General features: G+C 40.1%; 4 protein-coding genes across 4 annotated transcripts; 3 read left to right on the plus strand and 1 right to left on the minus strand.

Moving 5' to 3' along the window:
- Positions 1-5,377: 5,377 nt before the first annotated feature.
- Positions 5,378-12,739, plus strand: PLAC8L1 (PLAC8 like 1; the record flags this gene model as incomplete). The annotated part of the gene is made up of 3 exons (XM_081964993.1): positions 5,378-5,450; positions 7,935-8,071; positions 12,587-12,739. 3 exons carry the CDS (start codon positions 5,378-5,380, stop codon positions 12,737-12,739), a joined length of 363 nt encoding a protein of 120 aa, XP_081821119.1.
- A 22,484-nt stretch (positions 12,740-35,223) lies between these two features.
- SH3RF2 (SH3 domain containing ring finger 2) lies at positions 35,224-125,257 on the minus strand. Its single transcript, XM_081936014.1, is given in 11 exon segments — positions 35,224-36,228; positions 36,231-36,501; positions 37,721-38,073; positions 40,401-40,618; positions 48,215-48,385; positions 49,350-49,444; positions 75,981-76,307; positions 80,000-80,095; positions 84,632-84,901; positions 123,527-124,048; positions 125,121-125,257. Coding segments are annotated over 10 exon segments (2,211 nt in total). The 5' UTR covers positions 123,908-124,048; positions 125,121-125,257; the 3' UTR covers positions 35,224-36,199.
- A 2,965-nt stretch (positions 125,258-128,222) lies between these two features.
- GRXCR2 (glutaredoxin and cysteine rich domain containing 2) lies at positions 128,223-141,715 on the plus strand. Its single transcript, XM_081936020.1, has 4 exons — positions 128,223-128,280; positions 133,994-134,395; positions 137,182-137,409; positions 141,451-141,715. Exons 2-4 carry the CDS (start codon positions 133,994-133,996, stop codon positions 141,625-141,627), a joined length of 807 nt encoding a protein of 268 aa, XP_081792146.1. The 5' UTR covers positions 128,223-128,280; the 3' UTR covers positions 141,628-141,715.
- Positions 141,716-150,954: 9,239 nt separating this feature from the next.
- Positions 150,955-188,206, plus strand: PRELID2 (PRELI domain containing 2). Its single transcript, XM_081936019.1, has 7 exons — positions 150,955-151,285; positions 167,125-167,182; positions 175,269-175,342; positions 176,172-176,332; positions 184,171-184,276; positions 186,576-186,640; positions 187,185-188,206. Exons 1-6 carry the CDS (start codon positions 151,202-151,204, stop codon positions 186,630-186,632), a joined length of 540 nt encoding a protein of 179 aa, XP_081792145.1. The 5' UTR covers positions 150,955-151,201; the 3' UTR covers positions 186,633-186,640; positions 187,185-188,206.
- Positions 188,207-288,358: the final 100,152 nt, after the last annotated feature.

A 288,358-nucleotide genomic window follows, 5' to 3' on the forward strand; every position in this document is an offset into this window, starting at 1 on the left:
ATATTTCCATCAGGTTTTAGCATTCAGTGTCCCTTCCCTGTTGTGGAACATTTAAATTCAGCTGGTTCCTCCATTTATCTGAAATGTTTATTTATATGAAGATCCCCCAGGAATCACCCAGATATGTCATACAGAGGTTGAAGTGAGAGTGGAATCTGTGGTATATAAAATGTTGAGGGTTCCTCCTCTTCCTTTTAAGAACAGAGAAAAATGAAGCAGAATAGATGAGAAGACATTCAGGACTGGAGCTCAGTGTGCATTTGTAGATATAATTACATCACAGCAATTTACTTTCTTCGATCGATTATTTTGCATACTATCAAACATTATTTTGAATACATTACATTCTTGTATTTCTCACTAGCAGAGGCAAAAGCTTTATGAGGTTTGAACTGATCTTGCATTAATGGAACCTCCAGATCAAATTCAAAGTTGAATAATGATCTTTAAGATTATTCCTGAAGTTTAGCTTTGAGGCATCTGTGGCCTGCCATTTCTTCTTAACACACATTGTTAATTTCTTTGCTTTCCAGATTTTTTTTCTTTGTTAGCAAGCACAAAAATCTAGTGTTCCTTCATGGATATAGTGATTTTCTAAGTAGGGCTGAAGAGCTGAAGTTCAGATTTGTGAAAGGACTGGAACAGACTGTAAAATATAACATCAGATCCAGACGCTTATGCTAACTAGGCATCAAGTCCCACAGATCTGCCTTTAAATGTGTGTGCTTATATAAGCCATGTGGAAGGGTAAGAAATACAATTTTCATGGGCAACCCTTGCTCCACATACTTTAATTTTTGTAGGTAATAATCCTCCAGCTGTGGGTTTGAAAGGTCTTTGTAAAATTTCCTGCAGTTTTGTTAGGACAGATTTAAGCTGAAAATCAGATTTTGTACCTTACCAGTGGAAGAATTGGAGATGGTCCCTGAGCCACTTTTAATGCCTGATTTAACCCTCTGAATGTTCAAAATGATCGGATTAAATTTTTAAGGCACTGCTTTTTTAAAAAAAAAATAGAGGGTGCACAAAATATGAATAACATGCTCAGAACAGTTTATTCCTTTCACATTTTGCCAGAGGGAATTGTGATTGCTAAATAAACTACATATCCTACACCCAGTTGTTCTATAGTTAACTACCTTCTATCTCCTTCTACAATTAGAAAACTAGGACAAAATAACTATATGTAAGGACAGGATCCCACTTGAAGTACAAATTAGCACTGAAATGGTTAAATGTATACATGCATATAGCTATATATAGAGAGACAAAGATATGCTGCTTCACGTCAGTGGAGAAAATAAAATGAAGACATTGACACAGCAATAAGAAAAAGAGAGTTGGATAAAGAAAGTGTGCAAATAAACAGATCTCTCAGAGTTTTAAAGGCTCTCTTAACTCACTTTACTATACATTTTGCCTATCATGTTTTCCTGACTCCCGAAATAAGCGCTTGGTCTTATTTTCGGGGAGGTCTTATTATTTTTGAGGTGCAGGAGGAGGTAGCAAGTGTGGTTACCTCATGGCTGCTGCTGTGTTGCAGTATTTTCAGGGAGGGTTTATTCTCGGAGGGAGGGCTTATTTTAGCACACGTGCTCAAAAGCCCGATTGGGCTTATTATCTGGGGAGGTCTTATTTTCAGGGAAACAGGTTATCAGTTCTGCCAGAGGAATAAACCCCCCTCTCAAAGAATTAACCACAACTAGGATTCAACCACACAATACTCCCTGAGGAGCCTTAACTGGCCAGGAGGGGCATGAATCTAAGGAGCAGGTGGTCGAACTCACAGTCATTAGAACCATGTCCATTTTCTCAGGCCCAACAGGAACAAACCATTACTAGATAACACAGCAAGTCTGTGCCTCCATCATTTCACTGGACCTTTATCAAAGCTGATGTTCAATTTGGAATGAATTCAAGCAATTTTGTTTGACAGATGGTCTGCTAATTCCTCTGCCCAGTTTGTAAGTAAATCTCTGAGTCCCCCTTCCCCAAGAGAGCTCATGTGACCTTAAACAAGGCTGCCAGGTGGCTATCTGTTGATGCAATAAGTACAGAGAAGTATTGTTGCTTTTTTCTAAACCAGAATGAGCAACTTTAGCCAGACAATGCCACAAGAAATGGTTTTTTTTCTGGAAGTACAAGGGCTGCAGAAGGAGAGGTGAAGTGGATAAAATGCATAATGATAATGATAATGATGGCAGCCTTCTCTGATTGCTAAATTTGAGAGACTCAGGGTGATTAACATTCAATAGAAACTATGAATCACGTATTTTTGATTGAAATCGTTTTTGTTTGAGTGGCTTGGAAATTACTACTTCCTAGCTAATAAAGCCACATCCATTTTCAAGCAGTAAATTTTAGAAGGCCCACTCATGCTGTAGACAAAGGGGAGGATGGGTCAAGGGCCATAGGTTGCCCTCTCTAGTTTTAAAATGTTTGAAGTTAGTTTTGTTACATTCATATTGAAGAAAACACATGCAGTAGAATGGCTGGCCCTTGGGTGTTTGCTGTTTCCATCAACTGTCTTAGAAAAAGTTGGTTTTCCACTTTCTTGTGACACTACAATGGAGAATGTTGTGATGTCAGCATTCTTTAACAGCAAACTTTAGCAATCTTTATTCCATTCTTTAATCTTCTGCCTAGCTGCTTCTTCCCAATGGACAAGTTTATAAACTGCTGCTTTACTGCAAGTGAGAAAAAGTCATTGTCTGACACAACACAATCTCTATTGATCCTTTCTCTGCCAGTATCTGGAGACTGGAACAACTACCTATCTATGTTGGGGTAAGAAAAAAAATGCAGTTACATCTATTTATTTTGTCTCTGCCTAGGATATTGCAAAATGCAGGGGAGGTTATGTGTCTATTTGTATACTATATTTTTAGTCTTCAGAATGACTCTTAAAACATCTTACAAAAGTATTTTAGAAAGCTAAAGCATTACAAACATCCTAATCTACAAGGCTGTCTGAAATTCAGCCGGTTCTGACAGGTTCTGGAGAACCGGTAGTAGAAATCTTATGTAGTTCAGAGAACCAGCAAATACCCCCTCTGGCTGATCCCAGAGGGGGGTGGGACTAGAAATTTTGCAGTATCCTACCCCTGCTACGCCCACCAAACCACACCCACAGAACTGGTAGTAAAAAAAAGATTTTCACCCCTGCTACAACATAACTACACTATTCTGAAGCCATCTGTATATTATTCAATCAGATTATTCAACCAGGTGGTGGATTTAGATGGATATTCCTTGGCTGAAAAATCTGTCACCTCCTTTGCCTCACTTCTGAAAGGGAGGGGACATAAATTCAGAGTCCTTTATTGACTGGAGTGTAATAGTGGACTCATATTGGGACCCAGAAAAGTAACTCTATTTTCAGGTCAGACCAAATGTCACAGAATCAGAATCCTCACATTTTTGTGTGTGATGGCTTTCTCAGTACATTTTCCAGTAATTGTGGGCTTCCTGTGGATCAAATCTACTTCCCAGCAGATTGTAGATACCAATCCATGGTGACGCTACTTGTTTCTCAGTAACATGATGGTTTACTGCTGGGGAGGGGCATACATGGAAATGAAAGCTAGCATCACAAACCCCCCAAAGTTCTTAACAACAAAAAACATTACATTCTATCCCAAATTGTAATGATATTGTATTTGTTTGATAACAACATTCAGATAGATTTTACATGATGCAGATGTATTGCAGTGCATTTTATCCTCAAAACAATGCTCTGACAGAAGCTAAGACGTGAGACTGCAACTTCATCAGAATGCAGACATATGGGGTTCTAGTTTGACACTCTGGCCATTTAATCTCATATCCACATCCTCCAAATAATTATCAGGCTCAGATGTGCTTTGTATAGAGTTTGATGTTCAAAATTTCCAAGGTCTACGTACAGAACATTCCTTAGAGTTTCATACCAGGACCAATTGGTTTATGGTATATGCACGGCAGCTACTTGCCTGATTTGATGGGGCTTTGAGATGATGGATGGATGGAAACTGAACAAGGAGAGATTCAACCTGGAAATAAGGAGACATTTATTGACAGTAAGAGCAATCAATCAATGGAACGACTTGCCTTCACAGAAGTTGTGAGAGTTTCATCACTGGTAGCTTTTGAGAACAGACTGGACTGCCATCTGTCAGAAATGGTGTGGAGTCTCCTGCTTGGGAGAGGGGTTGGGCTAGATGATCTACAGAGTCCCTTCCAACTCTGTTAATCTGTTAATGATTGTATCCTAGAGAGAAAGAAGAAGAAATTATTCGTTAGAAGAATTCAAACCAATATTTGTGAACATACTTAAAGATTCTATATGGCCACTTAACAAAAGTATTTAAATTTCTGAAAAAAAGTTTTTTATTTAAAAAAAACCCTGCCACCAAACCCTGACAATGTGATAGCTGGGCAATCATGGATTATTTAGGTTAGACTTCATTGTGTCTTAATTCAAGGAATGTGAGATGACCAGGGACTGAACAACTCAGCCCAGGGAATCCTGATCCAGGAAAGGCATACAACATTTGACACTCTTAAAATTCCTTCTGATGGGCTGATCAGCTTTGGGGAGGATATTTGCTGCTTTGTCTCTGTGGTTTTGCTCCTCTCTTATGCTTCTTCACGTCTGGCTAATATACATGCCTTGGAAGACACCTGCTATCAAAAGTCTTTAAAAGCATATTGAAAAAGAAAAGCCCATATAAGAACTCTGGAATCTTTCTCCTTCTTTCAAAAGTATGAATACTTTTTAGTCTAGTTTAAAAGAGCATTCATTGTGACGATGAAAAGTGCTACTCTGAAGAAATGTCTGTATTTTCATATAGGGCAGGAAAATTAATATAGGGCAGGTGCATATAGAAATCTATATAGATGCTGCAAGTTAATGCTGGAAGTATTTTTAAGCAGCTTTTTTTTCTTTATTGGAAATGAATGTACACTGCAGTGTCAGGTATATTTTTAATTATTTTTCCTGTTGCCAATGTGGGAGATTAGCATCAACAAGAGGAAATGAATTTGAAGAAAGGGAGGGCTGGTATTACCACAAAACAGAGTAATATTAAAATAATGAATACTTTTTCTCTTTCCATTTGCAGATCAGAGATTGCTTGCTCTATGAATTGCTTTGTTTATAAATCTCAGTTACTTTTAACACTGTGTAATCTTTCTTTCTTTCTTTCTTTCTTTCTTTCTTTCTTTCTTTCTTTCTTTCTTTCTTTCTTTCTTTCTTAAATCTCAGATTCTCTTAACACTTTTTTATTTTTTATTTTGTTTCTTTGTTTATTTATTTGTTTTCTTCACCAGGAGCAAAAATTCAGCTGAACCTATAACAATTCAGCCATGCGCCACTGGTACCCTTGCTACTTCCAACATGACAACCCTCTTACACACTGGAGGCAACTGGTCCACTGGTCTATTTGATATCTGCAGTGACAAGACAATTTGTAAGAGATTTGCATGTGTTGATTTAATTTTAAAAGCTGCTATCCACACTTGCATGGGGAAAAGGAAGTTTTCGTAACAGGGTGCTGATTGGAGTCCTTTGCCCACCCCCAGCCCTCGGATGGATGGATGGATGGATGGAAAGAAGGAAGGAAGGAGAGAGGGAGGGAAGGACCAAGGGAGGGAGGGAAGAAGGAAGGAAAGAACTGTGTAAGTTGTAGGGGTTTCATCACTGGAAGTGTTTAAGAAAAGACTGAACAGCCGCTTGTTTGAAATGTTATAAGGTCTCCTGCTTTAGCAGAAGGTTGGACTAGAACAGGGGTGTCCAAACTTGGGAACTTTAAGACTTGTGGACTTGCTACTGTCAGTACCATTGACAGTACCATTGCTACTGTCACCAAGTCCATATTCATACTAAATAGTCCACAAGTCTTAAAATTCCCAAGTTTGGACACCCCTGGACTAGAAGATCGCCAAGGTCTCTTCTAGTTCTAGTCTGATTGATTTATCCATAACATTTGGTTGCTAAAATGGTTCTTCAGATTTTCCAGTAGTGGAACCATTGCTACTGTCACCAAGTCCATATTCATACTAAATAGATAATATCTAATTATCAGATTTCATGTTGTCTTCTTATACTGTAGCTTTCTCTAGGTCTGTTTCATGCCTATACATGTAGTCTTTGACTTACAACCACAATTCAGCCCAATTTCTGTTGTTAAGACATTTGTTATGTGAATTTTGCCCCATTTTATGACCTGTCTTGCCCCAGTTGTTAAGTGAATCCCTACAATTGTTAGGTTAGTGACACAGTTATTAAATGAATCTGACTTCCCCACTGGGAAGATGATTCCATGACCCCCAGGACACTGCAACCATCATAAATATGAATTAATTGCCAAATGTCTGAATTTTGATCATATGTCCTCAGGGATGCTACAATGGTCATGAGGATGAAAAAATAAGTCCCTTTTTTTGAATGCCGTTGTAACTTTGAATGGTCACTAAATGAGATATTTTAAGTCGAGGACCTACCCGTATACATTAAATTGCTAGGAGAGTTTATTACCCAAACCACATCTGCACCTGAAAAGCCACAGGAAACATTTAAGTTTTTCCTGTTGGCTGAGAAATGATAACAATCTTACAGAGATTCTTCACAGAACTCTTTCCATCACAATTCCTTGTTTCCATTGGCTATAGTAGTATCATCAATTTTAGATGCTTCATCTTTTTGTACAGGTAGTCCTCGTAACAGAACCTACCAGGTGCCTAACCTGATTTTATGACCCTTAAGTAAATGCCCCAGTTGTTAAGCAAGCCAATTGTTTGCAATGGGCCTGTTTTGCTGAAAACTGGAAGTGTATGTCAGTTTTCAGCAAAAGTGTCATAAAATACGGTCACGGGATCATGAGACACTGCAGGTAGTCATAAATGTTGGCTGACTGCTAAGCACCCAAAATATGGTCATATGACCACTAGGGGGTGAACGGTCTTTGGAACTATGGAACTGGGTCGTAAATACCCTTGGGGAGGGACATCATAACTTTGAATAGTTTCTACGTGACTGGTCAGAAGCTGAGGACCAGCTATATATATAAACAACAGGTTTTGATGCAGATATTTTTCTTAAAAGATCTCTAATGTCTTGCTGATTTGGGGGACGTATGTAGAAAACTAGAACCTTTTTCCCATTAGAGAAGATCTTACTTTATAGTTAAAAGCTGGGCAGGAGGGTTTTACAGGGTCCTAAATTGATGCTTCCATAACTGTTCAATATACAGGTAGTCCTCGACTTACAGCCACAATTGAGCCCAGAGCTTCTGCTATTAAGTGAGACCATTGTTAAAGTCAGTTTTGCCCCATTTTATGATCTTTCATGCCACAGTTGTTAAGTCAATCACTGCAGTTGTTAAATTAGTTAACTTAATTATGTTAATTTGTGTTACTTATAACTTAATTATGTTAATTTAACTTAATAGTGTTAAATTAGTGATTCGGCTGTTGAGTGAATGTGACTTTGCTTGTCAGAAAGCCGCAAAAGGGGAATCACCTGATCCCAGTACACCACAGCCATCATAAACGTGAACCAGTTGCCAAGCATCTGAATTCTGATCACCTGACTATGGTTGCAAGTATGGAAAATGGTCCTATGTCACTGGTTTCAGTGCAGTCACAAAATGAATGGTTGTAAGTCGAGGACTACCCATATATACATACAGCGGGAATGGAAAAAGGCCAATTACGAGGGATTCTGTGATTTGTAAAAGGAGTGCTAGCACTTTGCGCTAGCACTCCTTTTATAGATCCTGGAATCCCTCAGACATGGGAGGTATAAGGATGCTTAAGGCACATGTTTCCACCCCTCCCCATCTCTAGCCTCCTAACTCTTCCTAATTTTTTGAGCCAAGCCCAGCTATGTGATCCTTCAGCTGACAGAAGCCATTGTGCTTCTCTCTGACCTTTCTGTTTGTACTTCGCGTTAGGTATGTGTGGCTTGTTCTGTAGCCCCTGTCTGGAATGTAGACTTGCGAGCAAGTATGGTGAGTGCTTTTGCTTCCCATTGCTACTGGGTTCAACCTTAGCCCTAAGAGCCGGCATCAGAGAGAGACACAGCATACATGTAAGTCTATGTTGTGCAGCATTCTCCTACCCACAATGTCCTTGGCCATAAGCATTAGATCTTCCTCCTCTCCTCTAGTTCAGTTCCAGTGGGAGATATCTTGGTCTGGAAGAAATCCACTTGAATAACTTAATGGGTAGTAAAGATTAAGTTGAAAATCTTTACAAGGGTGAAACGTTTGCAGCAGGCAGAACATAAAAAAAAAATATCTAAGAGCTTCATAGGACACAATCTTGCCACTCTGTTCTCTTTCCCCAAATCCCACATTTCTTGACCGCTGGGGTCAAGAAGATCCCTGAGAGTGCTTAATGCACAGTTAATACATTAAGCCACTAAAATAGTTGCTCTTTTAGCCTGAGATAAAAGACAATGTGTTTTCAAGTAGCATGTCTGAGCCAAATAAATTCCCATGTTTTTTTTAAAGAATTGAATAAAAGCAACTGTTTATGTTTGCCACAGCTGTAAAATTGCATTGTCCCTAAAAAGGACATACACTTTTTCTATGTAAGCAGAAGAACTGAGGACCAAAGTCAATAATAAACTATCATTTCTGTGCCAATATATACTTTAATGTGTGACAAATGGAGTTAGAGTCATTTTAACATTTCAGTAAAAACTAAAGGTATTTGGTTTTTAAGATAATTACAATCTGTGTTTGCCAAATAGCACTGCACAAGAACACAGTAATATCCATCATCCACATGCAGGAATGTATACTGAAGAAAAGTGGACACACGTTCTAGGGTATTTTTGAATATGGATGCAGATCAAATAAATGCTTTTTAGGTTTGTGCAAACTGGATCGGATTGCAATTGTTGAATTGGATCAGTCTAATGCAAATAAGTAACCATTCCTGAGCTTCTGAATTGGCCCAATTCAAATTGTCAGTTTGAATGTAAGGTCAGCATTGACTTCCTTTGGAAGTCCAATTTGATTCAAAGTGACATAAGCCTTTTAAGAATAATTTGAAGCCAAACTGCATCAACGCGATAAAGATTTACATGGCCCTAATGCTCATATTGCCTTTCCTCTAAAACGCAAACTTTAGAGGTTCTCCTGCCAAGGAAGCATGACACGATGCAGATGTTCTTCACGGCTACCACAACTTAGGTTAGAAGACAGGATGGAATGCCAGCACTGATTTTGGTCAGGGTGCATTAGAATGGTTGTGGTGTAAAACAAACCCTATGAAATGAAAGTTGCATAAACTGGTTAAAGCTTAATATAAGTGCTTGCACTTACAGCATTGCATCATGCTCTGAGTAGTATAGCTGTACATATTTTCAGGAGGGAAAAACTATAGCAAAGGTGGCCCATTTTCAAATTATACAACTATGTGCAATAAATAGTGGTAATAGGAAAGGAATAGGAATTATTTCATAGATAATTACAAGAGGATGACTGATCCTGCATCCTTTGTCTAGCTCCTTAGCAATTCAGAGAAGATAGGAATGGTTCCCAATTACAGTTTGTCCTTGGGATAGACTAAATAAGTATTTAGTTATTAAATTAAATTACATTATTAATTTAATTTAATTTACATTAATTAAGTTATTAAATTAAACCAATTATTTTCAATTAAAACCAGTTTTATATATCTGAGCTGAAAAAAAAGAGAGCCAAGCTGATGTAATAATGAAAGTGCTGGCTTAGAAGCCAGGAGACCATGGGTTTTAATTCTGCCTTAGGCTTGGTGACTTTGGACCAGTCACTCTCTCTCAGTCCAACCCACATCACAGGGTTGTTGTTGTTGTGGGGAAAATAGGAGGAGGAGAGAATTTTAGGTATGTTTGCCATCTTGAGTTACTTCTGAGGTAATAAAGACAGCTTAAAAAAAATCTTTAAAAAGCAAATCCAGTTGACCACTAGTTCAGCAAAGTGTTAAATTTAAATTGACCAACAAAGAAATAAATTTAACATGAAATAGTTTGTCATGGAAGCCACTGCCTGTGAAGGCCCCTGGATTGGGGCTAAAAGGCGAAAACAGAAGCAGTTTGCTTCATCCCATATCTGGGTAGACATGGTTGCCCTGAAAGACTGGTCTCACCGGAAAAACAGTTCATTGTGTCTTTCTCCTTCCAACTAGTGGTTAGTGGTGCTTTGTAACCCAGGTATTGTAGTCTTATTTTAAAATGGATATTGCCAACTCTTTCAAGAGTTTCATCGCTTGAAATCATATAAATTCTAAGGCTCTTATCCGAATCTTGCAAGGTCTCAGGGGATTGTGATGACCTCCGAAGATTTTGGTAACTAGTCAATGTCTTGCCATTTTATTTACTTAAAGATTCATACTTAGTTGATGGTCTAGTGCAAAGGTGGGGAACTATCATCTTTTTATGACTTGTGGACGTCAATTCCCAGAATTCTTATAATCGAAGTTTATAACACTGGAAGTGACTCAACTTGGGAAGGCTAGCTGAATTCACACACTTGTAAGATATCTTCAGGGAGATTCTGGAATTCAGTTCAACTGCAGAATGGCTGAGGAGGAGAAATATTTTGTGCGTTTGGCTATTTTGTCCAATTGGGATGCAGTTCAACACAGCAAGCCCAACTTTTGAATAAACCTAGATAGAAAGGATGGTTGCATTTGGAGAGGAATACAGCGGCTGTGAGAGGATTGGGAAGTACAAAGATTATTTTTAAAATGGAGTGGGGGGAAACCAGGAATTCCTATTTCCTTCAGAGGTAGAAAAAGGTGGCTGGAAAGTACAGATAGTCCTTGACTTACGACCACAATTGAGCCCCAAATTTATGTTGCTAAGTGAGACATTTTTAAAGTGAGTTTTGCCCCATTTTACGATCTTTTTTTTGCCACAGTTATTAAGTGAATCACTGCAGTTGCTAACTTAATAACATGTTTGCGTTGACATCCCCATTCACTTTGCTTGTCAGAAGGACACAAAATGGTGATCCCATGACCTTGGGACACAGTAATGGTCATAAATACGAACCAGTTGCCAAGCATCCGAATATTGATCACATGACTATAGGGATACTGCGACGGTCATATGTGTGAAAAATGATCATGTCACTGTTTTCAGTACCAGTGTAACTTTGAACAGTCACTAAATGAACTGTTGTAAATTGAGGACTACCTGTAATCTGTCAGAGATGACGCAGTGGATCTTGCATTGAGTCGAGTGACTCTGTGGCCCCTTTCAATTTACAATTCTGAGATAGAAATGTGGGGGAAAGCTCACAAAATGGCAAAGGTTTTGTTGCCTGGACACTATGCAGTGATCAAAAGAAGAAGACAAGAGGAGCAGCAGTTGTTCGGTCACAAAGACAAACTCCATAATTAAAGGCCTATGCAAAGAGGGAACAGGAACTGACTAATTAAGGGTGGATTCAGGTATGCCACTGATTTTGGGGCAGCAGAGGATGCAGCGTATTCAAATGTCAGCAACTAAAAAACAGATACCGACGATATCAAATTAGAGTCAGGAGTTGTGGAGCGCTCTTTTGTTTCCCCATAAGGGATAAGTGGTTCTGCCATGTTATTTAGATATTTCTGTTTCTCAGACTGAGGAAAATGTGGAATGCAATGGGTTGGTGACACTGTCATTTGGATTATTTATGTATCTAAAGAAATCAAATTATTACCTCCTTTCAGGGAAAGCTCATTGGTGTGGAAGCGAATATATATATATGTGTGTGTGTGTGTGTGTGTGTATTATATTTTAGATATATATTCTATCTATCTATCTATCATCTATCTATCTATCTATCTATCTATCTATCTATCTATCTATCTATCTATCATCTATCTATCTATCTATCTATCTATCTATGCTAGTTTTGTTGTATTCGGGTCTTTTCCTGTGTAGGATTGAGATTGTCTTGGCAACGTTTCGGCAAGATCTCACTTGCTATCTTCAGCAAGAAATTATATACTACAATATATAATATTGAAGCAATATCTTCAATATTATATATTGTAACAATCTTACATGGGAAAAGACCCGAATACAACAAGACCAGCATACCTACAACCGTGAATAAATATATACTTATTTACTGTGAATAAATATATATATATATATGTTGTATTTGTGCTGATAAATAAATAAAGGGAGACTAGTATAGATCTATTTCAAGCTATTTAGCTGTCATCAGCTAGCCATACCCTTACTGGGATTTGAACCTGGGCTGTATTACATATTAGGCAGATGTCTTAACCACTAAGCCACAGGCTCTCCTCCTTATCAGCTGAGCCAGGGAAATAGGTATGTATTTGTGTTATACTTTGGGTATACCAGGGGTTGTAACACAAATACATACATGCATGCATGCATGCATGCATACATACATACATACATACATACATACATACATACATACATACATATAAAGAGAGAGAGAGAGAGAGACAGAGAGAGAGAGTCTTGGAATAGAACTAGAATTAGAATTTCTTCTGTGGAGAAATTCTAATTAGATTAGCATTTAGTGGCATGGAAAAATGGTTTCTCAGTCTGTCTAATATGGAGAGATACTTTTCTGTTCCTCCCTAGGGAACTCTCTGCGAAGACTGGATGGCAGTTCATTGCTGCTGGCCTTGTGCAATCTGTCAAATGGCTCGAGAAATGAGGATAAGATCTCTGTTCCAGGTCTACAAAATGCATCGATCCTCTCCTCCTCTTCTGGCCAAAGATACACTTGTTTAAAACTGCTCTCCCCTTCATCTCCAGAGGCCCCTTTAAAGGCAAAAAGATGTTCCGTGTTCTCTTCACTCCAGCCGCAGTAGTTCGAAGTGCCATCAGGCTTCTGGAGTTTGGCACTGCAATATATGCAGTCAGTTCTGTTTGTTTGCATCGTATTTATCCTTATGGCTTTATCCATCTGCATTGTCAAGACGCCTGAAGCATCCTGACATTTCCCCCTATCTCAGGAAGCAGGGCTCAGTTTTCAAGCGCAAGGGGTTAAATTCACTTACTGTAGGTTTTCTTCTTCCATCCTTGCACATCCCTGCAGGCAATTATGCTTGACAGATGATCAGAAGCAAACTCTCCACTTCTGACAATTTATTAACTAAGCATCAGCAGATGAGTTTAAATAATGCTCATGATAAACTGGGGCTACTGTTCGTGAATCAGGCTGTTTGTTTCCGAAATGAGGCACATGCTTCATTTTGGCCAACCTTTTGTTCTGCTTCCAAGAATCAGATGTGGACATACTCATACTCCCTGCCTTTCGTGAAATAACCAGAGGTTCCAGCAATGTGCAAATCTTTAGGGCAGGAGCCCACAATCTTGGGGTGCAGATGGCATATTAGACATGTGGGCTCTCTTCCAAAAATGGCTGCAGGGCATCAGCTTATTCACAGATTGGATTAAGTAAGTGCCATGACTTCACCTATTAAAAGCATCTGTTTATCAGCATTTTCCTTTGTCCTTTTCTGGGGAAAGGGGCATACTTCTAAAGACAACCCTAGAATGCATCCAACTATCTGTTTTGTTTTCGAAAACCAACTATGAGGTTCATGGGGGGAAGGGTTTGAGCTATTCGAGTTTTTCTTTCTTTTTTGCTAATGAAAAAACCCACACACAAATGGCACCGGAAGCTTGGCAAGTATCAAAGGAAGTTTCTGCGCAATCACTGAGGGTGGTGGGTGGGGGTGATGAGGCTGGCATTATTTTGGGAACCCAAGTTTAGGGATGATTATACATCAATGACCTGGCAAATTGGGTAGCTCTGTTTGGAATTTTTTTTCTGAATATCAAAGGCAGTTTGCCACATTGAAACAGGCTGCAAAGCTATATGTGGCTTTTAGTACTAAGGAGTAGGAATGGGATGTTGATATGCCCCTAAGGATGGATTATGGATTGAAAGTTATTTTCTGCTATGTAAGAAAAGAAGGCCATTCTGATTTCATTAAGAAGGTTCTCATTTTGCCAGCAGCTAAAGTTTTTTTTCTTTTTAAATGGGAAGACTTTTGCTATCAATGTTAGCATAATTCCAATGACCCTTTTGTCCAGTAAGTAATTTTTACTGAAAATCAATTAATCAATACATTAATACTACTTTGGTTTCATAGCAATTGGATTTTTGGTTATTCCAACATGATGGTACGTACCCCCAGCTTGGTAGATGATGCCATTATAAATTCCATCTACATTTTGAACAGAGAGGACCACTGGTTTGAAAGAGGGGGTCAAAGAGGTCATCTATGTCAAAATTGAACAGCTCTCTCTCAATAGAAGGGGAGAGACATGATATCCTCTATCTCCAGTCTACAACACAGCAGTTCTAAGAGGCGTCACACCCATTTGCACTAAAGTGGCCCTGAAGATACATATAAACCTCCAGGTGGCCTCAACTACTCTAAAAGAATTCAAATGAACAGCTGTCTGCAAGCAATAAAATTTCTTCCATTCCCCACCATCCAGTCAGAGCTTCTTGGATGAGAAATGAAACAATTTCAAAGAAAAACAAGAAAGTCTAGTTGCCTCTTGAAAAAGCATCCTTGGGATATAAATTCCATCGTTTCCTTGTGGTTCTGGAAGAAGTGAAAAAGAAGTTCTTTAACAGCTACCCTTATTCTGCTATGTGTAAAGAGTTTCGAGAGGCAGGCAGTGGCAGCCAAGCTTTCATCCTGCTGGATAGAGTTTGAAGCCATCTGCTCCACCTTGGATGGCAGCAGCTGCCTGGAAAGATGATGGGAAGGGGCATCGTCCAAAGCAGGGAGCTTCACGCAGGGTTGGTTCTTCTTGTAGGGAGATTCCTGACCTTGTGGGTGCGCCATCACTGGATGTTTTTAAGAAGAGACTGGACAACCATTTGTCAGGAATGGTATAGGGCCTCCTGCTTGAGCAGGGGGTTGGACTAGAAGACCTCCAAGGTCTCTTCCAACTCTGTTACTCTGTATTCTATTCTATGTATGGGTAGGCAAAAAGGTTGAAGGGTGAGCAGTCATCAACTGCAGAATTCTGACTCCTATGGGAATCAGGAGCGAAGGAAACAGTGTTGTATCTAATGGATGGGTAAACAATGCAAGGCCAGGAAGGTCAGGACCTTGGAGGTCTTCTAGCCCAACCCTCTGCTCAAGCATGAGGCCCTATTCCATTCCTGACAAATGGTTGTCCAGTCTCTTCTTAAAAACATCCAGTGATGGAGTACTCACAACTTCCAGCCATTCCACTGATCAATTTTTCATACTGTTGGGAAATTTCTCCTTAGTTCTAGATTGGATCTTTCTTTGATACATTTCCATCCATTACTACTTGTCTTGCCTTCAGGTGCTCTGAAGAATAGGTCAACCCTGTCTGTGACTGTTGTCTTCTCTGCACTGTTTCTAGAGTCTCAAAATATTTTATGTGTTGTGCTGACCAAAACTAGATAGTTTTCCAAGTTTGGTCTTACTAGTGCAGTATAAAGTGGTACTAATATTTCTCGTGATCTTGATACTATCCCTCTGTTGGTGGGTTTTATATTTAAATAATTTTTTAAATGCTCAATCTACTAAAAATAATTTTGAATTAAGTATTCTGATTCTTTATGACTTCGTGTAAGGCATAAACTAAGGCTGTTAGAGGTTCTTTCCATCTAGGACATGAATATTACATGAAGTAGACTTTCCTCTCTGTGTAACATAAATCTCCCATATGATAAATTTGACACTTCCTCATCAGGTTAACATAGAATGACATTTTGCAAGGTTTAGTTAAATTCAGCATGTAGTCTCTTTAGTTAGATCAACATTATTTTTTGCAAGTTTCCAGGAGTCTAATTAGGAATGACATTAAACATGTGGTTTGCCTTTGCATTTTTTCCTCAGTAGATAGCAACTGATGAACACTTTGGACATTTCTGTGGAAATAATTTGACTCAGATCCATAGGGGGCAGCTGAAAAGCAAAGCAACAAGTGCTTTGCTTCACTGCATATACCCTGAGCTTGCCTTGAGGATCTCAAGAGGGCCACACAGCTATGCCAAGCCTTGGAGTAGTTGCTTCATGACTTGGCAGAGTAAATCTCACAGGCCATCTGATCAAGTTCATGGGACGTGCAGTTAGCAGCTTTAACTCTTCCTTCTGATACCGTAATCTTAATAAAAATTACTCCTCCCAGAGGTATTTTAGACTGGAAGAACCATTCTTTTCTTTCTTTTTGGGTGCCCTCAAGTCAGTGTTGGCTCCTGGTGACTGCCTGGACAAGTCTCTGTAATTTTCTTGATAAGAGTCAAGAAGTATTTTGCCATGACTTGCTTTCTAGGGCTGAGAGAGAGGGGACTGGCCCCAGGTCACTCAACTGGCTTTGTGTCGACGATAGGACTAGAACTCTTGGTCTTCTGGTTTATAGACTGGTATCTTTAACCAGTATGCCAAATTGGCTTCATTGAACAATCCTACTGCATTATTATGGTTTGTCACACAGTTAGTCAGATGGTCAGACTGGATTTGACATTTTTATCCACAAATCGAGACCTTCCCTAGGACCCGGAATAGGTAGATATTGATACTGGATGGTGTTAGTGGTGTCGTCACAGGATGTAAGCTGTTCCAAGTAAAGCTACCTTTTGTAATTGATTGATGGTGAATTTGTCAATGCCAATGATAATACAGGTTATGTAGACAGTAAACACAAGGTCAATCAAAATGGACTCAAATGTCTATATACCAATGCACAGAGTATGAGGAATAAACAGGGAGAATTAGAAATTCAAGTAAAAGAGGGCAGATATGATATTATTGCCATTACAGAAACTTGGTGGGATGAAACTGACAAATGGAACATACAGCTAGAAGGATTTAAATTATTTAAAAGAAATAGACCAAATAAAAGAGGAGGTGGAGTTGCACTATATATAAGAAATAACTATGTCTCTACAGAAATAGAGCACAACAATAATGAGAACTATCTTGAATGCATTTGGGTCAATATTAAAGGTTGTGGGGGAAATGACATTGCCATAGGTCTATACTACAGGCCACCCAACCAAGCAGAGGAAGAAGATGAACTTTTTGCTAGTCAGCTAACTAAGGTATGTAGGAAGCACACCACAATAGTAATGGGAGATTTTAACTACCCTGACATCAACTGGGAAACAAACTCTGCACCAAGTGGAAGATCCAACAGGTTCCTAACAAACCTAGCAGACAACTTTGTTTTCCAAAAAGTAGAGAAGGAAACAAGGGGATCAGCCATACTGGACTTAATTCTCACTAACAGAGAGGAAATGATAGAAGGTGTTGAAGCCATAGGAACCCTGGGGGCAAGTGACCATGCAATATTGGAATTCAACATTATCCAAACACAAGTAGTAGAACAAAGTCAAACTAGAGTCTTGGACTTTAAGAAAGCTAATTTCAATAAACTTAGAGAGAGCTTGGGAAAAATTCCATGGATGAGAATCCTCGAGGGGAAAACAACTCAAGAAGCTTGGGAAATTTTGAAAAATGAGATTAGAAAAGCCCAGTCTAACACAATACCAATGAAGAAGAAAAACAACAGCTCCCAAAAGAAACCAGCATGGCTGCATAAACAACTATCTGACAAACTGAAAGACAAAAAAAGTAAGTATAAAAAGTGGAAGGAGGGGGACATAACTAAGGCAGAATATCAGCAAATAGCCCGAGCCTGTAAAGATGAAGTGAGGAAAGCTAAGGCTCACAATGAAGAAAGGCTTGCCACAAAAGTAAAAATTAACAAAAAAAGCTTCTTCCAACATGTTAAAAACAAGAAAAAAGTTAAGGAAACAATTGGTCCATTGCTAGGAGAAAGTGGCAAGAAGGTGACAAGCAACAGGGAGAAAGCAGAACTATTTAACTCATGTTTTGCATCTGTCTTTACACAAAGGGATAAAACAGTCCAACCTATCAAAAGCAGCACCACAAAATTAGGAACACAAATTGAAATAGGGAAGAAAATGGTAAGTGAGCACCTGTCTACCCTAGATGAGTTCAAATCACCAGGACCGGATGGATTACACCCCAGAGTTCTGAAGGAACTAGCAGACGAGATCTCAGAACCACTGAATTATATCTTTCAGAGATCCTGGAACACCGGGGAACTACCAGAGGACTGGAAAAGAGCTGATGTGGTTCCCATCTTCAAAAAAGGGAAAAAATTAGATCCAGGAAACTACAGACCTATCAGCCTAACCTCAATACCAGGAAAGATTCTGGAAAAAATAATCAAGCAACGAATTTGCGAACACCTAGAAGCAAACAAAGTAATAGCCAAAAGCCAACATGGATTTGTCAAAAACAGATCATGCCAGACTAATCTTATTGCATTCTTTGATAATGTGACAAAATTAGTGGACCAGAGGAATGCCGTTGATATAGTTTACTTGGACTTCAGTAAGGCTTTTGATAGGGTAGACCATAACCTACTACTAGATAAAGTAGAAGAATGTGGGTTAGACAGCATCACCACCAGATGGATTGGTAACTGGCTGACCAACCGCACTCAACGTGTAGTTCTCAATGGAACTGCATCTACATGGAGGGAAGTATGCAGTGGAGTACCCCAAGGCTCTGTTTTAGGCCCAGTACTCTTCAACATCTTCATCAATGATTTGGATGAGGGAATAAATGGGGAACTCATCAAATTTGCAGATGATACCAAGCTGGCAGGAATAGCCAACACTCCAGAAGATAGGCTTAAGATACAGAAGGATCTTGACAAACTTGAACATTGGGCACTATCTAATAAAATGAAATTCAATGGTGAAAAGAGTAAGGTTCTACACTTAGGCAACAAAAACGGAATGCACAGGTACAGTATAGGTGATACCATACTCAGTAGTAGTAACTGTGAAAGGGATCTTGGAGTCCTAGTGGACAACCATTTAAATATGAGCCAGCAGTGTGCAGCAGCTGCCAAAAAAGCCAACACAGTTCTAGGCTGCATCAACAGAGGGATAGAATCAAGATCACGTGAAGTGTTAATACCACTTTATAATGCCTTGGTAAGGCCACACTTGGAATACTGCATTCAGTTCTGGTCGCCACGATGTAAAAAAGATGTGGAGACTCTAGAAAGAGTGCAGAGAAGAGCAACAAAGATGATTAGGGGACTGGAGACTAAAACATATGAAGAACGGTTGCAGGAACTGGGTATGTTTAGCTTAAGAGAAAGAAGGACTAGGGGAGACATGATAGCATTATTCCAATATCTCAGAGGTTGCCACAAAGAAGAGGGAGTCAAACTATTCTCCAAAGCACCTGAGGGTAGAACAAGAAGCAATGGGTGGAAACTAATCAAGGAGAGAAGCAATTTAGAACTGAGGAGGAATTTCCTGACAGTGAGAACAATTAATCAGTGGAACAGCTTGCCTCCAGAAGTTGTGAATGCCCCAACACTGGAAGTCTTTAAGAAGATGTTGGATAGCTATTTGTCTGGAACGGTATAGGGTTTCCTGCCTGGGCAGGGGGTTGGACTAGAAGACCTCCAAGGTCCCTTCCAACTCTACTATTGTATTATTGTATTATTGTATAATGATGTTCAGGTGGTGCTTTGGTTGTTTAAGGATTGCACCCAAGGCACCTATTACTATTGGTCATTTTATTTCTATCAGCAGATCTTTGTATTTGGTGACACTCCCCTCCCCCCAGTTATTTCTCTTCTTTTTTACTGAGATGTCCACTACCCAGAATTTTTTTTTGGGTTAACAATTGTTAAATTTGTGGTGTTATGTGGCAGGTACTTGTCCATTTCATTTCATGCACATGACATATGACTGACACACACACAGCATGATCACACTTCTGTTGATCTTCTGGATCTTGGAGTCTTAGTGGACAACCAGTTAAATATGAGCTAGCAGGGTGCAGTGGCAGCCAAAAAAGCCAATGCAATTCTAATTTGCATTAACAGAGGTATACAATCAAGATCAAGTGAGGTACTAATACCACTCTATAAAGCCTTAGTTATACCACACCTAGAATACTGCATCCAGTTTTGGTCATCACATTATAAAAAAGATGTTGAGACTTTAGAAAGAGTGCAGAGAAGAGCAACAGAGATTATTAGGGGACTGGAAACTAAAACATATGAAGAACAGCTGCAAAAATTGGGCATGGCTAGTCTAGTGAAGAGAAGGACCAGGGAAAACATGATAGCAGTGTTCCAATATTTGAAGGGCCATCACAGAGAGGAGGGGAATTGACCTGTTTTCCAAATCACCTGAAAGCCAGATGAGGAATAATGGATGGAAGCTGATCAAGGACAGATTCAACCTAGAAATAAGGAGAAATTTTCTAACAGTGAGAACAATCAAACAATGGAATGGCTTGCCTTCGGAAGTTGTGGGAGCTTAATCACTGGAGGCCTTCAAGAAGAGACTGGACAGCTATCTGTCAGAAATGGTGTAGGGTCTCCTGCTTAGGTGGGGGGTTGGACTAGATGACCTACAAGTTCCCTTCCAACTCTGTTAATCTGTTATCCTGTTATCCTTTTCATGAAATGAAAAATGAAGATAAATGTTTAGTGGGTCAGCCTTATGATTTTATTGAAGCTGATTGAAACAAGGTAGAAGTTTATTAAATAATTGCAGGTGTGATGCTTTCTTTGCCCTGTGTTTTTATTATTAATGTTGTCAACATTTCATGACGACACTATGATAGAAAAGATCGAACCAATGAATCTCAGGAAGTACAACTTCTTGTCATCAATGTTTCTCCCCCAATTAGGTTCTCCTGTTTTCTGACTGACGAAGATATTTGTGTCCCTCAAAAACGTTCATACCCTTTATCTGACAAAAATTGCATCTGTATAAGACAAGTTCTTATCATTTTTCTCTTTCATTTCACTCTATGACATTTCCACAGTTTGATGGTTTCTGGAGGCATTAAATTATACCGTACATAATACTAGCCTTGTTGAGTGTATTGCCTGAGGATGATGAGAATTGTTGAGAAGCTAGCTGAGGATGACTGACCTGTTGCAATATAGTTTGGCGTGAAAAGCAATGAAATTGGTAAAACAGGGCATAAAGATTAGCTCTTGTTATTAATGAGGAATAGATGCCAAATCATGCAAACCGCAGTAATATAGATACCCTTATATCCAGAACATTGGAGAAAAACAATTTAAATTTCATTGCAGAGTGAAGATATATCGATGTGTGGAGAATATCTAAAATGTGTTGAATTGCAGGACCAGTCACCCTTAAGATAACTTGTGGAAGAAAAATTTAAGGAAGAGCACAAGCATTGAAGAGTGTTCCATGCATGTTGGGGGCACTGGACTAAATTGGATGATTCCATGTTCCTCTTAAATGAATATGAAGTTTAGTTAAAACAGTAGAATGGAAAATGTTGAGATCAAAATGGAAAGGATAGCACAGTCACCATCTTACCACTCTTTTTCACCAAGTCCATGCTTTATTACCTTTCCTTCCCCCTCTTCCTCCCTGAAGCATCCTGAAGACAAAGTGGTTATTAAGTAAGAAAGTGGGTGTATTTTGCAAGCTTTAAAAAAAGGATCCATCACTACAAAACATGTCCACCCCCATTTTGTACTCTTCTCATCCATCTTGCTCTATTTTGGTCTTCTTAAGAAACCTATTACCATGGCATCAAAGCACTGAAACCTCCTCCACAGCCAACCTGCTTTAGACATCTTCTGCCCTAATTCAAAAGAGCTCTGTGTTGTTCAGCAAAACAAAAAACACACTAACTTCATCCTGGTTTTTCCATTTTGTTTTCCTGCTCTTAAATTTGTGTACAGCTGTGTATCCCAACCTCCATTTTCCTTTCAGCCTTATCCAGGTTTTTTTTTTTTTGTTATCACACAGCAAGGAACACATTCTAAAAGTGTTTTATGAAACTGAAGAAAAACGAATGGCATTAATAGGAATAGCACTTAGACTTGTATACCGCTTCACCGTGCTTTGCAGCCCTCTCTAAGCAATTTACAGAGTCAGCCTATGGCCCCCAACAATCTGGGTCCTCATTTTACCCACCTCGGAAGGATGGAAGGCTGAGTCAACCTTGAGCCAGGGAAAAACAAGCTGCTGGCAATTGGCAGAATTAGCCTGCAATACTGCATTCTAACCACCGCACTGCCACCTCGGCTTTTAACCTAGCTTCAGCATCCTGTTGGTTATTCTGACTATAGAAATTGGCTTTTAAATATGTTAAGATACATATTTAAGAACATATTTTTGTTAAAAAAACCAGTGACCATCCAGTATATATTCAATTCTCCTGCTTCACTTTACTCTATCTATTCCATAACTGTTTGACTCTTTCACCAATATGTTAATTAGCAGGTACCTTACTCTGTGGAAAGAATGCATGAAACAACATCAGGAGCATCACTCTTTTTTTGGGGTGGGGGAGAAAGTATTCCCAAATCTGGTGGCTAACATGAGTGGAAATGAAATATCCAGCAATAGGAAAGGCTGGGTGAATTGGATCTACCTGTAGCTGAGAGCTGGAGATACACTGGATTGTGCTATCCATTATGGAAGGAGACTGAATCAATAAAAATCTGAACTGCACATATCAGAGTCAGGGAAGAAAGGGCTGACAACTGTGAAAATACCAGTCTAACTGGTCAGAAGCATGCTATGCAGAGACAGGTAAACTTTTCAGACAAGGAAAAGTGATATAAGTGCAGAGTCATCTACTTCTTTAATAATATCTATTGCTCCTTATGATGGATGGATTTATAGGTGCATGAAGTTTGTGCATACAAAATTGAATGCCAACATTCAATTCAGTGTAGCATAGAGATCCCATGACTTCATAGATGAGCAGGACAAGAGCCAAGTCCATGGGAGGAACCACGCAGCACACCTGTCAGAAGCAGGTTGACAGCTACAAAATCAACATGTTCTTAGGTGCTGGTTTCATGGCCACAACATTATTATTTGTATCTTTTCCCGTGTAAGATTGAGATTGTCTTTGCAATGTTTCGGCAAGTTCTCACCTGCCATCTTCAGGCTTGGGCTTAAATGGGAATGGAGCTGCCGTCTTTCTGTAAATCTTGGTGGGAGGGGATGGGGTGCTGGCTTTGTTTCAGTAAGTGGAATGATTGGTTGTGTAGTTGTATCATGATTGGTAGATTGGTGCTGATTGGTGCTGGCTGTGTGTGCATTGTTGTTTTGTATTGTAACGGCCTGGGTGGTAGGTGGTGTTCTTTTGTTGACTAGGGCTGGTTTCCAGATGTTTGGTAGGCGGGAGGTATCGTCACATTTATTCATGTTATGGGGGTGTAACACCCCCCCTGAGTGTGTTTAGTGATGAGGTTTTGAGCTGATTCTCTCAGAAACTTCCCATAGAATCCCTTTCAACTCTAACTGAATGTATTTCAGCCAAACCTGCTGCAAATCCTTCCACTATCAAAGTCTTTAAGGACCTTCTCCCATTCCCTGCATCCATGGATCTAATAAGTAAAATATAAATTTCTAATCTAGTAGAAGATGAGAATAGCTTCACTAGTTGTATTCAGAACCAATAGTCACCTACGTAGCTATTCAGGTGGTATCATATTGGTACAAAAATAATAATTAAAGGATAACTGTTGAACTCAATGGCAATGAATTTCTTGATCCCGAGACTTCTTTAGTTTGGTCAACCACAATCCACTCCCAGACATCACACACCAGATGGTTCTCTACTCTTTAACCGACATGTACTGGATAGTCTTCCTGAGTGAAAAATGCAGCTTCTCATGGTGTCCATTTGCCAAGCTATCAAAATCCTGTGCCTTCTTTCCTTTACCTCCTATTCACAACTGGTCATTCCATCTTCTTTGATTGAAAGCCCTCTTACCTCTATCTTCTTAAGATGTTTCTTGGGAGTAAACTTTCAGTCTCTCCCTTCACTTGAAAATTTTGGTTCATCCTTTTCTTTCTTCAATACTTTCAAGTTAATTTCTGCTCTTGTCCTTTCCCCCCTCTGTATGTAACTGGCAGTGTGTAATGGAAGTATCTTGTAACTCACAACGTCACAGTTTTATATCCTTTCCTAAACCTAAAGGTTTTTTTTAATTCTAAACACTTTGGAGACAATCTTCTCCTCTTTTGTGGAGGTCCCCAATTCTGATTTTCTCACAGATTCTACACTATCTGCCTACAAGCTTGTTAAAGCTTGTACTGAGGAGACGGAGACAGCTGGATGCTAAGAACGCATTTATTTTAGCAGAACAGAACTGACAGGAACAAGCACAACAGAAGCCGTCTGACAGCTATTTATACATGCAGCTGTCAGATGGTGGACCAATAGGAAGTGGGTATGTTTCCCGCCGGCCGGCAGGCGCGCCTGGACCAATCAGAGGCGCTTCTCTGAACGCCCTCTGCTGGCCGGGCTCGCCAGTACACAACAAAGCTCCTTATCTCAACTGTGTTCTTATTTATCTTAACATCTGGGGATCCCATTTCTTCTTTTGACTCCTTTTAGTTTCATCACCCTGCACCCAGTTAATTATTGCCATCCAGTTAATTTTCTAGCTTCTCATGGCAACCCTCTGCAATCTGTCTGAGATTTATTCATTTCTCAGCTCTACTGATATACCTGAACTTCATATATCTGAGCTGCATATACTTGAGAAATATGTCCTGAAAACAACTATTTTGGTTCTGTGTTCCCACAATGTTGTCTTCATCTTGTCATTAGATCATGAATTAGACAAGTTAAAGTTGTCTTTAGCTAAACTAGGATTATAGTTCTGTCACTGTCCAAGGGCAGTCACAGATGTGTTAGGGTTTGACACCCATTATTTGGAGGCTAGTCACGAGACTATAACACTTACAATACAATACAATACAATACAATACAATACAATAGTAGAGTTGGAAGGGACCTTGGAGGTCTTCTAGTCCAACCCCCTGCCTAGGCAGGAAATCCTATACCGTTTCAGACAAATAGCTATCCAACATCTTCTTAAAGACTTCCAGTGTTGGGGCATTCACAACTTCTGGAGGCAAGCTGTTCCACTGATTAATTGTTCTAATTGTCAGGAAATTTCTCCTCAGTTCTAAGTTGCTTCTCTCCTTGATTAGTTTCCACCCATTGCCCCTTGTTCTACCCTCAGGTGCCTTGGAGAATAGTTTGACTCCCTCTTCTTTGTGGCAACCCCTGAGATATTGGAACACAGCTATCATGTGTTGATAGCTTGAATCAGAGGCAATAGAATCACTTGAATCAGAGGCAATAGAGGCAAGATAGGAAATGGAAAGTAGGACATCCAATTTCATGCTAGCCAGCTCAAGAGGTGGAGAGCGCTTCAACTCACTAGTGGGGAAAGACCCTATGGCTTGTTTTCATGCTAAAGATAGATGTTGCATCAATGCAGTGGCAGGAAAAGAAAATGTGACCAAGTTTCTTGTGGGCCACATTGTTCCATCAAAAAACTTAGGTGATTAGGTGAACAGCAAGAAAGAGTTAGAACACATTCAATTTGTTTATCCAAACTGGATATTTTAAATTATTCAAATTCAGTTGATTATTTCTCCATGTTTGTTCCTTGACATTCTAGAAAGTATTGGCCTAAAAATTAAAGATCTAGAATTATATTACTTACCGTGTCTCCCTGAAAACTAGACAGGGTCTTATTTTCTTTTGACCCTCCCCCCCCCCCAAATAAGTGCTTGGCCTTATTTTCGAGGAGGCCTTATTATTTTTGAGGTGCAGGAGGCAATGAGCGTGGTCACCTCATGGCTGCTGCTGTGCTGCAATATTTTTGGGGGAGGAGTTATTTTCGTGTATGCACTCAAAAGTGCACCGATTAGGGTTATTATCTGGGGAGTTCTTATTTTCAGGGAAACAGGGTAGCATTCGACATATTTATCTAACAGCCAAGGTGGCTAGCATGAGATTCATAGTGATTTTTTTTGCTAGCCATGCTTGGTGTTTCTGTTTTGATCTTTGCTTTAAGAGTTCCCAAAGTACCTGCCATTTGAGGGAGCTTATGGAAGTTTTTTAACGTTCTGAAAACTAAGTCCTTAGGCTTAGGGGATTCTTTGAAATTTCTTAGCAAGCCTGTATAAACTATGGTCAAATTTAGCATGGTTCTTGTTCATTGTTTTATTTTAACCCTTCACCTTACTGTACGTTCTGGTGATACTTTACCACCTATCACTACAACTAGAGGCTAATTTTGACAAATTGTTACTTAACTATGCTTGGATGGATTTCTTGAAGGTCTCAAAATGCCACCTGTCTCATTAGTTTCCCTCTTTCTATTTGGAGCAGAAGCTGAACCTTCCGCCTTTCTCTTGCTTAAGCATTAAGGATGCCTTTTGGGGAAATCTGGAAGCCAAGTCCCTTAAGACCATATGATGTAAATGGATGGGTCTGGGATATTCTGTTTTCTTTCATTTTAGGAGTAGAATATTTCTGCAGAAAAGAAAATTCATTTTTGGGTGAAAATCTTGTCAGATACTAAATGTTGGGAGGTGGAACTGCAGGATTACAAAAATACATTCTCAGCGATGTAAGGGATACAAGTCCTTCTGTCAAGGCAATACATGTAGTCTTTGTTTAATGACCACAAGTTGTGACCCGCAAATCTGCCAAACGAGACATCGCTTGACCATAATTGGTTTACAATCTCATTTCCACTGTGGTCATGAGGCAAATAAACCCTGATTGTTAATTGAGTCATTTGTGACTGCAACTTACAGTTTTACTGCCAGTTTCTCCATTGACTCTGATAGTTGGAAAGTAGCCATGAAGCATAAGGCAGATGGTGGTCTTGTGACTGCAGGATGTTGCATCAGTTATAAACGAGCGGCATATAAATTTGATAAATAAATAAATACCTCCCAGCTACATAGCAGCCAAATACTGAGTAGTTCTCGTAAAGAAGTATTGTGGGCAAACCAGTGGTGGGTTCCAGATCCCGTTGCAACTGGTACGGTGCAATGGGGCCAGGCATCCACCACATGCATGCACGCAGCACGCGCACAGCATGCACATGCATACTTACCGCCCACGATGCTCCGCAACGGCTCCGCGATGTTCCAGCTGCTCAACAGAGCATTGTGCAGGTGCCATACGCTCCGTGCGCATGCACCAAGCCCCAATCGGCTCCAATACAGGTAAGGAGTGTAGGTAGGTGGGTGGGCCCTCCCAACAGGCATTGGTATGCCCGTACCGGGGCATACCTGTCGTATCCCACCACTGGGGTAAACTCTGCCCTCAACCTGCCGTTCGATCCTGATGGGTTCGAGATTGACTCAGCCTCCTATCCTTCCAAGGTTGATAAAAGGAGGATCCAGATTGTTGAGGGCAATATACTGACATTGTAGACTACCCAGAGAGTGTGATAAAGTGCTATTGCTATTGCTAAATCTTAATTTCTTGATAACAGGGATGCAGTCCTGTGAAAAATGATTGTTAAGTTTATTTTTTTTAATGTTGTCCAGTGGTGGAATTCAAACTGGTAGTGGTATGGCGGCCTGGGTCACTGGAACAGGCAGCGACCCAGGCCTGCCATGCCACCAAACAGGTTCCCCGGTCTCCACTGCCGTCTTGTTTTTGAGTTCTGCGCAGTGACGTGCAGTCAGAGGAGGCAGGGGAGGCAGAGCCTCACCACTCTCATCATGAAAAGAAAAAAAATTATCCCCTTTTCTCTTTCATCTCTTTCTTGTGTGTGCAAGCAAAATACCCCAGGATCACGGTGGAGGGGACAGCAACTCCTTTCACTGCGCTGCGGAGAAGAGCCATACTGTGCTCCTCAGCGCTAGCCTCAGATCAGCGCGAGCTGCGGTCCTCTTCATGTTGGCTGAGGAAGGAGGAGAATGGGACCGTATGTGCAGGGGAAGGGGACTGTGACTCGCGCTGATCTGAGGCTAGCGCTGAGGAGCCTCCTGCACATGCGGTCCCATTCCCCTCCTTCCTGAGCCAACATGAAGGGGACCGCGGCTCGCGCTGATCTGAGGCTGGTGCTGAGGAGTCTCCTGCACCTGTGGTCCCATTCCCCTCCTTCCTGAGCCAACATGAAGGGGACCGCGGCTCACGCTGATCTGAAGCGAGCTCTGAGGAGTGTGGCTCTTCTCCACAACGTGGCTCTTCTCCACAGTGTGGCTCTTCTCCACAACGCAGCGGAAGGAGTTGCTGTCCCCGCCACCGTGATCCTGGGGTATTTTGCCTGCACGCTTGAAAAGATCAAAGTTGTCACAGTCCTCCCTTCATGATGATTATTTGATGATGTCACCAGCCTCACCAGCCATAAACCTCACCGCACGTCACTGGTTCTGCGTATGCACGGAACAATTTTAATTGAACTGTGCATGCGCACACAGCTCGCACATGAGCAAACCGGCAGCAAAGCCAGCCATAACCCACCTCTGGGTCAATCACCTAACTTATATGACAAATCCTTTACATTGACCAAACACCTGCTAAAATGACAGCAATCCATTCTCTATATAGTTTTCAGGGTTCCGTTAAATGCTGCCTGAATCAAAACCACTACTGGTTGAAGCTATTATTCTGCCTAGAATAGTGGTGTCAAACTCATGGCCTGGATGCATCATGCACTGGCCGTGCACTGGTTTAAAACCTGAAAGCATCACTGTTCTATTCAAGCAACTCTTTCATGGTTTAAGCTGCCATTCTAAAGCAGGTTGCCATCATTCTGTTGCCTGGTAAAATCTCAATCCCAAACCATTATTGGGAAGTGGCCCAGAATCTTTCAGTTGTGGGACCCTCTTTTTTGCCCCTCACCCGCTTTGATGCTCACCAGTTGCAACAGGCTACTTTGAAGTGCACACCATTCAATTCTTAGTGTTTTTGCCAAACATTTCAGAATCCTGTTATCTACGCTGGATGTAATCAGTCTTCCTTGATTTGAAATCAAGTGTTGGCTTCAACTTGTGTATATTGATCTATATGACTATTTCCCCTTCACCCCATACCGCTTAGATATGAAAGTACTTTCCATTCATCCTGTATTGCTGTCAATAAAGCTGCCAGTTGCTGCCCCTTTAAAGCCACATCACCTACCTTTAAAGCAGATAGAACTATGCCCATCTCCACTTTTTAAAAAGCTCACCTTCGATTCCAGGTTCTATTCAGTAAGGCCAAGGTCCGTGATGGCGAACCTATGGCACCAGATGGCACACGGAGCCATATCTGAGGACATGCGAGGTGTTGCCCTATGTCAGCTCCAGAGAACATGCGTGTGCTGGCCAGCTGATTTTCAGGCTTCTGGAGGGCGGGGGAGGCCGTTTTCACCCTCCCCAGGCTTCAGGAAAGCCTCTGGAGCCTGTGGATAGCATAAATTTGGAAATGAACTTCTGGTGGGCCTGCTGGGCTGTTTTCACCTCTCTAGGCTTCAGGAAAGCCTCCTGAAGCCTGGGGAGGGCAAAAATTGCACCTACTGGGTCCACCAGAAGTCAAAAAATGGGCTGTTTCCTACTTCTGGAGGGCATCCGGGGGGTGCATTTTTACCCTCTCCAGGCTCCAAGAAAGCCATGCATGAATGCACGGGGGGCAGCAGGGGGCTTGTGCACGCATATGCAGGTGGGCGCAATGGGGGGTGCATTTAATTACAAGTGTGGGCGTATGCAGGTGCGTGATAGCTGACGGAAAAAAGGTTTGCCATCACTGGCTTAGGTCATCAATTACGAAGGTAAAGCAACATGAATAACCTCATTGTGCTGATGACAAATATCACACAAATGGCAAACAATGGGAATCAAACCATGGCAGATAGCTCCTGTACCCTCTAGTGTCATGTGTTTGGCCCTTGAGCCAAAGCACAGTTGAGGCAGGCAGTGGGTTTAGCCTTTGTATGAGCCATAGCACTAGCTCCAAACAGCTGCTTCTGTTGGATTGGAAAGGTTTTGCTTTGTTTTCAAACAATTCCTTTGGAAAATCATTACAGCAGCAAATAATGAGCTAAAGCTTTCTCTTATGCCAAGGCTCCTGCTGCTTAAAGGCAAGTCATCAAAAGCCGGTCATGGTTTTGCATCAAGGCTGTCAGATCTTTGGGCCAGGAGTTTCATTGGATGCAGCCAAACTGTCCCTCTGGCTCTGCAAACCCCTTTGTCATCAAATCAGCCACCTCTGGTTTTTCAAAACAGGCACATTAATGTAAATGGTTGAAAACTGTTCTTTCCCCTTCTCTGTTCCCTATTGCCTCCCCTAGGCTCTGATATGCGATCCCTGTTTTTTTCCCCCTTCATTTTTCTGGTTTGCTTTTACAGCTGGCATCTTCCCACCAGTGTTTTCAGCCAGTACAGCATTCGCCAGCAATTCTATCTCCACATTCTCAAGCAAGGGTTATTTTTGGCACAAATGTGTCTCATGAATGTGTATTTGCATTCACATGAGGAAGGCATAAATAGACACCTCCCACCCCCCCACCCACCCCACCTAATGATGCCTTCTCAGAAGGATTCAGTTTTAGGAAAGAGTTCAGTTAGGCGATTAGATGCTATTGTGGGAGGCATGATTACCCTCGCCTGTTGAGGAACGTCTTTGCGATCAGGGTGTTTTAAAAGAGGTTAATATATTCCTCTTTCAGAATGTTTATTAGCCGCTGAATCAGATTAGAAGTAATACTTTTCATACCAGTAGTGATTTTTTTTTCCTTACAGAATAAACACCAGGCATAACCTGATATGGATTCGGACATTAAAAGGGAGGAAATGAATTACAACTTTTGGCCTCTCTCTGGCGCCCGCAATACAAAATGTTTCTCTCTGCTGCGCATTCTCTATCTGCATTGGGAGGACATTCTGGATCACGGGAAGCTGCCTCCCATGCATTATATTGATTGCTTATTTTTTAATTGTGATTTTACCAAAATTTATTAAAATAAAAAGGTAAAAACTAATGCAAATGAAAAAAGGAAAAACAGGAAAGGAAGAAAAAAAATGAAGACAATAGTAAAGAAAAAGAAAAGAACTATGTGAAGAAATGACTTCCCCCTTCATCACAAATATAAATTATTTTAATAGCTTACTTTTTATCTACTTTTAAAATACAACAAATGATCTCTTCTTCCCATATCCATCTCTTATTAAGTAACAAATCCTTAAAGCCTCATTGTTCAGTCCTAGTCAGCAAAAGTCCCTTAAGGGTTATCAGAGAGAACAATCTACCTATTTCAACCTGGATCAAATAAGCCATCTTTATACTTCTTCCTTTTTACAATCTTGATCTTTAATTCCTTCAAATAATGTCCTAGAATTGATTTGTTTTCATTGTCCCTTCTCACACAATTCTTCAAACCTTTAACAAATGCCTTTTGTAAATCCAATATAAGAAAGTTATTGAGATGACTCTTTTGGTTTTTTTTATTTGTATATCCTTTTTAATTATTTGTATATTGTTATTTGTATGTCATTTTTAATTTAAAGATCCAAGCTGTTTCTTTTGTATGTCTAGTGTAGCCTCTTGTTCCATATCATTCTTGAAGCCTGCCGTTTGAAAATCCATTTTCAGATCAATCTCAGCCTTGTCTGGTAAAACTTGTTCTATTTCCATAATATCAGTCTACCTATAGATTTAGATGCTCTTAAAATTAGCTTTTGGGTCCATTGTTCAAAAATATCCTTGAATATGTCCAATGTTAAAATATTTTCCTTCATTCTGTATTAGTAAGTCAAAAATAAGTGTCCTTCTCCTTTAACTAGTTGTTTTTTCTTCTTCTTCTTCTTCTTCTTCTTCTTCTTCTTCTTCTTCTTCTTCTTCTTCTTCTTCTTCTTCTTCTTCTTCTTCTTCTTCTTCTTCTTCTTCTTCTTCCGCTTCCTCTTCCTCTTCCTCTTCCTCCCCTCCTCCTCCTCCTTAAAATTTTTATTCTGCCTTTTTTCATATAGAACTCAAGGTGGTGAGCATACCAAATATTCCTTCCCCCTCCTATTTTCCCTACAATAACCACCCTATGAGTTGAATTGGCTGAGAGTAAGTGATCTTATTCCACTGCGGTTTTGGCTCTGCTTCACGTTGCCATTTCTCCCCCCAGAGACCGGCAGTTGATGACTGCTAAATCTAAGCCTGCTCTGTTGAAGGGTTTTTCCCATGGAGTTTTGTTCATATAGCATGCCTTGTTTCTAAAAGAAGGCAAGCTTTATGAAATGGGCTGGAGGAAGGCAAAGTGCAATGGGCTCAGAGTTGCATGCATATCTAACAACCCTGATGTTGTTACCAAGAACATGAAATGGCATAAGTACATGCACTGCAATGCTAATCAGGCTTGCACACATACACACAGACACACACACTGCATAAATATATATCTACATTTACACACTGTGTGTGTGTATGTGTATGCGTGTACATACATACATACATACATACATACATACATACTGCATTTGTGCTGATAAATAAATAAAGGGAGACTAAAAATAAATAAAGGACACAAATGCAACACAAATGTAACAAGGCAACATAAAAAAATGGCTTTCTTCCTGAATGGCTCCGAGGGTGATCTGATAGACAGAAAAGGGAAGCTGTATGCTCCCTCCCATATTTGGGCATACCAGAGGTTGTGACACATTGTAGCCAAGACCCTCATCTCCAGAACCAAACGCCTAGCTGACAAAGACCACCTGAAAACTGAATTACACACTCTCACAAATGTATTAATCTCCAACGGATTCCAAAGAAAAACAATTATCAACCTAATCCAAAAGGAGACACCCCCCAAGAACCGAGACACAGAACAGGACAACGGCATCGCCCTCCTCCCTTACATCAACACGCCACGGATAAAATCAGCAAAATTCTCCCCAAGCACAATATCAAGTCAGCCTTCAGCACTGACCAAAAAATAGCAACATCTTAAGAAACCCCAAAGACAAGATCCAGTTAGAAAACCAAGGAGTCTACGAAATACCATGCAAAATCTGCCCTGCCACATACATTGGACAAACTAACAGGAGAATAAATGCACGCATCGCAGAACACAAGAACGCAGTCAGAAAAAAAGAAAAAACTTCCTCCCTTTTCCAGCACCTTAAAGCAACAGGACATGAAATTGATTTTGAAGGAACCAACTTAATCTCCAAAACTGAACACTTCAACAAGAGAATAATTATGGAAGCCTTTGGAATAGAAAAATACCCCCACAACATGAACAAACGTGATTATACCTCCCGCCTACCAGACATCTGGAAACCAGCCGTAGTCAACAAACGAGCCCCACCCATCACCCAGGTCGTTACAACACAAAAGAACAATGGACACACAGCCAGCACCTCAGCCACACAGGATGATACGAAATAGCCGACCAATCTACAAACATCAACTCCATCTACCAATCAGGATGCAACTACACAGCCAATCAACACACTTACAGCAACAAAGCCAGTACTCCACACACCCCCACCAAGATTTATAGAAAGATGGCAGCTCCAACCACACTTTACTCGCACAAGCATGAAGCCGAAAACACCAGCCTGAAAATGGCGAGTTGAACCTCGCCGAAATGTGGCCAAGACAATCTCAATCTTACATGGGAAAAGACCTGAATACAACAAGACCAGCATATGTATGTATGTATGTATGTATGTATGTATGTATGTATGTGTGTAGGTGTGTATGTGTGTATGTATATATCTAGCCGTTGACTTACGATTACAATTGAGCTCAAAATTTCTGTTGTTAAATGAGACATTTGTTAAGTGAGTTTTGTCCCATTCTACAACCTTTCTTGCCACAGTTGTTAAGTGAATCATTCCAGTTGATAAGTTAGTCACATAGTTAAGTGAGTCTGGCTTCCCCATTGACTTTGCTTGTCAGAAGATCGCAAGAAGTGATCACTTGACCTTGGGACAGAGCAATTGTCATACCGGTAAGTATTAACCAGTTGCCAAGCAACTGGTTGAATTTGATCATGTGACTGTGGGGAAACTACAAAGGTTGTAACTGTGAATAATGGTGAAATTACTTTTTCAGTGCCGTTGTAACTTTGTTGTTGTTGTTAGTTGCGAAGTCGTGTCTTCATGGATAACGTTCCTCCAGGCCTTCCTATCCTCTACCATCCTCTGGAGTCCATTTAAGCGCACGCCTACTGCTTCAGTGACTCCATCTGGTCACCTCATTCTCCATCATCCCCTTCTTCTTTTGCCCTCAATCTTTCCCAAAATTAGGCTCTTCTCCAGTGAGTCCTTCCTTCTCATTAGGTGGCCAAAGTATTTAAATTTCATCTTCAGGATCTGGCCTTCTAAAGAGCAGACACCTCTAGGTCGATCTCCTCTAGGACTGACCAGTTTGATCGCCTTGATTGTTGTAACTTTGAACAATACTAAATGAACTGCTGTAAGCCCTTCCTACAAATTATTCACAAGAAACAGGGCACTCACTCAATACAGCTCATTGCAGGCATTACCCAAACCTTATATAATACAAGGAAGAACTGGAGCTTGTGTGACTCCTTCTTGTCCTGTGAGCTGTTCTGTAGGAGTGGGCCAACACATTTCTGAACTGAGGAACCTAGTAGCATAGCTTGTAGCTGCCCAGAAGCCAAGACTCATAGAACTTTATGCAGAGTCCCCTTGTCTTTAAGAGATGTCCATGTTTAAAAATACCACTTGTAGACAGCATGGGTAAAATCAGAAGATGGAGCTGTTCTATGCACATTCTATGATGTGTTTTGAGTAGTGCATTCTGGTAGAATAAATTGGAAATGGGAGATGATTAGGACTATGAGTCCTAATGAATCAGAGAATTGTGCTTAAAGTCCACCTCACTGGACATCCAGGGTCCAACCATTTTTATAGGTGAACCTATCATACATCTGGGAAATAGCTCTTCTGTATATCAGCGTGTGTGTCAAAGGAAAAAGGGTAAAATAAAGTATCAAACCTGCCATTCAACAGGCAAAAGAGCTTGTCTCAAGCCACTTAAGAGGTCTTTAGGCAGCAAAGTAACTCCTCGCCCCCAAATCATGCTGATAACATGGCCTCTTTGTTTTCTAACTGGGGTGCAGCTTTTGAGGGTTTTTAGCTCCTTTAGAATGCAAACTAAAGTGTCTTTTTCCAGACATGAATTGGTCTGGAATCAAATATTAATCTCTTGATTTACCATTTACCATTTGTGGAGTACCAGGACATTTTCTTACTTTCCATACATTTAGAGGCAGTTAGTGTATGGTTCTAGAAGGATACATTATTTTGCTCTTGGCAAGACATCCAAATGAAAACACACTTGTTCTTGAAAACTTTCCTTATGCTGTTCGCCAGTTACAGACATTCGGTGTTGCATTAGTTTCATTGGTTTAATGCACTCATGCAAGACTGTTAGCGCCAACATTTATTGAAATGACACTGCAGGAGCAATGACAAAACTTGCTGGTTTACTTCAGGCTAGAATGCACCACCTTTGAACTAATAAAGGGAAGAAAAACAAACTGCGTATATGGCGCTGCTCTAAACATCAGTCACAGCTAGTTTATGTGATAAAATTGTGATTCTTTTTATTGCTGAGGCTAGGCAGTCAGGGAGAATCTGAGACGCTGGTCTCCATCAATCATTTTGTAGGTGACAGCTGGGGGCAGGGAAAAGGAAAAACTCATAGGTCCTTCTATTAAGTGAGAATTGCTCAGTGAGTTTATTCCATTACCTCCCTTGGAGATAATGTTTCTGAAGCTGAGAATGATTTTTAATTTCTAAAAAAATAAGCATTCTGAATTCTGAAATGGAAACATAAATGGAAAGTGCAAATGGAAACATTAAGGTATAAGAAAGATGTGATCGCTCAGTTTCAGAAGTAGTAAGGAAAGGATGGTGGCTAAACCATGCTTAAAACTGGTTAGAATACGAAACAAAATGAAGCAAAGCAAAACAAAACTCTCTTTGTTCTTGTTTACAAACAAATTGTAGAGGTTTTGAACATAGAGCAATATGGATTTTGAATCGGCTCCATGCTCCTAGTCCTTTATTGTTATTATTATTTTTTTAGAACTAACAGTGATAATAGAATTGACACTACAGTTGGGATAGTTTTTGCATCTGAAGAACATTGCAGGCTCATGCAGCATGAGGTTTACTTCTGAGCCACACAAAACAAGAACGTCCCATATTGTTAGTGAAATCTTGTAATCATCGGTGAGATTCTAGATTTCTAAAGAGGCTGAGCCCGTTAGTAAACTTTAAACATTTTAAAAGGTAGCAGGTTGGACCTAGAACCTATCTCCCATCTGTTGCTGATCCTTACAAACAATGAGTAAATAACGCATGTCCAAAACAAAGCCAATTAAATAAGGTTAAATTTCTCAATTCTCAGAGGTGCTATTATAATTCATTTTGTAGGAAAAGTTGGGTGGCCAGTTGGGCTAGAAAGGTCCAATGGCGAGGTCTTGTGATGTGACATTCTCTTCTGATGACCTGAACTAGAGATAATGCGATGGGAATACACAGATGATATTTCAGGGCTCTTGATGTTTGATTCTGGTTGTATTGCTTCTGTAATCATTCCTTGTTCAGGCTTGCCATTGGAGAGGTTCAGTGAAGATACAGAATTATGTCTCTTGGAGGGTGGTGGGCTGTAGTTCTGAAATCGCACTGTTTTCACTTGCTGAAAATAGAATGAAGAAATCTGGAGTTAATTTATTCCCAGAAGGCTTCCAGAAACATTGCTATGCCACTGTATAAACATATTCACAAACAAGCTAAGTAAATTCCGTTCTGCAATTTCCCTACAAAATTGTGAAAAGACAAGTTACCTTACCTCTCTCATAAAATATTATCTGTAATACTTTAGCATATTGGACAGAAATTTGAAGTGCAAGTTAATGGTTGTATCTACAGCCATTAGTTTTGGCATGTTTTTTGTAAAGCAGCAAACATTTCTGAGAGGTACATTATGTGAGTCTTCTACACAATTACTGAGCCATTTATAGCTGAATTATAATAAGAGAGATCAGTAGCTGAGAGAAACCCTTGTTTGCATGGAATAGAAACTATGCTCTGGATTAGAAAGTACATATTACTAACTCTTAAGTAGATTTATGTAAGATCATTCTTTTGGTGTAATATGGAAGTAAAATCAGTGTACCCGACAATGTTCTTCTGAAGAACACTGAAATAGTATTTGTGAAATTAACTGAATTTTAAATAATGCTATGTATATTATCAGAATTATAATACTAGGTTAGTAATAAATAAATGTTTCTGAACTCCAGTTAATTTCAGTCTTGAACTTATTTAACTCCAAAGTATAATCTTCAGGAATAAGGACGATTTCATGTGTGTTAGGAAAACAGACTGTGTATTGTACACTTGGTGCTGTTACTGAAAAAATAAGGTAGAGTGTCTACCTGATTGAGAACTGCTTCCTGAGAAACCATGAATGATGATTAATTCTTAATGTGATTAGAAGAGGAGAAATCATTAGATATGAGGGAAACATGCCAACTATGTTTAATTTAAATTTAGACTTTTTTTCAGTGAAGAGCCCTGGTGGTGCAGTAGTTAGAATGCAGTCTTGCAAGCTAATTCTGCCCACTGCAAGGAGTTTGATCCTGACCAGCTCAAGGTTGACTCAATCTTCTGTCCTTCCGAGGTTGATAAAATGAGGAGCCAGCAATATGCTCTGTAAACCACTTAGAGCGTGCTATAAAGCACTATGAAGCAGTATATAAGTGCTATTTGCTAATAGGCCAAATGTAGTTCTTGGTCCCAAAATTTTAACATATATCACTAAATTCTTACAAAAGGAATTGCCAGTAGTTTGTATTATCTTAACATTTGACAACTATAATTCTATTATTGTAGGGACAGACCCTATTAATTACCTTCTCAGTGGTGTTTTTCAAAGTGTCTGGTTTCACCAGAATGGAAGGTGGAGCAGATGCAGGTGGTTTCCCAGCTAGTTCGTTCCTTGAGACTTCACCGGTATCCAAAATGACTGAGCTACACACAGAAGGAGCTCTGCTGCTTCCGCTTCGGGGAAATAGCACTAAGGAAGAATTATGATAGGCGCTCAGTTTGATTCCTGTATCACCCATGCCAACTCCTCGGGGCAAAGAGGAAATAGATTGATATATTGGAGTTTGCTGAGATCGTGCTGGAGTTGGAGGATGTCGCTGAAGAGAGTTGGTTAAAGGAATAAGGGCTCCTGGTTGCAAAGGTTTCTGTAAAGATCCACCTGGGAGGACAAATAATTAAAGAGAGGAGGATTTAGATAACAATAAGCTCTTCCAAGCCACATGATTGAGAATTCATAATATGAGGATTCATATTAAAAAGGGTGGGGGAAAATTCATCAAATTGCAGGATTTAACTAAATTCTAAAATTTGGGCTGATCATCACTATGTGGCATGCTGCTGGAATGCGAAGAGCTGTTAGGAAGTTACAAGGGTGAGCTAATACTGTAGCGGAGCACATGGTTTGCACGTAGCATGTTTGAAGCTCATTCTCTCCAAAACTAATGAACCCCAGGAGACAGCTTAATGTGTGTTCCTCCCGTTTCATCAGCTACTAGGAAAATGATATGCCACACTGGTTCAACTCATTCTACCTTTTGCCTTAGTGCTTAGCATTTTATCCTAGAAACACAAGTTCAGTACTCTAGACCAGGGGTCCCAACCCCTAGTTCGTGGCTTGGTACCGATCCACAGTCTGTTGGGAACTGGAATGTGCAAGGGGCAGGTGAGCACAAATGCATGAAGCTACATTTGTGCAAGAAGTACTCACACACATGCAAAACTACCCCCTCTCCTCCCTCATTGATGCCACAGAACTGGAAAGGTTGGAGACAACTGGTCTAGACTTTACATGAAAAGTATTTACTGGGAACCCTAGTAAGCCAGAGGAGACAGCACTGCACTAAGATGAGCAACAGTCTGACAGAGAGGAAGTCTGTATATTACTCTACTCTTTTTAAATACCTACTCAAACTCAAGTTTCAGCAGGAATTTTGTTTAAGGTTTGAACTGAAATAAATACTCAGCATGTGCCTTGGAACTTGCATATATTCATCCAATTAAAGTTGTATTTGTTTTTCTTCTCTCACTAAGTTTTTTTTAACGACTAAAGCACAGACATGTTTTTCTAACTATGTACTTTGTAAATGGGACTGTGGAATTTGCTTCACTTGATTACTCATTTCATTTCTTTTATTTGTAGAAATCACATTGGTTTCATCACTTGCAGTTTTTATTTGCCTTTCCCACCCCTTTTTGTATTATCATTTGTCTTGCTTTGCACTGGCTGCAGCAGATTGATTAAATAAAATAGCTATTGGGAGCAACTGTTACCTACAGCAAGCTGCACTGTGGCAGAATGTAGAAAAATTGTGACCTATTCAAAATCTCCAACTCTGATGTTTCCTTCTGACTCTCCCAATTTTTCTTTAGAATGCCCAAATGAATAACAAATGCCCAAAATATTAAGAATAAAGAAGGCAGAAGAGAGTATTTGTTGTTCAGATGTGGATACAAAGGCCCCTGAATAACCCACCAATTCCCACATAGAAACAAGCATATAGAAAGGAGTTCTTTGTAACATTCTCATTCATATCTTGTGCATTTAATTTGAAAAGTGAATCAAATGGATTCTGCTAAGTATTTCATTTGTTCTAAAACAAATGCATATAATGGACTGTAAAATACCAAGTTCAATTATAATGCCTAATAATAGTTACTATTTTACTCCAAGCTCATTTTGTGTGCCTAGCAGATTATTTTCTGCCAATATAATTCTACAATAATTCTACATAAATCCAGAGTGAACACTGACCTTGTTCAGTTTCCAAGAACTATATAGCATCAGATTTTTTTAAAGTTACTGCCAACACGTCTTATTTTATCCCTTTAGCCTCTAAACAAAGACCCAGAACATAGCAGGGACAGATAAAATTTTAACTTGATTTCTCCCCTCATAAAAAATTATCTGCCACAGAGTGTCTAAACATTTGATCCTGCTACAATTTTCAGATCTTCCAGGCACTGAATAAACACATTCTTGTTTTTGGTTGGGCAGATGTCTGATCCAGCTTATTATGTTTACTACATTCATCCTGGAGTAGACTGGAGAAGACTCCTGTGAGTCCCTTGGACTGCAAGGTGATCAAACTGGTCAGACCTAGAGGAGATCAACCCTGACTGTTCTTTAGAAGGCCAGATCTTGAAGATGAAACTCAAGTACTTTGGCCACCTAATGAGAAGGAAGAACTCACTGGAGAAGGGCCTAATGGTGGGAAAGATTGACGGTAAGAGAAGAAGGGGATGACAGAGAATGAGGTGGCTGGATGGAATCACTGAAGCAGTAGGCATGAACTTAAATGGATTCCGGGGGACAAAAGAGGACAGGCAGGCCTAGAGGAACATTGTCCATGGGGTCATGATGGGTCGGACACGACTTCACTAACAGCAACATTCATCCTGTGTTTTAATGTCTAATTAAAGATTTCTAGTCATATCTCTGCCTTTGGGGATCAGGTCCACTTGTTTGTTTCTCATCTTAGGACTTACTCTTCTTATTGCTACTCCGTCCTCTTCTCATTGATGCTGTGTGCCCTGAAGCACTGGGCAAAGAGAGATTCCTCACAGGTGAAGTCAGAGATTTCAAAGGTCTGCTTTGCCCTGGACGGTTCCCTGATATGCTTCCCTGGGATGAAACTGAGGAAGTGGATAATGTCCAAGTTGCATAAAGGGAGGGCATCTTTGAATCAGAGAAGCCGGAGGATTTTCTGTTTTTGTTTGGGAGAGCAAAAGAAGAGGGAGGAAGGTGGTTCATTAGCAAGCAGATACCTTTCCGGTCATTTACATAGAAAACATGTTACAATTCAGATTTGGGAATTTTCTTTACTTTTTATTAGAAAATGCAGATCACTCCACAACAGCAAATATTTGTACATTCTGAACCAAAATACCTTTATAGATTATTTTAATCTTGCATTTATTTTTTTTATTTAAATAAACACCAGATTTTCCCACTCATCACTCTGCGAGACATTGAGAATTGTATTGTTGCAGGTTTTGCATTTCCATAAAGCAAAATAAAACATGATGACTCATCTTTTAATGATATATGGCTCATGTCTATTATTACTTCTCCCACCCAGCCATGAGTATTTGATGGACTATGGCATGTGAAAGATCTGATTCTCACAGAAAGTGAGCCATTTTGTTCTGACCTGACAATTAATGTTTTGATTATTTTCTGAAGAATCTAGTAAGATAAAGTTGGATAGTGTAGAAGTTGAATCCTGGCGACTATATGTCCTCCAGAAAGGTTTCATTTCTCACCTAAGCTGGATAGGCTTAAAGACCCACCTAAGGTAAAGGATTTAGGAGTTGGAGCATTTATATCCCAACATTTCTCTGCTTACTCACCTAACAAGTCCATCCAGATTAGATGACCTCCCTGGAGGACATCAATGGCAGTGGTGGGTTATGACCAGTACGCCCCAGTATGGCGCCTGCCAGGAGCACCAGGTACTGTTCTGGTATGGTGCTCCGGAAGGCTCACCCACCCGCCCACGCTCCTTACCAGTATTTGAGGTTTACGGGGCTTCCACACACGGAGTGTATGGTGCCTGTGCGCCGCTCTGTAGAGCAGCTGGAGCGTTGCGGAGGCATCGAGTGTCGCAGGCAGTAAGTATGCATGCACACGCTCATGTGGTAGACACCTGGCCCTGTTGCACTGTACTAGTTGCAATGGAATCCGGAACCCACCACTGATCTATGGGGTCCCTCTAATTACCTTGCTCAATCTGAAGAAGCTACTTGGACAAGCAGCAAAATATTTTGAACCAACAAGAAGTTCAGTCGCCATGACTCAACTTCCAGACCACTCTACCTTGATGACTGAGAATCTTCATCAACAAAGGCTGGATCACTTAAGAGATCAAAGCAGCCTGTTTCAAACTTAATAAATTTTCAAATTCAAAACATTTTGCACAAATCAAATTCAGAAATATGTAGTTCCATTCGGGTGTATCCCCATAGGCAGTTACTACTTTGATAAATATTAACAGCACAAATCCTTTGGCAGGTTAAACACATTCATTGTATGGGAATGCTTGCATGCTTCTGTGACTGACGAGTCTGCTAATTTGAATTAATCATATTTTAAGGTGGTTTTATTTTTAGCTTTTGACTTTAGTCTACTATTGCTGTACTCTGCCTCATATAAATGTTTCTTCCTCTGTTTAGCCTGTAAGCCAGTCACAATTCTGCTCACTGAAGATCTGCAATTACTTGTAAAATTTATTTTTTCTCACTATGCACTTATACAATTAAAAGAAAGTTGTCCACTGGACTGGTATCTGTAGTTCTGCTTTATAAGGCTGCAGGTATTTACTTGAGAACAAGCAATGTAAAATGAAATGTGGGATGGGAGATGGAAAATGACTGTGGACTGACAATTTATGTAATAATTCAGAATTACCAAAAGAATCCATTACCCAAGTAAATCACTCAAAAATAAAAAAAAATCAGTGGAGGGAAAAGGTTCCGAAGATAATAACTATGCGCAAACATATAGAGAGTTAATTTCATGTTTTCTAGTTTTTATGGAGGGATGTTTATGGGAACAGATGCAAAATTTATTCAGTCTCCTAGAAAATAAACAGGGAAAGTTTATAAATTGATTTTTTTCAGTAGAAAAAACAGGTTTCAATTGTGCATGAGATGGACCCTTCAACTGCAGCAGTTCCCTATAAAAAAAAAGAAGGACCCATTTGGTGACTGGGAGTAGTAAGTGTAGGAGGGCTTAATAAATGGTCAGGGAGAATGAGCTTGTGAAATCACCATGCCTAGAACTGTTCTTCAGCCTAGCTCACAGTTTTCATGAGGACATTGTCCCTAAGGCAAAACCTATAAGGACACGGATATTTCAAACATGCCAGAAACAAGAGACAAAGAGGCGCAAACAGGATATTAGTCAGAATCTTGCCATTGTGGAAATGGACCATCACTGACCCAAACAGGCTGACTTTTCTAATAGTAGTAGGAACATTAAATGTTTCTAGAGGTCCACAAGCAGAACTGAAAAGGAGACCCTTCTGGGGGGAAAAATATTTATATTCAGGCAGTGAGTAGAACTGAAGAGCAGCTCAGCTAGCTAATTTTAACAATTACAGGAAATACCTGCTTATATCACAACCTTTACCCAAGGCCTGAGGCACTTTAATTATTCTTGAACACAGCTTTGGAAGGGACAAACACTTTACTTGAATATGGAAAGCTTCAGTTGATCTTCAGTTGTATATTATAAAGGCTGTGGCCAGTCTAATGCCATTTGGTATTTGATTCTTTACTGCAACCCCAAATGGGAGCTTTGACAAAGCAACTTTCAAGCTACATTAATTAAGCTTTGATTTCAAGGGGAAAAGCATTAGGAACGAACAGTTTAGGATTGATTCTGAAAGGATCATTCTTATTAAAATTTTAAGGTGAAATTCCCCCCCCCCCATCAATAGCCAGCACCACTGTACCTCGGATGCCCAATTGACAAAAAACAAGCAGTTATGTCTACTGCTTATACTTAAAAAAAGCTTGTTGTTGAAGCACAGAGGAAGCAATGATCTTGAAAGACAAAAATCAATCAGTTATTCTCTTTCCTACTTATAATTCTATTTTCCAACTGTGCGTCCACCCCTTCTTCTTTCCAAAATTGTTGCAGTCCAATCTGATTGTTTCTTTGCTTTCCCTTGAGGAGGCCAACAAGGTCACAGAGCTCTTAAATTTGTTAAATTGTTGAGACTGGCAGCAATTTCTGCATGAGCAGAGTTGCTTTAATAACCTAAGTGGTCCTGATTTGCTGTGAACTTAAAACAGCAACATTTGTGCTTCTTTCTAAGGGAGAACAAACATCACCTTGTAGACCATTCTGATAACATTCCCATGCCTAGCTTTTGCTTTGGAAAAAAAAAGATTTAATTGTGGGACAATGATTCATCACAATATTGAAGTTGTCAGTTTGTGAACTTGTTTCAAAAGGATGATTCACAATATTTGTGTTCATAAATAAGGTACTTTGTAAAACTGCTTCCAATCTCCTGGGATCTGTGTTGGATTGTTCATTTTATTGGCTCAGAGTGTGATTGGAGGCTACCTCATAATTAAATGTGCCTGAAAAATGAAGAATAACTGACTCTCCTTATTGGGCAGAAATTTAGCGTATATCAGCAAGCATAATTCTGCCCCCAAAGCGGTCTGGGTGTTTCCAGTTTAAACTGAGCAATTTAACATGATAAAACACAAGGGAAGAAATGCATAAAGTAATAACATGGTTAGTTAGGTAGTTGTTTGAGCATCCCACACCTCAAACCACAGTCTAAAACCTGTCATTTCCCCCCCACTCTTTACCTGCAGTTCATATGTTCAGGGATTACAATATTCAGTTATCCAAACATAACATAATCATCTCAAGAAACACCATTTTGAAGAATGACAAATTGTTCTCTCAAAATTAATATAGGAGCTTGCTAGATCCATTCAAACTCATTTGTTATCTAGCTAATATGGTTGAGATGCAGCGTGAGCAACTATGTCCTTTCTCTTCTACTTTTATCCATTCTGATTAAGGAGACTAAGCACTAAAGGAAGACACATTTTATTTAAGGTTAGTTTTGTTTTCATTTTAGAAGGTGCTCTCAACCTGTACCTATTTCTATTTTATTTTATCTTTTTACAACTGGTTCATTTGCATTTATTTTTATAAATTTCCTCTTGGAAATAGACAAGTGATATCTTGTCTTTAAGGAAAAGTTTATAAAAGAAAAAGGGAAGGGAAAGTCTGGAAGTGGTTTTGGATAAAACCTAAGTCAACTTTGGATCTATGAGTTGAAATTCAGACCTGCTTGAAATTAAGATTAAGAACCTCTAAATTGTGAGAACTTGTCACCTCCCAAAAATGGCTTTTATCCATAAACTGAACACACAGTGTATCAAAATTGCTGGGAAGGCCACACATTATTTTACAAATTATTGCATTGATTTATAAAAGAATGACAGAAAAAATATTCCCAAATTCAGATCTGGAATCGTTCAACATTCTGATCAGCTATTTTGCTTTTTCCACTAAATGTAGGGAAAAACATCAAAAACTTTGCTGAAGCATTTATGGAAAGATGACCTCAGTTTTACTCATTCTTAAATAGTATATTATATTTTACTTTTCAGTTAACAGTGATTACTGGCAGATTATCTCATTTTTCAGTTAATGATGATTAAGAGGACACTTTTCAAGAACAGACAGACTGAAAAGCAAATCACCAAATGAGTAAACTGAAAATTGATATTAGTAAAACTGGAGAATGCAAGGAATTTCCTTCCAACACTGTTTTACAACTATTTTCTCCATTAAAATAAACCTCTCCAACCCTTGATGTTCCTGCATTAAGATATCTTCTACATATTTCTTTACTGCCTTGAATTATTTTATTTTTATTGATTGATTCAATTTGTATGGCCACCTATCTCAACAAAGTGACTCTTGTTTGCTTCAGTAATTCACTTTTCACTAAATAATCAGGCATGCTAAGCATACCCATATTAGCCATTTTCTATTTTCAGGAGAGAGAGGCTGCTTTGAGCTGATTTCATATTAAAACAGATCATATTTAGGGCATTAGGGAATGTATCTCCACATGCTTTCAACTGTAGCTTCAGCTTTATACAGGACCTCAGGCATATTGTGATCTAACTTTAATATATGGAACAAGAAACTAAAACAAGTCAAGAGTTAATTGACTTTGGCAGAACTGCCAAAGATGAGAAAAATATCTAAATTATAAAACTAAGAATAGTTTTCTCAGGTGAAATAAAACTGTGTAGAAAATATGTTTTTATTGTCTCAATAGTCTGACTAAAGGGTGAGGAACATGCAGTTTGTAGATGTTTTATTATTCCTACTTAGCCTCACCACTAGAGTCTCTTAACTCAGAGTAACCTAAAAGATAAGAGCTTCTGTGTTCATTAAATTTCCTTTGATTTTTGTTTCAGGTAATTCAGGGTGAATGGGTTTGGTGCATTTGTTGTAAGTTGAGATATTGATTCCTACTCCCTGTAAAACTAGGGGGGAGGGTGTGAGTCAAAATTGGTGTGGTTCAGTTTATGCCCCAGCCTCGTGGAATAACTTGCTTCCAGAGATCTTAATAGCCCCGTCCCTGATGAAACTCTGAAACACAAGATTTCCTGCAAAGCTTTTAATTATTGTTAAGTATTTATGATTTCCGGAACTAAGCATGACTGCATCCTATGGACATTAGCGCACTTATGTAGTTATGTTTGAACTTAATTATTTAGAGATTTTATGTTCAAATTTGTAAGCAACTGGGATTCCTTAGAGAACAAGCAATATCGGATATAAAATACTGTAAGTAAATAACTGAGTAAGCAAAGAAATAAATAGTTTAGAGGCGTATTCTGTGCTGTGCTAGATGGGACTGAGACTTAATTTAATTGAGCAACCATTTTTACAGCCAAATACTATACCTCTCAGAAGGCTACAGCATGAAGGCAACATAATTCCCACATGGTTCGTCCATCTTGATCTGATATATTTTATTTATTTATTGTTGAATTTATACCTTGACGTTTTGCTTATTTCAACATTCAAGGTAGCTTACAATACAGAATACTGAAATAAGTTGTCTCTGAACATGAAGGCTCTTATGCAAGCAAAGTAGCTGACAGGACTTGATAGACCAGTTTTTGTAACTAACTCTGAATAATTTGGACATCATAAACAAGGCTTGGACATAAACAAGCTGCTTCTCCTCTCCCCCTTCCTGTTTTTTTTTTAAAATTCCTTTTCCATTTTTCTCACCTTTTTAAATATTCCTTATCCCCACTGCTTTTTACTGGGGATCCTAAGGGACAAGATTTTGAAAAATCATAGAGCAGATAGTTAGAGATGATGGTCAAGGTCCAGTTTTCATGGGGAAAAGTGGTGTGTTCGTTTCCATAAATATCATAGTTCTTGCTGAATGTTCTGGTTATTTAGCTTGGATGCCCCTCCACTGATTAAACAATAAATATGCTTCATTTTAAAAAATATGTGTTTCAAAAGAGTAAATAACGGGGAGGTTAACCAAGACTTTGTAGGAACTTCTAACAGGTCTTATGAAAACTTGCAACCTTACAGGCAATAGTAATTTACTATTTAATAGCAAATTTACTATTTAATAGTAAATTACTAAGGTAATAGTAATTTACTTTTTCATCTTTTGGACTGAAATAATTGTAATGCCCCTAGGATCGTCTTGAGATCTGTCCTGAGCATTGTTCAACTGTGGCAGTCCTTCATGCATTTAAAGAAAAGCGTTATAATCTACTTGTTTGTGGTGTAGAAAGAAATGTGCTAATTTTTAATGTATAATAAAGGTTTTTATTAAAAAGGTTTCCTAATAGTTATTTAATCACCCACAAAAACACACTGCATAGCAAACGCTGCAAAAAAGCTTCATGGACTGTGGATGCCGCCTCCTGGATCAGCTTCTCACTGGGGTACCCAAAGACCTCAATTCTTGTTTATTTGCTTGCACATAAACAAAAACAAATTAGTCCTTCCGTGGCCTTGTACTGATCTACGGCAACATTTTGTAGCAAATGTATTGTTTCAATTAGTAAATGCATAGCTTTGATTTAATTATCCCTTTGAACAAGTAATTATATGTATAGTACCAATGATAAGCTATTCATTAAAAATAAAATAAAAGAGAATCCTGGATAGCAAGAAGACCAAGCTTTAGGGTAATATTTCAGTATCATACAAGCAACTGACCTCTGACTGTTTTATTTTGGACAATAGAACGTGTTTTGCCCTCCTTTTCATTGTATAAAAGTTGGTCACCTTATTTATACAAATTCTTTACAGAAATTTATGCATTTGGCCATCATTCACAAGCTCAGCATGCTAATACTATCCAAATACTAGTCCTTACTGATTTCTTCACTCCCATGCAGCTACAAAATGTTATTTTTAGGTATTACTGTATACTTCAACTTTTATGCTACAGAAAAGGGGAAACACTTAAAATGATTAGGAGCTACAATATATAATTATTTTCCAGATCCAGAAAGGGGGAAAAAAAACCTTAGCAGTCAAAACTGTTTTTGTTTTTGTTTCTTTTTGGCCAAAATAGTTCCAGGAAGATGCATTAAGGTTAATGTCATCATGTAAATGTATGTAGGCAGCAGTACCACCCAATCTTATTTGCTCATCTTAAATTAATTCAAGCCGCATTTCCCCCGCTGCTGTGGAAGAGTCCCTCTCCAGATATTTCCTCTATCTTCATATACATTTCTCAATCTATAAATAGTATAGGTCAAACCTGAAAAATGGAGCAACATAATTGCTGGGGAAGACTCCGACTTTTCCTGTGATCAGTGACATTCCTTTTAGCCAACCTTCACGGTATTTCCCCAAAACACGAATGCCTTCTCCTTTTTGCAGGTTGAGTTCATCCGGACTGTGAGCTGTATAGGAGTGCAAAGCGACGGACCTATTGAAACGTAAGGAATGAGAAAGTAAAGCACCAGGCACTGGTTAAAATAAATAAATAAAAGAGTTTCATTTATGCAACATCATGAGGCTATGACACAATACTCTGCTTTCAGGCCACACCAGGAGCTGCTCTTGTGCCTTGTGCTAAACCAGAGCAGTGCATCTGATGCTTCTTTATGTAACACTTTTGTTACGCAATCTGGTGAATATTGTATCGGATTTAAGAACAGAAAAACTTGTCAGGAATGCCCAATGGATCTCTACCTAGCAATATGTAGGGCATTTTCAAGTCGGTTGGTGTAATTGGCATGATGTATTCAGTCCAAGATTAAGCTTTGGGCTACGATCCCAGATTGGAGAAAGAAAAACGCAGTCTGGAACAAAAAGAGTTAAACACCCGTACACTTGCACACAAAAAGATCATCTTCCTTTGAACACAGAATAATTGCACTGTTTATTAGCATCAGGAAATTACATATTAAGATTCAGCATCAGCTCTTTTGGGTTTTAGATCTGTCATCCAAATCCAAGAATTTCTTTGACACATGACATTGCAGTAATTAGCTGCTCCAGCAAACAGTGTTAGGGTTTTGTGGATTCTGTAGCTTAAAAGACATAATATTCACATGCTATTCCTAATGATTCTCCATTTAAATTAAAAAGATCTGTCTCTTCTGGCAGTGAGCTTTATATTTCCTGTCATGTGCTTGGAAGCTAATTTAAGGCATAAAAATAGAGTCATTCTAGAATGATGTTTACCTCAGTTTTAACAAAATACAAGTATAGCATATTTATGGAAAGGGAGCTCATGGGTTTATTTTTTTAAAATTCCTTCTGGTATTGTAACTTTGGGGCATTTTGGCTCAAAATCAGACCATGTGCTGTAGTTGCTAGGCAATAGCATCTTCTGGCCCCACAAAAATGTCATCCTTAAGAAATTCATAAGGATTATATGTACGTACATATTCAAAGATAGATGTTGCTGTAAGTGGGGAAGACTGACAATGGCTGTAGAATGCCCCATGGATTCAGGTTCCAGGTAACAGAAAGGGCTGACCTGTAAAAAAAAAAAGAAATAATATTAAAATGAAAGCCCTTCTACTTTCCTTCCACAGGATGTCATGAAGGTAAAACGGAATGTCCTTCAAATAGCTGGCACAATTGATTCACCCTGGTAGAAATTAGTCAGATGTCTCCAGGGAACTTCAAACATTTTATCACCTCTGCAGATTGGAACTGAATGGCCTGAATAAGCAGGCCATAACAAAGATGTATCTCCCTGGCAGGACTTCAGATGTGGCATCCTTCCAGGTTCCTATCCTTCATCTACTCTGCTCAGTGTACAAAAAGTTACTAGAGATTATGTGGTTATTAAGCATAAGTTTCAGTGACTCCGATATATTGAATAAATCTCTGTGTACTGAATAAACTGTATTTGCTTATAGTTTAGAAATTATCTGAATCTCACTGGGTTCTGTGTTTTAGTCCTATTTTTTATAGATATTAATTTAATATAAGTGGGCAACTCTTGGTTCATGTGCAATGGTCCCCAAGGCTATAACTCAGAACCTCCAAGGCAGGGGTGAAATGCTACTGATTTGGACCAGTGTGCCAGAACCGGTAGTAAAAATGCTACTGGTTTGCCCAAACTGGTAGTAAAAAAAATGCTTTCCAGATGATCAGCTGCGACGTGCAATTTATATTAGCTAGAAAGCACACTCACATTGCTACCGAACCGGTAGCAAAGTAAGTGGGTTTCACCCCTGCTCCAAGGACTTCTGGAACTTACTGGGTCATAATTCTTAACCTCTTTCCCCCCATTTTAAAGTTTCTTTTTAAAAAGGGGCAAAAGCGACATCCTAAGATGTCTTAAGACAAAGGTGGAGAAACACTGGGCTAGTCATTTAATTTTACTTTGCTTACTTTGGCAGACCTTTAAAAAAATCCTTTGTTTAATGGCACAGCAAAACTGCTTTGATTGTATTATATAAATTTATTAAGTTTTTTTTAAAAAATAAAAAAAACTCATAGAAAATCAGTAGTCAAGAGAGAGAGTAGAAAGACAGAAAATGGATAAAACTGGCAGAAATAGATGTAATAAAATAAAAAATATAACAACAAAAATACAAACATAAAAATGACTTCTGACTTTTGACTTCTTTTAAAACAGATATAAATAAAACTTGAGTTCAGCTCCTGCTCTACAATGACAATGTAACTTCCATTTTTTTAAAAAAATAATCTATAAATATTACTAATACACCAATCCATATATCATGATTTTGTTTTTTCCAGCTTCATGCAAAAAGTCCCAAGGGGGTTTCCAACTCTATCAAACTTAGCCAATTTCTTTCAGAGACATCAGTTTCACCATCCCTGACAGCTCCGTCAGTTTTACTCTCTTATTGTAAATTTCATCTGATATAGAAGTCTTGCTGCCATTATTTCTAAAAACAAAATATCATGCAATTTTTCAAACTTTTGCCCTAACAAAAATAAAAGCAAGTTAAATATAAATATGTATTGCTCATTAGCTCACCTCTCATTTTCTGTGATTTTTACTTTAGAGAAGTGCAACAACTGTGATTTGCAAACCCTCATTAAGAATTGAGCACACTGTAAAAATGCATCTGTGCTGTTCTGCTTGGTCTTGGCTAAGCAAATTATGTGGACTTAATCAGTTGTGGTATATTCAATAAACCATGGTTAGATAATTGTGATGAATAATTGATTCGCTGCAGCTTCAAACCAGGTCAAAAACCCTGTATTATAATTTGCAAGCTCAAAAGAGCAGAGAGTTCTGCTCTTACATGCTATAACAAGCAACCATATTGATTGAGAGTAAGCTTAGTTTGAGAGCCAGTTTTATGCTCAGTTGTAAGACACCACACTAGAAATCAGGAGACCATGAAATCTAGTCCTGCCTTAAGACATGAAGGCTGGCTGGGTAAAGCTGACCAATCATTCTCTTTTAACCTTAGGAAACAGACAACGGCAAACCACTTATGAAAAATCTTGCCAAGAAAATTGCAAGGAATTGTCCAGGCAGCCTCCAAGAATTGGAGAGTTTAAAAAGAGAGAGTTTAATTAGCAGCAAAAATTTGCTCTCTGTTTTCTCAGTACCAGAACTTCCAGATAAAAAAACTTTATTTAGTTATTGATCCAATTCAGTCTAGAAATTCAGGGAATTTAGGAGGAGAGCTTGGCTTGGCTTGACTGTTATCTCTGTGGTGGTGGTTTATTTGTGTAAACTGCCACCACAAGTAATGATTTATTTGTGTGTGTGTGTGTGTGTGTTTCAATAAGTTCCTTAAAAACAGGCAAACTTCTCCCTGTTTTGGGCTTCAGTTGTTAGTGACACTATGAAAGTGGACTGCCCAGCATATTCATGTTATAAAACTGGCTAAAAAGAAGATTTCAAGACTCTGGGATGATTTCCAATATTGTAGTGAATTGCTAGAATTCTAGAAGGAAATTTGCATGGTTATTTTCAGTTAATCAGTTAATCAAATGTGACAGGTGTTATTTATGGCTATGTATGCATCCTGGTGAATATGGGATTCTTTATCAGTTGTAGACAGGGCAGAAAAGTTATAAAGAAATGAATTTGTTAAACAGGATTTCTACAGGATAGAGCTTTTTGTGTGTTTCTGTCACTGGATCATTTGTCTGACTTTGAAGGTGAATGTGTCTTGCACTATATTCATTGTACTTTTGGGGTTGTCATAGACATTCTCTTTCTCTTATATAGAGGAAAATTTGACCTTGTGTCACAGATGCCTAATTATCTGCCGGGCATTGTCTAAAGCAGGGCTGTCAAACTCAAGGCTCGTGGGCTGGATACGGCCATGGAGTGCTTAGATCTGGCCTGTGAGGCTGCCCTGGAAACAGCAAAGGATTGGCCCACAGTGCTTCTACCAGCAAAAAGGGAGCTCCAGAGGGCCGTGGCGGGCCGGCCCGAGCTCCCCTTTTCACTGGCAGAGTGTTGCAGGAGCCCGTCGCAGCCGAAAACAGAGGTTGAGAGCCCCTTTTTGCTGGCATAGTGCTCGGGCTGCCAAGGACACCCTCGACACAAGTGACATTGAGCTGGCCACGTCCGACATGGCGCCCTGAGGTAAAACATAATCCTGATGCGGCCCTCAATGAAATCGAGTTTGACTCCCCTGGTCTAAAGTAAACAAGTGAATTGAATAATCCCTGAATTCAAAGGCTGAAACAAACATTTTTGCCTCCAATGTCAGAAAAACCCACCTGCACCTTTCCTGTTATTAGTCACTAAAAATACAAGTAAATCATTTTTATTTTGTTTTTCCTAAACAAACTAATCACCTACCTGGAAAAAAAAAACACCTCCCTTCCTGATACAGCTGCTTGGTTTCCCTTTCTGTAAACTGGAAGTTGCTTCTACTGACAACTACCATGTAGCCTTTGCTATTATCCTGGCTGCTTCCAGAAAGCACATTTTGCGGTTGGCCATCGTACCGAATCCATCATCTATATATGCACATGAACAGATGGGAAAATTCTGGCACATTGTATACTGGCACAATGAAATACTAGCCATGTGAACAAAGAGTGCAGCATGAGATGGGGATGGTTTTGGCAGCTCTTCTGAAAACAGCTGCATAATCTCATAAAAATGTCTACATGGGTCTAATAGCTAATGTTAAATGTAAGAACTCTGAATTGTTAGCTGTTGAGAGGCCTCTTCTCCATGAATTTAGTTAATCCCTTTAAATTTCAAGCCAACTAAGTGGGCTTTCTGATGATGGGTTTTTGAATTTCTTTATTCTGGGTACTGTGCATAGTAAACCTCTCACTAATTTCCCTATGCTTAGGTTCTATGGTTCATTTTGCACTCAACGTCGTTTTGCTATATGCATAGGACTAATAACAGCTTAGGACCATTCAACTGGAAAATCTATTTTTCTGTTTCCCAGAATATTTGTACTTTAACCTTCTCTTCCAATGTAATAGTATTAATCTGAATTAAATGCCCCAACTGTTGTTTGTAGTAGTTTAACATGAATGAAATTGCTCATTCATTCATTTATTCATTCATTGGAAATGAAATGTGATGTCCCATGCTATTAAAGGGTTTTTTTGATAATAATCTCTAATTTCAAAATTGTTAAGATTTTTCTGAAAGCCTGCAAGCCAATCCTCCATGGCTTTAGCCCGTCCGCCAAAAGAAATTTTCCTTAAAAAAAAAAAGAATATACGTATTTCCCTATATTCTCAACTGTTGTATCCTAATACAATTAAAAGAAGGACAAACTTTTGAATGCTGGGCATTTTAATACAAATATAGGCAAAGACTTTTCTGGATAGATGACATTTCAACAAATCTCTGCTGCTTCTACTCTCCCTGAAATAAATTTTCATGTTTATATGGAGATATAATTATTTATATCGGCACCACTCATTTTTACCAATACATTCACAAAGCAGAGAGACCAAGGAGTTTATAATCTAAATTCCATTAACTCCTGCCTTTTCTTCTGTGCAAAATATTATAGAAAAGGGAAAGGAAAAGGTTTGGATTGTACAATTTGATTCTTTTGAATAACAACTGCAAAGTTACTCTTGGTTGGAAAAATAATTCAGAATCAGAATTCAGAAACCGACTACTACTTTTTAAACAGGAAAATATATTTGCAATGAGACACAATCCTTTTGTCTTGCTGAGGGTTTACTAGCTACCATGAACAAAGGTCCTTATGTTATTTATCTGGTATTGCAAAACCATTGATTGGGAGCTACCCAGAGTTGGATGAAAGATGGGCAGTCAGACAGAAAGACAAACAGATAGAAAGATAGATAAATAAATAGAAAGAAAGTAAATGTTCGTTATTTAGATCACTTATAAATAGTTCTATTTCTGGCTACAATATAGGGCTGTTCAATCATTTTTAAAAACCAATAATCCAACGTGAGGTTGGCCCAACCCTCCTATCTTTTTGTAAGGGCCTAAAGATGTGGCTGGGCCTAGCTGGCAGTGGGGGAACAGCACAATGGAGATGGTTGATGGATAATTACAGATCCCACTTCCTCCTGCCCCTGCCCTCCCCCATGTCTCCTTGGTTTTAATGACTGATGTTAACTTTTAACATTTTAACTGTATATGTAACTGTAAGCTGCCCAGAGTTACCCTGTGGTAAGATGGGCAGCAAACAAACAAACAAACAAACAAATAAATAAATAAATTCTAAGTTGGAGTTACGAGGAAGAAGGAAATCTAAGCATTTAAATCAAGGGTGGTGACTTTTAGATCAAGACTATACAATTTACATTGGTTCACTAGCTTCATCAGGCTTGGTGTAGCATGCCAAAAGCTGAAATCTAAAATGGGTAGGGCCAGGATCAATTTTAGGAGAGAGATTTAGGAGTTTTAATCAGTAAAATACAGCTCAATGTTTTTGGGAAGGAAGGAAGGAAGGAAGGAAAGAAGGGAGGGAGGGAGGAAGGAAGGAAGAAGGAAGGAAGGAAGGAAGGAAGGAAGGAAGGAAGGAAGGAAGGAAGGAAGGAAGGAATATAGCTGGAATCTCCTAGATGATTGTCTCTTGTTGAGGATATACATTCTTTGCCATCAGATCCTTTTCATCAAAAACTGAATGCCCTGTTTTTCTTGTTTTGTCTTTCTCCTCCTAGCTTGAAATTAATGAGCACTTTCATAGGAGGTCCCAGACAGTGATAGTTACTGTGACCAAGATGATAGAAAAACAACTCCAGCTGTCCTCCCTTTCTCCATCTCTAACAGATTTTCACCTCCCTCACCACCCTTGTGTCAAGAACATAATCCTAATGCCTTACAAAACACTGTGTGGTTTGGAAAGCTAGCCCACACTGCTCTAGCGGTCCACACTTGTTTCCTTTGTAATGCCTTTTATAATTGACAGGGGTTAAGGCAAATAAATTCCCACACATCTATTATCTTAAATTCTTGACTGTCTACTGTGCTTTCAGCTGTATAGCTGCTAAAAGGAAGAGACAATCCTCCTTTGCCACATATTCCTTGACTGCTTCTTTGTAAAGAATTATCCGTTATGCAATAGAAATTTGGATATACATGAACCAGAAGGAGCTTAGATATTGAGGGCAAAGAGGCAGACATTTTTCCATGTTAAGATAATTTATCAAAGGAACTTTCTCTTATACATAATACAAAAGTAATTTTTATGGAGAATTAAAGGTGTGAATCTTACAGGAGGCAATGTCCAGATGGCTGTCATTCATTTTGTATCTGTTTACTATACACAAAATGTCATATCTCTTGTTTCTTGCTGCTCTTCCAAGTGTGTAAACCTTACTGGAACTGATATCAATCCATACACAAAGTAGGCAAAACTGGTTAGATGGGACCAATACTGCATATAAAGTATATCCACGAATTTCTTTTATTTGCACAAGAGCAAAATTTGCTTTACTTTCTACTTGCAATGACTGTAGGAATCTGGACACAGCCTAGATAAATTTCCTCCAATCTGATTCCTTTCTGGTGTGACTGAAGTGTGCAACCCCTAAGCCAAATTATTTATTGTGATTGCAAGCCAAATTCTAAGAAGATCTTAGAGAAAGCCTTGTATTTATATGGATAGATTAGTTCTGAATTGACTCATTGAGTTACACAGGGAAAGTAAACAGCTGTTTACTGTTCTGGGAGGTGCCCTTCTTAAGGTGCACTTGATTAGTCACTATTTATATCATATTGTCTTTGCAATCTGTAAAACCCTTAAACGATTATAAAAGTTACTGTGAGAAAAGACTTTTTCCAGATAAGCATTTTGCAATAGTACAAACATCTTACCGATACAGAGAAAATGTATTTAGATTAGTTTTGTGATAGCTGCACCATTTTTCGTATTCTGACATGCATACCATCATTTCATACATCCTGCTCAAGGTAGGAAATATATGTGATATACATGACCACAACATACGTGTGTCAAAAACTGAGGAACCTATCCTCAATCAAATGATTGAACTCAAGGTCCCCAAATTGATCTGTCAGCAATAATCCTGGCTGTCCAGCCCAAGCCCTCCCTCACTGCATTTTTACACACATGTTTGTAACTGCAAACCCACCCCTTTAATCTTCTGTCCACAGTTCATACAAGGGAGAATTTACTAATGATATGTTGGTTTTTCCTCTTTCTAGCAGTCCTTTTGTAAGGCATTCAAAGTGTCATCTCAACAGAGAAGACTTTTTTTTACTTGAGCATAACACAAGCTGTTTGAAGTTATCCAGGTGTTCTAAAGTCTGAGAAAGAAGGAATGTTTGACTACATAAACACATGAATCATAAAGTTCCCTGTCCTAGTTTTATGCAATGCAAAAACAATATAGTGACAGTATGGAAAGAGCTGAAGAAAATAACAAGGAAGTATTCCGAGTAGGAGAGGGGAGAAGTCACACAAAAAGCCACTGTGGTCTCCAAAGCAGATGTATCCAACCTGTGGCCCGCAGGTCACATGCAGTTGTGGACAGCTAATCATAAAGTCCTACAAGTTCATAAACTTTTATTATTGTTTTGTGATTTTTGTACATTAATTATATTATTAATTTAGCCCAAGACAATCTCTCTTCACTCAATGTAGCCCAAGCAAGCCAAAAGATTGGACACCCATACTCTAAACCATTCTGTAATGTCCAAATACCTGAACATTTGAATGATGTTGGGAATGAGATGGATTTCTGAGGAAAGCCATACCTTCTGAGTTAGGAAAAGACAGTGAAGAAGCACACCCATTATCTGCCTACAATGTTAGACGCTAGGCAGATCATTAGAAGAACCATCTGATTTTGTGGAAATGGGATATTCTCCTAAGAGACGAACCATTTGACCAGAAGAAATCTAGGTTTTGAGGTCCGACTTTTCATTGCTTATGTGAATAAACCATTCCCATAAATTATGTTTGGGCATAATCTGTGAATATGCTCTTCCGCAGCCACCAATTTTTCAAAACTCAACCCCTCCCCCCATAATGGAATCTACAATGAAACACACACCAGAACTTCATGAAAGAGAAAAACAAAGGAGCAGCTCTTTGCTTTAAAGAGTTACCCAAAACAATACATGACTCATTGAACTCACCTGTTTCCGTTCATTCTAGTGAGATTTTATTACTACCTATGCTTAATTGTAGCTAGCAGCAAACTAAGGCTACAATATGAATGTTTTCAATGCTCAAATAACTCAGTGCCAGAATGGCAATTGCGATGCTGCAAGACAGAATTATACATGAGGTTCTGTAGTTAATACTAGAAGTACTTGTAGATATATTAATGTAACACTTCCTATTGCTGGAATGAAGGAAAACATGGGACTGATGTGGCACTAGGAGAATTATTTTCAGAAATATGTGCATGTATATATAGAAGTTTACTTAGGAATTTCTGATTAGCAAAAGGGGTAAAATGATACTGCCAGTAGCAATGGGAAATAATTATAATGGAATTTAGTTTGGATGCCAAGGTTATTGTCCAACTTATATTCTTTCTCACTTCTTTCTGTTTTCAATGCTTTGACTCATTTCCTCAAAGAAGAAATGCAAAGCACCTACATTCTTTTGTTTATGTATTTTTTAGTCAATCCCAAATTCCATACTACTATAATACTGCTTGGATGGAGTAAAAAAAATGTATCATGAATCTCATTTTGTACTGAATTTGAATTCACAGCAGTACAAGATAAGGTAGCCTCTCTGTATTCAGCATTAAAGAACAGTAAAATGAAATTTTGGAAAACTTTGGAAATAATACAATTCAGGTAATCCTTGATGCCATTGACGAAAATTACCCAAAATTCCATTTAATGAGTCATTCATTAAGTGTTTTTTGCCCCGTTTTAGGACCTTTCTTGCCGCAGTTGTTAAATTGAATCACTGAAGTTGTTAAATTAGTAACCCAGTTGTTAAATGTATCTGGCTTCCCCGTTGACTTTGCTTGTCTGAAGGTCACAAAAGGTGATCACATAACCCTGGAACACTGCATCCATTAAAAATATGAGTTAGTTACCAAGCATCTGAATTTTGATCATGTGACCATGGGGATGCTGCAACAGTTGTAAGTGTGAAAAATGGTCATAAGTCAGTTTTTTCAGTGCCGTTGTAACTTTGAACAGTCACTGAATAGACTCTTGTAAGTCAAGGGCTACCGTACTTCTAGGAATATTTAAATTGTGCAGAATGTTTTGGTCTTCCAGTCTATAGAACTCAGGTCCTCTTCCATACATTTAAAAGAATTTGGCATTAGCATAAGGGGAAACATCAAGTTTCTACTTCTTTTTTATTTTTCAGAAGCATTTCAGGGTTTAATTAATTATCCTTATTATATTATCTTGATAAGAATGAAATAAACTCATATTCACAGTGGGCAAAAATACAATACAATAGTAGAGTTGGACCTTGGAGGTCTTCTAGTCCAACCCCCTGCCTAGGCAGGAAACCCTATACCATTTCAGACAGATGGCTATCCAACATCTTCTTAAAGACTTCCAGTGTTGGGGCATTCACAACTTCTGGAGGCAAGCTGTTCCACTGATTAATTAAATAACAGGAGCAGCAATGGAAAGATTTATATGCTTGGTTTGGCCTAGTGTATTATAGGCAGTCTTCTGGTTTATGCAGTACACTTTTTTTCAGTAGCCAATAGCCATAGGACACAGGAGGCCTGGTAGCTAGAATTGCCACTGGAACAACTGGGGCTGAAATTTCAGCCTAACTTTCCCTGTTTTGGAGTAGTTTAGGGAAATCTGTAAAATGTTAATGCTCATTAAACTGTCAGAGGTTTCATGCACCTTTTAAAAAATCTGCTTTCCCACTGAACATCGGCAGAAAACTATGAATTTAAGTCACTCAAGCTTAAGGGTCCCAGAAGAATCAATTTAGCACAGTCACTGTTTTATTTCATTGGATATGCTCCATCACTTTAGATGCTCTTTTTTTGCTAATGGCAGAATGCTGTTTAGAATTAAAAAATGATAAGAGAAATACCTGCTTGAATAAAGATGCCTAGTTATTCTTCAATAAATATAAATTTGTTTCTTAGCAATGCCATAGAGCAAAAATCAGAATAGATGTTCACAGTTCTTCTTTCATACTGAATAAACCAACATTTCAAAGTTGTGATATTGTGTCTGTTTGTAACAAATTGGATGAAACAAAATGGATGGCAATTGCACTCTCTTCCTTTATTTTACTTTTAATTAATTATGCCAAAGGCAAAGCCACATAAGAATAACCGATTCTCCTGTTCAGTGTCTCTAGAAATGAAATGAAAATGACTTCATTTCCTGGAGGAATTCAAAGGAACAATTTTCACAACAGAGAAGAACAATGTGTCATCAATAATAACTTCATAACTGCCTTGGTAGTGACTTAATTCTAAATAAAATGAAAGATAAAACGCCCACCGACCATCTCATTTCACAATAGATACTTTCCACAACTGAACAAACTTTATTTTACATTCCATTTTTAAACTGAGAGGGCAAAAGTGATTTCACAAATTAATTAATTAATGTACCAAAGGTGCTTTTTCAAAAGGCAACTGGGTTTTGCTTTTTACTTGAAGATATTTTGTTTTTCGTCCAAGAAGCTTCTTCTCTGCTTCTTCACTGAAGAAGCTTCTTGGATGAGAAGTGAAACATCTTTAAGGAAAAAACAAAGTCCAATTGCCTCTTGAAAAACCACCTTTGGGACAACCATGACCTGGATGAGTGAGAATATCTATAGACAAATTAATAGGGATAATTTAAGGAAGAATAATTTTGGAGCAGGATCTGGTTTTTTCTTTATGGTGCTGTTGATGTTGGATTTCAGTACCCCACTATTTTGCCAAAGTCAATGCCATTGGGTTCTCAAATTCCATATCTCATTTCACTCACTCAGCTATAGATAAGAGAGAACCCCTCATTTCGTTTTATATTTGACTACTGAATATGCTTTTTGGTAAGTTTTATGTGATCCATTAATAGTATTCTCTGCTTGCCCATAAACAAAAGGTAAAGGTAAAGGTTCCCCTTGCACACATGTGCTAGTTGTTCCTGACTCTAGGGGGAGGTGTTGATCTCCGTTTCAAAGCCGAAGAGCCAACGCTTTCTGAAGACGTCTCCATGGTCATGTGGCCAGCATGACTAAACACCGAAGGTGCACAGAACGCTGTTACCTTCCCACCAAAGGTGGTCACTCTTTTGCTACTTGCATTGTTATGTGCTTTCAAACTGCTAGGTTAGCAGAAGCTGGGACATGGGAGCTCACTCCATTATGCAGTGCTAGGGATTCGAACTGCTGAACTGCCAACCTTTCTGATTGACAAGTTCAGCATCTTAGCCACTGAGCCACCATATCCATAAATAATAGCAATAATAATTTCTTCTACTGATTCAATTTTAGTTTGAAGATTTCTTCTCCTGATCAATACCCAGTTTTTTATCCCAATTATCTCAATCCAACTATAATTTGGGCAAACTCCAGGGCACAGTTTAGGACAGGGGAGCCTGTCTTGCTGTGGTCCATGGGGTTTTGAGGAGTGATACACAACTTTGCAGATGAACAAGAACTTTTGTTTTCTTCTGCAACTCAAATGAAATTGCTTTCTGTTATTCATGCAGATTAATAAAAATGCTTCTGCCTCAAAGAGGGGAAAGGAAAGAAAAACCACTGGAATGTTTTCCAGACCAGACTCTGCTTTCAGCAGAGGGATGAACAGCAAAAGGACCAAAATAGTTGTGGGCGTTGCTGGCTTAGGTAGTTAGGAAGTTTCTATCATTCATAGAAGCAATGCTTCATCTTTGAGGTGTGAGAAGCTCCAAGGCAGTGAGCACATGTCTTTCAGAGTTTTAAATGACACCCTTAATTATTTTGAATATAGATCCTTTTCCTCACTTCCTGTCCAGAGGAAATAGATTGTTCTGGGAATACCTCATACCAGTGACGTGCAGTGAGGTTTATGGCTGGTGAGGCTGGTGACATCATCAGGAAGGCGGGGAATGGGACCACGTGCGCTGGAGGCTCAGGCTGCCTCAGCCTCCAGCACACGTGATCCCATTCCCCACCTTCCTGAGCGTGCTCCTACGACTCGCGCTCCACAGTCATCGAAAGCGACTGGGGAAGTACGAGAACCTTCCTGCCTCTGCTGGACTTTGCGCGCTCCTCGCGACTGCATATTGCAGTCGCGAGGAGCGCGCGAAATCCAGCAGAGGCAGGAAGGTCCTCGTCGTTCCCCAGTCACTTTCGTGCCTTTGTCATCCGGGAGCGCCGACAACATTTCTGCCTCCGCAACTCCCGGGCGCGGCCGGACGGATGTATATAATATAATATTATATATATATAGGATATAATATTATATACTATTATTTCATGAAGAGAGGTGAGACTCTGCCTCCCCTGCCTCCCCTGCCTCCCCTGACCGCACGTCCCTGCCTCATACACAGGTTATTAATACATGTTCACAAAGTCTTTAGGTCTTGCGCTTTTTAAACTTGTCTTTCTTAACCTAGCATTTTAGAAATTATCTAGAGCATAAAGAAGGAGACTAAGGAAAACAAAAACTACAGGACTTGGCAAGAAAATATAAGTTAAGACAATTATACCACAGATAAGAAGAACACAGCGTAGGGACCAACTCAAAGCAGAGGAAAGAGCAACTCTCAAAAACCTATAGAAAGACCAAACCATTATCATCTTACTAGCAGACACAAACTTAGCTACAGTAATGATGGACAAATCACAATATATAGAAAAGGCAAAGAATTAGTGGAAGACAAAAAAAATCTACATCCCAGTAAACACCAACCCAATTCAGATGTTTGACAACCTGATCAAGAAAATCTCTTAATGACCTAACCAATCCAAGAAAGGTTAAATCACAAAAGCAGAACAGTAGCAGATGACTGATGGACCCATCCTCCCATGCTTCTATGGATGGCCCAAAATACACAAATTCAACATATTGCTTCATCCAACTGTATTAGTACCAGGGTTCCTAAAATACAACATAGCTAAAGAACTTATAAAAAAGGCTTGGGCATTTCATATTGGGAAGTAAATATTCTATTAACTTTCCACTAGAGCAGGGGTGTCAAACTCAAGGCCTGGGGGTTTGGATCCGGCCCATGGGGTGCAGAGATCTGACCCACAGGGCCAGCCTGGAAATAGCAAAGGATTGGTGCGTGGTGCCTCTGCTAGCAAAAATGGAGTGCAGCTTGGATGGCCTCCTGTAGCACCCTGCTGGCCAAAATTCTGCAGGAGGTATCTATCCCGTCTCTCCCCTCCCTGGCCGGTCTGGGGAGGACAACTAAATGCTGATCCGGCCCTCGAAGAAATCCTGTTTGACACCCCTAGAGTGCTCCAGAAAACTGAAGACTTAATAATAAAAGAAGAGATTATGGTTTCATTTGATGTCATAGCAGTATTTACAAACTCAGAACTAGCAAAGGAATCCATACCAGTTGTGTTACATAATACACCTGACCTAACTGCACAACACATTTGATCTAATCGAATATACTGAGATCAAAATAGATCAACCTCTGCCTTACTATCTATTTTCAGCTCGATGGACAAATATACCAACCAATCAGAGGATCACGCATGGCATTACTATTCTCAAGACTCGTAGCAGAGACTGTAATGCAGTGTCTAGAAAAATATAACTCCCAAACATACAACCAAAAGTATAGACTGGCATGTAGACAACATCCTTGTTATAATAAAAAAGGAGCAACTAGAGAAGACACATGAAATAATCAACATCGTCAGAGGAATAACATTCCTAAGGAAAAAAGAAAACAATGGATTACCCTTTCTGGATATCCTCAGCAGAAGAGGAAATGGCGGCAAATAGAAACACAAGTTTATCACAAAATAAAGCCAAATGCTTCATTACCAAAGTAACATCCCAACTTCCCATAAGCGTAGCTGTGTAAGAACAACATTCAAATGATCACAAATGCACTGTAGCAACCAGAATACTAGAAAATGAAAACAGACTGCCTCTACAACATCTTCCAATAAAACAGATATCTACTCAACCCACTAGAGAACAACCAATACAACCTATGAAAAGGGAAACATTACCATATATCAAAAAACATCTCAGAAACAACCCACAACTGTTACATCAACATGGCATCCCCACAGCACACAAACCAACAAAAGCCCTCAAAATAAAATAAAAATACCCAGTAGCCCAAGAAGCAAAAACATGAGCCATCTAAACATACAATGTAAGGACTGTAACACCCTTTATTGATTTATTTTATTTATTTATTAAATGTGTTTGCTGCCCATCTCACCGTGAGGAGACTCTGGCCAGTTTACAACATTAAAAGCAATAAAAAGGTGTGTAATGTGTGTGCGTGTGCATGTGTGTAGATAGATAGATAGATAGATAGATAGATAGATAGATAGATAGATAGATAGATAGATAGATGTAGAGGTAGGTAGACATAGATAGAGCTATATTAAAAGTTATGATTACTGTGTTTACCCGAAAATATGACATGTCCTCATAATACAGCCATGCCACATTTTTCTGGTGGGCAAAAATATACCCCCCCCCGCATATAAGCCCCCTGGATAACCCCCCACCTCCGGCCAGGCAGAGCACCGCTCACCAACCTAGCAGTATCCTGAAGGTGCCAAGCCGCGGGAACCTGGGAGGAGGCAAAGGTAATCACATTGCTTGGCACCTTCGGGATACCGCTAGGTTGGTGAGCAGCGCTGTGCCCAGCTGAAGAGGGGGGTTGCTGGGAGGCTGCTCTCTTGCGAGTGGGCTCCCAAAGAGCTGGGCACAGCCTCATGGGCAAATGGCTGTGTTGCGCTGTTGCAGCAGTGCAACACAATAGCCAAGAAGCGATCACGCTCACGAGCAGCCACCTGGCAAACTCCTTTGCAGCTGGGCACAGCACCATTCACTGACCTATGGGTATCGCTCTATGGTTGTACGCTCTGCTGGCCCACAACCATAGAGCGTGCCCCCAAAGCGGCCACTGCCAAAAGACTTGGGTTGGAAGCCGCGGAAAAAACCAGGCTGGGATGGTGGTGGCGGCAGTGGTGGAGGTGCCCTGGCTCCGTAATGAGAGCTGGGCCATGCATCATGAGGCTGGGAGGTGGGTGAGCGAGAATGGAACAGCCGCTCACACAACCCCCCTCTCCAGCTGTGCAGAGTGCCATTCACTTGCATTTGGAAGGCGCCAAGCCGCGGGAGCTGGACGGCAGCAAACAGTCACTCACATGGCTTGGCGATACCCCTAGGTCAGTTAATGGTGCTGTGCCCGGCTGCAAAGGGGGTTTGCCGGGTGGCTGCTCATGAGCGTGGTCGCTTCATGGCTGTTGTGTTGCCATGAAGACTGTGCCCAGCACTTTGGGAGCCCGCTCGCAAGAGACCAGCCACCCTGCAACCCCAAAACAATAACCCCCCCCCCCAATAAAGCCCAAGCTATATTTTGCAGGTAAAAAGAAAATAAGACCTTCCTTGTCGTATTTTCAGGGAAACACGGTAAAAGATGGGAGGGGGAGCAGAATGCATGACAGGGGTGACAGGGGAATCTTCTATTGGTCCATCAACCACCTCCAGTATAACACTCCCCCGTTGGAGCCCCATTATGCAGTACAAACCAGCAGAATAGTAGCAGAATACATCCATGAACACCAACTGGCAGCAAGAAGACACTATGAAAACTCCTTAATGCCACAACACATGGACAGACTTAAACATAGTTTCAACTGGGAACTGTGAGCATCCTAGACCAAGCTAAATGCAAAATATATTTATTTCCTATGTTTTGTTGTACGCCGCCCCGAGTCCTTCGGGAGAGGGTGCGGCTAAGAAATAAATATTTATTATTATTATTATTAAAAATGCTAATTCCTGGATGTTCAGCACTCAGACAAATCAGCCATTTAAGGCACATAGAGATGAATCACATTTGCACATTGTTCAAAAGAAACAATTAAAACAGCTCAAAAGGAATAAAAAGATCTGAACATCGCCTAGCCTGCAATCAACACCCAGGTAAGCAGGGGTTAATATCAGGAGCAACACCAGACAAGCAATCAAGCAGAAAGCAAATACCCTAAAGGAACTACCAACTCAGACAAACAATCAAGTATTAAAAACATCCTAATCAAGGAACTACCAAGGAGAAACACCCCCCCCCCCCTAACTCCAGTAACAGGACAAGCGACTGTGTATAAACATAGAGGAAATACTACCCGTTTCTAACATTGAAGATGTTACCAAGCTGAGTAATGAAACATCGGCAAGAAAATAACTAAGTTCAGAGAGCAACAAGGCTTCCTCTGTCTGGGGAATAATCTAAAAATGCAAAGAGGGTACCAAAGTAGCGTTGCTCCTTTTTTTATTGTAACAGCTTCCTTTCCATTCTGCTCTGATTATATTCCTCTGCAGCTTTCCCCAATTATATATCCACTGACTCACTTCCTAAAACAGGAATAGACATCTCTTACATTCATACAACACCCCAGGCTCTGTTTTGTGGCTTCAGAGTACTTAGGATTGGATCCAGAAATTCAATGGTCAGTTTCTTTGTTGCTGTTTGCCACTAAACATCCTTCACAATTTAGAGCTTGAGATGCCAAAAAAGTGTGACTTTGAGAATGAAAATGGCTGCTCTCCCCAGAACGATGAGGTCCATGATTGGGGAGGGGGTTCTCTTTTAGAAAAGGTATAATTTATACACCCCATCTCATCATAATGTGCATGTACAATACAATACAATAGTAGAGTTGGAAGGGACCTTGGAGGTCTTCTAGTCCAACCCCCTGCCTAGGCAGGAAACCCTATACTATTTCAGACAAATAGCTATCCAACATCTTCTTAAAGACTTCCAGTGTTGGGGCATTTACAACTTCTGGGGGCCAGCTGTTCCACTGATTAATTGTTCTGTCAGGAAGTTTCTCCTCAGTTCTAAGTTGCTTCTCTCCTTGATTAGTTTCCACCCATTGCTTCTTGTTCTACCCTCAGGTGCTTTGGAGAATAGTTTGACTCCCTCTTCTTTGTGGCAACCCCTGAGATATTGGAACACTGCTATCATGTCTCCCCTAGTCCTTCTTTCTCTTAAGCTAAACATACCCAGTTCCTGCAACCGTTCTTCATATGTTTTAGTCTCCAATCCCCTAATCATCTTTGTTGCTCTTCTCTGCACTCTTTCTAGAGTCTCCACATCTTTTTTACATTGTGGCGACCAGAACTGAATGCAGTATTCCAAGTGTGGCCTTACCAAGGCATTATAAAGTGGTATTAACACTTCACGTGATCTTGATTCTATCCCTCTGTTGATGCAGCCTAGAACTGTGTTGGTTTTTTTGGCAGCTGCTGCACACTGCTGGCTCATATTTAAATGGTTGTCCTCTAGAACTCCAAGATCCCTCTCACAGTTATGTAACATGCATGTATGCATGTTATACTGGTTACTCTCATAAGTAATCCTTAAACCTCGGTAGTTAAGGAGAAACGCTGCATTTCTAGGCTATACAAGCAATGGCAATTCCTCATCCACAGAATTTGGGAAGTTAAAAAGGTTTGAGACAATGCTGAGCTTCATTTCTAGCTCTCCCTATTTAAACATCTATTCTTCCATTGTGTAATTTACCAGGAAAAGATGGAGCAAGACCTTGTGGTTGGATTCACCTGAGATTCTCTTTACACTAGGCTGATAGCATCTGAAATTTTACAGTGCAACATTAACACGTCATTTCTTAAGTCTATGTTCCATGAATTCATTAGTGCTTACTCCACAAGAATTGGGATTAAGACTGTACCCCAATTTAATCCTACTCAGACTTTTGCAGATAAGAAACTGGTACGCAGGATGAAGTTGTCTCTTGTCTTCACAGAAGGATTAACTTAGCTTTCTGCCTCTCCCATGTTATTTATACCAATGCATTGTCACTACGGAAGAGAAAATAAAGCCGAGATGAAAAAGTATTCAAAGAATTAAATACAGCATTATGTTGCCCATTACTCTAGGATTAAACTATTTTGGTTAATATAATTTAGTTGGGAATATACATGCATAGACTTGAGTTCATTGCTTTTGAAAAAAAATTCCATGAGGCTGAAGTTCTACGCAAGATTCTGGTTAATCCTATTAAAACGAGCATTTGCATTTTAGGCAACATTGCATACAATATCCTACTAGCTATGATAAACAGAAGTGTTACTGGGGCTTTCTAAAACAAAAGTGGCATGTGGTAAATTAAAATAAATATAGATTTCTTGGCTTTGAAATTAACTAGGTGTCTCATCTAAGTATTTACCCAACTTGGGCCTGCTTAGTTTTTTTGACATCAACCAAAGTTGGGCTGTTAATTAAATAGTGATGGAGGATCAGACTGGGTAAATAGTTGGGATACCATTAGGAAATTTTAGGACTATAGGCTAATCTGGGAAATACCCTCCCCCAAAGAAGACATTTGCAAATAATTTCTACCTCTTTGCCAAGAAAACTAAAGCTGTAATTGAACTTGATTCAAGGGAGAGTTCAATAACTGATGTAATTGCCAATGGAATGGCAGGAAATTTGGATGACTCTCTAAGACAGTCTGAGGTTTTCTGCTGGCTGTCATGTAACAATTTCACCTCATATTAATCTGTCTCCTTTGACTTACAACTGGGAGAAGAGATGTGACAGCTGATCAAAATAGGAGAATGCTCTAATCGGAAAACAAATGTCACTTTTTAAGAGGTTACTCTTGGGATTTCTGAGTCTAGAGGAGAGATAAGGAGAGATAACACTGCTGGTGTTAATTAAACAAAAGGATTGCCAAGGCCAAGGATCAAGAATTGATGAGATAACCCCCATCTATTGAAAGAATGATCTTCAGATTACAGTAATGAGATTGATAGACTTCTGGGCATTGGTGTTTCATTTTCAGGCATCTCTCCACAGCCAAAATCTACAGGAAGTTAAAACATTTCCTTTTCAACAAAATCTAAAACAAACCAATATATTGTACATTTTTAACACAAAACCATGTGAAATGATTACTGGGATGATGACAATTCATTTATCCCTCTTTGTGCATACTTTATGCCAGGTTATTTTTAAAACACACTAGGTTGTAATTTGTATTTCTGAAAATAATGTCCAAACTTGAATGAAATTATCCTTTGGCCTTTGTTTATGATATACAATGCTGTTTTTCCATGAATTAGGGAGAGAAAATGGTACATACTGGGAAAGTTGCTTGCAGAAATGCATGTGTCATGGAAACATGTTTACATTATTTTATAGCTAGAACAATGCCTATGGATTTTTAAGTTGTTCAAAGTGCTGAGGAAATCAGATGGGACTTTAACTAATGCTAATAATACAGTGAGTAAATCAGACTGACTCTTCCATCCTTAGGCAGTTTGACTGGTAACTACATAAACAGGTTAGGATGCAAACAAGACGATGTGTAACATTGATACATTTCCTGGCCAGTAATTTGTTTTCTCTTTTTCACCTTTTCTGCATCCAATCCATTCTTTTTATGGAACAAATCCTTGAATCATCCCTGTGAGTAGAGTCTTCATAAAGATGGATATTCAGATGCATAACTTCATCTGTGTTAGGAACTCTGTACAGAAGAGTTCCTTATATACAGTAGCTACTCTCTTCGTATCAAGAATAGAAGCTTTAGAGAATGTACCAACCAATGTATATTGATTAAAAAAGTTAACCATACCACCAGTTTACTGCTGAACAGATGTCTTATGGGGGCCCCCACTTTGGCTGGGAAGACATGTAACTATACAAGACACTGAAATGCTGGAACATATACTAAAATCACATCCTGTCTTATATGAAATAAAGAATTAGCTTAAGTTAAGTTTTCTTCTCCTCAACATGAAAAAAAAGTATTGATTCAAAACATAACATGTGAGAAGTGGCAGTTTAATATTAGAAAGGAGGTGAAAAGTGTGATTTGGAACTGAGTCCACTGTGCAGAACCAGCACCTGTTTTTCCAAAGTCCCACATTGCACAATCCAAGTTTGGAATTGCTCAGAATTAATCCCACTGAATTTACTCCACGCTAAGTGTTTATAAGATGCTATCTCTTCTAAATATGGTAGTTGCCAAGAACACTTTTTTTCTGGAACAAAATGAATGAACTTAGTGACAAGAATGAACGTGGACCAGCCTTCCTTTTCAGAGGCAGAGCAAAGCAGTGCAAGCTCCTTTCAACTCAACTCAAAGCTCCCAAAAACATTTCCTCATTTCAACTGCACCTATCACAATACTTTTACAAGACCTTCTTTTTTTAAAATCCCTAGTAGTGCTAATCAGACACCCAGAGCTGCTATAAAGGAAAGAAGCAAAATGTTTTTATAAACTATCAGTCATTAACACAACCCTCCCTGACCCAAACAAAAACTAAAGTCAAAACCAACCTCTCAAGAGACTCAAAGAAGCCCATGCATTCTAGTTGGAATCGGTGCCTTCAGTCTCCAGCTGTGCAGTTGGGAAAACTGAAAGGCTCATTGCTCATTTGAGAAGAAAAAACAATTTGCCCAGTCCACGCCCAAACCGGAGGAATGCAGGAAAGGTCAAACATCACTTGAATGCCTCCAGGAGGTAAGCTTCCTTATTAACCTCAGAGGGAGCTGGCATTTGGAACTGGCATTCGGAGCTACCTAGATGAGTTTCACAATTCCTTTCCCTAAAAATGCTGCTTTGTTTTGGCAGAAGGTCTGTGCTCAGAACCACAGCTTTGCAATAGACTTTTTTCCCCTTCATCTGCTGAAGCTCTGTGTAGAGAGTTAAGTGGTTAAGAAGTGAGGATGGCCTGTATTGTAGGTTGTGCTTGGAATTCGGAGAAAAAAGTTTTTAGTGTGCATACATAAGCACACCCAAGCACAAAGACGCGTTACGATCTTGTGCCCCTTTTTGTAAGCGCAAGATATTTTGAAGGAATTAACCATAATAAACGATAGGTATTATGAATGTCTCCTAAATTTTCCTTCCCTATCCATAATTTTTGCTTACTGTCATATAAACAATAAATACAGTTTACTGAAAACTGGATTCTGGACTGTTGCCTTGTGTCTCTTTGGAAGGCAGTTGATTTTACCCATTCATTTACCCCATTCACATCAACCTCCCCAAATAATACTGAGGGAGGAGAGGAAGAGGTAATTTTCTCCATTATCTTCTACAAAGCTACTCCACCTATTTCCAGAGGATTCCCAGAGGATTCAAAAAGTCAGCAATCTCAAACTCCAGGGACATTTGCAACGTGTAACTGAAGAGTTAGTCAGTCTCAGGAATCCCTTAATTCCTTGATAGTTTTGGTTCTTGGAATGCTGCAGATAGTGTTTACATTTTCTGCAATTTATCTTCAGGAATCACACTCTGTCTGAGGTCTGCAGATGTCTCATAAACTGATCTTCTGTAACATGAGTTTGTCTGTCCGTGTGGTTATCCCTGCTCTCTTCTCAAATATGTAATTAGTTTATCTTCATTATCCTGTTGTGTTTGGCAAAGCTCAGATATCACTATCGCTTACTATCAACATCTTATCAATGTTTTTTTTAAAAAAATATTATTATTGTCAGGCATCTCGAGGCTGGTGTCATCTTGCTTTCAAATGCCTTTTGGTCAGAGAGAATGACCATTGTATTATTTAGAGGACATTATCTCTTAAAGATGATAAATGGCAATAAAGAGCTGGAGTCTCCAATTTCAGTATACCAGAGGGAATTTTTTATATTATAATGACAAGATATATGGAAATAGATTGAAATAGAAATAGCTATTGTAGTGGAATATGGTGTTGATTCCCAGAAGGGAGGGGCTGCCTTCCAGAGGACCGATCTCTTTATTGGGAGAAAGAGAATGAAGAGTCTTCCTCCCCAGAGATTCTCAGAGTATATCTTTAATGATGCAAGCAATTGCTGTAGTTTTGCAAGATAGTTCAAAGCCAACAAAGAAAACTGCTCTGGAGTAACTCTACATGTCTTTCTTGGTTTTGGGGTCCTGACATTATTTTCGTATATATAAACAGATTTATTATATATTTCATAACTCTGTCAAAATATACACAAACAAAAATATATGCATTGAAACTAAAGGCAATGTCTATATAATTAAGCTAAAAAGGAAACAAAATAACCAGCACACATCCTCTCCACCAGCCCACACCCAGCCAAGCAGGGATTAACACCAGACAAACCATCAAGCAGAGAACATTACCCTAATTAAGGAACTACTAAGGAGAAAACCACACCCCCACTAACATTGGTAGGGAAAGCCACTGTACATAAACAAGGAGCAAACCCCACATTCACTCACACTGATAATGTTACCTAGTCGGATAATGAAACATCTGCAAGCAAACAGCAAACCTTTGAGAGGACCAAGACCTTCTCAGTTCAACTCTGACCTACACATATTTTTTTCTATTAGGGACTTTGCATTGAATCATTTGGCATGATTAAGCTTGGAAATGATGTAAGTTACTGTGTGCATTTAAGCAGTTTGCATCAAGATTAGCACAGCATAAAACTACAAACTGCAATTGAAAAACAACAGGGAAATAATTGAAAACTATCAGAGAGATAACCAGTTAATATATGAAGGATATAAAACAGGCAAACAATACGAGCATAAGCAAGGATATATATACACTATATATGCAAGTGAACAGCCCTGTGTCCTACAGATGGCATGCATCCCTATCTTTTTTTATGGCTTGGAATCTCTGGAATATGGGAGGAAGAATTCTTTTAAAGGTTTGGGGGAAGTTAAGGTGTAATTTAATGTATCAAGTTTAGCCCTTAAACCCTACAATCTTCCCAATTGGGATGATTATATATTGCTGCTCAATCCCTCCATCTCAAAAAAAAAATACTTGGAGTTTGCAAACTCCGATGATGTTCTGACATCATTTCTCACATTCTCAGCAGCTTCTGGTTATAAGAAAATGATGTGCCTTTATGCTGACTCGACAAGGAGTCTTAGAATATTATTTGTTTTCAGTAATGAGCTAGCTTTCATTCGCTATTACTTGGTTTATTAATATATCCTATATTAAGTATGTCTATTTGGTATTTACCCAAACAATACTCATTTATGGATTGGCAACAATTTCTAATTAAAAGGATCCATTTCCACTTTAAAGTAGTAGGACAAATGTTATTTTGAGGCAATTAAAATAACATTATGGTTGAGGGAACTGTTCCGAAACAACTGAGGGATGGAACATCTGGCTAACCTATTGCAGATGACTCCAATTCTACTACTATATACAGATATGCCTTCTGTAGAAACATACAGAAGCAACATTTCTGTAGCAACATTAAACCAGCCAAGCACCACGCAATGTGGATTTCACTCAGTGGTAACTACCGTATCTATCTTCCTTCCATCCTTAATGGGCAATCTACTTGCTACTTGTATCCTCCAATCATTCTTCCTCAACTCCTGAAAACAATCCCTTCAATCTCCACAAGTTCCACTTTTTAAACAAAAGAATGCTCTGGAGTTATCCTGGAATTTATGTTTCGGAACATAAAAAGGATCAAATAGACCAATAAGGCAATGAAAGTGTAAGGTCAACTGAATTTGACCTTTGCTAACAATATGAAGTGGTTTGCCACTGTTTTCTTACAGGATTCCCCCCACCCCAGCTTCTCACTGTAATTGACTCTTCGGAGTTTCCTGCTACTTTCTGAACAAATCTGAACATAGATCACATCAGTCAGGTCAGGCTAAATGCAGCTAACAGCTCCAACAAACAAATGCTTCAGGCCATACCGGATTGTCTTGTTTCAAAGATCTTTTCTGTCTCTTTCCATTCTTCTCTGTCTTGCTGAGTAACAAATATGCAGGAATAAAGTCAATTAGTCCTTAATTTTTGTTCCTCCCTGACTCTGTGGTGGCTTTAAAGACTCATGAGACAGATCTTTCCATTGTAATAGGAGCAAAGAAACTGCCTTATTTTGGAAGAGACTTTGTGTCTCATAGACAGGCTTAATGCTAGTGATTTACTTCTCTACATTTTACTGCTTGGTCTGATATACATCTCAACACTCTTTAATCTTCATTAACATTGCCTGCTGGTTTTAAGAATTAAATCTCAGTGCTGATGCAGAACAATGAGTAACCCTTGGGTTTGTTAATGTCGCTGTTCATAGTCAAGTAAACTTTATATGTAGGTCCAAAAAGGTGAACTGGTTCTGCAAGACTTAGAGGATTTGTACATGTAAAATAGTACGTATAAAATACTATTTTGCTATTTTCAGTGGTATTCAGTGGCCCATTGAAGTTTTGTAGAGTTGGAAAGATAAACACGCAGAAAAATGCAGAATTCAGAGCAATCTTAGTCATTTGTAATATTGGCCTTTTAAAATGAAATTCCGAATTAGAAAATGTAATAGTTGATCCCATTAACAAATGGCTCTTTCAATAGAACATATTAATGCTTTAGCTGATCATTGTCCCTCAAAATAGCTCACCAGGAGCTCTGGAGATTATAGGCATAAACTATAAACCGTCATGAAAAGATAATGACATCTATTCTGTGACATCACAATGCAAACTCCAGACATTCATTTATTGTATGCAAAAACCTATATCATTGGGTTTGCATTGTAACACTATATTGCATGTTTTGTCATTTCTCCCCTCCTTTTGTTACAGGTTGATGGCATTTGTGTAAGCCACACATATATCCCTTAAGATTTTTTGCATTAGTCTGCTCTGAGTTAAGGAATTGTTTATTCGGGAAACTGGATCTGGGACCTCTTTCCAAATAGATGATTAACACTTTCAAAACTAGCCATGCCTATCATTCTTTAGAGCTTAGACTATAATCCTTGAATCCAACCAAATGCATGGGAATGACCCATGTGGTCCCCTCTCATCACTGCAGCTTTTCAAGACAACCAATCCTATTCTTATGCAATTTCTAAAATGAATTAGGTAATTTTACTCTATAATGTGCTGATTCAGTGACCTAACGAATAAGCAAATGGGTAGTATAATTGTTTAGGGCATCTATTCCAAAAAAATAAGCACATGATACACTGATGGGTTATATTGACCAGTACTTTTTATTAGGACGGAAGAAATTAATTTTATAAACTCAGGAGATTGCCTTGTAAATTATCAGATTTTATATAGTTTGTACAAAATTTCTTGATTAATTTGGAAAATAGTGCACATAATTATGAAAAGTGTAGACCATATACAATAACTTCTTTTCAAGTTTTCAAACGAATAAAACCATTCCTTGCAATACAGGATTTACTTAGGTGAGCTAAAGAGAACACAAACCAAAACCTTCTTAGAAATAGTATCTATTCTCTAGAATAGAGAAGATTGAACTCTTGCAGCCAATGGCCATGACCGCATAGCAGTGATAGGACATCAGAGTAGATTTTTGCAATCATTATCCTATAGGGCATATCAGACATTAATAAACCTGTTCATTTTGTTGCAGATTTCTGACATTTACAGTACTTGGACTTTTTTCCTGCAGAAAATCATAAAATTATGCCCTCATTATTTATCGGCTTGTAGATAAATTTTGGTGCTACTGCTGGGAGTGTAAGGGCCCAAAGCTCCCTCCATCAAAAAAGAACGAGATGTAGAGGGCCCTCTTCTGCTCTAGAAAATTTCTGGGTTTAGGATTACTGCTCTGACTGTTCATTCCACCAATAGATGACGATCTGTGTTGGCATTTCACCTTCATTTTCAATTTTTCGTTCATTTTAAAAAAAATCTTTGGTTTTGCTTTTTGGTTTTATTAAACTATGTGACTTCATTTCAATCCATTTCATTGCCTTTTTGTTTACTATTTCAAGCACTTTAAGTTGGAAAGAATGCCCACAAGTTTTACAGATGAAAAATAAACTTGAGGCACAAATTTTGGTGAAGACTAAGTTAAACTACAACAATGAACTATGTCCGGGGCCTCATTTAAGATAATCCGATGAGTTGGCCCCAGCTTCTTTCATCTGTCGGACAGCAGAGCATGAAAGATAATTTTTTGGGAACCCAGAATTAATCCCTCCTTCCATGGCAGATAAAGTTTGCTTTTCAATTCGCTGCCTGGTAAGCAAAACCACATCCCTAGAGTACCTACTCTTAAATTAAGTTAAGTTTACTTTATTGTCTTTGCACCTTGTACAACAAATTTAAATGCCATCTCCAGTGTGCATTATAACTATAAAAATAAAACACAAACACACAACCTTCACATTCTATACAATTGAGCTGAAAACCCAATATTGCATTAGTATGGCACTATACAGTAGAATTCAATATAGTTACTGCCCTGGGATAGAAGCTATTTTTCAGCCTATTTATCCTTGTTTTTATTATCCTGTACCATCTGCCAAGTGGTAATAGTTCAAAAAAAAGGGGTGCCCAGGATGAGATGGATCTTTAAGAATGTTTTGAACTTTCTTAAGGCAGCAGGAGCTATAAAGCTCTTCCAAGAAGGGGAGAAGGCAACATATTAAGTCTATTGTTTGTTCACTTACCTTTTCCTTATGAGCGGCATGCAATAGAGATAATGGGGGAAAAAAGAAAGAACAAAATCTTGAAATAAAAGGGAAAAAATAATGCATTTACCTGGTCTGGTGTATTATATGGGGCTTCTAATTTCTCTTGGTGCTTTGCAGTCACGCAAGGGTTGCTAGAACTGATGAGCACAGGAGAACTGATATCCAAAGTCTGCCTTCCTGTAGGTGAATGGACCATCCTGTTAAGGGTGTTTAGGGCAGTTGTAATAGAGAACTGTCTCATGGTCTTCCTTCTAGATTCAGATCCTTTGCAGAAAGTGGGTGACTCTGCACCTTTGGATCTAGGTAAGAACCTTTGTAAAGGTGAAGCACATTTCAGGGGAGAAGACTGGTAACTTTTGCTCCTCTGAAGAAGTTGCTGGGCTGTTGTATTTGGCTGGAAAAGAAACAGGAGGGAGAAAAGAGATGTTGTCAGACCTGGAGGCCATTTTTGTTTGCATTGGGCCTTCCAGCCTGCCACATTTAATGCTGTGGGAAAATGGGAGGGTGGAGGGTTATATGGAGTGTGGGAGATATATAGTCAAAATAACATTCCTTTCTCAGAGAATCAAGGACATCTTGCCCTGTACACTTGGAGGGGTATGACTGGGAGGCATCTTCAGTTGGGACGGTGCTTTGATTGGACCATGTGATGGACATGTGGATACTGGGCAGGGACTTGAAGTTTCATTTAGGTGGAGAAAATCTGGAAGCTTTCAGATTTGGGTTATCCTAGATTTGCCCATATGACATCTCTGATAAAATGGAACTTTGAGGAACTTCAAGCCTTGGAGTCTTCTTTCATCAGGGGTGTTATTTAGAACACTGACAGATGTGACTTTGTTGATAGCAGTCCAAAGATTTTAACTTGCAGAACTGACATTCCAGGAATGGCTTGAATAGATATATGCAGCAACATGCTAACTTGTGTGTGAAATGACATTACTGACTGGGTCTAGACACAGTGCCAAGTCATGGTTTATTTAACAATCTTATTGACATTTTACCCAATATGCAAAGGCATTCAACTCTCTAGTGATGCTGAGTGGCATACAATATTTCAAAAAATTGAATTAACAGTAATAGTAAAAGGAGGATAGTGAAACACTCAGAAGAATAATACCTTCTTAATGTATAGCATTCTCAGAAAGTGCCACCATACAATTTAACCCAGAGTTTTTGGAGGCTAGTTTGAATGAGGCCAAGGGGGTGGGGGGTGGACATAGAAATGTTTCTGTTGCTGTTTCATAGAACAAGAGCTGTGACAGAGAAAGGTCACATTCTAAGTTCCATTAGGTGGCAGACTATGGGACCTGAAACATACCAATTCTGTTGAAATGAACAGGACAGGCAGAAATGTAGGAGACAGAGAGCTTCTTGATAATGAGCCCTTATGACCTGAAGCACCTTGAAATGTACCTGTAAGCTTACAGATGACCACTATAGTCATACAACAGAAATGGGTACATGGGTATACCGTCACGTGCTTATGGTGGACCAGCTGCAGCTTCTGAATGCCTTTTAAAGATAGCCTGACACTGTATGGAGAACTTCTGAGTCCAGAAACAGGCAATTGTGGAAAAAGACAAATCAGTGTGAAGGCCTTCCTGGCTACTACTACCAATGTTCCCTCTAATTTTTTTTCAATGTGAGCAGAAAAGTATAGTGTTTGAGCGGCACATTTTCATGCCTGAGCACCTGAATTTTTTTCACAGATGTCACCTAAGACAACAACGAAATCAGTATTATTTGAAACTCAAAGTTATGTTTCTTCAAGGTACCCGCTTAATTAAAAGTGTTATATAATATCAGTATCACTTAACAACGCTCCTGCTTAGCAACCAAAATGTTGGCTCAGGAACTCTGGCATTTGAAGCACGCAAGTCTTAAAGCTGTCAAGTTACAAGACCCTTGCACCCCTAACCCTTTAGGCAAAAAAACCCCAGGGGTCTTCAAACCTGACAGCTTTAAGACTTGTGGACTTCACCTCCCAGAATTCCTCCACCAGTCATGTTGGCTCAGGAACTCTGGCATTTGAAGCACGCAAGTCTTAAAGCTGTCAAGTTACAAGACCCTTGCACCCCTAACTCTTTAGGCAAAAAAACCCCCAGGGGTCTTCAAACCTGATAGCTTTAAGACTTGTGGACTTCAACTCCCAGAATTCCTCCTCCAGTCATGTTGCAGCAACGTCATCTGCATGGATCTGCTCCATCTTTGGTTTCTTCATCGTGGGCAGGGCTGCCGCTGAAGATGCCGACGAGCCCCCGCCGCCACCAGAATAACTGCTGCCACCTCCTCCTCCTCCTCCTCCTCCTCCTCCTCCTCCTCCTCCTCCAACAGCACCACCACATTTGCTGCCCGGCGCTGCGGCTGAGGTGAAGCCGGCAAAGCTCCAGCCGGCATCTTTGCGCGTGGCAGCGGCACCTCCCCCTCCGCTCGGAGCACCTGAACTCAGCCCCGCGTTACTCCTGCCCCCTCCTCCTCCTCCGCCGTGCTTTTGAGGAGCCATGAGGCCTTTTTTCCCCTGCTCCCCCCCGCCTTTCTACTGACTCCCGCAGCCTCATAGCTCCTCAAAAGCACGGTGGAGGAGGAGGAGGGGGCAGGGGTAACGTGGAGCTCAGCTCAGGTGCTCCGAGCGGAGGGAGTGGTGCCGCTGCCACACGCGGGGATGCCGGGTGGAGCTTTGCCGGCTTCACCTCAGCCGCAGCGCCGGGAGGCAAATCTGGCAGTGCTGTTAGAGGAGGAGGAGGTGGCAGCAGTTATTCTGGTGGCGGCGGGGGCTTTACAACTACCCTCAGTCGCCCCGTGCTCATCAAAAGAAGTCCAGGGAGGTCCTTTGCGGGCGGCCAGTTCTAGCTGCCTGCAAAGGACCTCCCCAGCTCCCGGAGCCTGTGGCAATAGAAATCACTGCACGGCAGTTGAAAAGTGCTGCACGGTGTTTTCTTGCCAAGTGCGTGGCCGCGCAGCCGCGCACCTTAGAGGGAACATTGACTACTACCTATGGTTCAACAGCAGCTGTAAGTTCAGGAAAACTCCCAAATGGTGCATTAACTTTGAATGGCAAAGTGGAAGATGTCAGCGTTCCAAATATCCTGCAGAATTAAATCAGAGTTCAAGGCAGAGCTATCCTTAAAGTTCCAATTTAATAAGACAGACATGTTGGCATCGGACTGTGTAAATTCCAACTCTGATTTGCTTCCTGGAATTCCACCCAGTTGAAAGTTCATAATCTTATGCCCACTCCCATAAATCCATCACATGGCCCAATCTTTTTCTTCCACGCTGGCACCTCCACCCAGCTTCTTCCGGTCAAGTGTCGAGGTGCAGAGACAAAAGATGACCTTGGGCTTCTAGAAAGAATGACAACAACACATTCCACAATTCTACTCCTTTCTATTCCCCCCTCCCAATTACTACACTAATGAAACAGCATAGGAAATTAAGAAAGTGTGGCAGGCCAAAGATCCTAAAAAGGAATATAATTGCAGGCCTGACAGAAGCCCTTTCAGAATTGAAGATAGCAAAGTTCTGTGCAATCCTAAGATCTCATTAGTGGTGAGCTTCAGTCTGTCTACATATACACATTTAACACACACACACACACACACACACACACCCTGATGAGTCCGTTATTACCAGCCTTAGCTCCTTTAATAACCTTGGCTATACACAGCATATATTCTAAACCAGGGATGTCAAACCGGTGGCCCATGGGCTGGATGCATCATGCGCAGGCCATGCCCACCCCAGCTTTGCAAAGGGGAGAAATGTTGCTATGTCATGTGACGGCAACGTGATGCCACAAGTTTGACACCCGTGCGCTAAACCTTTAAAGGGAAGATTATTTTGTTCCACTTACAGCTTCCAATTCCTGACTAGTGAGACTTCCGATTGCTCTTAAATTCCCGGTGTCTGTCAATTGATGGGTATGTTAGCTTGCTTTGAACAACCATCTGATGGAGTCCAAGGACAGCTTTTTCTCTTCTCAAGACTGAAAGTGCAAGCCATGATCAAATGTGCTGACAAGGAACATTCTGTGAGATTGTGTGGTGTGGGTGTATATTAGAATGTTCAATAAATGGTTCTTACCTCCACAAACAAGATAGGAAAAATTCCTGTTCTGTCACCCAACTTTCCTTCTGCCCAATTCTCATCCATTCGCCTGATCATAGTGATTATATCACCCTGAAAGATAATAATCATAGATACTAACCAGGATAGTTGTTTATGCTTGATAGCATAATTCTAACATATATGCATAAAGTGAAAGAATATTTGAGCATTTCAGCACATCACATCCCTCAATATTTTATCATAAACAAGACAGATTGTGTGTGTATGTGAAGGTTCGTTCTCCAAGTTTGTGGGTTGGTTTCCGAACACTTTGTTACCTGGTTAGGTAACATCTTCAGCAGAGTTTTGGGGATGTCACTGTCAGAGTTCTTCTGTTTATAAGGGCTTCAGGTGTGAGTGTGTCAAGTGAGAGTCTTGTGATGGGTAAGGTGTGAGTCATCAGTGGGAATCTTATTATGGGTCTGGTGCTGTCTCTGGTTGGCTGTGCAGTTGATTTGGATTTTGAGGGGTTTATAGATAGATTTAGCTGTCAGCTGAATGAATGGAAAATGAAATCAAGGAAAGATGGTGATCGAGAAGCTACTTGGATGTGAATAAAAAGATTGTGGTATAGAGTGCTGTAGAACTATGTGGAGTTATTCTATGGGAAACAGGACAAAGGTTGCATGGTGATATGATGAAGTAAAAGAGAATGATTAATATGATTAATGAAAAATTAGAATAAAGGAAAGATATCGCACACACACACAAAGATAGACAGATAGAGAGAATGTAATCAGAGGGAAGAAAACAAATAGTTAAGATTCAAAGATGCAGAGAAAATGTACAATGATTCTGATGAAAATTAAAACAAATATTTTTTGAAATGTGAGGGGAAGTCTAAACCAAGAGGTTTATCAGAAGGTAAGGAAAAAGTGATGAAATGGTTTGTGATGAAACTGAAATGAGATGAATACTGGAAGGACTATTGTAGAAATTTGTAAGGGGTCAATTTATATATTGAAAGGGAAGAACTGAATTAAATGAAATCCATATTAATATTTCAGACAAAAATGTTGAAAAGGATGCCATACAAATACTGTGTTTCCCTGAAAATAAGACAGGGTCTTATTTTCTTTTGACTCCCAAAATAAGCACTTGGCCTTATTTTCAGGGAGGTCTTATTATTTTTTAGGTGCAGGAGGCGGCGAGCATGGTCACCTCATGGCTCCTGCTGTGTTGCAATATTTTCAGGAAGGGCTTATTTTTGGGAGAGGTCTTATTTTAATGCATGCACTCAAAAGCCCGATTGGGCTTATTATCTGAGGAGGTCTTATTTTCAGGGAAACAGGGTAGTCTTCCACATATGACCACAATTGAGCCCAAAATTTATGTAGCTAAGCAAGACATTTGTTAAATGAGTATTTCCTTATTTTACAAACTTTCTTGCCATAGTTGTTAAGCGGATCACAATTGTTAAGTTAGTAACATGGGTTGTTAAATGAATCTGGCTTCCCCATTGACTTTGCTTGTCAGAAGGTTGCATAGGTGACCACAAGACGTGGTGACACTGCAACGGTCCTAAATATGAGTCAGTTGCTGAGCGTCTGAATTTTGATGACGTGAGCATGGGGATGTTGCCACAGTCGTAAGTGTGGAAAACGGACATAAATCATCGTTTAGTGCCATTTTTTCAGTGGCATTGTAACTTTGTACGGTCACTAAGTGAACTGTTGCAAGTCGAGGACTATCTGTATTGTGAGGAGTGGAAAAAATTGTAAGGCTGCAGGTAGAAATAGCATAACTGGAATATGCTAAAATACAGATACAGTTTGATTGTGGCATAGATGTGTGATCTGTTTAATGTGCATGTGAAGACTGTATCTTCTGAAAATTGATAGTATGGCAATGTTTTTTACTCATAAATCTTGGCAGTGGCAGGGCAAGCCACTTTTCATTGCCTACTTGTCTGTCCTCAGCCTTAAGAGGTGGTAATACATTTCCTCCTTTGGCTCAAATGACAAAAGCGTTACATGAAACCCCCAAATCCCAACATTCTAATGGAGGTATAAAAAAGCAGACACGCTTTGTCTCCAGCAACATTTTTGAAAAGGAAAAGACCCCCAAACCAGATGGCATGCAATCCAGACCATGTTTGCAGTGAGCAAAATAAATGGCCTCTCTCTGCGATTCCTCATTTGTGCATGCGGTGATGTAGAAAGACTTTTTAAAAAAGTGTTTATATTGAGGAAACGAGCAGCAGCAAATGCGGCAGTGAAAGCTGGCACTCACAGCTGGCTCTTCCGTGTCTCCTGCAATGATCACAACTGGCTGTTCAGAACCATTTCCCTGTAGTTCTCTCATAAGCCAGCTCCACTCTAATCTCAATGCAGTAATTCAGGAACATGCTTAAATGTAGCCTGGTCTCATTATTCACTTTGTCCCCCACCCCCTATATCTGAAATTGCTCCTCCTTTCTTCTTGGGCACATTGTTATTCTACATTGCAATGTGCATCTTTTGTCAGCTCTCCAATGAGAAAAAAGAGCCATGCTTAGATGGCCATGTTATTTTATGCTTACTATGAGCAATGGAACAACAGAGATATTCACAGGATAAATATAGTTTGCTTTAGGGGATGGAATTGAGGATTCTACCATGTCTAGGTATTCTGTTTTTTTCCCCACTGGCAATTGATAGCATCTTCTAGCATAACCCAACCATGACTTTGGCAATAAAAAGCATGCCTTCATTATTGTTCCATCAGCACAGAGATGGTTGGATGGTACTACAAGATGCTAGAAATCAGTAGCATCTGTTTTCTGATGAATGCAGTAAACCATTTCCCTTCAAAGTTTCATTCGGCACATTGCTTGCAAGTCTCTTAAATTCCCTGTGCTGAAACCTATACTATTATTGTATATTATTAACATGAAATCTACCCAGGCTATGATATTACAAAGTTAAATCTAATGTGGTAGACATAAATTGCTGGCAAGGAGCAGTTGGCTACAGTTATGGTTATATTTAATTGTTTAGATTGGAAGGGAATGGCACTTTGATATACAGAGAGGCAGTCATGTCATTCAGTTGCATCACAGAGTTGGCCAGTGGGCTGCTGCAGGATGACAATCTGCATTTCTGCACCAGCAATTTATAGTGTCATCCAACCATTGCTGTGGCAATCTATCACAGATGCAGACAGGTTTCATCTCACCACAGCACTAGTTGGGTGGCACAATAAATCACCGGTGTGAAAAGTTTTTTTGTCCCTGTCTCTGCAAACTGGTTGGGCAAATGTAGTAGAATCTGTTTACCAATCTCTGTAAGAAATGTAGAAGGAATAAAGTAGAGTGTTTAGAATTAACACTCAAACTAGAAACTAGAGTTAACAAAGAACAGCTTAAGAAAACTATTACAGGAATGAAGAAATGAATATAACACACCGGGGACCCGATGATGATGGTAGTTATATGAAAAGAAGAAATCATCTTAAGATTTGAGAGCTTTCAGGAAGGAAATTTGCTTGGGTCCCTTCTTAGTTAATGAGAGAAAACAATAGCAAAATATCAGGGGTGGGTTCCGGAGTCTTTTACTGCTGGTTTGCTCAGGGATGCGCTTCGGCATGCATGTGCCTGATGCAGATTATGTGTGCATGCACAGAAGCAAAAAAACCAAGATGGCAGCACCTATGGCGCCGCCGATAGAACCAGTTCAGGGCCATGGGTGGCCGAGTTACTACCTACTTGGCCGAACCTGTCTGAACCGGTAGGAACCCACCTCTGCAAAATATACTATATTTCCCCATATATCCCAATAGAAGCATGGAACTCTGTTCCTACTGCCTACTGATGCCTGATCAAAGAAGAAAGATCCCAGATAGCAGGAGTGGATAGAGCTGTGACACATAAGGTGGTAGGTCTGTTGAAGAGATTTGTTTGGTGGTTCACCCCGTGGAGGAAAATACTCAACTGACAAAATTGCTTTATTGTATTCTCTCCTACTTTGGGTTTACTTGAAATGAAAAGTGAACTTTGCTTCAAAATAAATACTTCCAACAGAGACACGGTTACCAAAAAGGTAGCTCACCATTACTGTACGCCAGGGGTGTCAAACTTGATTTAATTGAGTTCAAACACAATCAGGGTTGTGTTTGACCTTGGGGGGGCTGGAATAGGTGTGGCCAGCTCAATGTCATTTGTGTCGGTGGAGCCTGTGGTGACCTGAGTGCTCTGCCAGCAAAAATGGGCTCCCAATCTCCGTTTTCTGCTGAGAGGGCCTCCTGCAATCCTCTGCCAGCAAAAACAGCACTCAGGAGGGCTGGCCTCCCAAGCTCTGTTTTCATTGGCAGAGTGTTGCAGGAGGCCCTCCCAGCAGAAAATGGAGATTGGGAGCCTGTTTTCACTGGCAGAGGTACTGTGGGCCAGTCCTTCGCTGTTTCCAGAGCGGCCTCACAGGCCAGATCTAAGCATACTGTGGGCCGGATCTGCCCTGCGGGTCTTGAGTTTGATACCCCTGCTGTACACCTTAAGATTCTAGGAAAGGATTGAGGAAGTAGGCATGTCCCTTATACTGATTCATTTCAATGTTTTTCCATATCATCAAATACATGTCATAAGTGTAACTGGACATTAGTTTTTCAGTTTTGCTGGCTGGGTGCTGGACTTACCTTATGAAAAGACAGGCAATCTGGTTTTTCATTTTTATTCTTGGACTTCAGATTAAAATTATATAGTGCTCGACACAATGGTTGCGGCTGCGGCAACTGTTTGATAATTTGCACAGCGTTTGTTGGAAAAACTCCGCTGACCCTATTGATTTCTCCTAGATACCAGTTTTCATCCAGCTGACGGTACAGTGTAATGATGTCTCCTTTGTTGAATCTCAGTTCTCCAGGATTTTGTCCTCTGTAGCTGTATAAGGCTTTAGCCCGGGGAACCTTCACACAAAGGAAAATGAGAAAGAGTCAGCTTATGATAAAGTCCTTTAATGGTAACAGGGTAACGTATATCCAAATAGGACTGAAGCTTTAATTTCACTCAGTAGAAAAGTTTAATGCCCGTTTCTCTTTCTCGCCACTGTGATCGTTGGGAGTTAAAATGTCAAAACTGAATTGTGCCATAACATTTTTCTGGGTTCAATATTTTATTTCCCTGTCTCCAAGAATTTAAATAATAACAAAGTAAAGAGGAACGGGAGGGAGAAAAAGCATAGGGTCAGTACAATACTAAAACATTTTCTAACGGGTAGGAATTACTAGGAGGGACGGGAAACTTCAATCTTGGTGGTGCAAGCTCTGCACTTTTAGTTGAAGGCTATGAATGTTCTTGTTAATTCACAGCCTTTGCTTACTATTTTGCACAGACCAAGGCCAAATACGAGCCACCAGCTTTCCTGTTTATCATGTAGAACTTGAGTATTCTTTCTGATGCTTTCTAGTGCACCCATAACCTCCTTCCACGGAAGTGCAGTTATTGTAAGAGGAGGACATATTCTACTGAACTGAATGTTTCTTGCTTGGAAAGGATGCTTAGGGTTGAGCTCCCAAGCTAATTGGTTCAATTCAATTCAAGAATTCAATATCTCATAGCAACACTAAAAGGAGATTTGGCACTAACAAAGTCTGCCAGGTAAGACAGATCAGAACAAATCAGACTTTCTTTTTTGGAAACAATACAGTTAGGGACACAGTGGCTCAGTGGCTAAAACGCTCAGCTTGTTGATCAGAAAGGTTGGCAGTTCGGTGGTTCGAATCCCTAGCGCCGTGTAATGGAGTGAGCTCCCGTTACTTGTCTCTGCTTCTGCCAACTTAGCAGTTCAAAAGCACATAAAAAATGCAAGTAGAAAAATAGGAACCATCTTTGGTGGGAAGGTTAACAGCGTTCTGTGCACCTTCGGTGCTTAGTCATGCCGGCCACATAACCACAGAGACTTCTTTGGACAGGCTCTTTGGTTTTGAAGCGGAGATGAGCACTGCCCCCTAGAGTTGGGAACGACTGGCACATATGTGCAAGGGGAATCTTTACCTTTACCTTTATAGTTACAATACAACAGTTACAATACAACAACTTCTAAAGTAAACCTCCCTGGAGAAGGAGAGTGCTTGCAATCAGCTTGCAAGCTTGGCTGTTTTTTCCCTCCTGAAACTCATTTGTCTTCATTTGCAGATGCTGTTTCCAAGAAATTCTGTAAGAATGCATTCACTAAAATCTGCTGCCTGGAATTCAGACATGGGGTGAAGTGTGAGATGAAGTTGCTAATGCCAATTCCCAGCTTTAAAAGGGCTAAGTTTGTTCAGTTGGGTTTCATCCTTCTCAGATGCATCTGCTGATACAAGGAGACCTTCCCAAGGTTGTTTAATTCTGAGCATCAGCTGAAGAAGCCATGGGCATTTTGGCTCACTTGTTTTCCAGAGGTTCTCTCTATGAGTATTTGCAGAAAGAGAATGCTGACCACTAAGTATCAGAGGGACAGCGCTTTGGTCTTGTCGGGTCTACCTTCTTTTTACTAGAAGCCGGTCAAAAAATAATGATATGGGCAGAGAAGTTAATATCAGCTGCACCTCATAAAACTTACAATGGGATGGCCTTGCAGAAGCAAGTTGAAAATATACAATTCAGAAAAAAAACCTTAAGGGGAAACAAAGTGGGAAAACAGCACAGTATCTTTTGATTAGTGGTTGTAAGAAGTGTCCACCCCGACACAACCAGAGGAAAGGGCTAACACAGAAAAAACCAAGTCTCTAAAAGTTGCACATGTCAGATTGACTGGAACTTCAATATAGCCAAAGGTGAAATTCTGGTTGAAAATTTTGGTAGCTGTTGTTATCATAGTGACAGAACATTCAGTTGTTGAGAGCTGTGCCAGGCCAAACTCTGACATCCTGCCCCAACAGAATGCCTCTGAGCACAAACCATAGTTTCTAAGATACACATATATCTTACAACAGTCTTTTGAAGCAGGTTAAAACAACCTTTTTTTTCTTTTTTTCTTTATGAGTCAAATAAGTTGCAGAACCAGCAGACGATCACAATGCTAATTTATCTTGTAGTCCAAATAGATTTGCCACCTTTCTCCACCCATGGATTTCATCTCCATATTAATATTCTAGGCACATGCTAAACCTTTAAAAGGCATTTTGTGCCCAGGAGCAGCCTAGACTAAATATATAGTCAGATCCACTATACATGCCAACCTTCTCACCTCCCTTGTTTCAGAGACCAGATTGTTATTCATGCCAAAGACAGCAGATGTGAATGTTTTTTATACCTTAACTTATATTTAAAAGGCCCTCAGCTTAACCTGAACCTTTCTTAAAATTGGGAAATTGAAAGAAGAAAACCTGCATTCAGCCCATACTAGCTGATAAGGCTTTATATATATATATATATATATATATATATATATATATATATATATATATATATATATATATATATATATATATATATATATATATATATATATATATATATATATATATATATATATATATATATATATATATATATATATATATATATATATATATATATATATATATATATATATATATATATATATATATATATATATATATATATATATATATATATATATATATATATATATATATATATATATATATATATATATATATATATATATATATATATATATATATATATATATATATATATATATATATATATATATATATATATATATATATATATATATATATATATATATATATATATATATATATATATATATATATATATATATATATATATATATATATATATATATATATATATATATATATATATATATATATATATATATATATATATATATATATATATATATATATATATATATATATATATATATATATATATATATATATATATATATATATATATATATATATATATATATATATATATATAGCCCCAACATATTTGAGTCAGTTTTAAAATGTGGTTATTTTCTCCACTGCCAGTCATCAGCATGGTTAAAATCAAACTTCTAACACACAAGCAAAACAACATTTGGAAACAAAGAGACACATTTTAGAGAAAGGGGATGCCCATAAGAAGAACAAAACCACTGCGCCACCAGAGCTCTTATCTTTATCTGGAAAATCTTTATTTTCAAGACTATATGCTAGTGATAATATGGAATTGACACACATTTCAAATGTCACTGCAGAAACACGTGACCTAAGGACTGCAACATAGATTGGAAAGGGCTGGATTGAAGGCGATTGACAGAATCAGGGAGTAAATTAAATAACCTAAATCCAATCTGACAAGTCTGCTGATGGACAAGGTAAGGAAAGAAACAGACAGTTTATAAGATACACAATACACAGACTTTTGAATGACTTCAGAAACAATCTAAAATTTAAAAAAAAACCCATGCACACTCAAAAGCCAAACAATAAGTTAATTTAAGGCTGTGCCTAGTAGATGAAGGACATGAGGATAAATAATGAAAGCAGTTAGCACCCATCCCTCTCCTAGAAGAATGAAAAATTTAAGAAATATTAAAAAGGCAGAATATTATGTTTCCCTGGATGAGAAAAGGAGAAACATGTTTTAAAGACACAGCAGCCCCCTGCAGCTCCCTTGCCCCCTGCAGCTCCCTTGCCCCCCACAGCTCCAGGTTGATGGGATTAAGACATGGCCCTCATGACATGGTAGGATTAGCCCTCTACCCACCTCACCACATGGCACCTGGGAAGATTACATCATCCATCAAGGCTCAACCAAGCCTGGGACTCAGGACAGCCTACAGAGTTAGCTAAGACTCCTGCTCCATGGGAGTCTGACAACCAATTAGAATACAAGCCAATTTCAAAGCCCACCAGAGGATATAAATCTTTCTCTCTCTCTCTCTCTCTCTCTCTCTCTCTCTCTCTCTCTCTCTCTCTCTCTCTCTCTCCCTCCCTCCCTCCCTCCCTCTCTCTCTCTCTCCCATGTGCTTTTTTTTACCCAGGACCTCAAAACCATGTGGTCCTGTCCACCATTAAAACCATCTTTCCGAACAGCCAACATTGTTTCCAGAGTCTTTCTCCCCTTTTGGAACTGAACCCAGATGGGCATTTCTTCCAAAAATCCAAAGACATCTCCTCCTGTTGTTGAGTGTCGAGTAATCCTACGTGTACATCCTGTCTTTGGAAAAGAAAGTCAGATACCTTCTCTGTCCTTTGGCTGACTTCTTTTCAGAATTCTTCTGTTGAGAAGAACAGAAGAAACCATGTTTACTCTTTCTTGAAGTTTTGCATGTTTGTAATCTAGGGGTTCTCTCAAACCTGCCAATGCCTTCTTTTCTTTTCTTCTTTTCTTCTTTTCTTTGTAAGCCATCCAGGTTGCCAAGGAGTTGGGCAGCAATTTACATTTGGATAGAAATAAAATGAAAGGCATATGGGTGGAGCGGGCCATACTTCAGATAAAAAAGAAAAGAAAGAAAGAAGCTGAGGAACCTGTTATTTTAGCTTTGAGGCATATGACATCTGGAAGCTAAATAACTTATCATGTAGAATTGTGCACACAAAGCTCTGTATTATTAAAAACACTAAAATCATGAAAGAGTTTAATCTGCAGCAACCAAAGCATTTGGAAGTGATAAAAAAACTTTGGATTGTGCAGAGATGGACAAATTAACAATTAAAAGATAAAGAAGAGTCAGAATGTTATAAAATTTGGAACAATTGGTACAAATGGCTGCAAAGCAAGAAAATTAATTAAGCCGAAAAACATATATAAATGCATATAGAACTGTATATAAAGGTGTATAAATATAGAAGTGAAATATTATATACATGTACAGATATGATGAGATAACAATGTTGATATAATGACTGTAATGTGTTGTAGAAGGGAAAAAAAATCTGCAAAAAAAAAAAAAGGAAGTGCAGAACTGAAGCAAATTTAGTTTTTGGACTTAGATTCATTGTGCTATGCAAATAAAGCTTTCACACCAGAGGTGGGTTGCTCCCGGTTCAGCCCAGTTCAGCGAACTGGTAGTGCCGGTGGCAGGAGGCTCCGCCCACCTGCCCGCTTCTGTGCATGCGCAGAAGTATCACGCGTGCATGAGCACAAGCAAAACTGTAGCCCCGGGATTTTCACACTGCTACCTGATTGCAGAGCTAAGGATCATTTCCCAGCTTTCTTTTGCTTTGGAAGTTTTAATGTAAACATTGTTTTATTTTGAATAATGCATTAAGAATTACTAGAATAACAAGATGCAAAATCCATACCAGGAATGCTAACACTGTCTCTAATTTGGTTTAGGTCTGTTTTTTTTTTCCTTTCCCATGTTAACATTTTAAGAAAAGCAGACTCCCAGCTAAACAGTTTTTTTTAAATCTCCAATTTGAAAGTCGTAAAAGTTTTAAATCAGGATTTCTTCTCAAATCTTACCCTGTAGTTTCCTTTAAATTAGGATTTTTTTTTCTGGGATATTTTTAGGGCCCTTCCAAAGATATCCTTGGTATTATTCAAAGATGGCTGCTGTACCCTTGAATTCCTCCAGTAATAACACTGGGCAGCTGATTCAGGTAACTTCTGGTTCACATACAACTCAACGTAGCTTCTTGTCAAACTTCCATTCTGCAACTTCTTTGAATGCTGAGCTTGGAGAGGATCACTTTCCCACTGGCAAGAGTTCCCACCAATCTCTGCATCTCAATTCCTTGGCTTTCTCCCACAATGTCCCTAAATCACAATGCCCCAATATCCTCATGCCAAGATTTCAGCAGAGCAAAGGGACAGATTGACACCTCATGAATGGCATTTATCCTGGGCTTTCCCCCCCCCCCCACTGTGAAAGCAAATCTATTGTGTGATGAGGATGGATGCTGATTTTTGATTTTACATTTCTCTAAATCTCCTATGGTCAACTTGTCTGGAGTTTTCAGAAGTTGCAATGAGGACAACTGCAGCCCCTTATGAATATAATTTTGAGAATTCAAAGAGTGTTTTGGGAATGTCAACAGAAGGTTTATGGAAATGCCCGTAGCGCAGGGGTGTCCAAACTTGGGAACTTTAAGACTTGTGGACTTCAACTCCCAGAATTCCCCAGCCAGCTGGCTGGGGAATTCTGGGAGTTGAAGTCCACAAGTCTTAAAGTTCCCAAGTTTGGACACCCCTGCCGTAGCGGAACAGTGATTCTGTTTAGTCATTTTTTTTTTCCTGAGCATTACTGTAAATCTAGGCTGTCCAGATTTCCCAACCCATATTATGGGACTGGTTTACCTGGTGACAGACTCACAGAAATGACTCAGAATAAATCCTTTATTAAAATAAAAAATGAAGCCAACTAAAACAAAAGCCTTGCCTACTGCATTATCCAGCAGTCAAATTCTTTGTATGTATCTTTCCTCAGGTTTAAATCCAGCATTTACTCCCCGCCTTTCCAAATCAAGAGATTTTTTCTTCTTCATCACCTGGGCTTAACAACTTTCTCAAGTCTCTAAAATGTATTTGAATATTAATATATTATATTAGTTTTTCTCAAGCCTAGCTGATATTGCCAGCTTCCTTCCTAATCTGACCCAAAGACACCTGAGATAGAAGGAGGCTGGGAAGCAACGGGTGGATAGCTTGAAATGGTAACACTGGAGTGAAGGAATTCAGCCTTAGATAAAAATTAAGACAATAAACCATACTCATAAGACAATAACCCACAGACTATGCTTTGTGGTGGCATGGGTCACTTCTTTCATCACATGCAATGGTAGCTGATGGGGTGAGGGCAGATGGAGATTTTTTGTTGTTGAAATTAAAATGTGACAAGAAATGTGGGCTTCTTTCTATTGAAAGGAAATGGCCCAGCAGGGTCTGGTTTAGAAAATTTGCTGAATGAACAGGAAGCTGCTTTAGGCATGAAGAGAGAGCCATGATAGGAATTAAATTGATGATCTTAACAGAGAGATTAGCTAACACCAGAATGATGTCCAGGCCTGTTGACATGTAAGTCAGTTAAAAATCTAAGGAAGCTTGTCAGAAGGTCTCCAGGATAAGATGTGGGGATTGAAAAAAACTGCTGAGGACTTGTGGGTTGTGTGTGTGGGAAAAAAGGATTGGCTCGATATGCACTGTAGCTTGAGGCCATTAAAGTTTCAGAAGAGAAGACTGATTATTCAAATACTTCGAAGTATGCAGCTGGTAGCTGAACTATTTTGTCCCTCAATGAAGGAGAAATGTAGAGCCCAGCCCACATATGGGTCCTTCCTTTGTAGCCTACACTTTCAATCAGTTAATGAAGGGCTTCACTTCTGCCTCCAGAAGGCTGCCAAAGATTGGCAAGACAGTTTTCTGGGCACAGAATGGGGGTACGAGGAGGATATAGAGTAACTCTGATTGGACAGCAGGCTTCTCTCAGAAAAAGTAAAGATTAGATGGGATAGAGTAAAAAGTAAAGTTAGGTGTAGACTAGAAACCGGGCAGCAAAGTAAAAGGGACATTCATTTTTTCCCCACTTTGCCACTTTTCTATGGTATCAGAATGATTGGCAAAAAAGTTGCCCAATAAACTTCCATTGCTGAAGGTGAACTCGAACCTGATTCTCCTTGACCCTAGCCCAACACCATAACTTCTGGTTCTTATTTCCTAGATACTAAGTACTACTTAATTGTAGCTTGGTATTTCCTGATGATTTCCTCTCCAGCTAATAGTCAGGCTTAGTGCTACTTATCCTTTCAAAGTGTTGACATCAGGACACCGCCACCTAATTCAGCAGCAGTGTTATAGAGAACCAGTGATTAGAATGCATATTGTAGGCTAACTCTGCTGACTGCCAGCAGTTTGATCCTGACTGGCTCAAGGTTGACTCAGCCTTCCATCCTTCCGAAGTCGGTAAAATCAAGACCCAGATTGTTGGGGACAATATGCTGACTCTGTATACCACTTAGAGAGGGCTGTAAAACACTAGGAAGTGACATATAAGTCTAAGCTATTACTATTGCTAATTTCAGAAGCACACTACACGGGTCAGAGATATGGAGTTGCAAGGAAGGGCAAGATGAAACGACAATATAAGCATGATAATATAATCATGACATCCCACAATTTACTTTGGAATCAGATACTCTGATACATGACTGTAGTCTTTCCATGATTATGTCATCCTGGCCATTTTGGTTTCATCATCGTTTGCTGCAACAGCCAGCAGGCAAAGTTTGGATCTATGCTTTTCTCAGGAAGGGAATTATCAAGATACACACAGACACACAGAGAGAGGTGGGGGGGGAGGGAGGGGATTGCTTTTAGTTATTAAGCCATCCAATTAGATGAAAAATACAGGTAGCCCTTTCCTTATAAGTCAGTCCAGAATTTATGTTGCTGAGTGAGAAATTTATTAAGTGAGTTTTCCCTCATTTTCCAACTTTTCTTGCTACATTTTGTTAAGTGAATCATTGTCACTGTTAAATTAGCAACCCAGTTGTTAAGTGAACCTGGACTTCCCATTGAGTTTGCTTGTCAGAAGATTGCAAAAGGTGATCATATGACCTCAGGACACAGCAACCAACATAAATATGAAGTATCTGAATGCAAATCAGATGACCATGGAGATGCTGTAACAGTTATAAGTATAAAAAGTTATCATGTCACTTTTTTCAGTGCCATTGGATCTTCAAATGGCCACTAAATGAAATGTTGTAAATCGGGGACTACCTGTAATACCATCTGGAGTGTGCCAAATAGTTAGCAATAGGTTTTTGAAGATGAAAAGTAAAGGGAGATATATGGTTTTCCTATTAAACATGTGGATTCAGGGAAACAATATAATATCTCTGTGATAGTTTCCTGTGAGAATTAAGACTATTTTTTAATTCTGTTGTACTTTGTTCCTCCTCTGCTATTTCCATTTCACGTCTGTTCAGTTTTAAACTATTAACATGCCCCTGGCTGATCTAAGTGCTACTTATTAAACATAATATGCTACAAGCTCACTACCTTTCCTTGACCCTGATCCCTGATGTTTCCTACCTGTGAAGCACTGTAATTTAGGAAATCTTTCCTCTTCAATGTAATACAATGCAAAGTACCTATAGGCAGGTATTAATTACATTGATTGGCTTTTGAGTGCTTGCTTATTTTATTTTTCAGGTATCATATTCTTTATATAACATAATGCAACTCTTTTCTTTATTTGGTAGTCCTTGTTTGTAATTTAACCTTCATTTTTTGGTAATTTTCCTCATGTGCTACTTCTCCTCCCCCCTCCCCACTTCATCATGTAATACTTATTCATCAACCATTTCATAGTTGAACATCTCCTAAATATTGATGACTGGATTAGTCATTCACTGGTTACTTGTATATACTGTGTAGAAGAAACTTGGGTTCTGATTCAGATCTTTTAAATGCATGCTAAACAGGAAGAAGTGAAGTTTTTTGATCTGGTAATTCATGTGAACTCAAGATATAAAACCTACAATCCTTTGTATCTTATTTGTCAAACTCGTGGCTGGGGGCATTATGTGCTGGCCACCCCCACCCCCATTGTAGTAAAGGGGAAAAAAAATTGAGATATGTCATGTGATGACAATCTGTCGTTGCAAGTTTGACACCCCTGCTCTAAGAAGTCTTTGAGGCAGAAACTTTTCTTGAAGAACACACCTGGGATCGTGCAGACTAGATTAAAAGGACTTGTTCAACAAGTATAAATTTTCATGTTGTAATGAAAACTAATGGCATGTAAATAATATCTGATTAGGCTGCAATCCTAAATTTGCTTGGAGGTAAATGCCATTAGGAACAATGGTATCAAAAGCTGCTTAACAAACATGGGTTGTATCAATAATACATTGTATTTCACACCTCTTTACATTCCATGCATATTCCATTCCAGTAAAAAGGTTTGCTTATTTGGGAAGGATAATAGAACACTCTCCCATACAGTATTTTTGCTTAAATCTTGCTTTTGTGATAGTAGCATTCAGACAAAACCTAAAAGGGTCTTGAGTGAACATGCAAAATGGAGGAACTTTATTGAGATAAACTATGAATAAAAACTACTTGTGGAAGTAAGAGATAAATAAGAGCGTTACCTTTACGATTTCAGTATGCTGCTAAAGTCACAATGAATAGAATCAGAAAACAATGTACTATTTTGTACGTTATGTCTATCTTGTGGAGAACTCCTTTGCTATAAGATTGTTCATGTTGTTCAAAATGTAAATTGATTTCAATTTGAATCTATTTATGCCAACTCTGCAATGTGTGCTGCAAACAGCAATTTTAAAAGTCTGGTTGGTGACTTAAATGGATTCCTCCCACTTTTTGAGAAGCCTGAGCGTAATTTATATTTAACTATTTGTCCTCATTTTTGTTCACTGAAAACAGGCATACATGTAGCCTCAAGAGCAACAAACGCCTGGAAAAAATGAAAAGAGTAATCACGTAATAATATTGATCAAGTTAAGGCAGATGTATGTGATCTTGGATCCAGATGAGATTGTCTTTTTGGCAAATCCCAATGGTACAAGCATTGACCTCTGGAACAAGCAACTGCTTTGGTGAATATTTCATTATTCACTGGCCTGTGCACTTGAGTTTAAGTTCTATTACCAAAAGTTTACAGAAGTTAATAGATCATTAATAGTAAGTCCTTTTGATTGCTTTGCTTATGCATACACAGTGTATAGAAGCGATTACAAGTCAGTAGAGAACCCTCAAACATAGTTGATCTTTTCTCTAATTTCTCCAATGGTAGCCATAACCACTGACCCAATTCCAAATTGAGCCAGGGAGAGTTCAGCAATCAGTGAGAAGAAGCAAACATTTTAATGCTTGTTTAGCTCCTTCTGAGGGTGTCTCCTAAATTAATTATATGGATCTCTTTTCAAACAAAAGCTGATAGAAAAGACTGACCTACTTTGGATTTAGCTGGTAAACTCACCACTTTCCTAAGAAAAAGGGAAGGGCTGCATCAATTATTTACAGAAGGTTTCATTTGTTTGCTTTTGTTGGAGAAATGACATTTTTTATTGTTCCAAGTGTCAAACAACACCAACACCCTTACACACAGAGGAAGTTCGTTCAACTGCCTACTTTTCAGTCTTAGATAGCATGAAGCAATCTGGGAAATTCAACAATAACAGAATCCACAATGACTTCCTTGCATATCAAGAATCAGATTACACTAGATTTTTCTAATTTGGCATCCTCCAGATGTGCTGAGATTGCAACACCCACAATTCCAAGACATTGGCAATATTGACTAGAAATCCTGGAAAAGGCAGTCACAACAGATAAGTACAGATTGTCGAGTTGGGGAAGGCTGGGGAATGCAATATCAATAGAGGCTGTTTTACACAAGAAGTCTTCATTTAAACATATTGAAAAGCCTGTAGATTTTCATTGCTGGGGTGGTGGTAAAGAGATCTGCCATATTACGCTGGATGGTGCATGTTTTGAAAATGATTTGAACTAAGTGTTTTAGAATGCAGGGGAAGGAAAGGACACCACTTCTTTGAGGACTTGACTGTTTCAGGCTTCCTTGCAAGGAAGCCTGAAAACAAACATGACTGCTTTAAGGAGATGTTTAAAACACCGGAAGGCTGAATTGCATGCCTTTAAAGAGGTGACATGGTCCTGCTTCCATTCCAATGTGTTCTGTTCCAAATAATGTTTGAAGCATGTAGATCCTTATTAGTATATTTTTACCCACAGGATCTCTCCATATCCCATTATTGACAATAGCTTTTCACATCATATTTCCCGTGTTTGGAAGTCCCAAAAGTGCTTTTTTTCGAGAGGCAACTGGACTTTTTGGCTGTTCTTTGAAGAGTTTTGCTTCTTATCCAAGAAGCCTTTTCAGCTCTTACTGGATGGTGGGAAAGGGAAGGATTTCCTTGAATTCTTTTAGAGAGTTGTTGAGGCCATTTGGAAGTTTGTCTATGTCCACAGATAGTCCAGTTGCCTCTTGAAAAAAAGCACCCTTGGGACAACCATGACCTGGATGACTGACAATCTCCATAGACCATGTTTGGAAGCTTTTTAGTAATGATTGACATTTCCCCCCCAAACATATTATATTAAGCAGTGTTCTGATTTGGAATTACAGCTGAATGAAATTTCATACACATTTAAAATTTGCCAAAAAATTCAAACTTGAGCTTTACTTAACCCATGGTTGTCCCATTTGTCCAAAGGTGCCTCTTGAAAAAAACACCTTGGGATAACTATGATCTGGATGAGTGAGAATCTTCATAGACATTAAGCCTTACTTACGTTACTTACATAGAGTCAGTTCAACTTGACTGACTAGAACCAAAATTCTAGCAAGAAACATATAAGATTACACTGTTAAATGATAGTAAACCAAGATTATGTTGATGTGTGCATGTTACAGGTTGTCACCTGCCTGATGCATAACCAAAATATATGACATCCAAAATACTATCAGATGTAGTATTCTGCTTCATGTTAACAATCTAATACTATCAGATACAAACATCATTTGCACACAACTGTTGAAAAACTCTTGAATATTAAAATAATAATTACATCATGTTTCTGAGAAAAAAAAGTATGCATTAACTGCCTAATGTCAAAAATGATTTCACAATCAAATATTAAAGCTGAGTCTCATTGTGTATAAAATATGAACTGATATTTAATAAATATTTTAATAAAATTAAAGAAAATGGGTTGAATATTTGAATTATATTTTAAAATTTCCAAAAGAATTGCAAACTCTCTGGGGCCAAATTCCATTCAACTATTTTCATGGTGAATTTGCTATTAGTTTGAGGCCTGGGAAAAAGCCAATAAAATATTTCTGAGCTCAACTGAGTCTTAATTGAATGGTACAATATATTTGAATTTCTCATAATATAAAATACAAAAAGGGGGGGGGGGAAGACAAATTATATGAAAAAAGTTGGTCACAGCTTGATTTTATTGTTGGAAAAAGCATGCGCTATAATTATATGTAACGAACCAGACATAATTTCCTATTTTGTTGATATTAGATATAGTGTAAGAGTCTTGGCTCATATTATTAGATTATAGATAAAGGCTATAAAGGTGGTGTCATTGAATTAAACAAGAAAAATAACGGGACCTATGCCTGAGAGAATTAATTTAATAGATTGTCTGATTGCTACTTGAACCTCCCCACATTCCTGCTTAAGAGTCCCTGATGTGGAAAGTCAGTATGTCAGACAGTAGAATATGTAGTCATATAAAGAGAGAACTATCTTCATATCTTCATATATCCATTTTATCATTTACATCAATTCCATCCACTGATACAGATTCTCAATTGAAATGAAAAAGTTCTGATCCTGGTTATACGAACAGTTCATTTCTTAAAGGTCATACAATAGAATTCCCTGAAAGCAGAAACATACAGTCTGTGATTCTAGTAAAGAGGACCAGGTGAACACTTATTTGACATTACAGAAGAGTGTAGATGGTGGCATCCTGTGCAATGTGCTATCAGAAACTTACTATTTATGGACGATGTCATAATATTGGTCAACCAATTGAAGCAAAGGTGACATCATGACATTAATCATGCAAATGCTCTATTTGTATCATTGCATGATGGTTGCAACTTTGCATGATGATTCTGTGATCAATATGATGTCACTTGTCCTTCTTTTACATCTTCATATCCTTCACACGAACCATCTTCTCCGCCCTGCCATATTGTCAAGTACTGTGCTACAAAAGTTAAAATACAAAATAGGCTCTTTTTTGGTTTTCTTAATATAAATTATATACATATATATGGAATACAGATTCCTTCACTCTCTGCTAAGACAAGAAATAAGGTTCTGATAAAAACTTTTCTAGAAAAACAAAACAAAATTGAATCTCACCATTAGAGATCATTTCAGGCTTCCTGAAATAATTGCATGAGGTCTGAAATATGTATGGTTGAATGCTTTCAACCCTCTTTTAAAAGCCAACTTTGCTTCACTGTGCTGTCTGAAGCCTCTGCCTCAAGTGTCTTGGGAACTCATTTAGCAGAGTCCCGTAAAGAAGAAATTAAGGAGGACAGCTGTGATGTGGCTGTATGGCACACTGTGGAGAAAAATAATCTCAAAAAGTGCTTCAATATATCAAAATACAGAGAGGACACCTTATGCTAGGTTATAGGATTTCTTTATCATCTAGTCTGTCCATGAATGCTGTTTCTTCTCATTTCTTGAACCTTCTCATGGACTGCACTTTCACAAAGACAGCAGAGTTTGCTATTTACACACTTTGTGTGATTAAATTCCCAAAACGCCTCCATTCTTTAATGCGGAGGAATTGTATCACTTCATGCAACTTCATTATAATTTGAATTGTTCCTTTGCTTTTTAACAGTTGAGTCAACTTCAGTCTTGTCACATAGAACAATGCTGTCAAAAACGTTCCATTTTCCCCCCTGTCATTATATTCCGAGAATTCAAGTCAGTCATAGTTTCTTTAACGCTGCTTTTTTTTCCCCTTAAGGAAAACTTCAGACTCGTCCCCCAGGGAACAGCTGAAAATAAAATCTACTTCCTGAATATGTATCTCCACATGGTGCCCCAGCTATTTTTAATATTTTTGTCACCTTCAGTATGCATTGAAAATAGTGGACTGATCCATTCTACTAATAGACTTTCTATGGATTCCTTTCAGAGAGACTTGATTATTATTTTGACGTTTGAGAGGTAGGGCAAGTATTCCAAGACTGACAGCATTAGCAATAGCACTTAGACTTATACACCGCTTCATGCAGTGGTGGGCTGCTGTGTGGTTGTGCAAGTTCAGTGAACCCTTAGCTTTGATCACTGGCTGGGCCCACCCACCTGCCCTTGTGCTAAGCTATAACTAACCTTCTGGTTCACTGCCCAGCTGAGTTTTGCGCCACCCCTGCTTTACTCACCGGAGCTGCCTGAACTGACTATCTGCTTCTTTGAAGCTCCATTTCACTTCCAAAGGAGCATATGTGAGCGAAGATAGTGCGCACTCATGCTCATATCCAGCAAACCACTTGTGAACGTTAAGTGCAGTCCACCTCCGGCTTCATATTGCTTTACAGCCCTCTCTAAGTGGTTTGCAGAGTCAGCATCTTGTCCTCAACAACCTGGGTCCTCATTTTTACCAACCTTGGAAGGATGGAAGGCTGAGTCAACCTTAAGCTGGTTAGAATTAAACTGCTGGCAGCAGTATTAGCCTGCAATACTGCAATCTAATCACTGCATCAGCACAGCTCTGATGCCTTCTGTGTTAAGCAGACTTACTACACACTAACCATCTCTTCTGGAATGTCATGTCCCCTTATTCCCCAGGTAGAGGGGCCAACAGTGTTTAAATTCAGTATGCCTTTGGAATGCCATGCTGAATGTATTTGCCTAGAGGAAATATTGCACATGTTTGTAGAACAAGGCTGGCAGGATTATGTTAATGCAAATTCTGTAACATTAGGTTTAATCCACACAAAACAGTACCTCAACAGAATCACCTACTCTGACTCAGTACAACATGTGAACCCGGCCATTTGTGATTTCTAAATGTGACTTTTGTCTTACTGTCATGTTTGAGGATCACGATAGATTGCTGAACACGTGATGTTTAAAGCAATGTATGGTTTACAAACTTGGATGCCTTTGTAAAAAAAAAAATACTAGACTAGGCTAAAATGGATTAGATGTTTAAGGTTCAGTAAGTATGTATGGGAATCCAGGCAAAAGTTTAGTATGTTGTGTGAATTTTATTTATTTGCTTGCAAAATTTATTGGCTGCCCATCTTACCACAGGGTAACTCTGTGGACCAATACATCAAATCATAATAGTTTAGAGTTGCCTAATCTTGACAAAGAGCTGAATAAGGGAGAAATGAAATGAAATCCAGACAAATCAGGGTGCTATGGTATTGGGATGGAAAAATGCTAGATTTGAAGAGTGGGGCAGGATTGAACTCTCCCACAAATATCAGCTCCATAGTTTGGAAATGCACTGATTCACATGCTTGCTACGGACTTTTAAAGCCCTAAGTGAGGTAAGGACTGACTATCTAGGGGACTGTCTTCCTGTGTTGAAGAGACTCTCTTGAAGGGCCCTCCATTGCCAGAAACTCAGATGTTTGGTACATTGGAGAGGGCCTTCTCCTATGTATCTCTTAAATTATCACGTCCTCTCCTCTCCAGGGGAGTTGCCCCATTGTCCCAGTATTTAGGGAAAGGGCAAGAATCCATCTTTGTTATCAAAAATTTAACTGCTAGCAATTACATTATTTTTAATGCTATCAATTATATTTTGAGTTTGTTTTAAATGGCTCTGAGAGAAGTTCTTGTGGAATCAAAATGAGATCACCCACTAACCCCTTGGAATTAGGTTTTACTCTGGGCCTTTATTTATTTAGTTTCTTTTTCCTGTATATTTAAGTTGATTTCCTGTCCATAAAGCCCTCATATATAAATCACTTATAATGATTAAAAAGTATCTAGAGAAGTAGGGGAGGGAGGCAAAGTTGGTTCAATATAGCACATTCTTCTCAGGTCCCACATCTCAGCAATTTAATATTAAATGACTGATATCCTTCACAACATCATGGTTTGATGAGGTGATGGCTCTGAAGGATTCCTTTCTATCAACTTTCATGCTGATGTGGCATGTATTTATGCTTTTACGCACAATATGTGCATAGATGCATTGACATGAATATGTTTGCAATCAGCTGACTTAGAATATAAGTATGTCCTGTTGTTGACATTTGAATAAATGTAGCTCTCAAAGGATGTGAAGCTCCTTTGCCTCTGGGGAATTATGTGCAACAGCATCAGGTTATGCATTAAGGCAGTTTGTGAGGAAATAATCGAATCGAATCGAATAGGACAGAACCTTGGAGGTCTTCTAGTCCAGTCCCCTGCTCAAGCAGGAGAACCTGTACTATTTCAGATAAGCGACTGTCTAGTCTCTTCATAAAAACCTCCAGTGATGGAGCACCTGTGATTTCTGAAGACAAACTGTTCCACTGGTTAATTGTCCTTACTGTTAGGAAGTTTCTCCTTAATTCCAGGTTGCTTCTCTGATTAGTTTCCAACCATTGTTTCTTGTCCTGCCCCCTGGTGCTTTGGAGAATATGACCCCCTCTTCTTTGTGGCAGCCCCTCAAATACTGGAAAACTACTATCATGTCACCCCTAATTCTTCTTTTCCAAACCCAAAATCTGCAGCTGTTCTTCATATGGCTTAGTCTCCAGGCCTTTGATCATCTTACTTGCTCCTCTTTGAACATTTTCCAAAGTCTCAACATCTTTTTGTAGTATGGTGACCAAAATTACTAGGGTTTTATATGAATGAAGCAGAATTTTAAAAAGGTAACATAAAAAGCATGGATCCAACACCCAGTGGTATTTTCTAAGTTCCCATGGGATGTATACTTAAAGTCAACCTCTCCCTCGGCCCCATAAAACCAAAACAAAGTTAATGATGGCCCCTTGCTGGAAAGAGACATTTTGGAAAGTAATGTAAAGCAAAGAGGCTGAACATAGGCAAGTTGTAAAAGCCACAATGAGATCACACATGGTATGACATCACACTAATGATACAAATGTTGCAGTTTTATCAGTTGTGTCATAATAGGCCAGGTGTGACATCATTACCCCCTCCTCAATTTGGTACATTCCTGGGGAGTTCAACATGGAAGCATTGAACTGAGGTCTTTCTGGTAGAAGCTCACTTTTCCTTGTTATTCTCTAAAAGTCTGTGCTGATTATTTGCACACAAATGTCTCTGCCAGAGTAGCCACACAAAAATGTGTCAGTGGGTCAGGTAGTTAATTGTAGAAGGTTCACTTAATTAAAGGCTTTGCTTAATCCCACTCCCATTATCAGCGCCACATCGGCTAACATTGATCTTGTCTTAAATCTCATTGTCACTGTGTCCTTACAAATGCTTTTCCTTTCTACATGTATTCAATCGAAAAACCAGACAATAAAGAGGAGATACAGGAACACCATGTGTAATGTTTCCCATTTGTAATGAAGTTGCATGATTACACTCACATAGCTACATGATTCTGCTGCCTTGGTGCTTAACAATGTGGGAAAGATATTGCTGGAGAAAGGGGTGACAGATTTTAAAATTAATATCACTAACCACATACCGCCCTTGGTCAATAGCCACCAACTGTAAAATAATTGCTTAAAAAGTACAGAAAAAAAGATATGATGATGTAGTTATCAGATCTGGTAAAGTAAATCTGGTTTCCTGCCTAGGCAGGGGGTTGGACTAGAAGACCTCCAAGGTCCCTTCCAGCTCTGCTATTGTATTGTATATAAACGTTTGACTGCTGCATTTAAGCAAAATGAATCACATGCTATGCCACTGTCATTGCTGAAGTAACTTTAGGTGGTCACCTCAAGAAAAGTTAAGTTCCCCTTCGCTAGAAGTCTTAAAAACTGGAAATCTTTTACCTGAAATGCTTTAGTGCAGGGGTGAGCTATTAATTTCCCCAAGGAGCCACACGAGAACCTGAGACTATTGGGGAGGGCCAAAAGGGCATTAAGGCATAGGCATGCATGCATGGAGATATGTAAATTGAAAAATAATAGCTGTCACCTTCAAAATAAAAGTAGTGTATTGAGTGAAAGGCACACACTTAATTACATTTGATTTCTAATTTCTGATTGACCTCATGTGGGTTAGACAGGGACAATGACAATCAAATGACTGGATATGATGTAGGGGCTGTAAAATGCCCAGGCCTGCTTTAGCAGTTTCTGCCCTAAGTAGTGAGAAAACTAGATGATTTCCGAGGCAACCTTCAGCTTAATGCTTCTATGATTTAGCTGCTACATCAGATGGAGGAGGTTCAGTATTGGACAAATGTGTATAGCCTGTAGCCTCAGAGCTATTCAGTGCCCTCTAAAGCCCCTTTGGAGGCTCTTACTAAATTGTAACATACTTTAACATTGGAGACCTGCTGTATCTATATAGCATGAGTGTAGTTAAGACAGAATATCAATGTCCAAACAAAGAAGTATCACTACGTGCTAGAAGGCAGATAAGGGTCAACTACATAAGGGAGGAATCAAATTAACTACCAATGGAAATGAAAAACACATCTTTACTGTTCCCACCCTCTTCTTGATCCTACTTTAGCCCTCCCTACTTTCTTAACTTCTTGAATGTCAATGATTGAATCTGTCATTTGCACCTCTATGAACTGTCTGGTTTGGCACTGCAACCAAACAAGAAAGACACAGACTTCAACAAATAGTTGGAACTACAGGGGGAAAAAAACCATTTGCTACCAGCCTGCCTTCCATTGTGGACCTGTATACTGCACAAGTCAGAAAGAGGGCTGTGAAAATATCTTCAGATCCCTCACATCTTGGACATAAACTGTTTCAACTCCTACCCTCAAGACGGTGCTATAGGACATCACACACCAAAAGTAGACAAAAGGACAGCCCCCCCCATGCTATCACTCTACTAAAAAACTAATTCCCACAACACTGTCAAACTACGTTCCCTCTAAGGTGCGCGGCTGCGCTAGCGCGCAGGTGGCAAGAAAACACCGCGCAGCAGTTTTCAACTGCCGCGCAGTGATTTCTATTGCCACAGGCTTTGGAAGCTGGGGAGGTCCTTTGCAGGCAGCTAGAACGGGCCGCCTGCAAAGGACTTCCCCAGACTTGCTTTGAGGAGCACGGGGCGACTGAGGCTAGTTGTGAAGCCCCAAAGCCCCCACCGCCACCGGAAGAACTGCTGCCACCTCCTCCTCATCCTCCTCTAACAGGCAGCACTGCCAGATTTGCCGCCCGGCGCTGCGGCTGAGATGAAGCCGGCAAAGCTCCAGCCGGCATCTCCGCGTGTGGTAGCGGCGCCTCCCCTCTGCTCGGAGCACCTGAGCTCAGCGCTGGGTTACCCCTGCCTGCCCCCTCCTCCTCCTCCGCCGTGCTTTTGAAGAGCCATGAGGCTGCGGGAGACAGTAGGAAGGCGGGGAGGGAGCAGGGGAAAAAAAAGCCTCATGGTTCTTCAAAAGCACGGAGGAGGAGGAGCGGGCACGGGTTACCCAGCGCTGAGCTCAGGAGCAAATCTGCTGGTGCTGTTGGAGGAGGAGGAGGTAGCAGCAGTTATTCTGGTGGCAACTCGTCGGCAACTTCAGCAGCAGCCCTGCCCACAATGAAGAAAGCAGAGATGGAGCAGATCCACACAGATGACGTCGCTGCAACATGACTGGAGGAGGAATTCTGGGAGTTGAAGTCCACAAGTGTTAAAGCTGTCAGGTTTGAAGAGCTCTGCATTTTTTTTCTAGGGGTGGAAGGGTCTTGTAACTTGACAGCTTTAAGACTTCCATGCTTCAAATGCCAGAGTTCCTGAGCCAACAGGACTGGAGGAGAAATTCTGGGAGTTGAAGTCCACAAATCTTAAAGCTGTCAGGTTTGAAGACCCCTGGGTTTTTTTTCCCCTAAAGGGTTAGGGGTGCAAGGGTCTTGTAACTTGACAGCTTTAAGAGTTGCGTGCTTCAAATGCCAGAGTTTCTGAGCCAACATTTTGGTTGCTAAGCAGGAGCGTTGTTAAGTGATAGTGATATTATATAACACTTTGAATTAAGCGGGTACCTTGAAGAAACATAACTTTGAGTTTCAAATAATACTGATTTCGTTGTTGTCTTAGGTGACATCTGTGAAAAAAATTCGGGTGCTCAGGCATGAAAATGTGCCGCTCAAACACTATACTTTTCTGCTCACATCGAAAAAAAATTAGAGGGAACATTGCTGTCAAACTACCTAGTAGGCTGTATTACTATTATCTTTCTCATCTTTTCTATTACCTATTTCCTTATCCACTTTTGACTATAACTTTGTTGCTTGAATCTTGTATGAGCCAGTGGCACAGTGGTTAGAATGCAGTACTGCAGGCTACTTCTGCTGAATGCTAGCTGTCTGAAATTTGGCAGTTCGAATTTCACTAGGCTCAAGGTTGACTCAGCCTTCCATCCTTCCAAAGTAGATAAAATGAGGACCCAGATTGTTGGGGACAATAGGCTGACTCTGCAAACCGCTAGAAAGGGCTGTAAATCACTGTGAAGCAGTATATGTCTAAGTACTATTGCTATCTTATGATTTGTGTTGTTTTATTTAGTATCCATGTATGATTTATGTTGATTGCTTATTTAGTATCCTATGACTATCACTGAGTGTTGTATCTTATGATTTATGATGAATGTATTTTATGATTATGATCAGGATTTATCACTTGTGCTTGTATATAAAGTGACTGCTTATGCACCAATCACACTTGGCCAATAAAGAATTCTATACTGTTCTATTTAAAATCCCCCCCCCCAAACAAATTCAAGTATTAGGTAGAAGATGATTACTTTCTTGACAGTCATTACTAAGTGGTGTGATTAAATCGATAAATTCACATGCTACTCCTCTTCCATTTATGATTATTATTTTGCCTGACTCATTACCTTGGTAACCAATGAAGCATTTTTATGCTTTTCAAGTCAACACTTTATTTTGCCCATTGGGAAAAGCTGCTTCTGAGAGAATTTTGTTCTGCAGTTGACTGGACCAACACACACAATTCTCAGGAATGGTCATGGTGCTTGGAGAATTCTACACATGTGAAGAATTTGCCACTTTGGGAAAGAGTCCATGTACCAAAAGAAAGGGGGGTATAATGGTGATCCCAAGCAGCAAGAGTAGAATGAACCTGGAAGCACGCAGGGACTTGGAAATAGCCCAGCTTTATCTTCATTGATAGCATGATTGGAGTATATGTGCTGGTTGGTTAAGAATATGGTGCTTATGTAGGATTTCCTCCCAGAAAAGCACCATGTTTAGTTCCATAGCAACCAAGCAGACTCTTAAGAGTTTGCCTTTTGAACAATATGAGTGCATAGCAATTAAATTTAAATCAGGTGACTCTTTTTTTTAAAAAAAGGAATTTCAAAGCAGGGGAGACCTTTTGTATAACAACACGAACCTGAGAATTCAGGCGCTTGCCAATTTAGAATAAGGCTGGGGCTTGTGCTTGTGTTATTTAGAGTTGAATTATGGTTTCTACATCATCTTGGCATAAGAGGAATCACCCAACACCACTCCAGCTTCTGCCTTTGGCTGTGCAATAAATATGATAGCTAAATGATATATAGTGCAGTTTGCTATATTATCTTAGTCAAGAGTTTTCACATTTGCCAAACTTCCCCACTGCATTAAATTCCTTTTTAATCACAGTGAGCAGTTATAACCCACTAAGCAGATAGCAGCGAGAATAACTTGCATAGCAACTCTGTGCAAATCAGTCAAGCTAATACTGAACCCAAGGCAAATATTTGTTGAATTAAATGGGCCTATCTTGTCATGCACATAAATTCTGCAATAGTAGAAATGGTCATTTGGTATGTCCTTTCATTCTTCTGCAACACAGAAGAATGAAAACAAAGAGGTTAATAATGGTGAAAATAGTTTTGTCCAGAGGTTCTGCTTAATAAAATCAAAATTAAGTCAAAGATAACTCTGGATTCCTTGTTATAATCTTGTTCAGATAAAATGTAGATATCATGGAATGAAGTGGTTTTTAGAACAGGATCATATAGGTTTGTCCCTTCTACTGGTTTCTGAAGATTCATAAGCCAACATGAATCTCGGTCCATGATGGTGAACCTTTGGCACATGCTGGCAAGCTGGTCATCAGGATTCTGACACGCACATGTGCGCTGGCCATCTAGTTGTCAGGTTTCTGGTGGTCTGGTGCATGCACACGCATACACCTTCCAGTTTTGGAACTGTGTGCCAAAAAGGTTTGCCATCACTGGTTTAGGCTGTATTTGAGTAGCATTTTTTCTTATGATAAAAACTGACTTTCAAAAAATAATCCTATGGAGTTATCTGTCACTCAATGAAAATACATTTATTTACATAAAGAGAATCCCATGTCTCTCAAGATGACCTTGTCCCATCCGAAACCCTAGTGAATTTCTGCCAGGAGACGGACACTAGATAATCCAATTGTAGACTTGGCACAAAGCAACTTCCAATTTTCCTTTGAAGGTTTTATCAGATATTGTGCTTAACATGAAAAGGGAGGGAAGGAGAACAGGTATAATATTGCTTCATATCCTATTCTTATGCATCTATTATGTCAGACTGATTGCAGAAAACAATTACTGGGTCCTATAATCAAACCAGAAAGGGCAAAAGAGAATAATTTAGAAAGAAACATTATTCAGTGGATGCTTATACTAGACAGAATATATTTCTTTTACTCTTTTTCCAGCTGCTTTCTTGTACCTTCTTATGACACGACGAAAGCAATAGATAATCATGCTAGTAGTTCCTCATGCTAGGCATTTCCATCTTATCCTTGGCTTACTGAGAATACTAAAGGATTTTGGTACAAAAATGTCCAACTGATGGCAGCTTTCAAGTGATTACAAAGAAGGATGAGAACATATAAGCAGTGATATTCTCTGGAAAAAAACTGGCAGAGACCCTTAGCAGGTTTCACAAAAGCAGAATTAGGATACGGATGGTAGTCTATGGGTCCTTACTTCAGTGACAGCTAGCCTGCTCACAGGAGTAGCATAACTGGATTATTAGATGACTCATGCCTATGCAATATTGCTTAGGAGGAAGTTAGGATTTATGGAATATTACTTTGATGAGAGACGGGGTGGATCTCTGAAACTTCCTGGAAAAGCACCTTCATATATATTTTTTCTACTGATGGAATACTCTCTGATGCCCAAATTGTCTTTTGTAATTCTGTGCTCAGGCATGTCTGGGCTTCCCACAAAATTCTGCAGAATTCACCCTTTATTCTGACTATGGAACTAGGACAAACTAATACAGATGGTCCTTGACATACGACCACAACTGAGCCCCAAATTTCTATAGTTAAGCAAGATAATCTTTAAGTGAATTTTGTCCCATTTTACGACCTTTCTTGCCATAGTTGTTAAGTGAAACACTTTAGTTGTTAAATTAGTAATACGGTTTTTAAGCAAATCTGGCTTCCCCATTGACTTTGATTGTCAGAAGGTCCTAAGAGATGATCACGTGATGCCAGGACCTTGCAACCGTCAGAAATATGAGTCAGTTGCAAAGTGTCTGAATTTTGATCACCTGATCATGGGGATGCTCCAATGGTCGTAGTGTGAAAAACGGTGCTAAATCACTTTTTTCAGTCCCGTAGTATCTTTGAATGGTCACTAAATGGACTGTAGTAAGTCGAGGACTACCTATACTGTACTGCTAACCTTAGCTTGGTTCCAAGCAGAACTGAACTCCAGCATTAAGAGAAAAAGTAGTTAGTGTTCAGGATGGTGATACTTATTCATATGCCAACATGTCCCAACTTTTACAGCATCATTATTAAACTAATTTAAGTCCAGATTTTCTACTGTTGTAATTTTTCAGGGTTTAGCTTCCCCCCTAAAGTTTCCACCGCAGAATTAACAATCTTCAACACTTAAAAAAGAATGTAGGTTTTGCAAAAAAGAAATGCTAATCTCCGTGTACAGAAGAAAATTTAAAAATAATTACCCAATTATGGTTGGGAAGAGATGTTTCTCCATCTGTGACGTCCTGTGGGTGATTGAAAGCATAATTTTTAACATTATGAACTGTTTTGTTCTTTCTAAGCCCTTTATTCATTTGGGCTAGATAAATGGCGTTGTCTATGAGTTACTTGAATGATAAGGAAATCTTTAGGAAGCTTATCTTTTTACATGGGGGTGGATTGATGATGGCCCCGGTTTTTGTAGGTGCCTAAATTTTTCTTGGTCTTACAACTGAACAGCACAACATTGCCCATTTATTAAAGAATCACTGTTTAGAGGCAGTTGCAGACCTATGATGTAGGATAATGATCAGAGCATTAAATATCCCAGGAACCTTTCCAGAGGTGGGCTTCCAAAATTTCAGCAAGGGGTTCTCTGCCTGGTTGTTGGGTGGGTGTAGCCATGGCGGGCATGGCCTAGTCAGCCTCATGCACCATGGTAGGGGGGTGCTTTGCCTTCCCCAGGCTCCAGAGGCTTTCCTCGAGCCTCTGGGAGGGTGAAAACCGCCTCCCCTGGGCTCTGGAGGCCCTCCGGAGACTGGAAATGGGCCCGTTTCTGGCCTTCTGGAACTTCCGGGAGGCCCATTTTCCCCCATCAAGCCTCCGTGTGGGCCCTGCACTTATCTCACATCCAAAATGGGCTGCGTGGAGACTACTGGGAAGGGCAGGGTGGGAGGGGTGGGGCAGGGTAGGGTGGGGCAGGCGGGGTGGGATTTGGAGGTTCTCCAAACTGGCTATAAGGTTAGCTAGGGGTTGTCCTGAACCCGTAGCAGCCTACCCCTGAACCTTTCTGCAAACACTTGAACAGGATTGCAAGATACGTTTCTACGGGAGGAGAATCCCATGACTTTTTCTTTCTCATGTCTCACCACCATCAACTTTGCTTGTTCTGTCGCTTCAAAATTGCTTCAAGTGTATGATTAATAACACAGTAAATCATATGTGCATGAAGCGACACGAAAAGCAAAGTTGATGGTGGTGAGATTTTTGTAGACGGATTTGTGTTATCGTACCTAGTCTGTGGATAACAGATGGTTTATCAGAGAATCAATTGTTTATCAGGCTTCATTGCTGTTGCAGACCTGCAACCGTTTTCTTTGGATTAATAATAATAATAATAATAATAATAAATTTGGATTTATTAGCCGCTCCCTTTCCAAGTAGGACTCGGGGCGGCGTACAATGGAGCATAAAACATAAAAAATATATAACAACACCAAACGTACATACATACACAACATATCTACATACATACACGGAGGAGGAAACAAATTACATCAATAGACAGTTAAAAATCAACTTTAAAATACCCCAATTGTAAAAACCCAATAAAAATTAATATTTAAGGACAATTTAAAACAGTTTGGAGGAATGGGAAAATTACGATTGCGATTGAGCCAGGCCGGATAATTGAAAGAGGTGGGTCTTCAGCTGTACACGGAAGGAGCGGAGATCGGAAGTAATCCTGATGTCACGGGGGAGGTCATTCCACAGGGCTGGGCCCATCACAGAGAAGGCTCTGCTCCTGGGTGTCGCCCCCCGACACTGTTTGGCGGACGGCACCCGGAGAAGTCCCTCTCTGTGTGCGCGAATTGGTCGTAGGGATTAATGCTCTCTCTGAACAGTACTAGCTACTACTGGATTGAAATCAGTATATTCATCATATCTGTATCTAACATTATTTTTTCTTTCCTGATGAAAGAATGAAAGTCGAGAAGACAAAAGTCAGAAGGATCAATGTCCCAATGCAAGAAGACAGCACAACATAACACAGAGAAAACTTGAAGGGTGGGGAAATTTGATTTCAGACAGTGTCTGAAAAGAGCACCGAGAAAGGTCCAGAATATGTTGTCAAAGTTCAAAAATGTTGTTTCTAAATATTTCCAAAATTATGATGTCTCCAATTGCAATAAGAGGAATGGGAAGATCATTAAAGAATGTTAATGAATGACTACATAGATCTAGAATGTGCCCTTTGTCATGATTGTCAACTTCTGCTCAGGACAGGAATGCAGATGAAAGCACCTCCCAACAGGTCACTGTCCAGCCTCTGTTTGACTAATCTCTTGAAGGGGAGGCTCACCTACCATCTCTCTGAATTGCTCTGCTGAACTGCTTGCACTGTTAGTGTCGGTCCTGTTATTTAAGCCCTGTATCCTGTACCTGTATCCAGGAGTAGAAGACATTTCTTGATTTTCTACTACAGTGATGGCGAACCTATGGCACGCGTGCCACAAGTGGCACGCGGAGCCATTTGTCAGGGCACGTGAGGCGCTGCCCTGTCAGCTGGCCAGCGCGCATGTGCACGCTGGCCAGCTGAGTTCACTTTTTTAAAAGCTATTTTTCGCCTTCCTCAGGCTCCAGAAGCTTTATAGGAGCCTGGCGAGGGTGAAAAGAGCCTCCCCCACCCCCGGAGGTTTCAGGGACTGTCCGGAGGCTTCCCTGAAGCCTTCGGAACGCTTAAAACCACCCTCCGAGCAACCCGGAAGTCACTTCCAGTTTGCTCGGAGGGTGGTTTTAAGCATTCCGAAGGCTTCAGGGAAGCCTCCGGACAGTCCCTGAAGCCTCCGGAGGGCCTCTGGGGGGGCGGGGGAGGCTCTTTTCCCCCTCCCCAGGCTCCTATAAAGCCTCTGGAGCCTGGGGAGGGCGAAAAAAGCATGTAAAAATGGGGGGGTCGCGCGTTGTGTGCGCATGCGCACTGGGGGGGTCGTGCGTTGCATTATGGGTGCAGCATGCCCGCACACGACCCCCCCTGCCCTCCCCCCACTTGTGGCCCGCGAGCCAAAAAAGGTTCGCCATCGCTGTTCTACTATGTGATATCCTGCATTGACTCTGATGAATTCATTCCAGTAACTTTGGCTGGCCTTACATGGCAGTGGGCTGTAGGAACGAGAATAGCTACACCTAAGAACCCGACCCATTTACGGTGTCTGTGATTTCTCCAGATTTTGCATTCATCCTGAGAGATTCATTCAAACAAGAGTGAGCTTTGCTCTTTCCAGATCGCTGCTTCTTGATGTAACATGAATGTTTGGACTGAATTCGATAGCAACCATGTGGTGCTGATGTTCACCCTATTCCCATACCTGGAAAGAGGTCAAATTCTTTGATGTCTCTTTAAGAAAAACTGTTCTTCTAGATCTAGCTTGAAAGCAAGTGGCCTGCTAAGTTCTGGGAAAGAACTATTGGATGCAAACAGGAAAAAGCATACTGTCTACATGAGGCCAAAAGACTGCTGTATAAAATGTAACTTGGAATTGGCAGGAGGGAAGCTGAGTTAGATAGGGGTGGAGTTGTTTCTCTGCAGGTTTGAAGGCTGGCAAGGCAAGAAAATAAGAGGGCAGAGCTGAGCAGAGACATTTTTAAGAGCTCTTAAATACATGTTTAGTAAATGACAAGAGAAGCCATCTATGTACATTTGCACAAGCCGGGATTTTTTTTTAGTGAATACAGGAAAAGCAACAGGCTGCCATAGAATAGCATTTTTTTGTATTGTAATTTTTTTGGGGGGGAGGGGTGGGTGGGTTAGTTCATTGAAGCAGACAGAATGTTGACACTACAAAAGTCAATGTTTTAAATCATTGCCTTTCTCACTTGCGTAGGGTATTTTTATGTGGTTTGTTTATAAGCTTTTGCAATCTTTAAATATTAACCCTTATTTTGTAATCGTATCACTTCAAGGCAAAGGCCTTGCCAGAACAATAAGAGAATACACAGCAGGGGAATTACTGCAAAGGTCCTGATGAGCGCAAATTGCAAATCATTCAGTTTTGCAACACTATTTTACCCTGGCACAGGTAGGAATGCTTATGGCTCAAATGATGTTTGATGTGGTTTAATCGCCAAGTGAAGAAGCCCAAAAGCTTTGAATGGGATTTTGAAATCTCTCATGTTTGAGACGCTGTTATTATGATGCATAGTTATTATGAGATAATCCAAACACTTTGAAGTCATCCACAGTCATCACAGAGGAGGACAGTTGTGGATTAGTAACTAAAATTTTTGCATTAGCGCAACCTTATGACAATGTGCCTGGTAGGTCTTAATCCTGAGATAGTATCATAGGGTGAGGCTGCATCTGAGCACAGGTTGATGTCCAGACAATGAAACAAAGGTTTTCCTCCTAATTTTTCTGATGCTAGTTCTCCTTCCACCTACATCATCTTTTCTTGATGTGGGTCTTCATCTATCCTTGTTATAACCCTGTTCAGATAAAATGTACATATCACTGCATGAAATAGTTTTTAGAACAGGATCATATAGGTGTGGCCCTTCTACTGATTTCTGAAGATTCATAAGTCAACATGAGTCTAGGCCCCTGATGGTGAACTAATGTACTAATTGTTCTATAGTTCCTTGGTCTCATTGCAAGATGGCAATACACTAGTGGCAAGATAAAAATATTAGGAAGTGGCTAGCTGTAAGTTTTTACAAACACATCTGCTTGCAATACAAACTCATGGATAGAGAGTTATATTTAGAGATGAAAGGGTTGAACCTGTGGGTCAAGAAGTGATGTCTCATGTGAGGTTTTACCCTTCAGATGAGGTGGTCTGGTGGGCAGATTTTATGCTCAGGATAATTTTTTTCTTTTCCTAATCTGAGTTTGGTCACTTTGAGTGCAGAAATATACTTGAATTAAAGCAGCTGGGTAAGCATGGCATTCATATGACAGTTGACTAGATTGCTAGAATGTCGGATATCAGCAACAATAATAAAAAAAGCATATAGTAATGAGCATCTTAGTAACTAGGTTGTACAGGCAGCCATACTCTGCCTCAGAGAGGCACTTCATGTCACTTAGGTGATGCAATTTGCTACAGTGAGGTAGATTGCATTGTTTGATGACTTTTCTAGCTGTTCCAGTAGCTAGAAGTTCTCAGATGTTTTCATTGACTTCTAGTTACCTTCTGGCTTCTAGCATTACTAATCAAGGCCTTGAGAACCATGAATTAATGAAGCTACTTTTGTTTTAAGTCATCCCTCCAAAGCTTTGCATAACCCTCTTGGCTACAACAACAGACTACCACTGAAATAGGCAGTATATACTGTATTCTTCAACTGGGTGGTCTTTGATGTGGATGACCATCTATATAATTTCTAGCATTTACTTTGTCCTTGATTGGCTGGCTCTAGTGAAAGGCTGTTTTTCTACTGTAGGCTATATTGATGTGTGTTTTTCCATAGGTGAGCTACTGTTGAAGGCAAGTAGCACACTGCTTAGATCCTGCTGTAATGTGACCCTTTTAATAGATTAAATTCGATTTAGGACACATGACTACTTAATGCAGAACAGCAAATGGTTTACCTTTACCTAACAAAACTAAGTAGGGTATATTGACACCAGAGGAAGAGGGGGCATTCTCTCTATCTCACAAAATACATATATAAGTAGAGCAAATTAAATAATTGAAATAACCAAGCATTCTTTGGACCTATATCCAGGTTTCAACTGGCTCAGCATGCCGACTACAGCAAGATGAGTAATGGAGACCAATCAATAATGCATTACATTATTACTAGCAGTTCATGGCTCAAATTCATAATCTGTTTCAATTTGTATACCCCACGGCTGTCTTGCATTAAATTAAAGAGTTCATTCACCATTCTTCTGTATCTAAAAACCATATTTTAAAAATCATTTGGAAGATACCATCTGCATTTTATTTTTATTTCTTCTGGAGAAACTCAACTTAATTTTTTCCCCTGCCATTTTCCTCAAAAATAGTATTCATGCTCACTAGGGAAGAAACAGACACTGGACTTTATAATCCTGCTTCCTAGTCTTCTCTTTCAGTTTAAAAAGTCATTAGTTTTGGTAGCTGACAATGCATTATTTTATGTAGTTATAATTGCACACTATTAATAAATTCTGTACACATATTAAAAATAGACTAAACAAACACAATCTTATAATAGGGCTTCAGTTCAATCTCTTCCCCCCAGGAGTATTTGCCACTGAACACAGTGGGATTTACTGCTGAGTAAGCATGCATAAAATTTCTGTCTTAACACTATAGAGTAAGAAGATAGAATTTCAAATGAGCAGTCTTATGAGATCTTTCCCATTTAGATTATTATTGAGTCTACTTTGCTCTTTGGAGATTCAAAATTAATCCATGTTCACTGATTTTAGTTAGGGGGAGCCACCTTCAGTCTGAACACAAAACCAAGAGCAGGCCTAGTGGGCAAGATTGATATTTTCAGTCAATGGGAGGATAGGGTGAGTGGATTTTCTTAATTTAAGAGTGAGGTGAAGCCTTACAGACATTTAAGGTGCTACCTCTATCCTTCAATCTCTATTTTTTCTCTCCCATAGAAGAAGGCAAAAGTATGCAAAGCTTTAAGATATCTACTTCATTTACATTAAAAAAAAGAAAAAGTAAAGGTTTTCCCTGTCCAGTTGTATCTAACTCTAGGGGTCAGTGTTCATCTCCATTTCCTAGCTGTGGGAGCCAAAGTTATATGAAGATGCTTCTGTGGTTATGTGACTGGCCTGACTCTACATTGAGGTGCACAGAACACTGTTACCTTCCCAATGAAGTGGTCCCTATTTACCTACTAGGAGGAGAAGGAGCTTCCGGAGGGAATGGCGGCCGATCTGTGAGCTCCGCATGACTGCGGAGGGGCCTCCCTGCTGGGAGAGGTGCTGCCGACCCACAGTTTCACTCTGAGGGTCGGGATTTGTCAACGACCACCCCGGCTCTGCCCTGGCTTTGGACTGGCCGGGCAGGGTGATCGGGTGGTCGGCTGGTTGGGCGAGAAGCGCCGGGCGGAGAAGCGCGTGGAGACATGGAGACATGGAGGCATGGAGGTGTGCTAGCTGAGGCGCTGGCCGAGGAGCTGGTGAACCGCCGCGTTCTATGGAGTGGAGCGAAATGAAGCGGCTAGTGGAGGGTGGAGCTGAGCGAAGCAGACTGGAGCGAAGCAGACCGGAGTGGCAAGTTTGAAGAACAATGTCGGAGGTGAGGATTACCCTGGCAATCCACACGGCTCAGGCGGAGAGGGTTTGGCGATGGTGGCAGCGGGGGAGGCAGTCGGAGATGCCGAGCGCCACACCCTCTGGTCGCCATGACTCCTGGTTCTGCAGGGGAGTCGCAAGAAGAAGAACGAGGCCCGGGGGGCCAGAGAGTGCTGCCAACTGCAGGAGGCTTGGGAAAGCCTCAGGGAGTCAAGGCGGCCTCAGATTTGAGAACAACAGTCCCCGGGAAGATGAGCTCCAGGGTTCCCGAGGAGGCAGATGGCCATTCTTCCCTGGGACTGGACATGGAGGAGAGATTGGTAGACATCTGCTGAAGGTTTGACTTTTTCCCTTCTATTCCTGTTGACAACTGCCTCCCTTGCTAAAACTTCGAATTCTATCAATTTTTTCTATTACCATGACTATGGCTTTGCCCTTAACATCCTGCTTTAATCGGCTCCAATACCATCCTGAGATCCTCCTTAGATAAATCTAGCTAGTCGGCTAGCCCACCAACTTACCCTTTCCATCTAGGGTAAGGACAATCTCTTGACAAACTATGATTCCATCTACAGCACTTGAAATAATCTTGCCCTGTGATACAATTGTATGATTCTCACGCACACGAGGTCTGACCTACTGCTACTGCGAGAGTCCCCCCTCTCGCAGGTATGGCCTCCAGCCCTTTCAAGGGCCCACCTTGAGGACGGGTTTATTAAACCAGAGAGGTGGAGGAAGCGTAAACTAAGGGGCTTTTTAATTAATCGTTTTTTAATAATTTTAAGGGGTTCCAAGGTTGGGGGGGGGTGGATCAGGTCAGGAGTGATGGTAGAGCCAGGCGAATAGGTGTGGTCAAGAGAGGAGGGAGCAGAGTGGGGGAGGAGAGGGAAGATAGCATTCCAATACAGGGCTCCTTGATACCAACGGTCGTAGGGAGGGGTAGGTGCGAGGACAGATTAAGAACTCGTAGTCGGTTGGGAGACCGTGGTTATTGGTCATACCCGGTCGTTTGTACCAACCCCCGCATGCTAGGTGGTCAGGATCTACAGACCCAGGGCCTGAGGCTGTTGTTATGCAATGCGAGGTCCGTTGTCAACAAGGTCCCTCTCATCAATGATCTGATTTTGGAGGGGGAGCCGGACCTCGCAGGAATAACAGAGACCTGGTTGGGCCACGAGGGAGGTCTACCCCTCGTGGAAATGTGCCCACCAGGTTATCAAGCATTCCACAAGCCACAGGCCCAGGGAAGGGGCGGAGGGGTAGCGGTGATTATCTGGGAAGACTTAGAGCCGAGAGAGTTCACTCTGCCGCAGACATCCGGGTGTGAGTCCCTTGTCATGACATGGGGCCCAGGGAGACAGTTGGGCCTGCTGATAGTATACCTGGCTCCTCGCTATACATCAGCGGCCCTGCCTGAACTCCTCGAGCTGATCGCATCGGTGGCGGTTGAGACCCCCAAACTTTTAGTGATGGGGGACTTCAACCTGCCGTCGATGGGAGAAGCGTCCGAGGTGGTTCGGGAGTTCATGGCTTCCATGACAGCCATGGACCTGACTCAATTAATTCAGGACCCTACGCACGAAGGAGGCCACACGCTGGACCTCGTTTTTGTCTCTGGCCAGTGGATGAGTGATCTGGGAATAGGAGATTTAACTATCACTCCCCTGTCATGGTCAGATCACTCACTTCTCCAACTTGACTTCCCTGGTGCTACCCCCCGCTGCGGGGAGGCGGAGCCGGAAGGCATTAGATGGTTCCGCCCCAGGCGCCTGATGGAACTGGATAAGTTCCAGACGGAGCTTGGGCCACCTCCTGTAGACCTGACCCGCCCCCGGATAGAGGACCTGGTAGCCGCATGGAATAGTGCGACTGCCGGGGCCCTAGACCGGGTGGCGCCTTTGCGGCCTATCCTGCGGCAACGAACCACCCTGGCCCCTTGGTTTACCGAGGAGCTAAGGGTGATGAAACGCCACAAGAGACGCCTAGAGAGTCATTGGAGATCCTCCCGCTCCGAATTTGACCGAGCACAGGTACGAACCTACTTAAGGACATACCTTGTGGCATTAAGAGCGGCCAAACGTCGACATTGTGCCGCTCTTATTGCGTCCGCAGATAACCGCCCTGCCGCCCTGTTCCGGGTGACCCGCTCCCTTCTGTCACAGAGGCCGCGGGAAGCCCCCCTACAGGGCAGGGCAGAGGAATTTGGGAAATATCTGCAGGATAAAATCACTCAAATCCGGAGGGAATGGGTCCCTTTCAGTGGGCTAGGGGAGACGCCCGAGGCGAGTCTTGAGAGACCACTCTGGGAGGAGTTTGACTCGGTTGCCATCGAGGATTTGGACAGGCTACATGGGCGTCTGCGACCTACCACATGTTTATTGAACCCGTGTCCCTCCTGGCTTGTACTGGCATCCTGGGAGGTTACACGCGACTGGCTCCTGGGGCTGGTGAATGCTTCGTTGGATGAGGGGTCTCTGCTGGCTGCCTTGAAAGAGGCGGTTGTGAGACTCTTACTCAAGAAGCCTTCCCTGGACCCAACGGAGCTAGCCAATTATCGTCCTGTCTCCAACCTTCCCTTCTTAGCGAAGGTTGTAGAGAGTGTGGTGGCCCAACAGTTCCCACGTCACCTGGAGGAAAATGATTATCTAGACCCGCGCCAGTCTGGCTTCCGACCTGGGCACAGCACGGAGACGGCCTTGGTCACGTTGGTTGATGATCTCTGGAGGGCCAGAGATAGGGGCTGTTCCTCTATCCTGGTCCTATTAGATCTCTCAGCGGCTTTTGATACCATCGACCATGGTATCTTGTTGCACCGGCTGGAGGGGTTGGGGGTTAGGGGCACCGTTTTACGGTGGTTCGGCTCCTACCTCTCCGGCCGGATGCAACGTGTGTTGGCAGGGGAGCAGAGATTGACCCTGAGCCCCCTCACTTGTGGGGTGCCACAGGGGTCGGTCCTCTCGCCTCTCCTGTTTAACACATATATGAAGCCACTGGGCAAGATCATTCGTGGTTTTGGGGTGGGATATCATCTGTACGCTGATGATACTCAGCTGTACATTTCCACCCCGAACCACCCCAACGAGGCCGTCGAAATGATGTCCCGGTGTTTGGAAGCCGTACGGGTCTGGATGGGTGACAACCGACTCAAACTCAACCCCTCCAAGACGGAGTGGCTGTGGCTTCCGGCCCCCCAGTTCAACCAGTTGCTTCCATCTCTGGCCATCGGGGGCGAGCAACTGGCCTCCATGGAGCGGGCGCGCAATTTGGGCGTCCTCCTGGATGCCCGGCTGTCCATGGATGACCATGTAACAGCCGTGGCAAGGGGGGCGTTCCACCAGGTCCGCCTGGTGCGCCAATTGCGCCCCCTATTGGACCGGGATGCCTTACGCACAGTCACCCATGCGCTGGTGACGTCTCGCCTAGACTACTGCAATGCTGTCTACATGGGGCTTCCCTTGAGATGCACTCAAAGACTACAGTTGGTCCAGAATGCGGCCGCGCGGGTGATTATGGGGAGGACTAGGTTCTCCCATGTAACACCTCTCCTGCGCGAGCTGCACTGGCTTCCTGTGGTCTATCGGGTGCGTTTCAAGGTTTTGATTACGATCTTCAAAGCGCTCCATGGCACAGGACCTAGCTACCTGCGGGATCGCATCCTGCCCCATACATCCCTACGACCAATCTGCTCGTACAGAGAGGGACTTCTCCGGGTGCTGTCCACTAAACAGTGTCGGGGGGGCGACACCCAGGAGTAGGGCCTTCTCTGTGATGGGCCCAGCCCTTTGGAATGACCTCCCCCTCGACATTAGGATTACCTCCGATCTCCGCTCCTTCCGTGTAAAGCTCAAGACCCACCTTTTTCAATTATCTGGCCTGGCTCAACCATAGTTCCATTCTATTCCTCCTGACAGTCTTTTAAATTCGTATTTTAAACTGGGGTATTTTAATTGCTAATTTTATTATTACTATTGTATGTATTTAATGATTGTTACCTCCTTCGTGTATGTGTGTGTATATGTATGTATGTATGTATATATATATGTGCTTTTATTGTACGCCGCCCCGAGTCCCTTGTGGAGAGGGAGCGGCTAACAAATTAAATAAATTGAAATTGAATAAATTTGCATGCTTCCGGATTGTTAGATGGGCAGGATCTTCCCAAAACAGTGACTCTGTTGAATCCAGTGATGTCATGATCAGTGGTGGGATTCAAATTTTTTTTACTACCAGTTCGGTGGGCGTGGCTTGATGGGCATGGCAGGGGAAGGATACTGCAAAATCCCCATGGGATTTTGCAGTATCAATACAATACAATACAATAGTAGAGTTGGAAGGGACCTTGGAGGTCTTCTAGTCCAACCCCCTGCCTAGGCAGGAAACCCTATGCCATTTCAGACAAATGGCTATCCAACATTTTCTTAAAGACTTCCAGTGTTGGGGCATTCACAACTTCTGGAGGCAAGCTGTTCCACTGATTAATTGTTCTAACTGTCAGGAAGTTTCTCCTCAGTTCTAAGTTGCTTCTCTCCTTGATTAGTTTCCACCCATTGCTTCTTGTTCTACCCTCAGGTGCCTTGGAGAATAGTTTGACTCCCTCTTCTTTGTGGCAACCCCTGAGATATTGGAACACTGCTATCATGCCTCCCCTAGTCCTTCTTTCTCTTAAGCTAGACATACCTAGTTCTTCATATGTTTTAGTCTCCTGTCCCCTAATTATCTTTGTTGCTCTTCTCTGCACTCTTTCTAGAGTCTCCGCATCTTTTTTACATCGTGGCAACCAAAACTGAATGCAGTATTCCAAGTGTGGCCTTACCAAGGCATTATAAAGTGGTATTAATCCTTCACATGATCTTGATTCTATCCCTCTGTTGATGCAGCCTAGAATTGTGTTGGCTTTTTTTGGCAGCTGCTGCACACTGCTGGCTCATATTTAAATGGTTGTCCACTAGGACTCCAAGATCCCTCTCACAGATGGTATTTAGCGGTTTTCCGAACTACTCAAAATTTCTGCTACCAGTTCTCCAGAAGTGGTCAGAACCTGCTAAATACCACCTCTGGTCATGATGCTATCACCCCTCTAGTCCATGGAAATGCATTGTTGTGGCTACAAAAGGTTGTCCATCTCTGTTTTAAGCTGATATATTTTTTTTCCTTTCTAGGCTAGATGCTACTGCCAGGATAATATAAACTTATAAATCCCAAATCCTCTCAAATTGAAAAAAAGGATTAACCTCAAAACTGAGTTGAGGAAGAAAATATATATTTTCTGTCTGTAAGACACTGTCATTATTAGGCTACTAACAATATTAAAGAAAAGCAGGATGGACTACAGAACTGTGGAATCTCTGGCATCCAATCCATCTGGGCTGTGGGAAGCGTTTGTCACTTCAGTGAAACTCTACCTCCCATCTTTTCACTGGGGAGTAGCAGTTTTCTTCAAGGCAACGGCGACGCCTTGAAATAGTGCTTCACCTGGATTTTGCCTGTTACTTAGCTGTAGTGCAGGAAAAGCCAGCTTTCAGCAATGTGGCCTCTGAAGGCACCTCAAGCTGGGGACATTTTCAAGTACATGCATCAGGGAGGAATCATTTCAAAGCATTCCTGTGTTCTTCAACCTGCTACTCTAAAAACTATGTGACATCTGGAGGTGGATATGGTTTTAGAGGAGGCAAAGCTTTCATGTTACATCATCTGACCCACTTCAGGGCTTCTGGAGGGATCTGGTCTTTAAGCCAGATTCTATATCTTAGTTTAATGTAAATTAGCTTTGTTGATTTGCATTAAAAAGTCACTTAAATCATTTGTGTTTATTCAAGCACAATTGTATGGGAGTATCAGGTTATCAAAGCTACTTTTTGGGAATAAGAATTACACAACAGATTATGCAGATTTATTTGCAATGTGAATGAGATAAGGAGAATGAAGCTGCACTGATGTATAATTAGGAAAGTATCTAGGTTACAGATAACTTCAAGCTGGGCAAGTCTGGGTGAAGGCATCCTGTTGACTTCATCCACTATCATTTGCTCTTGTTATTTACCTCCTAATCTTGCCTTCTCCTACATACCAACCTCCACATGTTATGGGAATCCCAGGCAATCCAGACAGAGGATAAATAAATGCAAGTGGAGTAGCCTGCCTTCTTTCTTTAATACATTTGTTTTGAGAATTCCTTAAAATGTGGTTCTTCTAAGTACATTTTTGTAGTTTTAAATGGCCATTGTCAGAGGGTGATCAACATCTTTCAGGTTTCAATACTAAATAGAAAATCACTCACCTAACAAAGACTGAATTACAGGGACCTGCCTGCAAATTATACTCTTGAAAAATTGTTCTAAAAACATACACAGTTATAATTAAGAAAAAAAAGCTCTTAATTACATGATCCAAAAGCTGCCTCTGCCTGCCACCCAGACCCATACAGTTGGTACCCTCACAAGTGTGTGTGTCAATCATTTTGTGTGAGTCAGTGTGAACTTTTCAGTGAGTTGTGTGTGCATGTGTTCACATATACATACCCTTCAATTTAAGGAAGACTGGAATAACCAGAAAAGTAATGAATCTAGGACACAACTGACCCACTTTTTTAACCATATTCTGGTCCTGTCACACTTTCAAAAGATCAAAAAACACTGTTTTGTATTTTTTTTAAAAGCTACTTTTGTAACAGCACAAGACAAAATATTTTTTTTTAAAAAGGTTCTGTTAGACTTCTAACCTTTCTCAGTCCTTGACAGGTGTGAAAATAATTCTGCTTTTTCATATATATAAATTCTCCATTTCCTGATTGAATCTAAAACTGGAAAGAGCCATACTATAACATTACCCTGAAAAGTCTCAGCTCAATTTCGGGCTCAGCTGGAGAGGGAAAACCTCTGAGAATTCAAGACTCAAACTCTTGGCTAGAAATAGTTCCAGACGGAATACATTTAAAATGAAAGTAAGAGTTGTACAAATCCAGTTAAGACTGGTAGGGACCTCAGAGAGAAGTCAGACTGCTTTATAATTAGCTGAATTCATCTAACTCCTTAAAAATGAAAAGTGGCAAAATAAATCTTCCTAATACAGGTAGCGATGAAAGCAATAACCTTCCTTACCTCTTCCAAAGGAATCCTGGGACTGGAAGTCATCCGATATTGATCGAGCTCTAGGTTTTTTGGCCCTCCCCCCATTTTCTTGATGGAGGCAGGAGAGGAGAAGGCTGAGGATCGTTGGAGGGAGCCATACTTCATCATGCTTGTTCCAAACCGGATTCCATCCAATAAACGTATCAAAAATAGGTTGGAAGGCAGTTCTTCAATATTGCTGAGTACAAGGGTTCGACATTCAGGGCATCTCAGCTCCTTGTGTGATTTCAAAATACTCTGGAGACAAGGCTTACAGAAGGTGTGCTGGCACGGAAGCACCTTAGCGGAGGCATCCAGCTTTTCCAGGCACACTGGACACTCTAGCATGTCGGATAAAGATAAGTTGTCCATGATGATATTGATGTTCTACTCAGTGAAAAACTCCAGCCTCAGGTTGATCTAGAAAAGTCCACATGGTTGGAAGGAGTTGGTTTGTTCAGGAATGTCCTATGCAGCATACTGGTAATTGTAAACTGTAAGAGTTACTGTATTCTATAAAGAAAATAACAGAAGAGAGGAATTACAGAGCATAAATATTTCAGTATTATGAAATGCATGCCGCCAACATTTCAAGAAACCCTTCATTAAGCAGTTTGCTCGTGGTATGTTCTCTCCCTTGCTCCTCATGTAGGTGTGACATTATTCATGTCTGAATAAGTATTAGATAAACATAATTATACCCAATGGCCAACTGGCATCAAGAAAGACCCAAGACCCAAAGACCCAATTTGTCGTTGCAGGTAACCATTGAATAGTAAGAGAGACCTTGTTCCTTCCATCCCAATTGAGTTGATCACAGTAAGACAATACGCTTCTTGGGTGTATTGCAGGGTGATCCATCCATCTTCAAATAATGTTACATAAAAAAAGAATTATGTTGTGAATGTGACCAAACAATCACACCACATACAATACAAACAGAAGGGATTCTGCTGAGGCAGGGCTGAACACATTCTCCTCTCCCTTCTTTTGAAACTACCCACTTTATTACGTTTCTGCATTTTCCCAATTTTCTCCTAGGAAAATCACCTTAATAAAAGACACTGTTTTGGCATACCTGGAAATAAAACAACCCGTGCTTGATTTCAAGAGACTGGCAATGCAGTTTGCTTTGTCTTTAATAGTTGACAAGCTAATACCAACCCCCAAAATGGGGGGGGGGATATTATTCCACCCACAGCAGAAAAGTTACCCAACCTGTTCAGCACCTTTCCCAACAGTATACCAAGCCAAAGCAGTACCGATATTTCATTCTCATTTCAAGTCCTGGCCTGCAGAAATGAGCCCCATGCCATCCCACATCAAAACACTGCCTGTTAATGAAGACTGAATCTCGTATATCGAGTCCGATCAAATGTTTCAAGTGTCGCAATTCCTGAGACACTTCCTTTCCTTTCCTAAACTTGAACAATCCGACCTTGCTCTCTTTGTGACTCAGACTGCCGAGGAAAAGTGATCAGCCTCAGGGGCTGAGCTATCTTGCTGAGTGCTGAAGGAAGAAGCTGTGGGGGGAAAGAAAGAGGTAAATTAGAACAGGCTCCTAATTTTAGTGCGTGCTACTGACCTTGCATTCATGACCCTCTTTAAAATGAGTCCATCTCAAGAAATAACAGCTCCAGAGCCTGCTTTTCTCTTTCTCTCACTCTGTATTGCAGCTGCATTGAAAACTTTAACTAGGTGCATTACTCAGCTAAACTTAACACGTGCTGCCTTGTTAACTCATATGTTGCCAGGCTGCTTACTCCTACACAGATTTTTAGATCAGGGAACAGAGTGCAATCTGATTAGGCACCAGGAGGGAGCTGTTTGCTTGAAACCACAAATACGCATTTGAATTTTTTTTTGGCCTTGATTACAGTACATTGGATCAATAATCTGGCATAGTTTGTTTGTTTTTTTCTTGAGAAGCTGATCTTGTTTTAGAAGCAGAGGGGGAGTGTAAAATGGGGATTAAAAAAAACTCCACAACAAGCCTGTCTATAAAAGCAAAGAGGTGCCACAGAGAATGAAGAATGCATTTTGGGATGCCAACAAAAATTATATCCAAACACCCACTTACCTAGAAGTAAATCTCACTCAATTTAGTGAGATTGCTAAGGAGTAGACCTACGTGGGATTGCATATTTAGAGAAATGAAACTTCAATCTCAAGAGGCATCTACTGGGGGAGTGAGTGCTTTTGTTTCAGATCCAGCAACTTTCTTCTAAATAGCTCATTCTTTGCCACTGACTTTGCCCAAAAGGAGAGAGACAAGATCTAAAGCAAGTCTTTAGATCAGAGTTTAGCTCTGCTTGAAAGAAAACAGCTTGGTTGCAACTTTGATTAAAATCCATATTTCCTCTGCTACTATTCATTTGAGCTGGAATTACGTTTAGATGTGTTCTCTTAAATAAAAGAAACTGCATCAAAAGGAGCTTGAAGAAAGTCCTTGGAATGAGTCAATGAAGCAGCCTCTACCCCGTGGGACCCTGACCAAGACAACTCATAATGCCATCACTTTCCAGAGAAAAATAATCCGCCAAACCCCTTCAGTTTTTTAAAAAATTGCTTCTGTTGGCATCTTTTCGGTTCCACAGTATCCTTGTTGAAGTTTAGTAACCAGCACTGTATAGGTACTGTAGTCTTCAACTTATGCTAGGTCGCTTAGCAATTGTTTGAAGTTATGAGGGACTCACCTTGGGGCTACTAATGACCTGGATTTGAAGTTCTGATAGTTCACCCCCATGTAGTCAAATGACTGCACTTCAGGTGCTTAGCAACATGGCCACATTTGTAGCTATTTGCAGAGTCCTGAAGTCATGCAATTGCATTTTATGAAAGTTTTGCTGAAAATTTACATTTCTATACTTTTCAACAAAACTGGGCCCATAGAGATCCATTGACCATGGAATTTACTTAACAGTCGCCACAAAAGGATCATTAATTTGGTCAGTCATGTGACCAACCTGTTTTACAACCACTATGACATTTGATGGACAGGATCCACTATGGTTTAAGTCAAAGACTACCTGTATATGTAATTATTGAGTCTGTCATCTGCATCTCTATAACTGTCTGGTTTGGCTCTGCAACCAAACAAGACAGACACAGATTTCAACAGATAATTAGAGCTGCAGACAAAACAATTGCTACCAACCTGCCTTCCATTGAGGACCTGTACACTGCACGAGTCAAAAAGAGGGTTTGAAAATATCTACAGACCCCTCACATCCTGGACATAAATTGTTTCATTTTCTAGCCTCAAAACGATGCTACAGGACCCTGCACTCCAGAACAACTAGACAAGACAGTTTTCCCCTGAATGCCACCACTTTGTTAAACAACTAATTCCCACAACACTGTGAAATTATCTACTAAGACTGTATTACTACTATTCTTCTCTTCCTTCTTATTACCTATCTCTTTCCTAGTACCTATCTCTTTTCACTTATGACTATAACCAAGTTGCTGTATCTTTAAAATTTATATTGTTTTATTTGTTTCCTAGTATAATTTGATTGCTTATTAGTAACCTATGACTATCACTATGTGCTGTATCTTATGATTCTTGATGAATGTATTCTATTTTATTTTTCTTTATGTACACTGAGAGTATATGCACCAAAGACAAATTCCTTCTGTGTTCAATCACACTTGGCCAATAACAAATTCTATTCTGTTCTTTCTATATACATATACTCCAATATTGCATTCATGCTGTACACTGGTGGGTTTCACATTTTGTTATCACCAGTTCACCGCATGTACCCTTGCTCGCTTCATGCATGTGCCTGGCCTTCCATGCATGCGTGAAAATCTGGGTGCATCCTATACACTGAATGCAGCATTTTTGGCCTACCGAAACCCCACCTCCTTTGCAAAAATGGATGTGCAGAGGGTTTGGGAGGCTTGGAAAGTGCTCATGAGGGATGGGGAGCCATTGTTGGGAAAAAACTCACATTTTGAAAATGTTGAGTTTCTTGTTCTGAGTGCATTTCTTCAAGAGAAACCTGTTAGAGAACATATTCTGCTAATGGGCAGAACAAAATCCTAAATGCGTAAGACTATTCAGTCTCTTGCCTCTCCCACAACTTTTCCAGCTTTGTGGATCTGCATGTGTGTGTGTGTGTGTGTGAGAGGAAATGGTTCTGTGGAGCTTCAAATGGAGCTTCATGAGCACACGCAAGTGCCTGCTGTTTGCACAAATGGAGCTGTGCACGTGTGCTTGTCTGTCACTTGTGCAGTCCAGTTCTGAATGGGCCGTGGCCCAGTAATGGGCCATGGCCCAGAGTTGGGGACCTTTATGGTGGAATACCACATGAAGTGTAGATCTGAAGTGACTGCAGATAAAGAGTGTTGATGTCCATACATAGTTTAAGAAGCATGATTGGCTTCGTTAAAGTCAAAATATTCATTACGTTGTACTCGGTCAGGCCCAAAGAACCCAGAATAACACTCAGATTTACTTTTGAGTAGTTTCTTTACTATTGATTCCTATAGACAGAAATCTTGCCAGACTAAAGAACTATCACCATAATTGTGAATTGCTAGGGAGGGTCCACCTTCACCCACTCCCTGCATACCAAACATTCCGTGCTTCACAGTCTCTTTGCTCTCTGGGAAAGAGCCCCTCCCTTCTGTGACTCCAGATTACATTCCACCTCATGCCCTGGGATGACTTCTGTTTTCTCTCTTTTATAGAATTACATTTGAATGTTTTGGAGACCCAGATCATCACATTTCAGGTATTTAAGAAGTATTGTCTTTAGTAGTAATATTCTATTGTGGCCTATAATGGGTACATCATAGCTTTCCACCACAGTTATCAACAAAATTTTGTCTTTCATCAAAGAACCATAAATCTGAGGATTTCTTAATTCGTGGTTTTGAAAAAGGGCTGTTTTTAAAACCTTTGTAAAGAAAAATCCAATATCAAATTGCACATTTAAAAAAAAAAGTTTCCCTCAAGAAAGACTAATTCATTTAGCCACATGCAATTCAAATGGAAGAAACCTCTCTATTTATTTATTGTTAGTCCCCTCTAAATTTGCCAAATAAAAATAAAGCTTGAATAAAGCTTTGTTTGAAACTTTAGCAGCTGCTTGATCAGTTATACAACTGCTTGTATATCGATGAATCTGTATCTGAGTGAGCAGATATCCAAGTCTGAATTATGGTGTAGTATGGACCCTGGTGATTCAGAAAAATATAGACTGGAGTGGCTCCTAATTAAAATATTTTAGAATTTATACAAGTTAATATGCATTGGATTATATTAGTATTTCCTGTTGATAAGCAGGATGTAAATATGATGGGTGGAAGGATGGAGGGCTACTTATCAGGATGTCAGAACTGGTTGTGCTTCTGTCTTGGTATTTGTTCACACAAGGCTTATATTTATCTCTGCATAATATGTAAAACTGGATTGGCAGTTTTAAAAACTCCTAGAATGCCAAATTGGCACCTCAGATTTGTTTTTAAAAAGGTGGAAAAGAAGAAATACCTCCTACTTTATATGAACTTGTCACACCTGCACCAGGAAAAAATATGTTTTTATTATCAACATATGAGGACAAACTTTTAATTAAAAGTGTTAAATGGATGTTCTTCCAATGTCACAGTAATGCTTATTTTGTTCTTTTCAGATGTGTTCTGAGACTTTGAACAACATGTCCCTATGATAAATCATCAAAAAAGGATAAAAGTACAGAGAGGACATTTTCAAAATACACTACAGTAGGCAGTAATTGTGGGCAAGTCAGCAGCCCAGTTTTCTTCAAGTGAATCACAACTCTTAAGGTTTGAATATGTTGAGAGACGTGCAAGGAAACCCGATGTAACTGGATGCAGTGCCAGGAACCCTGCTTCTGTCGGAAATCGCTATAGTGCTGAATTATCTTGCAATTCTGGTGTGCTGTGGGAAGAGAATATTTCACTCCCATTTAAAGAGGCCTTTGGGAATCACAGGACACCACTGATTGCAACATCCAGATAAAAATATGGTTCAGTTTGTGCATTCAAAAAGTGCCTCTTGAGATAAAATGTGCGGATTTCTGTCTCTCTCCATCTTTCTTTTCTAGAGTGCCCTTCCAACAAACATGCTTCATTGACTGGATATTTAAAACCTAGCACCCGGTGGTGGAAAGGTACTTATAAAATTAAATGCATAGGTTAGGTTGCTAATAAATTCTGTTGTGGAGTGTTTTTCACATCCATGATCTGAGTAATCCAGATTTTCTAGGGCACTAGACACTTGTGAATTTTTAATAGCACTAATCCATAGTTCTGCTAAGGTAGCATAGATAAGTGAAGGCTACATGCTTGTCAGTTTTGGTTGCAGTACTGAAACTGAGTGGTTTCCCATCAGAATGACTACAATGATTTCTGACGTAAAAAGGAGAATAAAATAACTGTTTCATCCTTATAATATAATCAGAACATTTAAGAAAGAGAGAAAGTGCAGATCTGACCTATGAAAAGCTTCGCTGCTCCTGTGCAAAATCAAATTCTGGGTTCATGGACAGAGGTTTTAGAAAACACTATTTCTGGTTGGGGGAATAGTAGTTCTTTAAGCTTAGATAGCATTAAGTCGAACAATTTGTGGACAGATTTGACTTACAAAATGAATAAGGTAGGAAGTTTTTTTTTAATATCATGGGTATGGCCAGAGACATCTCAAAAACTATATTACATAAGATTTTCTCATGGAAATCCTGGAGAAACACAAAATATTCTACATGCATTTTTATGCACTCAGCAACTTAATTGTTGAAATATATATTTTAAAAATATACTTAATGCCTTCCATTAAAAGGAAAATCGTTTTGGGTTTCTTTGTGTGTGTTAAATTGTGCTTTTTTGTGTTAATATGTCCAATATCACTTAATCTGTAATCCGGGAAGCAAGGGTTTCTTCATCTATAAAATCTACATAAAATATAATTGAAAGTATTGGGTCCATGCAGAGATGAATTTGTGAATATGCTGATTAGAAATGTGGAAGATGCTAATAAGCTCAAGCAATTCTCAATTTGCAAGCATTCATTTAAGTAATGGTTCAAAGTTACAACGGTTCTGAAAAAGTGCAGGCTATCTCTGCCCACACACCAGGAGTTCAATCCTGACCGGCTCAAGGTTGACTCAGCCCCACCATTCTTTTGAGGTCAGTAAAATGAAGAACCAGATTGCTAGGGGAAATATGCTGACATTGTACACCACTCAGAGAGTGCTGTAAAACACCATCGAATGGTAAATAAGTCTGTGCATTTGCTTTTGCTACACGCATCACAGCATCCCCACGGTTATATGATCAAAATTTGGGTGTTTGGCAACCACCAAGTACTGATGACATTTACAGCATCCCAGGCCTTGTGGCTTTCATCTGTGACCTTCCCAGCCAGGTTTATAATGTCATTTGTAAAAAAAAAGTGTACTAATAAATTGTGTGGATACATTTAGATGGCAGCATTGACATGTTCCTGAAATCCTGGAGGTCAAAGAAATGCAAATCTTTTCACATGACTTTAGATGGGGCACAGGGAAGAAGTATTTGGATTCAGTGTAAAGTAATACGACTATCATGTAATAGGAGTCCAAAATAAGAAAGCATATATAGCATTTCTACTGGGAAGAACAGTTATATAGTAAATTGGCAAAATCTTATCTTTTAGGAAATCTGATCAGTCTTTTTTTTATCAGATCTCCAATAACAGTTTATGGAGGATGCTAGTTACAATGTATTACAAATTACAGATCTAAAAAAATTGCTTATTATCCTACCAGTAAATAAGTATTCCATGTGCGTATTCAGTTTTTGTTCTCATGGAAAGTTGGCAGGAAACAAAGGATGTCACTTACTTGTATCTTCCAAATTTGCAATTCATCTTAAAAAGAAAAGGATTCAATCACACTGATCCTTATGAACAATTTCCAAAATGTTGGAAATTAGTTTAGGTGTTCTTGACTGAAAGTCTAGGCAGAAATAATATATTTTAGGAGGAGTCTTTACCTACTTATTATTTCCAGCACCACCTGGGGTATTTCTAAGAAGATAAGGATGGGGAATGTTATTCTCTTCAAGATTATGGCTTGAAATGGAAACATGGGATTCTTATTCATCTATGTGTAGGTGTTGCATTAAAATGGCAGGAAACTAGAGCATTTGCCAGTGAGTGAAAGAAGTTATATAAAAATGCCCCAAAATAGATACATAAGATTTGAGGGTGGGTTGTTATACTTACGGAACTGCTGTTTGTTCAGTGTAAATAATTAAAAACGGCAGAACTTGTTTTGTACATGTGAAAATCCAATCTTTTACAGACAACAAGGGAAAAATTCGACTATCCTAAAGATTAGTGAAATAGGCCCAAAGAATGATGTCCGTGTGAGCAATGACTCTACTGGTAGGCACAAGGTGGAAGCTGTCTCAGCTGAAAAGTATTGGTGGTACATCATCTCAAAGCTAGCCTATTTGCCTTAGAATGTTGCTCAATCACCAGCATTTGCCTTCTAGGCCAGTGATGGCTAACCTTTTTGGCACCGAGTGCCGAAAGAGCGCAAGCACGTGCATGCACACACCCATAACGCAATGCGTGGGTGACTTCCCCGTGTGCCCGCCACATGCATATGTGACCCCCATGTGCACCCCACCCCACACATGATCCCCACCCCCGTGTGCTCCCTACCCACTGCATGTGTATGTCTCTCGCATGCGCTCCACTCACCGCATGCGCAGCAGAGACCCAAAGACCAGCTTGCTGGTGGGAATTGTGCGTGCATGCACGACGGATCTGAGCTGGGGCAACAGCTTGCATGCCTGCAGAGAGGGCTCTACGTGCTACCTGTGGCATGTGTGCCATAGGTTCACCATCACGGTTATAGGCCATCCACTTTTTGTACATAGAAGAGAAGGATGTGCCAACTTGTCCTTCAGAGAGAAAAATAATCTTAGGTCAGCCCTATTCTAGAGTTGATGAACTGAGTTGATGAATTCAGCTCATAGAGCTGCTGCCTTCATGTATGGCTCTGGTTTACCACTGCTTGCCATTATTGGGAAGCAGGCATTCAAAGTTCTCTCTGTGGAAGAACCTCCGGATGTTACCTTCATGAAGCTCCAACTACTCTGTGCTTTTCTCTATTGAGAAAGAGGAGAAAAGCCAGGTCAGAGAACCAGTTTCGGTGGTATTCCCATCTTTAAATCCTGGCTCTCAGTTTTGGTAGCACTCTCATCTTTAAATCCTGACTCCCCCCCCCCCCCCACCCAATAACAGCTGCCACTTGGAAATTGATGGGAAAAAATTGAGGTAAATTATAAATCAAATTACTATTGTTCCACTTATACCAGAGGTGGCTTGCTCCTGGTTTGGGCGGGATCGGTCGAAGCGGTAGTAATGGCAGCAGGAGGCTCTGCCCACCTGCCTGGACACTTCTGCACATGTGCAGAACAGTCGCGTGCACCCTAGCTGGTAATAAAAATATTGGCAACTGACCACTGCCTTATAAACAGCTATATTGCAGTTCATAGTCACTTAGGATTTGATCCTGTTGCATCTAAGGGCACTTAATTACTCATTGATAAAGCTGAAGTGTCAGCGTTCCAAATATCATGCAGAATTAAATCATTGTCCAAGGCAAAGTAGTCCTTAAAACTCCAATTTAATAAGACAGGCATGTTGGCATTAAGCTGGTGAATTTCAACTCTAATGTACATCCGGTGAATTCACCCAGTTAAAAGTTCATCATTTTTCCCCACACCCCATAATTCATCACATGGTCCAATCTTCATCTTCCACGCTGGCATGTACACCCCTCTTCTTCCGGCCAGGTGTCGAGGTGCAGAGACAAAAGACGACCTTAAGCTTTTAAGAAATTCATAACAATACATTCCACAATCCTACTCCTTTCTATTCCCCCCTCCCAACTACTATACCAATGAAACAGCATAATATATATATGTTTTAATTATGTGGCAGGCCAAAGATCCTAAAAGGAACAGAATTACAGGCCTGACATGAAGAGGATTAGATGTAGCGATGAATTGTTTAGTGTTGATTCTTATTCTTTTAACACATTGCTATCTGCTATTTTAATTCATTTTAGAAGTGGTGCACAACTTAGCTACTAAATAAAAGCTAAAAGTATGGTAGAATAAAATGTGTGCCCACCTGCATGCATATTTCCTTTTCCTTTAGCTATAAATCTCCTTTATATGTTATCCTTTACAACACAATACAAAATTACAGCATATATACAGTATAAGCCTAGGCCCCAGTCCCCTGAGTAAATTCCTCCTTCTGTGTCTTTGCAGCAATGATTTCTTTGTGTGGCACTCTATCAATGTTTAATCTCGAGGTGTCCTTTTAAGCCGTAATGTGAGAGGGCCCAAAGAGCTTTTGAATTATATATTGCTTAGCACTTTTTATTTATTTATTTTTCTTTCTTTCTGTGTTTGTTCATTTAGATGCCTTGGAAACTATTGTTGCTGGACAAATTCCTGGGAATTTCTGTCAAAAACCAACCCCCTATGGATGAGTTCCAGAAGAAATCCAACCAAAAGCATGATACAAGACCCCGAAAAGTAAGATTCAAAATTTCCTCAGCTTACAGTGGTCGAGTCTTAAAACAAATGTATGAAGATGGGCAAGAGCTTGAAATCCCAGCAGAAGACTGCCCTCATAATTGTCAGTCCTGGAATTTTGAACCCCGAGACAATTTATTGGGGATTAGAGAAAACCCAGATCACAGCTTTTATCCATCAGCTAGACTGAATGCCCAGAGGATCAGTGTTTTCAGAGAAGGGAACAAATACACTCTCACAAGTAACTCTTCCCTTCTAAAGGATGACAAGGCTGATGGTCATATGGTAAGTAATGTAATAAAATTTAGTAAAATGTAATAAAACATTCATTTGGCAAAGATTGTAAATAATGTTTAGTCATGTTTAGCAAGGCATCATTTTAATGAAATATTAATCATTTGCTTCAGTTATATATTCTTTTTATATTCATAGAAGTGCGGTGGCTCATGAGGTTAGGAATGCTGGGCTGACGATTGTCAGGCCCGCATCTGAGATTCGGTTGCTGCTGTGGGATAGAGTGAGCTCCTGTCACACGCCCCAGTTCCTGCCGACCCCACAGTTTGAAAGTGGGCAACCGCGAATATTTATTTATTTATTTATTTATTTATTTATTTATTTATTTATTTATTTATTTATTTATTTATTTATTTATTTATTTATTTATTTATTTATTTATTTATTTATTTATTTATTTATTTATTATTTTTCAGGATTTATAGACCTGAAAACCTTTTAGAATATAGACCTTTTAGAATAGAAAGATGGGTACTACTTCAGCAGACAACTTAATAGAGACACGAAAGGAGCCCCCATGTGGGCATCCCTTGGGCAACAGTGTTGTCGCCATTCAATCCTTTCAACCTGGAAGCATTTTGGTGCTCCTGACACAAATAGATTAGTAGTTATATATATATTCTAGTTAACTTTATAGAGTATTTCAGACCAGCACAAATTCAGAAGTCTAAGCAGAAAGTAGCAGATTATGTAGTGAGGAAGTTCCATATCCAAGTGAGGGAATTTATGCTTTACATGTCAAAGATCACATACTTCATTTTTATATTGCTATCTTAAAGGATTAAAGTTCAAGCAATGTGAATTGAAGACTTTTGCTTGGGTTCTGGAGAGCTGTTGACTATCAAAGTACACCCTGTATGGTCTTATTTCAAACTTGTAGAATATGTTCCACTATCCTGCCATACTTTTTTTTATAAGGCCTATCAGAGCTTGGTGGAAATATAGATATAAATATAAAAATAATTAGTTTTTGAATGCTAGTGCTGTATAGTGTTCAAAGTCCTACATCCCATAAATCAACTTCTGTTTTCTCTTCACCCCTCCTTTTTTCATTTCAGTAGTTTAGATGAAAGAGGTAGGCAGGCAAGGATTTTATTGCTCCTATAGGTTAATGATAAGCTGAAAGAAATCTTTGTCACTCCATTGTAACCCTCCAGAAAACCTACCAGTAAAGCTGAGCTATTTTTTCCGCATCTCTGGAGGAGATAATAGGGTTATAAATGGATAAATAGCTTAACCTCCTGTAAATTAGCTTCTCATATTCTTACTGCTGAACTGGCAATTCTTTGAAGATGTGTGGATGATTTACAATTGTAAGGTTTGGAATCTAGTAAGGTAATTAGCACCCAAAGAGGTTCCTAGAGTTTGACTATGATCATTCTGTCGAATCAAATGTTTGTATATTTCAGTATAGTATTTCAGTGTCTATTCAGTTTTGAAACCTGTAATGCTTCTGATAAAATGCATCTACTGGCTATATGCGGCGGTCCAAAACTGTCTGTTTTAATTCTGAGAATGCAAAAACAAAATGAACGTAAGCTCTCAAGAGATTGGATTTCATCGCTGTTGAATGGGATTCTTCATTCTAGTTCTGAAATTATGGAAGTTTGGTAACTGCTCAGTAGTGGTGGTAGCAATTCATTTAAAATTAGAAATAGGACAATTAGAACCAGTATATAGTGCCTTAAAAATTAGATCAAGTTCTGGATGCCATTTGCAAGCATCTTCTATTGCAAGAAATAGAAACTGCAACATTAAAATTCACCTGCTGAAATAATAAAACCACAGAAGCCCACAATGAGCTCTGAAGGAATAGTAATGAGAATGCAATGATTTGCAAGCATTTTATTGAATCGTATTACTTGTTAGGAAAACTGACATCCATGCAGGACATAAACAGGAGTGGAGAACTTTTTTTTTTTTACTCTGAAGTTGACATTTCCTCATTGTGAACTTGTTGGGATTGCATATCAGTAACCAGTGAGGGTTAGGAGTTGGCTAGGTGCTAGAATACAAAGGAGGTGTGGGTGAACCACAGTGTGAAAATCATCAGCTCTGCTTCTTGGATGAGAAGCGAAGCATCTTCAAAGAAAAACCAGAAAGTCCAGTTGCTTCTTGAAAAAAAGCACCTTTGGGACAACCATGACCTGGATGATGGAGAATCTCCATAGACACAGTGTGAAAAGTCACTGCTTGCCCTATATTGGGTCACCTTTCCTTCTACGCATCTTTCTCATTTCCTTCCTTCCTTCCCTCCCTCCCTCCTTCTATAATATATATCAGTTTATTAAGCAGTAAACAATGAGAAGACCTGCCATTATTCAGCTGATTTGGAAATGTAATCTATAAATGACCCAGGTATCTTTCTTTGTGTAATGAGAAAGAATGAACTTTATGAATTCCATTATCAAGGCCTTCCTGCACCTTGGCATAGGAACTTCTGACTAAACCAGTTTCCATCTACCATTTGAGGAGGTCAGGCTTTTTAGTCAACTTGGGGAGAAGTCTGGTAGGGTGGACATGTTGGAGCTTTCTTTGCACTTGCTAATTTAGTTCTTGTTTCATAAAGGTAGGCACTAAATAGAAAAGGACTCCCATTCATTGCAAATATGCAAGATTTGCAAATCAGTGGGAGAAATTTTCTCTTGACGTTAGGGGCAATGAAAAGAAAAAAAACCTTCTCATTACTAAGTATGGATTGGAGCTCGTTGAAAAGGCCATCAATCTTTTTTTTTTAAAAAAAAAGTTAAACATCTACCTATGCCATTCTATTTCAGCATCCCCGCATTTTAGATTTTGGGAGGATTATAATCTATACCAGTAATCTAAAAATAATCCGGACACCACTGAACAAGAAAGAGCTAATGCAAAGAATCATGCAAAATGAAGGTGTTGATGATTGCTCCTTCATGAACTCTGAAGGAAGAGGAGAAAGTAGCAGCGTTCAAAGCAATGGAAACATAAACAGTGATGAAACTGAATCAGGCCACAACCAACATGTTTGGGTAAGACAAATGATTTCTTTTTCTTTGGTTCAGGATTCTCCTGGATATGGCCAGAATCTCAGGTGTGATTCCATCAACATTACTTGTTTAAAAGTTTTGATATCTAGATGTTTGGAAGCAAAAGAGAACTTAGGGGGGGGGGAAAGGGGGTGTCCTGCATACACACAAATTGCAGTAAAAGAAAATCTATATCATTAAAGAAGAGCTGGGAGCTTTGGGGGCATATGGAATGTTGATGACAGTTTTGCTTGCAGAGATAAGAAATTCTAGGTCGAAGGAACTCACCCCATTATCACTCCATAATTATCTCCAAGTTAATTCTCCAGAATTAATAAACATGAAGATGACACCTCATACGATGTATAAACTAGTTTGTCATGTTTATCATTGATGTCACCTGTTTTGTAACTACAACCAAAACATTTTGAAATATCTGAATTTAGTTAATGCTGAGAACAGAGAATCCAGAGCTATAACTTTTCCAAGTGTGGTATTGCTGAAGCTCTTGTCAGTAGGTCATTTCTACTCATCCAGATGGCAAGGCATGTCCTTGTCAAATCATTCAGTGTAAAACACATACACACACACAGTCTGCCTTTAACATGCACAAACAACACAAATACCAGTAATTTTTGGGACAAGTATATAAGAAGCCCAATTTATTGCATATATTTTGTGCCCTCCTGTTTGTCTCATTTTTAAGTCTTTCTTCTCCAATTGTCAGGAAGAAAGGAATAGTTCTCTTGCATGAAATGATTTCATGTTTTCTTCTGATTCTATGCATTCATTGGAGTGAGGTCAGGTTATCCATCCCAGGGGGTTGACAACAAGGCATTTCTGATTCCTTTAGATGGAACACGAGGAAGCCCAACAGTGATAATTAATTAAAAATTACACATGGTCCAAATATTGTTAATCTTACAGTCTTATATTACAAGTATATGGCATATTTCTCCTGTGAGATTTTGTTAAATGGTGAAGGCACCAGGCTAGAAACCAGGAGACTATGAGTTCTAGTCCTACCTTAGCCATGAAAGCCAGCTGGATAACTTTGGGACAGTCACTCTTTCTCAGCCCAACTCACCTCACAGGATTGTTGTTGTGGGGAAAGTAGAAGGTGGAAAGAGTATTAGGTAAACTTGAGTTAATTAAAAAAAATAAAGCCTGTATAAATGTAAATAAATAAGAGTCCTGTGAGAATTTGAAAATTGGACTTCTGGACGGCCACATGATACAACTATTTGTCAGTATTTTAACCACTGAAATCATTTTGGGGGGGGGGGGGGTGAGAGCCATTCCATTTATTCCTGATTGTTGGCAATCTTTTTTGAGGCTTAGGTAAGGAATGGAGACACTGACAAAATCAATATGTTTGTAGGTTTGAGTAAACTATCAATAAGCAAGCAAACAAAAAGCATTAAAAACATTTTGGCTAGATAATTGGGGAGGTGGGCTTGTAATAAATAAGCCCTTCTATCATTATTAGAGTGATAAGCCTTAAATATAAGGTTTCTGCCATGTGCAGGAAGGCTACAAAAACAAAATCTAGACAGGCTCATGCTTGTAGCAAAGAGATAAAGAAAACTAATTCTTGACTACCATCTAATCTAATCTGACTTTTGCAACCCAGCTATAATAGCCATAATTTTCAGCTATAAATCAAAATACAATTATCTTCTTTTTCCTTGCTCTTTAACACAGCATGGTGTGTTACTCTAGTTTCATTTATTTCATAAAGCTGAACATACTGTATATATTGCTTAGTATACCTACTGGTCAGAGGTGGTATTCAGCAGGTGCTGATCAGTTCTGGAGAACCGGTAGCAGAAATTTTGAGTAGTTTGGAGAACTGGTAAATACCACCTCTGACTGGCCCCACCCCCATCTATTCTCTGCCTCCCAAGTCCCAGGTGATTGGGAGGGAATGGGGATTTTGCAGTAGCCTTCCCTCGCCACGGCCACCAAGGTATGCCCACCAAGCCACACCCGCCAAGTTACACCCACAGAACCGGTAGTAAAAAGTTTTGAATCCCAAATGATTGGTATCAGACACAGGCACTAATATCTCTAAACCGTGAAAGTCTGTGAAGATTGAGATAAAAGGTAAACAACATAAACAAACAAACAAACAAACGTATAATGGCTTTGGAAAGTACCTTAGAGGATCTCTAGATCTGTTGATCTAACCTTCATTTGGAGCTTTCTCAGGGAAGGAAAACTAATAAGACCATTATGTTTCACAAACATCAAGCAAGTTCTGCCTGATCTACAGTGTGAACCTCTTTTTTTGCACTTTTAATCCATTGGTTCTGGACCGTCCCCCTAGGGCAGTGGTGGGCAACCTTTTTTTTCAACTGAGCCAAATCTCGCCAAAACCACGATTGAAATTTATTTTGAGAGCCACATTTTTAAAACCGAAAATGCATAGGATGGTACACTGTTTTTAGTTTCAATAAACTCTGGCATTTGAAGCACGCAAGTCTTAAAGCTGTCAAGTTACAAGATCCTTGCATCCCTAACCCTTTAGGAAAAAAACCCCAAGGGGTCTTCAAACCTGACAGCTTTAAGACTTGTGGACTTCAACTCCCAGAATTCCTCCTCCAGTCATGTTGGCTCAGAAACTCTGGCATTGAAGCATGCAAGTCTTAAAGCTGTCAAGTTGCAAGACCCTTGCACCCCTAACCCTTTAGAAAAAAACCCAGGGTCTTCAAACCTGACAGCTTGAAGACTTGTGGACTTCAACTCCCAGAATTCTGAGAATTGAAGTCCACCAAGGGCATCAATCATATTAGCCCAGGGATCTGCAAAATTGGCTCTTAAGACTGGTGGACTTCAACTCCCAGAATTCTGAGAGTTGAAGTCCACCAAGGGCATCAATCATATTAGCCCAGGGCTCTGCAAAATTGGCTCTTAAGACTGGTGGACTTCAACTCCCAGAATTCTGAGAATTGAAGTCCACCAGTCTTAAAACAGCCAACTTTGCAGACCTCTGTGTTAGCCCAAAGCCTGGCGCTGGGCGGGCCTTGCTCCCCCATTGGTGGAGCCCCAAGAAGCGAGGAGGGAGAAAAAGAGACGGAGGCCAAGGAGCTTCCCCCCACCCCCTCCCAGCAAAAATCTAACCGGGGAGCTGGGCAGGCAGTAGCAAATTAGCCGATCACGCCGCGTGGGCAGTAGCAAATTAACCGATCACGCGGCGTGATCGGCTAATTTGCTACTGCCCGCCCGGCTCTCCGGTTAGATTTTTGCTGGGAGGGGGCGGGGGGGAAGCTCCTTAGCCTCCGTTTCTTTTTCTGCCTCCTCGCTTCTTGTCCCTGCCCAACTTCAGGATCCTCCCTAATCATTGTGGGTCGAAAAGAAAAAAGGGGCGCTTGTTTGGAAGTGCCCGAGAGGAGGGAGGGGAGCGGGCGCCCGGCACACAGAAGAGCCGCATTAAAGTGTGTAAAGAGCCGCATGTGGCTCGCGAGCCGCGGCTTGCCGACCACTGCCCTAGGGCAATGGAGAATAAATCCACTCCATCTTCTGTGTGACAATCCTTCTGTCATCCTTCAAGGTAGAAATAGATGCAGCAGGGATTCCAGGACTGAACTTAGAACATAGAATAATAGAATTGGAAGCGACCTTGAAGGTCTTCTAGTCCAACCTTCTGCTTAGGTAGGAGACCCTATACCACTTCAGATGAGTGTCCAGTCTCTTTTTGAAAGCCTCCAGTGATGGAGCACCCACAACTTCTGAAGACAAGTTGTTCCATTGATTGATAGCTCTTTATTCGTCAGTTGTTTTATTTTTTTAAACGCTAAGAATTGAAGCAACTGGGTGCAACAAAAGGCTGCAAGATGTCTCTCTTCCTTACCCCCAGCAGCAAAATCCAAACTATGTTTGAATAATATTTAAAATTCTGGATGAAAACAATGCATATCCTATAATTTTACCGAGGAAAAAATTGTCTTGGAGAACTTTTCCTGTCCCTTTTTTTTCTTCTGGGTAAGGGTTTTTGTGAATTGATACGAAGGAAAATGGTTTAATCGAGTTCTTGTGTTTCAGGAAGGTGACGAGGAGAACAGCTGCTCACAGTGTAAAGGATCAGGCTCTGCCCCCTGTGCTGTGTGTCATGGAAGCAAGTTTTCAATGTTGGCTAATCGGTTTAAAGAGTCATACAGAGCTCTGCGATGCCCTGCCTGTAATGAAAACGGGCAGCAGCCCTGCCAGATCTGTGTTTAGTGACTCTATCTGTTCTTTAATTTTTCTTGACTTATTTTCTTTCGAATAGAACAGAGCCCATCAAATAGTCTATGCCCATCCATCTTCTTTGGCTAGGAAGCTATCTTTTTATGCCTGGTTGTTAAAGAGTCTATTGGTTGCCAGCCTTTCCACTGAATTAAAAGAGCTGCCACATGTTTCAAGACAGCTTTTTTCTGATTTCAGTTGAGTGAAAGTAAAGCTGCACTTGCAGAGTAATATAAATGTTATATAAAAAGACGTAACTTTGGCTAGCTCATGTTCTCGGTTCCCATGGTCTTATTTTTTTTAAAAAAAGAACAGACCCAGCTCAGACTTCAGCATAATAAAAGAAACAAAATGGAACTCTTGTACTGGTACAACCAGGACTACTAAAACGTAAGAAGAAAACAAATGTCAGATATAACGGGACTTTTTAAATAACCTTTGGATTAAAAAGTATTTTTGGAGTCCGACAACTTTACTAAATCTAAAATAAATAAATAAATAAATAAATAAATAAATAAATAAATAAATAAATAAATAAATACATACATACATACATACATACATACATACATACATACATACCTGCATGCCTACCTTTCAGAAAATTAGCCATCTGAAAACTCTTGAGGTTATCCAAACTATTTGCAAGTTAAAGTTTTCAGGGCTCCTTAAGTATTTATAAGTTCTTGTATCTCTTGGCAGAGCAAAAGTTATTATTTTAGGGCTTGCTAAAATAGAAATGAGAGTCAATTTGGTGTAGTGATTACGACATCATGATAGAAACCAGGAGACTGTGAATTTTCGTCCTGCCTTTGGCACAAACCAGCTGGGTGATCTTGGGCCAGTCACTTCGTCTAAGCCAGCGATGGCGAACCTTTTTTGGCTCGCGTGCCACAAGTGGGGGGAGCGCGCGGGGGGGTTGTGTGCGGGCGTGCCGCACCCATAATGCAACGCGTGATCCCCCAGTGCGCATACGCGCACAACGCACCCCCCCATTTTTACATGCTTTTTTCACCCTCCCCAGGCTCCAGAGGCTTTATAGGAGCCTGGGGAGGGTGAAAAGAGCCCCCCCCCAAGGCCCTCCGGAGGCTTCAGGGACCGTCCGGAGGCTTCCCTGAAGCCTTCGGAGCACTTAAAACCACCCTCTGAGGAAACCGGAAGTGACTTCCGGGTTGCTCGGAGGGTGGTTTTAAGCGCTCCAAAGGCATCAGGAAAGCCTCCGGACGGTCCCTGAAGCCTTCAGAACGCTTAAACGACCCTCTGAGCAACCCGGAAGTCACTTCCGGTTTGCTCGGAGGGTGGTTTTAAGCATTCCGAAGACTTCAGGGAAGCCTCCGGATGGTCCCTGAAGCCTCCGGGGGGGGGGGGGGGAGAGGCTCTTTTCACCCTCCCCAGGCTCCTATAAAGCCTCTGGAGCCTGGGGAAGGCGAAAAATAGCTTTTAAAAAGGCATGCGTGCTGGCGAGCTGACAGGGTAGCGCCTCGTGTGCCCTGACAAATGGCTCCGCGTGCCACTTGTGGCACGCGTGCCATAGGTTCGCCATCACTGGTCTAAGCCTTAGTAAGGAGGCAATGGCAAACCACTTTTGGGAAGAAAAAAAACTTTGCCAGAAAACTGCAGGGACTTGTCCAGCTAGTCTCTAAGAACTGGATGTAATTAGATGGAAGAAAAAAAAAGATGGATCAATTGTTAAAATTATCTGGAAAAATATGATACTAGTTCTATAACATAACAAAGGGATTTTAAAAATTCTACTTCTTGACTGACTTCCAGTGATTGTACAAAACTTTGCATTTCAGATGTAGAAGCTCTATTTAAATCCATGTTTAGGTATGGCTTCTATCAGAAGATTCTTAGCACATAAAATAAGTTGTCAGATACTATTTATTTACACTTTTAGCTGGCTGAATAAATCTCATGCTATATTTCACTTTCATGAAGAATTTCATTTTGCAACATGTTTTGCAATTAGTTGTACATTTATTCCTCCATTGGTTCATCTCTTTTCTTTCAAATCTGGATCATTTCAAATAAAATACTTTTTAATGTGCTTTATGTAGAGAACCATTTTACTTCTGTTACCTGATTTAGGCAGCCCATATTTCTATACATTACCAGTCGGAAAAAACAACAATCAACATACTAAAACATTTGGAAAAAAATATATTTATCCCTTTCTTCAGAGGGAAATTATAACTGATGCTAATGGGAAGCTTTGCCTCTTCCAGGATTTGCAGTTAACAAATGGTACTTGTGTTCTTTAAAAAGAATTCCCCCTTGTAATTTCTAAAACATGATTTCTGATTAGTTCAGATGAAGAAGCAGTGTTAAATATTTAACGTGTACTGTGGGGAACACTAGAACTATTGCTAATAAGCAGGACTGTACAGTGATTTGGATTTGAAAGGGAAAGGGTAATTTCGAGCAGAGATGTACATGTAGCATCTCTTAGTATCTCCTTGAATTCCCCTGCTGTACCATAAACTTCTTTACAAAGTTGGAGAAAAGGGGTATGAATGTTCACTTGTTCCCCAAATTACCCTCTCCTCTTCAAATCCAAATTGCTGTACAGCTTAGCGCATAAGAAAGCAAATTTGGGTTTGGGTGATTCTTGGGGGGTGGGGGATGCCCTAAGTTTCATTTTATTTTCTATGCTGGCTTTGCTTGAATACAAGATCTAAGAACTTGATGGACTAAAAGATTCCTTATACATTTCATCTCATGAAGTTGGAAAAGTACCTGAAAAAAAGTAACTGAACCCTTTATAAATTGGATCAGGTCCATGTTATCATGGTGGCCGTGAACTCCAAAGCAGCCTGATTTTGAAGGCAGATTTTGCTTTTGAAGACAAAGATTTATTACTGTTATTACTGTTACATCTACTCTGAGTCTCAGAAAAAAAGTAGATTTGTATCGATCATACTGTATTCTAACCATTCAAATGGGATTATGAAGCGTATAGTATTAATCAATAATGGTATAATAGAATTATTTAGATGTAACAGCAATTTCAACATTACCAGAATTGTTATCAGGTTGTTTGGCTGTGTTTCTAAAAGCTGACTGAAGCTCAAAGGCATTCACCTGGCCTCCATATTTTTACATGGGATTGTTCATCATACATATTCAGAACAACACAATTTTTCTTCTTTAAAGGTATATGTTCATTCATGGATTCCCACGGATTCTCATTTATACACTATATCTGGGTGTTCCTAACTTCTCATTCAGAAAAATTAGTTGCTATCAATTCTTTTCTATAATTTTCTTCTATATATTACTCGTGTATTAGTTCAAAATTTCTTTGTTGAATGTAATCAACAGAAATTCATGTCAGATAAGTGATGTGGTAATTTGACACTCTGGATGTCATTTATTACATAAAAGTAATTAAATTACAAACTGTATGAATATGACTAAAATTCTTTGGCTTTTCTGTATTTACTGTTTGTCTACCTTATTTATTAGTCATTTTCTTTGATCTTATAAACTAACAATTTGTTGAAGGATAAAGTAAAAAAAGACATTGCTTCAATAATAAATACCTTATACCTTATATAAGTTATATATGATTTATAACTTCCCTTTTATTATCTTAGCATTTCATTATCTCTTTTATTTCAAATAGTTGCAGAATTGCAAAATAAATTATGTTAATCAAAATGTACATCAAGACAGGGAAGTGCACACGTCCCTTTATAATTTGCATATATAAAACATGTATAAATTGTTTCAAGCTATTCTTTGTACAGTGTAATTACACCAGCAATTCAACATAAAGGGAAATGCTCGATTGGAATGATAAATATCTATTGAAGTGCTATTCCTACCTTTCAGTTCCAATTATTCCAGCAATGTAAACAAAAGGCAGAGAAATACTGAATGGCTATATACAAAAATGCAGTTTCCCCAAGGGATCTTATTTGCCAAAAATGTCAGAATAATATAAGGAATTAAGGACCACATTTTAGGGGCTTCTACAGGGCTGTGATAACACTTTTAGTTATTCAAAGGAACCATCCTTTTGTAGTGGTAATATGATATACCCGTGATGGCGAACCTATGGCACGCGTGCCACAAGTGGCACGCGGAGCCATTTGTCAGGGCACGCGAAGTGCTGCCCTGTCAGCTGGCCAGCGCGCATGCGCGCGCTGGCCAGCTGAGTTCACCTTTTTAAAAACTATTTTTCGCCTTCCCCAGGCTCCAGAGGCTTTATAGGAGCCTGGGGAGGGCGAAAAGAGCCTCCCCCGCCCCCCCCGGAGGCTTCAGGGACCGTTCCTGAAGCCTTCGGAACACTTAAAACCACCCTCCGAGCAAACCGGAAGTGACTTCCGGTTTGCTCGGAGGGTCGTTTTAAGCGCTCAGAAGGCTTCAGGGACCGTCCGAGGCTTCCCTGATGCCTTCGGAACGCTTAAAACGACCCTCTGAGCAACCCGGAAGTCAATTCCGGTTTGCTCGGAGGGTGGTTTTAAGCGCTCCGAAGGCTTCAGGGACCGTCCGAGGCTTCCCTGATGCCTTCGGAGCACTTAAAATGACCCTCAGAGCAACCCGGAAGTCACTTCCGGTTTGCTCGGAGGGTGGTTTTAAGTGTTCCGAAGGCTTCAGGGAAGCCTCTGGACAGTCCCTGAAGCCTCTGGAGGGCCTCCAGGGGGTCGGGGGAGGCTCTTTTCGCCCTCCCCAGGCTCCTATAAAGCCCCTGGAGCCTGGGGAGGGCAAAAAAAAATGTAAAAATGGGGGGGTCGCTCGTTGTGCACGCATGCGCACTGTGGGGGGTCGCGCATTGCATTATGGGTGCGGCACGCCCGCACTCGACCCCTCTGCGCTCCCCCCACTTGTGGCACGCGAGCCAAAAAAGGTTCGCCATCACTGTGATATACAGTACAGAATGTAAAGAGTGGGATTCCAATCACATTTTAGCTGTTCTCAGTGGCTACCTCTGCCTTTCTCTATCCCTTTTCTCTTGGGTAGTATCAGTTGCCTCCGGGATTGACTAGAGCATGGATGTCAAACTCGTCACTTCCCATTGCTGTCATGTGATGTATCACAATGTTTTTTCCCCTTCACAGAGCTAGGGTGGGCCTGGCCTGAGCGTGAAGCATCTGCCCTGAGGGCTGCCAGTTTGACATCCCTGGGCTAGAGCATCAATGGGATATGCAGCAATCACTTGTAGCATCTTGATGCTAATTTGGACCAGTGCTCTATTTAGTTTTACAATTCTTCAGTCAAGACTGCAACCATCTTTTCAAAATTTAAACCACGCCTAAATTGAAGGCCTCTATATCACATATGGGTGTGTGTGTGTGTGTAGGTGATGGCTCAAATGTTAAAGATGATAAGCTTGTCAGCTGGAAACCTAGCAGACCGGTGTTCGGGACCCAAGCATTGTGTGATGGGGTGAACACTCATTCCTCCAACCTAGCAATTTGAAAGCACGGAAGAGTAGATAAATAGGTACCACTTTAGTGGTAAGGTGTGTTCTGGGCACCTTGGCATATAGTCATACTGACCACATGACCACAGAAATGTCTTTGGACAATGTTGGCTCTCTTGGCTAAGAAATGGAGATAAGCACCACCCCTTGGAGTTGGTCACAACTGGAAGGGGGAAACCTTTACCTTTTTATATCAGATATAGTGTCAGCCCATTACACTGAAAATACATAACCTCTATTAACCAAGGTGTTAGAAATGAACAGTGAAGGCAGAACAAGGATAACACTGCTTCAGTGGAGACTGAGCTAAATTCTCAAAGACTTCAAGTAGCCTGTAACCAGTAGTGGGTTTCAAATTTTTTTAGAACCTCTAATGTAGATGTGGCCTGCTTTGTCGGAGTGGCTTGCCGGCCATGTGACCGTGTGGGAGTGGCTTGCCGGCCATGTGACCATGTGGGAGTGGCTTGCCGGCCATGTGACTGGGTGGGCATGGCCAACTTGTAAAATGTGGTGAAACTCACTTAACAATGCTCTTGCTTAGCAACCAAAATGTTGGCTCAGAAACTCTGGCATTTGAAGCACACAAGTCTTAAAGCTGTCAAGTTTCAAGACCCTTACACCCCTAATCCTTTAGAAAAAAAACCCAGGGGTGTTCATACTTGACAGCTTTAAGACTTGTGGACTTCAACTCCCAGAATTCCTCCTCCAGTCATGTTGGCTCAGGAACTCTGGCATTGAAGTGTGCAAGTCTTAAAGCTGCCAAGTTACAAGACCCTTGCACCCCTAACCCTTTATAAAAAAAAACCTCAGGGGTGTTCAAACTTGACAGCTTTAAGACTTGTGGACTTCAACTCCCAGAATTCCTCCTCTTGCTCTTCATCTTGATGATGTGCGGACAGGCGGGAGGAGGGAGCTGGAACTGGTTCTAAATGGCACTGTAGATTTGTGGAACCTCTTCTATAGAAGAGGTTAGGACTGGCAGGAACCCACCCCTGCCTGTAACCGAGTACAAGTTTGAATATGGTATGCAACTTTTGAGGGTAATAACTTGGTATCTCCCTTTGGAAGGGAACATCGTTCCCATTCTCTCAGTTCCTGAGTTTTCTCCCTCCACACATGTAGCAGACATTCATCATTCTAAGGCCACTGAACATGATGAATCTTCACCAGGTTGGTTTCCTGGTGAGAGAGGAATTGCCTCCTTAAATCGTTGTTTTCTCTGTAATTTCCCTGAAGATCTTATGACTCCCCTGAGCCTACTAAGATCTTCCCCTTGTGTGCAATTGGACTACAAAAGCAACAATATTTATCTCTGAACATTGTTAATGGAAGCTTTTCATAGCTGTCTAGTCTCTAAAATCAGCTCTACTTACATGCCCTCCAATAAGATCAATGATGTTGATGAGCACAAGTGACACAAGATTTTCTTGAGATGATTTGTTCCCTGAGCTATGACTTGCCATGCGATGAAAGCATGACTCTCTCTCTTTGACTTTTTTTTAATGTGTGTAACTGACGGTGTTCTCCAATTTTCTAACTAAATTATTTTTCACTGTTATTAATATTTCCTATTACAGTGTTCTTTTAAAGTTTTGAGCAACAAGACTTTAGCTTACAAATTGCCAAAGGATAGCTTTTGCTAAATAAAAAGGCCACTACAAAAGTATTATAAATAAAATAGGAGTGATTAGTAATGGCTGTGATGCTTTGAAGTCAACACATATTTATCCATGCAGTTAGATATGGATTGCTAGAACTGCCAGAAAGGTTTGGGGCACTGCAAAATTATTTTTTTCTCTACTAGCTTTATTAATTCCACAGCTGAGTTCAGTGTCTCATAATACAGACACCACTCTGAGTTAGCAACAGCACTTACGTTGACTTTTTAGTGCCTAGCTTTCTAATCCCCTTGCTTAGGACTTCCACATGTAGGCTGGAAAACCACTAGGTGGCAGCAAACATACAGGGGAAAATAACCCTTTTGTGCCACCTAGTGTTTGTTCAGACTTTTGCAGTGCAATCTTGTAGCTCTATACTTGTTTTTCTGAGAAGCTGTTTACATACTCATTGCTCTAATTTCCCCAGAATAAACTGTCAAATGGGTTAATGTCTGAAAGTGCCACCTCACTTCACCTATAACAATCTACTGTAGTTACAACAGAGGTGGGTTCCTACCGGTTCGGCCTGATTTGACTGAACCGGTAGTGGTATGCTGGGCTGGGTTGCAGAACCGGCAGCAACCCAGGCTGGATACGGCATCTTTTTTTAAAATTCTGCACATGCGCAAAACAATTTCTATTAAACTGTGCATGTATGTGCAGCATGCATCCATGCACGCATGAGTGAACCGGCAGTAACACTGGCCGGAACCCACCCGAGTTACAAGTCAATAGCTAATGACTCCGTTTATAAGATGGGCAGATGTGGAAAGGGACCTTCTAGGCAGTTGTCCTGAGTTTATGGATCCTTGTGGCAATTGTCCTAATATTACTGCTGGGATCTCTGGTTGTAAGCAACTGTTCTTCACTGCACCCTCCCCCCTCCCCTTGATGTCAATTTTCTGTCTACTTCTGACAGTAAAACTTTGCACCCTCAATCATATTTACTTCAGAATAACAGTGTTAAGTATTTCAGTATTGGATTTATGTGATGTTGCTTCTGATCTACTAAGATTTGTAGACCTTTTTTCTATTATTTTAGAGTAGTCAAGGGCTGAGCGGGAACTGCCCGTACCAAAATCAGAATAGTATTAATGGGATTTGGATCAGTTTATGCACAATTCCCATCAGAAAAGAGAAATTGCACTTTTCTTCCTTGGTGGTTTGCTTCCAGTATTCAATAGCACAACTACCAGAAGACTGCATGCTGTGCCACTTGTTTTATGATCTATAAGCAAGCATTTTTATATCATATGTATTTCATTTCAAACAAGGGCTACCCCGCTGGTACAGGCAAACTGAACTTCAACATTTGACTGGAAGCAAGTAACCACCCAGGGAGTGGCGGGTTGTAGGGGAAAGTGGAAGATGGTCTAATATCAATTATTGGGCTAATTTGACAACAGGTTTTTTTTTTTCAAACCAGAAACTCCGATCTGCCAGGCTCTCCTTTTGCCTAAGATCATTATTATTTTTAAAATAAAATAAAATACAGCGCGGTAATTTTCTACCACAAAATACTTATTCGCAGCTAAAAATAAATCTCCCCGTAAGGTTGAGCCCATCATCTGAAATGACTTCATCCGGATTCGACGCAGAAAATATTATTCGGAGCCGGTGCCGTCGCCGCCCACATAACATCTGCCGCCACCTTCATAAAAATCCCCGCTTTGGGAACGGAGCTGCAGGACCCAAAGGAGTCGACGAAATGTTTCTTTATGGAGTTGCCGGCAGGCGTTTAGTTCGAGCCGCCTGCGAACGCGGGTCGATCCCGAGTTGCTCCGAATTCATGGCTCTGTGGGAAAAGGAATTTGCTGCCCGGCGCAAATTCTCCACCACCACCACCACCACGACGCTAGGGCTGTATCTACAAGACCCGTTTCCTTTTTACAGCACTTAGTAACCGAGGGGCTAACCCGGAGGGAATTGCCTCTTTTATTTGAGAGCTCTGAAGTAGACGGGCAAACTTTGACCCGCATGCGGGGAGGGGGAGGCAGGAGGTGTGGCGAAAGGCACGTGGGAAAAGCCTAATTGGATTCTGAGCGCGTTTTTCCTAATTAGAGCGTACGTCAATCCTTTTTCTCTAAAGGCGGTGTTTCTACATTTAACCAAAAAAGCGCGCTTTAACACCGAATTATAATCCGCACTGCCCCCCCCCTTTTTTTTTTTTGAGGTCGCGGACGGCAAATTCCGAGCATCGTTCGGGACGTCCGAGGGAAGGCGCCGCTTTTGGAAAAGGGCCAGCGACCTCCTCCTCCTCCTCTCCCCTACTGCAGTTTGGCCCTGGGTTTACATTGTGACCTATAGGACGGGGTTGTTCTGCAAGCGATGCCGCCGCCCGTCACAAAAGTTTTACGTAGTTCAGCGGCGGGAGAGGGCTGGCGCCTGGCGGAGAGAAGGGGCCTACCCAGGCGGCTGGCTGCTGGTCTGCCAAAAAAGCCGCCCGAGTGTGGAGGGAGGGGCCGCGGCGGCTCCGTCAATGCCCAACATGGGGGTGACCGTGGAGGCCCAGAGAGTTTATAAATATCCTTTCGAACAGGTGGTGGCCAGTTATCTCCGCAAGGTAAAGCGGGGATCGCGAGTGAGCGCGCGCTACTCCACTCCGCCCCCCCCCCCCATGAGTCCCGGTTCTGTACAGCTTGGCGAGAACGCGGCCAAGTCTCCCGTTTCTCCCTCCCCCCGTTTAAAGGCCCAACGCTTGCAGCAGCACCTCCGCTCCCGAAACGCAAGCTGAGGGGAAGGGGCGGAATGCTGTTTGCTTTGCACTCGAAACAAAAGCCGATCGGAGCAATCGCCCACCTGAAGAAACTATACGCAGCTCAGCTGTTGGAGCTGGGAGACAAAAAAAAAATGGCGGCGGCGCGGTCGAACGTCCTCGTTTTAAGTCTGTTCCGCTCCTTGTGCGTGTGCAGCTCCGCTTTCCTTGGCGTACTTTCCTTTGAGTGCGTCGAAGCCGTGGCTGCAAACATCCTCGTCGAGCGTATTCTCTGCTTTTCTTCTGTTTCCCCGTTTCGGCCGCGGCTCTCTGTTTCCCTGTCAGCTGTCGCATAAAATGCGGTCAACCTCGTTCCTCCTTTGCCTTTGAGAGGGTTTTTGTTTGGGGGGGAGGAGGGGGGAGAATGTGCTCGCGAACTTTTGTGTGTTTGCGTGTTTTTCCCACCCTTCCTCCGCGATTCCTAGTGGAAGGATGCTCATTGTTTTATGCCTGTTTTGCATTACCAAGCTGCTCTGTGCTTCTTTATACATTTTTTTTTCTGCCTTGGATCATTCCCAAAGATGGTTTAATTTTATCGCATTCGAACTGCTTCCATCAAAACTGGTGTATAGATGCTGTATAACTAACTCATGCATGTCAGACTCTTTATTAGTTACAACCAAGTTAAAATGAGGTGTGCAGAATAGTTTCCATTATTGCTGTAGACCCCAACATAGGTGAACCAATTTAGAGAAAACCATCCCTCCAAAAATGCATTTGGACTAGGAATCATTAATTTTTAAAGTCAAAATCAAACATTTGAAATAAGACAGAAGCCAGATGATACCTATTTTTAACTCTGGTAAGATTAGCATTATACTATTTTGCTGGTATAGTTTGCAGGGATTTACTTTCCTAAATCCTTTTTTAAGGGAGAGGTCCAAAAACACTGATTAACAATAGTAAAACTTGCAAGATACAAAACTCTACACTGGCCCCAATATTCCAGGTTGGATTGCAGTGATGGAAAATTAGAGAATGTTAAAATCCATTTGTGGCTTTGGTTATTACATAAGCTGCAAGTAACAAGTCTGTACAATGTTAGTTCACAAAAGAGGACAAATGCTAATCTTGCATATTGTGTTTATATTGGAGTTTTTCCTGATTTGTCCACATGCTACAGTGGCTAGATATGGCTTAGAAAAAGTTGATGTGTAATGTTTTCACTTGTTTTTACTCTTGGAACATTGGAACATTAGAAAGATAGATAAAACCAAAGATAGAAAGACAATAGCACAGGTGATTTAAGGGAGATTCCGATAGAGAAATTCTTCTCTACATGGAATCCAGGTATCTTTTCTTTCTCTTTTTTGAAGAATGCTATCCCTATTCATTAAGGATTGCTGAGCATAAACAATTTGTATGCATGAAAACCAGCTACTTTGTTGAGAGACTCACACGGTAGGCACTGATGCCTGGAGCAGAAATTAAAATGTACAGCAGTATTGAAACTACGTGGTGCATAGTCCCTTATTCAATATCCCTTTTCATAATGCTTAAGTTGAATTTATCATTGGACTTTTAGTTGAAGTTGGCTTCTGGAATTGTAAGTTTTCACTGTCTTTTAGTTAGTCATGATGGTAATAGGTTAAGTGTGCTGTGGTTTTTCCTTTATCTTTACATTTATAAACTGCTGAGAGTCACTGCATAATGAGATTGGCAATACATAAATGTAACAACTAAATAAATCCTTGGACTTTTCATGTTGATGGAAAAACTCTTAAGGAGAGGATAACCAAAGTTCATATTTTGGTAAAGAGTTGTAGTCATAGTCATCTGAACATAATTCTGTTTGAGAAGACTTTTGAAAACATTGTGTCTGGAACTCCAATAGATTCAACATAAACAGATATTGTATATAGATGTATCTGTAAGCTCTAACAATTTTTAAACTGAAAAGCATCTTTAGAAAACGGCACTTCCTTTTTGCATTCATTGTGCTTCTGATTACAGTTTCAAAAAGGGACATTTTTTCCTAATGTGTGAATTTCTGATATTAGACATTCTTGCTTTCCTTTTGTCTTTATATGAATGGGCTGCACAAGTTGTTTAATTATAGATTGCATAATATGCTGACTTTATTGCCCTCTAGCTGTGGATTTTTAGAAATGAAACTGAAGTAAAAGAAATAATTACTACTTCCCTGTCTAATTTATACTCATACTAAGATCAAATGACCTAGTTCGAAATTCTATTCTATTCAAATTGAATAAAAGGATAGGTAATTTTTAAGCGAACAGGCACTTTCAATTTTACAGAGCTCTGTAATTTAATTTAACTTCACAGGTAGCCTTATACATATAAACTCTGTTTAGTTTCTATTATTTGATTTTTGTTGTAAAAGAATAGATATCCACAGGTGTTTCTAACTGTAATTTCATCGCACACTTTATTTTGAATTGCATTCATTTTAAAATACAGTCTTATTGTTTCACACCCTAATAGGGGTCCCCAATCTGGGCCACAGCCCACTACTGGGCCACATGAATGGCTGGCTGGTGTGTGCCTCCACTTGCGCGCACAGCCCCACTCGCGTAAGTGTCAGCACGGGAATGCTTCGCTGGGAATGTCGCAGATGCTCGCACGCACATGCGCTTGCCCCTTCCACAAAATCATCCCCTCTTTCCCCTCCCCCCCACTCCAGGCCACCAATCTGGAAAGGTTGGGGAACTCTGCCTAACACACGCAATAGAATTACATCCAGTGACTTCGTGTAATTTTGCCATGTATGTCTTACTCTGTATGTTCTTGTTAGGCATTGTTCAATTCATTGTTTTGGTCATATTTTTCATTTTTGAAAAGTCCATCATCTGCTCTCCAGTATCTCATTTTAGTGTCCTAGCTAAATCTTTTCTTTGTCTCTCTCCCCCTTTCCCTGCTTTTCTTGTAAACATTCAGTTATGATGTCATCAATATTGATAATAAATACCTCTTGAATTTATTGGTATTTTTTGATTCTGACATCAGTAAATGATTTTACCACTAAAAAGGACCACCCTCTTAAGGAATAGTAGCTTTAAGTATATGAAAGCATATCTACTTATATACTGCTAATACAGAATGTCATAAAGCATTTCCTGTGGTCAGCTGCTGATGTTTGATTATATTATACAGTTCAACATGGACTCTGTTCAAGGCAGATACATTTCTGAGTACCTCTCTGAATTTTTAAGAACTTTCCCAGTACTTTAGAAGCTCTGCCATTGTTGAAGGCATTGAGGAATCTAGTAAGCAGATAGCTCTGAAACGACAACCCGGTTGTCTAGTATACTAGTAAAGCTCTAGGTCAGGGGTGTCCAAACTTGGGAATTTTAAGACTTGTGGACTTCAACTGGCTGGGGAATTCTGGGAGTTGAAGTCCACAAGTCTTAAAGTTCCCAAGTTTGGACACCCCTGCTCTATGTCTATAAACTTCAACTGGGCATAAGAGGCAAACTTTTAAATCAAGGTACCTCAGTTGGCTAACTTGCAGAATTAAAAATTCGGGTCCCATGACTCGCATGGAATTGAAATGTGGCAAATTTTTAGAAACACTTTATGACAAAAAATTATCATAGCACACACAAAACAGTCATAAAACATTTCCTGTAGTCAGCTCTTGATATTTGACTGGGCTAAATATATAGTTCAACATGGATAGTTTTCAAGGCAGACATATATATGAATATTTCCCTGAATTTTTAACAAAATTTCCAGTATATTAGAAGCTCTGCTGTTGTCGAAGACATTGACAAATCTGTTAAGGAAATGTCTCTGTAATAATGACCCAATGACGTATTGTTTTGTACCTACATGAAAATTCTAATGTTTGTAAAGGGTGTTGCTTTAGAAAATAAGCTCCCTCCCTTTTTCCTGTTCAAATGAGATTTGCTCGGTGATCCAATTGTAACATTGCCTATTTTCAAACTAAGTATGTCTCTTCACAAAATCTGATGGTGCGTCAAGTTCATATATCGTTTTAGTTGTGACCACACTCTGGAAAAATACACATATGTTTTGAGCAGATGTACAATCTTTTACCCTAGATTGAAGTTAGGACTAACTTGCTTCAGAAAATTTTAACAGTGCTGATGAGCTGTGCCTCAGGTCTGTTATAGAATTAGAAGCAACCATTCAGGTCACTGATTCCAAATTTGCTTAATAGGGTAATCCAGCTCTTCATTCATTTATTAATCAAATTTATATAGCTGCCCATCTCACCGAAAACAATTCTGGGTGGTCCACAACAATTATATTAAAAACCGCAGGTATAAAACATAAAGATCCACATGAAAACCAAATCATAAGCAAAGGGAGGATTAAAAATGGCCACCTCATTAATAGAGCCATCTAAACAAAGTCTCCTTTTGCCTGGGAACATCTGATAACATAGCCAGATGTTGAGGCCTTTTTTGGAGTACAGGTAGTCCTTGGCTTATGACCTTTTGAAATTACCATGGGCCCAAAACAAGTGTTTTATTTCTTGTAAAGCACTTCTGACCACCATAAAATGTCATACCACTCCCCCAGTGGTCCTATTTCAGTATTTGGGGCATTTGGCAACTGGCCTCCCTTTGACTGGTTGCAGCATCCTGTAGTCACATGATAATGATTTGTGGATTCTGGCATTTTTTTCTGGTTTCTGGCAAAAAGTATCCATTTGGAATAATGTATTTGCACTTACCTACGTTTGTTTAATGAATCTGGATTTGCTTAACCACCATGGTGAATTGCTTAATGACTATTACAAAGAATATCATAAAATTGGGTCCAGAAATGTGGGTGCCTCAAATTACAACTATAGCGATTTATGACCAAAAATCCAATCCTAACTGCAATCAATTGTAAGTTGATGACTACCTGTATCAATAGGAAATGGAGCTGATCTAATTTCTGGGGGAGGAATGTTCCATAAGGTGCGCTGTAGGGCAAAGAATGCATTTCTCCTGGAAGCCACCAAATGTAGATTCTTAGCCGATGATACCTGCAGCATGCCTACTCTGTTTGATCTAATGGAGACTGAAACATCTCAGACTGATAATTGTCCAGCCTGTGTCTGAACTGCCTCCAATCACTTCTCTGGGTGATTGGTTCTACTTTTCAGCTACTCATTACTACAAAAAAGCTGTCCTTGCTTTCATGTTCAGTTGAAATTAGTCTTTTGATAACTGGAAACTATTATGCTGTTTTAATTATTTTGGGGCAACAGATCTTTGCCCTCTGTGTGACAACCTTTCAGGTATCTGAAGAGATTTTTCCTATAGTCTTTTACCCCTTAAAGCCAAGGATACCAAGTTTCCTTGATTTCATAGGAATTTGTTTCCAGACCTGTGGACCTTATTCTTGTCTTTCTCTGGACATATTTTATTCTTTTTATAATTTACTACCTAGAATGTAACAGCATGAACTCTAACCAGTGCAAAATATTCGACAATTATTTGCTGTGAGTTTTTCTAAATTTTTATCTTGCCTTTTTCATATATAAGTCAAGATGGCAAACATACCAATATTCCTTCCTCCTCTTGTTTTCCCTATAACAACTCTGTGAGTTGAGTTGAGAGAAAGTGATTGACACAAACTCAGAGATTATTTCAATTTTGTTTTCCATACCTCAATCTTCCGTGAATTCCAGTTCTTCCCAAGTGTTGTTATGCATCAGAAATACAGTGCAGGGGGGAAAGACTATAAAATGCCTGATGTTAGATTGTAAAAGGAGTTTTCTGATCTAAACTCTGCAGCAGCAAGTATAAAAATAATATATAAGACAACTTTATACTGCCTAGATTCATATAATTTCCTCTATGTTTTAATTATTCTTATGCTAAAGCTTAAGTAAGATAAAAGAAATTCAGATTCTCTTTTATCTTTAGTTACTGAGTCTTTCAACTAAGGATAAGAAATTCTTGCTTTTAGGTGAAAAGCTTTTATTTAGAGTCTATTATCTTACTATGTAGCTTTTAAGGATTCACCCTTAAATATAATTATTTGAGAAAAAGGTAACAAAGGAAGACATAACATGCATCTAAAATGATGATGTAACCTCTCTCTTTAGCTGATTTCAGTATTGTTTTTTTGTACACCAGTAATTGTATGTGAAATTCATCAATTCTGAATTCTCTGTGGCAGGGGTGTCAAACTTGATTTCATTGAGGCTGCATCAGGGTTGTGTTTTACCTCAAGGAGGGGGTGTGGTGTGGCCAGCTCAACATCACCATTTTCTGCTGCAACAGCCTGCAGCCCTCTGCCAGGGAAAAGGGAGCTCGGGGACCATGTGTGCTCCTTGTGAACTCTGTTTTCAGCTGCGACGGTCTTCTGTAGCCCTCTGCCAGTGAAGCGGCCCCCACAAGCTCTGTTTTCGCTGGCAGAGGCACCATGGGCTGATCCTTCGCTGTTTCCAGGGCAGCCCCGTGGGCCAGATCTAAGCACCCCACGCTCATGGGCCTTGAGTTTGATGCCCCATTTCTATGGAGTGGAATAGAATAGAGGCAGTCCTCAACTTATGACCACAATTGAGCCCAAAATTTCTGTTGCTAAGTGAAACAGTTAAGTCAGTTTTGCTCCACTTTTTGATCTTTCTAGCCATAGTTTATAAGTGAACCACTGCATTGGTAAGTTAGTAACACAGTTGTTCCCCATTGACTTCCCTTGTCAGAAGGTCACAAAAGGTGATTACATGACCCCGGGACACTGCAACCATCATAAATATGAGCCAGTTGCTGAGTGTCTAAATTTTGATCATTTGATGCTGCAATGGTCATAAGTCTGAAAGTTTTTCAGTGCCATTGTAAATTACAGCAGTCACTAAACAAGGTTGTAAGACAAGAACTATCTATATTTTATTTGGCCAAGTGTGGTTAGACACATATGGAATTTGTCTCTGGTACAGATGTGATGAGCCAGGGAATGGCACAAGCAGCTGGCAGTTCAAACCGCCCCTTTATTGCTCCAAATCTCCCCAAACGCCCCCATGTTTCTGGCAAGTCCCAGAGCAGAGTTCTTGCTCCTCATCTGAGCTATGTCTCTCCTACTCATCCTGCTTCTGTTCCTGCCTGCAGGCCTTACTAATTCCGAAAAGCCCTGCCTGGACTGACTCTGCCCTTCCCCAGTTTCCTCCAAGGCCAATGGATGTGCCCTCTCACTCGCTGTCAGTTCTTGTGTCAGCTCATCTTCTGCCTCAGATTCAAACTCCGTTGGGGGCATGACAGTAGAATTCTCTTTACAGATACCCATATTAAATATTCCTTGATGCGTTTTGATTTTTGTTTTGCTAAAATTTGTCTTGAGTAACATACGTGCCTCAGGTAACATACGTAACAGCGTTAATCCAGGTAACTCCTGGGTCACGACTACTTGTACAGTAACCGTTCAAACCTGTGACAGCGCTGAACGAGTGGAGACACGATAGGCCCTCAAAGTTCAGGTCATCGCAGCATCCTCAGAGACACATGATTGTGATCCAATTGCTTGCAATTATGACATTCCAGTGAGCTGCAGTCACATGATGATGGGTTCCAAGGTTCCCTGCCAGCTTCCCATAAGCAAAGCCAGTGGGGAAGCTAGCAGGAAGTCACAATCGTATGACTTCCTTGCTTAATGACCTGCATGGTCCTTGTATAATGATGACAATAGGGTCTGTCATCACTAAGTGACATAGTCACATGACATGTTTATGATCACATCTCTTAGCAATGGCAATTCTGGTCCCAATTGCCATAATAATCCAAGGATTACTTGTACCCACACCTCATTGATCTTGCTGGGCTGAGAAACTATGCAGGATTGCTCCTGGTTAGGACTTGGATGGAAGATTACATAAGAGTACAGATAGACTGGAAGGCTGACATCTATCCTCAAAGAAGGGAGTGGCAAACTGCTTCCATGATGTTACTTGTTAGTGAAGTTCCCAGGAATATGGCTTGAAGAAGGCTTTACTTTCGCATTGTTTTGGCAGTTCTTACATAGTGTCCCCGTTATCAACATTTCAGTATGTCTAAAATTATATTTTACTTACCCTTAGTAGAAACCACATTTACAAAGTAAGTTCCTGCTGGTGTAATGATGACACTTATTTTAATTTTTATTGGATAGTAGATGTGAAAGATAAATGCAGTTTCAGAAATAGTATAAAAAAGGTAGCTGTATAAGTCAGTGGGTAGCAATATAAATCAATAGTAAGACACCAGCACTGAATCTCAATATTCTGTCTTTCAATAGATAGCAAAATGAGTTTATTGTAACCATAACTCATATGTCACAATTTCCAAGATATTTATATATTTATGAGATATTCATGAGACATATTTATATATACCATCTGACAGTCAGTTCTTGACTTAACAACCACAATTGAGACTAGAACTTCTGTCACTAAAGGTTGTGGTCATTAAACGAAGTATGGCCAATTATTTATACACACACACACACACACTATTGGCCTGGTTGTTAAGCAGATCGTGCTGTCTTTAAGGAAACAGTGGTTGGTTTTGCTTATTGGACACTCCTTAGGAAGGTGTTAAGTGGCAAACATGCGACTCCAGGATGCACAACTCTTATAAATACATGATGGTTGCCAATTACCTCTGGGATGCTGTGATGGTTGTAAGTGCGAGGAATGGTCATAAGTAACTTTTTCACGGCTATCATAACTGAACAGTCATTAAAATGGTGGTAAGTCAAGGAGTTTGTCTGTCCATACCTTTCTATCTTATCTATATTTATATCTCTACCTCTATATCTGAATCCAATCCAATTCAGTCTAATCTAATCTTATTTTAACTAATCCAATCTATCTAATGATAGCATATTCTACCTGCACAGAGCATTGGATTTGGCCAGTCAGCCTGATTACTTGCTTTTGACAAAAGTCACTTTTGCCAACTGGAGTGAAACATTGTGACTGATGGTTGTTTATAATGAATACTGTGGCACGCAACAGCTTATTTTGAAGGAGTGCTTCCCTTCACGTTAAATATCTCTCTGAAGATCTAAGTAGTCTTGAGATAAGCCAGGAAATAATATGATATTCTTCTCTGCTTTATTTGTTTATGATATTGTATGTCCCAGATCTGCCAAATATCCCCACTATCTCCATATATACATAAAAACAATCTGATCTGGTTCTTATTTATTGAATTCATTTACACAATTGACCACAAGATGGCATTAAATTGTTTCAGAGGCACTGATCTACTTACAGAAGTTTCTGTTTGTAGAAAATATTAACCTTGTGCACTGATAAAGGTTTCCATTAGGGCTGCTGATCTACATTTTCATCTATTCAAAACAAATATATCTTCAAAAGTGAAATATTCCATCATGCTACATGTCTCTTCTGTTTTCCTTTCCCCTTTAAACCCCTATTTTATATTTATATATAATAAATGTATATATATATTATTTAGTTACGAAATTGTCAAGCGATTAATTTTATGTGACACTTGACGAATGGAGATGTAAGGTCTTTCTTGTTTTCATTTTGTTTTTCCTCTATAAATGTGGTGTTGCATTTTACAGAAATCTACAACTAACCCAGATTTCAAATGTTTACATCTCATTCAAAATAGTTGAGGAGACAGGTTTAGATGACTGGCAAACAGGATGAGACCCCTTAAAGGTAGCCAAGTGACTTAGATGGTCTTTTACATCTTCTGTGGATATCAAAGGAGACTTCCACAAATGAAAGGGCTCCTTTTGTGTCATAACAGCTTTTGATTCCATAATGTGTTACCATTTGCAACTCCACCATCTCAAAGAGACCTCCGACTGCCTGGAGCAGCTGGGAGGCAATGGAAACTGCAAGCATGAGCCAAAAAAACAATTATCTCTCCCCCCCCCCCTTTTTCACTGCTGTTTAAGGAGCAGATAGGAGTTTTGTAGGTTTTCCAGAAAATCTTGGAAGATATTAACAGTGGAAATCAGGGTAGCTTTAATAGGGTAAGTTGCAGTTTAAATTTTAAAAAAATCCAAATAAAAATCACCTTGTGTACAGTATATGCAAGGAAATCCTACTCATGCCCACAACTTTGGTTCTCCAAGCTGAGCTTGTATTCTTTGCTCTTCTGATATGAGAAAATTAGAATGAGTGTGAAGTGTGATTTTATGGGCTGGCAAAGAGAATCACTTCTAGTCTGGTTTGCTTTCCTTTCTCTCGAGTTTGGGACTGGTTTAAGCATGTTCTGAAAAAAAGCCATACTTATATTAATTATTTTAATTTCTCTGTGTTCAGAGAAGTTTAATAAATGCCATATAAATTCCTGTCAAGATTTTTTTTTTACAAATTCCTAGGACATTTTATAGAGGTTGCATCTCACTTTTTGGTCCATTGAAGTTTTTGAGTAAATCTGTCTTATGATTCTGTTTACTGTTTGAAGCTTTTTTTCACTGAGGAGTCTAGCTGGGAATATGAAAGTACCCTCTAAACTTAATTTATAGAGAATTTTTCCTTTTGACCATCAATATGCATTCTTGTTCAGTTTTCCTGTTAGCTTATCTCAGCATGAAGACATAGATCTTAGAAGAGAAAGACATTAATGATGTTTAATGCAAAGCAAAATTTTGCCTGATTTTGGAAGAAATTTCCTCTGTACATTTCTTGTGAAATTTGACTTTTCTTACCTATTATTTGAGGTAATAGGCTGTAATAGAAAGTAGTTGGGTTTTTAATGACATAGATTTGGTTTATGTCAAAGTTTCAATATATTGCAACTACTACCATAGTTAAAATACCTTACTTAATTCATCACTCTGCAGTAGCATATAAAATTTAAGTTACTTATGTTTTAATATGTATCGGTAATGGAATCTGCTGTTTAGTGGAAGATTTATGCAAATGACTTTCTTGTTTCGCATGAATGGATCTTATAGATTGTAAATTTCATTGATTATATAATTACACTGTAATCTGTTATTTGAAAGAAATAAGCAGAATAGAAATGTCTGGTTTAATTGCCTTAAAGGCATGCTTAACACCCTCTTCTTCAGTTGAAACTTTACTGCAATACAATTAAAAATGTATTTTATAGTTATTATTTTATTCTGAAAGTTTACTTTTTATAGCATTTATGATTACTAATATATAGACATATATCTGAACTTTATGATTCAACTACATACTTTTGAACTGATTGGAGATTAAATTTAGGGGGGGAAATGAACAATGAGCTATAATAGGGAAAAGTATCATTGTGTGCAACTATTTAAAGTTTTTTTTTTTTGGCAGAATGATGAAAATAGCAAGGATGGTATACTCTTTGGAGGACAATCATCCTGAAAAACTTCAACTGGGTAGCTGCAAGGATTTGTTCATAGCCTATTTTTGGAATATTCTCCTAAAGAATATCCCCACTTTGTGCAAAGATAGCAGAGATGAGGAAGCAAGCTTCTAAAATGTCAACCAAAAAACCTATTTAAAAATGGTGCTGAAATATTTTCTTCTTCTCTCTCTTTCTTTCTCTTTTTCTCTCCCTCTGTTTCTCTTTCTCTCGTTCTCTCTTTTCAAACCTCTGAGCAACTAATAGTCAGAAACACAGGAAAAGAGTCCTCAATAGAAATAAACTTACCAAAAATAATCTCAACAGTATCGAAAGAAGGCGTAATGTGTCTGTTTCTGCATCCCAACATTCAAAGCTTGCCTTCCTTTTAGACCAAATGTGAAAGCCAGATCTTCATTCCCCTCGAGCAACAAAGGAGGAAAAAAGGTAGACTGCATCCCCATGAGGAGTGCTTTTCTCAAGATGAAGGCAGCAATAAAAAAAGGACAATTTCGAAGATCCTGCCAAATATTTAATTGGAGGGAGTTGATCCTGTTTAATCTGCTTGGATGGGCAGACGAATGTGGGACAAGACAGCCCTTAAATTGGTCCAGAAACCCAGCACCTTGCATTGACCCTGGAAGCCAAGTGGTCTCCAATTCTTGATGCAGTAGGGTCACTTGAGGGTATCCAGAAACTTGTTGCTGTCCAGGCCACCTGTTTTTATGACAACTTCTGAATGCTTTCCAAAAGCAGTTCCCATGTAGAATGCATTGATGGGAGGTGATTAGGACATAATGGGACTGAGCAGGAATGGTTGCAAGTGATACACAGTATGTAATTGCAGAAATCTTGCAATACAATACAATAGTAGAGTTGGAAGGGACCTTGGAGGTCTTCTAGTCCAACCCCCTGCCTAGGCAGGAAACCCTATACCGTTTCAGACAAATGGCTATCCAACATCTTCTTAAAGACTTCCAGTGTTGGGGCATTCACAACTTCTGGAGGCAAGCTGTTCCACTGATTAATTGTTCTAACTGTCAGGAAGTTTCTTCTCAGTTCTAAGTTGCTTCTCTCCTTGATTAGTTTCCACCCATTGCTTCTTGTTCTACCCTCAGGTGCCTTGGAGAATAGTTTGACTCCCTCTTCTTTGTGGGAACCCCTGAGATATTGGAACACTGCTATCATGTCTCCCCTAGTCCTTCTTTCTATTAAACTGGACATACCCAGTTCCTGCAACCGTTCCTCATATGTTTTAGTCTTCTTAGTCACAGGAGCTAGATTCCTTCAGCAGGAGCTCAGGAGGCCCTTGAAATGGTAAAACAAATCTGAGTGGAGAATGACAACTTTTAAGAGCCAAAGGCAGAAGGGTTGCTGCCAGTTTGCCCCGGATCGGGCGAACCGGTAGCTGTGGTGGGACGCTCCGCCCACCCGCCCAGACGCTTCTGCATATGCAAGCACACAGGACCGCGGCTGAACCAGTAGTAAAAAAAATTAGCAACCCACCTCTGACCAAAGGTAGTGCTTTGCTAAAATTATTTGGCTTATAAACCGAAGGCCACTTTGTCTTCCGGGATCATGTTTGAGAATTTTCCTCCTCATCCGGATGTCATACCCCACCCTCCCGCAAGCACTTCTATTGTGCAACTTTTTTTAGAAAATCTAGGAAATATTTGTTATCACTTTATAAATTAATAATTATCCTATAAAAGAGACAGATCAGTATATAATAAAGACTAACAGCAGTAACACTATTTCAGACACAGTTATACTTACCTATAGCCACAGCATTACTATTTTTAACATTGTCATAGCATTTATGACACCCTTTTCATCTTTTTTTCCCTTGAACATTAATTTTACAGCAATTATTTTACTTCTGGTCTTTGTAACACTACATAGCTATCACCCTCATACTAATCTTTAAAAGGCTCTTTCCAGCATCCTCACAAGTTTCAACATAAATAATTTCATTACTTCTGTTTTTATTTCCAACCACTCTGCAGGATTCTACTCGCCTTTGCTCACTTCCCAAACAATTTTCATTTCATCAAAATAATGAATTGTTTGCATTTTCTCTCTTTTAATTTTAGCTCTTTTTGACAACATACTTGGCAACTATTGTTACTTTCTGTGCACCTTGCAGTACACAATACCTTTCTCTCATCCTTATTTTGCAGCAATCTTATAGGTGGGTTTTTTCCTCCTTCACAAGCCACAATTTCACTTCATCAGTCCAGCAGCCGTACTTTTTCACACTTAGTTTAGTCTGAAAACGCGAATGGCACTCTGTAACATTTTTTTTTACTTTGTTCCAGTTTTCCACTTTCTTAGATATACTTTCTGTTCATTCTAATATATCTTGTAACACTTTTTCATGTAGAATTCATACTTTCCCTGTTGGCAGTTTCATTTACTTTCATTCTTTTTTCTTTCACTTCCTCCTTTTCCATTCTTAACATTACAGAATAATGATCTGTCCCACAATCAGGATCTTGCTTCATTTTATATCCTTCACTAATTCTTTTCAATGAACAATTTTCTCATGAATGAATCTGATTTTTTAAGACTTATATTCAATTCTTTACCATGTGTATGTACATGTATTTAAACCATGTATACAAAATAGATGTTTTTCTCTGAAACTCAATAATGATCATTCTATTTTATTCTTAGTTCTCTGAATGGCACAATCACTTTGACTATATCCTCATCTTATTTCCATCAATCCATTCACATCCTCCAAAAATATTTTTTCTCTGGATTGCTTTCATTCAGGATGTTGTATGATTTTCTCCCAAGCTCATATTTTCATTAGCACTATTCACTGTAATGAGCTTTTGGCAACCTATGGATTCATACTTTCATACAAAGCCAGAACAAAACTGACATCAATTACTACTTTTGACAAATATTTTAACACTTTTGCTCATAATTAAATAATCACTTCTTTGCTCATTTTCACCAGCTCTGCTCTGTAGGTTCAAGTTGTCCATAATAAAATCTTTAACATCCTTTCCCAAGTGTTAACCTGTTTACGGGAAAGCACATTTCTAACTCTAAATTATCATTTCAGCGAAGTTGAGGGTATGAAGCCATTTTGAACTCATGGGGATATGTAAGATATGGAGAATATGTTGTTGCAACAACAGTTTTTCAAATATTTCTTTGCTGCCAGTCAGATTGCATTCCCACTCTCCCCTTTTGCAATCTTCTGACCAACAAAGTCAATGTGGAAGCCAGATTCGCTTAACAACTGTGTCATTAACTTAACAACTGCATTGATTCACTTAACAACTGTGGCAAGAAAGATCGTAAAATGGGGCAAAATACATTTAACAAATGTCTCATTTAGCAACAGAAATTTTGGACTCAATTGTTATCGTAAGTTGAATAATTCCTGTACTGTAGATGAATATTGGATTGCACTGCCATACAGCAAATTACTAAAATTCACTAATAAAAATATTGCAGCATGTTATCTAATACTTTGAGTTTAAATTGTATTTAAATTGTAAAATGATTTATTTTGGCAACTTTGGAAGCCTTGAGCTCAGAAATGCTCACTAAATGAACCCAAACAGCAATATCGTACTCAAAATGGAATGATTCGAATTTGAAACAGTTGAAATCCAGAACAGATTGATTGATATGTACCATCAAATGCTTTTTAATTCCTAGTGACCATATAGATCAGGGGTATCAAACTCGTGTCCTGTGAGCCGGATGCATCATGCATTGGCCACGTACACAGATTGATTGATTGATATGTGCCATCAAATCCTTTTCAGTTCCTAGCGACTATATAGATGAGGGGTGTCAAACTCATGGCCCACAGGCTGGATGCGTCATGTACTGGCCATGCCCACGTCCGGTTTAGCAAAAGGGAAAAAAGTCATGATACGTCACGTGATGATGCCGTGACGGCACAAGTTTGACACCCTTGTCATAGATAAATTTTCTCCGTGACAATCTATCCCCAATCTGTTCTTTCAAGTCTCCCAATGGTACACTTATCTCCACTGTAACTGAGTCAGAACATTTTGGTATTTTTCTTGATTCTGGCTTCCGAATATATTTCTTAATTAATCAACAGTCACAGCAAATTTATTGGCATAATTTAACATCCCTTTTCCATGTTGAGAAATAAAGAACAAATAACAAAATAGCAGAGTTGGAAGGGACCTTGAAGGTCTTCTAGCCCAGCCCCCTGCTCAAGCAGGAGACACTGTACTACTTCAGACAAATGGTTGTCCAATCTCTTCCCAAAGCCTCCAGTGTTAGGGCATCTACAATGTTTGGGGGCAAGCCGCGCCACTGATTAACTGTTAAATTAAAAGTTTATAGGTAAATAATTTGGAGATATTTTCTTCTACTGTATAATAATTTCTGATACCTACACTTTGTATTTTTCTCTAGTATCCCAGTCCCATGGAGAAAAATGTTATTGCTGTAAAAACAGTAGAAGAGAAAACAGGTAAGCGTTTTAAAAAATGTTCAGCTCTGCCCAACTTAGCCTTGATTCAGGGATCTGCGCTCTAGTAAATTATGGTTTAGATTATTGCAATATGTTCTATATGGAACTGCCCTTGAGGATGATCCTCAAGTAATCCAAAATACAGCAGCAGGAATACTGATTAGAACTGGGTATTGTGAAAATGTTAAGTCAACTTTCCGTATTCTTTGGCTCTCATTGCAATCCACATTCAAGTGCTAATATTAACCTAGAAAGCCCTTTATGGTATAAGGCCATGTTATCGGAAGGATTTTTATTTATTTGTTAGAAGTTATAAGCTACCCAAGTCCAATGGTCTCCTCCTGGATGTTTCTACCTGTGCCTGGAGGTTGTTTTCAGAAATGTCTGTCCCTGGCCAGATATATGCACACATCTCCATGAAAACACACACGCACGCATACACACGAGAAGTAAAAGCTTTACTTAGAATTTAGTAAATATAAGCAATGATAGGCAGAGCTTTTGTGAAAATCTTCCTAACGTATTTCCACAAGTGCAAGGTCCGCTTTTCAGATCATTGAATGCCACTTTGCACAGGCCTCTGTGTCTCCAGGGCGCAGGCCCATGGCTTGCATATCTTTGTTGATGGTGTCTTGCCATCTCTGTTTTGGGTGCCCGCAAGGTTGCTAGCCATTGACTTCTAGTTGGCAGGCAGTCTTGGCAACATTGGAAGGTGCTGATCTCAGGACATGTCCATACCAGTGGAATCGCCCTTCTCTCATCTTCTCTGCAATTGGCGCCATACTAAAATGTTGTTGAATGTACAAAAGCAGCAAAGCCTCAAATTCCCAGGCTATTTGCCTACAATGAGCTCGGAATAGCCAGAGTGCAAAATGGGGAGCAGAAATAGATTACAATCCAAAAATCCAAATGTGTCTTCAGAGCCTGGTTCCAAGAAGTGGCGTTGTCTCAGGGAACAGGCTCAGGATGCAAATGCATAGTATTCTAGCAAGCAGAGCAGTTGCCCCCAACAAAATTACCAGACAATGCTGGCTCGTAATGGATCCTGTGTTGATCTGTTCTTCTCTGCACACAGTTCAGCATGCTCTGGTGGGAGGGGGAGGAGATCTGGGATCCAGCCTTCATCTGGTTCCAGCTGACTTGAATGTTCCTCAGTCATGCCAGCCTTAGATGCCTAGTTGCTAAGCTTCCTTTAAGTCTGATATTTGTCTTGAGCATCTTTAGCAGCTTCCTCATTTCAGACTCTTCTGAGTCTGAGCTGGCCTTCACAAGAGACCTTATTGCTGAGATGCAACAAAAGAGTCACCAGGCTGAAGCCTTTTCCATAGCAGCTGCATGATTCTGGTGCTAATTTTATTAACTTTTTGGCACTAGGCAAATATGTATTAATGCTTTAAACCAGTGGGGAAATTCAATTTTTTTTTACTACTGGTTCTGTGGGCGTGGCTTGGTGGGCGTGGCAGGGGAAGGATACTGCAAAACCTCCATTCCCACCCCACTCTGGGGCCAGCCAGAGGTCGTATTTGCTGGTTCTCCTGACTACTCAAAATTTTTGTTACCGGTTCTCCAGAACCTGTCATAACCTGCTGGATTTCACCCCTGCTTTCAACATTTTTAATATATTCATGTTAATTTAAAATTTACATGTTGCATGGAAATATTTTCATTAATTGGATGGCTGTTTTAATTTTTATTGTATATTTTAATTCAGTTTAGTTACAGTTTTTACATTGCAGTTTTAATGCAACCGCCCTGCAAAAACCAGTTTTCAAAAGCCACATTAATAAGTAAAACAGATTTACTTTCTTCTTTGTTTAAAATGATCAAGAAAATGTTCAGTTAACTTCATGTAACTGAGAACACATTCAAGTGTATTCTAGAATGCCTATTTAATTTTCATTCACTAATAGAAGTATAATAGAACTCTACAGAAAATAAATCTTTTGTTGTTGAGTGTATTGCCTTTAATTAGTTTAAGAATATTTATGAGACGATGCATACTGTAATAGTGACATGGTATTTTTAGATAGAAATATACAAAATACTTTGAAATTATAGTCATTTACATCTGTTTCAGTTAAGTCTCTGGCCTAATTTTGGAAATGAAACTTCTGTAGTTTTCTAGGTGGGTGGTCTGTTTTAATAGACTGGGTTGGAGAATGAGTATGGTGCTATAAGTTGTCCTAGATCTTTTAGTAGCATGTGTAATCATCAGTCATGTGGTCTTTTGCACTTCTATTTTTTCAGTGATGTAATTAACAGATTAACAGAGTTGGAAAGGACCCTTGGCTGTCTTCTAGTCCAATCTGCTGCTCAAACAGGAGACCCTATACCTTTTCAGACAAATGGTTATTCAATCTCTTTTTAAAAGCCTCCAGAATTAGAGCATCCACAACTTCTGAAGGCAAGCTGTTCCGCTGGTTTATTTTTCTCACTGTCAGGAATTTTTTTCTTAGTTCTAGGTTGCTTCTCTCCTTCATTAGTTTTCAATTATTGCTTCTTGTCCTGCCTTCAGGTGCTTTGGAGAATAGGTGGACTCCCTCTTCTTTGTGGCAGCTCCTCAGATATTGGAACTTTGCTATCATATCACCTTAGTCCTTCTTTTCTTTAGATTGGCCATACCCAATTCTTGAAACCGTTCTTAATATGTTTTTGTCTCCAGGCCTTTAATCATCTTAGTTGCTCTTCCCTGCATTCTTTCTAGAGTCTCTTTTTTATATTGTGGTGACCAAAATTAGATGCAGTATTTAAAATGTAGTCTTACCAAGACCTTATAAAGTGGTACTAAGACTTCATTGATTCTGTCCTCTGTTAATGTAGCGTAGGATTGCATTATCCTGGATTACTTTAACAGAGGGACAGAATCAATGAAGTTTAGCTCCATTTTATAAGGCCTTGGTAAGACTACCTTTGAAATACTGCATCCAGTTTTGATCACCACAATATAAAAAAGATGTTGAGACTCTAGAAATAAGGCAGAGAAGAGCAGCAAAGATATTTTTTTGGCAGCTGCTGCACATTACTGGTCATATTTAAATGATTGTCTACTAGGACTCCAAGATCCCTCTTGTAATTACTGCTATTGAGCCAAGTTTCACCTAATCTCTATTTGTACATTTGGTTTTTTCCCCCCTAAGTGTAATAGCTTACTTTTTCTCCATTGAACTTCATTTTGTTTGATAGGGCCCATTTTTCAAGTCTGTTGCGATGCTTTTGAATCTTGAACTTATCTTCTGGGTTGTTGGCTATTCCTGATAACTTGATGTCTTCTGCAAATTTGATGAGTTCCCCTTGTATTCCCTCATCTAAATCGTTTATGAAAATATTGAAGAGTACTGGGCTTGAGACAGAACCTTAGCACTACACTGCTTACTTCGCTCCATGAAGATGAAGTTCCATTAAGGATAACACACTGTGTGTGGTTTGTCAGTCAGTTACAAATTGTGATGATGCTGTCTATCCCATATTTTTCTAGTTTACCAAGAAGTAGGTTGTGGTCTACTTTGTCAAATTGCTTACTGAAATCCAAGTATACTTTGTCCACAGGGTACCGCTGGTCTGCTAATTTATTCATTTTGTCAAAGAATGAAGTAAGATTTGTTTAGCAAGATCTGTTTCTGTCAAATTCATGTTGGTTTCTGGTTATAACTTTGCTTGCTACTAGGTGTTTGCAGATCTGTTGCTTGATTATCTTTTCCAGGATCTTCCCAGATATTGATGTCAGGCTGATTGGTCTGTAGTTTCCGGATCTATTTTTTCTCCCTTTTTGAGGATAGGAACAACATCAGAATTTTTCCAGTCCTCTGGTAGTTCCCCAGTACTCCAGGCTATTTGAAGGATATGGTTCACTGGTTCCGAGATAACTTCTGCCAGCTCCTTCAGAACTCTGGGATGTAATCCATTAGACCCAGATGGTTTGAACTTGCCTAGAGTAGACAGGTGTTCTCTTACCATTTTAATTTTAATTCCTAGTCTGTCTTTTATGGATCTGTTTTGGTAGGTTGGGGTATTTCTTCTTTTTGAATGAAGACAGATGCAAAAAATAAAATAAAAATTAAGTAGCTCTGCTTTTTCCTGCCTTCCATCACTTCCTTGTCATTTTCTCCCGTTAGTGGAACAATTGTTTCTTTGACTTTTTTCTTGTTTTTTGTATGTTGAAATAAACATTTTATTATTATTATTGATATTTGTTGCTAGTCTTAAATTCATTCTGAGCCTTTGCTTTCCTAATTTCCTTTCTAGCAATTGAAAAATACTTTCAGGATTTCAAGAGTACCCCAATCCTTGGAATTTTATTTTTAACCAGAATATATTTGCTTGCCTTAACCTTGTACAGATCCTTATGATGCTGTGCCTATATGTTTGGGTAGTCTAGAGTTTTTAGACAAAGTTAATCAGTGTTTGTCCTTCCTGCTTCCCAGCTGTTTGTCCTTTGTGTCCATCTAGAAGGCCCACCTCCTTTGCACGCATCTAACAGACCTATTTTCATTTCCTTTCACAAATGAAAAAGCATGTTATAAGCATCCCTCATCATCCATGTGTTTATTCTTGATTATTTTATAAATATACATGCAAGGTTCTTCTAAGGTAACTTAGAAATATATAAACATTAAAAATTCCAAAGTAAAACTCCTGGTAAAATAATATATTTTGATCAATCTTCTGCTGGAGTGGGGCAGGTGAGGCAAAGTCAACCAACTACAGTTTGTTTTACGGTATTTATTCACATGCATCTAGTGAGAAAACTAAATAAATCTTTTTGACCAGTTTAGTTGATGAGGGCAGATAACCTAAACAATGAATGTTTTGCTTTAGCTCTTTGGTGGAAGTGAAGTAAACTGGCATTCCAAACTTCCTGCATAGCTGACAACATAGTGTTAAAGCTGTAAACAAACACCATTCTGCTTGGTAGAGGAATGGAAGGAGGACACGCTATAAAAACGCATACATAATAGCAGGATAACAATATTTTAAGCCTCTGTGGGCAAGGAAGGGAGAAAGTGATTGAAAATTGGTCTACCTTGGGTTCAATTAGAAATGAAATAAGCTGAACTTGGGCCAGGAGATGACAGGCAGTATGATGAGAAATCATTGATATGTGAGAAAAATAACATCTCTCTCAGCATTTGAAGTAACATTGCTTGGGAAGGCTGATGCATTCACTTAACTAAAGTAAGCTGCATTGAGTTCTATGATTCTTTAGAGTGAACATGGATAGGATTGCACTGCCAGCTAATTACTAAAATTCACTAATTAATGTATTTCTTGTGGTGTTAGGTGTACAGATAATCTTCAATTAGCAACTGCCTCATTTAATGACTATGAAATTATGATCTTCACAGGTCTGTAAAGCAAAGGAAAGGTAAAGAGCTTAAGCACAGCTGTAGTTCATTTAGTGACAGCTTTGCTTAATTTGCAATATCCCAATTGTAGTCATTAAACAAGAACCACATACATTACTTTGAGTTTAAATTGTTTTATATGAAATAATCTATCTCAGCAATTTAGGATGAGCTCAAGTCTTGAGCTCAAAAATGCTCACATGAGCATCAGAAGAGTGGCTGAAGTTCTCAGCATTACAGTAATGCTGATAAATGTTATGGATATCAAAGAAAAACTGGCTATTTTTTTAAGGGGAAAATAATGTGAAAGGGAGGCCCATATATTTGGGTAGAAATGACATGATTTCTATATCATGAAAATTGTCATTTGATAGTCATTCAAGTGCCAGATAACTACTGAGTAGATATATTTAGTGCCTGGGCCTTTTGTGGATCCTGGTCTCAAAATATGGCACAAGACAACAATTGTTTCACCTGAAACATGTGGTTTACAGGTGAAATGTCTTAGAGCAGAGGTGAAGCATCAGTAGATTTTCAGATGGTGCTGCAATGCAAACTTTGGCATCTCTCACCAATAACCCTGCTGAGATTCCTCACTGGTTCCTCCAGTCCATTTAGAGAGCTGAGGAATAGAACTGAATAAATATAATCCTTTGTTTTTGGCTCTGTAGTTTTTAATTGCTACCATTTGGGTAAATACTGACTTGAGGTGCAGTCGAGAGAGAAGAAAATCAAGTTCTTGGTCAATTGCTATCCTCCACTGTACTGAGCTGACATTTCCTTGGAAGCTTTAGAGATAAAAACTAGTTAATCCATAGCTTCATAATCTTAATTGCCTACCTGCCTGGACCATCAGTTTTCTATTTATCTTTCTGCCCTGTAATACCTCTTTTTTTCCTTGAGACTACACTCTGGTCAGATTTGAGACGGAGTGCTAGGTGTTGCCTACCCATCTTGATAAGGAAACATATACCGTACGTACATACTGTACATACATACATACAATAAAATTATTTTCTTCAGTTGGTAGGAAGTATTTAATTGCTAGTCCCTGGCAGTTATAATGGAATGTTTGATATTTTGCAGCAGTGAGTAAAATGGAGCTATATAATTTTGTTCAGCTATGCATAAGCATCCCATTCAGTTTCATATATTTTTATGACTACTGCATACCTGCTGAAAATTATGCTGGAGCAGGAAATATAAGTAAATTCAGGATTGTGAGAAAATTCCTATGAGCCATTTTTCTAAGGTAAAAGCTGAATCTCATGACAATGTGTGGTTGGTGTCAAAAGGACTAATTCATTCCTTAGTTCTATGATTCATTTCTGTGGTTCAAATAATTTAGCAATAATAATCATCTGTGGATTATATCAATTATGTCTTCTTTTTCTAATACTCAAACTCTTCAAGTATCTTTTTTTTAAAGCTCTTAGGTTTTTTTTTTAAAACCACAGATTTATTCAACTATTGTTCTTTGACCCTAAATGACTGTCCCAATCCCTTCCCTCCCCCAAGAACTGCCTTCTTATCCATTGTGGCTGTCAGATTGGGGTCACAGAGGAGAAATGACCTGTCGTCAGGAAAAAAAAGGATCTCATTACAATATAGCTACTAGTACAAAATACACTAAAAGGATCTGCATCTATAATACAAATACTAGCCAGGAAATGAGTAAATAAATACTACTTCTGGGAGGAATTGGAACCAAGATCGGTCATTCCACCAACCCAGTTTCCAACTGTTGCCTTACATGTTTTGTTTTGTTTTTTAAGGAAATAATATGTTGGAAGGGATACCAAGTTATTTTTCAAAATATTCAAACTTTGCATTCGGCATGGCATGCAATTTCAATACAATTTTTTCTTTGGGATATAATCAGCATATGATTCCCTGTAAATATGTCAAGTGGGATATCCATATACAGTGCCACTACATCTGTTTAAAATGTACTGCAGAATGCTGTTTCCAGGGAAGAAATATTCAGATAAGGTTTCAGAGAGAGTTGCCTTTTTTCAAGAGCAAGTAATGGCCTTGCTCCAGGCTATTTGCCCACCCAGGTTATCAATTAACATCTTCCTGAAGCTTATGGACTTAATCTTAAATCATTAAATATTAAAATGCAAATTGATTTTAGAAGCCAGTCATGTTTGCATTTTAGGTCAATACCTATAATTTGAGAAAGGGTCTGTTCTTTAACTTTCAGAAAAGAGCTTTATTTTTGTCACTGATTCAGTTCAGAGCAAAAATAAATGTTTGTTGTCCAAGAAAATCGCTTTATACTTCAAACATTGGCATTGCTAGATGGCAGAGAGGTAGTTTATACTCTTAGGATGTTCTTTAGAATGCAGAGTGAGAAGAATGAGCTGTTTTTGCTCTGAAGTGCTGACCCAGGAAGATACTTGAAGCTTGTAACTAGCAACACAAGTGCCTCCGAAATTAACTCCCTGACTGCTATTTGCAAAATTTACTGTGATTTCAAGGCAGTTCCAGGAAGTTCTAAAAAGTTTGAACTTAGCATTGTATTTTATGCTTTGTTATCACCATCACAGTAGATTTAAATCAGTTTTCCAAGATTACTAGGTAGGGTTGTTGCAATAAAATCCTTCCTAGATTAGCATACTGCAATATTCTTTGAGTGCTAAAGCAAAAAATTAACTAAATCCCTTTATGGCTTTCAAGCCTTCTTGCTGATATTGTTTGATTTTGTTTGTTACTCTGAAAATGTATTCTTTTATTATCAGACTTGTCTACAGGAGTCATATATCGGAGAAGGATTGCAACATGCCAAAATGTAATTCCATACATTTTAAGAAAGGTAACTCAGTTCAATCCATTAAAATTCATTATAAAGGTGATAGAGGCAAACTATACTTTTGTTCAAAATTCATTAGTTCAACTTTTCCGAGTTACAGATGACAGCATTTAAAATCTGACTTTGTGTCTTAGAGAGGAGATAGCTAATGTTCAAAGTCCTTATCTCAAAATGAGGATTTGTAAAACAATCAAAGTAACATTTTTTACAATATAGTTAATTTAGTTCTAGAATCAAAATAGAAAGGTGACTCTTGTTTTAAGCTTCTAATATCTTCAACTTTCAAATTAAATTACAATATTTATGATATACTGTATGATCTGCTGTGTACCATACAATTTTGTAAAGTGCTTTTTAAATCTTACATATTGAAAATATAATAATTCAATTTTACTACATTTCTTTTTACTCTTTCCATGCCTCATCTAGATGGGAAAGCATAAAATTGACAGGTACCAGAGAGAATGAAAAATGAACCCAAATGTTTTGAGTAATTATGTCTTGTGTGCAAACAGTTGATGCTTTTTTGGGGGGGATCTGTTACATTAAAGTGGACCTAAAAGAGAAATAAAATGGCACACATTGATACTTTGCTTCAAAATGTTGCAATTGGCAATAATTAACAAGTTACTAAGCAGTGGAAATAACTAATAAAAGCTTGCATGTTTATTAAATGTCAATGTTGTGTCAGTGGTTACATGTTATTGATAGATATTAGCTTTAATATGACTGTTAATGATTTTAAAAGAATGAAATTATTTACTAATGTACGTAATCTGACCTTTTTTCCCTCACTCCATTTACTGACCATTGTAAATGTTACATTTGACAGATTAGTATCCTGAAAGTATCAGAAGTCTACTTAGAAGAGGAGTCGTGGCTTAATATGCAAGATAGAATTATGTCTATGAAGACTCACTGTCTTACGTGGACAGAGTATGCCACCCTAAATGAAGAATCGGTCTTCAGAGAAAGCTCTGAAAATCCAAATTGGTAAGGTGTAGTAGGCTCACTTATTAGAAAGTGGTATTTGGATTTTCATTTCATGTATCATCTTCAATAGGAAAAACTGAAGGTTTTACCTTGGGCATCCATGATGGTTCTTAGTGATGTAGTAAGTCTGTACAATTTATGAACCACCATACCAAGGGCTGCTTGCTGTATGTATATTGAGATGCATTGAAAACACTGATTTGGGGCCCTTTTAAGACTTTAACATGGTCTTTTAGTTTGTCAAACAGCTTACAATTGATAGATAGGATGTCATACAGCCCTACAAAAGTCATAAAAGACAGTATAAAAATGATCCTTCTGGTACCTGATTGACTCTGAAGCTTTACTTTTATATTCTTTATACTGCTGTCATTATTTATTGGTTGCAATATTTTTGTGCCACTTTTCACAATGTTTATGAACAAGTTGTTCATAAACATTTTATTAATAATCATTTTTGGAAATGTTACAAATGGAAAAGAAACAATATGGCAGAACAAATATAAAACCAACAGTAACATCCCATTAAAATCACTAAAACAACAATGTGGTTCTGAAAATGTGTTTATTTCCCCCTTTTTTATTTTTATAAAAAGACTGATGTAAATTTTAACCTGATGGCCTTTGGCATTCCAGGACTGCTATAGAGGAGGGGTTAAACAGCCTAAGTTCAGTGACAGGCATCTCACCTTGAAGGGAGAAATTCAACAATGTTTTTCAATGTTTGCAAACCATCAGAACTCGCAACATTAGGAAAGGGAAAAGTGGGGAAGATAATGTGGAATCTGAAAGATCCAATCCTTCATACTTCACCCAGAGAGAAAACCTATACCAACCCTGTATAACTTACAACTCTGTAAGGTGTATTTTCTAAAATCTGGTTGCACTTTAATAGTAAAGATTTCTTCAAATGAAGGCGAACTTGATTTTATTTTTCAGCTGTTTTGCAGTTGTTCTGGAAAAATAAGCAAAAGAAATGAACCATTGATAAAGACAGGAGTAGCTGTGTGGAGCTTAAAAATTGTCTTGCATATTATAAACAACTGAGCCACTGCAATTTTTTTTTTTTTAGAAAGGCCCATGAAATAAAAATGTAATGTAATAGTAACCTGCCCAAAGTTAATGTATTATTTAAAAAGTTAATGTTGGTCAAATTAATGTGGATTTTTTCTGACAGGTATTTTTATATGAGCTCCGTTTTCTGCAGGAAATGCATTTTCTGCAGGAAATGCATTTAGTAGATAATTAGAATGTGCAGCAAATAATAATCACTTAGTTGTCTTACATGGACACACACAAAAGAGGTGCCTCTTTGTTGATGTGGACTGGGACCTATTTTCCTGTGGTTTGAATCTATGGAAAGCTGTGTGCAGGGATATTTTTCAGTTGGTTAGAATTAATCGGGTTAAAAAAGTCTGAGAAGGACATGCTCTTGATTTCAGTATGAAAAGAGAGCAATCCTCATAACTTTGTCCGCATTAGTTTTTTGTGGCTCACTTTTAAAGCCTGGAGTTGTAGAGAATGAAAAAGAGAGCAAATCAGTTGGAAATTAAGTATTGGAAACAACTGGTCCATTACAAATGTATATTGGTCAGCTTCTTATTTTGAAGCAAGAGAGACATTTAGGTTCCCAGGAGAAGAATATGATTTTCATCCTGGGTTAACAAAATTGAAACAGTGCAAGGGCATCGGTTTATCTTTTAATTGTTTTCCGCTAAAACATACCTATATTCTAATTCCTGTTGGGCTCTTAACATTAATCAGGGCTTCAAATGATAATGGCAATGATTCTGAAATTTTATTTCAATAGTCGGGAGAGTCTTTTCAAGTGCCAGTTGACCTAGCAGGATGAGTCAAGGATAAACGTTTTTGTAGATTGTATAAACAGAACCCATGGCTCCTCAAAATAAAGGGATTTCTAAGAATCCTATGTAAACTATGATGTAGTCCCAGGATTTAATTTGGAAAGAAGAAATATAAAGTATTATCAAAGGTTTCAGCAGAATGGTCAACAAAAGCTAGCTCGTGCAATATGACTGCTGATAGACCTCAGGAAAAATTCCTTTGTATGAAACAGTAAACTGACATATAGTTTGCATATCACTTGCTTTTTATAGTCTGGTGCATTATTTTCTTTGGAGCTTCCCAACCATTAAGTAATCATCTTTTTTCCTGACGATAAAATCACATAGGCTAATGCACAATTGATACACCATGAATGGGATGTAGATGAATAATCTACTAATGATGTTGATTCAAAAAACACAGTGAATGATCCATCAAGTTTACCTTGCAATTTGCTGTTTGAGTGTCAACCTTGTCTTCTTATCTATTAACCTTAGATAGCACTTATAGCCAAATGTAGCTCATCTCTTTAGTTTATACTGATAATAAAACTAAGGAAAAGCTCTCTCGGTCAGATCAAAAACTTACCTGTTTTGCCTTTTTTTTTTTCAATGTAGTAGCCAAGCAGGTGCTTTCAGGAGGCTCAAAAATCTGAATTTCTGCCTTTCTGTCTGTCTGTCTGTCTGTCTGTCTATCTATCTATCTATCTATCTATCTATCTATCTATCTATCTATCTATCTATCTATCTATCTATCTATCTATCTATCATCTATTCTTTGTGGAATTCATCTTTTTCTTTTTCAATTAATCCTGAACAACAGACCATGTTAGTCTACACTGTGCCAGTCGGTTTTTTAAAAAAAGATTCTTTGAAAAGTACTTTTCTATTGTTTTCTACAATGAATCTATTGTATGTGCCAGTGAATCACTCACGTTTGTTTGTAACCTTCAATTTGGCAAAACTGTGCCTCATACGGCAACAGTTTTTTAATCAAGGTAGTTCAGGTGAACTAACTTACAGAATGCATCCAAAATCCCATCTTGAAATTTGGCAAACTTCTGGCTTCTTCAGCATAGGCACATTACAATGGTCAGCTGCTGTCATGTGATTGGCATTTCCAATGCTCTATAAGAACTTTTCACAGTCAACGGGGAAGCTAGCAGGGAGTTTAAAATCAATTGTGTTGAACGGAGGAAGGGAGGGAGGGAGAGAGGTGGGGTGGAAGGAAGGAAGACAGACTTCTGATGCTCCCTACTATCTTTCTCAAGGGGATTCAATAAAGAGCTGGCAGGAAGTTGGAATCTGCTCCATTCCCGCTGATTTTTTGCCCAACAATGAACATTCTCTTCCTGTGTTTAGGTAAGGAATATCTGTGCAATGATGACCTAACAGGACATGGGTTGTCTAAATAAGACTTAGTGGGAGAGAGATCTCCATGGATAGTGAGTGTTATTTGCTATTCTCGTTAGCATACTTTGAAGTCTTTCTATCCATCTTAAGTCATTTCTGCTCCTATATTTAAATTCCAGTAATGGCAGAAGCCTTTGGCAGTAAATTAAAAAAAATGAAATCTTTACATGGCAGTATTGTTGATAAAGTAGCTTAAGAGATAAGTTCACAAGAGCTAATTTATTAGAAAATATTGAGTGAGCTGAATAATATAAGATAGCAGAAAGCAAGGAGGGCGGATATTCTAGGGAAAAAATGGTGTGAAAATATCCAGAATCAATGTTTACCAAATGAATAAAGTTATTATAATGTTAACATAGAACTACTGAAGACTATTACACCTTGAAAAAAGTTGTAGCACTATGATTTTTTCTCACTTACCTAGCTTTTAAAGTATGCTAGGATTGCTTTTGACAATACCTGAAAGATACAGTTTGAAATTACAGCAGGATCAATTCTTTCTTTTTAATTCAGTTTGCTGATATTCTTTGCCATAGTGTGCATTGCAAAATATGTCTTCCCCTCCCTCCCCATAATCATAGAAAACAAGAAGGTAAAATGGCAAAGTTAGTTTGCTGTCTACTTCCCAGACCTTCTCATGTAGAAATAATGTGGAAAATTAGTCTTTGATCCTTGGTCTGGGGAAAAAGGATTTCTAGACATCCTATTCTAATCCTCAGGAGGAACATTTGGCTTTAAAAAGTCAAACTGAATGTTGCAGCTCTAAACTTTCTAAGCTCATCTAATTTCTGTTTGCTTGTAGAACAAAAAGGGGTTAAGGCATATAATTTGACTCTCTATTGGTATAGCTCTGAATGCTAAAAAATGTTAAGTGATTTCATTTGAATTGGTACATATTTCAAAATTTGGTGAACAGTGGAGCCTATATATTGAGCAGCATTGATTCTAAAATGCAGTTCTATTTTCTTTTCATGTCGTCAAATAGTGTACACAGATCTTTGAGCTTCTCGGGTGCAGGCATGTTTAGTTATTAATGGGCAACAGGTTACTTTTTCATTCCAAATCACATGAGAAATTAATGTTGAGGAATATCTTCACTTGAAAATAATAGGGATGATGTTTTATTAGTAATTAGATTCAGCAATTTAAATCTCTTGATTTCTAGCAGTCATCTTAAATTCATCTTGATATTATGTGTTGAAAATGACTTCCCTATAATTGCACAGCAATATACGGAACTGAAACATTTATTAAATACTAGTACATCTTGGGTGCTGTAGCAGCCTCTTAAGGATCCGTCAGAGTTCTGATACTTGAACGTGAACTAACAATTCAATGTTATAAGGCAGGGATGGCGAATGTTTTTTCCCTCGGGTGCCAAAAGGGCCTGTGTGTGCCAACACCCATAATCCAATGCCCCCCGTAGGGCCACCCCCCATGCATGCATGCATGAGCCCCCCGTGCTCCCTCCGTGCATGTGTGCGTGACCCTCTTGTGTTCCCCCGTGCATGCATGCACGAGCCCCGTTTTGGTGCTAGCAGGCCTCCCTGAATCATCCCAGGATCAAAAATGGGGCACGGGTGGCGCTATATCCCCCCATCCCAGCGCACGAACATGCAAACCCCACCTCCCATGCATGCATGTGTGATCCCCCCGCCCCCATGCATGCGTGCACTTCTCCCAGCATACCAGAAAATCAGCTGACTGGCAGGTGCACGCACATGCACAGTGGAATTGACGTGGGCGATGGCTCTTGTGCCTGCAGAGATGGCTTTGGGTGCCACCTGTGGCATGGATGCCAACTGTGGCATGCGTGGCATAGGTTCGCCATCACGGTTATAAGGAATTAGAAAGTTAAAATGAAAGTTAGCATTATTTATAGTATCTGAATTGTAGAATGAAGAATTTGAAGGACTAGTTTTGGAATATCATTATATATATATAATGTCTTATGGTTTAAGAATTTTTAAAAAATCATTAGAAAATATTTCTCCAGAAGATATTATGTCATACTTATTAGAGCACTTAATGAAGAATGAATGAAGATGAAGCCTATCAAGTGTTGTTCTGATTGTGAATTGATTCTACAGTCCCCCTCCCTCCATGCATATACCGGTTTCTTTTTTTTGTCAGTTTAGCTTTATTTATTATAATATATCTAAGTTTTCTTTATTTCATAGAATACTTTTTCCCCCTTGTTGGTGCAGTAGATTTCTATATTTCAGCATTAAATTAAAAAACAACAGAAGGATGTGCAACGATCGTGTATAAGTGGTAACCAACACAAAAATTGGCTGTTACTGCAATACATATTTTGTTAATATGAACAGGCCAGCCATTCTGTTGTATATTCTAGTCCTTATTCAGTTTACGGTTCTGATTTACTCCAGCTGTGCCAGTAACCAAAGTAGCTGCCAATTTTGGGAGCTTCAGGGAAACAATGACAAGAATGAGAAGTGCTCTCCAGAAATTTTTGCATTGTCATTTAGAGTACTATTTAGATGTAAACATTTGTGTCTACAGTAGTACCTGCAATTTTCTGTAGTATATTACACACGGCTCTGATTTCAAAGGCATATCCATGTAGTGCAATAAAATTGTGAATTAGCTTTAATTTTGATTAATTTTGAAGGAACCAGATTAATCTCCAAAACAGAACACTTCAACAAGAGAATAATTATGGAAGCTATTGAAATAGAGAAACACCCCCACAACATGAATAAACGTGATGATACCTCCCGCCTACCAGACATCTGGAAACCAGCCCTAGTCAACAAACGAGCCCCACCCACCACCCAGGCCGTTACAACACGAAACCACAATGGACACACAGCCAGCACCAATCAGCACCAATCTACCAATCATGATACAACCACACAACCAGTCATTCCACTTACTGAAACACAGGTCTTTTCCCGTGTAAGATTGAGATTGTCTTGGCAACGTTTCAGCGAGTGAGACCTATATAGATATATAGTAATGTATATAATATATAAATTTATATATAAATTTATATCTTAAAAATATATATTTATAAAATATAATATATATAAAATTTTATATATAAAATATATAAATACTGTAATAGTGGAGAAATTATTGTTAAGCATTAAGCTCATAGAAAATTTTTGATATTATAGAATAAATGCATAGAATTGTCTATCAATGCCGTTCTTAGTTTTAATTGTACAATTCAAGCAACTTTGTTTATTTACATTTTAGAAATTATATTGAACATTGTCATCAACTTTTTTCTCTTTAAAGGTTCACTTATCTAAACCATCAGGGTGCTAACAATTTTTAGTTTATGTTGCAAAACCCCCAGTATGCTCAGCTACTATCTGTATTTAATAATGTGATTGTCACAACTTATAATGCAATAAAGCAATTAACTGGGGGGTGGGGGTAGGAAACCATAATGCATAGCCCTGCCTTCTCCATGCATGAATGCATATTTCTGGTGTATTTTATAGAATCATGGCTCAAAATAACTTTGAATGTTTACTTTAGACATGCTTTCCTTTCTAATACTCGTTCATAGTTATTATTATATCACTTTGTCAAATACCTAAAGCAGTCTGTTGCTTAGCAATCTGATACAGTAAAGCTACTCCTCCCTTTCTTTTTCCTCTTAATCTTAACAGTCTAGTTTAAAATTTAATAAGTAGCACAGATAGTTTGGTGCTGTCAAGTTGGGTTCAACTCTTCAATCAAACAAATTGATGATATCTCAATAGATATTATCTGGACCTGCCTTTCATAATTAGCAATGAAAGCTTGTTTAAAAGTCAAATGAACAATGTTCAGTCGAATTTCTTCTGAGGAAGATAAGCAGTGGATTGCAGCCTTGTTGGTTTTCAATTAGGAATGGTGACATTTGATCCTTCTCTTTCTTTCATATGGATATTTTAGTTCTTCCAGCTTTGAAAGTGATAATTACTGATGAGGGTTGGGGAAGAGGGAAATGGCTGTCTGCAGTTTCTTTGCCTCACACATGTATTTAAAACTTGCTTACTAAATGCCATTGGAAAACACAGTGCTGTCATATTACTACAGTAGAAACATTGCAACCCATATTCTATGCACCCCTGTTTGTAGGGCTAAGTTAGAGCAAATGATCTCAATGTTTTAATTAATCACTTTAATGAAGTTTAAAGTAGAATATGTTATTTACATTCATTCTAAGGAAGATGTGAAACTTTAATGAACTAGAAATAAAACCATAGCCAAAAAAACACACACTTTTATAGTATGTGATATATGACCTTGAAGAGATGATTTTGAATATTTTCTAAGCTTTGACCTCATTATTATTATTTTTGTTTTTACTTTAAGAACAGTTTAACACATAGTTTTGGAATTCATAATGACCATGACAGACATGACAACCAAAATATATGAAGCCTAAGGCATTTTTCTATTTGCATATTTGACTCATTCTTTTTGTCATTAGCAAGTGTTTGGTGAGTGGATCCTTTCTTAGTAGATTTTTCTAGTCTTACCTTATGCATGAAGACCTTACTGCAGACATTCTAGGCATTGCAGACAATGGTCCAATTCAGTTACATTTTTATTTTGTAGGACAGAATTTGTTCAGAGAGGAAATATAACAGTAAAAGGGACTGGATTGCTGAATTGCTTACTAGAAATTTTTGCACGATCCTTTTTAAATCAAGGAGTCAAAAGGGTAAGTGCTTTATTTCTTAAATTTAATTCCCAGGTTCTTGACATCTAATATGCTTTTTTTCTGATATGTACAATATTCTAGTTCCTTTATATTAAAATGTGTCAAAACAAGTATTGGTACAGAAGACATTCCCATATATGTATTTGTTTAGACTAATGTAATAGGCCACCTGCCTACATTGTATTTATTTGAAGTTTTCATTCAGGCAGCATTTGGGTTAGCACTTGAAGCAGAGTTATTCATATAAGTGCCCCGTTTTCAATTAATCCAACTAATCCTAAATTATCCCTGAGATATTTAGCAGCAAATGTGGTTATAGGATACTGATGGTGGTTCTGTCATAGTATCTTCCCAGAATCTAATTTATAAGACTGAGTATGTATATTTATTCACGAACAGACACATTAGTCAAGCAAATATGTGACTGCATACATTATAAAATTGATTAGAAGAAAAATTGAGAACTAGCACTTTTGAAGAATTGATCCTGACCCGTTTTGGGGTTCTTGGGATAATTGTGAGAACTGGAAAAAGATTAAGATTGTGTAAATAGAACATAATGAGATGAAGTGATGCTACATGAGATCTTTTTATATTTCTTTTTATTTTTATTGATAACTTTTTTTAACTCATCTGGTCAGGCTTATTCTGGGATGCTGTCAAATATTCTCAGAAACTTTATTTCAGTGGTTTCTTGACATTTATCTTGCAGATGGTTCATCTTTTTCCTCAGATGTTTCCATTTTCATCTGTTTCTGTAATAAGATAGGCATAAGCAAAACAAGACAAATAAGAGGTCAAAAGTATTTACAGTCAGAAGTACATGGGTGCACTGGATCGCACCTGGTGTAATCTTAAAAAGAGTCAGAGCAAAGTCACGTTATGCAGCAGATATTATAATATATTGAAACTAACATTAAATATAGCTTTCTCTCATTTTATATTAATTCATTTTATGTGAGATCTAGCAAGGTGAAGGGACCCCATGATTACTTATAGAAGAAAATCCTTTCACTATAGAGATCAGTTAAGTTCTATTGTCTACATGTGCACATAACAAACAAGGGTTGTTATAACAAAAAGATCAGCTTAGCTGATAAAATTGAAATGACGATTATTAGAACCTCAGTTGTAAGGAATATATTTATTGAGCAGTACCATTATTTCAGTCATATATGACTTACAATTGATCTTTAGTCTTTTATGTATTCCTTCCCCCCCCTCTTCTTTCCTAACCCCTATGTTAGAGGCAGCAATGTTAAGAAAAAGAAAGGAAAAGTAGCTTTCACACTGTGAACATAATTGATTCAATAAATAACATGTTAAGATTCCCAGTGCAAAACTCAAGAGTTCTCACATTTGTCAGTTCGTGCTGTAGTTAGTAAATGGTGGCAAACTTAATTTAGATGGATGAGCTGTATTAGTCAGTTCTCACTTCCTGTGGAGATGATAAAAACAGAAAAAGGAGCTGCAAGTTCCAATATTTTAAAGTTTATAAAGAAACATTTTGCAAGCCATTCTGAATTTTTAAAATGTGGATCATTTGGGTTATTGGTTTGTAACTGATCCAAAGTTGGCACGGTAAACATAATTTCCAAATTCTATTATGAAAAGAAGATTTGATGGTGTACTGCACTGTTTGAGCTGCCAGATCTTTGTTACATATACAGATATTTCTCCTTTATCAGAGTACAAAAAGATCCCAATTAGTGTGGAGCCTTGGAACTACAGCCACTGACATCCACATCTGAAAACAAACAGAATACAGTAAATACTAGAATCAAACTACCAAATTCTGATTGGTACATTGGTCAAAATTGCAACAAGCTGGAGCTCTAGGTTCCAATTATGTATATGTATACCCACACACATACTGTCATCCCCCTTCCTGAAGTATTTGCAGGTTGTGACCAGAAAGACATTCAAAATTAGTAGCCAAAAGGCCAAGCAATTTATTCACAAAATGTTAATCTAAAAGAGAAACTTCTTTAGGAACTTGCAACTTGTCTTATTGCCTAGTTTTCTATGTAGATTTTTACTTGAGACCAGCTTTCCCAAAATCGTATGGTATGGATAGAATTTATAGAATGCCCTGTTTGCCTATAACCCTCCGGACTCTTTGTGATTTTATCCTGAAAGTTAGCAGTTTATCAGTGAAACTTGTAAGAGGTTTAGTGCAGTAGGACTCCAAGGGGTGACTAATTGTGTTAGGAAGAGATTTGGGGTGACATGGAGTGAATAGGGTTATTTGTAAAATATTTAGATTTCAAAGTGATCTAGTCTGTGATGTTTTTTACAGAGTATTTCAATCATGGAGAGGCTTCTGCAAGATCAGTTTGGCGGGCCTGTTTTATAATGAAAAATGTGAGTATGCAGATGAACTGTTTTATTCAGTGCAACAATTAAACCGACAGTTAAAAGATTTTATAACCCATTTGATTCTGAGCCTATTTGAATAATCTAATACTTGAATTCTGCTTGTACAAGAACTTTCACAAGCTCTTTATGACTTGTATTATAGAGTTGGCATGAACCAGCCACAAAAAGTAAGAGTGGTGCTTCCTTTGCGTTCCCATGCCTGGTGAAGCTTCTTGTTCCAAGGCCTTACTAGAGCCATACTAGGTTTTGCTTGTACCTGGACCTAGTATTTGAAACATTTGGCTAAATTCTAAGAGCAGATAAAGAATGTTTTATGTTTGTTGCTATAGCGTTGTTTTCTAAACAGTATACACACGCACACACATATATGTATGTATGTAAATCTCTCCCAGCCATATTTAAGTGAGTTGTTCTGAAGTTGGATGATGCAAAATAGAAATTCAATCAATCAATCCATGGGCTCTAGGAAAGAGAGCAAATGACTCTAGATTGTTTTTATAAGACATTTATTGTTGTTTTTCCCCCCCAGGAACTAAAGACTCCGTATATCTGATACATAGCGCTACATCCTTACTTCCAACTTTACATTTTACTGAAGTTAACCGTCTGGGTTGCTTTAATGAAGAAAAAAAGATTGTTGAAGAGAAGAGAAAGATTTGCAGTCTCCCCTAAATAGCATACATGGAATGACATAATTTGAACAGTATGTGCTCCAGAACGACCAGGGAGAAAGAAATATTATTTTGAAAAATGATCACTGTGTAGTTGTTCTCTGATTTCAAAGATGTAAATATTTATAAGAAACCATCTATTTGAAAAAAACTCCCAAATCTTTAGTTCAAGGAAAAGCTTACTAGCCAAAAGGAATAAGCGTTTCCTGTATTTTAATATGCATAATTTTTCTTGACAGAATATATTTCATGGAAACTGAAAGAATTAAGAGATGATGTGAATTTATACTATATGATCACATAAAGACATCTAAGAATAAGAATTTTGTTTTTTAAAAAATATTAATTATTCTCCTATAGTATAAGATCGTAAACATACACAAATGCTACAGTATTAATATAGTTTGGATTACCAATATAGCCCTTAAAATGTGAACCATTGCAAAACATTACAGGGTACCTAAATTTGTAAATGCTTATGGTTTTTTAATAGCCTCTATCTACATTCAGAATGGCAAACTATTTTTGTATTGTAAAACTTTTTCAGTGATGGTATTTAATTAGTTCATTTGATGTACAGTTGGGTGCAATAGAAGATTAATGAGGCACCCTATTAAGTATAACTAAACAGTCTGTTCGAAGTGTGAAATGTATTTGATAGTAATATATAGAGGTCAAGGTCACAAGATTCTAATGGATCTTAAAATTCCTTGTAGACTAGTGAGGATATCAGACTTATAACAAGCAGTGACATATCTACATATATTCTACATATTTTTCACTATTGGTACATCAAGTAGCTGAAGTGCTAAGAGGTAGTTAATATATCCACCCGGAACCAGCAAATTAATTGCATTAAATAAACATTATCAACATCAAATAGAGATATGGGTGATGCTTAGATAAATATTTGAGTTTCAAATTACTTAGGTTTTGATTAAATAAAATTATATTCTGGAGAAATAGAGATATTGTTTCAACATACAGCTTTCCAACCTGCAGTTTTATGATGAAGATTGCTGGAGTGAGCTGGAGTGAATTTACATTTACCAAGCACAGCAGTTCCATTGGGTCATTTTTAATTTCTTTCAGCAATGAAATAGTCTATTCTAACCATTTGAACAGCTGTTGGACAGCTGGCTAATGGACCCAAAAAGTGTGCCAACTGCCTGCTGTTTCCCTACACTTTTTCCTCTCTTTTATTAAACATGTTGAAAGCAGGATGGATGTTTCCAGCAATATGAGTATTAAGCAACAGTGGAGACAATCCTTCTTTCCTGCTGTGTTTGAATTTTGCCCTCATTTTTCCGTATGTGAACAAAACATTTTCCAGGGCGCTGCTCTGGAGAGTCCAAAGAAGGGTTAAACACAGCCAATCTGCCCAGAACTGAATTGAAACTTTAAGCCACGCCTCTGGTGCCGACTCTCCCCAGATTTTTTCAATTCAGCTAGCCCAGTAGACGCTTTAAGATTTTCTCCAGTTCTAAGATTGATTCCTTGGACTCTCCAGAGGAAGAATAATTTTTTAAAACAGCATATTTAAGGATTTTTAGAGCAGGCTGGTGAGTTTAAATTTAAGTTTGTTTTTTTCCCTTTTTAATTGGGTTTTTCTCACCCTTTCGGCTCTCCTGGAGTCCGGGGCTTTGCTCTGGCTCCTAGAAGCCACAGGCAGCTGTTGGGGGAAGCGTGTGGGTCGGAGTGCCGACGCCAGCGCTGTTGGGGCACCCCTACTGGGGGCCGATTCCCACTGGAAGCCCTCCGTTGCAATTTGTGCTTCTAGCAAGTCAAATTGCTGCGTGGGCTTCCAGGGCAGCCATTTTGGCTTCTTCCCTCTTTAAATTTGGCGCGCAGAGCTCCGGTGAGTTTCGGCCGCCATTTTGGATTGCGCAATCTTCCGGCTTTACTTTTAAAAGTTTTTTGCCGCAGCTGCCTGGTGCCTGGCTCTTTGCAGGAGCCGCGTGGAGTCAGACTTGGCCGGTGTGACCGGCGACCTGGGCCCCAATCCAAGCAAGTGATAGCGGCGTGGGATCGTGGCCTGCTGGGTCGCCTCCCTTACTCTCCTGCAGGCGCTGGGAGCGAATTCTGCTCGCGCCTAAAAGATTCCAAGCTACTTCAGGCCTTGCAGTTTCTCTGTCTCCTCAGGAGCATCGTGCTGCGGTGGGCTTTCTGGAGGTGGTGAGTGGTGGTTTTCCCATCCCCCTACTGCCCCAACCAGTGATTGTTACCATGGCAGATCAGGCCCCTGAGACTTCTGAGGGTGTCTCTTCCAGAGCCCCTGTAAGACAGGCCGGGAAAGCTGCCAGGGAGGCCATTAGAGGGAATAAGCCTTACTCCAGGCATGGCCCCAAGCAGGGCTCAGGCCTAGACAAAGATGCATTAAGGCAACAGAAGGCCTTAGAAAAACAGTTTTCCAAAGCCCAACAGCAGGCCCAATCTTCCCTTTCGGTGTCTCCTGGGGAGCCCTCCAGGGAAATTCCTCCAGCCCAGGGAGGCCCCATTTCTGATAGTGAAGAGGAAGGGGATTCCTTGGCCATGGCAACTTCTCCAGGCCATTCCATGGCTGATCAGGCTGATCTCTTTGCCTGTCCCTCTGATATGGAGGAGGGACCAGCTCCAATGGGGCCCTTAGCCCCTCAACAGCCGATCCCCGGGCCCACTCAAAGGGTTCGCCCCATTGATGACCAAGGGCCTAACCTATCCACTGAAATGCAGGAAATAATTAACAGGGCCATTTCCCAGGGCATTGAGGCAGGCATGCGAAAAGGTGGCAAGCGCACTCGCAAGATCCACCATTTGCAACCCCACGAGGATTCCAGAGAGATGACTCCTAGCCTTCCACCTCCGTCCCTGCATTCTTCAGTGGCCTCCGATGAGTCAGACTGGGAGGAAGAAGAGGAATTTCTTCCTAGGCAGGAAGCTGAATTCTCTGGGGATGAGGCAAGCCCCGCCAAAAAGCCGGCCTTTTCAGGCTTATTTAATTTGGATAATTTCAAAACCATTTTAGATAAGGCTAAGATCTCAATTCACATGGGGTCCACCCCCCCAGCTCAGGTGGTTGTAGACCCTGATGATCTATCTGGGGATCTCTTTGAGGAACCCATTTCGGTCCAGGAAATAGTTCCTGTACCCAAGATGTTCCTCAATTTAGTTCAAAGACAGTGGGCGCAGCCAGCTACCATGGCTACCCCCAGCAGCCATGACAAGAAGCTATATACGGTGGATGCCAGCCTGGAGGAGCTGCTCAAGCTCCCTCCTATCAATCCCCCTGTAGCGGCTCTTACCTCCTCTTCTGTGCTCCCTCCTGACCTGTTGGAGGGGCTCAAGGCTGAGGACAAGAGAACCGAAACTGCTTGTCACAAGACCCATCAGGCAGCTGCATGGGCCATTAAGTCCTCCGCTTCAGCCTCCTTTTTCTCCAGGGCGGCTCTCCTGTGGCTGAGGCAGTTGTTGAGGAAGATACCTGCCAAGGACGTTAAAGTCAGGCAGGATATCAATAAAATCATGGCAGCCACAGAGTACGCTGCTGATGCCACTCTGAATGCTGCTAAGTTGCCTCGCGTGCCCTAGCGTCTAATGTTACTTCCAGACGCCTCCTGTGGCTTAGGCACTGGAATGTGGATATGCGCTCCAAATGGAAGCTTGTTACTGCCCCCTTTAAAGGGGACAAGCTGTTTGGTGAGGTCCTTGATCCAGTCCTTGTGGAAAACAAGGACAAAAAGAAAGTGATGCCATCAGTCACGAAAAAGCCTGATCGTAAAGGTCCTGGCTCTTACAGGAGGGAGGCCTTTTGGAACAATGAGCCCTCCACCAGCTCCACCCCCTATCATCGGGCGTATCCCCAGCAGGGTGAGCGGTCTCAGGACCGTCAGTCCTTTCGAGACAGAGGTCGCCAGCAGCCCTTCTCCAAGCGGCCATTTCGGGGGGGCTCCGGCTCCCGACCCTTTAGGAGGTATAAATGACCATCACAGGTCAGCTCCCATAGGAGGGCGGTTGCAGTTGTTCCACGCCAAATGGGAGCAGACCACGCCGGACCAGTGGGTTCTTCAAACGGTCCGCATGGGTCTCACTTTAGAATTCTGGTCCCCCCCTCCCCGCCACTTCATCCGGTGTCCAGTTCCCTCAGGGTTAGTCAAAAGATCCCTCATGGAACAGGAGATAAGGCACCTCAAGGAGATCAGGGCCATAGAACCTGTCCCAGCAGGCCAGGAAGGAAGAGGGTTTTACTCCATCCTGTTTCTGGTCCCCAAAAACTCAGGTGGGTGGAGGGGGATATTAGATCTAAAGAGGTTCAATCACCACGTGACATATCGCAGGTTCAAGATGCAGTCCCTCCAGTCCATCTTGGGGGCATCAGGCCAGGCGATATACTAACGTCCATAGACCTCAAAGAGGCCTACCTCCACATCCCTATCCGCAAAGCCCACCGCAAGTTCCTGAGGTTCTCTTACGCGGGCCTCCATTACCTCCGGGACCACGGGTTCACCATCAACCTGGAAAAAAGTCATCTCGTTCCCACGACCAGACTGAAGCATCTAGGGGCCGTCATCGACACCACCTCGGGCACAGTATCCCTGTCCCCGGAAAGGGTGGCCAGCCTTCGGGAGATGGTCGTTCAGGTGCAGCAGTCACGTCTAGTCAAGGTGGTTCAGCTCTCACAGCTCCTCGGCAAGATGATCTCGTGCCTGTCAATCGTGCCTTGGGCGAGACTTCACTCCCGTCCCCTTCAGTGGCTCCTGCTCCCATATCAAAGAACAAACGAAAGCAGCTCAACAAGACTGATTCCAGTTCCAGCAGAGGTACGTCGCTCTCTAAGTGGTGGTTGTCTCCGGCCCTGTTAAAGGGGTCGCCATTCAAGGAGCCAGTCAGGCTCACCATCACAACGGATGCCAGCCTGTTCGGTTGGGGGGCCCACTGCCACAACCAGCTCGCACAGGGCAGGTGGTCCCCTTCCGAAGCCGCTCACAGCATCAACTGGCTGGAGCTGAGGGCAGTCAGGCTTGCGCTGAAGCGCTTCCAGAGCACCGTTCAGGGCCACCATGTGCGCATCATGACAGACAATGTCGCCACCAAGGCGCACATCAATCGACGGGGGAACGCGCTCCAGATCCCTGATGAAGGAGGCGGAGCTCTTGGGTCGATGGGCGGAGAGGTATCTCCTTTCTCTTCAGGCGGAGCACATCTCGGGCACGAGCAACACCCAGGCGGACTGGCTGAGCAGATCCACAGTCGACCACTCGGAGTGGCGTCTACATCCGATGCTGTTCCAGCAACTGTCCCAGAGGTTCGGCCTCCCGCTGGTGGACCTGTTCGCCACCGCAGCCAACGCGCATCTTCCGCGGTTCTTCACAAGGTTCCACGACCCGAGGGCGGAAGGAGTCAACGTGCTGCATGGCCCGTGGCCGAAAGGTCTGCTTTACGCTTTTCCCCCGCTACCTCTTCTTCCCAGAGTCATCAGGAAGATCCTAGCAGAGGAGGCGGAGGTGCTGCTGGTAGCACCGTACTGGCCCAGGAGAACCTGGTTTGCAGACTTGGTGAGTCTTTCGATCACACCACCGTGGCGGATTCCTCCACAGGACATCTCTCTCAGCCAGGGGGCCCTTCAACATCCAGAACCCCAGTGGCTGCAGCTGGCCGTCTGGCACTTGAGAGGGATCTCCTAAGCAGAGGCAAGTTGTCAGACAAGGTGATTGGCACCATCCAAGCGTCACGACGGCAGTCCACGACGCGCATCTACGACGCCACTTGGAAATCCTTCGCCAGCTGGTGCACGGCTCATGGTACGCCTGCGCCCCTTGCTTCGGTTCCTGTCATCCTGGACTTCCTGCAGGAAGGTTTGGACAAGGGCCTGGCACCTAACACCCTGAGGCGCCAGGCAGCAGCCCTGTCAACCATCCTCTCAGTTGAGGGCTACGCATCTCTTGGCCGGAATCCGACCATCCGCAGTTTCCTCAGGGGAGCGACCAACCTGAGACCCCCAGTGGTCCACAGATACCCATCTTGGGATCTCAGTGTAGTGTTGCGGTCCCTCATCGGGCCCCCGTTTGAGCCCATTAAGACGGCCAGTCTCAGACACCTCACATTCAAGACGGTTTTTCTGGTCGCTATCACGTCTGCTCGTCGCATATCGGAACTGGCTGCCTTGTCAGTCAGAGAGGACTTGTGTCTCATTCGTAACGACAGAGTAATCCTGAGGCTGGACCCTTCCTTCATTCCGAAGGTCAATTCCTGGTTTCATCGGGCGCAGGAGGTGGTCCTTCCGGATTTTTGTCCGCATCCTCGGCACCCGAGGGAAAAGCGCTGGCACATGCTGGATGTGCGCAGGACTATTCGCAGATACATCAAGCGCACGGCCAGTTTTCGGAAATCCGAATCTCTATTCGTCTCCTTTCAACCAGCTTCTCAAGGCAAGAAGGTCTCTTCATCTACCATCGGCGGATGGCTGCGAGCCTGCATTGCGCTTGCCCACGTTTTACAGTCCGTTCCTGTGCCTCGCAATATCACAGCACATTCGACTAGAAGCGCCGCCACCACAGCTGCCTGGTCTACACAGGCACCGATTGAAGAGATCTGCAAGGCGGCCACCTGGACTTCTCTGTCTCCATTTGTCCGAAATTACAAACTGGACAGTTTTGCATCGGCGGAAGGGGCCTTTGGGAGGCGTGTTCTTCAGGGCATCCATACCAGCGGAGCGACCCTGATGGCTGAGCCTTCCCGCCCTAGTGACAGTTAGCTTGGGCATGTCCCTTCTTTGGACTCTCCAGAGCAGCGCCCTGGAAAATGACCATTGTCTTACCTGAAGGGTCCTTTTCAGGGCGCTGCAACGGAGAGTCCACCCCGCCCTGGGGTCTATTCTCCGCTGGTGTTTGTGAAGTCACAATGTTGTTTGTTGTTTCTGTTATTGTTGTTGGACTATTTTTGACTTGTTCCATATTAGACTTCCAGTTGAAGTTTCAGCGCACAACTGTTCCACGTCTTCATTGAATAAATCTGGGGAGAGTCGGCACCAGAGGCGTGGCTTAAAGTTTCAATTCAGTTCTGGGCAGATTGGCTGTGTTTAACCCTTCTTTGGACTCTCCGTTGCAGCGCCCTGAAAAGGACCCTTCAGGTAAGACAATGGTCATTCGCATAGGGAGGAAACAAAAAGATGAAAATGAATATGCATTGTAATTGTTACAAAGGCAGAATTGATATATGAAGCTTGCTCTTATAGTTTATTGAAATGCTGAAGACCCAACAAAACTCCCACCTAAAATATACACATACATCAATATAATATTATCTAGAATATAATAGAAGTAGTGTTGAGCCCCCAAGGAAGTTGTTAAGAATTATTTTGTTAGAAGGATGTAAAACTGCATCATTATTGAATAAAAAACTTTTATGTTATCGTTTTACAATTATGCTAACTTATCAGTTACCAGGTGCTTCATGAATAGCAAGATCAGCTAGTGCTAGCAAGCATCAGCTAGTTCTAGAAGGGCTAATGTGCTATATTAAAATAAGTATTTTATCAAAAATGTTTGAAGTTGTTATTCCCCTCTAATCTATCACACCTGGAACATATTGATTGATTCTGGGTATTGCATTTCCAGAAAGATTGACAAGTTAGGATAGGTTCAGAGGAGGGCAAGAAAATTGATATAGACAGATAACATGCCCTGTGAGGACAGGCTAAAAGAATTTGGGATGATCAGTTTGGAGAAAAAAAACTGAAAGAAGATATCTTGGGATTCAAGTACTTAAAAGTGTGCCATAGAGACAATAGTCGGGAACTATTTTAATTGCCATGGAAACGAGGTCCAGAAATAATATCCAGCGAACAATAAATAACTACATACAAATGATGGGTATAGATATAGGATCTGGAGGGTAAACAGCAGGGTTCAACTGAACCTGTTAAGGCTAAGTGGCTTTGGGTTGTAGGGCCTTCTGGATCTGGGAATTTAATACTGGAGTTTCACTGCCCCAATCAGATCTGATGTGCAATTTGGGAGTCCTACTGAACTCATGACTCATAGAGAAGGTGGTAGGAGGGACTTTGTGCTAGTTGTCCCCTGGATCATGAGCCTCTACTTGCAGTTACTCATGCTCAGGTCACCTTCCAAATGGACAATTGTAATGTACTGTATATGAGGCTGTTCTTGAACAGCATCTAAAAGCTTCAACATAGGAAAGTTCTATAACATAGGAAAATGCAGAAGAGACAGTCCACTTCCATTTAAGTGACTAGGCCAGAAATTAATGACAACTGTGAAATCATGAATAATTTCTGACAGGGAAGCATTGAAACAGATACTGTACTTAAAACAACCAGCTGGGAGGATTTTGATAGTTCCCAAAATTCCCTGTGCTAGATCTGATAAGTATATTATGCACCAATATATATTTTAAAAAGTTAAAGAAAAATTAAGCAATTTACGTGCCTGCCTGTATTATTTAGAATCTAGAAGAGACTGGATAACTGATTACAGTACTGGAATCTTGTTGGAGATAATACAAATTTGATTTCTGTTAGTTTAATTGATAATGGATTCATTTTTGTTCCACTTTTGTGAAACATTCTTATATGGCATTTTTTAAATCTCCCTGAACCTTTCCTGTACTTATTGAAATTGGTTTTTAATAGTTTTTATTTTATTGTTTCCTTTGTCTCAAAGAGACTATTAAAGGAAATGTAAACAGTGAGTAAGACAAATCATATTTAGTTGGAATCTTTCTGACTCTAGAGATAGAGTTTACTATATGACTTGTTTGGGTTACTGTAAAGATATTCTCTATAAAAGAAATGTATTGCCTAGTTAGTTAATACCATTATGCTATTGATATTTTAGACTTTAAAGAACTCCAGGCTGCCTTTTATAAATAATTCCCAACACATCCCTTTTTTCAATCTTTTCTCCAAGTGGATTCTTCATGTTTGAAAAGAATGACCTTTTGCTGTCTGAAGGACAATACCAATATGTCTACAGCTCAACAAATAGCTTTTCAAAGGCCCACCTGCCCATCACAATCCTCTCAAAATGTCCCCTCTGTAGCAGCTTCTGTGCATTCTGCCTCTTGAGAGGGATGGCTATCAAAATAGTTTGCCAAAGGACAAAGTTGAAAGGGACTGAGATCTTCCTCATACTAGGTATTACTATTGTGGTGAGCCTCAGTTGTATAGGTTTAGGTTTTATTAAATTTATAGACCGCCCCCTCTCCCCGTAGGGACTCGGGCTGGTGTACAGACCGTTCGTATATAAAACAACAAAACATAACATAAAACATCAGACAGGACAACGCAAACATGCCGTCTGTATATACAACCCAAACTAATTAAATAATTAAAAACAATTGTAAAACCAATTTAAAACCCCAAAATTTAAAATTTAAAAAGCCATCCAGGAAGGTCAGTAGTGGGTGTTCCCTGTAAGTACAATTACAGTTACAATTAGGCCAGGCCGGCTAATCGAAACAGGTGGGTCTTGAGTTTCTTGCGGAAGGAGCGGAGGTCCAAGGTGGTTCTAATATCGGGGAGGAGGTCGTTCCAGAGGGTTGGGCCCATCACAGAGAAGGCCCTATTCCTGGGCACCGCCTGCCCGCACTGCTTACCGGAAGGTACCCGGAGGAGTCCCTCTCTGTGAGAGCGGATTGGATGCAGGGATGTGTGGGGTAGAATGCGATCCCGCAGGTAACTAGGTCCCAAGCCATGGAGCGCTTTAAAGATGACGATCAACACCTTGAAACGCACCCGAAAAGCCACAGGCAGCCAGTGCAGCTCACGCAGGAAAGGTGTTACATGGGAGTACCTAGTACTCCCCATAATAACCCACGCGGCTGCATTCTGAACCAGCTGGAGCCTTCGGGTGCATCTCAAGGGGAGCCCCATGTAGAGAGCATTGCAGTAATCAAGACGGGAAGTCACCAGGGCATGAGTGACTGTGCAAAGGGCGTCCCGCTCTAGTAGGGGGCGCAATTGGCGCACCAGGCAAACCTGGTGGAACGCCCCCCTAGCCACGGCTGTCACATGATCATCTAGCGACAGCCGGGAATCTAGGAGGACGCCCAAATTGCGTGCCCTCTCCAGTTGTTCCCCCCCGATGGCCAGAGATGGAACACATTGGCTAAAGCGGGGCGCCAGTAGCCACAGCCACTCCGTCTTGGAAGGGTTGAGCTTGAGTCTGTTGTCACCCATCCAGACCCGCACGGCTTCCAGACACCGGGACATCACCTCGACGGCTTCGTTGGGGTGGTTCGGGGTAGAGATATATAACTGAGTGTCATCTGCATACAGATGGCACTCAACCCCGAATCCTCGAATGATCTCGCCCAGCGGTTTCATGTATGTGTTGAACAGGAGAGGTGAGAGGACCGACCCCTGTGGCACTCCGCACGTGAGCGGCCTCAGGGTCGACCTCTGCTCCCCCGCCAACACACATTGCGTCCGACCGGAGAGGAAGGAGGAGAACCACCGCAAAACGGTGCCCCTCACCCCCATCCCCTCCAGCCGACGCAGTAGGATACCATGGTCGATGGTATCGAAAGCCGCTGAGAGATCTAACAGGACTAGGATGGAGGAACAACCCCCATCCTTCGCCCTCCAGAGATCATCCACCAACACGACCAAAGCAGTCTCAGTGCTGTGGCCGGGTCGAAAACCGGACTGGCGCGGGTCTAGATAAGTAATTTCCTCCAGGTGTCGAGGGAACTGTTGCGCCACCACACTCTCAACAACCTTCGCTAAGAAGGGAAGGTTGGAGACAGGACAATAATTGGCTAACTCTACTGGGTCCAGGGAAGGCCTCTTAAGTAGGGGCCTCACCACCGCCTCTTTCAAGGCGGCTGGTAGGAACCCCTCCCTCAGCGAGGCGTTCACCAGCCCCAGGAGCCAGTCTCGTGTAGCCTCCCAGGCTGCCAGTATAAGCCAGGAGGGACACGGGTCCAATAAACATGTGGTGGCCCGCAGTCGCCCGCGTAGCCTGTCCATATCCTCGGCGGCAACAAAGTCAAACTCCTCCCAGAGTGGTACCTCAAGACTCGCCTCTGGTGTCTCCCCGAGATCACTGAGGGGGACCCATTCACTCCGGATCTGAGCGATTTTGTCCTGCAGATATTCCCCAAATTCCTCTGCCCTGCCCTGCAAAGGGGCTTCCCGCGGCCTCTGTGAAAGGAGGGAGCGGGTCACCCGAAACAGGGCGGCAGGGCGGTTTTCTGCGGACACAATAAGGGTGGCGTAATATCGACGTTTAGCCACCCTTAGTGCCACAAGGTAGGTCCGTAAATGGGCTCTTACCTGTGTTCGGTCAGATTCGGTGCGAGAGGATCTCCATCTGCTCTCTAGGCGTCTCTTGTGGCGCTTCATCGCCCTCAGCTCCTCGGTGAACCAAGGGGCCAGGGTGGTTTGCTGCCACCGGAGGGGCCGCAAGGGTGCCACCCAGTCCAAGGCCCCGGCCACCGCACTGTTCCATGCGGCCACCAGGGTCAGGGCTACAGGAAGTGGCCCAAGCTCCGTCTGGAACCTATCTGGTTCCATCAGTCGCCTGGGGTGGAACCATCTAAGATCTTCTGGTTCCGCCTCCCCGCGATGGGGGGTAGCGTCAGGGAAGTCAAGTCGGAGAAGCGAGTGATCTGACCTGACAGGGGGGTAATAACCAGATCCCCTATTCCCAGATCATTCTTCCATCGACCAGAGATAAAAACAAGGTCCAGCATGTGGCGTATAGTATTTGACCCCATGAGGTGAGTTGAACATGTTACGTGTACCCATAATCTGAGCTTGGAAATCACAGGAGTGCCAACACACTATCAGAATCAGTATAAAAAATGATTAACAGTTGAAGAGGATTGTCAATTACATGTTTGCTTGCAGTTTAATCCTGGGCTTAAATTTAAATAGCAATAGTACTTAGATTTATATGCTGCTTCATAGTGCTTTTATAGCCCTCTCTAAGTGGTTTACAGAGTCAGCATATTGCCTCCAACAGTCTGGGTCCTCATTTTACCCACCTCGGAAGGATGGACGGCTGAATCAACCTTAAGCCGTGAGATTTGAACTGCAGAACTGCAGCTAGCAGTCAGCTGAAGTAGCTTGCAGTACTGCACTCTAACCACTGCTGCACTTGGGCTCAATGCTTGAGTATCTTTGTAGAATATAACATTCATTTATTTTAAATTCAAAATAACATTGTTTTAGCACCTGGGATATCTGAATGGAACTGTATTTATTAATTTGGTCATGCACATATGGCATTTGCTCTGTTCTACAAACTAAAAGTAGCTTCCCCCCCCCCACACACAAATAGCACACATTAAACTGAAATAATAGTTCATAAACTTGATTATCAATTCAAATCATTTTCAATATCTTTACATTAGTAGCATTCTTTCATTTATTGTAGAGTTTGATTCCCAGTTTTTGTTTGCTGAAAATCAATTATTAAAGAGTGACTAATGGAATAATAAATATTTTTACATCTTTTTCTCTAATGATAGATGTGCAATTTGATTTTTAAATCCTTCATAATATTCATAATGTTTGCCCTTCAAGTAATCTATTGATATTCTATAAACTTCTTTTCTAAAATGTGTAACACCCATAAAACTGATACATCAAACTGAGTTCTAAAATGAGTGGTTTAGAAATTATAGGCAAACAACATAAAACAATGACTCCATAGCAAATATTTGGAGGAATAATAAACTGGCCATAACTTTAATTCCTGAAGGTGATAGATTAGAATATATTAAAATCATAGAATCTATAAGTTGAAGGAGTCTCACAATTTTTCTTCTTGAGCCTACTGTTCATAGCTTCTTGTTAGTTGCGAAGTCGTGTCTCACCCATCACAACCCCATCTGTTCATAGCTAATATCCATTAAACCATCTCCTACTGATGTTCATCTCCAGTGAGACATTTATTATAGTTTTAGGCAGACTGTTTCACTGTTTAGTAGCTCTTAATATCTGGTTTCTTGTAATATTCAGCCTGATTTTTTTTCTTTTAGTCACCAATTGCCGGCCCCTCTTTTGTTCTGTTCCAGAAAAGAACTGGCCCATGTTTTAGAAAATAGTTTTTTTTAGAAATTTGTGGGCTGTTACCATATACACTATACTGCCAAAAGTATACGCTCACCTGCCTTTACTCGCATATGAACTTACTGTAAGTGACATCCCATTCCTAATCCATAGGGTTCAATATGACATTGGTCCAGTCTTTGCAGCTATAACAGCTTCAACTCTTCTGGGAAGGCTCTTCCACAAGGTTTAGGAGTGTGTTTATGGGAATTTATGACCATTCTTCCAGAAGCGCATTTGTGAGGTCACACGCTGATATTGGACGAGAAGGCCTGGTTCTCAGTCTCCGCTCTAATTCATCCCAAAGGTGGTCTATCGGGTTGAGGTCAGGACTCTGTGCAGGCCAGTCATGTTCATCCACCCCAGACTCTGTCCTCCATGTCTTTATGGAGCTTGCTTTGTGCACTGGTGCACAGTCATGTTGGAAGAGGAAGGGGCCAGCTCCAAACTGTTCCCACAAAGCTGGGAGCGTGGAATTGTCCAAAATGTCTTGGTATGCTGAAGCATTCAGAGTTCCTTTCACTGGAACTAAGGGGCTAAGCCCAGCTCCTGAAAAACAACCCCACACCATAATCCCCCCTCCACCAAACTTTACACTTGGCACAATGCAGTCAGACAAGTACCGTTCTCCAGGCACCCGCCAAACCCAGACTCCTCCATCAGATTGCCAGATGGAGAAGCGTGATTCATCACTCCAGAGAACGCATCTCCACTGCTCTAGAGTCCAGTGGCGGTGTGCTTTACACCACTGCATCTGACGCTTTGCATTGCACTTGCTGATGTATGGCTTGGATGCAGCTGCTTGGCAATGGAAACCCATTCCATGAATTTCTGCGCACTGTTCTTGAGCTAATCTGAAGGCCACATGACGTTTGGAGGTCTGTAGCAATTGACTGCAGAAAGTTGGTGACTTCTTCGCACTATGCGCTTCAGCATCTGCTGACCCTGCTCCGTCAGTTTACGTGGCCTACCACTTTGTGGCTGAGTTGCTGTCATTCCCAAACACTTCCATGTTCTTATAATACAGCTGACAGTTGACTGTGGAATATTTAGGAACAAGAAAATTTCACGGCTGGATTTGTTGCACAGGTGGCATCCTATCACAGTTCCACACTGGAATTCACAGCTCCTGAGAGCGATCCATTCTTTCACAAATGTTTGTAAAAGCAGTCTGCATGCCTAGGTACTTCATTTTATACACCTGTCCTGTGGCCATGGAAGTGATTGGAACACCTGATTCATTATTTGGATGGATGAGCGAATACTTTTGGCAATATAGTGTATGTCTCCTTAGTCTTCTGTTTTGTATGATACTGATGATATGCTATCATGGTCAGTTCCTTTCATTCTTTTAGGCCTTCTATTGTGGTAGCTCTGTTTGATACAACTTCTACTTCTTCATGTCTCTTTTAAGATAAAATTGTTTAAACTTGGACCCAGAATTGCAAGTGAATTGCTCCCAACACAGAATGCAACAAAAATATTTTCTATGATCTAGAAGCAATGCTTTTGTTAATGCAACCCAAATTGTCACTGGCCTATTTAGCTCCAGCATCATACTTGGTCACATTTCTGTGGTGACTGACTACAAGTACTAGTCAATCACCACGTGTATTTGTCCAAGAAGTGTGATGCTGGAGTTAAATAAGCCAGTACTTAACTACTAGTGCTTGTAGTCAGACACCATATTCTTCCTCACATTGCCCCAGGCTAGATTTCCAGAATTCTGTATCTTGTATATCCAGTAGCGTGCCAGAGCTAGCTCTTTCTGACTCAAAAGTGCTGATTTTTAGATTTTCACAATAGATCAAGAATGGGTATAGAACCCCTGTCCCGCCCATGTCAGATGTCATCCAAAAGTCTGACGCAAAGATGCTTTTTCAAGAGCCAACTGGACTTTCTGTTTTTTCTTTAAAGACGCTTCACTTCTCATCCAAGAAGCTTCTTCTGAAAAAGCACCTTTAGGACAACCATGGCATGGATGACCGAGAGCCTCCAGAGACAAAAGTCTGACCAATGCCATTTCTTCCCCATACCTTGGTCTGAATCTTTACAGAAAAGGCTCCAGATAATTCACTTTATCCAGGGACCACTGAAATTATTTTCTATTTACTATTTCAGTCACATTCTTACAAAAGGGAGGTAGATACTTGATGAAAATTGCCTGGTATGGTGGGGTCATTGATGACTTCTTGAGGAGGTGGTGTATCATTTAAGAGGTAATGAAACAAACTGCCTAACTCAAAGAAGAATTCACATCCACTAGAACTCATTCATGTGATACCCCCAGGTCACCTTAACAAGCCAGGAGAGCATGGATCTAAAGAGAAGGTAGCTGAGTTCACAATCCTAAGATGCAAACAGTTGTCTCATTTGTGTCTGATCAGAGATCTAAGGCCTTGGTTAGTCTTGGTTAGCTTATGTTGCACTTTGCTTTTCCAAAACTTCTGCTTTCACCAGTTTGATTGTATCCTTCAACTGTCTCTTCCTCAAACATATGCAACAACACAAGGAGCTCTTAGGGCCCAACTCTTTGTGATTTGTTCCTAGGCCTCCTGGAAGGGTTGCCTTGAAACAATCATAGAGTCACATTGCTTCGTTCTTACCAGCATCCTTGAATTAAAGTAAAAGGCATCGTTTTAATTTTTTTGGTGCTGCTTTATCTTTACAAAATTAGATTTAGCAGAAAGTTGAAAAGCAAAAAGCTTTTAACCTTTGGAGGCCATCTGTGATCTTTGTCCATTTGCATTAGTGTGGTGGCATTTGAACAGAACAAATGCCATATTTGGAAGACTCCTGCTGCTGCCCACTCTATCTCTGTTTCTATTCAATGATCAGAAATCTAATGGCAACCCATGAAAAGCTGTCTCACCTATTGTTTCGGTTATTTATTTATTTATTTATTTATTTATTTATTTATTTATTTATTATTTATTTATTTATTTATTTATTTATTTATTTATTTATTTATTTATTTATTTATTTATTTATGAGCAAAGTGCTCAGCTTGTGGCAAATTGCACTCAGGACAGTAGCTACTGTATAGAACAAATAAGACATGACTGTGCATTTTCTGCAAATGGTGGAATTTATAGCCTTCCAGATGATCTTGGGATTCCAACTCTCCTCATCCCAACCCCCATTGCCAATAATTGGAGATGATCAGAGTTGTAATCCAATAATGTAAGAGGAGAGCTGAGCCAGGCAAGGCCAGTGACCAGAGGGGCCACCAGACACACCAGGAGGCTGCAGAGAAGATCCGGATGAGTGAGCAAACCAACCACCAAAGGAGGCACCAGACACACCAGGAGGCTACAGAGGAGGGCCAATCTGGGTGAGCAAGCAAGCCAGCAATTAAATATTAAATTGTCAATCATACTCAGAAAAAACCAATTTCTCCCTAAAAAGTCTCTTTTCAAAGTCTCTTAGTTGCAAAGCTTTCTGAGCGAAGGAAATACTAATAAAATTAAGAATATTTGTCTATACATACCATGTTTGATTGTTATTTGTGGTCAAGGGCTACATTATGTCCATTAGAATTAAATTGTATTTAGGCTAATATGGTTTCTTTGCAACCACTCCAGACACCCTTAAGAAAACAAAATACTTTCATCTTTCTCCTTAAAAAAATAAGCAATTATTTGTTTTTCTAAGATATGTTTGTTTTTTGAAAACTAATATTTTGTTAGTGTCTTACAACACAATCCAATATCTATTTTCTCAGCACTATCAAGGTAGTGAAATTGAGCTTGAGCTTGAGAGAGACTTGTTTTCAAGCAAATGTTATATTTTGTTTATTCTAAATCAGGGGTGTCAAACTCACAGTGTCACGGTATCACTTGACATATCGGAACTTTTTTTTCCCTTTGCTAAACTGGCCGTGGGAGTGGCCAGCGTGTGACACATTTGTCCCATGAGCCGTGAGTTTGACAGCCCTGTTCTAAATGAACAAATCTACTACAGTGGTGGGATTCAATTTTTTTTACTACTGTTCTGTGGGTGTGGCTTGGTGGGCATGGCATGGCTCGGCTTGGTGGGCATGACTTTGTGGGCATGGCAGGGGAAGGATACTGTAAAATCTCCATTTCCTCCCGGTCAGCTGGAACTTGGGAGGCAGAGAATAGATGGAGGTGGGGCCAGTCAGAGGTAGTATTTACCGGTTCTCCGAACTACTCAAAATTTTCTCTACCGGTTCTCCAGAACTAGTCAGAACCTGCTGAATACTACCTCTGATCTACTACATATTTGTTATTTAGTACTGCAGTGGTCACTTGGGAAATGATTAGGAAGAAGTTTTTGAAATCTTGCTAATGACTATTACATGAGTTTGGGAAAAAGAGACATAGTCTTGTTTAGTAATCTACTTAACCAATCTCTTAATCTAATTTAATGAAATAGGTGGGGTGTTTTTTCCAGATGACTGAAAACTACAAGCTGCTTATTCATTACAGCAGGAAAAAAAAAACACTCCAGGATTCTGTTGCACCCACACTTACATGAGGTCCAAATAATTTCTTAATGGTTTTTGAAATCATTTTTTTTTTGAGATGATATGGGTGGAATAAGTGGGAAAGGCAGATTTCATTTATGATAACCATATTGTATTTTTTTTCTTCCCAGTCTCCCCTATTCCCCCCCCCCCGGCAATTCAGGATCCACATTTTTCAGATCAGCTGGGCATTGGTCCATTGGTTGTGACCCATTGGCCAACCAGACTGACATCATGGGTTGAGAAAGAGAGATTGGCTCAAGGTCACCCAGATGGCTTTGATGCATAAGGCGAGATTAAAACTCTCAGTCTCCTGGTTTCTAGCCTGGCGCTTCACCACTACACCAAACTGGTTCTCCAACAATTATATTGCATCCTAGAAAAAAGCATTGTACAATTCAGTAAGATACTTTGGACCAGCTTACGTGTCATATGTTAAACTTTAAGGGGAAGAATGTCAGAATTGTTCTCAGTGACCATTTTGTACTTTGTAATTTGAAGAGGTCCTCTGCCCTCTCCTCCACCCCTCACATTTTCACTGTACCAAATGTTTTTGACAGCAAGCCTCATGTTGACATCCTGAGATCCAATTTCTGGGATTATTATTTGTACGATCTGCTCCTGTTTACCATCTAAAATCTTGATACTAAAAATCTCATTTCAGGAAAGATGGAATTGGTCCCTTCAAAATTTCTGGGCAAGTACATTTACATTTTGAGTGGGGCATAACTTTTAAAAGTAGAATTTACCGAAGTTTCTTACATTGGCCATATTTTTTTTTTAGAATGCTTCTGTGCCCCATCCTGGGAAAGGTATATATGTGAAGACATTTTGCCCCCAAATTGTGAAGTTTGCCAGCTCATTTTGCAGACACAACTTCTGAGTCTCTGAACTATTCCCAGTGTTAAGACCACAATAATTAGTAGACTGCTGCCAAATTATTATTACAGTACAGTCTTCCATACCATGTGTACATGTGTGTGCGCATGATGACTCAGCAGTTAAAGACATTGAGCTTGGCAGCTGGAAAGCTGACAGCCCAGGTTCAAGACCTGAGCACTGCACAATGCAGTGAACTCCCATTACTTGCCCTAGCTCCTGCCATCTAGTACATTAAAAACATGCAAATGCAAGAAAATAAATATATAGCACTTTGGTGGAAAGATAACAGCATTCCATGCGCCTCAGCTGGCAGCATAACTACAGAAGTGCCTTCAGACAACATTCGTTCCCTCAGCTAAGAAACTGAGATGAGCACAACCCCCTAGAGCAGGGATTGGCAACCTTAAATGCTCAAAGAGCCACAAAGGTCCTAACTGGAAGCCCCCCATTCAATTCTGGAGCCGACCGGAAAGCCGGTTCTCCCACCATAGAGTCTCCTCCTAGTGCACCATTCTTTTTCTGCTGCCGACCAGAAGTCTAGATCTTCCACCATAGAGTCTCCTCCTAGCACGGCATCCTTTTCCTCTACCTGTCCTAACCGAACGCCCTATCAATTGTGGAGCCGACGGGCGGCAAGGAGCCACAGCAGAGGGTTGAAAGAGCCACATGCGGCTCCAGAACAGCGGGTTGCTGACTCCTGCCCTACAGTCAGATGCAACGGGACATGGGAAACCTTTACATTTATAGTTTTCTATAGAGTAGAAAGACTATAAAGAACCTTAGCAGGCTTCTATTGGATAAAAACTTAAAACAGACCTACACGATAGGCAAGAGCCCACTTTAGGAAATGCTTGATGTCAATAAAAGCAGTTTATTTTTTCTTATTGTTTTCTGCTTCTAATGCTTCAAGATAATGTCTAGTGAGTTTGAGTAATGTATTATAAAACAATTATGCTTAGATCCCCAGATTAGTAAGGAGGAATTTTGTGATAACTATTGTGAACATCACTAAATGCCTATGGAGATTCTCTGTCATCCAGGTCATGATTGTCCCAAAAGTGCTTTTTCAAGAGGGGACTGGACCTTCTGATTTTTCTTTGAAGGCGTTTCACTGCTTATTCAAGAAGAAGTGAATTCACTTCTTGAACATATCTTTCTTTTTTTTAAAAAAATAAATCTTTAACTGAACTCATCTATGTTCTACTAAAGTGAATAAACATTTCTTGCCTGGGCAATAGTCACTATTTTCACAGTTGAAAATGACACCATGTATTTTCTATTCTGGCATTATTTAGTCAGAGCAATTGACAGTACAAATCATATTTAGCAATAATCCTATTTAAAGCTACATTTCTGAACTACTATACCTTTAAAATCTTCCCCAATCGAGTTATTAACCTTTTGCATTAAAAGTATTTAATGAATCTTCCTCTTTAAAAGTACATTTGATTTCTGACACTTTTCTGATGCATCTGTCTCTTTTTCTCCATTTAATATTCCATGGGAGAAAAACATTGATGTTATTTTTCAAAATGTGGCTTTCCAAATTCCCTTGCGTGTACAGTAATATATTTCTCTCTCAGTTACTGTTTGCTAAATTCAGGTTTGGCTTGATGTGGAATGGGCTCAGCTAATGGATTTTGGAACCTGAATCTGCTCCCACATTCAACCATGACAATTCCTGGAATGTGCTTCTAAATTCTTCTCTGCTCTTTCCCCAAACAGACACTTCTCCATAGAGGTATCTACAATAATGGGCACTGGATTCAAAACAGCAGGCACAACTAAGGAATTTGTGCCTCTGCCCCCTTTTTAAAATTTGTCCCATACGCTGCATCAGTGGTTGGTACCTACCGGTTTGGCTGAACCAGTAGTGATTTGGTGGCCTGGGTCACTGGAACCGGCAGTGACCCGGGCCTGCCACGCCCCCAAACCAGTTTTCCAGCCGGTGCCATAAGCACCACCATCTTGTGTGTGGTTTTTTTTGCTTCTGCGCATGCGCAGAACAATTTTTATTTGCGTTGCACATGCACATGCAGTGCGTATCAAACGTGTGCGCATGGCAGCATGCCCACAAGTGAACAGGCAGTAGTGCCTGCCAGAACCCACCCTTGCGCTGCATCACATAAAAGGAACAGTTTCCCTGTATGAAAGTCAATCTTAGAAATTAGTAGTGAATCAAGAGAGGGCATCTAATCTTAGAATCTTCTCTTCCAAGCCGGAGACATTCTCTGATCTGATTGGAGAATTCACCGATGGCTCTTAATACTCTTTTCCAAAGACCAGACCCTGCAGCTCGAGTTAACTTCATTACTTTTTGAAAACACCTGCCATTGTTTCTTTTTTGAGCCTAGCGTCTGAAATGACAATGTTTTCTAAATTGTCAGAACAGATGGTGAAAAAATATTAGGAAAATTAGCCAAGTCCATTAATACCATACAGATGTCTTTGTTCTATTATGATGTATTTTTGTGAAAACTAGAAGACATTGAACAAAAGGTGTTGGGATTTTTTTATGTTTCCCTTTGAAGCTGAAAAAAAACTTCCAATACTTTATGAGACTGCTCAAACTTGGCATTGTTTTTACATATCAGGAATCTTTGATTTGGACACTTATAGGCCATATTCAATAGCTACACAAAATACTTTTTCCTATAGAAATGGCCTTCTGTTGTGGCATGTTTTATTATAGTGGCATAATATGAGCTAGTCCCTTTCATTTATTATTATTATTATTTTATTTATTAAGGCAACAGAGTAAGAACCATTATCTCAGATTTATCTCTTCTGAATTGGATACATCCAATTCAGTTATGGATTCGAGCAGCGACCTGTCCAATGTTTATAGATCAGTGTCTATATCTTTACTGTTCAATCCAGGGGTGGGTTGATCCTGTCATTACTGCCCGTTTGGTGCGCACAAAAATTTGGTGCACTATGCGTGCGTGCACATTTGCACAAAAATAGGTCTGTGCATGCGCAAAACATTAAAAAAAATGAAATTTGTGCAATTACAATTGTTCTTTGCAGAACCAAAAATCAAGATGGCAGCCCCATAGGAGAACCGGTTCGGGGGCATGGCAGGCAGCAACCCAGGATGCCAAACCACTACCGGTTGGGCTGAACTGGTCCGAACCAGTAGGAACCCTCCTCTGATTCAATCCTTATAAAGTGATTGTTAGAACCCATCTCCTCTTTTTTCATTCTTTACTGCCCACTTGAGTTTATCTTGTCCAACTTTTAATGGCCTTAGCAGCATTCCTGCAAATTTGCATTTCAGACATTAGTCTCTTCATATAACTGGCCTCACAGGCAATCAATTGATCTTCAGAAGACTACATGTGTTATTATTCTTAGACATTAATGATCAAAATTAAAGGAAAGCTCATTCTACCAGCAAAGTTGGAAGATCCACTCATTTCAGGGCAAAAAAAAAAGGATGTGGCTTTTGTATCTGCGATCTATGGATAGAGGAACATTTTTTTTTCTTTTTGGGATCATCATGAAAGATAAGCTATTTCCAAAATATGTCATTAACTATGCACTTAAGAGAGAATAAAATTATGTTCATAGCAGTGGTGGAATTCATTTTTTTTTTACTATCGTTTCTGTGGGCATTGCTTGGTGGGCATGGCAGGGGAAGGATACTGCAAAATCTCCATTCCCTCCCCACTCTGGAGCTAGCCAGATATGGTATTACTGGTTCTCCGAACAATTTATGCAACCAATTCTCCAGAGCCTGTCAGAACCTGCTGAATTTCACCCCTGGTTCATAGTCTTCTGTCTGTCTCCGTATTCAGTGAAGGATTTACAGCACAGCATATATCCATAGCATCCTAATCTATCTTATTTATCCAGTCATTCTTTTTATAGTTGTTTTTTAGGATGGATGACCATAACTTTAAAATACTGCAAAAGAAATGAGATTTTTTCCCAACTTCAGAAAGAAATTTGTTTTTATATTTGAAGTAAACACATTGGCTATAATTTTAATAAGGACAGATGCATGAACAGGCCAGTAAGTTGGTAGGTATTTAGGTATTTAGGTAGAGATGGCCAGTTTGATATAGTGTTTATGATATTCAGCTAAAAACTGGGAAATCATGATTTCTAGTCCTTTTGGCACCCAATCCACCTTACAGGAGCATTGTGCACACTCCTTTGAATTGTACAAATTAATGGTGGTATAGAATCTAATAAATAATAATTAGATTTATAGACAGGCAGGCAGATGCTAAATAGCGGCTCTTAGCATTCATAGAAAAAACTGGCTTAAATATAGTTTTAAACTAATAAAGCAATTAGAGAGTTTCTGATTTATCAAAGATTTGAACTGATTGCCAATTAGATTATGCTGTTGCTAGCACCTATTTTTTGTCCTTTATAATTTCATAATATGACTGTGCCTCTTAAAAGTTGACATGTCTCTATAAACTTTCCCCTTAATTTACTCTTTGAACTTTATTTCCCTGTCACTAACATTTAACTATATATAGATTATGACTGTCTGGCTCTCATAATTGCTTTTGAAAGAGCCCAGCTATGCTCTCTGAAGACATTTTGCAGTAACAGCATTGCATGCTACAATGTTCTTCTGCCCCCTGTCAGACAGTGACATTAACCATCATTACTCATTGGTTCATTGACAAAATCATTGATAATACAAGACAGGTTCATTTTCAACTCAATGGTATCATACAAAATGGGTTTTTCATCCAGGTAAGTGTATTAAGGATTACAGCCAGAGATACTTTATCACACTATTATATTCGATGGGTGGCAATGACTGAGGTGAGGCAAGGCCCGACTAACATGGCTTTATTAAACAGCTAACACAACAGCAACTCAGAACCCAAGATAGTTGCTGCTTGACAGCAATTTATATTCAGGCAGTCCTGCGGTTAGCCAATCAGAGGACAGAGACTCTCCTGCTCTGGCACATACGCACGTCTCAACCAATGGCAAGCCTCGGAAATGAAGCCACGACTCTGACACTAGGACATAACACACACAAAAGCAACTAAAATGGATTTTGATGAATTGTCAGAAATGGTTACTATGGCCATGGTTTGGATAGTAGCGAGAGAGTTGTGATTAAAAAATCAAAGCAACTGGATCTTGGGAAAGCTTTCGTTATCCTTTAAAACTTTTTAAAACATTTCTTAGATACTTCTTTTCAAATCCTGTTAGGAATCATATTCTTAGGTGTGCGTGTGGGGGGGGTCGATTAAGAGTTTTAGAACACTGCTGTGTGGAAACAATTCTAATAATAGCTAACCTGACAAGTGAACAAAATACATAAAGAGAACATTTTTATTGATCAACTTTTGTTCCACAGTGTGGGAGAGACTTTTTATAGTTCCCAGTTTGGTTTCTGCAGAACTGGAAAGCTGGCCTGGGGAAAAGATGGCTCAAAGCAAGAGAGCATGAGGAGGTCAGTCCAAGGCAGATGGTGCTCACCCCCGCATGCTCAGTTTAGTACAAAAAGTTAATGCCTTTGCTTTGGAGCAAAGTTGGCAACCACAAATATGCATGTGGCTGGTTTGTAACAGTCATTAAATCTTGGGATTGTGGGTCTTTTCACAAATATCGTCATAAGCAATGGACTGGGTCCTCCAAAAATGTGGCAACATATCTACGTAGAGTTATTAATTTGAGAGCCAATGTAGGATAATGGTTGAGATCGTGACCTAGTTGTGGGGAAGTAACTTGCATTCAAGTGAAACGTCAGGTATGGAATCTCCAAGATGAAATTGTTCAGTCCCTCTCAACCCAATCTATCTCACAGAGTTGTGTGTGTGTGTGTGTGTGTGTGTGTGTGTGTGTGTCTGTCTGTCTGTGTCTGTCTGTCTGTCTGTCTGTCTTTACATGTGTCAGTGCAGGAGGGGAACAGAGCGAAGAATGCTGTGGTTATTATCACAATCACTTCTTATTCTCAACACTACTCAACATTAGCTCCCCTGCATGTGCCTAGGTGATTCATAGGGATTGGGTATGATAGATACTCTGTAGATGAGAACATGCAGATTGTTTTGACCAATCCCCTCTCTAGTCTTTTTTTAAAATCCTTTACCAGCTGCATTCCATCAGCATTCTATCATGTATCGCCTCATCTGTCCTTTTCTGGACTTGTTAAACTGATGGGTCAATCGTGATTTGCTGCATGGCAGTTAACTATCTTATTTCTGGATGAAGTTTCAGAATAGTTTTCCATATTCCAAAAATAGGGCCTTGGTTCGGTACACAGCTGAACTCTCCTAAGTGTCACACTTTTCACGATCTAATTTTAGAGGGGGAGCCGGACCTCGCGGGAATAACGGAGACCTGGTTGGGCCACGAGGGAGGTCTTCCCCTCGTGGAAATGTGCCCACCAGGCTACCGAGCATTTCATCAGCCCTGGGCCCAGGGAAGGGGCGGTGGGGTGGCAGTAATTATTCGGGAGGACTTAGAGCCGAGGGAATCTACTGCGCCACAGACGTCCGGATGTGAATCCCTTGCTGTGAAATGGGGCCCTGGGAGACAGTTGGGCCTGCTGATAGTATACCTGGCTCCTCGCTATACATCAGCGGCCCTGCCTGAACTCCTCGAGCTGATCGCATCGGTGGCGGTTGAGACCCCCAAACTTTTAGTGATGGGGGATTTTAACCTGCCATCGATGGGAGAAGCATCAGAGGGGGTTCGGGAGTTCATGGCTTCCATGACAGCCATGGACCTGACTCAAATGATTCAGGGCCCGACACACGAGGGAGGACACACTCTGGACCTCGTTTTTGTCTCTGGCCAGTGGTTGAGTGATCTGGGAGGAGGGGACTTAACCATCACTCCCCTGTCATGGTCAGATCACTCACTCCTTCATCTTGACTTCCCTGGTGCTACCTCCCGCTGCGGGGAGGCGGAACCGGAAAGCACTAGATGGTTCCGCCCCAGGCGCCTGATGGAACCAGATAGGTTCCAGACGGAGCTTGGGCCACCTCCTGTAACCTTGACCCGCCCCCGGGTAGAGGACCTGGTGGTCGCGTGGAATAATGCCACTTCCGGGGCCTTGAACCGGGTGGCGCCTTTGCGGCCTCTCCGGCGGCAACGATCCACCCTGGCCCCTTGGTTTACCGAGGAGCTGAGGGTGATGAAATGCCGCAAGAGACGTCTAGAGAGTCGTTGGAGATCCTCTCGTTCTGAACTTGATCGAACACAGGCACGAGCCCATTTAAGGACGTACCTTGTGGCATTGAGAGTGGCCAAACGCCAATATTGTGCCACTCTCATTGCATCCGCAGAGAACCGCCCTGCCGCCCTGTTTCGGGTGTCCCGCTCCCTCTTGTTTCAGAGGCCGCGGGAGGCCCCTCTACAGGGCAGAGCAGAGGAATTTGGGAAATATCTGCAGGATAAAATCGCTCAAATTCGGAAGGATTGGGTCCCTGTTAGTGGTCCAATGGAGACGTCCGTGGCGAGTCTTGAGGAATCGACCTGGGAGGAGTTTGACTTGGTTGCCATCGAGGATTTGGACAGAATGCGTGGACGACTGCGACCCACCACATGTTTATTGGACCCGTGCCCCTCCTGGCTTGTACTGGCATCCTGGGAGGTTACACGAGACTGGCTCCTGGACCTAGTGAACGCCTCGCTGAGCGAGGGGTCTCTCCCGGCCGCCTTGAAAGAGGCGCTGGTGAGACCCTTGCTCAAGAAGCCTTCCCTGGATCCTTTGGAGCTGGCCAATTATCGTCCTGTCTCCAACCTTCCCTTTTTGGCGAAGGTTGTAGAGAGTGTGGTGGCCTACCAGTTTCCACGGCACCTGGAGGAAAATGATTATCTAGACCCGCGCCAGTCCGGCTTCCGCCCCGGTCACAGCATGGAGACGGCCTTGGTCGCGTTGGTGGATGATCTCTGGAGGGCCAGAGATAGAGGTTGTTCTTCTATCCTGGTCCTATTAGACCTCTCGGCAGCTTTTGATACCATCGACCATGGTATCCTGCTGCGCCGGCTGGAGGGGTTGGGGGTCCGGGGCACCGTTTTGCGGTGGTTCGGCTCCTACCTTTCTGGCCGGACGCAGCGTGTGTTGGCAGGGGAGGAGAGGTCGACCCTACGCCCCCTTACTTGTGGGGTGCCACAGGGGTCGGTCCTCTCGCCACTCCTGTTCAACACATATATGAAGCCGCTGGGTGAGATCATCCGTGGTTTCGGGGTGGGATACCATCTGTACGCTGATGATACTCAGCTGTACTTTTTCACCCCGAACCACCCCAACGAGGCCATCGAAGTGATGTCCCGGTGTGTGGAAGCCGTACGGATCTGGATGGATGACAACCGACTCAAACTCAACCCCTCCAAGACGGAGTGGCTGTGGGTACCGGCTCCCCGGTTCAGCCAATTAATTCCATCATTGGCCATCGGGGGCATTCAACTTGCCCCCGTGGAGCGGGCGCGCAATTTGGGCGTCCTCCTGGATGCCCAGCTGTCCATGGATGACCATGTGACAGCCGTGGCAAGGGGGGCGTTCCACCAGGTTCGCCTGGTGCGCCAATTGCGCCCCCTACTGGACCGGGACGCCTTACGCACAGTCACTCATGCGCTGGTGACGTCTCGCTTGGACTACTGTAACGCTCTCTACATGGGGCTTCCCTTGAAATGCACCCGGAGGCTACAGTTGGTCCAGAACGCAGCCGCACGGGTAATTATGGGGAGTACTAGGTACTCCCATGTGACACCATTCCTGCGCGAGCTGCACTGGCTTCCTGTGGTCTATCGGGTGCGTTTCAAGGTTTTGATAACAATCTTTAAAGCGCTCCATGGCTTAGGACCTAGTTACTTGCGGGATCGTATTCTGCCCCATACATCCCTGCGACCAATCCGCTCGCACAGAGAGGGCCTCCTCCAGGTGCCGTCCACCAGACAGTGTCGAGGGGCGGCGCCTAGGAGTAGAGCCTTCTCTGTGGCGGGCCCAGCCCTGTGGAATGACCTCCCCCCGGATATTAGGAATACCTCTGACCTCCGCTCCTTTCGTGTAAAGCTCAAGACCCACCTTTTTCAAGTTGCTGGCCTGGCTCAACTTTGATCCAACTATATCGCTCCTGACGGGTTTTTTATTGGGGGTATTTTAATTGCATTCAATTTATTTAGGGGTTTTTAAACATTGTGTTTTTACTTGTTTTTATCTATCAGTTCACCTCCTCCTTGTATATGTCGTATATATGTCTTGGTATATGTTTTGTTATATGTATGTCGATATATTTATTTCCTATGTTTTGTTGTACGCCGCCCCGAGTCCTTCGGGAGAGGGTGCGGCTAAGAAATAAATATTTATTATTATTATTATTATTATTATTATTATTATTATTATTATTATTATTATTATTATTATTATTATTATTATTATTATTATTATTTAGTCATTCTGCTCAATCTACTGCCAACATTGTAGTTCTTGCAATAGTGTGAATAACAATAGTTACAAAAAAACAACAACAATTTTTGTCAAGCGGAGGTGAGATTTCTTCTTCATTATCTCTTTTATCTGGACACATAGTTTCTATTTGAAGCTGATTATGAGAATTTGAGTTTAATGTTTTATCATAATTTTGTAAACCCTGGTTTGGATTCATGAATTACCACCGGAAAAGATTAATTTGCTTTGCCAAAGGGACATTTCATCATGCTATAGAAAGGATCACTAAATGGAATTTGGTAGTAATAGTCTTTTTTCTGGTTATAACTCTTTTTTCAGATTACTGGGTCTGGTAAAAATGTTTTAAAAGTTGTATGTGAAAATGCACACATCAAAGGAGAACCTGTTTTCAAGGAACTTAAGGAATGCTTCTATCTATGTATCTTCAATTATTGGGAAACATTTGACAAAAAAAATTGAACAGTAAGGCAAGCTGTATACAAAGCTCTACACATTACAGAAATTTGGAAGCCATGACAAATGTGATTTTAGTTTATTTTAAAAACATCTGTAAAGAAAGTCTGATGGGCTGGAATATCCAATAAAATGAAAAGTAAACTTTATACTGATATTGTGAAAACATCCCTATCTTTGTGTCAATTAAAATGCAATTCAATTCATAGATTGAATATCAATATCAATATCTCTTGTGGCAAACAGTCAATTAGAATTAGATTCATAATAATTGCTTTAATGGTAAATCATATGAGTGTTGATTCACAAAACTTTCTTGATCTTCCAATAATCCTACCTTCTATGGATATTTGCAACAATATTTCAAAACAGAAAACAAATACTTGTACCAAATCGAAGGCACATTTCAAATTATTGTTGCAATTGGACCTTAGAAAGCATTAATCAGTTGGTCTAGTTGCCTTAAAGGGCATGCATATAGAGATGAAAGCTACAGAATATATTTGCAATTGATTTTTCTTTATATTAAGGAATACCTTAGCAAAAAAGGGAAAGAAATCAAGTATAAATGCAAAACACAGGAAAAGGGAAAAGAAGAAAATTAGATGTATACGTATGTGCAGATATATGCTAATTTTGTAACAAATAAGATTCTATGAGATAAAGGTAATAATGAACAAACTGTTATGAGGCTATCCAATACAAAAAAAAAAAGATTGCTGCAGAAATTACTGTTGCTGCCATGGGCAAAGTGACCCTTTCCTTCATATTTATGTAAATTGCAATTGGCAATATGCAATCATGTAATTTTTCAAATTTAAGAATTCTATCTATAAACATTTGCCCTTAAATGTTTTCACTGACATTAGAGGAGAACCCTTTTATGTCATTCCACTTGATCCTGATAAAGCTATTATCCAACTGTGGATTTGCATTAAGAGTGATTGTCAAATTGAAGGACAGTGCCAGCTCAAGGGTATATGGTGCTCTTAGGCCCCATTGACTGATGGTGCTACCTTCCACTAATGTAATTTGCATTCTTAGAAGAATTCAGAAGATGGTAGTGATAGAGGTGCATGATTAGCATTCCCTAAGCTTTGGCATTTTAGGGCACTCTAGCAAAGGCTACAGTATAAAACATTTGGTCAAAATAAGAGCGTCTTACAAAGTTCAGACTAGGCCAGCGATGGCGAACCTTTTTTGGCTCGCGTGCCATAAGTGGGAGGAGCACAGGGGGGTAGTGTGCAGGCGTGCCGCACCCATAATGCAATGTGCGACCTCCCCAGTGCGTATGCGTGCACTACAGGTGCTTCCCCCCCCATTTTTTGCATGCTTTTTTTGCCCTCCCCAGGCTCCAGAGGCTTTATAGGAGCCTAGGGAGGGTGAAACAGCCTCCCCGCCCTCTTGGAAGCCCTCCGGAGGCTTGAGGGACCTTCAGGACACTTCCCTGAAGCCTTCAGAGCAGTCAAAATGACCCTCTGGAAGTGACTTCCGGTTTGCTCGGAGGGTCATTTTGAGCGCTCCAAAGGCTTGAGGGACCTTCAGGACGCTTCCCTGAAGTCTCCGGAGCAGTCAAAATGACCCTCTGAGCAAACTGGAAGTGACTTCCGGTTTGCTCGGAGGGTCATTTTGAGCGCTCCGAAGGCTTGAGGGACCTTCGGGACGCTTCCCTGAAGTCTTTGGAGCAGTCAAAATGACCCTCTGAGCAAACCGGAAGTCTGTTTGTTCCCAAACTTCCGGTTTGCCCGTAGGGCCATTTTTTTGCGCTCTGGAGGCTTCAGGAAAGCTCATGAAGCCTCCGGAGGGCCTTGAATGAATTACTTTTATTTTGGAGAAAATATATGCTTTCTTAATAATTTGTCAATAGTTTACTTTTGTATTCATGTCATTTTGCGTAGGACTATTGATTATGGATTTTAAAATGTATGTATTTCCCCCCAAAAATAACATGATCCTATTCTTGGTATTCTTATTTTTAAAAGATGGACTTTTGGGCTCCTATTTCAACCTATTAGAAATAGAAGTAGAATGGATGAGCTGGAAGGAACCATGGAGGTCTTCTAGTCCAGCCCCCTGCTACTGCTACCACCATGGCTACTACCATTTTCATTTTGCAAAAATGAATAAAATTGGAGGGGAAAAGCAGCAGTGAGTTCTCCATTACAGTTCCCAAGACAACTCAAAACCTTCATATCTTGAGGAATCCTGCTAGAAGTATATCCTCATTGCTGTACACACCTGGCATTTTTCTTTTGTTATTCCCAAGAATTAACACACATGCTTCTTTCAGAATGAGGCAGCATAGCAGGATATAAGCTGGTTGCTTAAGATTAATACATTATATTAGATAGATTGACAAAGACAGAAGGGGAATAATCTTTTATGCTTGCTTTACAAGCTGTAAGAGGTTTTTAACCGCACAAACTTCTTGTTGGTACTCACTATTGATTTTAAATATCTGAGTTTATAAATCTTGTACCTTATTTAGCAATATCTCCCTAGATAGAAAATTGCTAGTGATGTAGGCACCATCACTGCAGTTTGGGAAAGTTTTATTTCAGCAAGAGCAATAAAAAAACAACAACTGGGAAGAACCATGCAGGAGAGAAAAATGAAATGCGTTCAGCCTCCAAACAGTAGACAGAAATTGAATGACTGTATCAAAGTGCCTATCTTCCACTCAGAAATGTGTTTTATATCAGTTTGCTGGCCAGAATGACAAAGGCTACAGTTTCCAAATCAATTATCCTAGCAAAAAAGTCCCATTGACTCTCTGTGAGATTGTTTCAAAATAAGGTGACTGACCAGCAGTCAGCAAACCATTCCAAAAGAATGGAGCTACATTCAATTCCACCCAAACACCAGAAAGTAAATGAGTGAAGAGGTTGAATCCCAAGCTATATCTATCTCTGCAATATCTAAATTGCAGTGTGTGTGTGTATGTGTGTATGTATGTATATGTTTATGTGTGTGTGTGTGTGTGTAGTTGTATCATGATTGGTAGATTGTTGCTGATTGGTGCTGGCACGCATCGCAGAACACAAGAACGCAGTAAGAAAAAAAAAGAAAAAAACTTCCTCCCTTTTCCAGCACCTTAAAGCTACAGGACATGAAATTAATTTTGAAGGAACCGGGTTAATCTCCACAACCGAACACTTCAACAAGAGAATAATTATGGAAGCTATCGAAATAGAGAAACACCCCCACAACATGAATAAACATGACAATACCTCCCGCCTACCAGACATCTGGAAACCAGCCCTAGTCAACAAACGAGCCCCACCCACCACCCAGGCCGTTACAACACGAAACCACAATGGACACACAGCCAGCACCAATCAGCACCAATCTACTAATCATGATACAATCACACAACCAATTATTCCACTTACTGAAACCAAGCCAGCACTCCCCCCACAACCAAGATTTATAGAAAGACGGCAGCTCCGATCACACTTTAAGCCCAAAACCCAGCCTGAAGATGGCGAGTGAGACCTTGCTGAAACGTTGCCAAGACAATCTCAATCTTACATGGGAAATATACATACATACATACATACATACATACATACATACATACATACATATGATGTGGAGGAGAGAAGTCTCTGTAGATGAGTTTAAACAATATAAAGCTTTTCTGGGTAATGCCTCCTAAAACTACAATGACCTAAAATGGTCATTGGCTTTAAATCATGTGATACAGTAATAGCACCAATTCATCACTGATCTAGCCAAGGTGGGTTTCCCTTGGCCCTCTGGACATTTGCAATGCTTGGGCTAATTTAATATAGCCTCAGTTTAATTTCACAACTCGTTTACAAGAGATCAGCTCTCACCTCCAAGCAACTATACAATGTTATTGGTTGGGATGAGGAGAAGTTGTTGGAGTGGAGAACAAAGGCGTTTTTGAATAATGAAGCCTCTGGTCTTACCTACGGCTTACTTCAGTTGCATTTACCTTATAGCCCTATAACAGATCAGCCCTAAAGATGTGCTTCTTGGTAGAACAAAATGCTTTCATTTGCAGTATACAGCAATATAACATAGGACAGTTCCAGTATTGGCTCCAGTATCCAGAAGCAACTTTGCACCTGTCTGATCAGCCTTTGGCTGTGGTTATTTAGTTTTTGCTCAGTTGAATTTATCCAAAAGCTCTTGAAATGGTCTCAGTTTGCAACGCTGAAGTTCTGCAGAGCTTGTGGACAGGCATGTCATTTGTCCAGTGGGAATAACTCGCCTCCTCTTGACTTGTAGCTCCTGGGTTCAAGCTAAATTCTCCATTTCTCTCTAATTGTTCAGCCTCCATGGCATTATGGCGAGGCACCATTATTTCAACAGGGCAGCTGAAGGTTTGTGTCCATGGTGGGGTGTCTACGTCTTTCACAATAACTGCTCATTTCATTGGAGAATTAAACTTAAAATGAACCTGCAGTAGGAAATGGATGGCTCTTAGCATTTTGAGGTCAGCAGCAGCAAAAGCAACTGCAGTTACGAACTGAGTTGTAGCTATTGGTTTTAAGACTACTTAGTGTGCTCACTTGTTCCCTTCCTGCACTCCTCCTCCAGTTTTGCGTATGAAAGAAAACAAGAGGAATGAATAACACAAAGCTTTGTTATGGTGCTGCAGGTTCCTGGCTGCACTTAGAGACCCGTGGAAGCAAACATATAAATCTGTCTGGAATGTGATTTTATGGCTTAGCCTTGAAACAGGATATTGCAGAGATGCAGAAGAACTATTATGAGGCCATCTTCTAAATTCCCCACTAGTGGAAGATTAAATACACCTTGAAAATAAATCTTAGAGTTGTTAGTCTCTGTCTAGCAAGTTAGAATGGTAGCTCCATGTAACTTAGTTTAATGTTCCATTAAATTATGGCAGCAATTGTTTTTGCTAGAATTGCCCTATACATATAGCATTTTGGGGGGGAACTACTAATCTCTTGGAATTCTCCCTCCTTTCTTCTGCCACTATTAAATACCAATAATGCAAATGGAGATGTAACTTAACCTTCCCCAATGTGGTGGTCTTCAGATGTTTTGCAAATACATCTCCCAGAATTCCTAGAAAACAAGGTCTTGTTATTGCACATCTGGCTGATGGTCTGTTCGGTCCAACATTATTTCTTTTACTGCCAATTTAATCATCCCATCTCCCTTCATTGATCTTTCAGCTCTTGCCTCCCTATCACAATCTTGAAGGAGAACACACTTGTTCAAAATTTTCTTAGACAGAAAAACATCCACCTATTTTATTTTTGCAGTTATGTAAAGCTTGAGTGTTGGCCCACAAAAGTGACAGCTCAAACTGCAGTTTATAGTCTGGTAATATAATATTTTGAGGTGAAACCCTAATGATTTTGTTAATGCTTTATTCAATCTACAAAACTCTGTAATAAAAGTCTCTCATAACTGCCTTCTTTTGTGCTGGTTATTGTATAATGAACCCTCCTAGTCCCATGCAGGCATTATCCTGCAATCTAAGTGGGCTAAAATAGGGATTGCATGTACACATATCTTGTACTCACCCCATAAATCTCCATATGTCTGGCTGCTTTTGACATCCTTGTACATAAAGATGTCAGCAGTAGAGATGCGGAGGCAGAGTTTCAAAGAGACATATAACTTCATGTTATAGAAAAATGTCTGTACTGGATTTTTGTCATCTTGAGATCAAAGTTCTTCAAATTCCTCTATTGTCAGAGTCTGCATTGTGTATCTTCAAATAATTTTGTTTCTGAGTTGGGGAGAAAAAAACCCACCAAATTCTGCAGTTATAACTATCCAATAACAGAACAACAGAATTGGAACGGATCTTAGAAGTCTTCTAGTCCAATCCTATACCATTTTAGACAACTGGTTGTCCAATCTCTTTTTCAAAACCTCCAGGGTTGGAGCACCCACAACCCTCTGGAGGCAAGTTGTTCCACTGATTAATTGTTCTAAGTCAGGAAATTTTTTCCTTAGTTCTAGGCTGTTTCTCTCCTTGATTAATTTCCACCCATTGCTTCTTGTCCTGCCTTCATTCTGCCTTTGGAGAATAGCTTGTCTCCTTCTTTGTGGCAGCCCGTGAGATATTGGAACACTGCTATCATGTCACTCCTGGTCCTTCTTTTGACTAAATTAGACATTCCCAATTCCTGCAACCATTCTTCATATGTTTTAGCCTCCAGTCCCCTGACCGTCTTTGTTGCTCTTCTCTATACTCTTTCTAGAGTCTCAACATCTTTTTTATATTGAGGTGACAAAAAATGGATGCATTATTCTAAGTGTGGTCTTACCATGACATTATAAAGTATACTGACACTTCACATGATCTTGATTCTATCCCTCTGTTAATTCTGTCCCAAATAATTGATCTACCCAAATATTTAGTAGTCCCTGATTTGCAATCACAAGTAGGACTGTAAAATTCATTGTTAAGTGGTGTATTTGTTAACCGATGGATCGTGTGACTGTGCCCAATTTTATGGCCCAAATACAAAAATGCTCCAGGAGGACTTTTTAAAGTGTTCTGAAATAAAACTGAAGAATATCTATGATTTGGGAGGGTTAACACTCATCACTCAAAGAGCGATCAAGGAGGAGACAAGGAAAACATGAGGGAATATTAATGTGCAAATGTGAAAATACCAGAGATGGTAAATATGATAGTTGGAATGACATCAGAAGTCCGTTGCAACTTGAAAATAAAGTGGAAATAAAGTCTTTTTAAAAATAGATATCTATTCTTGGCTGTGCACTTCAAAAAGCAAGTTAAAATGCTTCAGTTTAAATACTGAAAATGTAGTTTTAAGTAATAGGTGCTAAAAGTGAGAGCCAGTCTGTTTATGTTAAAGACACCACACTGTATCGCCTTTTATTGGACCACCACATACAGCTGTTATCACTCCATGGATTCCTATTTCATACAGTATGTATTTACAATGATCTCTCTATGACAGCAATTTATATAGTTAGCCCTCTCATTAATAGCTAAAATGTACCTACTTCCTCAAATGTATTCGTCAGCTGTACTCTACAAGCACAAGCCACCTTCACGCAGCTCCACTGCATCCTTGACTTTTTAATTAATTCTGTCAACACACCACACACCATTTACTTTAATTGATACTTTTTACCATTTACAGCTCTTCTGCTGTACCTTTGCCATGCTTCTTACTAGATTGCCTCATAGATGCTGTCTTCATGACTTTGCCAAAGAAGGTTTTCAGAAAATACACATTGTGGTAAGATAGAAAAGATGTAGACCAGGTTGCTAATCTTGATTGTTTGTTGCATTCCCTGCTAATAGTATCAGTGCTGTTCAATATTCACACAAATTAGCAACATGCCACAACTATAACAGCAGTCTGGTTTTAGCCAAAGCTTGCTCATGGAATTCTAATCTCTAATCTAATCCAAGACCATATATTGTTAGTCATATTCCATCAGAGGTACAGGTAGTCCTTGACTTACAACAGTTCATTTAGTGAAAAAAGGGAGTTATGACCGTTTTTCACACTTATGACCATTGCAGCATGCTCACAATCATATGATCAAAACTTGGATGCTTGGCAACTGGCTCATATATATGACAGTTGCAGTGTCCTCGGGTTATGTAATCCCCTTTTGTGACCTTCTGACAAGTAAAGTCAATAGGGAAGGCAGATTCTCTTAACAACTGTGTTATATTTAAGAACTGTGGCAATAAAGGTCATAAAATGGGGCAAAATTCACATAACAAATGTCTCACTTAGCAACATAAAGGTTGGGCTCAGTTGTGGTTGTAAATTGGATATGCATTGCTCCGGCACTCAGACTTCATGTTGCAAATTCAATAGTTTATGTGGAGAGCACTAAGCAAGGGTTAAGTGTTGTAATGAGTTCTCTAAAACTGACATACATAGTTTGCCAGATAATGCAATGGCTCTTTAAATCCTTTCCCTAGAAAATATTTAGGGTTAGGGTTAGCAAGGCTGACATTTGTTCTGTTATTTCAAATAATATTTGTTTCGGGGTTCCAAGTAACACCACCAACTCTGAACACTCTGAGGCTTGAGATTCTTCAAAGTTCCTTTTTATTAAAGGTGTCATATTGGCACATCTGGGAAAATCCGAATCCGAAAGTTTCTAGGTTTTCCCCATCCAAACGAAAGTTCAAGTCCCTGCCCAGCACCCACCTGTCCATCACATGATCCAATCAAGCACTGTTCCAAGTGGAGATGCCTCCCAGCCACACCACTCCAGGTGCAGGGCAAGATGTCCTTGATTCTCTGAGAAAGGAATATTATTTGGACTATATCTACCCACTCCATATAATCCCCCTTCCAGTTTCCTACAGCAATAAATGTGGCAGGCCTGAAGGCCAATGCACAAAGGCCTGACAATTTGTGCTTTACTTGCTTTTGCAATTCTTAACTTACTTAACATGGCCAACCACAAACTCTATTTTTTCTTCTGCTGTCCTAATGGAATATACAGCTTCTGGATAGTCCTGTCAATATAGCCGAAAGTTCAACTCATCAATCAGCATTGCCCATGTGGGCTCAAGGCCCACATATTTTACATTTAAAATTTATTTTTAAACTTTGCACAAATGGATCTGGTTTAAATCTCCTGAAAGTGAGTAACTGTGCACCTTCTCTTTGTTTATAGCCCAACTATTTATGTGGGATGGTATTTCATGGTGCCAAATGTTTCCACTGCCTTTACTAACTAACTATGAAATTATCACAGTATTCCTAGCAAGCCATAAGCATGGCATTACCAAGTCCTGCCATTGGCAAGACAATGTCTTCTAAGAGGGACAAGCTAACAAATCAACTGTGACAATTATCTTGGCACACCAGAAATCCCAATGATCAGAGGTATCAAAGTACAGCACCCCACAAAGGTAACCAATGTCAATTCTTTCATGCCATTCCAAGCTAGGCAATCCAGACAAAATAAATATGTGAGATTAATTTTTAAAGGAAAAAAATCTGATAGCTTGCATTTTTAATTTGGAATAGGAGACTTTCTTCATTGATTTTATAGGTGTCTGTGCCTGCTATTTCTGTCCTAAAACAGGAATAAGGATATTTCTAAAATGTTTTGTAAAAAAAGCTGTTCAGCTGAAATCTGGCAGGATAAATGTCCAAAATGTCCAGAAAGACTCCACTGTTGCAGAAAATGACAGGCGTTAGACTTCTCAGGATACAGGAGGAGCTTATTTGGCAGCCAGGTTCAGAAAAGTTAGCCCATGGCTAATGTTGCGAATTTCTGAACGACCTTCATTATCGAAGCACGCATTCTTATACATTCTCAAAGACAGTGTAACACAGAAACACTTAACTCATTTCTTATTGGTTACCTTGAGGAAAAAGCCTTATAAGGAGATGGGGGTCTTACTTCTCCTTTTGTTACAGGTATGGACTACGTGTCATTAACAAACTTTAATTGAACCTTGTGGTTTTGGACTTTTGACATAGGGACATTTGGTGGAACATGTTGTGGTTGAAGGCTGATGACATTTCCCTGTCCCTTTAAGCAAGCTTCTAATTGTTCCTTTTATGCCACGTCTTCATTCTTATATTTTAATCCATATTTTATTCTACTTTACCACTACTTACCTACTAATATCCCAACCTGACCAAAAAAATGCAGCTTCAATTATTTTTGATTAAAGGAATTATTGTTATTGTTAATTGACAAAGCCTCAAGCATGGCAGCCCTGCCAAAATGAATTGTCCAGGCAGATACAAGAGGACACAGGCAGTTCCTTAAGTAACCAGACCTTATGTCATATAGAACATTATGGGTAATAACCAGCATCCTGAATCACACTAGCAGAAAACTGGCTATCAGTTTAGCTTATGAAGCAGAGGTTTTACATGGGCATACTGGGGAATGCCCATCACTATTCACCTCACTGCATTCTGAATCAGTTGAACTTCTAGACGGTTTTCAAGGGCAATCCCATCTAGAGTGCACTGTGCTGCAGGGTGACCAGGTCAGTGACCTGGGCCTTCTGATCTATAGAAGGGTGCAACTGACATATTAGCTGAAGCTGTGCAAAGCCCTTCCTGGACATAGCTTCCATCTGCTCATTGATCCTGAGCTGTGAGTCCAGAAGGACCATCCACTCCCAAAAATTGTACACCATCCTTGAATGGGAAACTGATACTTATCCAAGGTTAAAGGTGGAGGAGGAAGAAGATCAGAGCTTCACAAATGATGTAATGCTTTTATTCTACCTGGAAGGTGGTAGTAGTTCTCCATTTTTGAAAATAAAATGGAAGGACACAATACAGGATATATAGACGAACTTTTCATAAAACTGAAACAAGTACAAAATCTGTCCATCATCCATCCATCCATCATGTAGTCTCATTATTTATTAACCAGTGATGTGTCTCAGTGAATCACAAGCTGGAATTGTGTTTGCCGGGAGAAATATTAACAACCTCAGATATGCAGACAATACCAATAGAGGGGTCAACCTATTCTCCAAAGAACCTGAAGGCAGAAACTGAAGAAGACCTAAAAACCCTCTGGATGAGAGTGAAAGAGAAGAGTGTAAATGTCGACTTGAAACTCAACATTAAAAAAAAACAGATCATGGCATCTGATCCCATCACTTCCTGGCAAATGGAAGCGGAAGAAATTGAAGCAGTAACAGATTTTATTTTCTTGTGCTCCAGGATCACTGCAGACGGTGATTGTAGACATGAAATTAAAAGCTGCTTGTTTCTTGGGAGAAAAGTTATGGCAAACCTAGACAGCATATTAAAAAGCAGAGACAGCACCTTGTCGACAAAGGTCCATTATAATCAAAGCTATGATTTTCCCAGTGGTAATATATGGCTGTGAGAGTTGGACCGTAAAGAGCACCAAACAATTGATGTTTCAGATTGTGGTGCTGGAGAAGACTCTTGAGAGTCCCTTGGACTGCAAGGAAATAAAACCAGTCAACCCTGACTGTTCTTTGGAAGGATAAATACTGAAGCTGAAGCTCAAATACCTTGGTTACTGAATGAGGAGAGTGGACTCATTGGAGGAGACCCTGCTGGAAAAGATTGAAGTCAAAAGGAGATGGGCAGAGAATTTGATAGTTAGATAGTGTCATTGATGCAGTGAACATGAATTTGGACAAACTCTGGGAGACAGTGGAGGACAAGGAGGCCTGGCATGCTGTCTCCATGGGGTTGCAAAGAAATAGATATGACTTAGCAACTGAATAACCACAACACAATTCCATATAGCAATATTGGTGATGGTGATATTATTAATTATCTCTTCCTATTAACTGAATTATTTGGTGGCACTGAGATACATTTCACCATATGTCATTATCCAAACCATTTACCATTTCTTTTATTTCTAGAGGATATTAACTGTGATCTACCCAATTTATTCTTTTCATAGAGAGAAACCAATTAGAGATAATTAGAACAAGTTATTCAAGTGATCAAGTCTCATCAAATGAAAAAATATATATGTCTTCAGCTGCTGCAAATGTAGTACAAGCTGAGAGTTAATATCCTGAATAAGATAAAGGAAATGAGAATATCAGGGAAAACATTAAGCAGTATTTATTGGAGCTGAAAGTAGGTTTTTTTTTCCCAGTGGTAGAATAATGATAATTTATACTATATACTATTGACTGGCAGATTAATTCACTGAACATTTTTACAACAATGCAATATAGTTCTTTGGTATATAGACTTGAACATTCATTTTTAAGTTCCTGATTTTCACATTATTTAAAATTTGAATTTATGCATGGAAATTGAACTATTGAACAAATATATTTTGAAAAGTAGCAATAATATGATTCAATTATTATAGTGTGTGCTTTTCATAAAGAAAACCCTTTAACCTGTCACACATTTTAAGGGTACCAACAATTGTATTGTCTACTTGTGTAGAGAACGTTTCAAAACGTTTTATGGTCTTTTGAAATGCTCCCATAATTTTAACATTGTCATTTTTACTTATTTTAACTTGGTATGTAATTATTTTAATTTTTTAAAATTTATTTTCAGATTTCATATTGTTGTTAGACACATGGAGCATGTTTCTAAAGAGAAAGGTAGAGAGAAAATCTAAAACATCCATGAAAAAACAACTTAAAAGAAAACTGAGTGTCTTTGAGACAGATGAATTATTTTGGAGCAGAAGCATTGTCAGATAACAACATATAAAGTGGCACTGTTTGTGTGTCATCATTTGAACTGATACAAAAACGACACACTTTTTGTGATAGTTCTGAGAGATAGTAAAATATTGGCCGTTGAAAGATTCCTGCATTCCCAAATACTGGTTTAAATAGCTATGTCCCTGTTTCCTCAAATTTTAATGCAAAGTAATAACAATAATTACCTTTTAAGAGAATTACAAGAAGTTAGTCTTCCATGTCTAACTAAACATCTGTTTATCCATTCAAGGAGATTTTTATTTTCGTTTTGGCTATGAAAATTGCAGGCATGGGAGATCTGATTTGGACAGAGCTACATGCTGGCAATTTGAGGGGGGGGGGGAATAATCATACTGCACATTCAAGAGCAAAATGTGGCAAATAAAATCATGCAAGAACATTAGTTTAATCATGCTGGATCAGGTCAATCTTAGCTCAGTATTTGGTTTCTAGCAGTAGCCATCTGATGATGATGGGGTGCTCAAAAGCATGAGTTAGATACCAAACTGGCACAATTCCAAATTGGTGAAGGTGGTAGGTGAAGACAATCACAGAAGAAATACTAGGTGTTTAAAGGCTTCTTGCTTTTGGTATATAGGTAGTCCTCAATTTAACCACAACCGAGCCCAAAAAATTATGTTGCTAAGTGAAACATTTGTTAAGTGAGTTTTGCCCAATTTGATGACCTTTCTTGCCACAGTTGTTAAGTGAGTCACTGCCGTTGTTAAGTTAGTTATGTGGTTGTTAAATGAATTTGGCTTCCCAAATTGTCTTTGCTCGTCAGAAGATCATGACCCCAGGACACTGTAACTGTCCTAAAAACATAAAACCAAAAATTTCCAACTTTTGAGTTTTCAATTGAATAATACATTCCATATTCTGTCAACCTTGAGAGTTCAGTCAATAAATTATTGTTTTCTAGATTGAAATCTAGATGCTGATTCAACCTTACCCTTATATATAGCATGTAACATTAACCCATTTACAAAAGGGTGAGATTTAGATTGCATCCTGCCTGTTTTGAGCTCCCTCCAAGGCACTCTGCTGTCTGCTATCCTGTTTCATACCTGTTCAGTGCTAGCTGCCAATCACGGGGGATTAATTGGCTGGAAGCTGCTCAAATGTAAAGATATAAACATAACAAGATATAAATTTCCTACATGTTTAGAACTTTATTTAAAACAGAAAACTTGCACATCTTTTCGTTCTTTGGTTATGAGTGGGTTTTTTCCCCATTATTTTGGGATGAATTCGATATATTTTGTGTGGAAGTTTTTTTTTTAAATAGTAGCTTTATTAAAAATTACAACAATAAAAAAAGAAAAAAGGTGCAGAAAATAAAAAAAAATAGAAAAGAAAGGAAAAATAAGAATATTAAAGAAAAAGACAAGAAATATATAAAGAAATTCCCCTTCATTGCAAGTATAAACCGTTTATTAATTTATCACCTTCTTTTAAAATATAAAATGATCTCCTCTTCCCATATTCCATATCTTATCTATGAGCAAAGCCTTATTATTTCAGCTGATGGAAGAGCAGGCTGCTGAGAAAATTGCAAGCACCTGTGTTGCCTTTCACCCCTCCCCACTCCATTTGAGCCTTGCCCCAGCATCAGCATGGTGGAATTGCTTATAGAAGCTATCACCTTGAAACCACTGGAGGGAGGAGATGTGTGTGTTTTGGAAATTTAGCAGCTGCAGTAGCCAAATAAAAGAAGGAATTTTCTTTGCAGAGAATGAAGGGTCTGGCATAAAAAGAAGAGGGACAACTAAGCCAAGCCAAGCTTGGTGTTGGGAAAATGTCAGTGCTGTACCCACTGCCCATCAACAAACAAGAAAATAGCAATAGAAGAAAATAAGAAAGAGAAAGGAAGAGAGAAAGAGAGAGGGGGGGGGAAAGAGAATTTAACAACAGACTAGGGTCTATAAGAGTTAAAATGCTCTTGTATACTAGTATTGCTATTAGTACATAGCAATAGTAATACTATAATCTATAGCATAGATGTACAAGTAATAGGTATAGTATAGCATTGATGTACAAGTAATAGGATAGAATATAGTAGAATATAATATAAGAAAATTCTATAGTATAAACAATAGACTTAAAAAGAACTTGCACATATGTGTTTGTATGTTTCACTTTTGTATTTTTCAAAAATAAAACATCTCAACCATTACTGGGAGATATAGAAGTCCAATTCTCTAGGGTCCATTTCTTTTTTATTTTAACCTTGATCAATTAAACCAATGTTATATTCCTTCCTTTTACTTCTTAACAATCTTAATGTTTAGAACCTTCAAATAATGTCCGAAAACTTTGTTTTTTTTTTTATCCCTCCTTTACATTCTTCAAAGCTTTAACAAATGTCTTTGGTAATCCTAATATAGGAATATTATTTTATTTTATTTATTTTTCAGGATTTATAGACCGCCCCCTCTCCCCGAAGGGACTCGGGGCGGTGTACAGGTGTCTCATTAAAACGAATACAAAAGATAAATATCCTTAAAAACGAATTAAACCTAATGCAGCTGTACAGAAAAGTAAAAATTAAAAGCAACTAAAAAGCATACCCCTAAAAAACTTAAAAATGCAGGCTTGAGGGACTAAAATTGGGAATTAGGCCAGGCCGGCTAAATTGAACAGGCCAGGCCGGCTAAATTATCCAGGTTACTTTTAGTTTGTTGCTTGTATATTCCTTTTTAATTATTCAGATATCTTTTTTTTGTATGTAGCATTTTTTTCCATATTATTTTTGTAGTTGTCATTTTTAAATCCACTTTCAGACCAATTTCAATCTCATCAAGTAAAATTTATTCCTTTTTCATAATATCTTTCAAACCCAATCTGTAGAAATGGACACTCTTAAAATTAACACATGGGTCCATTGGACAAAAATATCCTTTTGATATGTTAAAATACTTTGTTTCACTCATGTAAATCAAATTTCAGTGTTCTTCTTTAATTGTAATCTTTAGTTTCTTGAGTTTCCTCTAATGGCCAATTTTTAAAGTTTTATCTTACTATGTCATATTTTTTTAAAAATCAAAACTAAAGCATTTTCCATGGGAATGATTCTTTATAATCTTCTAAATTTTCAAATTTATCTGGATCCTTAGTTCATTTATAATTTTCTAAAATCAAAGTTTTAATCATTTTTTTTTGCTGTTTATTCCAAGAGAATATTTTTAAGTCCTTAAACTTGTATTTTAAACTTTTTTTTGCTAATGATTTGAGGAAGCTCACCTGGTGCTATAAAACTCGTTCATCCAAAAGTTCTTAATGTCTGAATAGCAGTTAACAAGCAATTTTAGAACGTTAATTCTAACGCAATTAGAATTAGAAAAGGAAGATTGTGAAACCAGTGGCCTTTCAAAGGTGCTGATCACAGTTAGAGCAAAATGGTTATTTCCTTGTCTAAATCTGTCTTGCAATCTTCTTATGAAAAGCAACTATTTGGAGCAGTAGTCCCAGAGATGGTATTCAGCCAGTTCTCTCTGGTTTGGCTAAACTAGTAGTGGCGCCTGTGGGAGGCTCCGCCAACCCACCCCGACGCATGCACAGAAGTGAATCCCACCAATGAATGGTCCCCAATATTTCCAACTTGGCAGATGGGAGGGGGAGGAATGGGATGGTTCAGTGTGAATGACAGGCATGCACATGCTGCTCATGGAAGTGGAGCTGCGCATGCACATGTGCGCTCATTCACCATTCATCTGGCCTGTTTCTGAACGAGCTGTGGCCCACAAGTGGCCTGGGAGTTGGGGACCTCTGATCTGGAGCACTTGTGGGCAATCTCAAGTCCCCTCCTTGCCTAGAGAGGAATTATTGAACAGCTGGCCTACTCACCAGCATTTCTTTCCGCTGGCGTCATCGGTTTAGCTTTCACAGAGTTGTCTTCAAACTACCATTTCTTCCATGAAAGTTTCTGAATATTTTCATTATTACCTCTAGATGTGTGCCAGGCAAATGTACTAAAATGCCTGAGCTGAGTGACAGATCGTAATATTAGATTTTTGCTCCAGAGATTCTGCCTTTATTTAGGGAAAGGATGTTCCCCCATAACTATCACAACTGGCACAATCACACTGCATTGCAGCAGATCTTCTTCTCAAGAAATAAGTGTGTTACTTTTCATCTCTGTTCTATCTCTGCATTGCATACTCTGCCACAAAACAGTGCAAAGAATGAATATATAGGCTAGCTGATCCTTGTTCATCAGCTTTCGCATGCATATAGAAGACCTGGGTGCTCTTTTTCTGCTTGAAATGAAATCCAGAGCAAAATAGAACTTGTAAGATGGGGCTGGGTTGCAAATCTTATTCATGAATTTCGTATCAGAAAGAAAGCAACTTCGTGATAAAATACTTTCTGTGTCACTGCTGTATTTTATTTTGATCCCACATATTACACTGTTGATCTTGAATTTCCCAAAGGTCAGTTTGGAGGTATGGGGAGTCAGCCTTCTTGCTTGAGTGATTTAAGGAACCTCATGTGAGCTGAAATGAGTTCAAGACTGTTGCAACTTTTATGTGTTGCTGATTAACACATCTGTCTTCAAGGGTCAGGGGAACTTTGATTGAAGGCAGTGGGAATCTTATGAGGAATTTATGCCGACACTAAGTAGGATAAAGTCTACATTTGCTAACAGAAGAAAACTCAGAAGAAAATTCCTAGCCCAACAGAAGTTTCTAACTTAGTGGCGGAAATTGAAACTAAATCATCATTCTTTTGTTTCAGTTATAAAAACTTATCTGACTGATTCAACTGTTAGGTCTAATTAAGAGTGACTATCAAATTCATGCATCAAATGCATGGTTTTCCCTCCTCCCTGAATAGTCTTTCCGCTCAGGCTCCATGGCTGATTTTTTAAATACTGGTATTTCTTCTTACATTGCTCATTTCCTTTTTTTCAGTTCCTCCTGAGTCCACTTATATTGTGACCAATATTTCACTAAGATGTGATTTATTTTTGGCATAGTCTCTTGAATGAGCCATCCTGGCTTGGTTCACAAAACTATGCCAAGCAACAGTTTATATGTCACAACAGGTGGAGTTGCATCTTACAGTAAACCCAATCCAAGAACTTTGGCATAAGCAGCTGCTGAGAAGGACTGATGGAGGTCCTACCTTCCTTATCCTGTTTCTTAAGAGGATTTTCTCCTGAATGATTATTAGAGAGGATATAAGGCTCAGGAACATGATCTTCTTCTCAAGAATCATTCTTCTCAACCTGTGATGAGCTCAAAAGTTTCACATGCTATTCCTTTGTAGCCAAATGATATTCAACAGATGTGCAACCATATATTAATTTCATAAGGTAGTATGTAACAACAATGTCTATGCAACTTCTCTGATTCTTACCAGAATAATAATCAAATCAAATCAAACAAAATGGAGAGTAGTATAAAATAAGAACTGTACTAAAATTTAAAATATAATATAGAAATGAATCCAAAATGCTACTTTGGAAGGACCATATATAAAGGACACATCTTTATATGATCTTTGCAGAAATTTGTTGCAGTGAAGGTTCAGGTGGAAACACTGTTCCATCTTGTCTGCTTCTACGGGCAAACAAACCATTTGTGTTCAGAGGTATCTGCAGAGTGCGGTCTGAGACACATAAATCTACCAATATTAAAGCCTAATTTAAACTCCCAGAAAGCCATGATAGTGGGTGGATGAGAAGAAAACTCACACTCATACCAGAGACAAACAGTAACAGCAAACAAAAATTGGAAAGCAAGAAATCAGAAACAATAAACTGGGATTCGAATAAGGTCATCACTGCAAAATCAAAGAAGCACTTTCACTTTCTTTCAACAATCGGAAATGAGCGTTGAAGATATTAAAAGAATTCTTGATATGTTCCTCCATTATCCCTCCCCAAACATTTTGGTGATGAACTCCAAATTCTGGGGAAAGGGATATTTAATAGATATACTTATCAATCACATAACAATATTGCTGCTGTTCTCTCTTGGGTGTAAGTCTGGAAATGCTTATGTAATTAATCCATTAGAGAGGTGTGTGTGTGTGTGTGTGTGTGTGTGTGTGTGTGTGTGTATGTGAAATTTACCCTGGAAAGACACTTAAGTGTGTGAGCTTTCTATCCTGTTTATCTTGGACTTTCCAATAAAGGCCCAGCTTGTTTCTAATATAGAAATTCCTCTAGAAAACCCCAATATAATATTTGATTGTCATTTTAAGTAGATGTACAGCCCTACTACAAAGATTACTACAGTATGTCTAAAAAACATCTTTTTGGTACACCATCCTTATTCACAAATGGCTAAATTGTGATCATCATGTGTGTTCACTCATCAAGTATTCCCCCAAAATTAGTGAAAATACAACAACCAGAATTGTTTGCCAGACAGGCATGAGTATATTAATGAACTCTTAACCATGCATTTTGATACTTCTCTGAGTGTCACATGCTTCTTTTTTCTCAGTGGTAAAAGATTAGTATCCTACTGGCTTTCCTTAGATGTAACACCAAGCCAACACATGGAATGTTTGATTTTGGCTTAGTGCAGGGGTGTCCAAACTTGGGAACTTTAAGACTTGTGGACTTCAACTCCCAGAATTCTGGGAGTTGAAGTCCACAAGTCTTAAAGTTCCCAAGTTTGGACACCCCTGGCTTAGTGTGATGTACCAATTATGCTTGGCATTCAACATAGACTAGGTCAGAAAAAGAATGGTCAAAATTTTGCTGATTTACCATTATACATAAAAGGTGTCTTTGAACACGGAAAAAATGTTTTACAACAGGACTAGAGTGGAGATCAATAGGCCCTGCCAAACATCTGTCAAGACAAGGGCATCCAATATTTAAGCGATATCAAATAATTCAGGCAAGTACAGACCTTTAGATGCACTGAATGAATTAAAATTGCTGGCAGAGAATTGACATTAGCAAAGATTTGCATGGTTCCTGTCTGCAGACATCCTGCTGTCTATGCATGAATTTTTAAGCTTGAAGCCAATAATTGTATACATGGTACAGAATGAAACACTGCTATGTTATATATTAAGGGTGAGCATTTGATCTAGTCCCACTCATGAATTCAAGTGAGATAATTTGGGGTTTTTTTTTCTGGGTGGAAGAGGCATTTTGAAATAAAGCTTTAGAGAAAAACAGAATTCCAAATTATCTCACTGTTTTTTGAGAACTTTGGAAAGAGTTGTGACCATACTACACCGACCAATGCAATCTCTTTAGTCACCTTTCCAAAACTTCTAGAGAAAAGGAAGGTGACCTGAGATCAAAGAATATCATCTATGCCTTCAAGTTAAAATGATTCTTTGATTTAGGCCATCATTGATGAACTCAAACACATGTTTGAGAGAGGGAAAGATAGGGGTGGAAATAAATTCTTTGCTTTGCTATTTAGTCCTGTGATTCTACATCTTGCCACCACTTTCTCTTCCTTAACAATTATTTAATGATTTTTTTTCTCAGCTAAAATAATTATCTCTCTTCACTTAGTGTTGGATTTATTTTATGCAAATAGCCACTGAGTTCATTCCTTCTACGAGTCAGTTCTGTCATACTCAGCAAGAGAAAATCACAATTCCTAATGAATACCCTTTCCTTTTTCATAAACCTCCTAAACATATGTGTCTGAAATTTGCCATGGGGCTATATTTGTTATCAATTCCATTATTTTCTCTCCTAAAACAACAATATTGTAGTCGCCTAAAGAATATGATTTCGAAGGAATGTTGCTTAAAACTCCCTGCAGCAATTTCCTTTTTTGAAATTTAACATGTTTTCCATCCTTATAAAGTACTTATTTTCCACTATTATGAAGTAAAAAAGGCACTTTCCTTTGTGTTTCCTTATGCTAAATCATGGGAGAATTGTGTTTATTTTTTCCCTTTCATCTTGGCCACTATTTAGACATCATTCTGCTCAGAATATTTGTAGATAAATGCAGCCCTGGTTCACATCTGGCTTCGGTAAATTGTAGTGTAGTATTGCTAGGCTTGCAAGAGTTTTCCTAAAAACAAATGTGCAAACTTCAGCTCAGCATCTCTGCTGTACAGAAAACACAGAACACTAAGAAATGTAACCTTTTTAGTTTTATTGTTGGCACTAGAGTAAGAGCAGCTGCTAACGTTCAAAGAAATGGTTAAGGATTAATTGTCCATTACTTCTCTGTCTCGGCATCCATCTATCAAGTTGCTGGCAGATATACAGCTCAGAGAAATAACCCTCAGTTTTCTAAATTCTGATTGGGTCAATTAGATACTTGGATGTCTTCCAGATAGTACCACATAATGGAATCTATGCTAGAGTAAAAGTTGAAGCTTTTTTTTTTTACTAACTATTAAATGTTCTAATTACTGATCTAATTTTTCTGTTCTCCATTCTTATTATTAGTCTGATTATGACTCCTATTCCTCTCCCATGCCTGGCATAATCAATTCTATAGTATAATGGTGTTCCTGGAGCTGCTAGACCTAGTGACCAATACATTTTTGTGTTGACAAATCGATACCTGGCCTTTTGATGCCTTTTTGCCCTTAACAGCAGTACTGAAACAATTGCCAGTCAAAGGAAAAGGAAAAAATCTATTAGGGATATTTGGCATAGCTTAATGTTCTGCTTCCTTTCTTTTCAGTTGGGAAGGATTGCTAATGTGATAATCACGGAACCTGGTCACTTGTCTTGAAAAGGCCATTTTACCCCTTTACACCAAAGTTTGTTTCTTTGTGAAATGGACTGTGGGCGTTTGACACCGACGCATCTGGATGTGTTCCAGTTATCGACAATTACAAAACAAGCTCAGCGGGAGGGATAAAGCCAAGGGAGAATGTGTTTGGAATAATACCCTGATGTTAATGTTCTTAACTTGCCTTTGAGGCAGCTATATTTTATGTCCTGTGGACAGGCTCCATTTTACATACTTTGTCAACGCAGGACAGAGAGCTGTTAAAATTGCCTTTTCTGCCCCTGGTGCTGTCTATTGAAAGCATTCTTCTACCATAACATGACAGAATGTTTGGTTTGCCAGCATTTAGTTCTTGGTATATAGTAGGAATGGTAGTTTTTACTAGCATCTATTTTCCTAGAAGGAGCCCATTGGAGGTGATTGGGGACACTGGCATGGAGAACCATGACAAAGAAAGGATGTTTGGCCTGTCTGTGACATTAATCTTTAACTTTTCCACTGAAATAAAATATACTACTAAAGGCTTTCTCAGATTCTTTGGAGAGCTTCTGGAGTGGTTCTGGGTTTGTCCCATGTACGATATTGATGAGTTGTAAGGCTGGATTTAGACCTGGCTAGTCCCTAAATTATGAGGAGCTATAGAGATTAGATTAGATTTAGGAAGTGATTGTGTTTGGGACTTTAGGAAGTGTTTGAGATTGTGATTTTATTTATTTCAAAATGACTGGCTTAGTTCAATGTAATAGCTGTTTTGCACCTGTCTTTCGCAGTACTCTTTTCAAATTTGGATACTGTCCCCTTTGTAAACAAATTACAAGTCTACATAGGCAGATTACCTATCTAGAATCTGTAATCTGTGCTCTCCAAGCAGAAACTAGGTGTCTACGTCAGCCATTCCACTCTATGGTGAAGCCACACTATCAGCCCCCTCTACCACAAAGATCTTGCAGGAGAAGAGCTGTCTGGACAACTGTGGGATCTGGCAGGTTGAGAGCTGTGAACCATAAACCCAAAGCTTTTGCTGTGACCCAGCAAAACAGATATAGTGCCCTTGCTGACCTTAATGGGGACACTAAAGAGATAGGTCAAGGCAGTTGTGATAATGATGACTCAAATAAGCAGCGGATCGTGGTCCAAAATGAAGAACTTTCTTCGGAAAGGCGAAAAGGGGAACCAGGTATCACACATCAGTCGCAGAAGAAGATCAAGGTATGTAAAAAGAGAAGTCACCTTCTGGTTGGTGATTCAATCGTAAGAGATGTTAATTTAGGAGAGGATACGGAGGTTTTAAAAGAGGTCAGGTGTCTGCCAGGTGCTACTGCCAGCAGAGACAAGAGGCGTATTCTTAAGATAGTCAAGAATGCAAGTAAGGACTGTGACGTTGATGCTATTATACATCTTGGCACTAATGATCTATCCCAGAAAGATGTACTTTCTGTGCAGAATGATTTCCAGAACTTGGGGTATGAACTTAATAGTATAGGTTGTAGGCTTATCTTTTCAGAGGTTTTACCTGTATATAAGGAACAAAAAGGGAAGGGCCAGCGTGTAGCAGAGTTTAATGTTTGGCTAAAGGAGTGGTGTAAAAGGGAAGGCTTTGGTTTTATTAGTCATGAAGCCTGTAGCTGGTCCAATGAAAAACTGTACAAAAGAGATGGGTTGCACCCATCCAAGAAAGGAACTGAGTTACTTGGCATTAAATTCACAGATTTTCTTGATAAACATTTAAACTGAAGAGCGGGGACAGAGAATTAATAGATACAGAACATCTCTGTCCCCAGCAAACTAAAATTCATAGGGTTATAAATGCATGTAACATAGATGTGTGTGTGGGTAAGATTATCACTCCTGCTGTCAAGCAAAACCAAGCATGTAATAGTGATTGTCATACCATGTGCATGAATCACACAAGTGGCAAGAAAATAGGGGCAGTCAGGCATAATACAGGTTATGTAGACAGTAAACACAAGGTCAATCAAAATGGACTCAAATGTCTATATACCAATGCACAGAGCATGAGGAATAAACAGGGAGAATTAGAAATTCAAGTAAAAGAGGGCAGATATGATATTATTGCCATTACAGAAACTTGGTGGGATGAAACTGACAAATGGAACATACAGCTAGAAGGATTTAAATTATTTAAAAGAAATAGACCAAATAAAAGAGGAGGTGGAGTTGCACTATATATAAGAAATAACTATGTCTCTACAGAAATAGAGCACAACAATAATGAGAACTATCTTGAATGCATTTGGGTCAATATTAAAGGTTGTGGGGGAAATGACATTGCCATAGGTCTATACTACAGGCCACCCAACCAAGCAGAGGAAGAAGATGAACTCTTTGCTAGTCAGCTAACTAAGGTATGTAGGAAGCACACCACAATAGTAATGGGAGATTTTAACTACCCTGACATCAACTGGGAAACAAACTCTGCACCAAGTGGAAGATCCAACAGGTTCCTAACAAACCTAGCAGACAACTTTGTTTTCCAAAAAGTAGAGAAGGAAACAAGGGGATCAGCGATACTGGACTTAATTCTCACTAACAGAGAGGAAATGATAGAAGGTGTTGAAGTCATAGGAACCCTGGGGGCAAGTGACCATGCAATATTGGAATTCAACATTATCCAAACACAAGTAGTAGAACAAAGTCAAACTAGAGTCTTGGACTTTAAGAAAGCTAATTTCAATAAACTTAGAGAGAGCTTGGGAAAAATTCCATGGATGAGAATCCTCGAGGGGAAAACAACTCAAGAAGCTTGGGAAATTTTGAAAAATGAGATTAGAAAAGCCCAGTCTAACACAATACCAATGAAGAAGAAAAACAACAGCTCCCAAAAGAAACCAGCATGGCTGCATAAACAACTATCTGACAAACTGAAAGACAAAAAAAGTAAGTATAAAAAGTGGAAGGAGGGGGACATAACTAAGGCAGAATATCAGCAAATAGCCCGAGCCTGTAAAGATGAAGTGAGGAAAGCTAAGGCTCACAATGAAGAAAGGCTTGCCACAAAAGTAAAAATTAACAAAAAAAGCTTCTTCCAACATGTTAAAAACAAGAAAAAAGTTAAGGAAACAATTGGTCCATTGCTAGGAGAAAGTGGCAAGAAGGTGACAAGCAACAGGGAGAAAGCAGAACTATTTAACTCATGTTTTGCATCTGTCTTTACACAAAGGGATAAAACAGTCCAACCTATCAAAAGCAGCACCACAAAATTAGGAACACAAATTGAAATAGGGAAGAAAATGGTAAGTGAGCACCTGTCTACCCTAGATGAGTTCAAATCACCAGGACCGGATGGATTACACCCCAGAGTTCTGAAGGAACTAGCAGACGAGATCTCAGAACCACTGAATTATATCTTTCAGAGATCCTGGAACACCGGGGAACTACCAGAGGACTGGAAAAGAGCTGATGTGGTTCCCATCTTCAAAAAAGGGAAAAAATTAGATCCAGGAAACTACAGACCTATCAGCCTAACCTCAATACCAGGAAAGATTCTGGAAAAAATAATCAAGCAACGAATTTGCGAACACCTAGAAGCAAACAAAGTAATAGCCAAAAGCCAACATGGATTTGTCAAAAACAGATCATGCCAGACTAATCTTATTGCATTCTTTGATAATGTGACAAAATTAGTGGACCAGAGGAATGCCGTTGATATAGTTTACTTGGACTTCAGTAAGGCTTTTGATAAGGTAGACCATAACCTACTACTAGATAAAGTAGAAGAATGTGGGTTAGACAGCATCACCACCAGATGGATTGGTAACTGGCTGACCAACCGCACTCAACGTGTAGTTCTCAATGGAACTGCATCTACATGGAGGGAAGTATGCAGTGGAGTACCCCAAGGCTCTGTTTTAGGCCCAGTACTCTTCAACATCTTCATCAATGATTTGGATGAGGGAATAAATGGGGAACTCATCAAATTTGCAGATGATACCAAGCTGGCAGGAATAGCCAACACTCCAGAAGATAGGCTTAAGATACAGAAGGATCTTGACAAACTTGAACATTGGGCACTATCTAATAAAATGAAATTCAATGGTGAAAAGAGTAAGGTTCTACATTTAGGCAACAAAAACGGAATGCACAGGTACAGTATAGGTGATACCTTACTCAGTAGTAGTAACTGTGAAAGGGATCTTGGAGTCCTAGTGGACAACCATTTAAATATGAGCCAGCAGTGTGCAGCAGCTGCCAAAAAAGCCAACACAGTTCTAGGCTGCATCAACAGAGGGATAGAATCAAGATCACGTGAAGTGTTAATACCACTTTATAATGCCTTGGTAAGGCCACACTTGGAATACTGCATTCAGTTCTGGTCGCCACGATGTAAAAAAGATGTGGAGACTCTAGAAAGAGTGCAGAGAAGAGCAACAAAGATGATTAGGGGACTGGAGACTAAAACATATGAAGAACGGTTGCAGGAACTGGGTATGTTTAGCTTAAGAGAAAGAAGGACTAGGGGAGACATGATAGCATTATTCCAATATCTCAGAGGTTGCCACAAAGAAGAGGGAGTCAAACTATTCTCCAAAGCACCTGAGGGTAGAACAAGAAGCAATGGGTGGAAACTAATCAAGGAGAGAAGCAACTTAGAACTGAGGAGAAATTTCCTGACAGTGAGAACAATTAATCAGTGGAACAGCTTGCCTCCAGAAGTTGTGAATGCCCCAACACTGGAAGTCTTTAAGAAGATGTTGGATAGCTATTTGTCTGAAACGGTATAGGGTTTCCTGCCTAGGCAGGGGGTTGGACTAGAAGACCTCCAAGGTCCCTTCCAACTCTACTATTGTATTGTAAGTGCCGGCAGATAATAGGCATTTGCAACAATTGAGCTTTATTTATTTTATTTTATTTATTTATTTAGTTTGTCAAACATGTACGAGATAATAGGTATAAGTCTAAACATAGACATGAGCACATGAAATGAGTACAAATAAATGGGGACAGTAGGACAGGGACGGTAGGCACGCTGGTGCGCTTATGCTTGCCCCCTTACAGACCTCTTAGGAATGGGGTGAGGTCCACAGTAGACAGTTTAAAGTTAAACTTAAATGTGTTAAGAATACCCACCATAATGCACAACAAATCCATGTTTTTGAGAAAGGGCCTTCTTGAATGAAGGTGTAGATATATGCAGAAATAAAACATGTCATAATGAATGAAAGGTACGCCAGTCCTACTTTCATATATAAAACAATAATAAAACTATACCAACCTTTTAAAAATGTGAAATTTTGAGAATCCCCCTCCAACCTATGCTTAAATCCAGCTCTAGTGAATTGGCAGTTTACTGTCTCCATGTTGATTTCTCTGAAACTAGAGCAAAGCTGAACTTTTTGTCTATAATTTTGGGGCTTGAGAATAATCTACCCTTTTTTTTTTTACATTTATTGGAATTTATTTTCTGTAACTTTGTTTTCGGTATTCCTAATCTTTGACTGCAAACAAGTTCTTCCTCAGTTTGAGAAACTCAACTGGAGGTGACTTGTATGTGTGGGGGTAATGGCAATGTTCTTTGTGGATGCTCTTTAATTCCTGTAAAATGATTTCTAGTTGAAAAAGTAAAAAGTGTCTAATTTGATTTTCCCTTTTTACACAAGCAGTTTTGTTATTTCTTCCCTCACTTCCAGGTTGAAATGAGATATTTGTCTGTTCCCTCCATACACATAGAAACAAATAGACACACATGTGGCAGTGTGTAGCATATCATCTTGTGAAGCGGATCTAGTAAAATTATTGCCATGCTACCCTTTAAGCATCATAGCTAATATAAGGTTCTAATAGAAGTAATGGTTCATTCACAGGAGAATTGCCTTCTCCCCATTTGTTTCTCCTTCCTCTTCTATTGATCAGTTGGTAAGAAAACATATTGCTTCATAATATTTCTTGCTTGCTCTCAGGGTTTTGAAGCTGGCTGAAATGGAGAAGATTGAAGGTCTGATGCAACTTGGGAGAGGTCAGAGCATAGAAGCAGAGTCAGAACTGCTCTGCATAGAAGTGCCATTCATTTGGTTTGCTGTTAAAAAACAACAATACACTTTAAATTTGACTAAGATTGGTATTCTGTCTGTTTGTCTATCTGTCTCTCTGCAATTCAACTATGTATATTTTTTGCAGTCAATTCAAAACCTCAATAAACTGTTGGAAAGAGATGGTACTTAAATGGCTCTAATTAAGTAAAGGCTCCAGTTTAAGTTCTTACTGAGCAGGTAATTTATACAAAATACTGGCAGCACTTTGGATGCATTAGCTTGATGGGGAAGAAAAAGGGGTCAGTATTCACTTGAAATATGCCTGTTATTAGCAGCACTTCTCAGCATCTCTGTAAGGCATAATTTAAAAACTTTTTTTTTTTGGAATTGCACTATCTGGAAGAGAGAAAAAAGGGACTGATAATATAGTTACAAAAGGGGGGGGGGAATCGGTAGCTCCGGTTGACGATAACTTAACTCTACATATATTATTCATCTTTTTGCAGATATGGATTCAGGTAACACAACTACATTGGCACGGGAACAAAAAAACACTGTCTGTATTTGTGTGTGGCTACCCTGGGAAGTGAATAATGCCATTATCCTCAACGAAGGGAAGTTTTGCTTCCTGACTTTCTTCAGAACCCAGATCTGGAGACAGAAATAGTGAATGATGTTGACTAGAAAAGCATGGCAGCAAAGATACCAAGAATACTTCCTATAATGAAAGCCCCAGAGTGCGCAGATGTACAGTATATGAACATCCTATTTGTATCCCTCCTTTTGTCATAGCTCAGGAGAAGAACAATAACTAGCAGTGTGAATACTGGGCATCCACTGTAGATTGACACATCTTATGTACCTTTCCCTACTCAGAAAAATAAAAAACTCCATCTTATTTTTTTAATGCGCCATGCTGTTTCTTTAGAAGTGGCAATGCAATGGGAGGCAGAGATGAATGGGTGGGAATTCATCACAGTTCTTCATGTACTCCCCATTCTCCTTAGGGAACAGAAGGACAGAGTGCTAGAAGAGGACCACAGGGGACTGGCTTAATGTTTCCTTGTATTGCTAGTTTTCAGATACATTCAAGCATTTTAAATCTCCAAAGCAATGAAGGATTGAAAAGTAGCACAACATATGATCACCATCAACCTCGCGGAGGTGTTTACCCTGATTTTCTGCGACTGTACAGTATGTAAGGGCTCTTGGTGGGGTAGAGTAGATTTCAGGCTGCATTTACTCCTGAATATGAGCCACGGCATTAGTAACTTCTATCTTATTTGGAACAAATAAGAGAGACAGCATATGTAATCAAGGAAATAAACAAGTGGGAGAAGGAAGAGCCATGTGGTCAGTAATAGTCCTCCTATAATTCTAATTACACAAAGAAAAAAGAAATATCTTTCAGGAATTCCTCTGAAGAAAAGATGATGTCTCAAAGAAATTCTCCCCTGGGATTTCTGGGGTTAAAGTCAAGAGCTTCATGATAAAAGCCAAACCCTGCAGGTAAGAAAGAATCACAAAATTGTGTCCACCATTCTGTGTAACTTCTATATTAATGATACCACATCTTTAACTTTTTGGCTTCCTCTTTTCTCTTGTAAAGTAGAGAATACCTGCAAAGATCTGTTTTCTTGTTCTCGATAGCTGGCAGGCTGAATTCTCTCGTTTAGGCAATCTTTGATGGATGACGACTTAATAGACGCCAGCTTTGACAAATATACCAAAACAATATTCAAATATCTGCTGTACTTCTGCATCAGTCTGAGTGATAATCCAAATGGGAAGAGTATTGCTTTGGGGCTGAGAAAACACCCCCGTTTTTCAGCTGGCATCATATTACAAGAACTGTTTTTGCTTTTGCATCAGTGCTGGTCCTATTTATTATTTTGTCAAAAGCTGAATGTCTTGGAAAACCCAAGGGACATGCAATCTGCAGAGAAGGAAGAGGAATTTGACAGGTCTGTAATAGGGGAAAACATTGGATTGTAACAAACACTCAGAGAGCGGTGGAAAGGTTACCGCATGCTTCAGTATCGCTTGGTTTTAGAAGAAAGGAGGAAAAGCAGCTATTGTGGAACTTAAGTTGTTATGTAGCTAAGGTGCTCTGACAGGCCAATGGGAGATTAAACCATCATGAGGACAGTTTTACGGGAAGCCAGCAGGTGGCAAATATCATGCATTGCTATTTGCTTTCCTTCCATAGTTTAACTAGAAGCATTCTAGCATCATAGCCTCTTCATTGGCAAGACATATTATCCTCTCTGTGTAGTAAGATCTTGGAAAAGGACTTGGACAGAAACCCAAGTAATCAACCCACACTGATGCCAGAGCAGTCAACGTTTTCAAAGTGACAAACAGTGATTCAAATTCAGTGAAGAAGACACCTTCCTCCTGCAATACATCCATGTGAACGAAGACCAAAGTTTATCTGCAAAAAAATAAAATAAAAGAGAGAGACCAATGTTTGGAGAATCTGCAAAGCTGCATTGAAACACCCTCTTTTTGTCTAAAAGTATTCACTTGGCCCACATGTACGTTTTCTCATCTGTAGCTGTTTCTTTCTCCTTTCCCTCTGCTGGTATGATCTGTTCTGACGTGTTTGTGTTGTTGTTGTTAAAAAAAAACCACTGTGTGGTGTCATCTTTTCAAGAAGGCACACATATCTTGTGCTTGATTACTTGAAAAATGTTGAGATCGGCTTCTTGATCCTCTTGTGTGCCTAGCATAAAGAGCAGCTGGTCGGGATTGCCTGCACCTGGTTGCTGCTTGGGAAAAAAAAAAGAGCGAATGCCAAGAAAGCTTGAAGATGTTTTTCATTTCTCCTGCTTCTAAAATATACTAGAAGGGAAATGTACCTTATAGGTAGCCTTGCAATAATCCATGACTAGAAAGAAAGGCCAGACAATATGACCTGGTAATAAAAATGCACATATTTATTTTTATTGCCTTCCAAAATTGGAAAAGCCACTTTTCACATCAGTTTTTTTTTTCCTGAGGGAAGTCGTGACATAATTGAAAGATAAAAAAATGACAATGCATACTGGTAATGCAAACCCTTTTATAAAATGCTAGAGAATAAACAAGAGCTAGTTTAGTATTGTGCTTGGGCATCAGGCTAGAAATAGAATAGTGCTTAGACTTATATACCGCTTCACAGTACTTTATAGCCCAGTGACGTGTGGTGAGGGTTATGGCTGGGGAGGCTGGTGACGTCATCAGGAAGGCGGGGAATGGGACCACGTGTGCAGCACACGTGGTCTCATTCTCCGCCTTCCTGAGTGAACATTAAGGGGACCGCGGCGTAGCATTGCTTCCTCCACCGGCACCAGTCCCTTTCACCCCGCTCAAGCCTTGCCGCCTGCAGCCACCGCCTGCCCTCGCTGCTCCTTTCGTTGCTTGCCCGCCCGCCTCTAAGGCACGCCAAAGCCTCCTTCGTCCCCCCCCAGTGCGCGCCCTTTTTATTTCCCGCGACACCCCACCCCCATTTCGGGAAAGCTTTCCCCATTGCCTGGGGAGTGAGGGGGGCGGCTCCTCTCCCCCCACTCCCTCCGTCCCTGCCTCTCTCCTCAGGCCCAAAGCTCCATCCGCGCGACTCACTTCCAAGGCGGTGGCTGCTCCATCCCGTTCCGGCTCTGGAAGCGACCGAAGATCAGGCTGCGTCGCTCGCTCGCTTGCCGGACTGCTTCGGCACCATTCTGGCTACCTTCGTCCGGCCGCGCCCGGGAACTGCGGAGGCAGAAATGTTGTCGGCGCCTCCGGATGACGAACCAGTCGCTTGCTTTCGTCATCGGGAAGCCGATAACATTTCTGCCTCCGCAGCTCCCGGGCGCGGCCGGACGAAGGTAGCCAGAATGGCGCCGAGGCAGTCTGGTGGACGAGTGACCGAAGATCTCGCTGCCTCGCTCACTCACTCGCTCGTTCGCTCGCCGGACTGCTTCGGCGCCATTCTGGCTACCTCCGTCCATCCGCGCCCGGGAGCTGCGGAGGCAGAAATGTTATTGGCCTCCCGATGACGAAAGCAAGCGACTGGTTCGTCATCCGGAGGCGCCGACAACATTTCTGCCTCCGCAGCTCCTGGGCACGGCCGGACGGATGTATATAATATTATATATATATAGTATATAATATTATATACTATTATTCCATGAAGAGAGGTGAGGCCCTGCCTCCCTTGCCTCTACTGACCGCACGTCACTGTTATAGCCCTCTCTAAATGGTTTACAGAGTCAGTATATTTTCCCCAACAATCTGGGATCCTCATTTTGCCAACCTCGGAAGGATGGAAGGCTGAGGCAACCTTGAGCCAGTCAGGATCAAACTCCTGGTTGTGGGCAGAATTAGCCAGCAATACTGCATTCTAACCACTCTATCACCACGGCCCAGAAACCAGGAGATTGGAAGTTCTAGTTCTGCCTTAGACACAAAGCCAAAGCTTAGAACCTTAGATTTTCTAACAATCATTTTCTCCCAGCCTGAGGAAAGAGGCAACAGCAAACCAGTTCTGAAAAGATCCTACGAATAAAACTAAGGGACTTAGTCATACAGTCTCTGAGAATCAGACAAGATTGAACAAAAGTTGGGGGGTGGGGAGGATAAATACAAAAGCAGGCTTAAGAACATAAAGTAACACATAACATTGCAATTATAGAGAACAGTTTTCATTGAAGCAGAGGGAAAGGGTTATTATCTATTATACACATGCTGTGATTCCAATCTAGATTGGGTTTGTTTCTTTTTTTAAAAAGGTGATCTTATTGAATATGGTAAAATAGATTGTACAGTTTGTTTTTCAGCTTTCCATCTATGTGGCATCTACATGGGGACATTTAAAAAAATAATAATAAGGAGGGATGGCTGATTAGGTCATGACCTATTCATGTAACATGTTTTTGCATTTACAGTGTACCAAGTCTGCTGGTGATATTCTTAAATATCTATAAAAAGCACAATGGTTAGGGATTCTGACTTCCTCCAACATGCAGAATTTTGTACTTATGTTTCCTGAACTTTCTTGGGAGGGGCATGTACAGAGGTGGGTTGATCCCGGTTTAGCCCGGATTGGGCGAACCAGTACTAGCAGCAGCGAGAGGCTCTGCCCACACGCCCGGATGCTTCTGCACATGCGCAGAAGTGTTGTGTGCGAGCACGGGCTAGCACATGAGCGAACCAGTAGTAAAAAGAAAAAAGGAAACCCACCACTGGGTATGTATCTTTATCAGATGTTTATAACTGCAAAAGTATTGAATCAAATATAAGTGGACTCAATTCACTCATGAGTACTGAGGCAGAAATCATTTTTTGGGATTGCTTCATTTCATTCCAAAGAAAGCCAAGGCAGATTGCTTCTATATCTCCAAAATAGACTTTCTAAAATGTTTGAAGGCTAACAACATTCTGGACGTTACAGGAGGAGAGCTGTGCTAATCTTTAGTAGCCAAAAATAAATGGGAATATAACTCTTTCAAATTCCCACATTTTATTAAAAGTCATAATGGGTTTTTTTGTGAAATACAGCACCCTTTGTCGGAAGGATGGAGTAAAATGATGTAGAACAGGGGTGTCCAAACTTGGGAACTTTAAGACTGATGGACTTCAACTCCCAGAATTCCCCAGCCAGCTGGGAGTTGAAGTCTACAAGTCTTAAAGTTCCCAAGTTTGGACAGCCCTGATGTAGAGTAAACTCACCTTACTTGCTAACCGGTAAAATTTAAATTAGGATGAAGTGAATGGAAAGAGTGAAACAAGGAGCAGATGCAGATTTCAAGTGAAACTGAATGCAATAGATGATTACAAATCAATCTGACAAATATTCCTCTGTTAACAGTGGTACGGTACTTGGGAGTAGAATTTCCATCGCTAATCAATGCAGTTATAAAGTGAGACTGCCAGGGGCACTTTTAGTTATTAACTGAATCCCATGTGGCTGTTAGGAGAGGACCTGCCTTAATCCAAGCCATGTAGTAGGGCTGTAGTACTATTATCCTTCTCATTTTTTCTATTACTTTCTCCTACTGATATGATTTATGACTATATTTTATGATTTATGATTTATCATTCTCTTGTCTGTATGTTCACTGAGAGCTTATGCAACAGCGACAAATTCCTTGTGTGTACAATCACAGATGGCCAATAAAGAATATTCTATTTCTTTTTTCTTGGCTTGTTCCCCTCCTGAGTCCTAAGCCTCTTCTTCAACTTCCCCCACCTGCCAATCTCCCTTCACCCACCAATCTCCCCCTCTTCTGCATTCTGCCACTTCTATTGGCACTGCTGACCCCAGAAGACAATCATTGTCTTCTTTCTCCTGTTGTTGATGAGATGTTCTGGCATGATCCTTCACACGGCAACTGCTGGCTGTCTCCAGGCCTTTTTCCTGAGGCCACAAAATCATTGTTGACTTCGAGACTTTGTTCTGCCATGCTGAAATTGTTGCATAAGAGAAGGTTTTTAAAAAAATTATGTATTTATTTACTAAATGTATATGCTATTCACTTTCTCAATAAGGCAACTCTGGGCCTAAAAAGATAAATAGAAAAACAATTAAGATTTTAACACTGCAAAAAACAGCAACCTACATACAATCAAGGAGATGGACTACATGAGGATGAAGTCTTCTTACCCTGTCAATCATTTCCAGCAGTCAACCATCTCCAACATCTCCAATCCTTGGGATCCCAAACCAACCAGTAAAACCAAGTTTTAATACCCTTTTGAAAGGCCAGGGTAGGAGCAATTCACAAGTGGTAATTGTGGTTTGAGCTTGTCGGCAAAGGTATTCACTGTACAAATTCAGTGTTACATCCATCTGGGAGTGTCCATGAAACATTTTTAACGCATTGAGGGTATGGTGTGATCTGTAGTTGTGCCTTGCTCCAAGATGGGATGATGTCTGCACCTTGGCCCTTGTATTAAGTGTATTTCTTGGGTCTCAAATGGCGAAGTAATATTGTACGTTTCTCATAGAATTGTATGGGTTGTGTGAATTTAGTCAGTCAATAGGCTAAGCATTAGGCAAGAACTATTCACTTGGCTAAGTGTGTGACTAAATAGCTTCACAATAATGTTGGGGGAGGGGGGTCTGTGGAGACCTTCCATTACATTGTGTGGACAGAAGCTTTGCTTGTTTTTCTTTCTTTTTTTCAAGGAGGTAAATTCTGTAATGTAAATTTGTTGTCTTGTCTTGGTGAAGTCCTGGTGCTATTGAGGTTCCAAGACACAAAGGACATTGGTGATTTACTTTTCCCTCTTATAAAGGATGCTGATTCTAATTCATTCTGTCCCAAGACTGTAATCTGAACTACTTCTTCAAGTTATCCAGGCAACTGTTCAATATTTTGGCATTCATAGGCAGTAATTGTAGATAAAATGAAAGTAAACCAAACATCAGTCCTCTTAAGATGCTCATGGAGATTCAAAGTCAGTGGAAGATCAGATTCTGGAAGTGAGGGAAGCACTTCTTCACCAATGCCTAAATATAACCCTTTGTTTGGTATTTCACCCATTATTTTATTCTTTTGATTTTGTAAGAACAAGGAACAAATAGCACCATTGTGTGGATATTTAGAATGCCTAAAAAAGAAATTTATTTTGCTATGTTTAGAGCATTGAAATTAGGAATACTTTTTTTCTAATAGAGTTTCTATAAGACGACTGTACCTAAAACGTGATAATAAAAGAAGTCTGATAGTGAAAGAAAACAGTGAAAAATAAAGTTCTACTTTTAAAAATTTCATTTATGTGACCTGTAAAAATGAATTTTTCATACATAATATTTAATACATAATACATGTCATTTCTAGGTGATGCTGCCTTTTTCTCTCCACCTCACAGGTGTGCTTTTGAAATGAAGAAATACAAATACATATTCTTAATCCTCATGCTTATTCCAGTTCCTGGGGAAAGGCCTGGTTGCATTGTCAATGGCAAAGGATATTATATGAATTCAATGGCTCATATTATTTTTATAGCAAGCTCCCATCCCCCGAGACTACAACTAAGTGGAGAGACAACCAAATGCACCCGTTCCTATGATTTACAGCTGATCTGTTGTTTTCAGTGTGTTGTGTTATATTGGGAAAATCAAGAGAGCGAAGACCATATATCTTCTGATCTCCCTGCAAGATAGCTTTGTGGCTACATGTTGTTAAGCACCTTTGTCAGCCAGAGGGATTTCTGGAAGAAGATTTGAAATGCCTCTTTCTCACTGGCCCTGAAACATCATTTCTGCTTCTTGCCAGGGATTTCCAATGGGCTGGAAAATGTAGATAAACCAAAGATGAACGAAAACAAAATTGACAGGGGCTAAATCCAGCTTTACTTTTTGTGGGCTTTCTGAAGTTTTTCTTTTTATAGACATCCTGTTATTAATATCAAATGTGCCATTATAACAAAATCTAAAAGCTTGCACCTTACTATAATGTTTAATGGGAGGAAAAAGAGATGCCATGTGTAAAGTTTCACAAAACAACAGCTTAATGACACCAGCACACTTATAATATTGATACTTTATTGATTAGCAAAACACAAAACAATGCTAATGTCATGTGTTATAAAATAAAGTAAAATACTGAAATAAAAGGAATGGAAATCATATATTTGTCCCATCCCTACAGTTTACTCCAATCAGATCCACATATGCAGTTCTCAGTTGTACAATTTGTTCAGATAAAGGGCAGTGTTGTTTAAAATATATGGGTTCTGACTACACATTTCTGTGAAATATTTTATTTCTCTAAGCTTGACCAAGGCAGCCTAGGATAATCAAGAATTTGCTTGTTTGGGGAAATTTAACACACTATTAGGCATGCTATTTCATTAATGATCCATAAGGAACAAAATATGCCCACAAAGAAAGAAACAACACAGGCAAAGTAACTGTCTCTGTCTGTCTGTCTGTCTGTCTGTCTGTCTGTCTGTCTGTCTGTGTTCCTTCCTTCCTTCCTTCCTTCCTTCCTTCCTTCCTTCCTTCCTTCCTTCCTTCCTTTCTTTCTTTCTTTCTTTCTTTCTTTCTTTCTTTCTGGCTTGATCCTCCCTCCCTCCTTCCCTCCCTCCCTCCCTCCCTTCCTCCCTCCTTCCCTCCCTCCCTCCCTTCCTTTCTCTGTACTCCACAGAAACACTTCCAGAGAAAACTGGAGAATATGTGTATTGACGTTAAGACTGAAGTCAAGAGATAGCAATAGCACTTTAAAACTTATTTATTGCTTCATAGTGCTTTACAGCACTCTTTAAGCCATTTTACTGAGTCAGTATATTGCCCACATCAATCTAGGTCCTCATTTTATGGACCCCAGAAGGATAGAAGATTGAATCAACCTAGCGCCAATCAGGATTGAACTCCAGACTGTGAGCAGAGTTTGCCTGTAATACTACATTCTAACCACACATCACCAGGTCTCCTGAGATGGAATGTGATTTCTTTTCTAGTTCATTCTATCCTCCACATAGGAGAGGCCACATTTTAAATGAAATACATATGTAATGTGGGATTACTGAGAAAAGGCACACTCTTATGAAAATTACATGACTTTCATTTTCTTGCAAGCTGGTTATACAACATAGGTAATTTACTATATATGATAAATTGCTATTGATCATTAAGCCAGTCAGAAACAGGTCGCACACAGGTGCTGACTTTCCAGTGTGTGGAAATTTTAAAAAAAGCTATGAGAAAATAGAATGCAGGTGGCAAATTGTGACTCTTGAAATGCTGCTGAACCACAATTTCCAAGAGCCTCCACTGGCAAAGCTAGTGGCAAGGGATGGTGGGAGTTGCAAGTCATCAACATCTGAAGGTCCCAATTATTTTTCCTAGATTAAGAAGATATATTAGAAATGATGAATCTCTCCTGTCTAACACAATTATCTTTTTACTATTCATCTGTACTCATCATTGTTTCTTCTTGTGTTTTCTCATGCTTATATAGTTCATCTTTATTGCAGAGTTTTTATTTCCTGCCTTTGTAGATATAACTCAGCAGCTGGAATAAACTGGTATCTTGTCTATAATTACCTCCCAATAGTTTTTTTATTTATTTATATAAAATCAAGATCACATTAGCAATGGTCCATAAATAGCCAATCTGATGGCTTTCAAAGACAATGGACTACAGATCCTATAGTTCCTCTGCCAACATTGAGTGGTGCATATTATAATCACATATGTGTTCAAAGTGCCAAGTTAAAGGAAGAAATAGTAAAGAACTGGTACAGTTTACAACAAGAGAAATATATGAAGAAGTGCAAACACAAATACTTTCTGCCCTTAGAAACATGCCAAAGAAAGCTCCAGCCAGGATCCCAGGGCATATGGGATCTATCACAACTGGTAAATAGGAACATTCAATAAACGCTATTTGATCATATGTAAGAGGACCACATCTGGACTGCAACATCTAAATGACCACCGGCTAGCAGCAAGAGGGTTTTCTGTACCTCCCTCTAATGGTCACCTGCATTTTATAGCCCTAATCTATCATGCGCTTTGCATACAGAACAATGTTAGATTCATTCTCCTGCATCTTCAATTCAGAATATCCAGGAGCAAAAAAAGAAAGAAAAAGAAAAGATATGCAAGCTATAGAAAAAGAATTCATATTATCTCCTTAGCAGCCTAAACATAAAACAATTAAAGTACCGCAGAAAGATTATATGAGTGTAAATGCTCTTACAAAACATAAGCATACATAAAATATTCAAATGAAATATAGTTCCTAAGGGCCTTGACACTCATTTTCGTATTCTCATTTCATATGACTTTATTTACATTGTTGAGAATATTGAATGCATCAACTGGCAATGTGAGGCTCATGGTTACTTGTAAGATTACATTTCAACAGTCGCTATTGAATTCTGATTTCAGTTGCATTAAGTGTGATTTTCATTTTGATGGGGGGCTAAAAATTGAAGGTCAGAAAACATTCAAAACATGTCTGACATCCCCTGTGTGAAGGTTTGTTTGGGACAGTGGTGGGTTACGACCAGTATGCCCCAGTACTGGCATACTGGTGCCTCCTGGGAGCACCAGGTACCGTTCCGGTATGGTGCTCCAGAGGGCCCACCCATCCCCCTGTGCTCCTTACCGGTATTTGAAGTTTTCAAATTTTTCAAGTTTGAAGCTGGAGTGTCAAGGAGCATCGCGGGCGGTAAGTATGCATGCGTGCTGCATGCGTTCATGTGGTGGGCACCCAGCCCTGTTGCACCATACCGGTTGCAATGGGATCCGAAACCCACCACTGGTTTGGGATATTTTCAAACAACATTTCCTCTCCTTCACAATTTATTATCAACCTCAGATGAGAGGGCAGAACTCCATTGAAAGGATGCTCTTTCCTTCATGGACCATTGTATGTAATTAGCTCTCAGAATCTTGATTGCACCTTCTGAAGATGGTGATTTTGTGTTAAGAAAAGGATTAAAGCATATTAGGTATTCCCATCTCTTCCAAAGGTTTCCACATGTCACTTTGCTGTCATCATAGGCCAACTAAATGAATCTAGTGAACATGCTGAGCTGACAAAGAATATGAACAGCTTTCTGTCCCGGTTTTGTATTTTAAGATATTAGGATATGATAAATCTGTAAATATTTCTTTACAGATATTTTAATTAATGTATTGTATTCGATAACATTTCTTTATTTGCTTTACATGTTTTTCTAGATCCCAAAGAGCAATCTTAGACTACCTGGAAAGTATTTTGAACAAACATCAAAAAGGATTCAGTCTAAAGCCTCTTCAGAATTAAATATTTTTGTTTGTTTGTTTTGCTATCCACTGGATGGACAGACAGACAGACACACTGATCCTAATTGTGATCTTATACAGAACAACCGATATATAAAATTTTTTGCCTGCTTTTAGGATGGAAGCTTGGTACAATCTATAGATTTCATTTTTACTGGATTTTATGAAATGGGTAAAGTCCATGTTGGATTTAGCAGGGATAAATGCACTTAATCAAGTATAACTTCTCTAGTGAGTGCCTTACTTTTATTGTACTATTTGGCATCCCCATTTATCACCCACTTCTCTGCCTACCATGTTGTGCCCCTTTCCAAATTATTGGCATGTTATTCCCTGGCTGTTTAGAAGAAAAATAAAAATAAACCCTTGACAGCATTCAATTGTAGCAGCACAATTATAAAATAATTATTTAAGACACCTTGAAAATGGTACAATTGCACACAGTAGAAATAATGTGCCTGCTATTATCTAGTTTGGCAGCTGTATTTTCCATCAGAATTGTGGAGACTTTCACCAGTGTGTCTGAAACCTTTAGCAATAACCTGTAACGGTGTCAGTAGGGTGCCAGAGAATATTAGCAGCAAGCCTTGAGATTTGTTATATAATTATATAATTAAGGCATGGAGTGCTAATTGTGTTTACATTTCTCCATACTAAGCTGTTGTGGCCCAGCAGGAGCCGTTGGAGCTGCCACCAGACTCCGACAGTGAGGGTCCCTATGAGTCGGCTCTGGAGAATGAGGAGGACCCTGGGCAGGGTTCTGACTCTGAGCAGGGATCGGAGAGTCTGTTCAGCCACCAGGAGGCGCCTGAGGCATGGAGCAGCGGTGAGAGCCAAAGGAGGGGGGGCTCCTGATGCCATGCCTTGGAACAGTGGGGAGGAGTCACGAGACAGTGACTCAGACATCAGCAGGGAGTTCTTAGATGCTCATTACCGCCGCGCCCACAGGCGCAAGGAGCAAGGGCGCAGTTACCGGCGGTAAGGGCTCTCAGCTGCTGATAAGTAGACTCCTCTTCAGTCTATAAAAGGACTGATTATGCATATGCCCTTTGCAGAAGTCAACGTTAGGAACTATTGGGAAAGTTCTGTCTTGGAAGCTTAGCATGCTGGACAGCTGCTATTGTGTCTCTGTGCTGGAGGGTTCTGAGAGTCTTGTCGTGGTGGATTGCTGCCAAGGATCTGTCTGTCTGTCGGTGCAATAAATCCTATTGAAGTAGTTTTGGTCTGGAGTGTATTCTGTGTTGGCGAGAGAAGAAGGGGGGTCAGAACACTAAGCTATGGTATATTAAAAAAAACCTGCATTAAAAAAACCCTACAGACTTCCTTGGAGGAAGAGAAATTAGAAGTAAAAAAAAAGCTTTTTTAAAAAATAAAGTGGATCAATTAGGGCTGTGAATAATTCATACCTACCACTCTATCATACAGGTTTTTTTGTACCTGGATATTTGCTATTTTGTTGGGAGTTTCCACATGCATACATAAGAGCTTGAAATAGGGTGCTGAAGCAAGGGGAACAATAATTTAAATCGATTTTAGATTCTGCAGCTTCAGAATTAAAGGGATCCCCTTGAAGCCTGTTTAGATGTAGCTGGGAGGTCTTGGCAACATGTAGAAATTTAGCACATTAACAAAAGTTGTGCCACCAGGCATTATTCCACAGATTTATTTCTGCATGACTAAAAAGGTACCTATAATGGGAAGGCGAGCAATTACCTACCAAATTTTAGCATCAGTATAAGACTATATTTATATAGTCATATTTTAACAGTGAATGTTAAGACAGTAGGCAAGAAAGAGAGAGAAACAACAGTTTCAACTTCTGGCTAGAAACCAGGAGACCATGAATTCCAGTTCTTCCTTGAACACAAAGCCACTGGGTGACTTTAGCCCTGTCACTCTCTCTCAACCCTAGGAAGCAAGCAGTGGCAAACCAGTTTGGAAATCTTGCTAAAAATCCTCAAAGGCAGACTGATTCAAAGTCCTCCTTCCAAGGAATGGAGTGGGAGGGGTTCAACTTGCTTTAGTTCAAGGTTTTTTTTTTTAATTTTTTAACTTGGGTCCCCAAGGGTTTCATGGACAGATTTTTGGAGGTCCATAAATTAGGATGGGAAACATTACAATTTTATTTTTTTATTATATACTGCGAATTTCTATTCCTACCCACAGCAGTCTTCTTTAAGAGAATTTCCTCCCTGTCAATCTTTTTTGTCAGAAGAAACACCGTCCTTGGGGAGTGGGGGGGGGGGGGGGGAAGCAAGTGCATTTCTTGTAAAGGAGAACTTGCCTTTGGTCTGTTGCTATGTGATATGGGTTTTCTCAACTACCCACAGCAGCAGTCCTGCTGTGAGTTGCTGCATGAAATGTAATTGGCAGGTGCACTTTCCACATTGTGAAGTAATTCACCTTTTTTTATAGTGAACAAACAAACAAGCAACTACCAGTGTTCATGTTATGCTTGGGGGAGCATGGGGAAAGAAGAAACGCCTGCTTATCCCCCAAAGTTTCATACGGAAAAGAAAATGGTGGGAAATGTGACTTTCTGGCAATAAAGTTAAAATATTAGCCATGGGGAGTTGTATATCTAGCCTTCAATGACCATGATACTTCTCTAAAATGATGTCTTTCCCAGAGGTGGGTTGCCAATTTTTTTACTACCGGTTCAGGCGCTCTCCTGTGTGCACTCATGTGCGATGCTTTTGCACATGTGCAGAAACATCCAGGAGGGTGGGCAGAGCCTCCCGGGGCTGCTACTACTGGTTCATCCGAACTGGGAGCAACCCACCTCTGGTCCTTCCCCATGCCAGTCAATGATTGGCCAAAAGGCAATTCATAAATCTACTGCTCCAATTGTTATTCCTAAAACTATATATCTATTGATGGATCAGAAGAGCCACACAAATGTTCCCGAAATACAATACAAATCTAACCCCCGAGGCTTTAATTTTATTTACCTTTGTAGTTCGCCATAAAAATATATACTCCTCCAATCTGCCTGCACCAAATCCCCCAATCCTTTTATTTGTGCTTTGCCATGGTGATAAAGGATGAATAGACCATGTATAATTTGCTCTCGTAAAAGACGATAAAGTTTCTGGGATATTTTGGGCCAACAATTGAAACAAAGTGTTCGAATGATGTAAAAGTTTATATTGTAGTACAAATGAGCCTGTATTTGAACCAAATGTTGAGTGACACTGCAGCACGAGTCTAAAAATAGCACAAGTTTTATTAGGTTGCATACCATAGTAGCTTATGCTTTAAATGCTGATTTTGCAGGAGGCATGGTTTTTTTTTAATCCCCCTTGTGTAAGAATATTATCTTAAATATGAGCCAGATTGGCAACTGCCTCATATTTAAGACAGTTGCAGTGTCCTGGGGTTATATGATCACTTTTTACATGAAGTCTTCTGACAAGCAAAATTAATGGGGAAGCCAGAGTCACTTAACAACCTTGTTACCAACTTAACAACTCCACTGATTCACTTAACAACAATGGCAGGAAAGGTTGAAACATAGGGCAGAATTCACTTAACAACTGTCTTGCTCAGTCACATAAATTTTGGGCTCAATTGTCATCGTAAGTCAAGGACTACCTGTACACATTTTTCCCATAGTTATTAGCTGAATTTTGCAGTACTGTGAATATTATGATGCAGATTTTGGGAACTCAACCATGCCTTCAAATTTGCCTTTAAGATACTAAAAACTAGACATTGTTTAAAGACATTTAAAAAATAGAGAATGGCAAAAGAGAGAATTAGTAACTCAATAAACTGTAGCAATTTGACCATGAACAAATCCAACCATCCTTTTTTGGAATGTCGTGAAAGAGCTTTTACCAGGCAAAAGTTTACTTGCTGCATGGACTATTTACCTATTTCTATTTTCAACATTTTCAGATGTACACTATTATGTGTACTTAGTAATAATACAGGGAAGAATGCATTGAAGTGGTTCCTAAAGGGACAAGTAGAATTCAGACAGATGATGTGAAGATACATGAATTTCTCCGCTGTTGATGGTTATTCAGTTTAATGTAAAAAAAACAAAACCTGAAATATTCCAATAGAAGAGAAATTAAGTGCTGGACTAGGAGACTGTAAGTTGTAGTTCTCTCAGAAATAAAAGCTGCTTGAATGACTTTGAACTAATCACTCCCAACCCAACCCACCTCATAGGATTACTGTTGCGGCGAAAATAGGAAAAGGGGGCTTTAAATACTCCAGCTTAGGTTATCCAAAATGAAGGTGAGATGTAAATTTACTAACAAACATTATTGTTATAGACCAATATACAAAAATATTGTTCTCAAATAAAAGGAGGATATTAAAGAGTAATCAAACCAGAGGTGAGTTCCTACCGGTTCGGACTGGTTTGGTGAACAGGTAGTTTGCCAGCCTGGGTCACTGGAACCAGCAGCGAACCAGGCCTGCCATGCCTCCGAACCGGTTCCTCGGTCAGCACAGCATGTTATTGTTTCATTTTTTAATGTTCTGTGCATGCACAGACCTATTTATGGGCAACTGTACATGCGTGCGGAGTGCCGCATCTGGCACGTGAGTGAAGCGAGAGCGCATGCACAAAATTGCATGCGCACTAAACCGGCTGTAATGCCGGCAGCAACCCACCTCTGAATCAAACCACATATAGCATAGATGATCGGTAATAAACCACAATTGAAATCATTTGCCAGCAGACCCAACAAGGCACCTGTAAAAGCTACTTAAAGATAGATTGCAATATAATACACAAGCAGCAAAACGCTATCCAAATGTTGCAACCGCTGGTGGCCAGCAATAAGCAACCCAACATTCCAGATGTTTCGGTTGCTAGGCTCATAAACTCCAGCCAGTATGGTAGAGGCCAGGAACAGTTAGAACTGTGAACCAGTACAAGTTGAACATCTAACGTAGTAGTTTATTAATTTTCTTCCTATGGCATCTTTCAATATGAACTGCACTGATAACTAACATATTACTTTTTGCATTTTTAGTGTCTGATGAAAAATAATACTCATGTACCCATGCAACCTGAGGACTCACCCACCTCAAAGGAAAACCAATTGAATTCAGCTGGATTTACTGCTAAGTAGGGCTCTGTGTTATTATTCTGCAAAGATGTAATCCTAAACACGCTTACTAGGGAATAAGTCCCAGTGATAATGCTACGATGAATGTCTTAGCAAACATATTTAGACTTCCATTCTAAAAATGCAATCCCACATGCTTATATCAGCATGTTCCAAAGCAGAGTTTATTCACAACAGATAAGAATGCATCAAACCCAATACATAAGCTACTTATTTCTTTATTTGATTTCTGCTCTGATTTCTTATTCTATCTAGCAAATAAGATGACTTCCTACTCATCTTGACAATGGTAGCAATGGTTTATTTTCTGTGCTCACAAGTTATTTGAATAGTAGCAGAAAGATATTATTTATTTACAGGTAATTGATTATACAGTACAAGAAGTGATTTTTATTCTGATAGCACCTAACGTTTTGCAGTACTGCTCCATAAGTGCTCAAAAAAGACATTACATATCGATTTAGTTCAGATAGATTGATGCATATACAAAATTTAACGGGCTTGCTTATAATCACCAATTTTCAAAATGGTGTATCACCCATCTGTGCACTTAAATTATCATTTCTACATTTTTTATTCAAGAAACTCGGGGAAAGGCAGGAATTCAGACTAAATCAAGGGTTGTTGTTTTGTTTGCACCAATAACTCAGGCTTTCATTTGCAAGGAAGATATAGTCTCTCTTTCTCTCCCCACTTCTCCCAAAGTATTTACTCCCGAAGTACCACCTCTGGGTGCTCTTCTTTCCATCAGATATGAACAAAACAATGGAAAGCATTTTAATAGGCTTCTGCTTTTCCCTTACTACTCATTCACTGCTACCGGATTTTTATGAAAAAATGGGGAGAAAGAAATAGGTGAAGGATATAAAGGCGCAGAGGGATCAAAAAATATTGTATCAGCTGGAAACTCACTTGTTCACTTCATTGTTTCCTCATAGAGCCACTTTTTTTTTTTGCTAGCAAAAGACTGTTTTCACCAGACCTTTTGGGTCCCAGATGATCTTTTATGTTGCATGCTATTTGTTTGGAACACGGTCTTCTTTCTTTTAAATGTTTCCTGGGCATTCTTCCTAGGTTTTGTTTCTACATCATGAAAAATATTGAATAGATTCCAACACATATTCTATCCTATTTTATCACCTCTTTATTTTCCATGCACTTCCCCACAAAGCTCTAACACAGTTCTTTTTTTATCAGCTGTTTTTGTTTTTATTTGAAGTAATTTTCAGCTACAGTTCTAGATACCACTTGGCAGCTTTCACCTAAGACCAGGGCAACCTGTCTTCTAAGCTGCTGCTTGGATAAAGAGCCTCTTTTCCTTCCTCATCTTTAAAGCAAAATTGCTGTAGGCCAAGCTGGGATGTTGCTGGGAGCTCAGATAGTGGTTCTCCACATATTTACAAGGGGGTTGGTCTCATTGAATAAACCAAATTAAAGCTCCACAATCAGGAAGCTGGGGAGAAGGGGGAGAACACTTTTAGGATTCAGTTTGGGACTTAATAATGTACGTGCTATACTAGAAGTTCTGGTAGTTAATGATATCCATGCATTTTCTCCCTCTGTCTCTTAAATTTTAATTATGCCCAGAAGTTATTCATGCAATGCATTCATTTAGTATTTGTAGCTGATTGAGATTGTCATTTACCCACCCACTCTGTATTGCTTTCATTCTCAGACATTTTAAAATATGTTACTTACTGAGTTTTTGCTCCCCCCCCGCTCATTTGTTGTTAAAGCAAAATACAGGTGTTAAAATATGCATACATCTGCTCAGAGTCAATGGAGTTGGGCAGCATGCAAGTTGAATAAATTGCTATTATTATAGTTGATTGCATAGCCAGCCAGATGTTTAGGCTTGATTTGGCATTTTTATCCACTATCAAGCCCATCCCCAGGATCTGGGGTAGGAAGAGGTTGATGTTAATGGTATTTTTGCAGAAATGTAAGCTGTTGGAAGCGAAGCTGTCATTTGCAAAGACTGATAATATTTGTGTCAATGCGGATGGTCTTTGCAGAGGTGTCAAACCGGCGGCCTGTGAGCCACACTCACCCCAGCTCTGTGAAGGGGAAAAAAGTCATGATACATCACGTGATGGCAACGTGACGCCATGAGTTTGACACCCATGGCATTCAGCATGTAGGATTCAGTGAAGAAATGAATGAAATTCAATCCCACCTTTTATTCTTGGATGTTCTTGCAGAATCAAAGTTTTCTTTAAACAGATAACAATCAGATACAATCTTCCTTTCCCCTAAAGGACTTAATTTGTTTTTTTAAAAAACCAGGAGAAATATAAAATCTCTTAGAACAAAATAGTGTTAAGAAGTAGGTTCTGGAATGGAGCATTTTTTGGCAGTGACGAGGAACTGATTTTGTATTTGCTGTACCCAACTTACTTCCGTTACTTACTTCTGATGGGACATTTAACTCTGCCAGTTTAGAGCTGTGAAATTTTTTCCGGAAATAAGTATCTATCAGGCTGTCCTAGAATTTGTAAAACTAAAAACAGTGATGCTGTATGTTGGTGAGCCAATATTCAATTCCTTTCTACTTTTGGTTGCGGAAGTCTTCAGCAGGTAAACAAGAGTAGAGCTAATTAGACAAGTTGATATGTAGTTTATATTGAAGGCATTAGTAGAGTAAACCATAATAATGATGTACACCACCCCGAGTTACCTGTCGAAATGGGCAGCTATAGAAATAAAATCAAATAAATAAAGCATTCCAGTGTCAGCAATATTCAAGAGTAAGTTCTATTTCTAGAGTTAATATTCAAACACTTTTGTATCCCTTTCCTTTTGTCTCCACAATGATTAGATCTGCAATCATATTATTTTTGTCTTTGGATGTATGAGAACTCACAGAATTATTTTAATTTATGTTCTAAAATCCAGATACTCACATACTTGCACAGGGTTATTTTAGTTCTTGTATGTCTAAGGCTGTGTATCTGAAAACTGTTACTTTTTAAATGATTGGTTTGAATTAGAATTTATAATTCATAACTTATGATACACCACCATACATTTTTCTGAAAATCTTTAAATCAAAATTGCATTTCCCCATTTCCCCCTCTCCACCTGCAAGGGGAAGAAGTATCCAAAGTGACATTGTCTTTAAGCTTGTAAAGGTGAAGCTTCTTCAGCCAATCGTTCCTCATCGTGATCTAGCCAATAGATTCAGTAGTGAGTGGGAGGCAATCCATGCTCATTATTTGTCATTTCAAATGTGCCCATCGCCTGGTTCAAATCCTCTCCACAAAATTCCTCTACTCCTTGAAATAACAAGCCGGATGACTCCCTTCCTTTAAATCAAAAGGAAGATGCTAGAAACTCTCTCTGGTTTCATAGCTTTCTCTGAAGATAATATGGTAAATTGGTTGGTAACAGGTGGAAGAAGCCTTCATCCTGCCATGGAGAGACAATGGCTAGAATGATGATAATAAATATGGCAAATGAGGCAATGGACTATAGGAAATCTTATTGGATATAGCTTGATTTCTTAGTAATAATCATGTTATCTAAAAGGCAATGAGATGAGAGGTTCAAAGTTCACCATGATCAATTGGTTTGGTAGGCTACAGGAAACACACACTTATACTATTAGGCTTGATTTTGCCCCTTCTTGGAGTATAATAGTCATTAGTTTTATTTATTAGTGGAAGACTGGAGTAACATTGTCCCAGAGCATCTCTTGCTTCAACCCAGTGTTTTTTAATCTGAACACCCTGAATATAGTGGACTTCAATTGGCAGAATTCCCCAGGCAGCAAGTCTACACATCTTCCGATTGCTCAGGTTGAGAAACATTGGACTAGTCTATCAACTAAGAGAATTGCTAGGGATGTAACACTACAGTTTGTGTGCTATGTAATACAACTGTGAAGTGATTTTTGTAGTCTGACCGAATAAGGTTTTCTTATATAAGCCTAATTTCTGATTACAACAAAGCTTTCACTCTCCTGCTTCCTTGCATCATGTTAAATTTAAAAATTGCTTCATCGTGATTTATTGAACAAGCCACAATGTAGTAAACCAAATCTAAAGAAAACATCATGCAGTTCTGCATATAAAGGCACAAAAATAGATTTTTTAAAATCTCATTTTATTTTCCTTCTGGAGCATTTATTTGCTACTTTAATTTTTGCCTTCAGTGTCAAAATAAACTTTCAATTAGCTCAGGTGAAATGAATGAATATATACAAATGAGAAAATCTTAACCTTGTTTCTCTCAATTAAAGTTTTTAAACCAATGCATTAAAATATTTACATATGTAAACACAAATAGCTTGAATGGGTTTTTTCAGCAGTAAATATCCACCTTATTTATGGATTACAATTTACAAACTCAAAAGTAAATTGGCACAACAGTAACAGCGAAAGAGCTGAACTCTCATTTGTGGATTTCATCCATAATGTTGGAGCTGACAGCTTTTGGTTTTCAATAACCTAAACAGTAGCATCCTAGAATTTCAATCGCTCCGTAGCTCACAGAATGTTCTGTAAGTCATCTGGAGGCATTGACTGGTCCAGCCTTTTTCTTCTGCTTTGTGTTTTTTAAAATAAGCAGCTCAATACTGTAAAATTGAGGAAGGACCGAATAAGAAGAAAAATGCTTCATCATCTCTTTCCCAGGCACCATTTCCAAAAAAGAGGCATTTCTTTGCCCCTTTGCAAGTTAAATCGGAGGGAAATGTAATTAGTTGGAAGAAAATCTTGTTTGTCTTTCTTTGCTCAATTGATTACTGTTCAGGAATCTGATTCTGTGGCTTTGTAGCATCACTTGGTCCTCCAAGTCCATTTTTAAGAAACATTATTATAGCAGTATTCCACATCAGATTGATCTATAGCACAGGTGTCAAACTTGCAATGTCACGTTGATGTCATGTGACATTTCACGACATTTTTCCCATTTACGGAGCCAGGTTGGTCATGGCCTGTGCATAACGCATCCAGCCCATAGGCCACCACTTTGACACCACTGTATGTTATAGTAATCTTCCCTAGTCTGATATTTTGTTGGTATGTGGGGCGTACATTATGACTGGGAAGTGAGACTGCTTTCTTGAATTGTTCTGGTTTTGTTTGTGAGGTAGAGGCAAAGTCATTCAGTAGGGATTTAATCCTGCTGAATAAAACAGCAGCAACAACAAGAAAACCTCCAGAGCTTAAACATTACACCTGTTTTGCCATCAATTTTCCAGAATGGAGAAAAACAGGGCTTGGAGAAAATGTCTTTAGATTCAATTTTAAAGCAGAATACAGAACTCTGGACAGCTGGCTCAAAACACAAGGTAACAGTGGAATGTAGACTCTGCTGAGTATTGTGACACAGCCTGTTTAATTAGGAAAAACACAGAAATATGTATGTCAGGGATATTTATGTACACAGATGCATGTGATTGATACAGCCAAGAAGCTACAATTATAAAACCGATAAATAAAAGCGAAATGCTTGATTTTAAAAATAAATGACAGGGGGAAATTATTAGAGGCAAAGGTTTCTAATGGATTGGAAAAATGTAAACATCTGGACTGGTACATAAAATTGTAGAAACAAGACTTGGCCTTGAAATTAAACCAGTTAAGATAGCTGTCTGTATAGCTGCTACTTGCATATGCTCTACCACATGTAAATTGATATGTCTGTGCAAATATGAAATGTTCCAAATTAAAATTAAGATGGAGAAAAAAATCAGGAGTAGAAATAATTAACCACTGGAACACCCGTCGATCTCTTGGTTAAATAAAGGAGGGGGGAATAGAGGGATGCTCTTTAATTTTTATAGAGAGCTTTTAATATTCAGCAAAGTTTTGGGTTTTTTTTAGATTTCAATAGCAGCCTCAGCCAACTACTGAAGACTTTCCCCCTTGATATCCTCAGTAGATTCCTGATCTTAACATTTCCTCAACCTGCAGAACAAAAAAGTAGGGCTAAAAATAAGAGAAAAGCATGTGATCATCACAACTGAATTATAATGTTCAGAGCAAAAGCATCTTACGATGTTCATGTTAACTAAATGGCTAAGATCTGGGATAGAACCCAATATTTTTTTCATAGAGAATATATGAGATTCAGTCCAGATTTCCACTTAAAAAAAAAAAAGAATTTCACATAGTACTGCATCAAAGGAGCTGTACTTAACACTCTGGAGAATTGTTGCTAGTCAAAGAAGACAGTTGTTGAGCAGCAAATAATATAAAGGAACTTTGTAGGTTTTAGTCAAGCACACAATGAGGCAAAAGTAGTACACTTTTCTCAGTGAACTATTTCTGCTTTTCTAGTGAAGAGTTTCATACATCTTTGAAACAGAAAATTCTTCTCTTACTTACTGCAATTCAGGAGCTGGAAAAAGTCTTCAAGCCTCATGGACTTGGGCATTGTTATTCTTTGTTTTAAAAGTGCACCTCTGAAGATTTTCAAACTGTGGCTAAGCACTATTTTTATTAGTGGCTTGGTTATATTCAGAATATAAATGCATCATAGAAGTGTGCTTTTCCTAAGCAGCAACAGTCATTCTCTGCAGGAACTTCAATCCTGATTTTACCCAGTAGACAAAGTAGGCAAGTGTGATCTTCCTAGATTACTCTATTCACTGTTATAAAGCGAGGACATGTGTTTTTAGTATTATGTATTGTAAAGCAAGAGGGACACAGTGGCTCAGTGGCTAAGACACTGAGCTTGTTGATCAGAAGGTTGGCAGTTCAGTGGTTCGAATCCCTAGCGTTGCATAATGGAGTGAGCTCCCGTTACTTGTCTCAGCTTCTGCCAACCTAGCAGTTCGAAAGCACATAAAAATGCAAGTAGAAAAATAGGGAACACTTTGGTGGGAAGGTAACAGTGTTCCAGGCACCTTTGGCATTTAGTCATGCTGGCCACATGACCACAGAGACGTCTTTGGCTTAGAAACAGAGATGAGCATCACCCCCCCTAGAGTCAGGAACAATTAGCACATATGTGCGAAAAGAACCTTTACCTTTACTTTTATTGTAGAACAGAGGGCTGTATACAAATTACATTTCCTGTGCTTACTAACCTTGTACATCGTAGTCATAATTGATTGTTTTTAAGGTTCTCCAGGGACATATTCAGTTAATTAGAAGGCTAACTGTGTCCTTAAATTGTATAAAATAACAAATCACATACCAAACCTTTTTCAGTTAAAAAAAAAAGTAATCTCTTGGGCCATTTTTTTTTTAAAATAACTGATGCTCAAATCATTTGTTTGTTCAGGTACCAGCCCAATTCACGTGTAAGAAAAAAAATGAAGCACACAAGATCTAAGACAACTTCCTATTTTGCCTTATCTCTAGCTCTCCATTTTATGGTCTCCATAAAATATTTCCATTTTATTTTGGCGTTTATTGCTTGGCCCTAATCATTGCTGGTACCACAGTAGACAGGGAATAATGAATTTAAATACATAAAACTGTTTAAATATGCCTCTCAGTCTCAAGGAACAGGACAGCTGCATCCCAGTCTTACCCCCATCACCTACTCCCTTTTCTGTGTGGTGATGCTCCCATTTTTACTCCATTATTAAGCTCTTGGCAGGATTGAAAAGATTGAAAAGATTCTGGCAACATTAGATAATGGGTGCTGTTCCTTTAAATGCAATTTAGTAGGTAAATGCTGCAAATGGCTACAAGAGAGGTTGGGTTTTTTTGAGAGTGGACAGGATCCAGGTTTTGTTGAGAAAAGAAAGCAAGCGATGAAGAAAACTAGCTTGGAGAAGGGGAGATTATCATTTGCATATGCTATTTCTACGTGTCCCTGTGGAAATTTGTAATGTATCTCAATTCCCTGATGCTTTATTTCTCAGAAAAATCTGGAAAAAAAAGATTGCTCAGTTACTTTTATTCTGAGCTATTTATTTATTGGAAAGCAAATACATTCCTGACCTTTATTATAACCAGAATTTTCACAAACAATAGAGGTACCTGACTTGGTACATCCTAGCCATGAACTTTCCAGAAGCTGGAAAGTCCCTCAGAATTGCCTTCATCAACCCTGGGCAAGTTTTGTCTTCGGATTCTACCTTGCCTGTCCTCCATGAGCTCAAATCAGATTGCCTGGGAGCTTCCTTCATTTTTTTTAAGGCTAAGGGAGGATGACTGACTCAAAGTTGCATGCAGCCCTGAGTTTCCACGGCTGAGGGCAGGCCTGAAGCCTAATTCTAAAGTATACAAAATTGTCTGAATGAAGAAGGTTTTGAATGCCTGAAAACCTGATAGCAGTAGCTGAACAAAGTAATTGCTTAAGGGCACAATTTTGATCTTTATTTTTTACTGAATATTTAAAATGCTTTGATGAGTTTTGTATCTGCTTTTATTTTCTTAAACGCCTCTATTGCCACCTGTTCCTTTTTCTGTTTGCTACATATTTTTACAAAATCCTTGTAGAGTTAAAACTAGGACTGTGCTATAAAACTCTTGCTATTTAGGATGAAATTAATCAGTGTCTGAAGTTGCATCTGGACAATGCAAGATTGTGAGTATAAATTTTATGATGTTCACAAGGAAACATGCTGGTTGAAGATGCTTTAAATAAAATTAAAGCTATGCACATCTTTCCTTCCTTCCTTCCATCCATCCATCCATCCATCCATCCATCCATCCATGTTTTTCTTCTCTAGTTCCCAAGTTTGAAGAAAATATAAATCTGATTTTAAATTTGTTCATAATTGACATATCTGGAACACAAGAACACCCCTGGGGTGTGTATGTATGTATGTATGTATTTTCTTTCTATAAGTAAATTTGAATAGGAACAAAGATGCAAAATACAGTAGAATTGTAGATGATGAGTTTTTGAATGACACTATTTCATTGTGAGTATTCTTCACAGGCACAATTGAGCATGTAATTTATAGTAGGAAACTACACAAGTTTGCATTAATTGTGTAGGTGATATTGTAGTGTTTTCAGAATGGTACTCAAACTTGACTATTATAAACTTTGTAAAAATTACAATGATAAAGGACCTCACACTTTTTATTTTTTTATTTTGCTAAGTCTCTTACCAGCACTAGTTGTCTTTTCAGAGTAATGGGTGATGCCAGAAGTGCTTTAATAATGATAGTCCAGGGAGGCCAATCAGATGGAACTAGAAACAGACAAAATGTGCACAGTTCATTGATAAACAAAACCAAGATTTTTTAAAATTTTGTTTTAAATTCTCACCCTTTCAAATGGAAAATGATTTTTAATAGAATCAAAATCCCTTGAAAGTGTTAACAATTGAATTTCCCAATATTGTGACTTATAAATGAAGGTAATGTCAGAATAAATATGATCAAGTTGCAAATACATTAACAATATAGCAATAGCACTTAGACTTATATACCACTTCACAGTGTTTTACAGCCCTCTCTAAGCAGTTTATAGAGTCAGCATATTGCCCCCAACAATCTGGGTCCTCATTTTACCGACCTTGGAAGGATGGAAGACTGAGTCAATTTTGAGCCGGTTAGGCTCAAACTCCTGGCTGTGAGCAGAGTTAGGCTTCAGTACAGCATTATAACCATTGTGCCACTACAGCTTTTACATACCTACAATATCTAGATATATCACAACAATGAGATTTGTAGATACTTCGCTGCCTGCACTGAAATACCAAATGGTCGATATTTTTGGGAAAAACATGTACCAAGACAAATATGAAGGAATTTGAAGAAAGAGCAGAATAAAAACGTCCTACAAAAATGAGTAGTAGTAGTAGTAGTATAGCATAGAAGTGAGAAGGCTGTGATGAAAACTGCTTGCTTTGAAGTGCAGGATTCTTCTCACCTCATAGGTAAGCAATGCCAAATTGTTATCTTCATGGCACCAGCAAGACCTAGATTCTTTGTATGTGACTCATACATTCTATATTACGCCCTCCCCATATCTAAAAGAAAGCTTTGAAATTCATGTTGAGTGTCCGCTGGTTATGCTGAATTACTCTTTATCAAGGACAAACATACTAAATTCTTTCAAGTTTTTCCTATGTTTAGAAAATCAGAAGAGTCTCACTGTTATAGTAACATGAAAGGCTAATCTATTTGATTCTGTGTCTTTGATAAGCTATGGCCCACGTGTTGTGATTTATCTTTTCTGAACAAGTAGGTGTCCTCTTTCCACTGAGGACACTCTTTGCATTCTTTTCTAGATGATGGCAGAGCAATTATTTAATTATCCTCTGTTCTCATAAGATTTCCTGGAACATGGTGTAATGTCTTAAAAGGCGATGCAACCTACGTTAAATCTGGATGGATCCAATAGCAAGACACTTGTGTTGCTGTATTTCTTTGCTAGCTTAATAAAGGAACCCATTTTAGATGTCTCCAATTGCTTTGATTCTTAAAAATGAAATTATTATTTTTACCTCCCAATGTTCTTGCTACATACATTTTTCTCCTTCTTTGAAGAAAAATCAGTTTGGAATATGCTCCTTGCTTCTCTCTCTGCATTTACCCTTTCTCCCACACAACTTAACCTCACTTCTCCCAAGTTTCATCCCTCTCCCCAGTCTGCCTGCCTACACCATTATTATCTCTTTTTAGGCAACTCAGTTCTTTTTGTTACTCAGTTCTTTTGTTAAATTTTGTATTAGATATTTCTTATGCTACATATAGAAAAGGCTTTAAAAGAAATAGGGGAAAAAAAATCTGTTCATTTTCAGTAAAGGTTATCATGGAGTCAAACAATGAATGGATGTGGAGCCAGGCTTGCCAGTTGTGCCTCCATTAGTGACTTTTGAAGAGCTGTGGTGGCTCAATGCAGCATTGCAGGCTAATTCTGTTGATTGCCAGCAGTTCGATTCTCACTGGCTCAAGGTTGACTCAGCCTTCCATCCTTCCAAGGTCAGTAAAATGAGGACCCAGATTGTTCGGAGCAACATGCTGACTCTGTAAACCTCTTAGAGAGGGCTGTGAAGCACTATGAAGTGGTATATAAGTTCAAGTGCTATTGCTATTACTTTCCCCACTCCTTCTCCCTCTGGATCTTGAACTTAAGATAATGGTTACAAGGATTGATGGGTGAGCCTAAACATGTTTATCTAAGCATCTAAAATTCCATGAAGCTGTGGTGGCACAAAGAAGATGAATTCTTGATTTTTAACATCAGACTGTTGTTATTATTATCCTGTCCTTTTGTGGCTGACTAACACAAGGAGTTGCCTTCATAGATGGGCATATGTGTTTGGGGCTCAGGATCGGTATAGGTGTGCCAGTGGGGCCTATGTCCCACGTCTCCCTCTACTTGGCGCCTTCCCCACCACACATTGTAATTGTGTTAAAATGCTGAACTCAAACATCCAAGTGGAGTTGTGTAAACAAAAAGTAAGACCACATTGATGGAAATACACAGGAGCTGTTATGTGGATAAAAGAGCCTGAAACATTGTTAAGTCCAGAGGTAACATTTGCATCAGGCAGATGTCTCTCTAATTCAATAGACTATGAGGAGGAGGAGGAGGAGGAGGAGGAGGAGGAGGAGGAGGAGGAGGAGGAGGAGGACCAGAATCAGATTTCTAAGCTTCTGTTATTAGATAGTTCCCAACCAATGACCACAAATGGGACCAGAATTTCCATTACTAAGCAAGGTGGATGTTATGTGAATCGTGTCTGATTTTACAACCTTTTTTGCCACAGTTATTAAGCAAAGCACTGCAGTTAAGTGAATCCTGTGGTCATTAAATGAGTCCCGTTTCCCCAATTGACTTTGCTTGTCACAAATGGCAGTCAATGACATCAGGATGCTGTAACCATTGTAAGTACATGCCAGTCGTGAAGCATCCAAATTTTGATCATGTCACCCTAAAGATGCTGCAATGGTTGTAAGTCACATTTTTCAGTGCTGTTATAACTTCAAATGGCCACCAAATGAATGTAAATTGAGGTCTACCTCTATAATCAATCTCAATCTCAATCTGAATCTCAAGCAGAGTTGTCAGGGTGAAATTAATACTTCTTGTGTTCTGTACTCTTTGTACAGAGTACTATTGGATCATGTACCTTCACCATGGTCTTAGCTTGTTACGCTAGTTATGGCTTTTTCTTCTACCAAGGACCACCTTCTTCCTTCAGAAGTCTACATTCAGTATTTCAATGTTTGAATGTAGAACACGGTGTCAACTTGTTATAGGAAGCATCAGAACATTGCGGGGAAGTAATACAAGCAGTGATTCAATTGTTCCTAGTTTTGAATGAAAATGAACCTCTTCTTGATGTTGATTGGCCTAGCCTGTAAGAATGAATTGCTGGCATACATTGTTCAGCCATTAGGGATGGTTTGTCAGCCATTTGAGGTATTTTTGACAAGAAATTCAAACTTAGTAGCACCCTTAGTAGTACCCTTATTGTAAGGTTACAAGTACAGAATCTTGTGACTCTAAATCCAATTCTCCCTGCCTTTACTTTTATTTTCCAGAAAACTAGGGAGAATCCCTTCTAAGACATTTTCATATCCTTTTTTCTTCAGTAGGTTGAAATACCCTTTGCATGATAGTTGCCTAGACTGTAGCTCTTCCTCCTAAATCCCAGGGTCATTCCCACAGACTATTAAATAATCATAAAATATGAATGAGGAGTGGGGGAAATGTGTTGGTTGCTATTAACACTACTATAAAATGGGGGTAAGGAATAATCCATTTTATATAGCACTTTGTGGGTATATTGGGTTTCTTTTAAATTAGGTCAGATTTTTTACATAGGTTTTGTTATGGTGAGGCCATTTGAAGAGCTTCCCACCCTGGATTCTTCATAGATTACCACAAAGCACATAATTACACCGACTGGATTTAAACCTTCAGATGTCCTACATGTATTTCTATAAAAATCAAGAAATGCTTATTGTTAGATACTTGCTTCAACTACAGTGGTTTCCACCACTGTTCCGGTGGGAACAGAGGTTTAATCTCATTGGTCGAAGGGTCTGACAGCTCCCTATAAAAGGGCTGCTGTCAGACTCAACCTTCGCTGGATTGTTCTTACTTGTTGTACTTAAATAAAGAGCTGTTGTTGCCTTTAGCCTTGTGTGACTTTCCATTACCCGATCTAACACTGGCGCCGAGGGTGGGATTGGAAGGCAACTAGGTGAACCAAAAAGAGCGTAGCAATCCAGCAAGTACATCCAGGCTGGGGCTCAGTACGGCTTCAAGCAACCATTTTTGAGCAGCAAACTCAAAACGCCCTCAGAACACAAAATGGCCATGCATGCCCCACCGACTCTGTATGACCCAGTCACTGAGCACTGGAACTCATATATGCTGAGGTTTGACTGCTTCCTCAAAGCCAACGACCTCATGGGCCTTTCTTAAGGCCGCAAGAAGAACATGTTCCTCGGATACTGTGGCCAGGAAGTGTTCGAAATGGTGAAAGACCTCTCTGAACCAACACTGCTACAATCGGTCATTTGGTCCATGCTCCAGCAGATGCTGAGGACCTATTACGCACCCAAGCCATCCGAGCACGTTCGCTGGCATGAATTTAAAATTCAGAACCAGGGAGAAGGTGAATCAATCAATGAGTACGTTGCGGCACTACAAAAGGCCGCAGAGTACTGTGAGTTCCGAGACCTAGACGAACTCATTCTTGACCGCATAATTTGTGGTGTGAGGGACATTAATTTACAGAGGAGGTTACTTGCCATGTCTGACCTCACTCTGCAAATTGCCTTGGACGAAGCCAGGGCATCAGAATCGGCTGCTAAGTCTGCAGAAACCCTGCAGTGCCAGGGCACTTCACAGGACGTGTGGAAGAGCGCATGCTCACATCGCAAGGCTGCAGAGGCCGAGAGCTCAGCAGGCGAAGAGGATGACATCTGCCTGTCATGCACAGTAGCTGCACCAAGCCAGTGCGCAAATTCAAACCGCATCTTCCGCCTTCTGCTAGCTGCAGAGGAGACCATGCCAGATCATTTTGCCATTTCCGCGACGCTATCTGCCAGCGCTGCGAGTGAAAGGGGCACATTGCCAAGGTTTGCTGAAGCAAGCACCCCACGACAACCTGGCAGCCAAGAAGCCAACCTAACCACCAGCGGAGGCCCGACCAAGGGGCACGGCAGCCACCACCACTGCGCTCAGAGAGCGACACCAGAGTCACCTACCACACCTCAATCGGCCAAGTCCGCCCAAGGTGGTCAAAGAAGCTGAATGTCACAGTCCTCATCGAGGGCTCTCCATGCGAGATGGAGATCAACACGGGGTCATCATTAACCATCATGCTGTGGTCTACACTAAAGCAGGCTATCCCTAGCCTGAAGAAGCAACATCTACGCACCCCTGACATCCGCCTTCTTGATTACCACGGGAACTGAGTCCCCATCGCGAGCCAGGGCACCTTCTGGGTGAACTTCAACAACTTCAGCGCCCAGCGCCCAGTGACGGTGGTCAGCGGTGACCGGCAGAGCCTCCTGGGGCTTGACTGGTTTGAAGCCCTGGAGCTAGACGTGACTGGTGTCAATGAGAGCACCGATGATCTACTCGCAGATCCTACCCCCGAGATGCCAGTTTTTCACATTGACTGTTTAGAGACTGGTTCCATCTCATTTAGTGACATTTCCTGCCACTCTGCCAGAGACTCCATGATCAAACAGGTTTTGAACTGGGTGTGAAAGGGGTGGCCCAAGGGGCCTGTTAGGTCTGATTTCAAAATGTATTATCATAAGAGAAATGACCTGTCTGTTGTTGGGGGCTGTTTGCTGTGGGGGGACCGGTCGTTGTTCCACCCAAACTGCGCTGCATGATTTAGCCAAAGCCCTACCCAAACAGAGCAAACACTCACTACTTCCACAGGCAGTTCCAGCCCGAGGGTACCGAGAAACTTATCTGGTTATGTTGCAGGCCCACAGCAAGCTCCGAGTGAACTGGTTCTAGAAGCTCCAGCCACGGCCTGTGAAAGCTTCCAGGAGCTTCAACCAAGCAGAGCTGCGGAGCAAACAGGTCAGTCCGACCTGTCCAAAGAACACCCTCCGACTGAACTGCGCAAGTCTGGCAGAGCTACCCAAAAGCCTGCCTACCTGCATGACTATGTAACGAGTAGGATTATTCCATCCAAGAGGGGAGGGTTGTTAAATACTTGCTTCAACTACAGTGGTTTCCACCAAGGTCCTCTGTTCCGGCGGGAACAGAGGTTTAATCTCATTGGTCGAAGGGTCTGACAGCTCCCTATAAAAGGGCTGCTGTCAGACTTAACCTTCGCTGGATTGTTCTTACCTGTTGTACTTAAATAAAGAGCTGTTGTTGCCTTTAGCCTTGTGTGCCTTTCCATTATCCAATCTAACACTTACCATTGACAGAATTTCAAAACACTGAAATTATCTGCATTGAATTTCAGAGATTCAATTAGAGATTGCTGTGGTAAATCAGCACTATTTCAGAGAAAATGCAGCAGTTGGTTACTATTGGATTCTTGCCCTTCGCTCATTGAACAATGTACAATGTCTGGTTTCAAATAATATACTGAACCACAGCAGAACAGATCACATTATGACTTAACGCGATTTACGGGGAAAACTGGAAACTGCAATACAATGATAACTGAACTGAGTCTCTCTTTTTAAGGACTAAAACTGATGGAATTATGAAAATCACACCCACTATCCTGTTAATTTCCCTTCATTGTAGCTTTGCACATTTTCCTTTGTCTCAAGAAACATTTTAGCATTTAGCAGTTGTATCAACTTAAATGAAAATGTTTTAATGAATTTCTAGCAAAAGCTACATTTGAAATGTTAAACAAAAGTTCACATTCAGATCAGAGGTGGTATTCAGCAGGTTTTGACCAGTTCTGGAGAATCGGTAGCGGAAAATTTGAGTAATTCAGAGAACTGGTAAATACCACCTCTGACTGGCCCTGCTGCCATCTATTCTCTGCCTCCCAAATCCCAGCTGATCGTGAGGAAATGAGGTTTTTACAGTATCCTTCCGCTGGAGTGGGGAGGGAATGGAGATTTTACAGTATCCTTCCCCTGTCACGCCCACCAAGCCATACCTACCAAGCCATGCCCACAGAACCAGTAGTAAAATAAAATGAATCCCACCACTGATTCAGCTTTTGTGTAGTCAAATTGTTTATTGTGTTAAAAGAAAGGTGAGCAAAACACTCTTAGAGAAGTGAAGTCTGCTGAACTCCTTGTAGAACCAGATTCAAAATAATTCAGTGAAGATTTAAAGAACAGGTCTTTGCCTAATTACATTGCATCTACAAGATCATAGTGCGGCTGAGGCAAGGTGTTCCTTGTAATTATCTTCATATATTTTGAAGTTACAATTCAATTGATACTCTGGGCAGCAGAATGTTTTCTTGCTATACTGCACAAAACTATCCTTGCAAATTAACTTGCCATCTGTTTTTTTCCCCTATGGCTTATCAGGGCTGTGAAGAACACTGCCATTTGATCTAGTTCTAGAAGCTTAGGAGAGTTACACAGTTGCTCTTTTGGACAGGTGTAAAATCACACTGCTCCGTATTGCAGAACAGAATACTGAGAAACAGAAAAGACAATCAATAATAGTGTCATTCTTCCAGTGAAAAAGAGGTGAACATTTTGGCTGAATCACGGAAAGACTGAACCTAATAAAAATGGGTGTTCATCAAGAAAAGATTTCACAACTCAACAAATGACTAGTTCTCTCCTATCTAAATGCACTTGATTCTTGCTCTCTCAATTCTAGTTCATCTCAGATGTAACAGTGGGCGATAAGAGTGAGTAAGGAGTAACTAAAATGTCCTCCTCATTTCTTATTTGAATTTGTCTTACAGAAATAGTTCTACACTTGAGGAAGCCATAACCTTCTGACATAATTCTTCAGAACAGCTGTGGGCTATTCACCTTTTCTGGATCCATGCTCACTGTTTTAAGGATTTTTAGCTACCAGTCATTCAGACCTTTTTTGTTAAAAATAAATTAAACATCGAGTAAATAAAATGGTTCTAATGTATACTGATATACAATTAAAAGTTGTAATGCATATATTCCCTCTATGAAAATGTCAGATAAGCATTCTGCTTAGAACCTTCAGCCTGTGACTAGTTTAGTAAAAAGAAGGACTAAGAGAGACATGATAGCAGGGCTCCTTCAGAGACAAGGTGGGAGGGTGTCAACCTATTTTTCAAAGCACCAGAATGCAAGGCAAGAAACAATGGATGGAAACTAATCAAGGACAGAAGCAATCTAGAACTAAGGAGAAATTTCCTAATGGTGAGAACAATTCACCAGTGGAATGGCTTGTCTTTAGAAGTTGTAAGTGCTCCAATCACTGGAGGCTTTTAAGAAGAGACTGGACTGGACTAGATGTCTGAAATAGTATAGGGATTCCTGCTCACACAGGATGCTGATCTCTTCCAAATATATTATTCGATGTTCTATGATTTGCCTTTCCATGCACTGCCACAATGTTCCTTTATTAGGCAGTTTCAAAAGGCTATTGTTCTCTGGCTTTTCTCAAGTGACTATAATGTTATGTAGTTCCTGTTAGTCTTTAAATATTTACTACTAACTAAATCATTTTGCTGCAGTTCCATTATATATTTTTTTCTTAAAAACATTTTTGCTTCACGCCCACATGGAATGAAGTTCCATTTAGAAATCCTGAAACAGCCTCCGTGGTTTCACTTCTTGAACTTTGTCACCTGCCTACAAATGGAATTAGCTTCCATGCTAATGGAAGCAAAACTTGGATTTATAGAAATTGTTCATACCCTGGACAAATAAATGGAAGAATGTTTTTGTTGAATTAAAAATGTCTTCAAATAAACAAAAACAAGCAGAGCTATGCACGGAAGCTCAAGTTTAATATTTGCCATATCAAGGGGTAGCAAATCCTTTTGAAATCCCGATTTTAGGATAATATTTAGAATAATATTGGGTTAGGAGCATGTATGTTCTGATTCAATTTCCCTGTTCATAAAATACATAAAAATCCCAGTCATTAATCTAATGAGATCTCTTTTTTGTTGATTCTGTATCACATGAAAGGTTCATTTGATTTCTCATGAGTCTTTACATCAGGAACAAACTGGTAGATGTAATGACTAGATGACCTGGGGCTTGGACTAGGTGATCTACAAGGTCCCTTCCAAATTCCAACTCTGTTAATCTGTTAATTTAAACATCACTAATCCTATATCAATCTTTATGGCTTGACTGCTGCGGTTTAGTAAGTATTGATGTGCTGGTGGTGGTAGCCAAGTTTTTGTAGTGAATTTGGTAATGGGGATGATTGCTTTTCACTAATTATATTGCCTGTCTAGTTAGATAGGTTTAGGTAAGCAAATTCAGACAGTTCATTGAGATTTGTTGCTTGATAATCTGAGTGAAATCACTGGGCAATCATGAATTTTGGGTGGCTAATTCTAATAGCTTTAACCCCCGTTGTCTGGATCAACTCACCACTTTTCAGTGCTTATAGAAGACATTAACTTGCTTGTTGACTATGTTAACCATGTTATGTAAGCAGGCAACTTTCTGTGCTCATAAGGTAGCTATGATATATTGCAATTTGAGGACCGCAACTATATCATAACAGTAGATATCTCTGAAGGGATGCTTCGCTTCAATGAAGTTTCAAGTGAAGCACAACCTCAAGCCCACTTCCTAATACAATAGGTTCCTCTTGTCTCTAACAGCAAAGTGAAGCTCTGATCAGAGGAGGTGGGTTTCTGCTAGTTCGCCCTGCATTGGGCGAACCGGTAGTGATGGTGGCGGGAGGCAGAAGCATTGCATGTGTGCAAGAGCAAACTGGTAGTAAAATAAATTGAAACCCACCATTGGCTCTGATCCTGTGTTCTTTGCAGCTTCTTACCACCACAGCTTCTCTGGCAGCACTGGTTGGACCATTTGATGCTTACCTCCTCTGGCACTACTTGTCCTATAATTCACTGTTCCCTTTTCTGGCACAGCTAAAAATTGGTGAGAGCTGACAGAGGATGTAGTGCTCCCTTATTCCAGTGCCACTGCAGCATATAACCTTTATGACTGATATAAACATTTTATTGTATTTCTGTGAAACTTCAGTTGTACTGTAATTCGAAAAGGCACAGAAGCTGCTTCTCAATATCTAACATAGGAAATAAATCTATTCTGTAATGGTTCAGCACATCCAATTAATGTTAATGAGCTCTTCCTTTCAACTTAATTGGATCAGAGTCTTGGAATCAAAAAGTGGTTCAGCTTCACTGTTTCTTTTGAAATAAATTCGGGCAAATCTTGTTCTGTGAAATTGTCTTTATTTGTCTGATACATGATAGCTAAAAGCTCTCTAGATCAGACTGCTTCCGCGCTGCATGTCTAAGGTTGTAAGTTCATTAACGAGAGATTGGCTTCATATGGAAAGCTCATCAGAAAAGCAAAAGACAGTTTTTATAAATTAAGAATTTTGAAAATTAACTATTATAGCTTTGCGGGAAGACATACAAAACACTCTCTTGAGTCAATAAAGCAGATGTGCCTTTTTTCAGGCACATATGGATGATTCGTGATGTATGCAGAGACAGCTCGGAACAGTTTCTGAAATGATCATGTGAGCCTGGAAAAAAGATGCAGCAGCTTTACAGATTCAAAACGGATCTGCAAACATTTCCACACATTGCAAACCACCTGTTTCAAAGTATTTGCGTAGCCCTCGCATCTATTTTCGTGAAGCTCACGTGTTCATCAATCTCAGAGATGGACAAGCTTTTTACAGCTGATTTCAGCACTTTTTAAAGCATAAAGATGATTAGGGGACTGGAGACTAAAACATATGAAGAACGGTTGCAGGAACTGGGTATGTTTAGCTTAAGAGAAAGAAGGACTAGGGGAGACATGATAGCATTATTCCAATATCTCAGAGGTTGCCACAAAGAAGAGGGAGTCAAACTATTCTCCAAAGCACCTGAGGGTAGAACAAGAAGCAATGGGTGGAAACTAATCAAGGAGAGAAGCAACTTAGAACTGAGGAGAAATTTCCTGACAGTGAGAACAATTAATCAGTGGAACAGCTTGCCTCCAGAAGTTGTGAATGCCCCAACACTGGAAGTCTTTAAGAAGATGTTGGATAGCTATTTGTCTGAAACGGTATAGGGTTTCCTGCCTAGGCAGGGGGTTGGACTAGAAGACCTCCAAGGTCCCTTCCAACTCTACTATTGTATTGTATTGTATATAATTTTGGGGTTATAATATTTTTAAAAATCAGGAAAAGAAAAAAAAAGCCTTCGTGATATGAAGCATTTTAAAAACAAAAGTGTACCTGCAAAATCCTCAACAAACCCAAATACACGTTGCAATAGCAACAGCACTTAAACTTATTCACCACTTCACAGTGCTTTACAGCCCTCTCTAAGAGGTTTACAGAGTAAGCATATTTCCCCCCAACAATCTGGGTCCTTATTTTAACCACCTCAGAAGGATGGAAGGCTGAATCAATCTTGAGCCCGGTGATATTTGAACTGCCAAATTACAGGCAGCCAGCAGTCAGCAGAAGTACCCTGCAGTCTAACCACTGTTTCTCCATGGCTCATAGTTCATATCAGTAATAAGTTGATAAAAGCAATTTATATACAATTAGATGACCCGGAACCTATTGGATAATTCTTCTTTCCACATATACAGTAATATAGGTTTGTAACCTCCCTCTCTTCCTCCCCCTATTCCTCTCCCTCCTCCCCATAGAATTGCCTGCCATTTTATTGTAGGGAGGAAGAACAAAAGAAGCTACAGACTGCAAGGAAAACTCTACCTTTGCCTGCCCATTGTGGCATATCCCCAGAGCCCTCTCAGGTGTATTTGTTTCTTGATTGTTGATCTAATGTTAATCTTGGTTTTAATCTCTGCTCATCTGGGTAGTGAGGAAATGTTTTGGTCCTTTTGTTTTCTTTTTGGCTTTTTGATTGACTCCTTTGAATGGTATTTAGGTATTGTGCCTGATTATGGCCAATTTGTCCTGTTTTGTTAGGCAAGGCAATAAATACTTGGGCTACATACATTATTCAGTTGAATGTAAATTATTATTATATTGAGATTATGTTCTGGGTTTTATGAGCAATTATCAAGAAGCTTTGCCTATATTTGTGGATGTTATCCCACAGTTTGATAAACAAATTATTTAATTAGCTTGAAATAGGCACAATGTACTTCCAGGATTTTACAGTATGTATATTTGTAAAATGTGGACCTTTGTTTACTCTTTGATTTTTCTTAAAATACCTTGAAATAAAATTTTAAATTGCAAGCAAATCCTTTTTAAAAAGTACATTGTTTATTCTAGAAAGGACCAACACCCCTAAAAAAATATTAGTACACTCACACTCCATTCTCCTGGCAAGCAAAAATATATTAAAATATGTGGGATGGAGTGTTGCTGTTAGCATCACAGGTGGGGAGAAGACGGCAGCTGGAGGGCCTAGGAGTAAGATGAATAGTAATGACACTTTCCTGAAGCTGTCTGCCATTTTGTGTACATAAGAAAGAAAGAGAGAGCACCATCATTTAATCAATGCTGCACTGTGAGTTCCAGATTTTTCATTTTATTCAAATACTATTTATAAATAGACCAAAACTGATTTTAAAATAGCAAGACCTCTCTTCTTATTAAACTGCATATTTAGAAATGGTAGAGACTCCTATACATGAAGTAAAATCACATTGGCTTCAATGAACTCTCATTTATTATTGGGATATTTTATTTTACTACCCCCCCCTCTGCCTCCAATCAAAGATGCTGATATGAAAGTATAAACTGCCTGTGGAATTAATATTGACATCCCCATGTTATTTTTTTAAATAGCCAAGAAGATGGAAAGATAAGTGCTTCAAATGTAGAACTGTTATGCATGTCTCCTTGGCAAGTAAATGTACTATTGATTTGCAATTTTACATTAGGTTGGAAAAGCACAAGAAAGTAAATTGAGAGAAAGCTCATTAGAAAATGAATTGATTGGGAAAAATCAGAGGACATTATTATTACAGCAAAGACCATTTGTGAATTTCCTATATTTAAACACCACCGTTCTTTCAAGTCAATAGATGGCAGATCTGTCTTGGGGAAGAGGATATTTCTTGATCATGAAGTAACCTAAAAATGGTCAGTGTTGAATCCAAAACAAACTTGGCTGAATCTTGGAGACAAACACTTTATTATTGGCAGGATTAACCAAGTATTTTAAAAAAGATAATATAAGAGATTATATTGCAGTTCAAGTCTTTGGAAAAGACATGTTTTATTTTGAAATACTATTTCAGCTTCATTTAGCTCCAGCTATTACTCATTACTGAGATGTTATTTTAGATTTAGGCAGTATATAGTTAAAGATATGCAGCTTTTGAGAAAAATGTACACCACTGACCCAGTTACCAATGCCTTAGAATAATAGAATTATAGAGTTGGACAGTACCTTACAGGTCATCTGATTCAGCCTCTGCTCACAGCAGAATCCATTAGAGCAGGGGTTTTCAACCTTTTTCAGTTAAACATAAAAATACATCTTGGAGCTCCTGATCAAGAGGCAAAGCTCTAATGATAAGAAAAAAAATTGGCTGCATTGGAATGCCTTCCTTCCTTCCTTCCTTCCTTCCTTCCTTCCTTCCTTCCTTCCTTCTTCCCTCCCTCCCTCCCTTCTTTCTTTCTTTCTTTCTTTCTTTCTTTCTTTCTTTCTTTCTTTCTTTCTTTCTTTCTTTCTTTCTTTCTTTCTTTCTTTCTTTCGCTGTTAATGTCTCACACAACACCATCAAGTTCTCACACAATCCTCACTGCATTAGACCATTTCATGATGGTCTAGTCTTTATCTGTAAGATTTCTGCGAAGAACTCACCACTTCATGTGACAGCCAATTTACTGGATGAGAGCTCATACAATCAAGAAGTTGCTCCTGGTGTCTAGCGGGAACCTGCTTCTTTGTAGGCTTAACCAAATAGTTCTGGTCCTGTTCTCTGGGACAAAAGAGAATAAGTCCACTCAATCTTCTGTGTGACAGCCATTCACATAATTGAAGACTGCTGTCATAACTCTTTCCTGTCATCTTTTTAACAGGCTAAGGATACCCAGTTCCTTTATCCTAACTCTTCACTAATATGATAGCCCTCTTCTGAATTTCCTCCTGTCCCTTTCCTTTTGGGAGGCTGGATAAAGAACTCCAAACAGGTTCTGCCCAGGGCAGGGTACAATTCCTTCCCATGATCTACAAAAACTGCCTTCCTTGTTTCCTTGGATCTATTCCTGTTGAGAGACAGAATATGTCCTGCTTATAGGAGGATAAAAATTTGCCCCATTAGACAAAAGTCTTTAGATAAATAAATCTCTGTCCAAAACATCTACATTTTCAGAAAAGGGCAGCTCTTTTGTGATTTTCCCATCAGGTATTCCACAATTTAGTACAATTTACCACACTGTGTAACTTTTTACAAGTAGTCTTCCTTTAGTGATCACATTTAAGGCTGGTGACTTAGTTGTTAAGCAAAGCAATCATCTAGTAAATCTGTAACTGTGGTTAACATCTTATTTCAGCTTTCCTTTCTTTACAGAACTGCAAGGACCATAAGTGCTAGGTTTTGATTTAAGTTACTTTTTCAAGACTTTCATAACTGCGAACAGTCACTAAACAAGTCGATTGCTAAACAAGGACAGCTTGGCGCCATTAATTTTGGTTGATTCCAACAATTGAGCTGAAGAATTGGGAGAAGCTTTGCAAACACCTTTGATTCAATATTGAGGATGTTGTTATGTATTAAAGCAGAATACAGTAAATTTATTATTTTTTTAGATTTGGAAACTATACTGTACTGTAGTTCAGCTGAAGCAATGCAAAATTACTTTGGTCTTTTATGCAGCCATATCCCACTCAGTGACGTGCGGTGACGTTTATGGCTGGTGAGGCTGCTGACGTCATCAAACCACGTGGTTGCTCCGATCGCACGGGCACAGCCCAAACGGAGAAGTTTCTTCAGCTCAAGCCTCAATCAGCGCAGCCGCGGTCCCCTTCATCTTGCCTCAGGAAGGAGGGGAATGGGACCACGTGTGCAGGGGAAGGGGATCGCGGCTCTGCTAATCTGAGGCTGTGCGCTGAGGAGCCGCCTGCACACGTGGTCCCATTCCCCTTGCAAGGATCCCGGGCTCGCCCGATGCAAAAAATGCCTAGGTACCGTGTTTCCCCAAAAAAACAACCTGTCCCGCGCTCACTGACCTAGCGTTATCCCGAAAGCGCCAAGTTACAGGAGCCGGGGGTGGGGGGAGTGCTCACGTTGCTTTCCGCCTTCGGTATACCGCTAGGTTGGGGAGTGGCGTTCTGTCCGGCCAGAGGGGAGAGTTGACGGGCGGCTGCTCTCTTGTGAACTGGCTCCCGAAGAGCCGGGCACAGCAGCCTCCGCCCGGCAAATCCCGTCTCCAGCTGGGAAAAGCGCCATTCACTGACCTCAGCAGCGGCCCGGCAAATCCCCTCTCCAGCCGGGAAAAGCGCCATTCACTGACCTAGGGGGTACCAAGCCCTTGCGCAGCTCTCCCAGGCCACCGCTGCTGGCTCCTGCTGCCCGCCGCTGGCTCCTGCTGCCCGCCGCTGGCTGCTGCTGCCCGCTGCCGCCCGCCGCCGCCCCGCTCCGCTCCGCGCATAACTTCCAAACTCCAAAACTTCCAGCATCCTCAGCGCACAGCCTCAGATTAGCAGAGCCATTCACTGACCTAGGGGATACCAAGCCCTTGCGCAGCTCTCCCAGGCCACCGCTGCTGGCTCCTGCTGCCCGCCGCTGGCTGCTGCTGCCCGCCACCGCCCGCCACCGCCCCGCTCCGCTCCGCGCATAACTTCCAAACTCCAAAACTTCCAGCATCCTCAGCGCACAGCCTCAGATTAGCAGAGCCATTCACTGACCTAGGGGGTACCAAGCCGTTGCGCAGCTCTCCCAGGCCACCGCCGCTGGCTGGTGCTGCCCGCCGCCACCCGCCGCCGCCCCACTCCGCTCCGCGCATAACTTCCAAACTCCAAAACTTCCAGCATCGGCCGCTCTAGGAGTGCTCTCTATGGTGGGCCGGCTGCTGGAAGACTCTGTCCGGAAAACTCTCTGTCCGGCAGCCGGCCCACCATAGAGAGCACTCCTAGAGCAGCCGATGCTGGAAGTTTTAGAGTTTGGAAGTTATGCGCGGAGTGGAGCGGGGCGGCGGTGGGCGCCGGCGGGCAGCAGGAGCCAGCAGCGGTGGCCTGGGAGAGCTGCGCAACGGCTTGGTACCCCCTAGGTCAGTGAATGGCGCTTTTCCCGGCTGGAGAGGGGATTTGCTGGGCAGCTGCTGAGGTCAGTGAATGGCGCTTTTCCCGGCTGGAGAGGGGATTTGCCGGGCAGCTGCTGCTGTGCCCAGCTCTTCGGGAGCCAGTTCACAAGAGAGCAGCCGCCCGTCAACTCTCCCCTCTGGCCGGACAGAACGCCACTCCCCAACCTAGCGGTATACCGAAGGCGGCAAGCAACGTGAGCACTCCCCCCACCCCCGGCTCCTGTAACTTGGCGCTTTCGGGATAACGCTAGGTCAGTGAGCGCGGGACAGGTTGTATTTTTGGGGAAACACGGTACCTAGGCATTTTTTGCATCGGGCGAGCCCGGGATCCTTGCAAGGGGAATGGGACCACGTGTGCAGGCGGCTCCTCAGCGCACAGCCTCAGATTAGCAGAGCCGCGATCCCCTTCCCCTGCACACGTGGTCCCATTCCCCTCCTTCCTGAGGCAAGATGAAGGGGACCGCGGCTGCGCTGATTGAGGCTGGAGCTGAGGAGCCTCCTGCACACGTCCCATTCCCCTTGCAAGGATCCTGGGCTCACCCGATGTAAAAAATGGCGAGATCGGCACACTTGGGGCTGCTGCTGAGATGTCCAGGGAGGCTAAAGCAAGCCGCGCGCCTCTCCCAGCCACTTTCACGGCTTCCTGGAGTAATTTTTTTTATATTTTCATGATGAGAGCGGTGAGGCTCTGCCTCCCCTGCCTCCCCTGATTGCACGTCACTGATCCCACCACTTGTTGGTATTCAGTTTAATTATTACTCCATGATCTGTCTCATAAGGTTTATTGCAAAGCTGGGTGTCCCTGACTTTGTAACTTTGTATTTGTATGAGTATTTATATGGGCTGTGGTGGTGCAGTGGTTAGAATGCAGTATTGCATGCTAACTTTGCCCACAGCCAGAAGTTCAATCCTGACATGCTCAAGATTGACTCAGCCTTCCTTCTGAATAAAACGAGGTAAAATGAGGACCTAGATTGTTGAGGGCAATATGCTGACTCTGTAAACCACTTAGAGAGGGCTGTAAAGTAGTACATAAGTCTAAGGGCTATTGCTATTTCATTTCCTTTGCCTAAAAAAATCTTAGCTAACACCATGAAAATGTAGACAAATTAAAAGAGAGTTTTGTAAGAAGAAAAGCTGAATTCCTACACATATTTCTTGTTAAGGCAATGCTTAGGAAATATTGAAACCTCCGAAGAATTAGAATTAAAATATTATCAGCAGATGTAAATCTCACATCTGGCTGGTATGAAATGAATTTATATTTATATAAATATAACCTGCTTTTTGCATACTCAAAATAGCTAACACTCTAATTTGAAAGTCTGCAGAGATTCTTAGTCATCCAGGTCATGGTTGTTCCAAAGTTGCTTTTTCAGGAGGCAACTGGACTTTCTTGCTTTTTTGTTTTTGAAGACGTTTCACTTCTCATCCAAGAAGCTTCTTCAGCTCTGACCGGCTCTTCTCCAGCTCTTTCATATCCTTCCATTCCCCACTATCCTGTCAGAGCTGAAGAAGCTTCTTGGATGAGAAACAAAACATCTTCAAAAACAAAAACCAAGAAAACCCAGTTGTCTCCTGAAAAAGCACCTTTGGGACTCTAATTTGAAGACATGGCATAACTGAAAAGCATTAATGACCAGAAATTTATCAGTGGAAGTTATGCTTTTGAATGACCCCTTATTGAAGACCTCTGCTCTAAAATAAAAATATGGCAAGGATGACCTTCTCTTTGTATTAGATCATGAATCTAATATGAAAAAACTTCAGCTCCTCTCCTGTATTCATGTAAAGGATTCCGTCATAGTATTTGTGATTTTTCATGCAGAGTTTGTGAGAATGGGCAAAGTCACATCGTGACTCTCCCGTATCCTGAGGAAGTCTTTTAAACAGAAACTCATCTAACTTCTGAGATCTCTCAGAGGCACACGAGCATGACTTCTGATGCCTGCAGGCAGGTAACTAATAGAAAGCTCAACAAGCAATTAACGAAAGCCGCTAAGTTCTAAACTCTACAAGTGAAAGTTAGTCAGTGACAAAGAGGTGATGCATGATCAGAGTGAGTTTGGCTGCATTGTCAGCTTTGAAGATGCCCTTTCTATTGATACAGATGTAAATCTGGCCATGCTGAAATAATATTAAAATGGGTAGCATCTGCTTCCTGGTGTTATTATTATTTCTCTCCAGCGTTTCATCCCATGAGTCTCATTCCTTGTTCTGCCAGCTTTTTCTACATTCTCCCCCCCCCCATACACATATCTGCTCCCTACTCTAGAACAATTCAACAAAAGCTGGGGAAGAAGTGGGTGATGATTTGACTTCAGGCTTCAAACCCAACTGTTAATCAGTTCAGCAGCCCTCCACTATTGCAAAAGGAATACCCCTCGCTGTAGCTTTTCCAATATTTTGGAAATATTTTCCAAATATTTCTGCAGGCTTGAATTTATGCTTGTGGAAAGAAATCATGTTCAAAAAAATGACACAACCTTTCCTTCAATTAAAGTTTTCAGTAAGTGTGGCTTTTGGCACCCCATCTTAAAGAGAGAATAAATTACGTTCTAAATAAAATTTAACACAGAGTTCAAGAGGACTATATAATATTTGTACAGTTACTTTGAGATCCCACAATTAATTACATGCTATCTAAGCATATGCGTGAAAAAGTTTAAGAGTCTTTGAAAAATACCAAATTAAAAGAAAATTAGTGCTTTCTTTTGTTTTACTTGTCTAGCTCTTGAAGAGTGAAGCTTCCATTCAATCCATTGTTACAAATTTACATGTGTAAATTTCTTAATAAATGTGATGGAGGAAACTTAGAAGGCAGATGTCTAAGAAAGTAAAACAGTTAAGTTCTTCCATTCTGGTGCTTAATTGTGTATTGGGCTAAATTAGAGCTAATCTCCCCCTTTCTCACCCCTCCCCATATCTTTATCCTCTCAATCAGTGACGTGCAGTCAGGTGAGGCAGGTGAGGCACAGCCTCACCACTCTCATCATGAAAAAAAAAAGTAAAAGGAAAAAGCTGAGCTAGTTGCTGCCTCACTGTGGATGACTCTGCTTAACCTCACTGGTGCTCTCCCTCCCCAAGTGTAGTGACTTCCTCCCCAGGCCCCCATTCATTTCTCTCTCTCACACACACAGCTGGATAAAACTATATAAAAATCTAGCCCAGCTTCACTGATTACAAGTTTGAAAAGGCAACGTGGCTCCACCTGCAATCAAACTACACTTGGGGAGGGAGAGCACAAGCGAGCACTGAGGAGACCACAGGAGGAGGCAGGAAGCCAGGCAAAGAGCCATGCTGTAGTACACACACTTCCCCCCAGCCTCTTTCTTTTGGAAGGCTCGGCTCAGCTCCCCTCCGGCTTCTCTGCCTCTCCTCTCACCCCAGTCTGCCAGCAGGAGGTGGTGGGTGGGCTTTATTGTGTTCCAGGCATTTCCCACCCAGACAGCAGGCTGCATATGCAATGGTGGAGGTGTTTGGGAAAGGCAGCAGGGGAATGGGGGGGGGATGGCAGAGGAGCTGCTTTCAAGTCACTGGAAAAGATATCCAATCCAACTTTTGTGTGTGGGGGGGTTTGTTTGAGAGTGAGTGAGAGAGGGAAGGGGTAGGAGAGATAGTCCAATCCAACTTCTGTGTGTGTGTGTGTGTGTGTGTGTGTGTGTGTGTGTGTGTTTGAGAGAGGGGGAGGAAGGAGGGGAAGGAGAAGAAAAAGAAAAAGAAAGAAGGAGCAAAGGAGAAAAACAAATGCTGTCGCTTTAAATTGGAACTGAGCATGCCTGGCTGTGGAATTCTGGGAGTTGAAGTCCACAAGTCTAAAAATATTTGAAACCCAGCACTGTGTCAGTGCCTCACCAGTCATAAACCTCACCG

Source organism: Natrix helvetica, assembly GCF_964273705.1.
Source record: "Natrix helvetica genome assembly, chromosome: 1".
NCBI lineage: Eukaryota > Metazoa > Chordata > Lepidosauria > Squamata > Natricidae > Natrix > Natrix helvetica.

Bases quoted from the DNA above. Each gene is read 5' to 3' on its own strand.
- GRXCR2 (XM_081936020.1), top strand. From the start codon at position 133,994: ATGCCTTGGAAACTATTGTTGCTGGACAAATTCCTGGGAATTTCTGTC. The intron at 134,396-137,181 runs GTAAGTAATGTA...ATTCTATTTCAG, and splicing joins ACAAGGCTGATGGTCATATG to CATCCCCGCATTTTAGATTT. The intron at 137,410-141,450 runs GTAAGACAAATG...CTTGTGTTTCAG, and splicing joins GCCACAACCAACATGTTTGG to GAAGGTGACGAGGAGAACAG.
- PRELID2 (XM_081936019.1), top strand. From the start codon at position 151,202: ATGCCCAACATGGGGGTGACCGTGGAGGCCCAGAGAGTTTATAAATAT. The intron at 151,286-167,124 runs GTAAAGCGGGGA...ATTTTTCTCTAG, and splicing joins TGGCCAGTTATCTCCGCAAG to TATCCCAGTCCCATGGAGAA. The intron at 167,183-175,268 runs GTAAGCGTTTTA...TTTTATTATCAG, and splicing joins AACAGTAGAAGAGAAAACAG to ACTTGTCTACAGGAGTCATA.